The sequence below is a fragment of the Cygnus atratus genome, chromosome 2, assembly GCF_013377495.2.
Source record: "Cygnus atratus isolate AKBS03 ecotype Queensland, Australia chromosome 2, CAtr_DNAZoo_HiC_assembly, whole genome shotgun sequence".
In the NCBI taxonomy this organism is placed as follows: domain Eukaryota; kingdom Metazoa; phylum Chordata; class Aves; order Anseriformes; family Anatidae; genus Cygnus; species Cygnus atratus.
The window spans coordinates 149,199,191-149,487,548 of NC_066363.1; the positions used below are offsets into that span (position 1 = coordinate 149,199,191).

Consider the following 288,358-nt stretch of genomic DNA (forward strand, 5'->3'; position numbering starts at 1 on the left):
GCAGGGTAAAATAGAAGTAAACTTCTCAGACATTCATCTGACAGAGACTGCTACAAATACAGCCTTATCACCGCAGTACGATCCAGAAATTATCATTGTGGGTTCGGGTGTCCTTGGTTCTTCCTTGGCCACAGTGCTCTCAAGGGATGGAAGAAAAGTGACTGTAATTGAGAGAGATCTGAAAGAACCTGACAGGATAGTTGGAGAATTGTTGCAACCTGGAGGCTTTAATGCGCTTAGAGACTTGGGTCTTGAAGGTGAGTGCATTTCAAACCGTACCTTTATCTATTACACAACAGTTACTACACTCAATAAGGTTTTTAGAAAAAGCATGCCTACAGGGAAGATGAAGAAATAGCTTATCGGTGATGTATATCTGAATTAAAATTAATTGAATTAAAAGCATTTAAAAATATTCTTTCTTCAATGTTTATGTTTTGATTAAGAAAATCGGACTTTACGTAAATAAAAACTTTTAATACACTATTAAGCTTTTAAAAGGCTTTTTAAAACTCTTCTACTGGCTTTTATATTGCAGATACAGTAGAAGGTATTGATGCACAAACAGTAAATGGCTACATAATTCATGACATAGAGACCAAGTCGGAGGTTGAAATTCCTTATCCAACATCTGAAGATGGCCGTGTAGTGAGCGGAAGGTCTTTCCATCATGGCAAGTTCATCATGGGTCTCCGAAAGACAGCTATGGCAGAGCCCAAGTGAGTCTCATTGTGATAGTGAATGGCATAGGCTGGATCCTGAGATGCTGTAGCACTGTTCCCAGGGTCAGTGAGATTCCCTGACCATTTCATTCTGTCCCAACACAGAGGGCTCCAGTGGATGAGACGGAGACAAAGTGACAGTTGTAGTTACTCTTTCTGTTTTCTGTAGACCTATACATGAATGGAGTATACTTCATACATTCACCTTTGGGATAAGTTAATCCTTAAAATTATGGGAATATAGGCTTCAAATATGAGGCAAGATGGTGGCCTGTCCATGTGAGAGAACAGTCCAGGGCTAAAAGTTGATTCTCTTCTACCGATTCTTGGGTTTGATATTTTACCAGAAGCAGCGACCTCTTCTCAGGGAGTGATGCATACAAGGCCTTTGGTAAAGAAATGTATGATACACCTGGTATCATTTCTTCCAGAGGTGTTGTTTATGATTCAAGAAATCAAACTTATTTTACGTTTGCATGTTCTGCTTTTTCTGCTAACAAGAACTCCAGCAAAATAGCTAGAAAGGAGCACTAAATACCTGGAAAGAGCTACTGCCAGTAACTTCTGCATTTTAGAATCTTGAATATGCATCCTCTTCACAATGAAGTAAAAAGTAGTGTTTGGTATTTCCACTTTAACTGATCACTTCCTTGTATAAAAGAGATAGAAAGTAACTTTTCTTAAAACAGAATAGATTCTGGATGCTGTTTCTATTGGGTATTGTGTTTTGTTTTTTTCCATAAATACTGCTTACCAGAGAAATACACAAGGCATTATCTTCTTTTTACTTTACATGTCTTTATTCTGAACTGGAAAATTACTTTCTCTTATCATAGCTTTTATATGATATGAATTATTAACACTAAAATACAGCAACTCTGAAATACAGTTAAAAATCGATGAAAACTGCATTTACTAGTGATAAAAGCTAAAGCTTTCTTGTTAAGGCTTCAAGCTCATTGAAATTTGGACATCTGTTTGTTGAATTTGTGGGAAACTCCAGGAGCTGTACATAAGCTTTTATAAATTTCTGCTTAAAAGATTATGTTTGTCACAAATTCAATCTTTATCCCTTCTTCCACACTTTCTTTAATGTTCATTTTGTTCTTTAATGTTCATTTTGAATATGTTTGCTTTCCATTTTCATTATAGCACAGAAAACTGCATGTTAAATCAAGGCTCAGCGGAGATCAAATACTCTTAATAGTGCTATGACGCTTTGTTTTTCATCTTGTAACTTATGAAAATACAGGGAATAATGACTACTGATTAATATATATTTTTATATTTTTTTATAGTTGTTATTTACTTAAGTGCTTTCTTTTCTGATTCTAGCCCACTATAAAAATAATTCTATGATTCTATATCCTCTTTATCTGTATTAAGAAATATGAATTAATTTCACATGAGTAAAATTGATTCTACGGGGAAAATAGGTAAGGCATCATTAGTTAATTATTTTTTAGTGGATTAGAATCAGAAAAGGAAGTAAGCACTTCGATAAATGAAATAACTGCTATAGAAGAAAATAAAAGCTAGTAGGATCCACAGAACTGATTCACCTGCTGTTAACTAACGGGTTGCTGCATTCCCTTGCTGTTGAAGTTCCTGTTAGTGTATTTATGCATGACCATTTGTATTTTGATAAAGCCCACCTGTTTGTTGCCTTGAAAGGTTAGGTTGGTCACTTCCACATCTGACTTGTGAGATTTAACCTGATAGGTGATCTCTGGGAATGCCCAGGAACTTAAACTGCTTATGAAGCCCAAGTGTGGCTAAGAAATTTTGGCACAACTGGCATGTGGATTAGGGCATTCAGCTGGGATGTGGGAGATCTGCTCTGAAATTTCTGTGGTGGCCAGCTGTAGCAAAGACATTAATTCAATCACTCATGTTTCCTTTGAGAGCCTAAAATATCAAGTTGTCATATTCTCATATGGGTCTTCATCTCAGTTCTTGAAGTTGTGTTCCATATGGGTACGAAAATATTTGTGAAGTAGAGAGAGCGTCCATTTTGAGCTGGCCTGAACTGCTGGGATCAGGTCTAACAGCTCAGACCCAGCAAGGGATTTAAGTGGGCAGAAACCTAGTTTGTGAAACCCAAATAACCCTGGTTGGGAGGTATAATGCAAGGGATGCTCCGTTCAAACTCTGATCATAAGCATTATCAGATCTTTACATTTCTGTCCTAAACGGGTTAGGTAGTTTACAGAACTCACAAAGAATAGTCCCAAATAATCTAAATTTTAAGATTAGGTTCCTGTTAATTATTTCAGTGCTGCTTTGGCTCTTGCTCTTCTCTTCTACTTGGAGTTAGGTTGCACTTGGATTGTCAGCATTTCCCACTGTTCAGCAGAGATGACTCAGCTGGCTGATTTCTGACTGTTAGTAGGTGTCAGACTCCTCCCTGTGTCTCTCACATGGCCATGGAACACCTAAGGCAAAACTGGGGATTCTGCTAAGTGGTAGGGTGTTTACGTTGAGCATTGTGGTTTTAGAATATCCTCAAATGTCAAGCCAAATGGCCATGTTGAACTGAAATTAATGACAAGCACTTTTTGACACTTAGTATGGCTTTGGAATAGTGGTCAAGGACACATCTTCATAATATTTAAACAAAATGTGTTGGCAGAGACAAGATTAGTGAAAATCAGGTTTTTCTTCTGTGCCTAGTGCCTTGAAATGCATCCTTAATCCTCTTTCCTTCTGTTCTAACTCCTCTATTTTACTCCAGTGCAAAATTCATTGAAGGGACTGTGTTACAACTGCTTGAAGAAGATGACTGTGTTGTGGGTGTTCAGTACAAGGACAAAGAAACTGGAGATACTAAGGTGAGACAGTTTTCTGTTTTCAACTGCATTTAACTACTGTGGGAGTAGAATTATATGTATATAGCATTTTAGAAACGCTGCTATTTCAGATCAGTGGTGCAGAGAAACTGCAATTACCGAGGAGGTGAAACCTTTAATAAAGGGAGATTGCTTTCTAGTGGATGCAGTCCTGGCATATGGGAATTCTTTTTATAACTTCTTGTGCAGCTTCTGATATCAGTGTCTCCGGAGAATTCAGTTTGTTTTTTCTTCCATATTTGTATGTCTGGAGCTTAAAATCTTTTGAAAGTTACTAATGGAAAAAGCAATGTATTGAGATTCATGCTTTGTATTGAGATTCATGCTTTGTCTGTATACAGTGGTCTACATTTCCATGTATACCTCCGCCATTGACTGAGGTGTCTAAAAGTCAGAATATAGCTATATCCAGTCACTGAATCACAGAAAGAGAATTCTGGCCTATTTCAATTGCATGTGATTGTTCTTTGCCCCAACTAATGCTAAACTGTTGGCTAAATGCTATGAAACTGAGTGAAAATATAATAAAAAGTTTAGGAGAGACCAGTCTAGGTAGAGCATATGTTCTGAAGTTCTGGATATACTGCCTATTTTCTAGAAAAGCCAAATTTGAAAATTTCCCATTTGATGGCTTTAAAATTCCTTTGCTGCCTAAAGTTATGTACTAAGTGTCTTCAGATGTGCTCTGATGGGGGAGGCAGGAATCTCCTGTCTGTGTTCTGCTGCCCTGCGTACATGATTCAGAAAGCTTCTGAGTAGTTGGCAAATCCAGTTCTAAGCACTTCTAATGAAATCTCTCATCTTTAGATCATTTAGAAATGAAAATGGAAGTGGTGATATAAAACCATATGTAGAAGACCATTTTAAAATTACTTGTCCAAGAGGTGGGAGAGCAGATTTTGAGCCTACTTGGGGAAAAGGCGTTTCAGCCCACTGTATGGCAGAGTGCTCTAAGTATGAAGCTGTAAGACAGCTGAGGAGAAACACCGTCCTTGGTGAGGTAGCTGGAGGAAAGGGGAGTTCCAAGTCCCATTCCTTGGTCTGCCTGTCTTTAAGGTCCTGTGAAATGAATAATAGAACAGTAGCAAGTCCACCATGGTATAGTAAGCCATTGAATCACACATGCGTATTGGAAAGAGAGGGAGTTTGGAGGTGGGGAGGTTTTGCGTTTCTGTTTTTGTTTGGTTTTGTTTGTTTGTTTGTTTTTTCCACATCCAATTGGCTTAATCATCTAGAAATACAGAAGACTTTTTTTTGTCACGGGGAGAAATAGTGAATGTTTCGCTTGGAGATTTTTTAAGTTTTACATATTTATGGATTTTATTGTTGTAATTTTAAATATGACCTATTTGACCAGTGGTAGGGTGACCAGTGTTTTAGCTGATAATATTTCTGAGAGCATGGATGTTGTTCTTAAAGCCTTGAGTTTCCTGTCTGTACAATGGGGATAAGCAAATTCACATTTTGCTTTGAACGTTGATGTTCCATGGCTGGAAAGAGTTACATTATTTGCTGTCCTGTATAGCCTTTGATTATAGAAATGTAGGAAACACGGAAGAATTTTTTATCAGAAATTTCTTACACCATCTGTTAATTTTTGCAGCTGGGAAACTTCTTACAGGACAGGTGGGGGAGAGCTTGTTTCTGTTCCTTAGCCTGCTCTCATAAGGAAAGGAGGATAATGTATGTTGTATGTCTGTGCTATTCTATTCTCCACATCTCCAGTCTCCATCACGTTACCTTTGAGGTTTTTGTTCTGTTAAATGAGGTTTAATTTAGCCAGCATGATAAAAGTCAAGTTATAAAATTTATCAAAAAGAGGCAATTAAACAGAGGAAAGGTCTTAGTATGTTGACTGTGGAAAAACTGTAGTATGAGTATTCAGCTCATTAAACAACAGGGAATCCATATGGGCAGGAGACCTTGCTCTAATTGCAGGAATAATTAGAGCTTGCAATTATCCATAGGAAAGAGGTTACGTTAGCTCTGTCTCTTGGACTGTTTCTGAACTCACTTCTGTAAGCTCGAAGACTAGAAACGTATATTATTCAGGGATATAAATATATTTTAAAATATATATTATGTATATATTTACTCAGCTCTACTCTCCTCTCATTTTCTCCAAGTTCACACACAAAAAGATGTAAAGATCATGTCACACAAGTGACTGAGTCCCACTTCTGTGCAGGAGAGAACTGCTCATAGAGGAACTCAATCCATGTAGATGTAGAATTCACATGGTGCCTGCATGGGGCTTAAGTGGCAAGGGATTTGTTAGCAGGAGGCTGCAGGGGTGGCCTCTGTGAGAAGAATCCAGCAGCTGCCCCATGTTAGATAAGGGCAAGTTTCAGCCGGCTCCAAAGGGGCCCACTGCTACCCAGAACCAAGCCAATGAGCGATGTTGTTTGCACCTCTGTGAGAGCAGATTTAAGAAAGGGAAAGAAAAAACCTGCTGTACCATAGAAGCTGGGAGAGAGGGGTGAGAAAATGTGAGAAAAGCAGCCCTGCAGCCCCCAAGGTGAGTGCAGCAGGAGGGCAGGAGGTGCTCCAGGCACGCAGCAGCAGTTCCCCTGCGGCTTGTGGAGAGGCCCCTGGTGGAGCAGGCTGTCCCCCTGCAGCCCATGGGTCCCACACGGAGCAGATCTCCACGCTGCAGCCCGTGGAGGAGCCCCCGGTGGAGCAGGTGGATGTGGCCTGGAGGCGGCTGCGGCCCATGGAGAGCCCCTGCAGGAGCAGGCCCTGGGCCGGAGCTGCAGCCCGTGGAGAGGAGCCCACGCAGGAGCAGGGGGTCTGGGGGGAGCTGCCGCCCGTGGGGGACCCGTGCTGGAGCAGTTTGCTCCTGGGGGATGGACCCCGTGGGACGGAGCCGTGTGGGAGCAGTTGTTGAAGAGCTGCTGCCTGTGGGCAGCCCCTGCAGGCTCAGTTCGGGGAGGGACTGTGAAGGAGCAGCGGAGACGAAGCGTCAGGGACTGACCAAAACCCCCATTCCCCTGTGGTGCTCAGGGGGAGGAGGTGGAAGAGGGTGGATGGTGTTTTCAGTTGTTTTTAATTTCTCTCTGTTCTAGTCTGTTAGTGATAGGTAATAAATTTTATAATCTCTCTACTGTGAGTCTATTTGCCCATGATGATGACTGTTGTGTGATCTCCCTGTCCTTATCTCAACCCTTGAGCCCTTTCCTTTGTATTTTCTCCCCCTCCCCCTTTGAGGAGGGGGAGAAAGAGAGCGGTTGTGGTGGAGCTTGACTGCCCAACTGGGTAAAACCACCACAGTGCCTCACCAGACGCTTCTGTCCAATAGTAATAATGAAGCATGGCATGCTTTTTTTTTTTTTTTTTGCCTTGTAGCCTACAAGCTGGAAGCTTAAAAGGCAAATTATTTTTTCTTCTCATGCCAAGTGTGTGAAGAGAAAGGACTAATGCTCATTATAAATCTATATATTCAGTGATGTATATTCAGTGATTTAACTGCAAATGGCAATGAGAACGCTGTACATACAGGGAAGAAACATCTACCTGTAAAAGCTTTCCTGTTCTGGTGTTACAATGTTACCGTCACAATAAAATGCTTAAAAATATATTTTAATAATCAGAATAATTCGCTTATGTTAGGGAACAGTGTATATATTAAACATTAGGAATTTGCGCATGCGTTCAGGCAGAACCTAATCTGTTTACTCAGTTTTTATTTTGTATTTTCTCTATATACAGTATTTCTGTTTATAGTTCCTAAGTATACTAGGAACTGTTCAGAGTCCGCTGCTTGTTCTTTTAATGAAGACCTGGGCATGTTGTCTGTATTTGGGTTTATGACACTTTGGTTTGTTTTTGTTTAGTTGCATATGAGTGGTTCTTTCATTTTTTTTTTTCCCTGAAGAGCATTTTAGGCTGAACCAAGCAATTATTCTATTTTCTTGTCCATTTTATCGGAGTTCTGACACAATCCCCATAACTGTATTATGTGATTGCGTGTCTAAAAAAGCTGAAGAATATTGTTGGGCTACATTTCAGAATAAATAGTCTAATATCAAGATGAGGAAAGCAGAAGTATTTTAACAGACATTTTAGAAGTGTCGTCTGTGGACCTCTTACATGCTTATAGTTTTGAAGAACATCTAATGGGCAATTGATAAGGAGGGCTTGAGAGTTGTTTTCCATTGTTCTGAAACAAAATTGAAAATATCCTGTCTTTCTGTTATGCTGCAGGAACTTCATGCACCTCTTACTGTTGTAGCGGATGGACTTTTCTCCAAATTTAGAAAAAACTTGGTCTCCAACAACGTTACTGTTTCATCCCATTTTGTTGGTTGCATTTTGAAGGTAATTTTTGTGTATTTTACTGCATACAAGCCAGTATGCTACCTCTTCTTAGTGCGGGTCTGGATTTCACTGAATTATCTTTTATTAACTTTGTTGTGAACCAAGAAATGAGAAGAATCTCAGAGTCTTACAAAGGCCTTGCAGCATCCAGGCGTTCTTGGAAAGATCATTGCGAGGTGGTACCAAAAACCACCATTTAGTGTATGTGGTTTGGAAATTGATTTTACCCTAAAAGGGGGCCAAGCGTGTGTTTTGGGGGTACACAGGTCACAATAGGCATTTCTTGGAACACCTTTTATTCATTAATCTGTTGTTATCAACAGACTCAATCTGCAGTTATTAATGGCAGATAACTCTTCATGCACAGCACGTTGAGTTACTCACTCATGTACCTGGCTCTGATATTCAAAGTTGCTTGGCTGGGGCAGTGTTTAGGAGGCCAAACCTGGCTTTGTACTCAGGAGCAGAGGGTTGTAGTGATAATCCAGGAGCTTCTGAGTGGTGTTTGGAGAGTGCCCCGGGTGTACATATTCCTGCATGTATAATAATGTATTATTAGCTCCTCTGGATCAACAGGATTGCTGGTCTCCACCGGCTGTCTATTTGTCCTTGGGAAATGTTCACATGCTTTCTTTCCAATACCTCTTTGGCCTGTTTGTTGGGTGTTGTTTGTTTTGTTTTGTTGTTTGGTTGTTTTTTCCATCCAAATGTATAGGTACCTATAGAACCCATTAATATGAGCTCATACGGAAGGGGAGTTTATAGTAGAGCTTTGTAAAATGGAAGAGGTGTTCAGAAGTCTGTGAAAGGAGATTTATGCAAGAAATACTTTAATCAAATGTAATTGCAGAGTTACAGAAGTTTACGTAGGTAGAGAATATTTCTAGGAAAGACTTAAGCACTCTTTGTTAAAGCAACTATTGACACTTTGTTGTAAGGACTATCCTGAACTCTAATATTAAATGTTTTTCAACAGAATCAGTTAGAACAATGCTTTTAAATATTTCTTCAACTATTCTATCAGTTTCTGTGTCACGTTGAGAAGTGCTTGGAAATTTGCATCTCTGTTTTTTAACTCTTAAATTATTGATGTATACTCTGTCCCATCTCTAGGATAGCTGAACTTGCTGTGTCAGATTTAGCATATTTGGTACAAGTATAGGTCAGATTTTCAAAACATTTAAATAACTGTGAGTCATATTTTTTTTACATGAATATTGTGGTTAAAAGTTGGATTAACACCAAACTCTGCTCTTAAAGCCAGAAATCTAATCAGGTAATTTCTCTGTAGTTGAGCAAGAGAGGGTTAAACAACTGGATTAGGTTTCAACATAGCTACTTTACACTGGGCACTGGATCAGATTATGGAAAATACTGAAGGAAAAAAAGTGTTGCAGTATCTCACATAAGCCTTTGCTATGTGTGCACTGGCTCTAATCTGTGGATTAGAGGTAGGCACTGCTGGAACCTACTTTGTGAAGTTGTTACTCTGGATATGGGTGTTTTGACTAGTTTATGTTAAAATATCTATACTGAAGATAGTGATACACTCTCTTTTTCCGCGGTATTTTTATTGTTAAGACACTTGTTCAGGGAGCAAAGACCTTGAGTTTTAGATATCCTAGCAGCTGTGGGTCAAACCACCTGTGTTTTATATCCCAGAAAAATACCCAAACTGTGCTCCTGCCTAAAAATGGGGTACCTTGTAACCGGGTACATATAAACTTTCAGGATCTATAAATGTAAGTGGAAAAAGTGTGAATTCAGGTTGGTAGCTCAATGGTTGACTGTATTGCCCTCCAAGGCTGCTGTGTTAACCGTTGGATTAACAATAAAAAATAATCAAGGGAGAATGAACCAAAACTATAGAACTTCCACTGGACTCAGAAGTCTGAGTTGGAGGAGAAGCTTCAGCACTTTTGGGGTCCTTATCCCTATAATTATTGCTGCATAACTGCCTTCTCTTTCTCTACTTTTGGAAACTTGGTTAAGCACGAGGAGTGTAGTCGTCTACAGATTAGTGCATTTCTTTCCCTCCTGTGACTTTCTTCATAGAGGTAAAAATGATCTTATGAAAAGCTACTACACCGATTACATTACAGCTTTTCAACGGCATGTTTTAAATACTAGTGAGGTTTTCAAATGAAATGTATAACATGTATTTTAGTGAATATTAAAATGTGTTGCCAAAAGAATTGTAACTACACAGAAGTTCAGAACTTTCCCCTTAAGAACACTTTTATTGTTCATTTAAAGAAAAAAAAATATGAACTTAATATTGATAGAGGATTTTATTTTGAAGTATGTCAGAAAATGATTTTGTGTATCTCAAGTTTAGCATCCTTTCATTAATTGATTTCAATCCTTCTCTCCCTTTTTCTTTTTAAGGACGCATCACAGTTTAAAGCTAATTATGCTGAACTTGTTTTAGCTAAAACTAGTCCAGTATTAATCTATCAGATTTCTTCAACTGAGACTCGAGTCCTTGTTGATATTCGAGGGAAAATGCCAAAAAACTTAAAAGAATATATGATTGAGAACATTCATCCACAACTACCTGGTAAGTTTAGAAAGCTTTTATGAAATCCTTTCATGATTGTCCCAATTAGAGTCTGTCAAAAAGGCACGCTTCCTTCAGTCCATTGAACCGTGTATTTGTTTTTTTTTCCCACATGTACAGTTACTGTTTCAGTAACTGTTCACACTTAGATTTTACATCAAGTAGCAGTTTGTTCAGTTGACGTCCGTGAGTTTAGAAGTTTGGAAGGATTACATCTCTGATAAGAGGTTAAAATGAGTTGTGTGCAAATTATTTAAGATTCTACCTAAGTATTGTAACTGAAAAAAATGGTTATTGCAGATCACCTGAAGGAACCATTTCTAGCAGCAGTTCAGAATGATCGTTTAAGGACTATGCCAGCAAGCTTCTTGCCTCCTTCAGCTGTTAACAAAAAAGGTGTGTATTGTAAAACAAAGGGGGTGAGAGGGTGGCATTATAAACTTCTGGGACTTAAGGCCGTGTTTTCATAGATGTATGCTTGTTGCTCAGTACAACTATTTCATCCTTTTATGAAAAAAATAATGGTTTGCATTTGGCAAAATGTATGCATTTGGCAAAAATGTATGCGTTTGGCACAATTTAACTAGAATGTTTATTTATACACAAAACTTTAAATCAATGTCTGCTTCATTTTTTAACTTTAACTCAGTTGCTTATGCTTATATAAGTTTGGTCTTTTTAAGGAAAACTTGGTTTTAAAAAAACAAAGAAATTACATTGAACTCTATGTATGTATATATGTATGTGTATTCTTTGATATACACACATGCATACATATGGGGGAAAATATTTTGAACTTTAAGTTTTTAAATCTGTTAAAGTAAGGACATCTTTTTTCCCCTTTATATTTATTTTTTCTCAGTTCCTAGTTATTCATCTTATTTCCTGACGGGATTGAATTCTCAATAAGCTTGGTAACAGAGGGTTTGAGTTCTAAGATTATACAGTGATTGTGCAGTAGCCCATTAATCTTTTTCTTCTACTTAGGAGTTCTTCTTTTGGGAGATGCATATAATATAAGACACCCTCTGACTGGTGGAGGAATGAGTGTTGTTTTAAACGATGTCAAAATATGGAGAAGCTTGCTCCAGGATATTCCAGACCTTTATGAAGATTCTGATGTTCTTAAGGTGAAGCTTTCTTTTGGACTTAGTTTAGGCAACTTTTGTTCCACTTTAGGTGACACACTTTTAAGTTTTATGCATCAGAGGGACATGTAAGTTATCAGTGAGTCACAGCTCTTCATAATTCATACAAATCATGCGTTAGGCATGCATCAGTAACAGCTGTGATTACTGAGTGCTATGGCTGTGAGGCAGGTACAAGACAGAGCTTACCGATCAGTCTCGTTTTGCTTCAGGAGACTGTGCTGTGTCTAGTCATCATGCTTTGCTAGCGTAGTACCTGATGTTCCTGCATTGGTAGTGTTTTTCATAATGTAGAGTGAGCTCAAATGGGATGGGTTTGGACAGGTTTGCACCATTACCTTGCATGAGTGTACCTAGAGAATAATGAGCATGTACACCTAGTTTGTCAAAGGTGCCTTTTGATGCTCCACCAGCCTCTTGCCTGCCACATTAATCTCACAGTAGAGAGTTAGAAGACGTTCTTCTTGCCCAGAAATCAACACCATCACTAAGATTTAGACCCAAAAAATCTGATCAGTGGGTGATAAGATTTCCGATGTATTTGTTTACCACTTTTGATCAGGGCAGGCATATTGACTTGGCTAAATCACAGCCAGAATAATTATAGACTACAAATAAATTATTCAAAAAAGTTTTATGTTTTGTTTTGTTTGTTTGTTTTGAAGTGAGAAGCATTTAAAAGGAATGTCAGGACAATACAGAACTTACCTGACCAAATGCAAATACCCATATCTCAGCTGATCACCTCAGACTTTCAGTTATTTTCTATTTATTCTCAGTCAACAGGGAGAACTAAGCAAGTGTTATCCTTCCACTGTCTGAATTACTCCAGCCAACTACCATAGGATGAGATGAAGCATACCCTGAAACTGCCCTTTTTTTTTTTCTATATTCAGTGTCAGAGGAGCCACATAACTGGTTTAACAAATATCCAAAGTCCCTTAATGACCTAGCTCGGAACATACCTAGTGTATCTCTAAATCCACTCTGTTTTCACATGGGTATGACTCATATCACCTACTTAGAAATCACTTCAGTGCTGTTCTGTATTGCCTGATATAAATGTATTTTTTCCTTTTGCAGGCAAAAAAATCATTTTACTGGTCAAGAAAAAAGTCTCATTCTTTTGTAGTGAATGTTCTTGCCCAAGCACTTTATGAACTTTTTGCTGCCACAGATGGTAAATATATTTTAAAGATAACTTCTGATTAATTCAAATTTGGTAAATAAATATGTCTGGGGAGGGGATGTGTATGTATATCAGCATATGAGTATGTGTTTGTGTTTACATCGATAACAAAAGACAAAATATCTGAAATCACTTGTTCTTGTGTCAGTATTCAGGAACATGTAGATATTCCATAAGATTAACCTTTACTTAAATAAAACCATGTCCAAATCCAACTGAATTTAACAGAGCAACAGCTACCAAAGTGCCAAAGTCCTGGATTTTATATCCCTGTTGCATTTGCTGAAAAAGTTTTCAGTATCTGTCGACTGTATTTGTTGAGTCATTTTAATTCATTTTATAGATTCCTTACATCAGCTGAAGAAAGCCTGTTTCCATTACTTCAGACTTGGTGGAGAATGTGTCTCGGGACCTGTTGGATTGCTGTCTGTGTAAGTTCAGTGCACTGATAATAGTTAATGTCAGCCAGATCAAGCATTGTGAGCTTCTGTTAGAATTTGTTTTGCTCCCAATCAGTCAACTTTGCATGGGGGGAATGGTCAACGCGAGCCAATGTTTTCAGGGTTATACTAAAGTTTGGAGCTTTATTAGAAGCCACGTCTTCTCTGCCTTTTTTAGCTTTCTTAAAATTGCCTGTGAAAGCTAGAGAGAAGTTTATATAGGTGGCATGGAAGTTTGAGTGAGGAGCTGGTGGAGGTGTTTCACGCTTGACAAGTTGAGAGTAGTGACAGGTGAGGTCTCCCTCAGTGAGCAAAAGGAACAGAGAAGCAGGTAACTGTCAAGGTGTTTTTGAATGACCCCTCAAACTGGTGAATGTACAATAAATCGTTCTCCTTTGAACATGTGAAAATGTGTACATTTATATTTATCCCATTTTGGAATGAGAGCTAAAACTGGTAGAGCCTGTATAGCCTCCTGGGAGCTGCTAAAGACAGATACACCCTTGCTTTCTCTTCACGTCTGTGTATTGGCTAACCTCTGGAAGGGAATACAGGGGGTGTAGCAGCTCCAAGATGATCAGACTTACTTATTTACTTACTTTTAGTTGAGATCACATCAGGATCACAGCTGCCTACATCAGAAGGTTGTGTGTAATCTTAAGGAGACAGCTCAATTTGTAAATTGACAATTTCACAATGATTTTTTGTTCTGTTTATTTACATGTTGTATCTCTCTATTTTTATACAGGTTATCTCCTAAGCCAATGGTACTGATTGGCCACTTCTTTGCTGTGGCGCTATATGCTGTTTATTTCTGCTTTAAGTCAGAGTCCTGGATTACCACGCCTCGAGCATTTTTCAGTAGTGGAGCTGTACTTTACAGGAGTTGCGCTATAATATTTCCACTTATTTACTCTGAAATGAAATCCCTAATCTATTAAGGGGAAATGACTGGAAGAAGAAAACATGAAGATCACGATGCCTTTAAAATCTTTGGACATGTACTATTTAATATTATATTATGTTTTCTTCAAAATGCAATTTCCTTGATCAGGATTTGACTTAATTTTGGTTTTGTGGTTATATACATATATATTATATGTAAATATTCTTTCCTTTGCAATTAAAATTCAAAGAGGAGTTAGCTGTTTACAAGAACTATAATTAAGTGTTGACATATGATAGACAATTGCCAGTTTTGTCAGAATTTCACCCCTCGCTTTATCCATTGCAGACTGCACCACTAATATTAATAAACTGAAAAGTGAACACTGTAAACCATATGCTGCTATTATCCTTCATGCTTCTTTCTGTTCAATAGTTCCATAAAATATTTCTTCATTTCTGTGAAATACTGTAAGAAAATTCTTGATTTGGGTTATTTCATTAGGCTTTGCCTCTGTTCTTTTTCATTTGCAGCTAAGATACTAGTATGCTGACACTTAAAAGGACACTAAAGAATTTCAGCTTTTGAAATGTCACTGTATCTTTAATGTCAGTCACTGTTGCAAATGCCATATTGCTCTTCGGAAATCGTTCTTTACACCAGAATTACTTTAACCAAGTACTAATCAAACCACGGCCATGTTGGCTCCCGCATTGCACCCAGGTACTGAAAGCACATGTTTTTTGAATCTTTCTTCCCATCTCACTTCCTTTTAAAAACTTCAAGGTTTTGTTTTGTCTTGCTTGGTGTGTTTGCCACTAACTGAAGCACAGCAACAAACTGTGTCCACTGAAACTTCAGTCCAGGCTGTTTCCAGTAGACAGTAATCGTTAATATTACTTCTAAAAATTGTGAAGTACCATGAAAGTGTCCTTTTAATACTTGGAATATATTTTTTTCTTCCTGTAGAAATTGCTGCATGTTACTTGAGAGTCCGTGTATTCCACTGTTGGTCAATATTCCTCTCGATGTTATCTTAACCAGTATGCTTTCTTTTGCTCTTGCGTTCTTCCATTTTTTTCCTTACCTTTCTTACGATTGCTTTGTGTATCACCATGTGGCTTTCCTATTTTGGCTTGCCTAAACAATCATGCATCGGTGCAGCCAACAGTTTAGAGAGCAGCAACGTTATGTTTTTCTGTACTTAAAAAAAACTTTGGCTATATGTTTTGAAAATGACAGATTGCATAAGCTGTATATAAACCTACCTTTTATGTTGGATTGTGGAAAAAAATCTGTGGAGGGGATTTTTTAGTATTTTATTTGACGGTTACTTCAAACGACCAAGTTTTTTTCTAGAAGAGACAAAAATGTATATATTTTTCTAACCATTATCACTTTTGATACCCTCTTGAAATTAAATATAAACACATTCATGATGCATGTAAACTTTAGGGTAAGGTACTAATATTTTCAGATATCATTATTCATGGTAACTAAATGATGCCACTTTAAGGCTATACAAAGTTCACAGAATTTATACAAGTGTTTTCAAAATTTGTGACAATTTTTAAAAGATTGACTACTTTTTCTATTCTTTAATATTATTTGTAGTCACTCTTTTTAAATTCAAGGATAAACAATCCTGAGCCAAATACACACCCTCAGTTAATTTAAATAAAATCTTATATCTGTAGATTTTTCTTGTGTATCTCTGGATAATGAGCTTTAATTAGGTTCTGATTTATCAGGAAATACCAGTGTGCTTAGATTTACATATCTGTTTAAGCACTTTTTTTTTTTTTTTTTTAATTTTCCCTTGAACCCAGTGCGTGGTTAACTGTCTTTGTGATAGGGGTAAATACTGTTGTGGAGGAGAGAAAAATCATGGGTATACATCTAAGGAAGAGCGACCTGAAACTGAGACTCATTACTGACTACATACTTATATATAGTTATATAAGTTATATATAGTTACTTAAGCTATATATAGTTATATAAACTATATAGTAGTGAGGTCGTAGATTTAAAAATAAAAAAGGCAACCAAACGTTGGAGGAAATAGGAACCCAGTTGCCTTCTCTGCTCATAAGTGGCTTGGTTGTAGTGTGGGGAGCTGAGCGATGCATTAAAGTGTCACATTTCTTGGAGCTTGTTTGAGAAATTTGTGTTGCGTAGGTTAAGTGTTCTTGGTCTTCTGGGGATTGTTCTGTTTTGAACGTGTTCTTTACTGGAAAATACATGGGGCAATGAAACTTTCTAATGGCAGCTTTAAAAGAAAGTCGTTGGTGTGGGATTTCACGTGGGGAGTGATAACTTCTTGCTCTGTGCGAGTGTTTGGCGCCTCCTCTCGCTCCAGTGCAAGGAAGCATAAGGCAGAGTAGCGGTGGTTTTCCTTCCTTCATTCTCTTTAATCACCTGGAACACAGAAACTACCTGATTAGTCTTGGGTCAGCCGCTGGATTTGGTAATTTATAACTTGATCGTCCTGACAGCGGTAGTAAAATGTGATGTTAGGTATCTCCAGCATAATTGTAGTGCCTCTCTGGGGAATGGAATGATATGAGCAGAGGCTTAAATATTCTGCTCTGCAGCTGAAGCAAAGAGGGGCACATCGTTTCCTGTAGATGTAAACGCTTTGTAAATGTCTGAAGAGCACTCGAAGGCTGTACTCTTAGGACTATCCCGCTGATATCTGCAGTACATTCAGGTGGGCATAAAACAGTGACGAGAAACAGGGTACTGCCCAAGCTCTGTTCCTGTTGAACGGCGACTTGGTTTTGAATAGGCACGCTTGAGCTTGGTTATAATTGCTCCCTCCTGATAACGTCGATGTCTGTGTTGTCTTTCTCCTCCACACTCAGGTCATACGCCCCTGCTCCCCCATCCTGCTGCTCGTTTTTCTGTTTTCTGCTCCACACGGCAGCCAGAAGGATGCCGCACACTGCAGGAGAGGTAGGAGAGCTGTGCTGAGTTGTTGCCATACGGGTTTCCCATATGAATATGGGTTTCCTGTTACCTGGGCTACTTCAAAGGCTGCTCACATCTCCTAAAACCTACGTGTTGGTGTTTACTGTAATACCGTTGATGAACACAAATCGTTTTGTGTAAGTAAGGGTGTAATTTATGCCTGGCTCACTGCACTTCTCCATACTGCTGTCTGGAACCAGCTTTTGTGTTCAGGACAAAAGCAAAGTCCATTCAATCCTGAATAAATATGGGCAGTTGATAAATTATAGTTGATAAATTATGCATCCTGAAATTCGGGCTTGCTCAGCATGACATTACTACATGGAAAACAGCGTCAGCGGTTCCTAAATTGCTCCCTTTGGAGCGCCGCAGAGCTGTGCCAGCCCCCGTGTTGTGCACGGTGAGCAGCAGCACGGCAGAGTTTGCTGAGATTAAGTTATTCAAGGTACTGAAAATAAAAGCTGATGGGGTATTTTGAGGTCAATGTAAGGAAAGTAACATAGATCAGAAAAGGAGGCGTGATGCTGGAGTCCAGCTGTAAGTGCTGAGGAATGAGGTCCTGCAGTCACCGTGACTCATCTTCCCCAAGCTTCTGCTCAGTTTGCAGCAGCAGCCAGAAAGGTAAACAGGATGCTGGAAACTGTTAGTGGAGGACTAAAGGAAAAAAAAAAAAAAAAAAGCATGGGACACACAATTTGGCATGAAATGAACCTCTGCACCAAGTGGTATGCGTCATAGCAGGAGCTAATGATGCTTTGGGCAGAGTCAAGACAAGCTGGAGTGGAGCTTGGGCTTTGCTGGTAGCGTTTTCAGAGGGTAAAGAGATGGTGAAGAGCCACGGCTGAAGGAGCTTCTGCTATCACAGCCAGGTTTTAGAGCCAGTCTTTGAGCATGGGTTACCAGGCCGGCCAGGCAGAAACAACACAACTGGGAACCAAGTACTGAGCTGGAGCGCTTGTTAATGACACAGCGAGCAATTGTGGAGAAGCACCCACACAACTTAGTGGGGCGTGTTGCGTTCTCATACCTTGTTTAGAAATCGTTCCACCTATGCTATCACAGCGGGTAATTTGTTTTTCCACGGGAACTTTTAGGTTTTCTCCATCTCGATACCTTGTTTACTTGTGGGCCGCTCTAAGGCAACTATTGCTTTTTCAGGCTTTGAGGCACAGCTAGTTTCCTTCAGAAATATTATAATATATAATTCTGGATTAACAACAGGGGGTAGGGGTCTGTGGTCCCACCTGGGGCTTGTTGGCACGAAGATGAGATGTTGGCCTCATCTCCACTGGGAGGTGCACCAGGGCAATGGCTGTTTGTCCCCCTGCACTGGGAGCACCCTGTCCTTAATGGTCCTGGCACAGGGCGGCTTGCGCAGTACCAGGCATCTTCTGGGTGTGATTTGGAGGGGAAGGGAGTTGGCCTGGAGTAGGGATCGTTGCCAATGCTGGGTGGATCGGGCTGCCCTGTTTTGAGTGTGAGGGTTGTGAGGGATGACTAGCCACGCTGTGTCAGATCAGAGAATGGGTCCTGACATGTTTTATGAACTTTATAGGGTGAACACTGAGATCCTGGGCCCAAACGTCCACGTGGGGCTTGCCAGGCACAGCTCTGAGCCCAGGTGCCACTGGTTCACCTACACCCTTTGTGTGGGAAGTATGGCAAAAATGTTTCCCTCACCTATATTTCAGCATACATATAAACCTGTTATTATGTTTTATGTTATGAAGCCCTACTACCTTCGTTGTGACTGGAGATATTTGCTGCCTCTGTGTTTTCTGTGCTAGGAAATCATTTTACCGTGTGCTTTGTCCTACGATCTGCTGGAGGAAACTCTTGCAGAAGAGGATACAAATAGCAGGAAATCGGTTGCTGTTTTGAGAATGTGGTGGGCATTGCTTTGACCTTGAGCCATTTTTGCTTTGCTTTTTGAAATGTGTGGGAGGCAGTGTCATCATCGAGTGGTGGATTGAAATGCCATTCATTGACAATGATTGTGTTTCAATGCACATCCCTCTGCAGACACGAAAACCCCTCAGGCATTTGAGATGAGATGCTGTCACATGCAGGAAATCCATCTTGGCTCTGTGTGCGTGTCCTTGCCTCTGTCTTCCCTCGAGTCCCCATTACCATCTCTAGCGGGGGGAAGCGATTCCATTAACCTTGAGCCTAGGACGGCTGCTTCTGGACCAGTTTTCTCCTTCAGCTGAGAATCAACAGGAGGCAGGAGAAGCTTCTGCCACTGCCCCCCTCAGGATGTCTGGAGTCATTTGCGCTCCCTGTTGCCTTGCCACATGCCTGAAAGCTTCGCTGACCAACAATTGCCACCTATATTGCATTGTGCTCCAAAGCCTCCGTCTCCCTAGGAGCTCCTAGCATCGCCAGGCAGGAATCAGATTCACCACCGGTTTTCAACTCAAGTTTCCTTGTTTCTGTCAAAGGGTGAGCAGAAAGTCAGCCCAGCCTTGTGTTTGGCCACACAGGAATGCAGTGACTACAGGCAATCGTGCAGTGGTGGAAATTGGGTGCTGACTTACCCCGGTTCCCTCGGTATCACATTTGCTTGTGCACAACTCTGTCTCTCGGTAACGTATTTGGTGTCTGCACTTCTTCTTGCCTGGAGCTATCCTATCCCGCAAGCGGCATCTGAGAACAGTGCCTGTAGATGTTATTTGCAACCCCAACACGGGGTGTTTAAACCAAGGTCTCTTGGTTTTGTGTGTCTGATCACATCACCATCAGCCTGCATCATTCGGCTCCATCTAGTGCCTTCGCAGCAGCTCTCAGCTGCTGTGCCTGTCACACACCATCGTTATGATCAGATAAATTAAAGCCTGTCCCTGGAAGGCATTTCTGCTCTCAGACTTGCACATCACCAGTCTCTCAGCTGCCCCGTGCTACGAGGGTGGCTCTTCGGATGCCCTGGAGCTGCACTCTGCAGAGATAGCCATATAACCTGCTTGTAGGGACCAGCATACCTAGAAAAAGGATTGTCCTGATTTTAACCAGTTACATTCAAACAAGTAAATGAAGGTGGTTGTTTGCCAAATGCAAAATGGAGACAAGCATGGTATTCACAGTTTTAAAAGACACTAGCGAAAAGACGTGAGATTGTATCTGTATGAGCCTAGGGTATACCGTTAGCTTTAAGGGCGCAGTGTGTTTCCGCTAGTAAACAGACTGAAGTTTTAGCATCCTTCACGCTCGTGCAACCATTACATCTCTGGGGAGCATGGCCAGGAGGGAGCCCCGCACTGGGATGTGCTTTTTTAGTGCTAGTGAGTCTCTGTGGAGGCTCAAGTTAGGGTTTCCTGCTCTCCCTGGGAAGGCATTTCGAATGCCCTGTTAACTATGCAGGCATCCCTTGGGCTGATCGAGGTGCAAGTCTTGTGCTTGTCTCAAGCCAGCTAATGAGCTTTCCCAGGCCTGGTTAACCAAGTGAGAAATGGGTAATGGTGCTGGGAGAAATAACGAAAACAACAACGAAAAAGCTGTCTGCCATCATCGAACCAGCAGCCTCTGCACAGACCGCAGCACAGAATACCAGGGCTGGTCCTGATGGGGAGGTGGCTCCCGTCGGTTTTCTTGGAAGACAAGATTTTTCAGTTTTCCTTCATGCTCGGTACTTATTTTTTGCATTACAAAGATTTATAGATGGAGGATTTGAAGATGGAGGACGCTGTTTGTTGTTATTTCATTTGTATGTATCTGGATTTTCGTTAATATCTTATTTGTTGTTCCTTTCTAAAAAATACAAAATGTGAGAGCTGGAAGCCTTGTTTTCTGCAGATTTCTATTTATTTAGGTTGTAGAAGGATGAAAAACTATGGATAAAACCACTTGATGTCTCCTTGAATTATACATCTGATTATTTAAAGTATTCATCTTGCAGATTTTTGTTTAAAGAGCCACAAATGTTAAAAATAAGCATTAATAACAAAGACCCTGATAGCATAGTGTTTTCTCCATATGTTAGCTTATCTAAAACCAACTTTAGGAAACTACTTCTGTGGTGGGGACAGGATATTTTCTTTTGTTTGGGGAAAATTTAGGGTTTTCTAAAGGAACAGCTTAAAAATATAAATAGGGAAAATTTTTTTGATACCAGTTTGTTTCCTTCCTCTGTTGCTCTTGGCCTTTCTGCTTTCTAATAGAGGTCATGCCTCCTCTGACTCTTCCTCCATTTCACCATACGTCTTTTCTTTTTTTTTTTTCCTGCAATATTACTATCACGCTCTTTCTCTCACTGTGAACCTCCTTTTGGAAGTAGGCAAAACAGCATCTCCCTGCAGCACCGAACTCCAAAGGTTTGTGCTCTGTGCCTCAGCAGAGGAGGACTAGATTGGGGAATGTTTAACTGAGAAGGGTGTAGATGGATCCATAGGAGCTGGTGAGATGCACCCGTGGGTGCTGGGGGAGCCACCTGATGGCAGTGCAAGGCCACTCTCAAGTCTCTTTGAAAGATCTTGGGGTTTGGATGGCAGCAAACACTACTCCCGTCTTCAGTAACAGCATGAAGGATGATCTGGGAAGCTACAGGAGGGCCAGTCTCGCCTTGATACCTGGTGAGATGATGGAGCAAATCATCCCAGAAATCATTTCCAAACATGCGAAGGACAAGAAGGTGGCTGGGAGCAGTCAGCGTGGATTTATGAGGGGAAAACCTCACTTAACCAGCTGGCTGAACTGCCTGGCCCAGGGGGCAGGAGGTCAGCAGCACCAACTCCGTCAACCCCTGGGGTTGATGCTGGTGCCAATACTGTTTAACCTCTTCAGTAATGAGCAGGACAATGGGGCGGGCTGCACCCTCAGCAAGTTTGCAGGCGATACGAAGCTGGGAGAAGTGGTGGGTACACCTAGAAGGTTGTGCTACTATCCATAGGGACTGGGACAGGCTGGAGAAATGGGCCAACAGCCAGTTTACGGAGTTCAGCAAAGAGAAGTGTGAACACACTGGAGTAGCATGACTTCATGTCGGCGGTGTGTCTTCTAGTATGATGAGCACAGACACCAGTTCTGACCACTGCTGATCAGGTGCCAGTGCAGCGTTTCCCTCCAGTGGCATAAAGTCTTTTCTGCAAACAGATCATGCTCTGTAGTATGTTCAGGCACTCTCACAGCCCACGCTTGATTTGAAAAACAGTACAAAAATTACCAAAACTTCCTGATCTTTTTACTCCTCAGAAGTGCATTAGCGTTCATCTGTCTATGTCAGGATGGATTTTTCATGAACTAAGTTTACTCCTGCCCTGGTAACCAGGGGGGCCATAACCCGTTATTTATTACGCCAACTCCAATGCAGAACAAGTGGAAGGCGTGGGTGGCAGCTGACCTGGCCAGCCCCCTTCATATGCCTTTGTGGAGGGGGACGAGTCAGCCCCTGTTCTTGTTTCCAGGAAGAAAAGCCAGGGTATGTAGGAGCAGCTGCATAGGATGCAGCCTCACTGCAGACAGGGGGTGACGCAGATAGGACCTGGGGCTTTATCCCTTCTCCTCTGTGCTTGCTTTCTTACGTAAACTCCACAACTAGGGAGCTCATTTGCCATCCACCTGCTCCCTAGGCATTCCTGTCTGCGTTAGTGTCAGAAACATCCTTCTGCTCTTGCAGTTGAAGTGCTTCAGAAAGAAAAAAAGAAACTCAGGACTGAGCCTGATAATGACCAAGCTGTCCCCTGATAGAGTAACACCTCCCCTTGGCTTTCCCACAGCAGACCCTAGTGAGGAAGTTATGCAGGAAGTTATGCTGGGTGCAAAAGTTTCCACATCAGCACTGAAAGTTACATGAATACAGGCCTTGCCTCTACCCTTAGTCATGCTACAGTTGCATGGAAAGAAATTTTCTCCCCTTTAAATAGTATAGCACAAAACAGAAAATTATTTTTTGTAGCACAGAGGCAGACACCAAACATCTTTTCTCTTTTTCTCACTAACAGGCCTTTGAACACGTAAACTGACACTTTGGATTCAGGAGTCCTGGCAAAGAATCTGATACCTTTATTTCCAATTTCCTTGCTCGTTTGTGATACAAAAATCCAACTTCCACAAATAGTTATTCAGAACAAAAAACTAAATGATTTATACGTAAACAATTACATACAGCATTTATAATGTGCAGTACAAAATGTACACAGTTTGGATGAGATATGGTTTGCATTTCACGCCAAGATTTAAACAAGTGTTAATGATATAGACTTGTGCTGATGGTTATATTTCGTAGTGACAGTTGCAGGTATTGCCTCAAAGCACAGAAAAGATACAGTTCTGAAAAGCTTGGCCTATCCTCAGTTCCTTGTTTCAGGCTTGGGGAAGAGCCTTGGTCTTTCTCCATTTTCACAGCACAGTTCTGAACTCATCAAAAATGAAGCTAGGCACATGTGCTTCAACGACCTAGAGTAAAGAGGAAGTCAGTCATATTTTCTTCATTATTAATTTGTATGCTCTGTTAATATCTAATTATCAACCACGCATGCAATACTATCGACCTGAACAAGGCAGGAACATGGTGTCAGGCATGTGAAGCTAGCTCAGGGCCGTAAGAAGTTGTTGGGACCAGAGGTCCTGTGCAAGACTGGAAGAACACTGACACCCTCTCTGCTGTTTCTCCACATAGCACCAGGCTGAAGTGGAAGCTGGCACAAGCACCAGACACATCAGCTGAAAGACCAACGTGGGGACTTCCTGCTACGCTGTGCCGAGGGCTGGGAACAAGGGTGAAGCTGGAAAAATCCCTTAGGCCTAAGTATTATCTAGGAAATATAAAATGGCTTATTGATGAATCATCTTTTCTTAATGAGCTACAGACTATAGCAAATAGAATTATGACTTATTTTTAATACCATGTATAAATATTATCCTCAAAAGGAGTTAAGTCACATTTAATCCTAAAAGAAAGTCTCTCTACAAGCACAAATTTCCAGAACTTCCTTTGCATGTGAAGTACAGAAGCTGCCTAGGAAGCCCTGCTTCTTTGGAAAGAAGGGAAGGAAAGGAAATCGAGGACTGGAGATTTACACTTTCTAAATAGCATTTAGCCCTGGATTTAGAACACTGATAAGCTTGTTATTATTTAATTCTGCAACACCTCAGAACTTCTATTTTATCCCACCCACCCCTTCCCAAAAGGGCCCCAGCAACAGACACCAAGATTAAATGAAAACAGGCTACTCTTGAAGTCCATGCAAAATTGAAATCCTTCTTGTATTTTCTATTCTGTCTGTATTTTCTAGAAAAATATTTTTTCTAAAGACACTATGATTAATAAGAAAATAGTTACACAAAGTACACAAGTAACACGAGCTGTTAGTTGTACGGAGTAAAAGAATCTGTTTTGACCCTTTCATATCAGGTAACAGATTTTTCATCCACATTTCAGTTTGGTGATCTTTTACAGATCATCTGAAAAGGGTAAATACTGCTTTTTGGACATGCTTAGCAAGTCCATTATTCTGCTTTTTCATTTACAGATGATGCCATGTTCTTGAGTAGGCACGCGTGATCAAACTGCTGGTATGCAGCTGCAGCATAAACCAAGATTTAGCTCCTCTGAGCAGGACTCCAGACAGAAAAGGATGTATACAAGTCTCTCTCCAAACAGAAACAGCACTTATTATTCAGAAGACCTGATTACACTTCTTTGTTTTCTGCTTTTTTTTTGCATTTAAGAACATAACTGTAAGGAACAATGGGGAAAATAATTTACAGTGAGTAGCGGTTAAATAGTCTGAAAATAATCCCGACAGATTCAAGCTAGTATAGGAAAGTGTTGTATCACTGGCTTCCACAACAGTTAATGTCACATAAAGAAATGTCTCCTTATTTTAAATTCTCTTTCAGACACTGTCTTAAGATCTAGAGATATATTTAAGTCCAGAGGGGCCAGCACTCCCAGTGCTGTCTACAGAAGACATGGAATTCTCTCTTACCTTTCTTGGTAATTTTGTGTAGCGAATGTAGTCTTCCAGGAACATGAGGGCAGCCACCACATCAGCAGGCATTTCTGGTATCTTCTGGCTAATATTAAGCAATCATGAAGACCACAGTCTTACTAGCTGGTCAGTTATTTGCATAACATTACATGAAAATCCCAGTCTTCAAAAATGCTTATTCCACTACGCACCGTGCGGTTCAATTACAAGGAGAGAAACATTTTAATCTTACACTTAAGTCAAATAACATTATTATTATGTCGAATATACTTTACTAAAAGAACACACTGGAAAAGCAGTAGTAAAAATACTGAAACCCTCTGCAGGTGAGTAGAAAGTGACATGTGGATACCTTGTGCACTGCTCCATCGTTGAACGAATAAACTGACCGATGAGAGTCAGAAATTGTTCTGTGTATCTCGAGTGAAACTGTTTCAACAAGGTAAGGAGTCCCAGCACTAGAGGAAGCCAGTCAATTTGATCAGCCGGCCGTTTGCACACCACTCCTGCACAGGAAAAACAGAGAAAAAAAACAATGCATGTTTATAAAACAATGTATTTGTGGCAGGGACAAATATATATAATACATTTTCATGAGGTTTTCTGCTGTGCCTCCCGTTCTGCCTGCCCACAAGTAGAAAACAAAAAACAATGTAGCAGCTGTATTTCTTCCACAGCAAATGGCTTAATGATATTAACTATGGCATAGGATGGAATGAGAAAGGGAGAAGTTTGGATTCTGTTTCCCACCCCATTTTATTTTGCTTTAATATTAAAACAAACCTGTCTGGACATGGTGGACTAAAGTAAAAAAAAAAAACCTGAATGGCTTCTATGCAAATGATTTCACATAGATTTTCGTTAGATTTACACAAACAATAAGCAACTTATACAATACCTAAATTTTTGTTGTACTGAAGTTTTGGAAACTGTGAAATCAGGAATAGGAAGTTGACAGTGGGAAAATATGGCAGACGTTTTGTTGTGATGTAGATCTGAGGGGAGAAAAAAAAAGAGCACAGTTTTTCCACATCTGTGACAGAGAAAAAGCAACTATACTGCTTAAAAGCACTTAAATGTAAGCCTGACCTTATTTAAAGGATTGTGAATGCCAGCTGCTTCCAGATAAGCTGTGATTTCATACAGAAGAGTGTTGTCTTCTTTAGGGTAAGGCAGTGATGGATTCTGATAATGCGCTTCTATATCAGCCAGTATTGCTCTAAAAGGGAAATAAATTATTTGCATTAAATACTTACTTGAACTATCCACAAATAAACCTAATGCAATGCCATATACCATATTAATATAAAAGCTTCATGCACACAAAACCTGTTAATGGTTACTATCAAGAGCAAACAACATTTTTTGAGATGTCTTCTTACAAAGATCGTTTTTGTTTCAAAATCAGCACCACTTCCATTGTTCTTATTTCTCATCCAAATATGACCTCAAGTCTAGGTAAAAGTAAATATAATTAAAAACCCGTGCTGTCCACTAATACGTTCATCCAATTACTAGCTGAGTTATTTACACTAGCAGAGTTATTCCACTGGCTTTGTGGCGAGGTCGACATGCTGAAGGGACTAGATGCCATCCAGTCAATCCAGAAGGACCTTGACAGGCTCAAGAGGTGGACCCAAGTGAACCTTGTGAAGTTCAACAAGGCCAAGTGCAAGGTCCTGCATCTGGGTCGGGGCAATCCCAAGCCCAAATACAGACTGGGTGGGGAACAGATTGAGAGCAACCCTGAGGAGAAGGACTTGGGGGTGTTGGTGGATGAGAAATTCAATGTGAGCCAGCAATGTGCGCTTGCAGCCCAGAAAGCCAACCGTATCTCGGGCTGCTTCAAAAGAAGCATGGCCAGCAGGTTGAAGGAGGTGATTCGCCCCCCTCTAATCCGCTATCCTGAACTGGGTGATCTTTAAGGTCCTTTCCAGCCCAAGCCATTCTATGATGATTCTACAATTCTATTCTATTTCTAACCAGTTTTTGTTGGGTTCAAATCCAAATAACCATCAACAAGAACAAAAACCCAATCAGACTGCATATTTTGCCATAATACAGATTTTACAGATCGTTTATCTGACAGCAATCTGAATAACCACATCACAGTAACACATGCAGCTCTTTAGCACGTTTTACTTCTTACTTATTGAGATTTTCCAATGCAGCAGCCAAATGCTTGGAGTCAAACCTGCAGGAATAATTTAACTCATTGGTAATCTGCCGTCTTAAAATCTGCATCTGACCAACCTATTTGTGCAAACAAACAAACAAACAAAAAGTGGTGTTATGCAATGGGGAAAGAAGAAAGATAAATTAAGGAAAAACTTAGAGTAACAATAATTAATATTTAAATAGATTACCTGAAGTATTCATTACAACTAACAGCCTTTGTAGGGCTGCCCAAAGTAGGGACATACAAAGTGGTTGGAGCCACTCTCATTTCAGTAAGAGAGCACTAATTCAGACTGCCCAAAATCAGAACTGACAGACCCCAGCTGTGCAAAAGGGGAAGAACAGTCACAGCGCTCAAGATTTACATGCAGTTCATGACAGCAAATACAGGCAGTGTGAAGAGGGCACTGAAAAGGTACCAGAAACAAAAACCCAGCTACTTGCTTGTTTTTCACTGGGAAGTGAAGATGCTTTTCCCCACCTCTCCCTAGACCTTAGGGTCAGCAATGGCAGGGATTAAACAACAACAGGGGATCATGGAGAGGCTTATTGCTGTCAACTTTCTTCCCCTTCTTTGCCTGCCCTTTCCTCTTTTCAATAGCATCAGCAAACATTCACAGTGTCTTGTAAAATGGCTACAAAGCATCATTACAAATGCAAGGCAAACAGACGTGTTAATGGCACAGTTTGTTTAAATTTTTGGCATGTCAGACAGCCTTCTGTGTGAAGGAGGCAAGCTCAGGACATGCTACTGCTCAAAACTTTAGCCTTAGGTACACAAGTGTTCACACGGCACTGTGAGGAGTGTCAGAGCTCCTGATATTGAGCACTGCCTCAGCCTTCTCAGATCAGAACTCTAATGGTGTACTCAGTTTTAGTGAATTATTGGATTTTACATATGGATTCCAGTGCTAACCACCTTGCGGAGTTTAAGCTGAGCGTATAATTGAAGCTCAGGAGCTCTCACAAATGCAGTCCTGCTTCATTTGTAATGTTATAGCATTCCATGTCAACATTACACAACCCTGTAACGTAAGTAGACTAAAGTATGTAACTAAAGTGCTTAGAGCACATTCTGTATATAAATAATGTAAGCCTACCTTCATTATGGATTCCAAATATGGTGTCCAGATCTTCTGAGTTTTTGCAATTGCTGCAGAATAAACCTTGTTTGAGTTTGCTGAGAAAAGAAGAAGGGTGAGGCATAAATAAATGCAAATGTGCTAAGACAACAGCTTTCTTCCATCTTAACCAGAAAGCACTTACCTATAATTCCTTTGAGAGGACTGACAGCATTCATAAGTGCTTTTAAGGTATCCTGTACTGTCCTGTCTCGTAATATATTTTTCTGAAACATGCTGAGGAAATTCTAAATAAAAGAAAGAAAAGTAAAATCTTCACACGTGTATGCTATGCTTAATCTTGGTTGTACAACAGCCGCGTTTTCAACAGCAGTCTTTTGTTGCTAGAGGGGAAGCAAGGAAAGACTGTTTCCAGAGACAAATAGTTGAGAAATATGTAGTTAACCTTTTTGTTTTTCCGACTTACACTAATCAGTGCTAGGACAATTAGCAGATTCACCTCCTCGACACACATACCCACTGTAGCCAACAATATATTCAATTCGCAAGGAAAAACTGTCTTCATCAATATTTGATTTTCTTTAAAATCTTTAACCAGACCAGATTCTTCAAAGAAAAAAAAAAAAACAAAAAACAACTCGCTTGCACTCCTAGCTATCATAGAATGGAAAGGCATCATTGCATAAAATCACTACTTTATTCATATCATAGTAGACTCAAACAATCCAATTTTTCATTGATATCTAGACATAAAAAACAAAAGCTGACCTGAAATCGTACACCTCTGAGAGGCATCGTCTAGCACATAACCTACACTGCCTAGCTCAATTCACTGAAGAGCAACAAACCCAATGATTCTATCTGCAACTCAGATTTTACCTTTGGGTTTGAAAGCACATTTTTCAAATGCTTTTGATTTGAATTTGCCATTTCAAAAGTTAATTGGATTTTTATCTCACTACAAAAGTTAACAAGCAGTAAAAGCAATATGATCTTGAGAAATTGAAGTTCAAAAGTTACCTGCAGCTCCTTTACAATCATGAAACATAACAGCCTGTCTAAACCGTTGAGACCAAAGGTACCTAAAGTGTCTTGGATCTCTGAGAAGAGGCGACTATTGGTTACTTCCTGATGAGTTTTGATATCATACCAGGTGTTCATTTGGTCAATATAACACGTGATTCTAAGGAAAAATTAAACAAAGAAATAACATATTTCAGAATAAGCTGCAGACGGTTTTTGTGATAAGAGTAATGAGTCATCTTATTCTGGAAGACATTAGAAAGTCTCTCTGCAAGGGCTCATGCACAGTTTTGCTTTGTATACTAAAGCTGGAATTTTCTAAACTAACATTTAAAACATACAGGGCAGATTGGGTAAGTTTGGCTTTAGATGAAGATGACGATATGGCAGTCGAAGGAAAGCTATTATATATTTCATTTGCATATAGTGGTATTGGACCAATTCAATGCACGGAGCTAGTAATATGGCTTGTGATGTACAGTACTTACTTTGGGTCTGTGATCCTCAGGATTTCTCTACAAAGCCGACCAATAAAAGTTACAGATTCATCTACAGGTGTGAATTTTGGTATAGGAATATGAGTAGATTGGTACATGCTTTGCCAGTCTTGAATCTGAAAAATAAGTTTCAGTTTTTTGCAGTGTTAGCATTGCACATTCGAAATTTGCCCTACAAATTCTATTGATTTTGTTTAACTTAAAGGAGTAAAATGTAAAACAATATAGTACATTATACAACACAGAGTACTAAAAAAAAAAAAACCAAACGTAAAAAAGCAGAGAACAGGTCTTATGATAAAGGGCAAGCAAAACCTTAGCGTGGAGGTTGAGAGAACTACCCGCACTCCTGCTCAGAATTCCATCTGTTCCTTTCTGCAGGAAAACCGTCTACCATTTTGTTTCCCAAATGTAAATGTATTCCTTCAATCACTTGGGAAATATCACAAAAAGAGCTGGTAACTACTGCAGTCTTCCTAAACCTGCACACAGATAGCTAAAGATAGATACAGAGAAGACTACTGGGATTCATTAGTTATTTTCTGTTTTCTTTGAGAAAGAGAGGAAGGATATTGCTCACTGGCAAGAGATATTAAAATATTTTGGTAGGGGTTCTTTGCTCTTATGTACAACCAGTGCAGGGGGGGATGCTGAAATCATTCAGAAAAAGCTGGGGCCAGATGTTTTTTGTGGCAGATAACAGATTTAGTTGAAGACACAACTCTGGAGCGTGCATGATTCATTACATGTGTTCCATCACTCACAAGCTTGAACATCCCAATATAAAAGCATTTATCATCTTTTTTGTTCATTTTTGGTTTTGACCAGCACCTTTGTTCTTAAGAAGTTGTTGCACTCCTGTTCCACATTGTAGTTAATAATACGAGACACTTCCTCTTGCCAAATTTTTAAACCATATATGTTGACATAATCCTGGATATATTCAAACGATCGATGGAATCCATCCATTGTTGCTGCCATTTCTTTCAATTTGGGCATCAGTTCACTTGGCTACAGAGGGGAAAAAAGAAAAACAGAACTGTGAGCAGGCAGAATACAAAGCAAATGTATAGGCTTCTAAATGCCTTTTTACACAACAATCTCTCCAGTATTTCACTATATTCCATCCAGAACTAAAAAACACTGGGAGATGCATTACAGGTTGTTTGATATCTTAAGTGATTCTTCTTATAAAATATTTTTTTCTTCCTGTTTCTAATTTTTCTTCTAGGCTTCAATAATACTTTTGATTGATCTGGGAGAGAGGTTTAACAATCTGGACAGAAACAAAACAAGGAGTCATAATCCTTATTCTACTTTTTCTTTTTGTTTTTAACCTGGCTTGTATAGATGATATCACGTGTTGCCATGAATCATCTCAAAGACAACTGTAACTCAGTATTCATAGGACACTTGGAACAGAATATAAATAGGTTTTTGAATTCTGTGCACTCTTACCAGTTCATAAACTCATTGCAACATCAAATAAGACTGAGAATAGCCTTTAAGAAGTTCAAAATGTATTTTACACAAAGGAAACCTGTACAGAAAATTAAGTATTATTTTCTACAAAGTAGTACAATAAAAGAGGTGTCAGCAAAACTGAGATACATAAAAAATCAAATCAAATCAAGCTGTTACACACCTTGGCTCTAGGATTAAAGATGAGTCCCTTGTGAAGGGCTAGAGCTACCCGTTTTACTAGCTCCTTCCTTATTCCATCCTCTAGTAACTGTTTTGGGTCCACCTAAGTAGAAGAAACATTTTTTTCCTGAAAATTGGAAATGCATCAAAAATATGAAAAGATTTCAGGTTTACCAAGAAGTACGTTAAATACTTATTTTCTGATAGGAAAGCAGTGCTAACACATCCACTCTCCCACCAGTTGCTTGTCCAGAAGATAAATATTTACATGCTTGTACTAGATAATAAATCATTCCTTTAAGTTGAATGGCAAAGGTCTGTTCCCATATTCAAGCTTTGTTAATGATCTATTAAGAATGTTGTACAATTATAAAAAGCCGGAATTCATTAAGAATTATATGTTGCTTCAAGAATGCTTGCTTCTGAAGTCCTGAAATAGGAATCTTAATGTAGGTAGAGCAGCCTTTGCCAATGGAAGAAACAGCTCTTCAGAAACTCTTGCAGTCATTTTTCTAATAGAAAAAAGAAACGTGTTAATTAAGGTTGAGGAACCTATGCACAATGAGAACTGTGGGTACTTAATGACCTTAAATAACACAGTTCATACCTGGATGCCATATCAGGCATCCCTGCTTGAAAACTAGTATGCAAGCTCATTTTTTTCTTATCTTTTTGACTTCTAGGTCTTGCTTAATGTGCTGAAATATCTGTGCTAAAGCGCTAATTGCCAACAAAATGACTACTGAAATAATGGAACGTTACCTTGATGATACCAACTAAAGTAGTTTTCATCATGAGGATACCTTCAGTGAAAATTGAAATTGCGTGGGTTAGCTTGGCAACCTTTAATAGAAAAAGAGGATACAATTTATTCAAGTGATTCTACAGATTCAGACAATCAAGCTAGAAAGATAAACGTCTTCTCCAGTGGTAGCTTCCTGTTGCAGAATAATGCACTGATGCACTTTAAATTTTACATTTTGTTCTAAGCTTACTTATGTAGTACAATAACAATCTATCTTCTGATTAGATCGATATAGATATGCTACCAGCAGGAAAGAATAGTATTTCTCAGCAGTTTTACAAAGATGATGAGAGAAAAGACCTGGCTGGCTATCTCGCATGGCTACAAAACATCATGGACAAAACTGCACGTTAGTAGCTTTAAGCAGGCTAGGGGCACAGTTTGAAGTAGTTACTCTGCAACAAAGCCTGCTGCTAGCAATGAGACCACTTCACTATTTCCGCTGACAAAATACAGAAGCACATTCACTTAGTCTTAAACTATTAGGTAGGCATCCTTATGCTCAGAGTTCAGACAAGCCAGTCTTTTGCCTTTAAGACATTTACAATATAGAATAGAAACAACACAGTTCAGACTTACAGCTCCACAGAAATCACAAGTGAGAAGCTGCCCTTCTCCTTCCTCAAAATTAAAGGAATGTTACTAAATACTGCCTCCTCCTCTATCCTTGCCCTCCACTCACTCCCTAATAAGCTATCTTTACAAAGTTTAATGGGAAAGCCTAAGCCTAGTATTTAGGTCTGAATGTCGGCTTAATTAGAGATCACAATCTATTTGTTTAAAACTCTTCACACTTTGCCAAAAACTGGTGAAAAAAGATGGCATCCCTACTGGTATTTGGGGAACTAAAGTATATATTCTTTGAGGGAAAAATTACTGGTCTACTCATTTTTTGCTCCTCAATCTTCTATTAAATATAAAACCATTTTTTTTTAATGTTTTCTCACTCTTCCAGACTTATAACAACGCAGAAGACACCCCACAGACAGAAATTTCAACAAGCAATATCAGCTTTTTCTTCTGATCAAATCAGCATGCCCCCATCCTCTCTTGACATTTGAAGACAGCAAAAGGCTTAACCCTGCTGGTTTATTCAGTCTTTAACTTTCTCCTTCTCCTGGAACAAGCATTCCAAATATGTTGGCTTAATTTCAGACTTGCGGTTTGTTGTCACTCCCATCACCACCTAAATAAATCCACAATCTCTACACTCATTTACAAATATATTTAATTTTCCTCTCCTTTTCTGCAAGATCAGAAGTTGGACTTTTACAAACAGAAGAGAAGTTACTCATCTATCTTCAGGAAACCTAAGGGATTCTTGTTGTAACAGGAGTCAGTTTTAATTTTTACTCAGTCAACAAACCCAAATTCACTGTTAAAGTGTAACTCTGTGGAGCTGAACCTATTTAAACTTAGGATGAAGTTGGCTACCCTTACGACATGCTTTTTTAAGAATTCCCTATTTTAACTGCACCTCGTATCGTGGTCCAAGCTGAGCATAATCTCGTAGCTTATCCTTATCAAGGCGAGTGGGCACTTCAATAATATCATGAGTCTGAAGCTTTATAATTTTGAGAAGAGAAGTAAACATGCTTTCTGGAATTATCTGTAGAACCTTTGTAAAAGAGAGACGAGACAAACAAAGTCAGTACATTCTCCAAAAAAAAAAAAAAATCATCAATTGAGGAAAGGTAATTACAGAATAAGACAATTATGTCTCTTCAAATGCCTACCTTTCTTACATAGGAAACCAACTCGCCAGAATAATACTGTGATACACTGAGAAGATCAGGACTGTTGGCTTGATTGATGCGGAGAAGTGGCAAGTCAAGAGCAGAAGCAAGCTAGAAACAACGTTAACATTTTAACTTCACCTCTGCTTTCCTAATATAAATTTAACACCTACATTTTCTTCCTCAGGCTCTTAAACTATACCTTGAAGTAGTACATTCTTCCTAAACAGCAGCATTACAACATCAGATTTGCCAATAAAAAAGTAAAATATGTATATTTTTTGCTAAAATGTCAGAAAAGTTCAGCAGTCTATAATGCTACATTCCCTGCATTCATTTTCCCTAATCTTATCAGTTACGTGAGGTATTTTCCTTCTGTAATTTTACCCTTCCCTTCCCACGCTATTTCCCATTCATGTTTCTACAGAAAATATTTTCATCTGACGCCACATCTTCATCGTGGCAGAAAAAGGGCACAGCCAACCTATCTTTTTTAATTCCTTCAGTCTCCTCTGATACATATGTTGAGAATTCACTCTTTGGATGTGATGTCTCCAGCAAGTAACTGTAAAGAGTAGAGCCTGGATGACGAGACTAATTTGTCTAATGGTGGCAATGTTAACTGGTTGTACAGACAAACATACATAACTGGATTTTATTTTCTTTAAAACTAACCTTGAGTTAATGTAATAATTTAATTCTAAAAAAGCTGGATATAGAAAATGTTGGTAGAAGAAAGATTTGGATCACTTGTGACTTCACAGCCTTAAGGCCTATTTAACAAATGCTCTGGTAAACAAGTGTTAAAAAGTCCCTTCATTTTCTTTCATACTTACCTTTAGAAAAGTAGCTCTGAGTTTAGTTACCATAGATGGACTGACTCTTATGCTTTCCTGCATAATAGATGTAAAGCTGGGGTAGGAAAGAGAGAAAACAGATCAGCTCTTTCCCCTAAAACTTATTTTCAGCTCTTAATTCATAGGTCACTAGCATGGGAGATCTGTGAAACTTTACTGAAGGAGAATTTTGGTCTGAAGAGCTACTGACTAGGAAAAACTCTACGATAAAGGGGGAGATGGGGCAAAAGAAGAAGGCATCAGTAACAGCCAAACTAACGGAGTAGCAACTGAGCAAAATCACACCTTGGAAAAGAAGTTCTGTAACATTTTTGTCTGTTTTTGGTTGAAACAAGAACTCCAGTATCTTGGAGAACACTTAACTATACTAAAGGGTGGAGATAGAAACTTAAATTGTTTTAGTTGGAACAGGGTATAAACTAAAAAGGTATGGCATTACTTAGCCTGCAGCTAACAACATGCCAAGGATGGCTGTTAATTCTTATTCAAGTTGGTAAGAGCAAAATATACTCAACAACTCATAGAATACTTTCAGTTGGAAGAGACCTACAAAGGTTATCAAGTCCAACAGTGTTATAAAAAACATTTCCTCTTGTTATTTCCTAAAAGTTTCAGTAATGATGACTTAGAAGAAAAAACCTCGTGCTAGGATACCTGTCAATTAATTGCCAAGCATAAGAAAGATCACCAACTATCTGCATGGTGATCAAGACCTCTTCTTTAATGTTGATAGTTCGGATCATCTGATGAAGAAATCTGCGGGTGTCAGCCAGAAACTGGCAAACTTGCAGATTATTTTCCAGTTGGTGGAATTCTTGGACCTGTATTTAAAAACAAAAGCAAACAAAAAAATACCCTTTTTGTCTATTCATCTCTAAAGACAACAACATTAATAAAATCAGTAAACTGATCTCTCTCTTCCAGGCTATGATACAGTAAGACACTTAACAAATCCTGGCCTACAATTTTATTTTGCTTTCCAAATTATCCTCTCTATCTTCAAGTGAATTTATTTTCAGTATTTTTAATAAAATAGTAAGTAATGTTGACAGATAATGTTTAATATTGAATTAATTTCTCCAGAAAATCTTACTAATCAGCTGTAGGTGGTATGATTTTTCATGCAGTATTCCTTATTTTACAATTATTAGGTCTATAGGCAAGTCCTGACGACTGTATATGCAAGACTGCAAAGATCTATAGACTTAGCTTATTGTTAAAATGAAGATTTGTCTTGTAATTCACTTATCTCAAAATTTCTTTGCCATACCTCCTCCAGTGCCTGTATGAGCTGCACAGTTTTTCTGCCTGCTGCAGTGGAATCATCGTAGTTGAGAGACATGATTTGCTTGGAGATTTCTCTGAACCAAGCCTGAAGATTTTCTACGTAAGAACAAGCAAAATTTAATCAAATCTTTGCAAGGGCAGTAAACAATAAAGACACCAGGAATTTGCTAGACAATAAGAAGAACAAAAACATTCAAAACTATACATACAGGGCATTATTTACAATGTTTTCATTTTACTTCTACAATTCTAGCCTTTCCAGACACAGACTTTTAAAGGAGCAGATGCTTAGGTAAGTGTCACAGAGAACATTAAAAAACAATTATCAAAACAAATTGGCATAATAAAACCTATTCAAAGAAGATAAATCCCTTTAAATTATGAAATTGTGTTTTATAAATGGTTTTACAATGCCATTTATCTTGGCAGCTGCAATTTCTGTGTTTTAGCTAGAAGTTTGCTGACATCAAGATGATAGAGGGAAAGAATTCAGTAAGGTAAGTCTGCTTTTATATGGAAGAAAGTGATAAAATTGTCTTTATTCTAAATTTAGCTATTTTGGAACAATCACTAATACCGCCCTTACACTGACATTATGCAGTGTTTGATCAAATGAGACAGTGATCTAAAATTCTCATTCTTACATCAACTCAGGAAAAAAAAAAAAAGAAGAGGTTTCAAAAAACAGAGCAGGAAATTTGGAAATACAGATTCATGCTTTTAAGTCATTTCCTTGGAGAATGTCAAAGATTCAGTGCAGAAGAGAAGTAAAAGAAGCTTTAAAAAAAATGCTGATACAACAAATGCAGGACACGACTAGGAAAAGAATGAAAGAAATCTTAAAGCAACCCCATATTTAACAGATATGGTTTTCCCACTCCTTTGTGCATAGAACACAATAATGTCAACTCCGTTACACATGGGAAAGCGCAATGGCATTTTGTTACCTTACCTAACATCTCTACACAAAGCAATAAGAAAAAATATTTAAAAATATGTCCATCTAAATATTAGGTACGTAATCATGGCTTACATATGGAACATATGCAGTAAACCTAAGTTAGACAGCATGTAAGAGATGTCTGTGTCAGCTGAAGGATATGAATTTTTTCATTAATATCAGTATTAGCCTCGTGTATTTTCTTTCAGTATTTGTTTGGAAGTAAAAAAGAAAATTACTTTTTTTCCCCCCATCAGTTTAGTTTTTAGTAATTACCATTTTTCTCTACTCTTGTAAGAGGTTTAACTCCTGAGAAGACATCAGCAAGTTCAGTCATCCTTTCAGATCCCTCTTTTTTATAGTTCTCCCATTTTGTTTGTTTTTCTGACAGCATCTGTTTGAACATCTATTGAAAACAAAGCATTTGATAAATTAAACTGGCAAGAAGGCAAACTACAATAAATGAAATGAAATACTTATAACAGATGGAACTGACCTACAGGGAGTACTAAATAACTTCAAGACCTCACCAGAACATTAAATACAAAATTTAAAGCATTGAGAAATACAGCCAGTGAGATGTACATATGGTGATAGAAATTAACTGAATTAAAAATATATATATGACAGATATTGTTGGCTTTTAGTCAGTTATAGAATTATCCAGTAACTTTTTTAGCTTAGAGATGCTACAAGACCGATCTAATTTTGAGTTATACTTTGCATAGTTATCTCAATCTATACACAGAAACTCAATCCAAAGGAGCATGTAACTGAAGTTAAGCATGCTTGTATGTATTTTACCAGATTAGTACCACAGAATTAATGGAGAGTGTTTTTACAGATGGCATAAATTTATATAGAGATGTAAGAGTTTTCCTAGCAGCTTATCCTCAACAGACATGGGCTTTCTTCTTTGTTTTAAAGAAAGCCTGGAAAAGAGAAGTATGGGAGGATAAAAAGTTGTGCAGCATTCTCAACAGATTTGAGTGTGCTTATTATCGGGATATTCAGGCAAAATCAAGTCTTCAGCTCTGCTCTGTTGCTCAGGGGAGAACACTGAAGAAAGCAGCAGCACGTTACCTCTTTCAAAATGAATTCAAATTGAGCTGTATCCAGAAGAAGCTGGAAAAGGATCTTGGGATTGTACCTCGAGTCTGTTAGAATTTGATCCTTTATCTGACGGAGACGTTTATTATTTGGATCACAAGCTGAAAATGGAAGGACAACATTTCTCCACTGCTACAGAATTTGGCCAAGCATTTAAATCTTTGTAGGTGCAACAGAAGATCTCACGTACCAAGAAGTCCCAAAGACAGCACAGGCATTCAACCAAGAGTAGAGTATACCTAAGCAGGTAAGTTTACAGATCCAAACTCATGTCAGAGACATTATTCAACAGTTATCAGAATAAAACCTGTGTTTTCAAATAATTAATTACTAACATATTAAAAAGCTGGCTATTGCTTTCATTTTAGTGATACATACAATTCTCAGAATGATGCTTCATATGATAAGGCACAAGAAGATAACATTCCCAGACTTTTTCTGCAGAATATTATTCAACAGGATCATGACTTCTCAAAGGTTCTTTTTATACCTGTATGTAGTTTGCAAGATTTAAGGAAATGCACGTGTGTACTTTTCAGCCAAAGATTTTAGGAGACTGTTAACAAAAGAAGAGCTCAACAAACTACTGAAAACAGTAAATGAAATTCTGCTGACTTCAACAGTAGCACACAGTGAACTTCTCTCAGGACCTAAGATGAAGCACCAGTAGAGCAGGACTGACAACTCTGGAATAAAAGTCTGGCACGAGGTCTTACCTGTGTCTGCAGTGTGAAGCATCAACCAGCGGATTGCTACATTGCAGTCTCGTAGGCAATTCAGCAGCTTGGGAATATTGTCCAGCACCAGCTCCTCCCTTAGACAGCCCTCTTTGAGAAACTGCTGCACCTGAGTGTGCACGCGCTCAGTGACCGCAGCGTACCTGCTTGCCTTAGAATACACAATGCTTGTGTCAATATAATCCTTGCCTCAAAAGGGACGCGTCATGTAAAATGTGGCTGGGGCTTCCTAAAGCTTAAAGGGTATCAGATCAGAAAAGTAATATAAAAAACTCACTATCAGTTCTGGTAGGCAACATAATAAACTGCAGCTACATAACAACGAATGTAAAGTATATTTCAGGATCTTTGCTCTACACTTGCGAGCTTCATATATATTCACTTACATACTTGCTAGAAATCATTCCTAAAAATGGTGATAATAAGAAAGAACAAAACAAAATCTACTTGAGAACGGGATATACTTGTCATGAATTAAGTGCCAGTTCTACTTAGCAAACTCCTTCCCTGAAGACTAACAAGAAATGTCTGCTCACATTCCCTAAGTTTAGAAGACAACGTATAACATGGTTCTTCTAATCAGACACTTCTGTGTGGTGTTCTTTTCTGAGCACTTGGTTCAAACTCTAAGGAGGCATTTAAACAATCATCAGTCCAGCAAAATCCCCCAATTATTGCCTGGTTTTACAAACAGGCCAGTATTATTCACTGTTTTTTAGGCATAAAAAAATAATCTCACATAAAAAACCAACAACTACATTGCATTATACAACGTTAAGGTATCATTCTTTTAAAGCAGGTGGTTTTTTCCAGATTATTGTTTAGCTAATCTGGGAGGCACCATGTACAACTATTTGGCTGAGTACCACATTATCAAAATGAATGTATAACTTCTAAAACATTTACCTATGGAAGACCAAACACCATAGTCAGCTTAAGGTATGCCATACTGAACAAGATGGTGTTGAGCGCCAGCATCTATTTTGTCAAGTTGTGACCCAGGAACTTTTAGGGAAAAGGGAATCTTCTAGCCTCTTTTTCCACAAGAGGAAGTAAAATAAGCAATGATAGGCGTACAAGATTTTGAGACCTTGAAGTATTTTTAACTCAGTTTTTTTTTTACAAAAGTTACATACTCAAAGTATTGTACTTGAATACAATTCAAACAATTGTACACAAGAGGATAAAAATACAGATATTTGAGATAGCCACACAGCCTGAAATCTTGCTAAAAATGTTGAATGCTGTCTTACACACCTGCTCTTTGACATTTGCAATATCCAGCGTGTAGTTGAGGGCGGTTTTAGCAGCTTTGTAGGGCTCCCATGCTTCTGCCAGATTTACAGTGATTCCCATGTAAATACTAATAACCTAAGCAGCAAACAAGAAGCTGTGTTTACAATTTTATTACGAAGACACACTTTTCATTTAGCAACACGAGTAGAGAGTTATATGTTGTAGGTATCAATAGGAGATAACTAAACTTTTTTGATATCTGTATTCTTTGCTCCAGAGTAGGAAGAAATGAAATGAAATACAGTTAATTAGTTAATTGAAGCTTAGTTCTGAAAACAAGCTGACAGTTTTTTCAGTCACTGTGTCTGATCCTTGGTCTCTATTCCGCACTCCTGCCCATGAACTTATGACTTCCTTTTCATTTCCGAATTTCCATGTTCCTGTGCACAAGGCTGACAAAAGCAAGACTGACTGGGGAGCCGACTATGACAGAGAAAAAAAAACAACAAACATCTAAATGAATCCTCCTCTAAGAATGCCCAAAGTGCCAAACAGAAATGTAACGTGTCTTCCATCGCAAACACAAACAGAAGGAAGCTATGATTCCACACTCTGATTTTTAAGGAACAAAGAGAAACGGTTTTGAGACCCCAAGGTCAAGTTTAAATGTGATTAAAAATACTGAATTGTGGTTGTCTTGCAAGTGTTTGTAAGATACATGATTAAAAATGGAAGTCTTGGGTGACTGACAGACGAAGGATACACAGAGCTTTGGCATCATCAGCTTCGTCACACTATTGCTCCAATGTCTGTCCATCTTGGAGTGATCACATCTAGGGCAACACTGTCAACCACTGACCGTTTTGTAAAATGTCAAAAAAGAAGCCAGAAGAGGTAAATGGGACACTGGTCTGCTGATAAGAAGATCCTTCTAATACTGCTGAAATAAAGCTCGGTGTTTCCTGCTGTCAGTTCCTTAAAAGGCTACAGTTCCACTGCTCAGACTGATTTGAAACGCTTCTGTATGATGCGGCTAACTCGTCCATACCTGATCACTAGACAGGCGTTGTATCAAAGTAACCGTTTGTACAATGAAGTCAAGTGAATACAGATGCTGGCATACTCAAAAATTTGAGTTCTCATCCCAAATAAAAGCTTAAAGTTTTTCAGAAAAAAAAGGAGGAAAAAAACTGATGAGTTGTAATGAGCTTATATTAAAACAGCCAGCTACTGCAGTTTCTTCACTCCTTTCTTCACTGTTCCACTAATGGTAGAGAGGAATGCAATTTGAAACCAATGAAGATACATAAATGAATTTCTAGTTTCTTTGTGAAGTCTGATTCCCTTTGATATAGACTACCTGAGGACTCTCCTGTTACATGCCAGCCTACTTCAGTAGCATTTTTTGCAGACTAGGGCTTCTGGATGGAGGTCCTAAATCTTAGCACTGAGATGCACAGAAATGCCCTTTTGATCACTGCATCTTACCAGTCTATAGAATCGCACAGTGACAGGCTTTGCTTCTAAGTTATTTGGACAACGGCATGGAATGTATCCTCAAACAAGTTTTCAAACAACGTGTGTGTGGGGAATTTGTTGGAGAGCAAGCCTGCCATCCAGAGAGGCCTTGACAAGTCAGTCGAATTCACCAGCAGAAAACAGAGGAAGTTCAGTAACGTTAAACATAAAGTCCAGTAGCTGGAGACAGAAACAAACCCTTGCAACAGCACAGTCTGGGAACTGACTGCCTGCTTAAGAATTCTGCAGAAAAGGACCTGTGTGTCCTGGTGGACAAACTGAACAGGAATCAGACACACAGCCTTACGACAACGGAGACTCATCATACACTAGACTATGCCAGCCAGACTGTGGCCAGTAGATTGAAGGAAGCGAATAGTCCCTCCAGTCAGCATTCATAAGGTCCCATTTAGAGTAATTTGCCTATGTTTGGGCTCCTCAGCACAAGACAGACATGGACAAACTGGAGTGAATCAAATGGAAGGCTACTAGGATGGGACCCACAATGGAAGGGAGCTGAGGGAGCTGGCTTTGCTTATGCTAGAGAGAAGGCGGCAAAGGGATCTGATGGCAGTCCTCCACTATCTAAAGGGAAGTTAGAGATACGACAGAGCCAGACTCACCTCAGAGGAGCACACTGAAAAGTCGAGAGGCAATGGTCACGAGCTGAGGGAAATTCCAGTTGGACAGATGGAAGAAATTCCTCACCATGAGTGATTAAACCTCGCCACAGGAGCCCTGAGGCTGTAGAATCTTAATTTTTAGGGATGTTGAAAACTCTACTGGACAAGACCTGGAGCAACCTACTTTTACTCTGAAGCCAGCTCTGCTTTGAGAAGGTTGGACTAGAAGATGCCTATATGCACCTTCCAGCTGACATTTTTTTTGTGATTGACTTACCTTGGTGGTATCAGAATGTAGTTGAGGTAAGCATTTACAGTGAAAATTCATATTTTCAAAGGATAGCTTTCCGAGCTTACCCAGAAGGTTTGACTCAGATTGCTCCATTCTGAACAAAGTAAAACTTCACCAGAAAAGAATAAGAACAGATTCTTTTAGAACATTTTTTTTTCTGTAATTCATGCTGTAAAAACTACGTATATTATTTCTATAACAGTAAATCTAGAGAACAGCTTTAAAACAAAATTAATTTTTACCCAATTATCTGGAAAGTATTTGTCCACTATCTCTCTCATTTTTGCTTGCTGTGTGTGAAGAATAGAAGGGTCAAAGTACAGAATCACATAGAGCATAGCAGCCTGAGTAGCCAGGGCAGTGCTGCGGTGTTCTGGTAAAGGATAGGCAGAAACCTACGAAAAGGGAACAAAACAAAACAAGAATGTAATATACAGCCACATAAACCACTTGCAAATATCATGAGGCACATTAAAAAGTAATACATGCATATTATATAGTAACATATATATAACATATCCTAGAGGATATATGTTATGTATTCTATCCTGGATATTATATATAGGTTACTATGAGATAAAGAGCATATGCACGTAAGTGGGACATGTTTATACATGCAGTGTATTTACCAGATATATTTTACAGAATATAAAAGTTGACCGTGTAGATATCTTCTAATTTTAACAGGCTACCAGAAGATATTACTGTGCTGTACATGTGTCAAAGGAGGGATCAACAAAAGAGCTTAAGATGATTTGAAAGAAGCAGAGCTGGAAAAAAGTATTACGTAAGGACTGGGGATGCTGTAGTTCATCTCACATAGAAATAAGGATTAATTTAATAAAAGTAAGAGTAATTTAATAAAAGAGACAATTAGAATGAAGATAATTTAATTATTCACCCATTCCGTGTATCAGCGAGACCAAAAAGATTCAAATTATCAACTGAAATTTCATTTTAAAAGTACATAGGATAATATATTAAAAGACCTCCATACTAACACAAGAGTTGGCATTAAAATCATATTAAATAAGACACAACGATTTGTCCTTAGGAAAACTGTTCCCTGCTTTTATTTAGTAACATCCTACTTTTATTTAATTTTGTCTAGTTACTTTATAAGGTTAAGATTTTTGACTAGTAAGAAAAATCAGGAGACTTCTGCCTATTGCCACTGAAAATAGGCTGCAAGTATCAAAGGAGGTAACAACACAGACATAATGTACTTCACTAAAACAAGCTCCATTCACTTCGGGTTGAACTGAAGTTTTCTACCTGAATTTAACTTTTTGAACTACATTGGAAAAAGTGCATTAATCATAACCATGCTTTATAATGACTATATAATTATAATGCTTTGTATAGTAACATTACTGTTTTTCAGTAAACATTATTAACTGTACTATAGAAATAGAAATCACAAATGTTTACTGTCTTTGCAATAAGTCAATAATATTATATAAATAAGAGAGCAAGTAATTTTGATATAAAGTATCGTTTCTAAGTAAGGTTTCCAGATTAAGAAGTACTTCACAAAAGTACAATCTCACTAACACTTCCTGGTTTCTTACTAGAAACATGAATATATCATAAAATGGGCTTTCTTTGCAGCTTGCTAAATGCACTTATTTGTTTCATGAACTTTCCAACGTTTAAAAAAAATTCTGCAGTACAGTACCTGATGAGGCCTTTTTCCCCTTTGAATGTCAGTATGTCTGTCCACAGTCCGAAAGCACTTTCAGTGAGGTCCCTACTTTTATATTGCTACTCCTACCTACAGATTTAAGCCTTTGCTTGTTTCTTCTATCTTTCAATAGTCTTCAAACACAGTTTTTCTGGCATCTACGTACTGTTTCAGTCATCCAGGATTCACTAAATGTGTGCCAAAAATTACAGAAAAAAAGATTGTTCGCGCTACAGACCAAACTCTGCTCAAAAGCAAATGTTTTGTTAAAGCTCTCTCAAAGGAGTCATATTAGAGGAGACTGAGACATGGTTCATACTTTGCTTCTTTCGTTTTGTTTTTCCCTTTATTAATTCAATTATAGTAGTTAAGAACTGTGACATTAGGGTTTCTTTTTAATCAAGCTATCTACTAAGGGATGACAAATCTCTTTGCAGAAGCTAACTAAAATAACAGCAACCTCTGAGGGGATTAGTTATTAAGAGCGACCAATCATTTAAGATTTAAAGACATTAAAGAAAATGGGTGAGTTTTTTTGTTTGCTTGTTTTTTACTGTGAGGTTAGTCACACATTGGAATGGATTGCCCAGAGAGGTTCTGCATTCTCCACCCTCTGGAGGTATTCAAAGCCCAACTGGATGTTGTCCTGGGCAATCTGCTCAAGTTGACCCTGCTTAAGCCAGGAGCTCAGACTACATGACTGCAAAAAGTCTTTTCCAACCTCCACAATTTGGTGATTACATGCTTTATTTTCTTCTGTGCTTCATTGTTGAGTAGCTTACCTGAGAAATCATCTGCTAGTCTATTGTAGATGCCTCTTTTATTTCACAGTAACTTACTTGATTATAAATGTCGTCTGACCGCAGGCGGCCAATAACCATGCTGATGAATGTTTCGCTTATGGGTACCCTGCTGAAGTAGCTCTCAGGGTAGTTTGGAGGTCTTTTAGCTCCTGGTTGGCTCGAGTACCCAGTGCTTCGAAGCAATTTACAGATATCATCTAAATTGGAATCAGCAGAGGATCGGGCTGCACTGTTTTACAAAAGGAAGGAACAAAAATTGAGCTCTATGACCTAGTTATTTCCTCCTTTCCCTTCCCTTGTAACCATGACCGTCCTCCAAGAAAACAATCAGATATTAAGGTCTGGAAGATTTTTGGCTGTTTACGCCATGAATACAGTTTTCACCATTATAGGAGGACACTGATACACATCCATACTGAAATCCCAGATAAACATACAAAGCACAAACAGAAAAACGAACTTTATACAGTGACAGAAAAAACAGCTTTGTATTCAGAGGGATAGTTTTGTTCTGTTTCTTTGTTTCTTCCACCTGCCTTTTATGAATTCTGCTTGTTGCTCCATTTCTGCATTCAACAGTCAAAGCAACACAGGAACAGGATACCCCCTTTTAGTTAAATTATGTGTGAAAGGATTTGCACTTATACCCTTTGAGACCCTTCCTGTCATATAATGATGCTGTCAGTCTACCTACGAAATCCCATTACTGATTCCACTTACCCAGCACTGTAACAAGAAGCCTGACTTGCAACACATTTGCGATCTAGATACTCAGGACTTTTCACCAAGATTTGCTCACATACCTATGGTACCTTCACAGCTCACACTTGCAATGCTAAAGCTTTAGCTGAAAGCTTATATGTCAGTGGACTTCAACTCTCTGTTGTGATAGCATGAAAAAATCTGCTGCCGCAGTTTTACAGCCAGACCTGCAAAAACAGCTAATGCAAGGAGCTCTATTGATATTTATAGAGCTCTGCAAAATTATCAGTCTATCTATACAGTCAAACAGGTGCTGATATTTCCATTATCTTAATTCAATAACCCAGTGAATTGAGTATATCTTGTTACATTTTTTCAGCCTTGAGTGCTTCTGAATACCGATATACCTTACCTGTATCTGTAGTAGGAAACCAACATTCTTTCTCTGACTTCTCCTTCAATTTTTTGGTCAATGACCAGTAGCATGACTCCATATAGATAGAGTGCTTCACACTGTCGGGAAAGAGAAAGAACAAAGGGAAGAAATTGCATCAACACAATTTTGTAGTAATATTAAAAGACAAACAAGTGCTGATAAACTAACAGAATGGCAACTATGTAGTCAACACACTGTCAAAAATGGCAGGCTGAAGATTTTTGGTCTCTGTCTTCCTCAAAATAAGCCATAGCATTACTGTGTATTTGGTGAATTTTCATTTTTGTCTAGCGTGGCACAGAACTGCTTGGTACCCTGTTTTATATTACAGAATTATTGAATACTTACTAAAAGTTGTTTTCCATCTTCATTAAGGAGGACGGTTTCTAATGTTTGCTGAATGTAAATTCCTTCATTGAGGTCATCTAAATATCTAGGAATCACAACAAAGAGAGTTGGTCATCGACCGCTTTGCTCTCAAATTATGTTTCTTCAGAACTCAATTGACCAAAATCGTTTGAAAGTCCAGAGATGCGTCAGAACATCTTCCTAGTACACGCAGCATTAGGTTTTTCAGACAAAGAGGAACAGATGCTCTGGTTTGAAATGAGAGGCTGGAACTCCTAGCTAGAGCCAACCAGCTGGCAAAATCCTCCTTCCATTTCCAGGTGATGTGCATGAACTATGCTGGAGGATACTCTGTACCTTACATCTGACATCCTCTTAACGTTCAAATGGGTGAATAACAGCCTGAGAACAAAAGACTGAGAAAGAAAAGCTCCTCCCCCACTCCAAAACCTAGTAAAACTGTCACATTGTCAAGTTACCCCCCAAACATCTCCTGGAAATAGGTTAAATTTATCTCAAATGCAATATGGAAGGTGGAGCTAGGAACAGAGAACATTCTTGTGGATTAACAGAATTTCTTCTTATTTAAGGACTTCCCAGTAACACTACATATTACCCTACGATAAATCTTTTCAGATAAAACCAGCAACAAAAATAACTTATGCTTAAGATTCTCAGGAACTTTTTCACAAAAATTTAGTTTGACAACATGGAGTCTCCTTTTATTCAAAAATCTTCATGACAATATCGATGATAAAGGAGAAAAAATATCTCTAATTAACAGCTTAAAAGTTTTCAAGTCATGTATTAAGCTGGTAAGCAACAATAGGAATAAATTGGTGAGATCACACCTTGAATATTGTATTCAGTTTTGGGTCCTTCAAAAGGATACCGAGTTGCTCACGTGTGTGCAGAGAAGAGCAATGAAGGTACCAGAAAACAAGATTTATGAGGAGCAGCTGAGAAAATTGGAGTTGTTTAGTCTGGAGCAAAGGAGGCTGAGGGGAGACCTCATCAGTCTCTATAACTACCTGAAACGAGGTTGCAGCAAGGAGGGTGTCAGTCTTTCATCTAGTGACAAGTTATAGGATGCTAGGAAACAAATTCAAGTTGTGCCAGGGGAGGTTTAGATTAGATATGAGGGAGAATTTCTTCATGAAGAGGGTGGTCAAGCATTGGAACAGGCTGCCCAGGGAAAGTGGTGGCGTCCCCATCCCTAAGGTATTTAAGAAACATGTGGATGTGGCACTAGGGTATACGGCTTAGTGATGGGATGCAGTAGGTCATGCTGATGGTTCAACTTGTAGATCCTGAAGGTCTTTTCCAATCTAGATCATTCTATGATTTTAAACATTAGTGCTTACTCCAGTAATCCAGGTTCCCAAGAGCCAATGTATTCATGTATACATTTAAACAGCGAGCATACCGGCTCTCTGAAGAAAAAGCTTCTCATCATTAAGACTCAATAGTACCCTAGTCAGTAACTCTACATGTATTTAATATACTATACCTGTTCAAATCTACAATGTATTTATGTACACTCTGAAAAGCTAGATAAAATCTTGTCAAAATTTCAATGTTGTTTTCACGAAATTCTTCATCTAAGTCCAGTAACTCAGGTTTGGCTTCCAGTTTGCCTTCACATGCCTCAGGCCCCTAAGAAAAGACATTCACGTTTAGAGACAGCATTTGACTGTGTCCACAACGCTTTTCAGCAGATTACACAACACACAACCACCAGTGTGCATGTAACAACAAATCAACATTTCTCACTAAAACAAGAACCTGTAATTTTCCAAGCTACTTTATGATTGAACATCTACGAAGATTAACTTTATGCTTTCTTACACTTTGATTTTGAACATAATTTCTCCTTTGCAACCAATAGGAAAGAACAGCTAACACTTTGGATAAAACTTCGACGCATCCAAAGCTGCTGTATGCTTCACAATGGGCTTTCTGTAGTACTATCCATCTCCCTGCTGGAATTTCTTCCTTTACACCTTTGGTCTGATTGGTATCTCAGCTAGAATACATCAGATTGAGACCTCACAAACAGTTGTGAGCTTAGTACTTTCTCATGCATTTAAACTGCTTGAAAGCATGAGACTTATCTGAGAGTTTTTACAGACTCCGGATCTAGCTCAGTACCAGTACCCCAAATTAACGCAGAAACTATGTCACTAAGAACCGTGTGCAAAAAAGGGTAGGGATGACAAGCCTGGCTTTCTGAAAGCAAGGCTGCAACCTTTTCTTTCTAAGCATTTAGTATGGTAGATATTTCTTAAAACCTCTGTTTGATCTTATCACTAACATCTAATTGAAAATATCACTTATGCTTAATTGAAAATATTAATATTTAATTGAAAATGGTGTTGATATTTCACAGACCACTTACCATGGCATAAGACCATGACTTCAAAGGATTTAATAAACATGAACTCGATTTAAAAAAAAAACTTAAAATAGAGTTAAAATAAAATATCAAGCCTAATATCTGGTTGGTAATTGTTGTGTAGTTTTAAAAATGGTCTTGTGTTTCACTCTTTCAAATTGCCACATAAAACAAAGGATAAAAGTAGGTCCCAAAACGCCTACGGATTTTTTCAAAATTTCAAATCTTTTCTCATTAACTAATTTTAAGAATCATGTATACGGGAATGAAGTGTTAGCAGTGATATAACCTCTGTTTTGTAAGTATGTCTTTTATTGCTTTTGGTGCAATCACTCTGGAAAGTAGCAGCACTGCTTTGCTTCCTTAACGTTAAAATCCTTCCAGTTTCCAGGATAACTGTATTTCTCACCAATTACACCTATCCACTTCAAAATTTTCAAGTAATTTGCCTAAAAACAAAAACAAACAAACAACAAAAAAACGAGACTTCTAGAGAGACTTGAAACACTTATATCTAAAGGTATCTGGGAAATCACCTGTGCTTAGGGTTTTCAGTGCCTGAGGCTCCGAGCCAGTACTCAAAGCTGACAGCTCCTACCAATTCCTCTCCACCCCTGCCATATTGCTGTATTGTTAACTTTTCTTTTACTGTACAATCCAGGTAAAGCCAAATTCCCTACAGCTCCTTCTAAATCACGTTGGAGAATGATAGAGCGAAATATGTTCTATGAGAATCTTCAAGTTTGTAAGGGAAACAAGGGCTTTTCGTGCTCTCTTTGATTTATTTGTTGATCCAGTGCATGTGACGAGCCCAGTGAATGAACAATCATGGTACTGTCCAACAGGAAAGCATGAAGCAGTTTTCACGGCTGCAAAGAATAAGCTACAGATAACCAAAGGAAGATGGGCATACTGCCCACAGTAGTGCTCCAAAGAAAAACAATCCACTGCACAGGCTCAGAACTTGCTGGTTAAAGCAAAATTTAAAGTTCCTTCAAGAAATAATAACCGGGGACTTGAGTCTTATATGATCAACAACCATCAAAATTCGCAGGCCAGATGACTCATCATACATTCTGAAAGACTGCTCTTCTATGTATGCACTTAAAATTGCCACTCCTTCTTGCCCTAAAACTCAGCGCGGGTACTGGTTAAATGTATATTCTGCCTAGGGGCCTAAGCACAGAGCGCTCACCGGACTGTTTCTGCTCACTCAAATGAGTAAGATGAGGCTAAGTGTGACCAGAACTATACAAAATACAAGACAGTCCAGAAGTGGAATGTTAGCATGCGAGCATATCCCAATTACTATCTCAGTTTAGTAGATTTTTGGTAAGCACTAAGCAAACAGCAAGTCATTGCAGTCAATTCTGAAGCATGCTGGTAATAAACACAGCACACAGGAATGGCTATTTTGTAGCCCTTATGCTCTACCAGGACAGCAACACTTTAAGGTGAAGTTTAACAATAGAAGAAAAGAGTTTACCTTAAAATAACTGAAATCAAATATGATATCTCCATACTTCTGTTGATCAGCCTTGTCCTTCAGCCTGAAAACACCGGGAATAAATTCTGAGAGTCTTAAGAGTTCTGCAATGATGGCATTTCCACAGGAGACAATCCGAAGAATTGCCTGACCACAGAGATTATTTTCAGCAAGAAAATCAACCATTGCGGAGCTGGACGTGAACACGTAGCACAGGTCCTGTAGTCTGTTTCTGACCGTTAGATTTCAGGTTATTTGAAGAAGAATTTGAAGAAAACCAGCTGCTCCATTAACAGCACCTATAAAAACAAAACCACACACATTCAGAGTGCTTCATGTTTGTATTTTTGATAGCTTAATCCATGCAGATTTTTAAGCATACCCCTAAATCTTTCAGTTGAAAGATAAATGCTCTATTTAAAGCAGTTGGTGACGTGAAAAAAAAGTGCACTGAACTCAACTTTAGCATATACACCGTGTTTGATTCAGTCACCTGTGCAACCAGGCAAGACAAGCACAGTCTCTTGGACCAGAAAATTTGAAGAGAAATGTTAAAGAATGAAATGATGACAAATACTGAAGCAATTGAGGCCATGCAGGAGATGGTGGCAAGGAAAACAAAACAGGTTAGGTGCCTATAATAGGTTCAAACACAGCTGAAATAATTGTAATGGGCTTTAGCAAAACAAAGAAAACTTTTGCAGCCAAAGGGCTAACTTTTGTGCTGTAGCTATTTATTTACTGACGTTTTTTCCTTCAAGATACGCAGCACAGCACCACTAAAAATAAGCTTTTATATTTTAGGAGCCTTTGCGTGAAGCTTCGAACTGACTTTAGTTTTTTAACCAAGACCTTTCCAAGCCCCTTGGAACAAACTGAAGGCGGGGGCACCCCTTCAGCCCCCTGACCCGACCCAGGAGCCTGACCGTCCGGTCGTGTGGAGCCCAGCGGGGCGTAACAGGATGTAATCCCGATGGAACAGGACTGGGCTTTAAATTCCGTCTCCCCCACTCCTCCTCGGGCCGTGGGGTGCCTTTTTGGCCCGAATACCCCGTCCAAGATCGCAGGAGCCGTCCGAAACGCGCCCCCGGTGCAGCGCAGCCCTCTCAGCCCCGGGCGCCTCCCTGTCCTTTCGCCTCAGCTCCGGGCGCTTCCTCCGGCCGCCCCGCCAGGCCCTCCCTTGCCCCTCACCGCCTGGACGAGCCCTGGGGAGACCTCCTCGGAGCTAGCCCCATGCCTCAGGGCTGCCAACAGCGGGGCGAGCTCCGGCTTCTCCCCCAAAAACCTCTTCCCCGCCGCGGCGGTGGCAGCACGGCGGGAGGCGGTGGCGGCTGTGCCCAGCCCTCCCATCACATGATGGCGCCGTCATGTGGAGAGGCGCCGGCTGATGAGGCTGTTCCGCCGCCTTCCCGGCCCGCCTCGCCCGTTCGTAGCAGAGAGGGAAGGGTCGGTGGACCTCCGGGACTCCTCCGGCACCCCTCCGGGCTGCGGCGGCTGGCTCTAGGTGAGCAGCGGGCGCTGCTGAGGGAGTCCGCCTCGTCCGCCCCGTCCGCCCCATGCCCCCTGAGGAGATGGAGGGGGACCGCTGCCATCCGGGTGGGACTGGTGTAGGGCGGCCTCAGCGTGGGGTCGGGGGGTGAGATGAGGGTACGAGGGCACGGGGAACGGAGCTTGATGCTTGGGGGGCTCCTCTTCACACCGCTGTGGGAGGAGAGTAGCGGCCCTATGGGGCAGGCGGTCACCCAGATGCCCAGGAGGTGGGCGCCCAAGAGGTGGGCGCCTTTGGATCTCTGCCTCGTGGTTTGGGAGCGTGGGGAAGCTAGGTTGCTTGCTCAAATCTCAAAGGTATGTGGTAGAATATGCAGTATAATTTAAGATTTGTGCTCTGCAGCCCTGTTTGGACCGTTTGGTCACTTACTGTTGAAAGAAACTTGCCTCACTGCTTGCACTTGGTCACTTTTTCAACTCTCGGTTTTGCTTGGGTCTTCCTGAAGTGAGGTGTGTTGGGGTGGGAGTGGCAAATGGATGCACCTGCCTAAGACTTTTCTGGCAAGAAAGGCTCAAAAGCTGTACAGGCTTATAAAAACTGTACAGGTTTACAGCTGTAAAACCAATTCCAGTGAGGATGTGGCTGTTTCTCTGTTGGCAGCATGGACAGCTGCAAGCTGATGTTGAAGAGTTCACTTAGACAATTTGAGAGGGAAATCTTTGGGATCAAAAACAATTTCTAAGAAAAATAAGCTTATATATATATTATATCTATATATATGTATATATTTTGTCTGAGAGTACTTAAATTATCTTCCAAAGCACAAATTGAGATGAAACTACCAATACAGTGGTATGATCTAATATTGTAAACAATAACTTAAGTTTCAGTTTGGCTTGGTCAGTGCTTCCACAAATATTAAGAGAACGAAGAAGCCAGTTTAATTTTTCACTGTTGTTTTTTACAGAATCCTGTCTTTCAGTGTATATCTGTGAAATTCTCAAAAGAACAGCGGGCTTGCTTGATGAGTGAGATTTACCAAGTTCAAGAAGTCAGCTAGGTTCTTGCTGTTAACTTTGATGCTCTAAATAGGCCCAGAAAGATAAAGCTGATAACATGATTTTGTGTGACTATTTAACGGTGTATCAGATTTGGATCACAGAGGTTCTATACAAATAGTCTTGGTAAGATAGCAAACAGCTGCTTAAAAAAACAAAGTTAAAAATAATATAACAACTTAAAGCATTTGTTATTAAATATATCTTGAAGAGCATCTTTAATCTTTTATTTATTTTTTAAACTTTCAGAGAGTTCTGTAAGGAACTTTTTGCATGTCTTCTGCTGTCAGTCTGACAGCCTCTAAAGGTAACAATTGCTGTCTTTTGACAGGGAGAGCATGAGCTGAGCTAACCGGAGCAATTGTTGAAGACTGCTGCCTCTTCTCTGGCAAGATGCTCCTTTAGAAGGGAAAGAGAGGAAGTCAGTTAATAAGGAATTCAGAAATTCAAGTTGTGGCAAACACAAAAAATCACTATGTTGTTAAAAACTGTTGTAAACCCATGACCTGAAAGCAGCGTCATAAAAGGTGGTCTTGAGTAGCCAAGCACATTTTTGAAGCAGGAAAAAAAAGAAAAAGATATGAAAGAAAACATTAGGAGAGAAGAGACTGTGATGGCAGGTATTCAACTCTTACAATTTGCATGATGTTCATGAGGAACATGGCGATGTTATTCATGTTAGGATGAGCGTAAGATGTAGTTCTGGAATCCAAGGGTAAGTAGTAGAGGGAGAGAGGGAGATACAGCCTTAGATATGCAAACCTTGGGCAAAGCTTTATCCTTTAATATTTTGCATATTTCTGTTGGATTATGGCCTGTCAAAGGCTTTTGTTGGTATACCAACTCATCCCCTTGTAATTTTGAGTACTATTTAGATAAAATTTGTACTATAAATCAATTTTGGTTATGGATTCTGTTCTCTCCCTCCTTCCCAGTGTGATCTGAGTGTAGTCCTTGAAAATCTTAGTTACTGTTTACATGGACTGATACAGTATTTCTGTCTGTCCAAGACTTACTTTTATAAACAAGTGTGTTTTTAAAGCTGAGCGGAATTGTATAAACCTCTGCACACCGGATCCTTGTTTCTTACAATACCTACATGTTGTCCAAGCAAGTTATGGTAAAGCTTAAAAAAGGAAGGGCAGAAGCTGAAATTTTTGAGGGGAGATCACCAACTGATATGAACAGTGTGGATAGGGATAGCGAAAGCAAACTGACTTGAGGGTTATGTTAATGACAGAGGAGAAGCAGTTAATCCCAGGAAAGTTGTAGGTTGTGGGTCTGTATTGGGGAAGATGGTGGTAAAGAGGCAAACATTCTCGTGTGATGCTGTTGTGTGCCAGTGGAACATTGCTGCTAACAACACAGTTTGTGACAACTTTGGGGGAAACAGGCAGCATCTGTAAGGTGGGCTTTTATTTAAAAATGATGTTAGATGATTTACTGCTGAATATATGCTTAGAGTCCTGTATTTATTTATATTTTTCCCCACTGGGTAAGCTGTTGAAACAGGCTTGTAGATGGTGGGGCTGAATTTGATGTGAGAAGTTGTATTTCTTACTAGCCTGATTGCTAATGTGTCTAGAAAACACAGGGAAATCTTGGCGTGTGGGCTTTCTTCAGAGCTGAGATAGAGCAGTAATTTTCAAGCTAACATTATCACTGAGTTTAGATTTCATTGTGGTTTAGCAATAGAAATGAGCAGATGAAAAGGGCAAGTTGCTTTTTGGGGTGTAGTTTTGCTTAATATTTGCTTAATGTTGAATAGGAAGGGAATTGAAAACCTCTGGTGAATTGCAGTTCCACTGACACTTCATAGAATCCTAGAATGGCTTGGGTTGGAAGGGACCTTAAAGATCATCTGGTTCCAACCCCTGCCATGGGCAAGGATGCCACCCACTAGACCAGGTTGCCCAGGGCCTCATCTAACCTGATCTTGAACACCTCCAGGGATGGGGCATCCACAGCTTTTCTGGGCAGCCTGTTTCAGTGCTTCACTTGTGAGCTAAGATTTCCTCCCTGCTCTGTAGTGTTTCAGCGGTCCTGTGAACACTGCTATTTGCACTTTCGTTTTATCTCCCAAATTCTTTGGGTGTAAACTGCATTCAGAATGTTCTGTCTGTTATTTCTAGAGTAATGATTTCAAGATGCCAGGGGCTGCAAGAATTTTGTTCAACTCCGTGGATTCCTCTCTCTCATCTCTGAAAAACTGCCTATCTTACATAAATACTGGAATGGATATCACTACTCACGTTGCCCTTGACCTCGTGGAAAGTTTCAGTAAGTAATTCCTCTACGTATCTTCTATTGCATCCTGAATCTCACAGGTGAATCCTAGGCCTACATATTTTGACTTTGTTACAGTCAATATCTATCTTTGTTGTAGGAACTGTAGCTCTGCTGGCTATACAGGGTGTTTTCATCCCACTCACTTCATTCTCTTCAATGATAAATTCAATGAAAATGTAAATACCAAGCAAACATTGTCCCAGCTTTTGTAACAACCCAGACTAGTAGTGTTCCAGTGTTTATTATCCGATCGCTTTGTAAAAACTTCAGTATTGCTGAAGACGATGGAGAAGACCTTTTAAGGTGAATAAAATGACTTTTCTTTCTAATACTGCTTCTTTGTGTGTGTTTCATTTAATGTTTAGGGCAAGATATTTTAAATAATGCTAATGATTTTGAGTACAAAGCTTGAGACACCTGTTAGGGGATGCAATTTTCTAAAATGCTGTCTGTTTCTCTGCTGAAAAACAGACGCTTTAAGGGTGCTTCAGTTTGGACATGTACAAACTGGGATACCATAAATCTCTAATCATTTCTAACAGTCTTGTCATTGCTATTTCACAGTAACAGGTGCAGTGCAAAGCTACTTTTCAAAGACAAATACTATGCCTCCCATTTCTGTAACTCCTTAGATCTGTGATAATATTTTCACTAGGAACAAAAAATCACACCTTTAAAGCTTTAATTATGAGCAGAGAGTGAAAGTCCTCTAAAAGAAAAGATTTGTCATTCATTATAAATCTTGCGTTCAGCTAAGCCGAGGTTTATGTACAATCAAGATGAATGCTTCTCCGTTTGTCTAGTGTGATAGTTCTCTCTCCTCTGACCTTTTTATCCGTGTTGCTGTCAGAGACAATTGAGGTGCTGTTTCTGGATGGTAGGGGAAATGGAAAGCTTGTCTGAACAGTCAGCTGGGGATTCCCGTTGTGGTAAGACGGGTGTAGCCAGTTCTGCTTCCTCGCTGCCCTTGCAGCCACCATCCCTCCTACTTTTCCATAAGCGGAGACACACTGAATGTAGTGAATTCTTGTAATCCCAGAATGATCTGCAGAAGTTAGTTATTGGTGACAGAAGAAGTTTTGAGTAATATCACCTTTCAGTGGAAGCCAAATCAAGCCCCTGTTGCATTCGCGTTTGGAGGCATGATAGGCAACTTAAGCTTCACTGTGCAGGTTTGCAGCTGAGGGTTTGTGCATGATACTCTTAGGAAATTTCATGATCTTTCTCAGTCACCTACTTCTGGCATATTAGTCTTTAATTACAACCTTAAAGTTATTTGTCCACTTCATTCAGTAAGCAAAAGGACCTTATGTAATATATTGTCCAGAGAGGGGTTTACTCTCGATGAGCTTCTTATGGCCATTGTTACAATTAAGCTGTATCATGTGATTGGAAACAGCTCCCAGGCCATAAAATTCATTTTATTTTAGCAGGGGTAACATCCTGTAGAATTGTAATTCCAGGATTTTGAAGCATGACCTTTTACCATAGTCCGTCCCCTTGCGCTACAGAAAAGCTGTTACAGACTTACTTTTGTAGTTTAAAAATTATGTAGTTTAAATCCCTATGATCTATGTGCTATGGTGTTAACTCTTCACTTAGAGTAATTCTCTCCTTCACTCCTACTCTTTTCTTTGCTGATTTATGCACATGTGAAACAAGCAAATGAGTGAAGTTCCCTCACTTTTCTTTTACAAGGTTTGTTTTTCACTCCCTTAGCTGTGTATATAAAGGTCATTCATCTCTTGAACTTGAGCTTCAATTTCTTATGTTCCATATACAATGCCATCAGGAAGACACAAAGTTTCTGTGGTGTGACATACTTTTGGTAAATAACTGCTGTGGTTTTTTGTTTGTTTAGTGTTTTTGAGTTGGCATCATCTGGTCTGCAGTACTTGGCTGTTAAGCTCGTACAACCTACTGATATGTGACAAGTTGTGTTAGTATAAAATTGTCACCCACCTATTCTACTTAGCCTGCATGTTCTGAGGCAAAGTAGTCATTTAATTTTGAGACATCTTTAGGTAATGTGCTTCTGCATTCTTGTTGTTGTCCATTTGCAGTTTGTTTTAATTTCCTTTACAAAATCTAGATTCATCCAGCTTCTGACAGGTTTCATTGCTAGGCTTTGCAGTGGCAAAAGAATTCTATTGTGATTATGTGGTTAGTATTTTATTTTACAAGCCCTGTTGCTGTGAAGATGCTTGCATGTTACACAACTCTGCTTTTTGGGAATAGTACTGGGGTAAAATTCTCTTAGGAAGTACATGAGAGAGGTTGGATTTACATCTGAAGATAAATAACCGGAAAGGCATACAAAGTTAGTGCAGTAAGTGACGTCTGTTTCTTTTCTGAATTGTTACTCTCCAAGAGCCCAGTCTTGAAAACCTTTACTGGTAGGCATATTTATTAAATAATACACATTAGTGTTTGCTGGACTGGCTACTGTTAAATGCAGTATCATGGAGGGATCTCCCTTAAATGCACCTGATAGGAAGTTAGATTTATTTTTTTATTTTTTTAAAGATCTCACTGGATCACTTTTCCCTCTTTTTTTTTTCTTTAGATTATGATAGGGGCTTTGCTCATGTGTTATATTTGAGATGTTTTATAGGCAGCGAACGCTATGGTTTTGTTGTGTTTTTTTTTTTTTTTTTCTCCCTAAGATTTAAGGGTGATTCATGAAAGAACCTGTGTGTGATTTTTCTAACTTCAGTGCTGTAATATAGGAATAATATAAAGAAGAAATAGAAATTAACATGAATTTTCTTTGATATATTTAAAGTGCTTTTATGGTATTTCAATCTTGAGGGTGCTTCCCTGTTAAGTAGAAGCCTGCATACTAGGGCGAGAAAAGGCTCTTCGTTTTCTGACATACTTAGTGGAAAAGGATGTAGGGAACAGTTCTGAAGAACATAAAAAGAAAACAGTTTGGTGTCTCAGCACGTTTGTATGCATGTAAGTTGTAAAGCAGCCACGATTGTTCAGGTGGAGTGAAAACCAAAGCTCGCTAGGGGGCAGGAGAAGATAGGAAGTAAACAGTACTTCCCTTGAAGCTCCAAAAGTATTGAAAAGAAACTGGCTGCCTTACCTCTCTGCTGATCTGGCCGTGATCCATGAGCCGCCTAAAGCCCTCTCCAGTTAAACCGTCCAGAGAACAAAGAACTCTTCTTCCAGTGGTTATGGGAGCCATAAAAACCTCTCGGGATGACTGAATCTAAGCTCCTTAACAGGTGGTGGTAGTGTTACGTGGAATAAAGAGGGAGCAAGCCTGCTTTTTAGTTTGTGAAACCCTGAGGGCTGTTGATGGGGAGAGGTGCCACTTGTGTGCCACAGTTGGCTCAGGATATTCCCCACTTTATAGTAGCCTTGTAACCTTCCGTAACCTTTCTTTAGCAGATCTCAGCTGCTTTGCAAACACTGGCTAAGCCTCTCTGCTCTCTGGGAGGTAAATAATGGTTGCAGGGATTACTTCCTCCAGCAGGTTTGAAATGAAAATCTTCTGAGGGAATAAGGGCTGCAATATAGAAACGTTGTGACTCCATAATAATCTGAAAGAGAAGAATAAGTTTTCCTCCATCTGATTGAAACAGCAGAGAAAACTTAACTAGAGAAGATAGAAAGGGGTTTTTGAGTTGGATGTTGGGGACATCAGATTAAAATTGCTTACTCATGAATAAATATCACAGTAGATCTTTCACGGCTTTGTGTTGATGTGTGCTTTGAAAGTTTCAGAACAAAATCCAGCACTGGGTTTTAAGCAGTAATTTCCCATGTAGAATTCCTCCTACTGAAGTAAGACTTTCCTTTCTCTCAGCACCATATTTCCCTTTAGGAAGCTGCCGTCTACCCACTGACTCACTTCAATCCTGTTTAAAGGGATTTTGATCTGTTTCTGGGTGAAGGTGGCATGGCTGCAAGCTAGTACACATACCGATGCTACCATGTATTACTGTGCTGCTGTACTTCAAATTATTCAGTTTTAAAAGCTGTAATAAAGCTGCAATAAATATTAATCTGAGGAATGTAGAAAATTGAGGGAATCTGTTTCACTGTTTCAAAAGATTTTGAAGATTTAAAGATTTATAGCCTTTCATCAGATGCTACCCCACTTGGCAATGCAGGACAAAATGTAGCAGTTAATCTACTTCTTCACAACCTGGAATGGGTTCGTTTTACTACTTTCTGCAAAATAATAATACTAATAAAAATAATGCTTACCCATTTCACAGGAATATTGGAAAGATTTAATGTCCAATATTTCCAAGCAGGTTCACAGTTACCTCTACTTATGCATATAGTTGTCCTGACATCTGCTTACAGTCCACAATAGTAAGTTTAAAATGATTTCTGTCCATTTAATCCTTATTTAATGTTGTGAGGTGTTTTGGGAATCCTAGCGAGCGGTAACGAGCAAGTATGGATATTTTTACTATGGAATTGTCAATAGTAACAGACCTCACATGAAGTCAAAAGAAAAGTATTCTGCAGTAGAATTAAAGCAGTCTGAAATATCTCTGAGGCTTCTAATGATATAAAGACCCAGAATCTGTTCCCGGCTTTTTACTACCTCCTCTTTCTTTTGTGCCTCCTAGCATCTTGTTCGCTGTTGCTGTACTCTGGAGACAAACCTTCAGTGAGCTCCGACCACAGTGGTCCCCAAGTCTTTTTCCTCTGAGGATCCTACTATTCACCCTGTGCAGTAGGGATGAGAGAGTTGTACTGACGTAAGCTTTATTAGCAAAACTTCACTTATCCGAGTCTTAGTTTCACCAACGTTTCTGTTACATAGTCCCCTAGTGTATTTAGGTCCATTCTGTTCTAGTCCTCTATAGGCTTATGAAAAGAAAACGCTAGTATTAAATATTCAGGTCAGGCATTGCTCGTTTATGAACATACATATCTCTACCAAAGTAAGGCAATAGTGTTGTTCAGGATTTCTGTTAACCTCTGTTGATTCAGGTAAAGGATAACTTTAATGTATCTGAACCTGAAAACCTCTTGTTTCTCAAAAAACTTTGTTGATATCCATGAAGTTATATTGATGAATAAGACTTGCCTGTTCATAGAGAATTTGCAGACTTTTGACATTGAGCATCCTTGTGGCGCTGTGTTGTGAGCATGTGCTGGCAAATTGACAGAGCTGAAGTAGGATTTCTGAGGAACTGAGGATGTGAGCTGGAGATGAAAACTAGTTTCACCAAACTGAATGCGAAAGGGAAACAACTAATTTTAAAGTTTACTTTATTTAATGATTTTAAATGAAAGATTTATGTCCATCCCAGTCATTCCGCCAATTATCTTTAGGTACTGACATTGTCTAAAGGTCATACGTTTTTTTGTTTGTTTTTGTTTTCCGAAATAGCATTGTGGTACACAGACACTTTAAAATGTCACTATAGAAAAGGCCATGTAAGCAGCAAAATGGGGTGTGCAGAGTTGGTTTCAGTGTGTCCTCTCTGCACTCAAAATGCTCTTGGGCGTTCTGTGGCCCAGTCCAGTGAAACACTGAAGAAAAGGATAAATTTCAGTGCCTGAGTGATCACCAACTTTCAGAGTGATCTGTATATTGTAGAGGTTACGTGCATTCTCATATCCTTTGCTGGATTGGAGTCCTAATAGATACGGGAATTTGAAGGTGACACTGTTAGAAATGAGTTACAAGTGCAAGTAAAATCGTTGAGTTTTACTATAATTTCTGTCTTTCTAAATTCAGCTTCAGTCTGTTGTTTGAGCTTTAGCGGTGTGACTGAAGAAAGAATTCACTGTCAGTACTTGTTTGGCAATTTCTCTCAGCTGTGATGTTCCTAGTATTGATCTTTTTAAGTCCCCTGTTAACACCTCTGCACGCTGAGGAGCAGCTATTTGCACTGCTTACCTAACTCAGCATCTTCCTATAGAGTTAGAAGGCACTGCTGGATACCCACGTGAAATACTTGAAGTATTGATAGGTCTTTCTTTCTGTTTTTTTTTTTTTTTTTTTGCATTGCTATAACCTGCCATATGTATGGACTGATGTGCTGCTGATGTTATGGATATGCCGTAACAAAGACAGACATCGCTTCCCAGCTCTGCTTGGCAGAATGGGGTATGAATTCTGCCAGCTTGCTGAGGATGGCGGTTTTATCTGGCTCCTCGAAAGCAGAACTTTCTCAAGAATATGGGGCTGTGAAGGACACAGAGTTGTAGATATTGGAGGAAAGCAGGCTAATTCATGGCCATCTCCTGGCCTCCAGCCCAGCACTTTGCTCTTTAAAGGGGTAATTGCTGTTGTCTCTGGTCTGGAGCCAAAGCCACGTGGGACTGGGAAGAATGGCCAAAGCAAATTGGGAAATAATTGGAGGGACTGGAGAGCATGCTAGCTGTAGACAAGATGCTAAGAAATTCTTAAAAGAAACTGTCTAAAAAACATTATAAAGCATTAGCACATGGCGTTTTGCTTGATGATATGAACAGGTTTTCACGTAGACAAGGTGCTTCCCTGATGTCTGGGACTTTCTCCCAGCTGCATGTTACGTTCCCACTAAAATGCAGAGGCCCTGGAGTGCAGAAAAGGTGGGTGGGAAGCAGGCGGCCACCTGAGGTCTAATCTTACTTAGGGGAAAAAAAAATGAGTCTTTTTTTTTTCCTTCTCAAAAACTTGCCCTAAAATCTCACGGTCAGCTGCTACCTTTGGCTGCTCGCCGTCAGTATAACATAGCAGGAATCTTCCTGCTGCAGCTCACCCACGTGAGAGCTCCTCGCCCACACCCCGTCCGCTTTCTTTCTCCGCACTCTGAAGGATTGCTCTGCTCACCACTCCGGACAGGGCAGGCCCGTGGGTCTTCCGGAGCTTTAGTGATACAATTTTGTGGCATGTGCCCCAGATTAAGAGCCCTTTACGGCTCTGGCTCTTCCTGCTTGTCTGCTCTTGTTTCCTATTGCATAACCTGCTCCCTCTGCCAGAGCAGCTTCCCTCAGCACTGGCTGCTCATCCCACTTGTCTGGTTCCCCTTGCCCTAGAGCTGTCTCTACACTTTTGAGTGCTGCACTGCACCTCACACGAGTGACGTCCTCCCTTTACTAACTGCTTTCTATTCACCAAATTGCTTGGGATCCACTTGGGTCTTGATGCCTGTTGAATACTAGCCAAGAAGTAGTCGGTGGTGTTGGATCTTTGAAACGTGGGTTTAGCTCTGTGAGACTACCCGCAGCACTCGGGTTTCTCTCATTGCTGTCTGACGGTGGTGTTACACAGGAATCACTCTAAACATTGCTGACCCTTGTTGGCATAGGGAATATAGACGTGTAGGTCAGCCTGGTATTAAGAAATTACTGGCAGCCTTTTAATAGACAGTCGATTCACGAGGTTCTACGGAACATCTACTATTTTTACGTGCAGTGGCTTGCTGAAGACATAGTGGCAACCCGTAACAAACAAAAAGATTCGATAGAAATTCATTCATCATTGAGAGCAGGAATCCTTTCTGTGGAAGTTTCTCTGTCACTGACCTAAAGCTCTCCTGCTTGGAATGGTGCAAACACCAGTGTGAGGATGGAATCCATCCTCGTGTTTGACTACGTAATGGTTTGGTTCATTTGTTTCCATTGTCCTTTTTTTTTTTCTGGTTTATTTTTCATTGAAAATGCAAATGCAGGATTCCTTCAGTGCCATAACACGAATCTTAACATTGGAGAAGTTCTTGTGTGTGAAGTGACCGCGATGTCGTTGTTTTGGGATCCAGAAACGATCCTGCTGATACCTGTGCTCACAAAATTGTCATTCTCTGTTAGTTTCCATGATGTTAGAGATCACTGCACTTCATAAAAGTAATCAAAGCTTAAGGTACTTGTCCTGAGAACAGGCTACAGTCTATCAGCTAGAATGACACTTTGCAATCTGCGTGATAAAGAGGTAGGATGAAGATCTGCTGCATGAGGAAATGAGCAGGACTAAACTTTGACTTGTTATCCTTGCTGTCCTTGGCCAGGGAAGATAATCTGTGATAAGATTTTTTCTTCTACATCCTACCTTCCTCTGCATTTGAATTGTGGTTTTGTCAGGCTGCTGCCTACCTACAGGATTAGTGGCCTCGTAATGGACAAAACTGGGGGCTGTGCTGTAGGGACCGTGCATGAGGAACCAGATCTTGTTTTCCCCCCTATGTGCCCATAGATCTGCGAAGATGCTCCTGGGAAGGAAATAACAAACAATTTTACATACCGTGTAGGAATAGTATTAGAATTGAGCAATGCATTACTTCTTTATGGACACGAGGGAATAATTTTACCTGGATTTGAAATCCCCAGGAGTGTGCCTCAGTCTCTCAGAATTTACTTTTCTTTAAGTTGGAGTAAATTCCAAGGACGGGTTGTGGGATTATTTTTTTTCTTGGTGAAGAATGCAAGTGTAGACTGTCAAAGTCTGTCCTGGAGATTAATGGCTTTTCACGGACACTTGGTATATAAAAAAGTTTCCTAGCTATGAGAGAAGGTATGGTAGAAAATGAAACGAGACCAGCGATCCGTTAAGTTCGGTAACCCTTCACCATGAGTCTCCACCAGGTGCTTTGTTGGAAGCTGCAAGAATTCCCCCACTGTACAAAGCTGTTCACGGGGGAAGTTTCATTCCGATCCCAGGCATTTATCTTCCAGAAGCTGTTTGTTAACTGCTCTGCTTTGTTGCTGCACCGATGTCAGCGGTACTAATTGGTGCTAAGCACAAAATCGGTGTGGGCACCAGAATTACTTCTTTTCTCTTGGGAAGGCTCTTTTCCTGTTGTTTCAAGTAAACTTGTATTTCCAGAGTATTTGAGATAAAATGCTTCGGATTCTCTTTCTCAAGAATACAGCGTTGTTTTTCTTTCCTTCAAATCCTTCTCTGAAGCTTCATTCTTTTAGGAAAAATGTTCTTTTTTTATAGTAACTTATGCTTGTGTCCTGTATTACGTTCTGCTTCTTGGATTGTTTTTCGGATATATAACCTTTCAATTAACAGTAAGGAAGATATGTATGTTTTCTTAAAGTAGGTAGGCGAATGGTATCACCCATTAAAGCAATTCTTCAAGTAATTTCATTGTTTTGAAGCAGAAAGGATGCTTGGGTTTTTGTGAAATGCTATTCCAAAGACAAAAAATTCCATTTTGCACATTATACTCTTCAATCAGTACCAGAATTTTGAGAAGAGAGGGTTGGATTCTTTTTTTCTGACTGACACTTGTAATCGTTGAGGCACAGTGGAAGAATTTCTTACAGCATTTATAGCCAGCACTGGTGAGCCCATTGCTTGGAATACAGCTTGGTTTTGAAGGTTGTTCTTCAAAGAAGCTGTCTGAAAAATGCGAATTTGGAAATATGCCTTGTTTCAAAATCTGGAAACCGTGACTTGTAATGAAAGATTTGAGCTCCTTTGTATTTATCCAAAAACCAACCTGACCGTAGTCTGTAATCTTGCATAGTGGGAAGAAACAAATATACGGGCTTGTTACTATTTCCTAGCTGGAATTCTGACTGTAAAAAGAACACGGTGCGGTGAGGGGAAGGTAGCTATGTTAAGCAACATGCTTTTTGTCCTGTTGCCTCTTTTTTCATTTTGGATACTCAGCTGAATGCATCCAAGTGTTCTTTGTTCCTCAACTTTTGCAGTTCTTGAAGGAAAAGGAAACCCATTAGGTGGCAGCAAAGGCTTTCCTGCAGCTCGTGCAGTTTCTCATTCACCTGCTGTGGTCAGCTGCGGCACTGCAGTAACTCATTCCTGGAATGGATTTCGAGGTGTTGGTGCTATAGCATCGTACTCTTGTATTTAGTAACACGAAAATATAAATGGAGGGTTAAGGTTAACAGTGGGGAAAGAGAATTAGTATTATCAGATCATAGATTTTTAAAGCTGTTTGGGACCAACGTGATCTACCAGTTTGACTTCCTCTGTAATACAGATCATTGCATTTCATCCAATTATTCTTGCACGAAGCTGGTATGTTGTGGTTGAGCTAGAGAGCATCATTCAGAGTGAAATCCAATCTTGATTTAAAGCTAGCTTGCTGAGTAACTGTCCTCAGTGTGTTCTCATGGAACTGTATTGCACCTGAACGGGAGGTCATCCTCTGGACAGTCTCGGTTTTGTCAGAGCTCTTCTGAGCTCTGAGATGAAAACTGCACAATTTTTAGTGCTCAGGTTTCAGTAGGTAGTTTTTCAAGTACATGCATACATTCATATGTGCTTGAAATGTATGTATATTTATACTTTTTTATTCTTACGAATTTCCTAACAAAGTGGGTAATTGTATTCCCCAAAGGTCGTTAGGAGTTAGGAAGGCTTGCAGTCACCTGGTGGGTTACCTCATGTACCCGTCCATAGTCACTATAAATTTCTCTGTGTCCTAGACCTCATAAATTGGCAGCAGTTTGCAAAATAGATCATAAGTGGGAATTTAAATGCTGTATAGACCTTTTCGCAGACCCTCTGCACACCAGTGAAGTTAACCTTGAGAGAATGAGCACGCTTACAGCTGTAAGTTATAGGCTTGAAATTGCTGGGTGAGGTTCTTTGGCCTCTGCTATGCATGAGATCAGAATAGATGATCCGAATGGTCTGTTCCAGCTTCAAAATACTATGAACTACTGCAGAGGTCTTGTGTGGGCTCTTTAGCACAAAGATAAATCAACCTCTTTGAACAAAAGCCAGAGAGGAATATTTTATCTGAATAATTTACTGTATGAAAATATTCTCTGTAGTATATTAATCTGTCATTTTCTTATCGTCATATTTCTGCCACAGAAATATGGCAATAAGAAAATACAGCTAGCTCCTGTTTAAATGTAGAGGCTTACAGTATATATAGAAAATAGTGTGGGCTTTGAAGAACCCACTCTGAAGCTTTAATTTTTATCAAATTGAGTAGATCAGTGTTTGGCTTTCAGTGATCTAATTGTCTGCCTAAGTAACTGGGGAGGGAGGAGGAACCCACAAAAGTTTTCTTTAAAAAAAAAAAATAAAATCTGGGGTTGGCAGCATTTGTCAAGATTAAGAAAATAAAGCAATTGTATTTCTTTTCTTGATTCTTTCCATCAGGGAAAGATTTATCTAAGTTAAAAGTAAGCATTGTGCAGACGCGTTTGGTCAAAGCACTAAAGAAACAGTTCCATGGACATGATCGTTCTGAAACCTTCATCCTGATCCCCTCCCAAGAGGCAGTGGACACTCACCCTGTTTTTTCTTTTTTTTTTAACTTCGATTTTCCCTTCTTTTCCATCCTCATCTGTGCTCATCTCTTCAACAATTCAAGAACTTGTAGCTGTTTGTTTTTTTTTAACCTTGCTTTTTTTGTTGCTCACAAATACCTTTTCTATCAGTGCAGGTAGAATTAATTATGATCTTTTTAGTACTTTCAGATAAAAAATGGTTTGAAAAGGGAAACTTAAAAATGCACTCTGACTGAAATCCAGGTTTTAGGATGTATTTCTGTTTACACCAGTGTTATGTGGCATACTGACACTCTAGTGAAGAATGAAGGCTGTAATATGTACTGATTAAATTCCAAGAATTTAAATGGGAATGTTTGCTTCATCAGTCAGAGTCGCACAGAAGACTTGCATTTTTCTTATGATTGCTGAGAGTGAGACCTATGAAAAATTTCAGCCTTTGGAGGGCAGGCAGAAGTTGTTTGTTTGAGCTGTAGGTTTAGAATATTTTTCCTTATGAATTACAGAGATTTTTTTTGTTTCCCTTCTCCTCTTTCTCTTTCCCATTTTGTCTCAATAGGAGCAAGGAGGACGTAATAGCTTTATATGAAAGGTGCAAAACAACTGAGATGGTCCCAGTCCGATTTTGCGGAGGCCTTGGGGCAAGGAACAGCTGGGCTCTCAGGCTGAGGTTGTCGCTGTGTGGCCTTGGGCAAGTCATTCAAGCTCGCTAGGCATCAGTTTCCCTTCTTTAAAAAGAAATGTCAGGAGTGTTTTGAGAAGATGTATTAACATGTGAATATCACGTACCGCTGTGTCGATATTTGCTTCTGTTGTTGCTTGTGTCTTCTGTGCTTGTGGAAATAATCTTGTGAGAGTCTGGAAAGAATTTCAGCTCTCTGTAGTGGCAGTAGGTGGTTGGAAAAGGTAAGAAAGAGGTAGCCAGCAGAAATTATGTGTGCAGGGGAAAAACAGGCAATGGAAACCAATAGCCTAGTGAAGATGTCAACTTCTCCTTTTGTGCATTAACAAGACGTACCACAGCTCCAGTAAGTCATCTCCAATATTGCATCTCTGAAATATGCATAGCACACGAAGTGAAGATTTGCACTTAGATGAATTTTTTGAGTGGACCTTTTGGCTATGTCTGTAGGAGGATAGTTTGACATTTTAATAACGGGTCAATAAATAATACAGTGTGAAACTGCTGAAAACGGCTTATCAAAAGAAAATTTCCCAGTGAAACCCACGGTCCAGCAAAAAGTCAGCTGAAGTGAAAGACAATCCGCTTTATCTCTGAATACGTAGTTCAACTCTCATTGACAGAGAACCACGTATTTTCTTTCTTCATTAGCTTTGTTTCAGTTTTCAGCCGCTGGATTGTATGTTTTTCTCTGCTAATCACAGCCCAACACGTTGAGAAGTCTTCAGGATGGTGGTGGTAGGTCATGAGCAAGTCACCTTTAACATCTCTTGCTCAAACTAGCCAAGTTAAGCAGCTTTAGTAAGTCTTGATGTAAGACACGCTTTCCAGCCTTTGAGTAATTTGCGTTGCTCTTTCTTTGAAATACTGAAGGAGCTTACTGAAGAATGCAATTAGCAGGATTTAGTCTCATGCCTGTTGATTTAGAAGGAGCCTTTCCCCAAATTATACAATATGTGCCATATAAAGATAAGGACGTACCTGCAAAGTTGTCAGCATACAGTCAGCCCCCATTTTAGTTTAAAAAAAAAAAAAAAAACACACAAAAAAACCAATAAACAAACAAACAAAAAAACCCCACAACCCTCCTTTAGATATTGAACAAGGGTATTGCATTCATTGTGAGCATCATAAAGCACAAATTTCTGTGTAGGGCATTTGGGTAATCCGTCATTGCTCGTGCTGTTGTCCCAGCCACACTTTCAGGCATTGTTTGTATTTAGTTCCCAAACTGTGAACTACATAGCAGTTACTATTAATGAGTGAGCTTATGTCTTATTTTTGTTTTCAGGTTTCTGTGTGTGTGTTAATGTACTTTTATGCCAATAAAACCACTAAGAAAAGAGCCGTGAGCCGTTATATAGGAGGATGTGAGAAGGTAGGAGGTGACCCCAAGGACAGTGATCACCAAGAAGATATCACTTGCTAATAGAGAAAGAATCAAAAGCAGGCTAGTAAAAAAAACCAGCAGAGATGGGGGAACTGGTTGCAGAGGAAGAGAAGGGGAGAGGAGCAAGTGGTAAAGAAAAGTATAATGAAGGAGAAAAGAGGTAAGAAATAAGAAAGCCACAGCAAGAGGATTAACTAGGACAATACATTGATTGTGCTCTAGATGATGAAAGATACTTTAATGCTTTCCTAACGATGTTTTCCATGGAAGCAACTTCTGTAGTTTCTACAAAGCTGTTACACTTTCGCAAAATGGGAAGAGTAGTCTGGCATATAAGTTGAATGAGAACTGTTTCATATGGCTGCAATGAATCACCGATCACAGAATCGTTGGGGTTGGAAGGGACCTCTGTACCTCTTCTGGTCCAGCCCCTGCTTGAGCAGGGCCACCCTGACCAGGCGTGGCTTTTGAATGAGAGGGCATACGTGGTCTTTTGGATTAGTCTCACACTGGGCTTGTTCAGGATACATAAATGTGTGAACCTCCTTGCTTTTTTGACATTATCAGAAATGCTGTAGTGTTCTGAAATAGGCATATGCTGTAGCGCTCGATAGAAGGTGACAATCTCAAACTGCTCCATAAATTACATATAATGAACTTTCATATGAAGAAAGGCTTAACAAAAGGAGCCAGCTGGCTTAAGGAGAAGGTGGCAGATGAAAAGAACACAATTCAAAGAAGTGTTCACACATTAAGGAAGTATTTTAACAGGCTTTCCCCAGACTGTAAGTGGGAATGGAATTATACATTGCATGTAAATGTCAAGTGACAATAATATCTTGTGAGTTAAATCAACCTTGCAAACTCTTTCCTATTTTTCTTAAGCAGATGAATAAAGTTTAACTTGTGATTTCCTTACTAATCATCTTAGTAAGCAGTGGGTGAGTAGACTTTTTCTGTATGGGTAGATTAATGTGACATTTTCACAAGACTGTTTTTTTTTAAAGTTTATTACTTGTGGGTGTGGATCTAATTCACAGCTGCTTTTTGAGTGAATTAGGTATGCCATCACTTATTGAAATTCTGTATTTTTTCAGTATTTTTAGATTCATCTTTTATCCATTCTTAGTTGGAGGTGTGTAGTTTGTCCCGATGTCTCAAGGTAGTCTCTTAATTAAAAATGAAGACTTCTTTTCCACTGAAGATACCTACTTCAGTGCACAGATTTGGCTCAGTCACTTTTACAGAAAGCCAAGTTAAAATTAAACAAAATTAAAAAGTTTATCAATGTAGGGGGGGGGGGGGGGAGGAATTCTCTGAGCAAGTACATCTCAGCTACACAAATCTCAAGTACAGTGATACGGTTCTGGATTTAATTTATTTTATTAACACAGTGTTTCATAGCTATGTGATACTTTTCCAGTTCTGTTTAAGTACTGAACAGAGGGAGCTTTCCTGTATCTGATTACAGAACATTTCCACACCCGGTCTTAATTTATATTCTTTTTTTTTTTTTTCAAAACCACCCCCTTTAAATGACACAAGGCCCCACAAAGTTCTTTCTTTTCTCCCGTGGACAAAGATAACAGGGTTATCTAAAGAAATGCTGAGAGATCATCTTCTGTAGTGCACTTTAAGCTATCAAACAAATTCTTGTTTCCTCTCAAAATCATAAATATTTGCACACATGTGAGAGACCTGGGCAACATAGATTTGCATTGTTCTTTTTTTGCACAGAGATGTGCATTTTCCATATGATAACAAAACAGCAACTCCTCATAGGAGGAGAAATTCTTGTCTGAAGTTTATGGAAAATGAAATTCCAGCAATGGAAAGATTTAGCTTTGTCACTTACCAGTATGCAAGCAACAGGATGAATGCCACATACCAGCGATTCATGCCAAAAAGGGGAGATCTGCCAATTCACAGAAGAGGTTTTATGCGAAGGCAGCCTGCTAGAGGCAGGATGAATTGCTGGTTCTCATTACGCCTGGAGTTTGTGACCAGACTTTGCCTTTGCCTCGTCTGTGTAAGAGGATTAGGTTGTGGGTGTGTTTTTTGTTTTTTGTGTTTTTCTTTTCCAAGTCATATTGAGGAATTACGGGCTCTGAAAGTCCTGTCTTTGATACCGCTGCATGGTTAGCACTTCGAGAGCACCATATCAATCTGTGATTCATGCTGAATTAGATGTTTAGTGTGGGAGACATCACTTGACCTTCACTTACGTGAGACGCTGGTGTTCTGGGCTGCTATAGTCCAACCTTGTTTGCGTCCTGTTATCAACAGAAACTCGAAAATACCTAAGGCATGTAGAAGTTATCTGCATTTCTAACAAAGAATTAGCTTTGGAGAGGATACTCATTTCTCTTTTTACCAACTTTTGCAAGACAGAGACATTTCTGATATACTAACAGATCAACATTTATGATATTAAAAACAAACCTTTGTATTGTTAGCTATCCATTGCAAAACTAATTTCTCTCTAATTTATTGCAGTGTACATGTGGACCGGTGTCAGCTCTGCTGTAAGATCCATCACCGCTCTGTCCATAGTGGTACAGAACTTCAAGTTGCCTGCCAGCCAAATTTATGTAAAAATTTGAGCATAAAACTGGATAGTTGTTCTGCCCTGAGCTGCTTGCTGCTGCAGCTGGAGTACGTGTAGTCCCCTGGCTAGTTAGCTGAGGTCCAGTCCTGCTCTGTCTGGGACCACTGCTTCTCTTCTCTGGCTTCTGAAGTCAGCAGAGAAGGGTTGTCGAGGCAGAAATAGAAAAACTTAGAATGGGAGACTGTGTGGGTTCGGAGGAAAAAAAAAAAATTATGTTTGCAAAGTCTCTAATCAAAATATTTGACATTTAAAAGGCAGACTTATTTTGGCATTTTTCCTCCCCCAGCTGTTTCACTTTAGGTCAATAACGTTAAAATTTCAGTGCTGGAACAGCATTCATTGGTGTCTGCGTGATGCTGCTGCTGTTGGTTGGGGAAGACTAGCTTGGGTTCTGTGTTCCTTTTGTTTGGTAAAATAACTATGGCCATTAAACTGAGCTGAAATAAGTCAGTGCTGGATTGTCTTGAAGTGAAGGATTGCCTTGAAGTGAGGGCTTTTCTTTGTCTTACTTTCCCATTTGATATCTATTCAACTGCTTGAGCTTGTACCAGTGCAATCTGCTGATTGGCGCTTTGCTTGCACGAGAAGGAGCAGCTCTGAGCCTCAGTGGGACCAGTTTGTTGGGCGGCTCGTGTGGAGTCCTGGCACCAGTGAAGATATGGGAGGATGCAGTGGGGGACCGAGAGTGAGACTGCCTCCGTACTGAAACTGCGCTCGGTCTCTTTGAGCAGCGACTCTCCCGTGCTTCTCCTGCGTCACAGCCCCATTTGCTGGCCGGGCTGCATCTTGTGACTCCAGTTTCGTGTGGTGCCACATGGAGCATGTCTAGTCGGCACAATTAGATTTTGAAGCTGATATATCAGCAGCAGACTCGGATATTATTATAGCTGGAGCCCAGAACCAAGATAGTTGCATTTACTGAAACATTAGATCTGATTTAATGCGCTCTGATGAGGCCTTGTTGGCTTGGTCACAGAGCTAGGCTGCCTCCAGTTCTCTACAGAGACACGATGTGTCTGAGAATTTTGAAGGACTTGGGTGAAAAAGGTTAATTTTCCTATCTTTGCTGCTTGTCTTTTCCTCCTGTTTCCCCAAAAGTCAGTTTAAGATGGAGGAAATTCTAAGTAACTGCATTTCGTTTGGTGAGGATGCAGTTTGAATGTGCTTCTCTCAGATGAGAGTTAATAGGTTCATTAGTGGAAGCAAAGTTTATTTTGTAAAGATCCTAATGTTATTGTTTACTGTTAGATAATAAGAAATATGCCTTATGTTATGGGCAGACTTGCACTTCACCCTAAAGTATTTATTTTCCACGTGTTGATGAAATTTAAAGTAAGAGAAGAATCAGTTATTGACCACAGGAAGCGTTAACTCTGACTGGTAAAGAAAGAAGGAGGGGATTATCTCTGTGGGACTTGTGGTATGCAAGCAGAAATCTTGTATTAATACAGAAGAAATTGCGCTTCCTAAACAATAAAAATCCAGCCTGTTGGAAATGAACAATGTGATTTTGCTGGTATTCCTTTACAAGGGAGGTGATAGATCCAGCAGCTTATGAACCTTTTATGGGAATTGGAAACACCCACTAAAAGTCTTGAAATAAAAGAATTTTAAGTAGCACTTCTAGAAAGTGTTCTGAGGGATCAAAGAAAAACAATTACAACACCGTAAGGAGGATTTCCCTATTCCTTGTGAGGCAAGTATTTAATGCAGAGAAATTTTTGCCCCCAAAATTCTGATCTTGCCAATGTCAAATCTTCAGAGGAGAACGAGGGTAGGTCTTGCCAACCTTCCCATCTCCAGTTCTCAGGCAGGCTGGGTCAGCAGCAGCTCGAGGCTCTGAACCATGCTCTATTGTGTGGTGCAGACATGCCCACGCCTCCACAGGCAAGAAGCTTGTTAGTCATAGGAAAATCCTTTCCCATTAAAATTATTAGTGAATGTTGTTTTCAGCCTCAGTTTCAACCTATGTTGAAATCCACTGAGAAGAGAGGGGCGTATATATATAGCTAGGAAAATAGAGGGGTTTTAGAAATTATTGATTTCATGAGAGATTGAACTGAGATTTCGGTGTGGAGATAACGTATACATTGTGCTTGCTTGGAAAATACAGGCGTGGTGCTTTTACCTATTTCCTGGCAAACAATTTGGCTTTGGGTGTTATCCCCCCTGAAATTCCACCCGGCTACAGTTTGCCGCCCCCTCGAGTGGGCTGGTACAACTGGTTACATACCTGCACTTTAAATCCAGTTACAAGAACCATTGTTTGGGGGTTTCTTGTTGTTGTTTTTTGCTTTGGGGGGGGCAACGCTTGGATTGTTTCATCAGTCCCATTTGTAGCATGATGGGGTGAAAAGTCATATAGTCCCAGCAGAGGAGGAAGGTGGAGGAGCAGCAAGGATGGGCGCTGTGACCTGTGGAACTGCCTCTCTTGCCAAGGGAAAGGTACATGAACCTTGGTATTTAATTGCTACTGGTCTGTCAAAGTAACTTCTGTTTCTGTTCTTCTTGGGTCTGTGGTATAGGTTGGTTTGAGGAATGATGATTTACTCCTTACTTGAACAGAGCACAGTAGTCCTGGATAGACATCACCATAATACCAGAAAACTGATATAGGATTATGAAAGGGGAGAGCTTGACTTGCTTCTCCAAACTCTTGCATCTTGTAAACGCTTTATTCTCCTTTCAGCGCTCCTGCCTACTAGTTAGAGTTTGTTAACTTTAAATTGGTCTGTCTGCAGAACCAAATAAGGTGTTAGTTGGTAAAATAAAGATCAATTGCACCATGTCCTTGTAATTTACTAAGGAGAGAATCACTGAATGATAGAATATTCCCAGTTGGAAGGGACCCACAAGGATCATCGAGTCTGACTCCTGGCTCCACACCGGACCACCCAAAATTCAGACCATGTGTCTGAGAGCGTTGTTCAAACACATCCTGAACTCCAGCAGGCTCGGTGCTGTGACCACTGCCCTGGGGAGCCTGTCCCAGTGCCCGACCACCCTCTTGGTGAAGAAACTTCTTAACGCCCAGCCTGACCCTCCCCTGATGCAGCTTCATGCCAGTCCCTTGGGTCCTAAAGAGGTGCTGGTCAGAGAATTCTTTTTTCTTTTGTCTGAAGGGTTTGGCATAGCCTGGTAGTTGCATGGGTCTTAATATATAGTCAAGCAAGGATCCATTTTCATGTGGGTAGGTGTGCATGTACTAGCTGTTCCTTTTCGCAGGACTCTATGAGGGACACTCAATGCAGAGGTTACAGTAGGAGAAAATACGTAGATATGATATAAAGACTTCCTTCTATTTGCCTCCCATGGCAAATTGTATTTATCTGTATGAAAGGTTAGGTTGTCTTTTTGTTATTTGTGTGTCTCAGCCTAAGTTAAAGCATCTGTATTTGTGTGGAATAACATTTTATTTAGGATTTTATACAGCAAAACCTGTCGGCGCACGTCGGAGTGTTTGCTAAATGCAACTCTCTGTGAGAACCCTGTTTGTTTCACTAGGTATTACCCCAGTGTCAATAAGTGTTTGGAGATACTGCCCTTCCTTACCATGCAGTCTGTTTGGATACCGTGGCAGAAATATCTGGTAAGCTCTCAAGTCTGAACTGGGATCATTATGACTTTTAGCCTTCCCCTGATAGTCTTTAAGAAAAACAAGCATTGTAAGGAAGGATCTTTCAAAAGCGCTGCTGGCCTAGTTCTGCTGGCAGTAGACTTTAAGGGAGTTTCATGTTGAGCAAAAGTTTCATGATTACTTTGTTTTAGAATAATATAGTAAGTTGTTTTCAAAAGTGGTTAGTAATACTGGGTACCTCAGCTGCTCCGTGCCCACTCTGAGATGACTGTTGTTTTCAGAACGTGTGCGACACCCACTCTCTGAAAATGCTGTCCCCTTGAAATGGTTCAGACTGGGCATTCGGAAAGGAGGCACCCTGCGTCGTCCATTTCTGTTGAAGTTCGGACTCTGTCTACAATATAAAGCACTCGGGTTTCATTTCTATGGGATTGGCAAGAGCCTCCTGAGTCACTGAATCTTGTCTTCCCGTTTCAGACAGTCATAGCCTACAGGGAAATGGCTTGTAACACGAGATGAGTTTTCTTGTCAGGAGCAGTTTGTAATCTAACAGCCACTCTTGGCTCATCGTACTTTAAAAAAATAAAATGTAAGCATTGAGAACTGGATAATTGAAGAGTTTTTTGTTGTTTTTTTTTTTTCAGTTGCTGTATAAAATAAATGTTTCAATGCAGACTGCAAACCACTGCCCTTTCCGCTGCAAAATAAAACCTCAAAAGACCTGACTCAGGTGAAGCAAAATGTTTGACCTGAATCCAAGTATTGTAATGTGATTTGGATTTTTTTAAAAACAAAAGCCAAAGAGAAAATAAGCTGAAGTTTTAGGAACCATTCACAGGTGATAGTTCTGGTGGAACCGTGGGCACGGTCAGCTAACAGAGTTCTGCTGTGCTGGTTTGTCCCTGGCAGGTTCCAGTAGTCCTTTCTCCCACACTCATCTCTTTTCTTCCCCCTTTCTCTTTGGTAGAATATTGGAAACTCAGACTCAACTTCCTTCTTTGCTTGAGAGGTATCTGTAGATGTGAACTCGCTTTCATCCACCTTCCAGAGGGATGGTTTAGAGACAAGGTTGTTGGTTATTGAGGAGTATTGCAGAATGAATGAGGTCAGAAGGGACCTCTGGAGGTCGTCTTCTCCAAACCCGTGCTCAGGAAGGGCCACCTACATCTGGTTTCTCTTTCTATCACTGATGCCATTTCATTTTGTAAGACATACCTAATTTTCCCTAGAGTCCTGGTATCTAGGTGAAGGTGTAGGTCCGTAAAATCACTGTTGCACACTCAGCCTGTAACTCTGTCTGTACCAAAGCTTTCTGCGTGAGTGGAATGACTTCATTAGGAAACAGTGAAGGAAATCCAGCTCGAAACACACTGCAACCCTGTTAAGGCATTTCCTGAGAAGCTGGAGGCGTCTTTAGGACTGGCTTCAGCTGTAAGTAGCTTCTGATTGTTGTATGGAAGGAAGTTTTGCAATTACTGCCCCGAGTTCCCTTTACTCCACCAATTGTCATTCCTCATATGGTTGTTGGCACTCTGATCAGCAATAATTTTTCTTCTCATGCTAATTGCAGTGGTTAGTTCCGTGTCCAGAGGGCTTCACTGCCATTTTTGTGCATTCCAGTTTCAACCATTTCTCTGGCTTTCATGTGAAGACACCTGCATTCAGGAGATTCAGTTTCAGGACACAAAACAGCTTTTTGCCGTTCCTGTGCATTACTTCTAATTTCTTTCTGTTTACAACTTTCTGTACTAGGCTGCTCTTTTTGCAGCCTAATAAATAAATACGTTACAGATCAGGGAGATGAGGCTTAGAAAGAAATCTGCAGTGAGTTTTCTGAGGAGCTGTCCGGAGGAAACGTGGAGGATTATCCTGAGTGCTGGAGAAGCGATCAGCCTCCTGTTTAAGTTCCTGTTGGTCTGTATGGTCTGAGTACCGTGGCGGGGTGCAAGTACACCTAGAGAGAGGAGGGAACTAACGCTGTGGTCTCCTCCGTAGGTCTGTACCGTCTCCACTGAGCATCTAGACAGTAGGAGGACATCTTACTACTGTCTTCTCCAAATGTTTTGTGTGAATTTATTTATAAAGATTCATAAAGTGTAGGCTAGTTGTTACATTTTTTTTGTTTTTCCAGATGTGTTGTCCAATTTTAATTACAAACAGGTCTGAGTTGACTAGAATTGGGGCCAAGGAGATGGGGCAGGGGGAGTCTGCACTTCTTTTTTTAACATAATTGCTTAAAAAAAAAAAAAAAAGGCCAACAAAAATGCTTAGCTCTATCCCGAATTGAGTATGCACATTCTCCCGCAGAAGATGGAACTAAATCAAGGCGTCCTAGAGCCTGTATTCCCCTGCTGTCAGCAGTAACTTGAAACCTGCTGGCCAAGTGTGTGTTTTTTCATGCTGCTGGTGCATATGAAGACAGCTGCCTACTACTGCTATTGCTGTTGGCTCGAGTGACAGATGTTTGTGTTGCATGTGTTTTAAAAGTCTGAAATCCGCTGTCAAAATCTGTGGGCAATGGTTTCCCATTCCTCTTTTGCCTCGTACAATGGGAGAGCCTGATGGAAAAAACAGCGTGTAGCCTGGAAGTTAAGAGTAACCTAATATGTAGTGCAAGAGGTAGAACTCCCAACGTCCTGTTTTGCTTAAAATTGAAAGCTTGGTTTTCGTTAGCCAATAATACGAAGACGTCAATGTTAATATTTATGTTAATCCACGCTGTCTGTGCTTAACTGTTCATTTTATGTACTGTTTTACTTGGAGGCTTAGAGCCCGCCTGTAATTTCACGATACTCCAGACTACTTTGTGTTTCAGATAGTCTACTGTGGAAGTGAATGATTATTTTAATTGGTATGTGTTGGCTGGAGGTCAGCTCTTACACCATAAATAAGCAAATAATGATGTGGTTAGTAACTTCTGCACAGAGAAAGAGAAAAATCCTTTTTTTTTTGTGAAAAATCTTTAGAAATTCACTAACTTGTGGATGTATACTGGGACCTAAAGTAAACACTAAATATGAACTCAGATGTTAGAAGGAAAACCAGTTTGGGGTAAATGGGGGGTGTTTTAGACAAGTGCTAATATAGAAAGTGTTAAAACAGAACTGATTTGACTATCCTGTTACTGTAACTTCTGTTTTAGCGCTTTGGGGTTCATGATATGTAACCCTGCCATGATTGATTACAGTTTGAATCAGCAGTAAGGCACCTGAGTGTGATCAATTTGATCTCGTATTAGAAATGAGAAATTGAACTCTTGGTAGTCTCTTTATGTAGTTTTGTTACTCAATTTGTAGGGAGGCTTTTCGGAGTAATAACCCGATTGCTATTATAGAGAGAGTTCATGGAGTCACGTGAGCTTGAATTCATTCTTATGAAGAGTGGATATTCAGCCAGCTAATTTTAACATGATGCACATGAGCCTTTGAAAATGAAAATTATGGCCTTGAACTGGGCTTTCTCTGAGCAAAAGATGTAACATTGCAAAATGTATAATCTCTGGGTGGTGAGGGTAAAGGCTTGTGGAGAAATGCTTACTAAACTCAACATATTTAGCCTAGATAACAAGGAGACTTAACTACAGCATGCAACTTCAATGGTATTTTGTGGCAGTAGCTAAAAGCATATGCAGAGAGTTCGCAATGCATTCCTTAGATATGAATTAGAAACAAGATTAGGATAAATTTTGATTAGATAGCAGCGAGGCACCCATCCAGTACTCGCAGAGCGTTTGGTTTTGACGTTGAGTTGGGTTGTTGGCTTGCAGAGTGAAAGGTCTGAGTGCTTCGGAGAGTTAGCTGGAGCCTGGTCGGAGGGCACTCAGCGGATAACGCAGTCCCAGTCTGATGGGAGAGGGAGAGTGCCTCGAGTCTCTCTCTGCCATGAACCTCCACCGCCTTTCTCACAGCTGAAATAAAGGTGGCGGTGGGGTTTGCGGAGTGGGTAACACACAATGCCATTTGAATGTTTCAGAAGCCTGATATCAGAAATAAATTTTGATTCCTCTTGTGATTATAGCGCTATTAAACTAATGGGTTGGTGGAATTTGGGGGGGGGGGGGGGGGGTGAGTTGCAGGATGGTGATTAGAAAAGACAGCTAAGTCTTTCTTTCCTAATTTCTTCTTCCCCAGTAAGATGAGGTCAGCTGGGATGTTCTTATTAGTCTGTGGGGGTGTCTGTTGTACGGAAACATCGAAGCTTCTGGGATCCCTGCCTTGGTGAGCTGTAAAACTTCACATCCCGATACAGAAACCCACAGCTTCTCACCACGTGTACACAAGGTCTGCTCTGCTCCTTACCAGGGAGTGGCAGAAGTGATCTTAACTCACCAGGGGAAAGGAGAGTGGTGGGAGCGGAGGAGCCATGCACAGGAGCGTTATTGCAGTGTCTAACGTAGGGCTGTGATAGTTTTGTAAAGGCAAACGGAATACCCTGTAATGTACGTTTTCTTTTAGGTCTTCTGTAGGAGTTGGGAGATGAGTGGAACAACGTGGGAGACTTCATCTTAGCTCTCAGTACCTTGAACTGCAGGTAGAAAATGTGCTGCAGTATCTGTCAAAGGGCAGAAATAAGGGATGCCCATCCTTGACCTGTCTACAGTCCTTCAGACCCATCTGTATTTCCATCATGCCTTCAAGGGCATGCTCTGGTCGTGTGTTAGGGTCGGACACGTTCAGAGCTCTCACAGTACATACAACATAACGCACAGCCTCATGGGCATGGAAGACCAGGGAGACAGCAGTGACTATCGCCGAGACTTAAACCAGGCCGGTGGATGGGAGGAACGGTCAGGACGTGAGGAATGTAGGGCAGGATACAGTTAGAGATAATGTCCCTCTTCCCTGAGCTGTTCCAGCTCTTTGTGCTTTATTTTAGCGTGCTTCTCCAGTGCAGTAAGATCAGATGAAGCGTTATTATTCCTTATCTAAAACTTTTTTTGAACTTAGGACAGATGGCGTTCATACGGCTCTCTTGGTATTCAACAATGCGCTTCTCTTCCCCTAAAAAAATAGATTTAGGCCGCTGTAGTTTCTTTATGCTGTGGATATGATTCATTTTGGCCATGGGAGGAGAATGACAGTTACTTGCTACACAAACCTTTCCTGTGATTCACGGAGTGCCATTTGTGTCAGCCTTGAAGGAGGCACTTCATATGCTTCCTAGCAGGAAGGAAAGAGAGCACGATCACAGTTACCAGATAGGGTACGGAAACGGGGTGGGAGGGAAGGGAAAGGGGAGAGGGAAATGCTGATTATTCAGAAGAAAGTTGCGGGGATGCCAAAATTCTGTCTGCACTATCCATTCATCTACTTAATGAAAAATGGATACGTACCAAGCCTGGATAGAATTACGGGAAACATCATGACTGTAATTGCCGTGTTCACAAAATAGTATGGCTTATTACGTATCTTTTTTGGGTAAATGTATCTTAACACTTTTCCTTCTGTCTCCTGGATCCATCAATGTGGTGTGCAGCTCCGTCCTGCGTGATGCGTTTCAGCAACAACTTCAGGTTTTGCTCGTAAGCCGGGACAGCCACGCACAGGGCTTTCTGGTAGCTTTGTGCAGGGAGGGCTGTTTGTGCTCCAACGTACTCACACAGTTAGCAACTTAAGAAGTGTTCTGCCTTGCCAAATAGGAGAGCATTTGCCTTTATTCACAAAAAAAAAAAAAAAAGGATAAAAAAAGGAAAAAGAGCTATACAGTGATTTTAGTCCTAAAAATAACAGCACAGCTTAAGGGTACTTACACTGCTTGTAAAGGAGAACACTCCACTAAGTGACTGCCCCTAAACTAATGCTGCATGACAAACTTTGGGGCTCTTCCACACCTTCCAGCTGTTTTGTTTTTGTACCTGCAAACTGCAGAGTAGGAGTAAAAGGGAGCAGGAGAAGTAGCAACTTACGTTTCCTAATACCTTAATTTCCTGAATGGGTTCGGGGTTGTGGCTGGCTGTCCTCCCACAGGTGGCAGCATTTGGTGCGGTACATGCACCTGTGTCAGGAGTTACCTCAGCGCCTGCTCAGCCCTGCAGCACCCACGAAGAGTCCTTACCCAGCTGAGGAGATGCACGGCAGGTCAGAATGGGAAAGCAGAGGTGAAGTTAGAGATGAAAGGGGTGAAATTAGGAGCAGCGCGGCAGAGAGTGAAAGTGGATGTGAATTACTAAGCACGTGTCCTTTATTTATTGATTTTTCACTGGCAATTAAAGTTTTACTGTCTGATTCACCAATATTATTCAGTTTTCCATTGCTTCCTGGGTTATAAAATGCTAGCTCTGTTTTGATTTTGCACTAGCTATGTTTATTGGGGACAAAGGGGTCTAGTTATAGCCGTGGACTATACTGTACTGAAAGGGCATTTCAGTTTCTTCTGAGTAGTTCTGAGGCAATGTGATGAGTCATGAAATATAACTTTTGCAGAAAATATCCTGATTGCCTAATGACTAGGTGCTGGTAGATGAAATTACGCACACTCTCCCTTGTTCACATGAAACCAGGGAAGTGTCCTTCTGAGTAAGATGTTTGTTCAAGTTACCCAAGAAATGTCAAGGTTTACAGTTGCAAAATAGGAAGGAGGTTTGAGGAGCTTGAAAGCACCTGCTGTGCCTTACACATGTTGTAAGAAATTCACATTAATGCTTGTCTTCGTATCTGTAAAGAAGAAATGCTGCCTGAAACAAACACAGCTGATCATCCCTGTACGAAATATTTTGTTTTGCAGATGATGTGGAGGATGTTAACAGTATGGAGAAAGTCATGTTGGAATATGCTGCGATGGACAGAGAACTTAATCACTATATGAAAGCAATTGAAGAAACAGTAAATCAGGTAAACTGTCACCTTCTATTAGTTACAAAAACACGTCCTTATTTAAAGAGCATCTTTTAGTAGATACAAATGTTACGTTAAAAAAAAAAAAACAGAATTTGGGAAAAATAATCTTCTAACAGTATAAAATACTAAAGTTGCCAGGACAACAATTAATTTTTCTTCCTGCATGCAGCGTGATCCAGTTCCTAATTACACATTTGTGTGTTACTGCTTTCCACAAAACTCTTGCACCAGTCAGGGTACGGGACGAGCAGCGCTTTGGGAACACGTGAGGGCCGTGTAGTTAGGTCACCGGCGTCTTGGACGGTACCGGCTTCGCGCGGCGTGGAAGACGGGAGCTGCATAACGAGTGATTTCAGGAATAAACGCGTTGTGGTAGGAGAGGAACTAGTGGTGCCTGGTTTCCAGCGTCTTTCAGCCCACATGGATTTGCTGATCCTTAATAAAGGCCTCCCCATGCTGTGCCCATGCCCCCTGCCACCTGCCCAGCCCCAGGGGCTCTTCGTCCAGGCCACCAGGCCCCTGCTGCTGCTTCACCTCACCAACAGCTTGGGGCTGTGGCCTCCAGCCCTCACCAGCACTGCCCAGCCAGTGGCAAGCAGGGTGTCGAAAGTGCGGGTGCAATGGCAGATCCATGTGTTGAGAGAATCAACTTCAGTGCTGGCTGCTTGATTGCTTCATTTTCATCAGGAGAGGTTTCGATGGACGTCAGGAACGATGTTGTTACTGTGAAGGTGGTCCAGCACTGGAACAGGCTTCCTGGAGAGGTGGTTATGCCCCATACCTGCCAGTGGGCAAGAGGCATCGGGATAATGCCCTCATGAATACGCTTTGGCTTTTGGTTAGTGCTGAAGTGGTCAGGCAGTGCGACTAGGTGATCTCTGAAGGTCCCTTCCAATCGATTCCATTCCACGCCGTTCCATCCCATTCTGTCCCATCCCATCCCATCATACTCAAGAGAACTCAACTTTAAAAGTAACCTATTTTGGTATCTGCAAATAAACTTCCAGGCATCAATTTTGTAGGAATTTCTCTAGAGGAAGCAAATGCATGTCCCTGATTTCCCTTCAAGGTACAAAATCTGTGTTTCAAGGTACGAAGGCGTTAGAGCATTTCAGCTAATTTTTTTTTTTTGTTTTGCTATTTTTAAAACAAAGGAGAGGAAGCGATGCATTTTTGCACTAGCTCTATTCTGAGAGATTCTGGCAGGTTTTCTTTTAGTGAGTTTTTAAAATCATCCTGAGTCAGATGCTCAGCTGAAAAATCTTCATCCAAATAATTAAATATTGCATGTTTAAAAGGAGCTGGAAACTATGCCTGCATCAGCAAATGTTGGACAGCATACTCGATGTTCCCCATGCAGTATTTAAATACACATTCAATGAACATGTCACCATAATTGCAGAACTGCTAGTTTATATTTCTCAGAAATGGGACAGGTCAGAACTTTTTCATTTTCTTTGGAATATTCAGGATTTTTAAAGCTTTCCTAATAAAACATAAGGTAGTGCTCACGTCATTAGTGATTAATGGTGTATACCTGGACTTCAGTGACACATGGTAGGTTTATATTTTGATTGTAAGCTATTAACTAAATGATGTGTTATTATTGTAACAATATAATAGGAATTTCAAGTAATTTTCAACAACGTACCTTCTTTCATTATTCCTCTGTATCAGCAAAACACTTTCTTCATATTTTAGGAGTATAAAGAGGAAATCTGTGCCTTAGCTAGCAAAGTGCTCAAATCCTGTTTGCTTCAGACGCCTTTACTCATGACCTTTAAGTTAAGCACAGGCTTAACTGTTCGTTGAAGCAAAGGGAATTTCGTGGGCTTAGGTAGGGCAATGATACAGTCATGATTGTTGGACTGGCTTCAGCAGCATCTGTTGTGTGCACATCTATGCTTGTGTGTAAAGAAAGCAAGTACTGGAAGGTTGGTTTTTTTTTTGTTGTTGTTTTTTTTTTTTTTACCCCTCCCTAATTTAACTCGTTTAGATTGTCAGACTCCTCCTTGCTTTGCTGAAACAAGCTCCTTCCCTGTTCTTTCATTCCTAAGACTTTAAAAATGCAGCTCCAAGATGTTGAACACATTCAAGGGTCTGCGTAGATTATAAAGTCAGTAATGACTAATTTATTAGCCTCAAGCCATGCTTCTCCTATCTTTTTTCCCTACCTCACTCTAGGGAATTTTCTGTACTTTCCACTGCCTGCATTCTGAGCAAACCTTTCAGAATAAGAGAAGGAAATGCGTATAGGGTTCTGCAGTAGAACAAAGATGTGAACTGTTCCCTAAAAACTAACAGCTCGTGCTTTGTTTTGGAAGATAGCTTCACACCGTGCCTCCAGCACTGCACGGTGGATCTCCAGTTACCTGTCAGAGATCACCTTCAAATCTGCTTCTGGGAAACAAAGATACCATTGCTGAATTTAGGGCTGCACCTGGAGGTAGCTGTAGAAAGGCTTGGATTTAAAATAGCCTCAACTGGCTTGCTCCCTGGCTCCATCTGAATTCCTTGCCTGAGGGCTTTCCCTGGGAAGTTGCAGCAGGTCGTTCAATTTCACAAGCAGACTGGGTTTTGTGTAACTGCATTAACGGTGTTTATCTCAAGCTGGAAAACACATTTTATCCGATTATTTTGTGAGGTTTTCTGCTGTCATTTTTTCTGATCTGTTTTTTATTTTTTTTTTCAGACAGCAGCGAATCTGAAAGCAGGTAATATGCTGTGTTTCACCTCCTAATCACCTGCTTGTAGTCAATGTCCAGCTGGGAGTTAGCAAGATAAGGAGATGGCATCAGTTAAAATTCCTGATTTATGGTTTTATTATGTGTACATTTAAATGACTGGCAGGAAGATACTGTACAAAAGAAGTATGTATTGTAAATAACAAGTAACTAGTGCGAGATACAGTTACGTGTTCTTAAACGTGGAGTTTTTATTGGTTTGGGCTGCAGCGGACGGAATGCAGAAGGTGAAACTTATCAGCATCGCCTTCTGGTTGAATCAGCAGCCTGTTGAGTAAGAAGTGAGCAATTGAATCACAGTGTTTCCAACAATAGGCTGTGGGAAACCCTTTGACTGTGGAAACTCCCTGTGCCACTGGATTTTCTTGTAACTGGAATGACTGGACTCCTACTGCTGCTGCCTTCTTGATTTTTTAATGAGTATTTTCAAAAGAACTTAGCCAATATTTGGGCCCTTTCCATGCAATGTCAGGGCAACGCTCTTATTTTTAATGTAGCAACAGCAACAGAGGACTGAGGGAGCTGCAGTGTCTCTTGCTGACTTCACACACTGGAGTGGCCCAAGTGATGGGGACCCAGGCTGGCTTGGCCAGGTCAAGTGTCCCCCTATTCTGGGAGAGCTCTCAAGTGGCCAGACTGACAGCATATTGTGCCTGCTCTCTCTCCCACTCTGCTTTCTAGGTTAGAAGAGATGTTGCCTGGGGACTCCAATTGCTGTCTCTTCTTTTCAAGCATTTAGGTTATTGGAGGGCTGTAAGAGCTGGGGTAAATTTTCTGAAGTCCCCAGGCTTCTCTAAATAAAACAAATCACAAGATACTCTAGGTCTATCTAGAGAACAAGGAAGACATAACTAACTCTCCTAATGTTGCATTATTCCTGCCTCTCTTTTCTTCTCCTGCACCCCCATGTCTCATCTCTCCACTAAATTTGGCAGGGAAAGAGGATCTGGCCTTTTCTTTTTTCCCTGCATATTAGAGAAATGTTGAGTTTGGTAGTGGCACACTGGCAAAGGTGACTTAGTGCTTCCTGCTGTAAGTTACCGCTTTGCCAAGCAGAGATTTATCGTGCTAGCATCCTGTCTTTCTTTTCTAAGTCTGAGCATTGTGAGGAAGCATGAAATCCAAGCCTGGGTGATGTGGAAGAAGAACATAGGAGGTGTGTTTAAGAAGGGTTTTCAGCATCATACGAAAGAATGGCTGAGAGCTGGAAGAGGCAGACGGAAAGGTAAAGGGCTTAGGAAGTCAGGAATTCATATAGATACATGGAAAGGAGGCTGTTTGAAAGAATACTCTGAAAATGATGCTGTTAAGCTGGAAGAAATAGATGGGAGTATTAGAAGTTGTCTTGATGTTTGGGTTTTTGTCCCTGCCCCAGCTTTCCCATGCTGTTTCAGGCGAGTGATTTATACCAACGTGTCAGTGGCTGCTGATGTCTTCTGTGTTTCCTGATTGTCCTGCGTGGAAACCGATTCGAGCTCTTGAGTGCTTGAGCTCAGCTTGTAAATTAAATCAATGGGAATTATAGTTTGAACATGTGAAGTGAAATTAAACGTGTTCTTCGTTGCTTTTTGTCTATAAAAGTGCATACAATTGGTGTAGGTGTGCATCTTGCATGGGAGTTGAAGTCTGGTTCACTCAGCCCTGTGTGCTGTTACCTCCCGTCAAGTGTTGAGTCTTTCCTTGACAACGATGAGGGATGCTCCTGTGTTCCTTATTCAAGAGCAGTTTTGTCTCTACAAAATATACAGGAACTACTCTTATATTTATTTTGTATTTTTGGTAATAGTTACTTTTTATTTATAAAATAAATTAATATAAATTTTATTTATTTTTGGTGATAGTTCATTGCAGGGGCAGTAGGGGGATGTTTGTTCGCTCTGTCAGTAATGTAGAGCAGATTCCTCAGTACTGAGGTCTCTTATCTTCATGGCCAAGTGTATAGGTTTTAATCCTGCTGAGGAATAATTCCTTTCAGCGCAGTTTTTAACTGACCTAAGCAGCATTGCAGAAAAGGAAAGGATCCTATTTAAAACTCTACTGTACAGGAAAGTCCAGGGGCTATATTTGACTCACAAACGGTTTAGAAGAATTCCAGCTTCTTCACTTAGCGCACAATGCTCTCCTGACTTGGGCAATCCTCCTTGGCCTGAGAAAAACGAAAGGGACTTGCAGATAACGTCTTTGTTACTTAGGCTCTGCCAGCGTAGCCGTGCTGGCAGTGAATCCTACTGGAGAAGGCTCTGCCAGTATATCCAAGTCATGCCTTTTGACAAAGCAAACGAAGCCAGCAAAACACTCTGAGGAGCGGTAGCCGCACGTGCAGCGTGGGTTTTGAAGGAACAGCAAGGTCAACCAGGGGATGTGGTGCCACCTGGCCCCCGTGCTCCTTGGTGGCACAGCTGTGGCAGCAGAGCTAACGTGGTGACCATGTCCAGGCTGCGTGGCTGGCGCTGACAGTGTCATCAGTGACCCTGCTGCCTATTAAGAGACAGGGCTGGGCCTCAAAATCAGGTTGTCACTTGGTCTTCTGCACGGCTGAGTACCGGGAAGACCATGGATCCCTCGGGATTGTTGTTTTTCAGTTGGTTCAGGACTGTGCCAGCGCACAGTGATTGGCACTGGGACACCCACTAAGGTGCTGTCATTGAAACCATTTTTGACATGAAGCTTCCTAAGGCCTTACTGGGTTTGAGAGAGGCTCAAGAAACAGCCTGGTTTGGTGCAGATGCTTTCTTAATGAGCGCTTTGCTCTTCTTTTTATTCTTGCTACACTGTCATGACAACATTTTTTAGGGCAAAATCCACTGGCGATATCTGTATCTGTAACTGTGACCTTTACTGTTCCAGCTGACTTCAGAGCACTGGCTCTGTTAGATACGTGCAATGTATCGGTGTTTCTCGATCCTGAAACTTTGCATGCCAGTCATGACAATTCTGAGACCTTCATTTCCTCAAAAAAGCCCTCTGCTACACAGAAGCTGCTCAGGAATACATCTTTGAAGTCTGCTACCGTCAAAATGGCTTAAGTGGAATCGATAAATCTCTTCTTGGGCTGGTAGGAAAAGTAGAAAGAGCTCTTGTAGTCTTTCACTGCATTTATTAGGACTTTGTAATTGTAGAAGCCAGTGAATCTGTCTTGAAGTTCACATATAGTGTGCTGAAGTGCACCATCAGCAGTAACATTCAATCCCCTGGTGAAAGACACTGTATGGGTGCAGTGTTTTCTCTCCCAGCACATAGATTTCTGGAGAACTTGCTTCATCTTTTTACTTTTTGTTAACACTGGGTACCTCCATGGCCATTATTTTGGTACCATGGATGCTAGTTGAAATTGCTCTTTACTTCTTGGTTACGTGCTGTTTACCAATGAAGCCACTTCAGACCAATAATTCATCTTACAGAATAAGCGAAATACGGACATTGGGTCAAATCCTTACCATGACTGATGCAGGACAAGAGAGGAAAATAATATGACTGTAGTTGTGCCTCTGCATAAGTATAGTGCCATAGGACTTACTAAAACTTTTGCAGGCAGACTTTAATTCTTGCATTTTCTGGCTTTGGAGTTCTTTAACTTTTTAAAGTTTATTCTTTGCAATTCCTTTGACATAGTTTATTATAATAGTGTAATGCTTGCTTTGTCCTGCTGCAGTCTCCAAGCTGCAATACAAACAGTGCGGCTCTGTTGTAGTCATGTACTGCGTTCGCTGCAGAAACTGGGACAAGGATGCATTTCAACACATTTCTAACATTTACTTTCTAATATTTACTTTACCTTTTGTGTCTGTCTCTATGAGTTGGGCTAAGCATTTGATGAAAGCTGATTTTTTATTTTTATTTTTTTTTAATTTCCCCAGAATTAGTAATCCATGTGTATAGTTCACTACAATAATCACAGAATGGGTTGGTTTGGAAGGGACCTTAAAGATCACCCAGTTGCAAACCCCTGCCATGGGCAGGGACACCTCCCACTAGACCAGGTTGCCCAGGACCCCATCCAACATGACCTTGAACACCTCCAGAGAGTGTTAATACATTAGAGTCCGCATTTAATAACCTGCAGTAAAAAATACTTCTCTAGTAAGCGGTATATAAAGAAGTAGGAGTAGCGTTCTTTGATTTATGTGGGTTATATAGCACATCTTTAGTAGTGTCTCTGAGTGTCTCGCAGCAAGCATAAAAAAGTGTCCTACTTTTTGGCTACTAAACCCTGGAAACCCTTGCACACACACATAGGTTTGTTTGACTTTGCTGTGATTATTTGCATTTGTCAAGCTAAATGTTTTCCTAAATATTTGCAGTGTCAACTCTGTAGCTGCTGAAACGTCTCTCGGCTTGTGTGGGTAGAGGTGAGGCAGCAGGGGCCACAGCTGGTTAGCAGAGCGAGGATTTGAGGGAAAAGAAGTATTCTGGACTTAGGACCAGCAGATGGAAACGGGACCTCCGTAAGTGGGGTGGAAACAGGGAGAGTATTTACAACAAATCTGCAAAATAAATCCTCAGGACTCCGTCTTAATATGAAAGTTGCATTTGTTGTGCTGGGCAGCAGAGCTGTCCAATAGGTGGGAAACCAGCCTGGGATGAAGGAAGGACTGGGAACTGTTCTCGGGTCTGCTAAGAGCTTATGTGGTTGACCCTTACAAATTGTTTTGCCCTGAGCCGTGGGCTATGGTCCCGTGTTCCTCAACACCACTTTTGTGCTGTACCGAATCACCTGGTAGCACGTTCAGATAAGCCAGATCACACGACATCACGCTCCTGCTGGCTGCGTGCCACCTGCAGAAGGACAGACGCTACCTGCTGGAGCATCACCCGGTGCAAAATTAGAATTGGCAGAGTGGGTTGCACTTCATCAGTGCGTCATGCGGCTGTGGTGTTTTTGATCTTGTGCTAGACATACTGAAACTGAATTTACTATCTGGTTCAACCACGATCTCCGTTTCCACATCTGTGAAATGTGAACAGGATCCCATATCTGTCTGTAAAGAGACCTATTTTTTTTCTGTCGGAAGATTTCAAAGCAATTTGAATTCAGCTTCGTTATGATTTTACTTGAATGCTCGGGATGGTAATTGGCAGTCTGAACTGTTTCTGGAATTCCAGAAGGTCACAGCAGAGAGCAACCGAAAGGCGCTGTGGTTTGGATCCCTGCTTTTCTAGGCAATGGCTGCATTTCAGAGTCAACATGAGTTAATTCTGCCTGGCTTAGCTTAGCCTAGAGCAGAGAGATAAAAATATGAAATGTAGGTGTTGAGGTAGACAGCCAGTGCAAAGTAGAAGGCCATCTTCATCTCAGATCATGGATTTTTTTTTTTGTTGTTGTTGATGATGAAACTTATTACAGGAAACACTGGAGCTGGAGCTTCACTAGACCAGTCGTGAAAATAGCCTTTCCAATTAACCATCTCATCTAGAAAGCTCCTGCTGACAGTCCAAGGATTTAAATGCTGGGGCCAGGGTTGGGGGGAGTGCTAAAGGCTGAATGATTCTCAGCAGCGGGGGTTTTCACTTGAAATTAGTTTCTCCTGTTAATTGAACACACCCAGTTTGATCAGTGTCTTTGGGGAGATCATTCTGGAATGCCTTCCGTAAAATGTCTCTCTCCAAATGTTTGGCATTGTTTTAATTAGTGTAATTGTTTCCAGAGATTATATGTGTATGTTTGGTATTTTCATATTCCTCCCCTGAAAGTTTAAATGTTAGGCCACTCATTTAAACACATGTATTCTTTCTTCTAGCGTGTTTTTGCTGACCTTATCAATAAAAGCATTAAGCTCCCCAGATTTTCCCTCTGCATAATTCCTAGCAGCTTTATAATAAATCACAGATAAAACGTTGCTTACAGCATTAACTGGATCACACTTTTTTTTTTTTTTTGATTGTCTGGCTGCTAGTACTGAACGCGCTGCATTCTTGTGACTTCATGATATGCATTGATCTGAGTGTCTGTCTTTTATTGAATTACATGCCTAGGGCCTTTGCTAAAATGGGGAGAACTGAAGGTTTGTGGAGCATTTCTGTTTTATTTTTTAACGCTGGGAGTTAAAGAGCAGCTTTTTGATGTTTCTTGTATTTCACTAACTTAAATAATGGATCGCTTTGGATTTTCAGCACTTGCCCGCAACCTGTTCTGCAGATGTGGAATTGTCTTTCCTTCTCACCTTTCTCATTGCTCCTGTTGATGGGAGGTAGTGCTTTGATTTAAAAGAAAAAAAAAAGAAGAGTGCCTTCTTTGTGGTTGTGGTTTGCTGCAGTATGCAACTCTGCCTATTTTAATGCCTCTTAAAATTATAAATATATATATTTCTGCTTAAAAGCACATACACATTTAATTATCTTTCCAACTTGAGATAGAGGTTTCAAAAAAGACCTAAATCCTGCCAGAAATCAATACCAGCTGTCATGGTATCTCCCAAATGCAGTCCCGCTGTTGATAACCTGCTGTGAGTTACAAACACTGTGCTCGATAATAAAGGTTGGCAAACTGAACTAATTTCTGGGATCTCAGCTTATTTAGCCGAGCTAAGTGCGCGACCTGACTAAGCTGATTTAACCAGCTGAAGTATTTCATTTATCCCCAGACTTGTGTGTTAATATTGAAACATATTTTAAAAGACTTAAGTGTGTGTATCAATACACTCATATCTTCCTTGTAAAGTGTGTTGTTCACATTAACGGGCTCACACACATGCACCTGATAAATTCCACAAAAGCAGAGAAATTAAAAGCTCTGTGATGTTGCTACTTTTAACTCTGCCTTTTTTTTTTTTTTTTTTGGAGATGTTTGTGCCTTGCTGCATTGCCAGTGCTTCCGTATGAACATTCCTCGGCGTTTGTTCCACTAGATGCTCATCCTTTGTTCAAAGCTGTTACTGTGCTATTTTTTCCCCAGCAGTCTGTTGTGTTGGGAAAGGAGAGTAAAGTAAGGGATTGGATGCGAAGGCGAGTACACAAGGGTTTCTGGAAAGATGGCAGCTTCTGCAGGGCAGTCTCGCCGGGTGTGGTTTTGTGGTGTGTGGTAATTGCTGTAATGAAGTGTGGGCTGCGGATGAAATGTTTCTCCACAGATATTTTTATGCTTACTTGGAGGTGATCAAGGGATACAGGTAAAGGCTGGGCTGTGCCAGAGGCAGTACGGTCCAGTTCAGTAAAATCTTGGAGTGAAATGGGGTGTTTATGGATTTAGCTACGAAAATCCCCACCGTACCCCCTTAACATCAAACAACCCTGCCTTCCCCCACTCCAGGCTGCTAAACTCCACTAACTGCTGCAGTCACAGCCCTCTTCAGCACCTCTTTTCTCAGGAACCACGGAATCATCTAGGCTGTAAAAGACCTTCAAGATCATCAAGTCCAACCATCAACCTGACCTACCAAGTCCTGTCGCTAAACCACGTCCCTTAGTGCCACGTCCACACGTCTCTTAAATACCTCCAGGGACGGGGACTCCACCATGTCCCTGGGCAGCCCCTTTTAATGCTTAATCACCCTCTCCATGAAGAAATTCTTCCTGATACCTAATGTAAACCACCCCGGTGCAACTTGAGACCGTTTCCTCATATCCTATCATGTGTCACCTGAGAAAGGAGACCAACACCCTCCTGGCTACAGCCTCGTTTCAGGTGGAGCAAGGAGGTCTCCCCTCAGCCTCCTCTTCTCCAGATTAAACTACCCCCATTCCCTCAGCTGCTCCTTGTAAGTCTTACTTTCTGGTCCCTTCACCAGCTTTGTTACACTTCTCTGAACATGTTCCAGCAACTCAATATCCTTCTTGTAGCGAGGGGCCCAAAGCTGAACACAATATTCAAGCTGCAGCCTCAGCAATGCTGCATACAAGGGGACAATCCCTTCCCTGGTCCTGCTAGCCACACTACTTCTGATGCAGGTCAGGATGCCATTGGCCTTCTTGGCCACCTGGGCACACTGCTGGCTTATGTTCAACCAAGTGTTGGCCAGCACCCCCAGGTCCTTCTCTGCCAGGCAGCTTTCCAGCCACTCTTCCCCAAGCCTGTGCCGCTGCATGGGGTGGTTATGACCCAAGACTTACCCCTGTTGGATGTCCTGTGATTGGCACGTTGATTATTGTCAGTTTGCTGGGCAGCTGCACTTCTCTCTCCCTGCTTCCTCTCTTACAGCCCTAAGATTTAGAATCCCTTTCTCATGCTCTTTCGACCAAAAGCAGACGTGGCTGTTGTTAGTTTGATGGCATTCACTTGGAGAAGACTTACAGAAACATTGGCTTTTCCCCCATCCACACCAGTGCATGGTATCTCTGTCCTCAGGACAGCTAGTCGTTCTCCCTAATCTACCAGTTAAGTTTACATATACATATATATGGCCTTCTTCTTCGGTCAGGCTTAAAAATGTATATCCAGACAAATGCCATCAACCAGGTTTGTATGTACAACATAGAAAACTATAGTTGTAATGTCTTACAGCTCAAAATGACCCATTTCGGAATCCCCCAAACTCATTCCTCCTTAGATTAGTTCTTTTCATTGCTTATAAGTCTGTTAAATTGTTAATAGAAGAATGTTTGTGTTTTGTTTGTTTTTTTTTTTTTGTTTTATGGTAAGGAGAAAATCCAGCTAAAGCAAAAAGCACCTATAGAGGATCATAGGTGTGGCTTTACTTCTGTTCAAGGAGAAACTGTCAATTCATTCAGATAAGAGGTGACTAAAATAGCCGTAAGTACAGTCATGGATGGAACAGAAATGCTTATTCACAATGTGTCACATAAAACCAAAGAGACCTTTAGTGAAATTATCCGGCAGCAAATTTTAAGCCAGCAAAAGGAAGTAAGTTTTTATATAGTGAATGATTAAATTGTGGAATTAATTGCCACGGGATGTTATGGAGATCAAAAGCAATAATTGGTTCAAAAAACTCCTAGACAAATTCATGGAAGAAAAACTCCCTGATGACTATTGGACATAAAGATACAAACATAGTCACTCTCTTGGGAAATCCCTAAACTGCAGGCTGATAGAAGTACGGAAGGTATATGGTGGGGAACAGGGGAATATCTTTTTGTTTGGCACTCTTGTTATACTCCTACTCCAGAATTTTGCTTCTGCCACTGTCAAAGATGAAAATATGGTAGATTGATCCCTGGTCTGATGCAGTGCTTGCATCTTTATGCAACAGAAATAAAACTACACAGAAGATATAGACTCAGCAAGCACTACTGCATCCTGAAATCTATGTTGATTGCCTACTTAGCTTTAGAGGCATAACATTTGCACTCTGTTTCAAACCTATTTTGGAACATAGTCCTATCTAAAAACTACCTTTCACCTCCATAATTTTAATATGTGGAAAGTCTTCAAGGTATCTAGTAATTTATCTCTGTGTTCTTGCTCTTATACTTGATTTAAAAAAATCAGTAAATGAACATCTCCTGCTTTGGGCATTGTTACATAATTGAAAAATTCTTAATCTCAAAGCTCACTTCAAATCCGTATCATATAAAACCACACAAACCATTTAATAATTAGGTACCAGCAGATAAAATCCTCCTTGAAGTTAGCAGAGCTACACCCACTTGGACCAAAGAAGGGAGAAGTCTTCAGCTAGATCCTTGTCATGTAGCCAGTTTTCTCCCTTAATGCCCAAGAAAAACTTAATAACTTGTTCTAAATAACAAATCAAGCATGTAACATTGATGAGAGGAAGTGAGCTACAGCTCTGGGTGTCTAATGGGGCCCTTTCTTATAAATTTGATGAAATTCCAACTGAAGCACCTGATCTGATCTCAAGCACACCAAAGTTGATGAAGTGTTCTCCTGGACAGCTAAGGTCCCTGCAGTATAGGTTTTCTACTTATTTTAGTAGATGAGAATCTGAAAGTTTTAAGAACAGTTCTTGAGATTCTTGGATCAGTAAACATAAAAAATGCCTTTTATACCCCATCCAGCAGTGGTATAAACTAGAAAGGTCCAACTGGGGTTATATATATGACCAACAAAGTTCTGGTATGGGTTGCTTATTACAGGAGACAATAAATAAGAGACCATCAAGCATGTTCTCTTTTTTAAAAAAGAAAACACTAAGCTGGATAGCGCTGTCAGAAAAAAATGTAATTTTACACTTTTTTCATATGCGGAGGAAAGCTTGGGTCCGCCATTTTGTAACTCTTTTTCAAGTAATTTTTACCTCTTCCCAAACTCCAGTTTTGCCATGGCCCTCTTGAACCGAGGAGCTTGAAACTGGGTGCAATATTCCAGCTGCCTCCTAGTCCATGCTTTGCAGGGGGGGATAGTAACTTCCCTGCTCCTGCTGGCCATGCTGCTCCCAATACTGCTCCTCCTGTCCTATGGACAAGACTGCTGAGAGTGCATTGTTTCAGCAGCCAGGTTGTTCGTGAGGATATTGAACATTTTCAGCCCTCCTGTTCACCACTAAAGTATTCTGCTAGGTGCAGGCTACCAATTAGATGTCAAACTAATGTTTACCATCTGTGTTACCCTCGCAGCCCGGCTGTCACGGTAATTTTCAATCTACCGACCAGAGCATTTGATTACATCCACCGCCCTGCCCATGTCTGCACAGCAGGTCATTTCATCCCATAAGGCAATCGGGTTGATCAAGCGTGAGCTGCCCTTTGTATGTCCACCTTGGTTATTGCTGATTGCCTTTTTGTTCCCTGCACGTTTGGAAGCGAGTTCCAGCAGGATGTGGTACGTAATCTTTCCAGGGGCTGAGGTGAGGCCAACCTTATAGTTAGTTACCTGTGTCCTTTCTCGTGCCCTTTTTAAAGACAGGTGTAGCGCTGGCCTTTTGCCAGTTATCGTGGACCTGCTCTCTCGGTCATGCTTTTTTGTAGGTACAGGTGTCTTGGAGTCACGTCAGCCAGCTCTTCCAGCACTTTCAGGTAAATCTTGTCTGGCATCCTGGGTTTGAACACATCCAGCTACTTTTTAACTCGTTCCTAACTTGTCTTCTGTGACCTGTTCCTTGCCAAACAATCATGATACAGCTGGAAATCTAGGAGTAATCATTGCCCGTGAAGATTTAGGCAGAAATGTACTGAGTACTTCAGCCTTTTCCATCTCAACAGCCACTAGGCTGTCTCCCTTGTTCAATAACATCCCCACATTTCCTCTGAGCTTACAGAAATCCTTGCTGCTCTCGCTTGTGTTAACACTAAATGGGCTTTGGGTTTCCTGATTTTGTCCCTAAGTGTCAGAGCACTGCTTTTGTGTTCCTTTTTCGCTGCCTATTCTTGTTTCCTTTATGCTGTCCTTTCGCATTTCAGTTCATGAGGAGCTCCTTGCTTTTTCAAGTAATCCTTCTACTGAAATTTCTAGCTTTCTTGTACAACAGGATTATTTATTCCTGACCTATCAATAAATTTTCTGTAAAAAAAATCACCACCTATCATAGGCACCTTTTGTGTCAGTTTCCCACGAGTTTCTGCTGAAGAATTCCTTGAATAACCCAGGGTCCACTTGCATAAAATCCTGAATCCTAAATCTTCTGCTTACCTTCCTGGCCTTTTTCTGGATCCTGAATGCAGTCAGCTTGTGGTAACTGATCCCAAGCTGCTATCTGTGACCACAGTTGCCACTTGTTTGTGTGCAGAGGGCAAGTAGAGTATTACCCTTGCTTGGTCTCTCTAGTGTCTGCATTAAAAGGTTATCACCAATGCAGCCTAGAAACATACCGGATTGCTTGCACAGTGCCATGGGGCCCACATGGTTGAAATCCCCAGTGAGGACCAAGGCCGATAAGTGAGTTGTTTTGGGTTATCCACCTCTTCCCCTTGGTCAGATGGCCTGTAACAGGCCCCCAGTGCCACGAGACCAATATTGCATTTGCTTTGGACCAGAAGAGCCCTGGTGGATCAGTCTGTTTCACCCTGGAACTCTGCATGGACAGTGAAACACTTTGTAAGCAGGTGCAATTGCCCTTTTTCCTCACTGCTTGTTCTCCTGTGACACTTTTCCAGTCACGAATGGTATCCCATTAATCTTTGTGATCCTGATCACAGTTGTAACTCTCTGACTGCGAACAGACTTCCAGCTCTTGTTGGTTGCCCAAGCTCTGTGCATTGGTATCCAGACACTTGTGGTAATCCTCTGCATGCCCTCCTTTCCAAACAGAAATGTGTAACTTTCCCTTCTGGCATGGAGTTGGAAAGGCTGGCTGAGTGATGGCAGTCTGTCTGCACTGGCGGTGACCCAGGCCCTGGACACACATCAGACCTACCTGGATAACAGGGATAGATTCCTCTGTCTCACGTGGAGGAGCATCACCAGCCACTAACACGGGTATTTCCCTTAGTGCTGGTACTAATCCAAAGACTTGAGATACCCGCTTAGTATTTTCTCCCAAAACACCCACTACTTTTCCTGAAACAGGAGGAAAGAGAGCTTTATTCCTGTTACCTGAAGTCACAGGCTTCCAGCTTCCACCCTCTGCAAGTCCGTATCTTCTTCCTTCCCTCACGCCTTCCTTCTTGCCCTGCTGGGGCCTCGGAGAAACTTCTTCAAAGCTCCTGCAGGTCTCCAGAGGTCACCCCTGATGTGGCAGAGCCTGCCTGCCTCTCCTGGCACCTTCTCACCACGCACAGCAGTGACTCGATCAATCGGAGTACACCTCCCCGGCCCAGGCCATGGCTCCCTGCCCTAGGGAGGAGCACCGAGTGCCTGAGCAGGCCCCGGGTGGCACCGTGTCCCCTCAGCGCTTCCATGGAGGGACCTGAAGCACCAGAAGGGGCCACACTGCTGACTTGTGTTGTCTTTTCACCATTTGGGGAGACTTCTTTGTGCTCCCCGCAATCCAACAGCCTTATAAACCGCTCTGCTTCTGTCTTCGTGTCCTGATGGCCCGGCGACTTGCTGCTGGTGCTCCCTGGGGTGCTAGAGGAGGAGGAAGCTGATGCAGGTTAACTCTGCCCCTCCTGGGACCTGTACCTGGCAGCGAGCCTCGTATCCTGCCAGTTACTTCGTTCCCTGCCTTGTTTGCTTGCCGTGGGATCACCGGCACCGCCACGCGTCGCTTCCCCTTGCGCTGCTGTTCGGCACAAGGGTTGGAAACTGGAGCTGAGCTAGTTCTGCTGCTTTGCCAGTGGGACTAGCAGCCCTAGTTAGGGGTAGGCAAATTAAGGTGATTTACGCAGGATTTGTTTTTATGTGCTTTCCACAACAACCGTTCAATAAAGTAAATATATGTTGTTGTTTTCCTTCTGTAAAGTATTTTTAGTAAATCCTCGGTGCCGGTTTTATTGAATGACTAATGCATTTTGGTACATCTGAATTACATCTATACTGAGTCATTTTGTTTTGTAATGACATATTTAAATGTTTAAATCTCTACAGAAATTAAATATTGTAAAAGACTTTAACCTTTTGTTCTGGGGGTTGGTTTGTGCCTGCATTATGTCACCACAAGCCTCTGCCACGGCCAAGAACTCCTGTAAGCTGAAGACTTTTAGCATGCTGTATAGCAAAAACATTTCTGGAAACCATAAGTGAGCCAACGTGTTTTTGCCAGCCAAAATTCTGTTTTTTTTTTTGAATCAGATCTTCCCCTGCGTGCTGTGTAATGTTGTCACATGTAGCATTTCACAATACTCTTGTTGAACTCTGAAGTTTTCCTATGCCACTGTTCACCCAACACTTCTAAAATTTTCCCTTGTCTCTTCTCAGCCTGCACCCTAGTTAAACTGGGGCTTGTTCATGGGCAAGGTTTTGCCAGTGTCAGGAAAAAAAATATAGTTAAATCAGTGTTCCCTGCCTTCTTGCTCTGGGATGAGTGTTTTTTCTTTTCTTTCTTTTTCTTTTTAATTATTATTTGTTGTTTTTTTTGTTTTGTTTGGTGTGTTTTTTATTTTTTGTTTTTATTTTGTTGAACTCACATATAGGATATGTAAGCTGAAATAAAAGAAAAGGATCTGCAAGTTTTGTACTGGGATAACTGTTTGCATTTATTGCATGTAAATTCCTTCCTTGAATTACTTTGTCATGTGGACTGCTTCTTGAACTATTTCTTCTCTAGTCTGTTATCTTTCTTATATCAGCTCGTAATGCTCTTTTAGTCCTTGAACAAATGCCTGTTATACCAGGCTGACATTATTTTGAAATACCTTACAAGCTTTCACTTGTGCTTCATTATCCTGGATTTGTAACCTGTGTTTTTCCTGACGTGTGGTTTATATTGCATCTTTGCTTGTCTGCCAGATCCATCACTTACTTTGTGAGCTCTTCAGAGCGGAGATCTGTTCATCATATCATGTCCTCCTGAAATCCATACCATATTTTTAGAATCCAAAGAGTGATCATCAGTCGTTGTAGAAGACCAATAGGCCTTTATTCTGCTGTCTATGAATACTGCTGGAGGCTTCTTGTTGCCTTCTCCAAGGGAGAAATCAAAAACAAGAACCAAGGAAAACCAACCAAGGAAAAGTTGGTTTTGTACTTGCAAAAACGGATTACATTGTGACAAAATATTTGAAATAGCATCCCTCCCTCACAACTGACAACAACCAGACAAAAAGCACCTACCTTTTGCCATCAAGTGAGTGAGCTGGGACTGTATATGAGAAGAATTGGAGGTATTTGTAGTGGTAATTCTCATATGAATGTGACTGTGCCCTGTGAAGCTTTGTATGTAAAACACAGAGAAAAAGATTTTCAGAAGTGCCTACATGATTCAAGAACCTTTCAGAAACAAAATGAGGGAGTGAATCCTCCGCTAAATAGTTAGGCAATAACTTGGGATGTGGGAGAGTCAGGTTCAAGTACTTGCTCCAATTATCTTTTAATTAGTTATACAAAGTGGAACAACTTCAAACAGGAGAGATCGAGATGTCTTACCCCTGAATACCCAATAGCCTATGGGCTAGGACAACTCATACGGGATGAGCAGAGATTTGAGAACGGGTCACTCACCTTACTGATGACTGTTTCAACCACAGAGATATTAAATCTGATAGTGCGTGGGTCTTTCTCATCGTTGTTTGTTGGGAAGGATTTGGCTGGCTTAAGCATCTGACTCAAGGAAAGGGTTTGCGGTGGAGGCACCCATCCCCATTAGAGGAATAGGACTGCCTGTCCTATTGAGTCACTCGGACAACTTTTTGACTAGATAGATGGCTTTTGTGGTTCCTGCTTTTTGGCACTTGTCTTTCTTCATCCATTTTATAAAAAGTCTGACTGTCTGATTTAGGGGAGGGGATTGCATTGGTTATTGGGATGTCTAAAGCTGAAGTTCTACAATGTGCATCCTTGCTACAGCTTAGTCTTTTTGTGAATCTAGTTGTCTGCCACAAAGTAGGGGCTTATAAAGATGCTGGCAGACCAAACAGAAGGGCACAAAGGACTTTTACCAGGGCTGGTATATTAGACATAAAGGCTTTACACACCGTTCAAATGCATTTGCTGCTAAAGGAGGAAACCATGCTAATGTACTAATTACATCATCTTGAGAGACTCATAATTATCTCTACAGGATTTCATGAGTCTGCATCCATTTGATTTGTCCTAATTCAGAGCCTTGTCATCTCCATCTGCAATCTCATACCCAGATTGAGCATGGAAATCGACACAAGCGTTCCTAATATGCAAATAGAGATCTGCAGTTCCACTTCAAAGCAGTAGCTTCTGAAGTGGGAGTTTTAATTATTCCGTTTTGAGTTAGTGACTCTGCAAAAGCTGTTTTTTTTTTTTTTTTCTTCTTCCTCTGCTGGTGAGTTGGGTGTTCTTTTTCTTTTCAGCTGTGTTACTGACACCTTGCACACCTTGCAGTAGGCATGTCTCATTCTGTCTGTCAAGCGAACAGTGAAATGATTGACCAGTTAATGATCCATTTATTTACTGATTGTAATCCATAGCTTCCTCAGGGAGTTGTGTATCCTGTTCTTGGGTTCTTTTGCATGTAATATCTTATATAACAGGATGAGATTCCTCATTCCTCATCACAGGAGTCTGGCATGAACTTCAAGAACAACGGCAGATACCAACTGCGTATTTTGTAGAACTATGTCTGCTTCAAAACTAAGGTTCCTTGGACAACAGAATGTGCCAGTGAGGTTGGTGGAGAAGAGAAACTGATGAAACAAGTAATATTATCATGAGACTGTTTATTGCATGGCAGAAGACAGGAACAAAGGGGCACAATCATGATGCAGATTGGTAACAGTTTGAAACGTCAAGTTATTCTACAGGAACTACCCAAAATAGCTAGTGGTTTGCTAACTTGTGGCTGAAATCTTATCAGATTGTGAATATCTGTTTTCAAATCAAATTTTGAATGTTTTCAAATCCCTGTTGAAAAGTGAGATGCAATTATAAAGGTTAGTTACTTACAGTAAGTTATACTGCTTCACCTTGGATGGTGTATTTTCATTTTGTAGGGCTTAAGGAGGCCGCTGACTGCTGAGGGAAGCGTGCAACAGCGGCATGCTCAGGATGAAATACTCCTAGAAGCCAGCGCGTGCACTTGGGAGAGCACACGCTACGTGCGATATGCCCCAGGGTCAGCATAACCCGTCCGTGAGACTGGTGAGCCCTGCGTGGCGGGGAGGCACTCACTCACTCCGGCTGCTCCCCAGCTTCTTTGCCAGTGAGTCAGGAGCTGGTGTTTGATGAGAATGTAATATAAAAAGGGAAGAATGGAGGCATCCCATAATTAAGGCTCGTAATAAGAGAGGAATCAGTTCGGCATGTGATATACAGTGAATGAGTCAGAGAAACGAAGGAAAAGGGAGTTTGATAGATGTAAAAGGGAAAGTGCAGTACTGAGAAATTGTGATGAATTGTGATGAGATGTTCAGAAGGAGCACAGAAAAGGGAAAGCAAAGTAATAAGACAGGAAAGATAAGTTCAAAACCAGTATTAAATACAAGAGCTAGGACTGTAAATTCAGGGGAGAAGTTGGAATGACAGGAGAAGTGTGATCAGGAGAGCTGGCTGGCATAGGGTATATGCTAGCAGCCTGGGAGAGTTTGGGGAGACAAATTTGATAGCGTTGCAGAAGCTGAAACAAGAAAAGATATGTCTATTGAGTTTGAAAATAACAGAAAGGAAATACTTGCATGCATACAGTGATATATTTGGAAGAAAATGACTTCTTTTCATGCTTTTAAATCTTACGCTAAGTGAGAGAGCTTCTAGTCACGGGCAACATCAAATGTCTGGGATTGTCAGCCAGCATAATGGGAATGTTGTTGATGGTCAGGAAAGTACTCATTTTTTGCAGTATTATGGCTAAACTGATACCAGTTTGACGTCCTGAGTGAATAAATACTTATTGAGTCAGACGTGATTTCTACTGTGTAACCTTTTCTTGTCAGTCGAGGCAATGTAAAGAAAAGTGTATTTAAATTTGAGGCTAAGCTTTTTAATCTATTTTGTTTTTACAAAAAAAACCATTTCAGCAGTATATCTGAGGAGCACCTTCATTTAGGAATTATTCTGTCTCATACTTCTTTTTTTCCTATTGGCATGCAGACACAGGTAGAGCCATCTCTTCTTCAGCCTTGTAGCTGCAGTAGAGGGCTCTCATTTTTTTCCTGTTTCTTCTCACCAGGCTGTCACATTTTGCAGATGTACGTAAGTTAATACTGCTGTGACACACCTGTCTCATTCACTGAAATTGTTATTTTGACTATGAACTATTTAAAAACTGTTTTAAATGAAAGTTGGATTTTAATTACATCTAACAACGTGTAAAAATCAAGGGCTTATGTGCAATGGAGGAATCTATGCTGCTGTAGACTTGGTATATGATTTCATTTTTATTCATAGTTTTAAGCCTTGTTTGATAATTTACCTTTACATTAAAAAAAAAAAGGCATCGCCTATAAATTGCAGGAGAATTGCAAAAGAAATGTCTGTAAAATTTTAAAAACTCTTCTTACATGCTTTCTATTCTGCAGTCAGCTATCAGATTACATCTGCTGTCCACCTTACAGTTATTACTATCACTAGTACTTTGTTTAATTACAGCTTAATACAGTATTCACAAATTTTGAGGTTTGCTTTAATGCAGTATAAGTATATAAGCAAGCTGGTTTTGAGCTACGATGTGCAAGTCAATATAATGGCCTCTAATAAAATAGCTGTTCAGGCTTCATCACATTTCTGAGGCTGCAGTTTTGTGAGGTTCTGGATAAAAGGGGATGTTCCAGAAACAGGGAGTTGAGACCAAGCACACAGGACACATAGCTGTCGTTGCACAGCAGCAGGTGGAAAGTCGTGGAGGGGGTTGTGGGCGTCATAGTAAAGGAGGGTGTTTTTAAACAAAGATTTTGAAGAAGGATTTAAATATATATTCCCACATGTTTATGAGGAGCTTTCCCACAGCAGAAGAATCAGGAGAGAGAAAGTGCGAAGGCACTTCTTTGAAAATCGAAGAGGTGGAGTGCCAGCGACTGGCACCATCAGTTGGCAAGAAGCAGCCTCTTGGTACTCTGACAGATAACGGGAAAGGTGGGGATAGATTCCAAGGATTTGGGAAAATCCATAGAGGGATGTGTAGGGTGGTAGACGAGATTAATCCAGGCTGTTACACAGCACGTGTTGTCTTTGCGAAAGTTGGTGACTACAGAGGAACATATAAGCAGCTTAATTTAGCATACAAAGGCCCTTTAATCCTAATTTTCTGACGCAGTTCGGTTTCTGAGGCTTTGCTGAACTGTGTTAGCAACAGCGATGGGATTTGTAAGCAGAGAGGAGGAAAAGAACTGCAGCTGAAAATACAATTTTGTCGTATGATACGCTGCCTGCAGGGAACTTATAAAAACTGGGGACACCTGCATAGCAAAAAGGGTACATTAGCATTCCACAGTGTCCTATGCAACTTCACAGAAGAGGATCGCTTGTGCATGTACTAGGAAAGCCCACAGTGTTTGCTGAGACAGTATGAGAGATGCAAGCTGTCGGCCAGAACTGGTAAAACAAGAAGGATAAGAATGGAAGTAGGACCTGGGATTTAGTGGCTAATCATTATATTGAGGACTGTCCCAATAGGAAGCCAGATAGGAAAACATTATTAGTGATTGAAGAATGTGATATGTGGAAAGGCTCAAGGGAGAGATTTGTCGCTAAGGCAGTCACAGTAACCTGCAAAGTAAAAGGCAGTTTTGCTCTAGGGCACAGACTGGGGCTGCTATTTAGGTGGGGTGCACCCACTTTTGCACCCACTGCAGGCGTAAGTAAGTTAGGTGCTATCTACTCATAATGAAGTCTTGGGGCAGCTGCAGTTGCACTCAATGTTTTTTTTTTTTCTTTTTTTTTTTTCTTGTTAGTGCAGCTCTGCACCATCACTGAAATCAGTCATCTGTGCTAAAGGTGGAGCTGGCTCTGATGGATTGATTGCCATCTCGATCCGTGTATTAATATAGATATATTAATTCAGTGAGGCTAGGCTGCAAGCATTAGACAGGATATATGTTTTTCAACTAATGTCAATTCAAGTAAAGCATGAGTCTGTACTTAGAAATCTTATTGCTGTTTCCTACAAGTTTAAAGGTTACATTTAGTCTTAATAAAAGATGACAATATGACTCACATTGCTGTTTCAGAGTATGAAGAAGAAATGCTGTCAGTGCTAAAGAACTTTCGGGGGACAAGAATTTCATCAGATGAACAAAAGAGATTGAAAAAAAAAAGAGTAAAAATTGAAAATGTCTGCTTGACTTTCACTAAAGGTATACCTGAGGAATGTGGAAAACATCCCTCTGGAAAATCAGCTGATTTTAACAATACGTGATGTATGCAGTTCTCCAAAGAGAATAAGTCACACTTTGTATTTAAACAGGGCTCAGCTTCACAGCTGGTATAAATCAACAGGATTTTGGAGGAGTTGATGAAGATAATACTGAATTGTGCTTGTTTTAGGATTTAGTCCTTTCCACACTATGGAAAACATGGGTTTTAGTGATCTCAGTCAACCAGGCAGAACCATACAAGACTAAACAGGTTGTTAATCTGAAATTACCTTAGGGCCTTTTTCTTCTCCCACTGAAATCAATGTCTAAGTTCCCATCAGTTTGAGTGGGACATTAAACACACTCACACACATACACACAATACTAATATCCATGTTAATGTGTTTTCTAAATATATGAATTAATCAGCAACCTGGTAAACTGGTTCAACAGCCTGATGCATTTGCTGAATCAACCTTGCTAAAAGTGATGCACCATCTGCCTCCCACTTTCTAACATTCTGTGAAAACTAAGCAACATTTTGATGAAAGTAGTTATTTTTGCCATTAAAGGCCTTAATCTGTGCTCAGGCAAAATTGCTTAGGACAAGATGCGGTGTACCTCTCCTGGACCATGCGTGTAAACTATGTTTGTGGCAGAACTTTACATAGAGAAGAAAAGGTTAGTATCTACACTGTCTTGAACCATAATTCTTAGATGTTTCCATAAGTATTTCCTAAATACTGTGATTTGCGTTGTATGTTTGTACATTGTATATTGAAAAGCTAAAGAGAAAGAGATGAGGACAGACTTCTGTTTGGTTAAAATCGTTAAGGAAATTCAGTCCAACCCTTGAGGCAAACCACAGGCAGTTGAGCTTTTAGGAATGCTCAAGGGATTAAAGTGCTAAATATCCATTAACTTTCTTCACTTTGGTGTTTTGGGAAAACCTTACCTGTATTGATTGCGTTTATTGCTGTCTTTATGAGTTAGTTTTACACTATTGGTAGCAAGTAGTTTCAATACTGGTATTTAAATGTGATCCCCTTTCATTACTTTTTTTTACCCTTTTTTTTACCCTTACTTTGCAAAGTAAGGCTCAAGGGGTCTTGGAGAGAAACAGAAGTACGTTCACAATCTTGTCTACCATAGTGGGTAACAGGGGAAAATAGAGCATTTTTTTCTGTTAAAACACATGAGGAGTACCACATTGTACCTGAGGTGAAACTTGCAATGGCTGAGAACCCCAAGAAATCCTGATCGGGCTGTAAACTTCGCATTTGCGCCCTGGCAATTTTGTTTCTTCAGCTGGTGCTCACTTACATTAATCCCACTCTGTATATGTGGTTCCTTTCCAAACAGGAGAAAGAAAGCAAACAGAGGGGGCCGAAGTCCCTTCTTAGCCTTAGCAAGCCTTAGCAAGATGACTCCAACGTGCGGTGACTTGTGAGGAGTTCGCTTGGAAATATCCCAGTGAGCACGGGAGCAGCGTGCGCCCTCTGTGCCTGCTTTCTTTATAAAGGTTAAACATCTCCAGCTGTGTTTGTAGTAGGGAAAATAAACTGTGGATGGGCCTAACCATATCATTACGGGGGATATACCTCAGCTGCAGCCGCCATATTGACATGCTGCTCTCCAAGCTCAGCAACCCTACCTCACCTTCAGACTGTTAACTCTGGCAGACTTTTGGGATCTTCGAAACGTGCTGACAGTCATTTTCTGTTGTGCTGGCACGGTTTAATAGGCCCTATGTGTCATAAGTATGGGTCAGCCCTCATAAATATGCCTCTCTTGGCATTTCACAATTGTCTGCGAAGGTGTTGCTCAACCGGAGTCCCAGCCCTGCAGCCACGGTGCGTAGAGGTGTTGGATCTCCTGGATCAGATGTGGGCCCTGAGGCAACCCTGGCTGCAGCAGAGCCGTGTTCAAACTAGTGCCGACCCTGCTGCTGAATGATGATATCCTTTCTGACTGCCCTTCTTGCAGATGTTTCCAAGAGCTGTGTTTTATTTGCGCATCAACAAATGATCTGATACTTGCTAAGGGTTTGAATCCAGCCATTGAAGAATAATAAATGACTGTTTAGGTTAAGCTGAAATTTTGCAGCCTGATTCAGTTAAAGCGGTGACTCACTTAGAGTTGGTTCTCACATGATTCACAAAGAGTATGGGTGACTCAACCCACAAATTTACTTAGCTCCCATGTTATTTTCCCTCTCAGTGAAAAAAAAATAATGGTTGTAATAAATAATCACAGCAAACTTTGACTTACCCTGAGGTAAAATAAATGTGTGTGTTGAAAGGCTGCATATTCATAATAATAAATTATTTACTGAGGTAAGGATGAAATAATAGGACATAGGAATCATTAAACAAGAAAGATATGTGCCATACATTTTGGTTGATTCTGCTGCATAGCAGATCTAAATAAAGGAAGAAGAGTTATTTTTATCTGATGGAGGAGTTCAGCAAGGCTATTCTGACAATGTCCATATTTACTGCTACAGCTAGCCAGTTCTTGGCATTTGTTTTCTGAAATAAGTACGTTTAGGTACCTCTGTGTCTGGGTCAGACAAGCAATGCCAATTCAGAAAGCGTGAGATACCTGAGTTCTGAAAATTGGGTCTTTGTAGGGTGTCCTTGGCTGGTCATGCAAAGTCCTGAAGTGCCTAACGTTGCCTGAAAAAATGTTGACCGAGTTCCGATACAATATCAGATTCACAGAGGTAAGCCATTCTGTCCCAACAGGAGCCATGAGACACCAAGTTTTTCTTCAAAAGGCACAACTGCTATCAGTGTTGCATAAGCATATGCACAGACACATGGCTGTAGTGTAAATACAGTCTAAATTACTACGAGTTTTGAGCTTAGAGCTAGCCAGAGGCTGTCAGCATATCCTTTTTTGGATTGTCCCAAAAGGATATAAATATCTAGGTAGCTACATACCTCTGAGCTTCTTAGCACTGAGTGAGTAATCACTCTCCCTTTCATAAATGAAACAACAAAGAATCTGGAAAATGAAGAAATTATGCTGTGTCAGCTGACTTGGTCATTAAAAAGGTCATTAGCAACCAGGATTATTTCTTTGCCTCACAAATACCAAGTGTCAATAATATCCATAAATTAAACTTTACAAGTCCATATTTTTAAGGCATTAAATTATAGGGAACAAATAACGTGTGGCTTGAAAGATTAAGGAGATAATTCTGAATTCTTTGAAAAGAACAGTTCTTTTGCAGATTGTGTCACTGGACAGGAAATGTCAGCATGGTTCAGGTGTGGTAAGAAATTTCAGCAAAACAAAATGGATGACAATGGCAAATTCCTCGAAACCAAGGAACATAAGCAGTGACCCTGAGAGAGGGTACATAGGAACTGTGTCAGGATTTAAAACACGCAGCTAAAGGACTTCTGTGGTAGAGAGAGAAGAAGGAAAAAGCTAGAAATTAACTTTGGAGTGTCACATGCTGAACGAATGCAACACAAAGTCCAATGAAGCGTTTTTGTGGTACAAAGAATGCCGTCCTTTTATCACAAAGTTTTCCAAGCAGCCACAAGCTGTTTTAGGGTTCTTTGACAAGAGTGAACCAAATACACGTATTAATTGGACCTTTCCCTCAACTAAAGAAGGTAAAGGATGGGTTTGTGCTCAAAGTAGAGGACTGGGATTTATTTATTCTTGGTTTTGCCGCAGTCTCCTTGTGCAAGCTTAGGCCAAGCTATTCATCTCTTCATGCCACTGTCTCACTCTCTGAAAAATGCAGTTGATTGTACATATAGCACAATGGATGTTTGAGGCTAAATTATTTAATGTTTGCCAAGTGCTTTGAGTTGTAATACTGGGAAGGACAAATTACTAAACACTCTGCTGCATGCAAAGTTATGCTCAGTAGTGTCTTGTTAGACACTGATGCTTACTGTATATAGTTTAGTACTGCAAGCTGGTCCAACCTAACTGGTTCTGGGATTGATCTGGAACAGAATAGCTTATTTCTTTTTCATTATGCTAATCAATGAAATAAAAATTCCCCCGACTGGCATTTAGAATACCAGAGTTTGCAGGTTTCTTAGGCTTATGCGAGTTAGCTTTGCAAAAAGCTTAATTTTGGGGGGCACAGTCTGTTTATGCATGTACCATACACATCGTACCAGTGAAAGAACCTGCAAAAGCAAGGCTTGTTCTTATGGATATGTACTGATAGAAGTCAAAGACCTGACGTGAACTGGCTTACTTCATAAGCATTGCCCATCAAACACAGAAACCTCTTTCCATATATCAGCTGTGAGCATGCCATGAACAAATGTATCTTTTGATAGGTAAACCACAGCTACGTTTCTCTAAACATGACTTTTTGGTGTGTGTTTCTAAATTCGTTTTCCTATCAGCGCTGCTAGTAGATCACGTACGGTGTATCATTAATAATCATAACATATAACATGCCTGTTCTCCTTATTGCTGAGCTTCCATGTAAATACCCGTGTGGTTCTTTGCTGCTATGGGACTGTCACAGCAGATGCTTTTGCTTTTTCTATTGCTGTAAACAAGCTGTTGTGACTGATACTTCTTTTCACCATATGTCCCGAACACTCCCAGTTCATAGTTATATGTCATTTCCAGGATGCTTTGTAGGGTGTGTATGCCTCCGCCCCATTTCAAAATCAATGTTACTCTCAATGGATTGACTAATGACTGCAAGGTGTTGCTTAGCATGCTGGTTTTGGCTGACAGTGCTACTAAATGAACAGTCGTTTGCTTAACATGTCTTTCATGGTTCCCATGTGAAGTAATTTTTACTGACAAATTGAACATGCTGGTGGCTTCAGGTTTGGTGGTGAGCATTTATCTGACTGCCTCCTGAGATCAAAAAGAAGTATGACCCCAACTTGTTACCTTGAATATTGATAATTTTGCCCTGTCCCTTAGCTCTGTCCTATGTTTATATTGTCCTCCTTCATGTTGCATTGCTGATCTCATCACTACATCCATCATGAATTTGTAGAGTAGGAGTGGGTGGTGAGTACTAAAGAAAACTGTGATGTACCTGCAAGTGTGTTGTGCTGATGCAGTGTGTAAGATGTTGCAATGCTGTCCCACTGTGAGGAAATAGGACGGATGTCAAGTTTTCTTTCTTTTCTTGTCGTATGTGTTGTTGAGTTAGACCATTCTTAACCCTATTCAAGGAATAGGATGTGCAGCACCAAAGAGAAATTGCTTATGCACAGCAGATGTATTTACTTGTTATTATAGTGGGTGGACATGCCTTATTATTCACCTATGACATGTTGACCTTCCAGAAGGTCTACCTGGCATTTTAGTAATAGCATATGTGACAATACAGTATTGAGTGTGGTCAGGGATGGTGTCCCTGTTAATCATTTTAATGAAAGCAATCATCTGGAGGTGAACAGAAACTGAATTTAATCTTGTAAACACGTGAAATAAGTTAAACTACAGGAAGGAGCATTCTTTGACCATCTCTCTCATCTGACACTACAGATTTCTACATTAAGTGGTTGTCTGAGCCTGCGTCATGTATGCTACGTTGCTGGACTATCCTCACAGCTTCATGCATTACTGTTGGGAAAATAGCTGGTGTGAAATGCTTTTTTTTTTCCTTGATAACTGGTGGAATTGTTCATGTTGCCATTAGAAAATAATGTATAGCTTGTACTTTGTTAGGTATCTGGCAACAAGTGAGTGTAGGTAAAGAGCTAAGGGGGGCTCTTGAGGTTAGTGTGGATGTCTACACGCAGCTTCTCGTAGCTCCACGGTGGCTGGGCCAAAGCTTATTTGTATGGATATAATGCGGCTTCTCAAACATCTGTCCTTTTTCTAACATAACGGTGTAAGTTCTGCTTCCTGCTCTTGTTCTGCTCACGTGTAAAGTCGTTTAATTCTGGAAGTTGGAGCCGAGGGAGCGGTGTTTGAACTAACAGTGGCTGTGCCCTTCTCTGCACCTGCCACTCAGATGGGATTACTGGAGACACTAAATCGGTGAATTTCTGCATTCACATCTTTCGTGAGTCAAGAAATGGATAAAAAGAGCCTGATGTAACTATATCGATGTGTAACATTAGTCCCTGTGGAGAGGCAAAGATTATTGACATTATCTTTGTGGCAAACGGATGTCTGTAATGAATGTCCAAGTCATTTCTTTCACTCTTTGTGTGAATATCAGCAACTTGAAGCACTCGGGGTTTTTTTAGGATGCACAACTGGATCTTGGGTATGTTATCTGGCCGTAGTGCTCAGTCTTGATGAGGGCACGTCTTAGTGACTGGGTATTAGTTGGGCTGTGCTTGTGAGTGTGGTCCTGAGTTTAGACATAATGTTAAGGAGGGAATGTCTGTAAAAACAGCCAGACGGAGTTGTCCCAGAAAGGAGTACGTCTGCACTATGTATTGTCCAAATCAAATCATGATTTTATAATGTGTTGGATTTAAAATGTATTTTGGTGTAGTAACTACTTTCCTGTGCTTGCATACACAGCCAAATCTCTCCAGGTCAAATGGAGAGGCCAAATTTCTCCAAGTACAGAACAGATTTTCATTGTGGTGGGGTCTCTTTCACAGCAGTTTACGGCGATGCTGAGACAGATAAATCTTTTGAGTGCATATGATTGCTCCCACTGCCCCAGGCACAGGATGTCTTTTTTTCTTTGCTCCCTTTGCCAAATTCCCGAGGACGAGGACTGTAAGCGACTGCCTGGTGTTATGCAGCGGTCTGAGCATCCTGCTGTCGGTCTTTAGCAGAGCTTAGTGTGCTCCCCTGGTACAATGTCTGTCCCATTCACAGTTGGATGTTGTAGCAGGTGGTCTTTCATCTCCGGGTGCCTTTGAAAACTGCGTGCTATCACCTGGCTGTGCATGGTTTTTTTTCGTATTTTTCTTCTTGCCATAACTTGCACCTGCCTAAAGTAAATGTGCCAAACTGGCTTTGTTCTGGGAAGAAATGATAGTTCTATGGAACAGTTGTTATACGAACATTTACTAGTTCTGTGGCTTCTGAAATAAAATATATTCTGTAGGATTTCCAACTTCTCTTTGAATCCAAGAACCCATAATTGATTTACTGAAGTGGACCATTTTTTCCTCAGGAGGCTCTTTGCTGTCTGTCTGCTGGGGGGCAGAATTTAACGTGTGCAGCTGGGGAGGAGAAATGGTGCTTACCTCCTTCTCTCTTGTTTTGCCCTATGCCTGATGGGCTAGAGTAGAAATAATCTTTGTCTGGTTCAAAAAACATTTAGGATTAAGGATTTGACAGATGCTGCCTTCTGTCAGGGTTTGTACTGATGCAGGTCATCACTGCATGGCACCGTCCCTAGCCCACCGCTGGTAGCAGCTAGCTCTTAGGAAGTCCTGTCAAAGGCACAGTGCCCTAAAATTTAATGTTGGCTTGAGAAATGGAAGGGAACATTCTAATTATAGTTTTTTTGGGGGGGTTCCCAAAGTCCTTTTTGCATCCTTGGAATACCTTCGTATTGCCTGTGTGGTGACCTCCATATTATTTCCAGTCGTTTATTCTTCACATCATTCCAGAGGCAATACTGCAAGCAGGGGCTTTTAGGGAAATGGTGTTCTTGCCTGCCTGTGTGGCACAATGCTTGTTGTTTACACGACACAAATAAATTGAGGTGGTTTCCGTGTATGTTAGCTATCTGTACGGCGTATACTGGTGTTATTACACCAATCGCATATAGATTATAAGATTCTGAAAAGCTGATTGAAAAATGGTGAGGGGAGGTGGGTTTTTTTTGTTTTTTTTTTGTTTTTAACACACTTAAAAATGTTATTTCTATTTTTCAGTCATCTTTACTCTTTGGAACAGAGTCGTATTCTTTGGTTCCATTCACATTCAGTTATGATGGTTGTTGTTGACCTTTACCACTCAAGGAAGTAAATTTGACCACAGACATTCAGTTTTCCTTATTGTTAGCGTTAGATATAACATATATACAGCAATTACATGAGTTAAATGACAATGGAAGTTAATCTCTACATTTTATAGTTACTTCTCTTGGAATAAATAATTACCAGGAGTTTATGGTTTCAGAGAAGAACACCTAACTGGAGTCAAAAAAAAGTAGGATTATGCTCAAGAATTTTTGCTGGACATCTATTGCTTTGTATTGCAGTATGTTTCATAATGAATAACAGCATTCTCTTTTTTGTTCCTTACAGCTAAAACAAGAGAAACCAGAAAATATACCAGATTTAAAATACTTAGTAAAAGAAAAATTCACTGCACTGGAGAGCAAGAACAGTGACTCAGATTTGGAAAAGAATGAAAAATATATGTATTTTAAGGATCAACTTAAAGAGATGAGAAAACAATGTAAGTTTTTTTTTTTTATGAATCTTTGAACATTAAATGATAACGTGTACTAAATATTCTAAAATATGGAACTGCCAAACTCAGTTTGTACTCAAACTGCTCAGTTTATGGCTCAAACTGAGGTCTATTTCAAAACATATTTAAACTGATATTTGTGGAGCAAAAAGCCAGTGTAGTTACCTAGGTAGTTTTATTTAGACTCTCTCAGTTCCTGTCTTGCTTGGATACAAGTACCGTGGAAATCTTGCTTCACATCTCTTTTTGTAAGGTGGGCTTTTTCATCTGAAGACAGGGTTTTTTCCTTAATTGATAGGATCTTCTAAAAGGATTAGGTAAGCTGTTTTCATTTGTCACTTAAACAAATTGCTCCTGTTTCACAACTTCGGATGTGTTGCAACTCTAAGAAGACCTTTGCTTTAATCGTAGAACTATATTGTTGGAAAATGCTTACTCTGTGTGTTCTCAGGTTTACAGCTTCTATGCACGCACCATCTAATGCTGCAACATATTAAGATCTGTTTTTCTTGTTTTGTGTGGATTTATCAAGTGTTAAAATTTTAAGTTACTTGTGCCTGAATTGCAAGAAAAGTTGGAGAGTTAACAGCTTTAGTATTTATGCAACACAACAAAGTAGTATACTTTTATTGCCCTGCACAAATAGCAGCTATTAAAAATCACTCCGATTGCTGTTGCTGGGAAAGAAAGTTCATGGGCTCTAACACTATTTGTGCTGTTCTTCCCCAGTCACGATTATGTTTGAAATCGTATTATTCTGCTTGCTATCCCTTGACCCCTGTACCTATTCCCTCCTAGCCCACATTTTGATTTCAACATAAACTGGTATCTCAGGAACTTCAGGAGTCACAGATTAATGATTTATACCATTGGAAACTGGTATTCTGGATTCTCTCCTGTAGCTCTCCTGAGTTTTGTTTTTTTGGAGGCCAATCCAAAACCCGCTGAAACTAGCGGAAAGAATTTTCCTGCTGACTTCACTGGACTTTGGATTACTTCCCCATAGAGATTTATGAAGTGTGAGGACATGCCTGACAAGGTGAATTTTAGATCCAATATCTCAAGACTCACTAGGACTAGAGCTTGAGGGCTTAATACGTTTGTTTCCCATCTTTACGGTTTTTAACATTTTGGATTTGAGTATTAGCACTGATCTCTGAGTTTAATAGAGCTCCTGGCACCACTCTAAAAATGAACATAGCAAGTTGCAGACCACAAAAAAGTGTAATTTTCGCTCCCTACATAACCATAAAATTATTACTGCCCCACCATTATGTTGTAATTCCTAATTTCCAGGTGTTTGTAACTGAGAAGATAAAATCTTGATAACTGACTTTGGATTTACTTTCCACCCTGTAATTGCCTGAGGAGGGGGTGTATGCCCTAGTAATATATTTAGTTCAAGCTAAGTGACTGAGTTCTAACTGGCAGGCCTGTTGAAAAATCCCCAAATTAAATAATCCCCAAATTAAAAATCCCCCAAATAAATACGTATTCTTAAAAAAAAAAAAAAAAGATACAAGGAATACAAGGACATCATTATCTTACTACTGCCTGAAATCCAGATCTGTCTTAGTAGCAACTTGGACTTTTGTTTTGGTTGGGCACAGGAGTCAGACTGTGGCTGACAAGATAGAAGATGTTGGATGAACTGATGTGATCAGCATGCAGACTATTTATCAGCCGAGTCAGCTTGGGTTTAGTAGGATTCACAATGTTTTTGATAATGTAAATCCGTCATGTTTGTTCCTTTTTCAGCATTTAATGAAATTCTAAAGGTTGAATGGAAAATCGTTGGTTAACTTTCACAGACAGTCTCAGATGTGATATAATGTTCTTGTATGCAAAATAACGATCTTGTGTTCAAATAAGCAATCTCGTTCAGCATCCCCTTTTTTGAAATGGTAAGCTAAATACCACCTCAGGTCTGCAAATAGAAGTGAGATGAAAATTCAGAGGTAAATTTCTCAAAGTAAGAATTTTGCTGCCTTAGACTTGCATCAGTGTGGCCTGTTCTGCCTCAGTAATCTGTTGATCCACCCTAAAGTCACTTTGGTACTTCATTTTCCTCTCCAAAATGCTCTTTTACCAGGAAGGCTACCGGAAGTTCTTGAGTAATAATGTGTGACTGAAGATCAGTGAAGTCTGTTTATATTCACATACATAAATTTGCTTCCATGTGATGTAGTGACCTGGAACCAGTAAGGCTGCCCAATTTCTCTATTTTATGTAGTAATGTGATCTTCTTGCCATTACCCTCATCCTCTCTCCCTCCTTTTATGAGTTTTCCCTACTCATGTCTAGCCTTTAATTAGGCTGTAAACTCTGAACATGGAATTGAGCATTCACAAGCTTAAACATTACAGATACATTCTTGTAGGATCGGGACCTCTGATCTTAACATCTTTGTGAGAGGCTGAGCTGACTCGTGAACTCCAACTAGTACAAAAAACATTTTCTCATTGTTGGGCTCTACGTAATAAAGCGGTGTGTGGAGATGTGTAGTAGAGCACTGTCAGTATTATGTAAAATGCCACGTATACCAAGTAGAAGGCAGTGTTACTGTACATAAAGTGGGCTCAGAGTGTTGTATGTGTATTCTCTAGCTTCTCCTTTATGAGCTGTGCCTTCATAAGCATGGGTCCTTCAATACGTATTCATAATATAGTGTGTCTGCAAATTCTGGGACAGACTTTAAAACTGCTTTTGGGGGGTTATGTATATCAACAGCTTCATTAACAGCTACCCGTTTAATATCTTCTTTTCAACTATTAGTGTTGCCAGGTTTGGGCACAACTTTGTGCATAACCCCTGGCCTGTTTAAAGCAGTGCGGAGACATATACAGTGTCGTCCAATTTTTAGCTCTTTCCTGGGATTTGGTTTTATTGCCAACTCAGATGAAATTTCAGAACTGCAACCAAGTTTTCTCAGAGGAGCTTTCATGGTATTCTCCTTTGTCCCAGCCTTTTCCACCTCAAAGGGGCAGAAGGGGTAGATGCAAAAGTGATTTGCTTTCCATGATGAGTTACCATTAATCTTTCCATATCTTTTATGCAGGTTTAACATTTGTATTCTGGAATAGCCGAACAAGGACACGTTATGTACTCATGTTATCTTGTTACTTGGGAATCAACTAGGATTTGAAGGAGAAAAACATTCTCAACACAAGGATTTTAGGTACAGTGCAGAGCATGAAACAGTTAAATATAACCTTGCTTTAACAGAAAATGAAGAGAGCTAATATATTTTCCATCTTGTTCTTGAGATTCTTGATGTTTACTGCCACAGTAAATGCGAGGGAAAGGGAGCTGCATGGTTCTTACCTGCCACCTGAGAGGTGACATGCGCTGCGGTGGGCAGCTCTGATGCTCAGGGAGCTGAAAGACACCCTGTCACCTTCACGTTGTCCTCTTCTCCAGGCAGTTCTGCAGGGAGGAGACCTTCTTAGCTTTGAACTTTAAGCAGCAGCAGATGATACCATGCCTTAGAGCAGTTTCTGTTCTGCTCATCTTTCAGGCAGTTTGCAGGCATTTTCCCTCAATCTCTGAGCTACTTTAGCTGGAATTTGTGCAGAATGATGCAAAATCCCCACCTCTGATGGTGTATGTCAAAACACTGTCAGACAGGTTTTATGTGAACAGCAAGTGATTTTTGTGAAGTCTGTTTCCAGAACTGTCTTACATTCCTAAATGCCCACTTCTTATTTTTAATAGAAGATAGTTTCATTCTTCTACTTAAAGCCGATTAGATTGTAACCAACAAAATAGAAGTGTTGATTTATTTTATTTTTTTAACATTTCTTTTACCCTGGAATGACTACATTATCTTTTCCAAATAATTGAGCTCTTGCAGCATATTCAGTAAATTTGGTAGTACTAGAGAATTCAAAATGATTGTATGTGTGGTTTCTACGGAAATTTTTTTCTGACCTTAACCCTACATGACTGATGCTCTCCTTACACGTAAGGGTCCCAGATCTGCAAAGTGCTTAGTGATCTACTTTTGATTAAGTGAAAAGCTTAAGCAAATTGCTTAAACTAAATTGCATGAGTAGGTCCTTTGAAATGGGTGAAATTGCTGGCATGTTTCACTTCCTTGTTGGATTGTAACCACAGAACAGAACCTTGCAGGACTGAGCCCACAGGAGCTAAGTCATGATTACTGTAGGAACTGTAACTTTGCATTTTGTATCTACTGTAAATTTAAAATCCCCCCTTCTGTTTAGTGTTGTATTACCGAGTCTTTTTATTTCGTGCCAGTGTATATATATCAAAGGCATCTTCTGGCACAGAGTATGAGAATTTTGCCTTCACGAAATGAAAGTAAATGCAGTCTTTAATCTCTGTGTATCAGCTTAAGTTTCTGATACCCTGTGAAAAGAACTAATCAGAAGGTATAATCTGTACTCCTGTGACCCTAGCTACCACTGTTGTATTTGCTGAAGGTTATTCAGTTTCACATTCAGTGCACAAAGTGGGACAGGTTTCATAGCCCTTTTATAGCAGCTGATAACTTGCACTTTGGAATCCTTGATAACCACGTTCTGTGCGAATGCCCGACAGATGCACACTTAAGCAGTAGTCACTTTGTAGAAAGTGTTAAGATTTGAGTGAATGACAATATTGCTGGCTATGCCAAACGGTTTAAGGAGTGAATTTGGAAAATGTAAGAATGATTTTATTTATTTATTTTTTAATAGGGAACAAATCATTAATAGATGCAGTATTCATCTTGGCAACTATTTTGTCATAGAAAACCAGTCATTGTAATGTAGCCTGGAAGGTAGCAACAACGGGGTTGTAGTGCTCTTCTGTGCCCTCTCCACTGAAGAAACAAAATCTCAGAGATTTTGAAAGGAAAACGTATGCATCAGATTTAACATTTTGCTGGGACAGGCTGATAGTTGTTACCAATCAGCAAATATATTCAAAGGAGCAAACTATAATATTTAATGTTCAAGTAGACACCATTATGCACTGTTCATACATATATTTTAAAACCATGAATTGGCTGAAAGAAAGTGATGTAAGCAGTGTTACTTTAGATGCAGTTTGGGATAGAAGAAGACAATAGTGTGAAAGGAATTCTCTTTAAATTCCTAAAACAGTCTATCTAGAGATTTCAGGAAAGACTGAATTCTTTGATTTGCTTTTATTAGGATAGAAAAACAAGCTGCAACATGACACTGTATAGCATAATCCTTGACAATTTTAATCCAATTAATCCTCTCAACATTGTACTGAGGTAGACAAGTTAATTTTATTCCTCACCATGTAACTGACATGCAACTTGAGTAAATAGTTACCTGTGTAAATAAATAAGTAAATAGAAACTTGAGAAAAAGTTACTTGGGCAAAGTCACATCTTCATCTATGTGCTTAGCTTTTCATCTTTATACTTGCACGTGCTGGCAGAAGATCAGCTAAAAAATAAGGTTAATTTATTCTTCTTTGTATTGTAAATAAAAATACTCATTTAAGATCCCTTTACCAAGTAATTACGGTAACACAACAGCAGCACAAAAGTTGAAAATTCTAACTGAAAGTGGGATTGGTGTTATGACAGTTTGGTGGTGTGTGTGGGATATGTGCTTTCCATTTATGTAAAGTTCCTTATAGGCAGCCCTGTAACTAGAAAAGAAATGAAAGCTGATCTAAGACTTGGGAAGGTAGCTTGCAGTTTAGGATACTTCAGTTTAGTTCTTTGCTTTGTTACAGTCTTTTTGTATTAGCTCAGGTCATTCGGGTTCAGAGCAGCAAAGATTTCACTGGGAGTTAGGTCTAAAATCTCTGTGGGTCAGAACGTTATACCTGTGTCTGCAACTTGGCTAAGTATTTATTGTGTTTGTGGACAGTGCAGGACAGGGTAATGAGTGTGGACTGGCACGTATCCATGCTGCTCAGGGCTGCTGCCCTGCGGAGCAAAGTAGCCACGTCCACGCTGCGCTGCAAAGCATTCAATTGGCCTGCTTCTCATGTGGCTCTCCTGTGGCACTAAATCATCGTCATTATTTTTTCAGATTTTCAGTTCAAAGAGCTGGAAGCAATAACATAACTGTGCTTTAGCCTGCCAGAGTAATGTTTTCATGGCACGGTGCTGAGGAAGCAAATCGCAGACCCTGAAGAGTGACATGAAGATGTTTAGAGGCATTTGTGTGAATGAGACCTGACTTTGGGGTAGGGCTAGAGGGCTGCCCTGAGCAGAGAGAGAAAAACTTGGCATGGTTTTGTCCTTTTGGGACTGTCCTGTCTGGATCTTTTCTGGGAGGAACTAGTTGGCTTGTTCAGAAGTGAGATAGCACATTTGTAGTTGTGAAGGATTAGGAGATCAGGGCCTGGGAATGAAACGCAATGAGTTAGAGTGATGATAATTATGTCAGATATATAAGCCCTCTGGTTCACAGAGTTATTGGAAAGAGAAACAAGCTAAAGAAACAAGAAGCTCAAATGCTACAACAGTGGCAGTTACAGAGCACCTAAGATGAATATCCAAATTGCAAAATTACTATCAAAGCTAGTATCCTTGCCAGTTTGTATGGAAGGAGCAATTCTAGAGTAAATGATGCCGTCAGAGTTCCTCTCATGCAATCTGGGGCAATTTTTCCAGGTCAAAAATTAACACGTTGATAGGATAGCAGGCAGAAGCTTCCATTAGCAATAATTCTGAGTGGATTCATGGAGAACATCAGTTGCCAATGGATCTGGTGCAGGTTTCTTTGATGAAAAGATTGCTTTTGCAGTGTGATTTATCAAAGTACTTTCTGCAGACGTTTATTGCTTTGGCATTGACAGGTCTGAAGTGGAATTTGTAGTTAAAATGAAAGAGGAATCAACCTACCTCCTCAAACAGTCCTGCTCCGGAGCGTAGGAAACATGGGTTTTGGTCTCAGCAATTTAAAATCAGATCTGAACTGACTCTGGGTCTACTAGGTGATTGACTGGTAGGCTCTAGAATCAGATTCTCCCTTTCCGTGTTCAATGTGTATTTAACTATACATAGAAATGGAAACAACTGTAGAAGGAAATACAGTGTCAAGACATGGATCCTTTAGCCCTACGGTAAATGCACTCAGCTGAAAGGTATCTAAATCTGAAGGAGCATCAGATGAAGGTCTGTGTTGTTATAAATAGCTGCCCTCTCAATCAGTGAATATTTAAGGATGAACTCTTTTTATCTCTTTCTATGTCTCTCATCTGATCTATACACGTATTTTTTAAAGATCTACATTTCATTCCATTGCACAAGTCTTTGCAAGGTATAATTCTTGCTTTCCTACCAGCCCAGCTTTCAGGGCTTTCAAATCAGCACTGAGTATGTAAAGTCTAGGAAGCAAATGGAGTGTTGCATAGAAATATTTATTATTATTATTATACACTTAGGGATAATTCTTTGTTTGGGTAATTTACTGTTACTGTCATGGGATAATTCTCTTTTAAGCGAGCACATTGATGGCTACTAGTGTGGCATTTTTACTGTCATAGGTCAGAAAGGGAGTTTCTGGATGCTGATTCTGTTCCTTTGATGTTGCAGTCAATCACACCATCTAACAAAATGCCATACATTAACTTTTTCCCCTCTGCTTATATTGGAAAAGTGATGAAGAGCCTTAGAACCTTGTTCAGATGGTAAGAAATATTCAGGGAAAGTAAATATTTGGTGAAATTTGTGCTCATTTGTTCTTGAGCTAGCACTGCACCCTAGCTTATATAGATCTTCTCCCTCACTGGTGTGTAGTTTAATTCAGTCAGTTCCTGTATTTCTTGGCTGTATGGTAATCCTTTTGTTGCAACACTGAAACTTAAAACAGCTTATGTCTTGTGACCGTAAATGAAATAATCAGAAATGTTTTATACATTTCAGATGAGTAAGAAGCATAGAAATAGATGTCAAAGTTTGCCCACAGAATTCAGAAAACTTCAATAGATGCATTATACTCTATGGAAAATCTGTTTTCTGGTAATAAAACATGAGCAATTTCACTTCTTTCATGGTGTAGCAATACACCCTATTCTTCTTGTAAAAATCTGAGCAGTGAAAATGCAAGGATTGTGTCTGCCATCTTACTATAATTTTTCTTGCATTATGTTTTGTGTATGTCATTCAGACAAATTTCCAAGGTAGAGAACAGAGGAATTCCATTCTTGTGCCATGAGCTTACAGCTTAAACTTCAAGCGTGATTACAGCAAATAAAGCGAAGAACTGCCCAAGGAGAAGGAGGCAATGAAAGAAGACGGGGAGAGAGCATACTTGGTCTTACAATTTTTCAGCTGAGACGTTCTCTTTTGGAGGTTAGGATATTCAGGAAGAAGTAGAAAAATAAAGCTCAATAGAGATTTAAACTTAGGGAACTTTGTTTTATTTACTCATTTATTCTGCTTATTAAGTATTTGTCTTACTCCTGGAGAGATAGTAGTTTCTTTTACCCTTCCTATGTGTTCATTTTAGTAATTTACATGTGTGACTTTGTGCCACCAGTATGCACAGAGATCAAAAGAAATTCTAGTATAAGTAGAATTCACCCAAGTAAAACATTTGGATTGAGTGCCAGCACAAAAAGCATTTGACGAAGTACAGGGAAGTAGATCTGAGATAATGCTGACTAAATAATAATCCATCAGTGCATATCACACTGCATGGTAACTTCAGAGTACTCTAGTTCAGAGAAAGGAAAACATTTGGTGCTTTTATGGTTCCTGAAACTATTTGCCATGTATCTCTTTGGTGTGCCCTTCAGAAGAGCTGCAGGTTGAGCTAGATCTTTGTTTGCTAAGCATCAGTGCAGCTTCTGAAGTCAACGGAATTTCCCTGATTTATACCTGAAACATACAGTAACATGCAAAGTAATAATGTGCAGGAGGATGAATAAACATCCTCTACTTTTTTAATCAGTGGTTCATGTGTATTGGCTGCTTCCCATAGTTTTTGATAATCTTATTTCATTTCCCTCTTGAAAGCCTTAGGCACCAATAACCTTGCAGAAAAGCATAATTTCTTTCCATCTTAAATTTTACGCTGTGAAATTTACTGGAGATCTTCTTCACACTGCCCTGAGCTTGTTAAATAAATTGACCTGAAGAGAGCTAGAGAAATGCTGAAGGATTGCAAAACCCATCTTTAAGGTTTGTGGACCTCGGGCTGGATGCCAGAGCCCGGAGTTAAGTGCCTTGGCTCCCACAAGGAGGGTTAGGGTACGTCTACGTGAACAACTTTGTTCAGTGAGGGATCTATTCTGTCAGCAGAATGCGCTGTACATCTCTATGTCAATCACAGGATTGCATAAGATCGCTAAAAGCATGCCAAGTATAAAGTAACACAAAAGGAGAGAATTAAGAGCTTTAACTGTAAGACTGAGCACACGCTTTATGTAGGTGGAGGGGAAGCGGACCATAGCTCTAATCTGTGGTTTGGGGAATTGCAGGCGCTCAAACAATTACTGATGTCTGGGAGCTGAAGTGGTAATTGTGTATATGGTCTCGTAGGGGTAACCTGTGATACGCAGCCTTTTAGTCACCATTAGCATGAAGTTGAAGTCAAACATCTTTGGTAGCATTTACACTTACTCTAAAACGGGCTAGGAGCATTCAGACGTTGTCACAACAGAGGGAGGAGTGGTTTGAGCTGTCACCTTTCCACTGTTACCAGCTCTCATCTGAGACACACCGCCCGACTTGACAAGTGTGGATGGATTTATCACGTCTTAGCATCTCGAGTATGGATGCAGGTTTGTTGTGTTACCGGACCTGCCGTGAGTGATTGCGGGATTAAAGGCAAAGTTACTTAACAGGTGTGCCGGCAGCCACCAAAAATACCTCATGAGGGAGAGAAGTCACCCAACAACTGCAAGTGGAGCAATGGTGGGAGTGCTTGTTTGGTGGGAGAGCGTCGTGTCTGCAGCACGTGCCCAGCGATGCAAATAAATCCACACGTAAGAAAAGTCACTCATGGGGTGTTAAATGCGAAGATGGCACTTCTGGCTCCTCTGGAGCCTCCAAATGCCCCTTCCCAGATTACTGGTGGTGAGGCAAGGATACCAGGAAAACATCGCTGTAGGCTTCCCCGGCCTTGTGCCTTCTGTAGGGATTTGCTATTATTCATCACCAGACTACAATGGCTGGATGGGATGGGCCCTGAGTCTGACATCATGGATTTGCTCATATGCTTGTAAGCAACCCCTTGGCTTTAGGCTAGTCTGTAGAGGGCACTCTTCAGCCCTTTGGCTGAAGCAAGGTTTGCACAGTGTGCATCAGGAGTGTGAGGGGGCAGGTAAGACCACAAGCAAGAGGTGCGTGACTGTGCACTCCACAAAGAACAAGGAGGTGGGTTCTTTCTTCCATTGCCACCTTCTCTTTTGCCACTTGGATGGAGCTGCACCTCATTTCAAGAGCCAGAAAGGTCACAGGACAAAGCCCTGCTCCTCCTTACTCGGGCTGGGGCAGCTCTGGGCAAGGCAGAGTTTCAGATCCCCGGAGAACCTGGGAGGGACTTACCAGATTTAGATGCCTTCGGGGTTAGGAAGCCACTGAACAGGATTTTTCGTCATTTTGGACTTCATTGTCTGTAGTTTGCTTCAGTTCTTTGGATTTGGCCCAGACTTAAGTATTTTCTCTCACTCCCTGTCTGAAAGTTTATGGGTCAGTTCAAGACTTGATGAAATCAAAAGAAGCCTTTCCAGGAAGGCTTTCCAGGTTCATAAGGATCTATCTATAAACTTCCAGTATAAACTAAGTAGCTAGTTTACAATCAGATAGGAACACAGGAAAAATAAAACCCTGCGTATCGTAGCACGGAAGACTGTGCAGAAAAGCAGAAGAGAGAGTTCTTTGAGGGGAAAAATGTAAAAGCTGCCTGATTGCTTTATCAGCCTCTGCAGTAAAAATAGTAATTACTGCAATTTAAGACTAATGAATAAATCACTGTATTAAAATGTGAACAAAAAAGTTTAACAAGTAATCATATGTAATCATTTGGCAGCTCTGTTATTAGTGTGGGCAAAGAAAGGTATTCACCTAACCTTTGCTGTAGCATCCATTGTGTTTCCCCCCCCCCCACAAGAAGGATAAAATGTTCCACGTTCTCTGGCACAGTTTTCTTATGGCATGTCAGATGTCTACATGGTCTACATGTCTTCACCTAAGAAAACACCACTGTGCAGACAGCTCCACTGCAATTGTGTGGCTTTTGTCACATCTGTGACACAGCTATGTCACGGACAGATATTTTCCAGCTCCGTCGTGTGCTCTTTACCACTTCCCTCATTTTACCCAACTGCTCCCCAGCCTGAATCAGCATCCTTCCTGGTTTTTCTGCAGCTGCTTTCCCTTTTCGCATGACGCCACAAAGGCTCCCGACCTTCCTCCCTGCAGCGCTCCTCTTCACCTTGCCTCCCTGCCAGCTCCTCCTCGAAGTGTCACAGGACACGTTGCCCGTGATTGATGTGCTTAGTTTCACTGGTGAGGCCTTCATCAGTCTTGTTTTGTCCTGAAAAAAAAAATATCTGTGACGTAATTGCCTTGAAACTGCTTCATTTGCATTTGCTTTTGACTGCACAGCTGCTGATACGCCGGTGTGCTCCCAGGTCGGCTGTGTGCACAGCACAAGCAGTAATTTGGAGGAAAGTGGTGGTTATTGACCACTAACAGTACCGCTGGTGCTGTGCTAGCCATTGCTTTACATTTTTGTTCGAGTTGGAAAAACTAGTAGCCGAGTGAGTCATGAAACCCGCTGTAGCAAAATTCGGTTGTAAATGAAAGAGGAACATTTCCATATTCTTCATTTGGCTTAATTCCTGTGCCTAATGGCTGTGTATATACCATAAACATTGTGAAGGAGCAACCATGGAAACACTTGTTTTCTTGCATTGCTAAATTTACTCTGGGTTGAATATTAACACAGCGCCTGGCATTACTTTAAAAGCAAAAATAGCTAAAGCGTGACTCACTGTGAGTCATTTACTGCTAGTCCTGCTATACTGCCTAGAGCTTGACATTGAACAAGTTGGCAGCCTGCGTTGCTACATTTTTTTTCTAGGAACTTTGAACACATTTCATTCTTGTGAATTCTCTTGTGCAACAATATTAAACACAGCAGTGTGTTTATTTTGCTTCCAAAGTCGAATGAATCAGAAAATGGTGAAACAAAGACTATTTTTCTTGGAGATTCTGGAAGAGCTGGATTCTGAGAATTATTTTTTAGCTGCAATAACAAAGTGATTGCATGGATGTTAAAAGTTAATTACACTTTATCCAGATTATGTAACTTATATTTTAAACATTTTAACATTTTATTATTATTATTATTTACATTTTCAGCAGAGGCATGTGTGGAATCGGAGTACGGAGCCTGTAGTTGAGAACATTTTCTCTTTGGTTGGCAAAGGATTTTGGATGGCAAGTCAGTCAGCTCTAAGGGGCAGACAAAACGAGGCAACTGTGTTCCTATTGGCCTCGGTATTTAAAAGGCACACCCTAAATATGGTGCTTGGTATCTGACAGCGAGTAGCTTGCTGGCCGTCTGTGGGAATGCCTCTGAAAGATCACCTGATTTCGGTCAGATGGGAAAGGGTAATGAGAGAGGGCTGAAACCAAAAGCAGCGTGCTGAGGCAACCATGTGATGATAGCCTGAAATACACTGGCAGGGCCAAATATCACTCATCAGTATGCTAAAATTCGGTTTCCAACTAAATGTCATTTCTAACTAAAAGTCACTTCTGAGAACAAAAGATAACAAAACCTTAACGTGCTTTAATATTTTCCATACTCCTTTTTTACATTTTAAAATTATCACCATGGCTTGTGGAGAGCAAAAAATTCATTGAAGGGAAATCTTATGCTATCAGCATGCAACCATCTGCCTGTGTTTAAAGGATTTACCAGAAAACAAATTAAAATACCAATATAGTAAGTTCAAAACATCTGGGCACAGTTAAAATGTTTGTTATCTATCTCTTCCTTGAACTACAGATGATGAGAATAGAGACTGGATGGTGTGTTCATCTGTGTGTTTAATAATACATAGTGTTGCAGGATCTTTATAAGCTAAAGAGTTTTCTCTGTCTAATCTGTTAGAACACCAACTTCAAAAATTCGATTGCAGTGGTTCTCTATAAAAAGTCTCATTTTGATGACTGAAGAGAGAAGCAAGAATGATTTATTAGGCTTAAGAGTGGCATCCTGTGCATTGTCCTGATGTGCACTGTTCTATAGTATTTTAACACAGATTTATGAATAAAGGTACACGCATACTTGCACTGAAGAGAATTCTTCTCTTCAAGACTTGAAATTGTTCAGTAAATTTAACTAAAATAAGGCTAAAGTCATTTTTCTATAGGTTTTCCTAACAATCATACCAAAAAATGATACCGTGTAATTTTCCTAGATTAAAAAAAATGACTGTTATAGCAAACAGTGTAAAGTGGGACATGGTTCTGATGTTTTTCTGTGTTACCTCTTTGACAGTGACCCCCAAATCACTGTTATTAAAATAGTTTCAGTAGTTACTCATGATAGATGCTCTTTAGCAATCTCTTCAAAGCCACTGAATAGGCTGTACCTCAGCCACACCTCCAGACATGTTATGCAGAATATAGACATGAGAATTTATGTTAAGAGTAAGACTGCGCCTTTTAAAAGACAGCTCTGTGTAGGAGGTTTTTCTGCTCTGAGGATCATCAGAAAGATTGGAGCTGCCTAAGGCATGATATCTCTTGGGCATCTCCATACACGCCGTGTAAGTGATGTTTCTATTAAGCTGTAGCAAATTATTCCCCTCACCGTGCGTGTGCTTCTGTGTACACATTCACACTTATCAACACGGAGAGGGTGGGCAGGGCAGTGACGTGGAGTCTTTCTCTTTAGGACATACCAGAAGGTGATGCGCTGAGCTGGAGGTTAAGCTCGCAGGAGCAAGGTAGTCTACCGCTGAACGTGAACTTTATTACCAAGTGCGAACTGTTTTCCATAAATGCCTAAGAAGCACACTATTGAATTGAAACTGGCATCCTGTTACATCTATATCCTAAAACGACAGACGAAAACTCTCAGTTCTCAAATCACTTTCTGTTCCAGTTATGAATCCAAGCTGATTTTCTTTAATATTTTCAAGTGATAGAACAAGCAGAACACATTTTATAAAGCTGTAAATCATGTGCACAGTGCTGAAAGACTTCACATCCACTCAACCAGTACAGGCAGCAGGGATGTCCATCTTGTTGCATTCTTCTCTTGGGTGTTCCAAGCGTGTTTGAAGTATAATATAGGAACCAATATGACTGTAAGATGTCAATGGAAAAGTGACTAACAAAGCAGTAACAAATTGTATTCTATGGATATATTAAGTTTCAGCATTGCCTTCAGCTGCAGAATGAAGGCTTTTTTTCCCACCCTTCAGATTCATCTTATCAGGTACATCTAACCTGGAGAACTCTTACTCATATATAATGGGTAGGATGCTTAGGATAAAATTCCTTATTGCCCATAAGCTTTGAATAATATTCTTATTACTAAGCAAATTTGACATAAAATGTAGTGCTTGCATAGCATAAGCTACAGATGGCCAGAAAAAAAAATGTTCTTTGTCTTTTGCCCTGGTTTTTGTGACTGTGCCTTTGTAGAACCAACCTTACTGACTAAGGTTGTCCTTTGAGCCTTTAATCTAGAATGTAGTCCTTCGTACTGCAGTTTGTCAGAGGTTGATTCACAAGCATAGTCATACAAGATCCAGAAGCATCGTTGGACTGACTTAATCACTATCACCTTTTGAGAAAAAGAGGCTGTGTGTTAAATTGCGCATTTCTAAGCAGCTTCCAAATTCTTCACTTTTTCAAAAGCCATTAGTCTAGCAGATTTCACTGCCTCTTCTTTTTTTTTTTTTTTTTTTCCCCTCACTTCTTAAAACCTATGGCAAGACTTTTATACTAATAGTGGCAGGTATTAGTGGACAAATTTCCCTGAGATTAACTAGAGAATAGAGACAGTTCACAGATACTTGCAATTGAAAAGATCTTCCAGTCATGAAATTCCATACTCTTGGAAAAGTCAAGTCACCAAGGAAGATGGGAAAGAGAGCAGAGATGCTATTCTCTATGCAGGTTAGAGACTCCTACTTAAATGCATACCTAGCTTGTGTATTTCAGATCTAGCTAGCTAGCTGTGCCACTTGAGAAATTCAAGATCCTGAGAGTTAAGTTCTTGTATAGAGTGCACATTACAAAGTTCCTAAATCCCCATTTAGGAACCTATGGAACCATTTAGGATCCATGTTTTTGATTTCTGTATAAATTTGGAGTATCACTTCAGTTCCTTGGTTGAGAAGCTTGGTTAACGTTTTTATTATGTTGCCCTCTGTATATCAGGGAAAGCCTGCTGCTCAGGGTAAGCATCTCCAGACATGTGCAGACATATTGAGTTCCTCTGCCTGCGTTGTCTCTACATCTAGCCAGCTCAGTGCCATGCAAATGTGGCTGCACAAATTCTGAATCAGCAGCAATCTCCATCTGCTCACCCAGGGGAATGGGTGAAGGAGCTGTGTTTACACCTACAACCATATGAGGTACGTATGTCCTCAGATTCTTCAGAATTCCAGGGAACGAAGAGCATAATTAGAACAATGTGCTCATACTTCTGGGTATACAGATGTCTCTGCATGTGGGTTAATTTGCTTTTACTGCTTGTTCCTCCTGAGCAGAGGTCAAGCCCCTGCTTGAGACATCGGCATCATTAGTATGACACTGGATATCTAACACAGCATCATTCCTGTATTTTTTAAGCAGGTAGTAATATGTGGCAGGAACAGAGAAGCTTTTAAGAAGTTGTGAACCTACTGACATACCTTCTCTTTAAAGAGGAACTGAAGAAAAAAGAACATTCTGTATGTAGGATGTATGAAGATTGTACCAAGATTACTTGAGTTGTTTGAAGAAAAAGGTCAAGATGTTTGTAGTTCAGGTATTGTCTTAGACCTTAGTAAAATACTACAAAATGTGAATCAGTTGATGAATATCTGTGATAAGCAGGTAAACAAAAGATTTATTTCCCAATGGCTTTTTCATATGATGGTGACAAACTCCATTGCACAACAATGGTCACATTCCAAAGTTGCAACCAGGTTCTGGAGGGCTTAATTTCACAACTGCTTACTGTGTCCTATTGCATTACAGTGACCTTTTAATAAAGAAGGGAGATTGCTGTTTATTTTTTGCTTTTTAACTTAAAAAACGAATGAGGATATAGTGCACTACCCTACTTCTACATAGCAAATCTGGTCCTTGATATTTTAAACTATGTTCTCTAGTTCTGAAGGTTTTTGTGTTTTCTACCTTTTAATTAATCTTATGATGAGCAGATATACTTAAGGTTTGCATTTACACTGGCAATAAAGTCAACTGTAAACAAAAAAAAAAGTAATTTATGATATTGAGAGGCAGACCTTAAAAGTTTGTTTCTCTGCTATCAAATCTATAGCATCCTTCTGACGTCAATACAATGAAATAATATATTGTTTAGTGGGTTTTTGCTTTTGTTTTTCTATTTTTTCTAAGGTGAACTCACGAAGCTCTGATTCCTAAAGTCATTTGGTTGAAAAAACAACTCAAAAATTAAATCGTATTAATATGATATGAGAAGGAATATAAAAAGTAATCTAATTATTATTTAATTCTTGGCCTTTACAAATTATTTTGTGCTTGTAACATTCACTACACAGTGATTTATTTTGAGGGTTGAATTTTAATAGCATGAAGCACCCTGCTACAAGTACACTCGTACTTCATAATGTGAAACAGTTATGTAGTCATCAAAATGAGTGAAAAATCACTGGGAAGCTGATAAATGAAGATGGTATCCAACAACCAGAGAGAGCACGCTGGAAAGGCTAGGTCTGCAATGAAGAATATTTTACTATCGGTCCTAGTCAGGACAGTTAGAGGGAAGCCCGACAGACACTAGCCATAACGAAAAAAGACCAGCTAGATTGTTTCTTAAAACAGTTGGGTCTTAGATCATCTGTGGCTCAAAAGATGGTGAACATTATTACATTCAGATGTGAACAGGTATTGCAAATGGTGTATAGATTGTGAAGTTTTGAGTAAATTTGTTCAAGATAGCTGAATAGTAACCAGTGCATCCATTCTCAGCTGCAGACGTAGGTCTGGCTCTGGGAGATGCTCTCAGCGAAGGGAGCGTGAGGCTGCTAGCACTGACCCCGAGCTGTCAGTCGTGTGGGCTGATCTGATCGGGTGCAGGCAGATCTGAGCGCGTAACAACCGCAGCTCACCAGCAGATCCCATAACCTCTGCTGTGTGTAATCATAGTTTGGATGCTTTCAGCCTGAGCTGCAGCTGTGCTGGCAGCTGGCAGCCGTGACACCTGGACTGCTTTGCCTTCAAACCACTGGTGATCTTACAGCACAGGCATTTCGCCCCAAAATCAGTGAGAATTAAGCTGAATGTATAGCAGCAGCTTGGAAGCGGTCTGTATTGTCAGCATCAACAGAGGTCTTCAGCAGAGTCTGGAGCTCTAATGAAATTCCTAGCTGAGAGGAAAGGGCTCTTCCAGACAGAAAGTCTCCCCCATTTCCACCCAAGAAGGAAGCTTTCCGTGGTGCCAGCGAGTCTGAAGGCAGTGTGAGCAATTAGCAAGAAAGAGCTTGAAAATACCGAAGCAAGAAGCCGGGCTGCTCAGGAGTGGAGACGCTTGGGATTTTTCAGCCTGATTAGCTCTGCTGACAGAGAGATGATGTACGCTAATTACAGCTCCTTAACCTCCTTAGAAGCGGTTGCATAAAAGCACACAACATCTCCGCGTCGAAACGTAAGGCGCTGCAGCACTTCCCGTCTGCACTGGTATGCTCAGACCGTCCGTACAACCCGTGGACCGGGCTGGATGATGCACGGGAAGGTGTGTCCACGAGCCAGCCTGCCAGCGGTTGCGGGCAGGGAAACGGGAAAGTTTCTCATTAAGACGTGTGGCTGAGTAATATAAGCCCTGATAATATCTCTTTGGGTCAGTGAACCTCTGAGCACGGATCACCAACACTGCAGTGCACAGTCAGTGGTGTGTAGTGCAGGTCCCGTCCAGGTGTCGAGGGTAGAGAAGTGTTTTTCATGCAAAATACCATTTTCGTTTTACCGCATGATATTTTCCATTCTGATTTGTTTTATATGCTGTCTTCCTTGTAACGAGAAGAAATAATGACATTAGATTTATAATAGGCACCGTAATGAATTCCGATCGCTCAGCATTGTTTCGAGGGGGAAGGAGAGATCAACACGATATTTAAATTAACTCTTTTAAAATAAAAAAGTCTCGTCATAGATAATGGCTGTCACTTTTTTTTTTTCCAGGAATTATAATAATAGGATGTTTTCGAACTATTTCTCAACACGTTTTTTCAGGTGGCTCATGAAACAGATTGTTTAAGGCTTAAAATAGAAAGGCAGTCTTCAGGAGGAAAATTGTTATTCTCTATAAAATAAACAACTAAAGACTTGAAAAAAAGATCAAATAATGCATTCTGTTCTGCTTATTTTCTAGACAGTTCTCTTTAAACTGACGTTAACACCGTCACCGACTTGTACCATCAAAATGCATTTCCCTTATAGAAATTAATTCATAAACAATAATTAATGAGGGATGTTTCATATATGTAGCACAACAATTTAATCTGGAAAACCTTGCATACTGCTTGGACCTAGTTGTATGAGACATTACAGGAAAATGTGCCATAGCAAGCACTTCACACCATCATAAAGTATGCCTTGATTTTAGGCAGGTCATCAGTACTGCGGCAAATGCCATTCCTATTGTATATGAAACCTTTTCCAGAAGTTCCATACATGTTTGGTTTACTGTTTGGTTTCAACATTATTTATGTGAAAATGAATATTTAAGTGAAACCAGATGTGTGTAAACATGGCAAAGATATGTTAGTGCAGGGTTGTTTGTTTTTTTAATTGAGAAATTGCATCTTCTGATGGTTAGATGTTGGGTGAGGGGAGTTTCTTTTCCCCAGGTCCTGGTGTAACCATTGCCATTGAGTCTTTGGACTTCTCAGCTTCCCTTCAAGAGCTGAGCTGGAAGCTATGTGATTGCTCTCTCTCCAAAACCTAGCAAAAATACAGTTTTTTTTGGTGTAGGAGTAAGTATACAAATGTTTCCAGATGAGATATATGAATTTTTATGCTCAGAATTAAGTATGTGAAGCAAAGGAAGTAACAAAACATTTGGAGTGCTGTTAGAAATGCACGTATTACGTTTGAACATACTATCAACTAACTCAACATTTGTCTAGAAACATTTACGAATGCAAAATGTGTGGTCTAAGGCTCTACCCAGGGCCAGTGCTGGTCTTGAGCCAGCACCATTATTCTTAAAGCTTGTGCTTAAAAATACTCGTACTTAAACCTTGGATCATTTGTAGTTATCGGTGTGGTCAATTTAAGTAAGATTTTTTTCCTTTTACTAATGTCTTTAGGATACCCTGTATATGTTACCTGATAGGTATACATTTACCTGATGGGTACACACTCACTTCTGTAACTGCACACTACCTACCCCTGTCAAGTAGTGTTCCCACCATGGGATTTACTGGTTTGAGCCCTCCCTGCACTGCCTACAGCTCCCGTCTTTGCTTTACAACCCTGCAGTCTCTCCTTTTCTGGTCGGTGGCTGATGGATGGTGTTCTGCACTTTTGCTGTCGTGGTGGCCGTGCCATCTAACCAGACCCCGTGCTTGAGCAGATCTGCTAGAAGGTCCTTTGAGAAACAGCCTGGCACCAGAGCCCTCCCCAGACCTGCAATCTGGTTTGTCCTTACTGAGGGGCCAGATGCCCGCTGAGCCTGTGCTGTGATACCAGGCACATGGAGGCTCATGTGTGTGTGCTGAGTTACACTGAGCAGTAAGTAATGGCAAGTCCTACACACATCCTTGCTCTTCAACCTTGCCTGCTGTTGAAATAAAAACAACAGGAGGTGCGTTCTGGGTGATTTCTGCTAATTCAGCTGATATTCCAGAAAGTCTTTTTAACTCTTCTGTAGAAAGCCTAGAGCAAATGCTGTTTAATATGCTTGTGTAATAGTCAATAAATTAAACTGCTTTGGTAGTGTATTGTGACTGCATTGGTTTTGGAAATAACAGTGGATAAAGAAGACATGCTTGAAACATTAGGAGAATAAAACACACACACAAAAAAATCCCTTTTCTGCTATTTTTATTAAACTTGTGTTCTTGATTTACTTCTGTGAACTAATTTTCCTTGAAATAGATTTTGTGTTAAATCCTCCTGCTCACCACCAGTTGTTTGCTTTTTTTTTTTTTTTAAATTAATTTTGATTAAGCCATAGTCTGATCAGTAGTAGCTCTTCAGAGATTGTGTGATGAGGCTGCCCAGCATAAAGCCCATGTGCTAGCATAGTTCCTTTTATTTTTCAAGGCCTCAGATGGCCTTGCCAGGGCTTCTCTGTACCTAATTTGCCCCTTATTTTCATTTCCCCATTTCCATTTCGTTATTTTCAAGAGTATTCTTATTTTTCTACTTTTAGTTTTACTAGGTTATTTTTCATCCTTGATCAGTATTTTTGTTTTGTGATGCTGTAAGCACAGGCACACAGCTGTCTGTGGCAGCTGTGAATTTCCCCCAGATTTTGTCCTAAATACAGCAAATCTGCTGCTGTCTGTACCTATTCTGAAGCTGTGGTTATCTGTTGCTTGCTGCAGGGTAATGTTGAAGTCGTGCAGTGCAACCACTCAGGGTATCCACCCATAAAGTGTGCAAGTCCAGTGTGACTTTCTTTTAAAAAGCTGCCTTATCCTTACAGGATTTTGCAATACTGAGGCCTAAAGTTCAGCGAGCTGTTCTTCCTGCCCTAGCAGAAACTGAAAATGACTTACATTTCCAGAAAGGAGGGAGCGTGTAATCATGCAAAAGACTGTATTTACAGAAAATGTCATGATAGAATTTTACATCTCTTTATTCAGCAGATGCTTTGTAGTGCTTTAACTCTTTTTGCTAAACGTGAATTTTGTGACTGACTAATCTGTAGTACCTGCTCATGCAATAGAGTGACTTATCAGAATGAATTGAAAATGAAATTTCAAGTTTTTCATTTTAGAAATGAAGCGCACATCTAAATCCATTGAGTAAGTTCTGGATCTACAGATTTAGCTTGAAAGTGAATAATAAATGCCTGGCGTAGTTCAGCTGTTTAAAATAGCAGTCACCAGAGTAGGTGAAGCAGCAGTTTATGTATTCTGATTTCCTGTCCCGTGGCAGACAGACATACTGTTTTGGAAGAAAGGACAGAAACCCAAGCAAGGATCATTGTGCCTAAGGAAAAAAAGTCTTGACTTCCTCATTGAGAGGTTCACATATAACCCTGAAGAGATCCTTCTGGTTGCCTCACAGAGAATGTGGGTGGGATATTCACGTGCTTCAGTTGTGCATTTTCCGTTCTTCTTACATCACTCTCTTGATGTTCACACTTCCAATAAAGAAGTCTTCATTTCACTGCAAAAGATCTTGCTGCATTCTAAGAAGTACGAAGCAGCTGTGCCGTGCCAACGGGCTGAGGTTATACCCTGCCAGCTAAGATACTGTGAATGGAAATAGTAGTTCCCAGTCCATTGTGAATGAGAAAGAAAACCATCTAGCTGGTTTTAGAGTATACCTTGTTGATTATTTAGGCCTTTCTGTGTATGACATTATCTCATTACGTGCTTGACGGCTACCTTTGTTGCTGCTCTCAATCTTCCACTTAAGCATCTTCATCCATGCCCTCATGACACCTTGCTAAGCATAGGAGAAGCTGCAGGACAAAGTCGTGTCCTCTTCCTCCAAGTGTCTCTTCACAACTGCTCTGCCGCACTGCATGGAGACAACTCTAATCTAATTATGGGTGGGCAGATGGCATGTTGTGATTGCTCTTCCTCATCGGCTGCCAATCCTGTGCATCCTATTATTTGTTATCCCGTCTTTGCTACCACCCCCAGACCAACCCACTTGTTTGTCTCCTCCACCTGGTTTGTCTTGCCTTTTAGGTTGCTTGCTTTGGAGAAAAGATTGACGTTTTGCTTAGGATAATGCTGCTTGGACCAGGTTGGCATTCAGGTGCTACTGCACTGTACGTATTATATAATTGTAATACTTTTGCAGAGATGGAACAGGTTTATATAAAAAGAGCCCAATTATCTTCCAAGATGCACCACATGCAAACATTTTGTAGGCTTAACTATGAGCAGAAGCTTATATCACATACATCTAAATAGAGCTACTTTGGCAGACTCCCTGTGACAAGAGCCAGCATTCTATGAATGTAGTTTAATCAATGAACTGTATTTAAACCACTGAAATTTATTCAGTCTAAACAAATCCAGACTTTTTCATGACAAATGTTTAATACTTCAAGATTGCATAACTGGGGGATTTAGGGATTAGTTAGCTTTGAAAATAGGTCAGGGAAAACATCTACATTTGGTTAAAAGCTAATTAGCAAGGAAATAAGTAAAATAGTAGAAAAGATTTAGAAAAAGTCTTTTGCAGAATGAGTTTCATGTAACAGTACAAAGAATATTTTCTATTTATATAAGTGATGCAAATCCCTGTCCCCCACTTTGTTTACAGTGGTATGATTCAAGGGCAACCACTAAACCAATGGTGCAACTGGGAGCAGCATTTGGAGCTATGTATTTCAGTTCTCATGTGTCCAGCGCTTTGGAGTTACTGATGAACTTCATTTAATTTCATAAAAACTTTGAGATTAGTACTAAGATCTGTGATTCTCAAATATGGTCAATATCAAAATTTGCAGTGAAAATTTGGGTGTAATGCTAGAAGTGGGGTTATGGCAGGAAAAACTTAGGAATCACTGCACTAGGACCAGCCACAGAAGCCTGAATTCCCTCCCTCAACTACTATTCATTCAACTTTTCTTCCTCACTTCACCTCTTTTGACCTCTGAAACAGGCTCTCTGCTTTCCAGGGCCGCCTGGCATCTTGGAATGGCTTGTGTTGTCAGAGGTTATATAGTCTGGGCTTGTAAGGGTTTTATTCTGCCAGGTTATTGGAGAAGTAAGTTCCAAACCACCCTACAAACAGGTGCTCGAAGCTTCATCTTTGTGATGCACAGAGAAAGAGGTGCTGTCTCTGAGATGCACTGTGTAAGTAAGTCTTTGTAAATTTGTGCATTTGAGTGTTGCAAGAAGCAAAAAAACCTAAAATGTCTTCAGAACAGCAGCATGGGTGACAATGCAAAATGTGTTCCCATTAACAGGGATTGCACAGATATTTTTTTTTTCACGTCATGAAATTTCTGTGTAATGCACTCAATGCTTAGCAGTTTAACATCAGCAAAGCTAAAATCCATCACCGCGCTGGATCTGCACAGTTTTCTAGCCAAATGAGCAGCTGAAGAATATTCTAAAAACAAAACAAACAATAAAAACAAACAAACAAAAAACCCCACAACTTTTCATTGGCTACAGTGTCTCAATCTTCAACATATCCCACATTAAAAAAAAAGAACGTTCTCAACCTCTATATAGTTTGCTGTAAATTATCTGATATTGTAATTCATATGAATGCAATTCCTGCAACCTTGTCCTTTCTCTAACAAAACAGGCATTTGCCCTGAGTAAGGACTGTGGGGATTTAGGTTACTGACAGGGCATTTTATTGTTTATTTGTTTGAGGTTTTTAGCTTTCTAAAATTTTGTAGTTTCGAGGTGACATGGATGTAACTAACCAGTTTGTCTCTTCCCTGAAACAGTTATATCCTGGGAACACGTGCAGTCTTTTATTTTCTACCTGAAAAAGAGTTTCAGTAAGTGACAGCGTGTATTGCAGGCGTGTAATATCCAGATGGCAGCTTTGTTATAGAAACATTGAAAAGTGTGCTAGAGGTTGAGTTGAGCATTCAAATTAGGTAAACTAATAATGAAATTCATTACTGGACTGGGAAGATGAGAAAGGAGAAAAAATACTCAGCAACGTATGAGTCATTCACCTGTGATCCAAAATTCAGCATCACAGTCCCTTATAGTCCTATGAAAATCTTCCCTTCTTTGGTTCTGTAGAAATAATACCCCCTTTGTTCTTTGCTGTTTTCAAATCTCATTTTATAAGCTATTGTCTTCTACGCGGTGCTTCTCAGTTAGCTCATTCCCTGTTAGCCACCTGCTCAGATGGTTTTATATGCATCTATTTTATTGTCTTTCTCAACAGAATACATTAAATTCTGATCCATCTGAGAAGCACAACTGCCCGGCTGCCTCGGGGTTGCCTGGGGGCCATCTGAGCAGCAAAAACCAGCGGAATGCAAAGATGGCCCAGGCCACTTGTCTGCTCTGTGAGCCCTGCTGTCAACACAAGGGCTGGATGCATGTGCCTCAGAGAGAAACGGCATTGTTTGGAGCTCTAATGTCTGAGCCACAAAGTTTGGAAAACATTGTGGAGTCTGCACAGATCCATGCCTGATAGAAACCTGCGTAAATTCAGAGTTCATTTGAGAACTGGAATTTCTTGGGTCATAAGTGCCATCTCACTCCTTTTGTCCTTTTGCAAAAATAGCCCAGAGTAGGATTTTTGTTTGCTGAACAGATTAAAATAGAAAACTTCCTATCTATTGAAAATTGTGAAAATACTTGCTGAGAAAAAAATTGACAAGTTGTTACACTGAACTGATATCCAACAGTTGACTTGAACTGTGGTGTTCTTGTTTGTGTAACCTCTGCAAAGCTGGCAGGAATGGCACTTCCAGCTTCAGGAACGCTAAGTCTTCTCGAATGCATCTCCTTCTTCCAAAACCTACCTCCTGCTTCGTTGGCTTACCATGTTAGAAGTCTTGAACTTTGTCCCTTGTCGGGACAAACAGTCCCTTGTTGCGGCAGTCAGAGAAACTGTGATGGTGATGGAGCCTCTCCCTGACAACGTGCCTCTGAAATTTGGGACACCTATGTGTGATGAGAATATTTTGTGTTCACAAAAGTTCCTCTCCCCCTTCAGGAAATCAGAAACATGGTGGTGACGTGAAGAAAGATGCACAAATCTGGAACGTGTTCCCAGAACATACGAAATTGGGCAGTTTTACATTTTTCTCTGAAACTCTTACATTGCAGAATTTGTGGCTAGCTTTAATTGATAATCACTTTCTCATGAATTTAAGACAGCAGCAGATTCAGAGCCACATCTGTTTTGTGGGACTTTCTGCAGCATCCTGTGTCAGCTGGCAGGATTTGCAGGAAATTGCAGGATATTAGAGAAATAGGGAACTGACGTTTAATACAAAGGTCTAGACAGCATTTATATTCTGCTCTTGAGGATTTCATTTCAACATCTGCACTAAAATGTTGAATTTAGAAAGTTTCACTGAGAGACTCAGCCTGTTCTGTGGTATCCATCTTTGTCTGTAATTTTTGTAGTTCACCAGTCAAAAGCAGTGTTTGTTTTTTTTTCCCAAGACCGTTCCAATTTCAGTTAATTCCAAGCATTAAATGTAATCCTGAATCCCCTGGTAAAACTGTGTACATAAAAATGAAGATAACATAAAATACTTACTCACTCTGAACAATTTTCACAAAAGCCAACTGTCGAGTCTATGACATGGAGTGTACCAGCCTCCTTTACAGGGGCATTAAATCCGATCAGCAGGGTTCATTTTATTATGCAGTACTATGGGCTTTTGATGTTGACTTTCATATGCAGTTGTTGACGACCCAGATTTTGGTTTTAGCTTTGAGTTACTGCAGAGTTCACTGCATTGTCTAATGGGAACTAACATAAAAGAATAAATGTTATTCTAATGGGGGAAAATGGGACAACGGGATGACCTTTTTGATACTTCACAGTCTAAAGACAAACAAATCAACACGAATGTGTTTGATACACACACACACAAAAAAAAAGATTTGTGCTAAAATCAACAACCTGAATTACAGTCCCAAAGCCAAGCTGTGGCTATTGCTGTTTCAGTGTTAACTTGAGCACATACTTGTCCTTTATTGTCCTCTGAGAAATATGGGAACACAATCACAATGACAGGTCAGTCATAACTAAATGCTGTTTGAAACATAATAGTCATTTTACAGTCAACTTTTTATATTTGTTGCGTCACAAAGATTTATTGAAGAGATAAAAGTGGTTATGGAAAACACTGTCCAGTAACTATGGCAACAGTTATTTGATCTCACAATAATTAGCTTAGCATTTGGTTGCACAATACTTTCACAATACCTCCTTGGTTAGTTCATTAAACAAAATTAGCTTTTGTTTGAACTTTCATCATTTGTTGTTTTAAGATTAGTTTAAGTTCAAAAGAATTGAAAAATATATTTTCAAGCTGCTATTGTTCATGAGTAATTTATGCTATAAATGATTTTTTTTTAACTTCTTTGTGCAGTAACACTGAATGTAAAGTTCTAGAGGTATTTTATGAGTTTAGGGGAAAATTACTTAATATATGAGTATAGCTGTCTACACAATGTCAGTACAGAAGATTTGAGTGCCAGCATGAACATAGGTATGTACACACACATAATACGCAGTTAAGGGGATATCATAAATGCTGCAAAGGCAAGCTTGCACACTGAGAAGTGTCTGAATTAAAATGATTATTTTATCTCCCCTTCAGTCCCTACACCTGAGCAATCAGATATCCTTTAAGCTATATAGTTGTCGTTTGCTTGTACCTCTTAATTCTTATTCAGAATTTTGTATTCTTTACCTTGTTTTATATACAGTCAGTACCTTTTTTCTTACTGCTGCTATGGGTATTGCTTAGTTATTAAATATCAAGACTTCATTGTATTAAACTCAAGATACAAGCACACAGAACAAAAGGCTGGCTCGTTGTTTATTGCAGACCAATCAAACCTTGTTCTTAATATGGAGTTAGTACTTCTGTTGGGCTTTTTTTTTAATGACACTCATTAATTGCAGTATCTGTGAGCATTAATGAATTTGTTTTTACATTACCCATATGAGAGGATTATTATTATTACAACTTGACAGATGGAAAACTGAAATTTCAAAGAGATTAACATGGGTGCTTTTGGTACCTTATGAGAAGTCTAGGACTTGGTTTATCAGCATTGTTAAATGGCACACAGTTCCCACTGACTTCAGCATTTATGCTAGCAGGATGCAGTCTTACATCAGGTTTCATAGGTCATCTCAATTCTCTCCTTTTCTGAATTTGGAATAAGGAAACTCCCTTTCTAACTTCCCTCTTCCCTCTTCCTTCCCCTGCCAGTCTTCTGTTCATTCCACACCCCTCAGGCTGATCTTCCCAATCTTCCCCTTCCCTTTCTAAGGCTTTCTTCTTATCCCATTTGGATCAGAAAGCCTCTTCCTCCATGCAGTTTAGGCATTTTCATCCTTTCTTCTTTCTGGACTTGTACCCAGTCAAGATGAAATCTCAGTATCACTAAGGCCAGATTTTTTTTTGGTTTGAGAATGTGCAGACTTCGGGTTTTCAGAAAGTCATTGTGCCGTCAACGGACAGATTCTTATAGGAAAGCCAAAAATTATTACCAACATAGAGATGACTTGAGCTTAACTTCAGGTCCCTACTCAGCACAAAATGACCTTGGAGCTGTCCAAAGAACAAATTGTCAGAATTATGGAGGTAACACTGCGTGATTTTCTTGGTTTCTTGGGTTTGGTGAACTGGATATGCTTTTTTTTTTGACTGAAATTCAGTCAGTCCATCAGTTTTAGTTAAAGTGAATACCATTTAGCAAAATTTAGCCCAATATTACTATCTTACTAACACTGCCATTTCTAATAAAACAGCCACATCCAATGTTTGCAAATATATATATATTCTTGAGTATGAAATATACATATACAATATATATACAAACATACAATATACAATATATATAGAAATATACAATATACATGATATGCATATATATGAGATGAAATATATATATTTTTGAGTATGAAATATCATTAATTTACCTTACTTGATGCTATCTTTATAAGATACCTTTAAAATTTCATCTTGAGAGAAATGTATAGAATTCTTTTTCTTTAGTAATTAATCTTCTTTGATTGAAAATCTTCCTATATTATTACACTATATACGCAATAGTATTTATGATTGTTCTTCACAGATACAGCAGAAAAGTGGCAAAAAAAACTTGAGCGTGCATGGGAGGGGCAACATTTTGGGGCTGATACAGACTATGGTTATCTTCTATGGTGGCGTGTTCTTAGGTTCATTCTCTTTTAGCACTTACGAGAGTCTAGCAGCAAACTTTGGAAAAACTTTGGTCAGTGTATCCAAATTTTAGCAGTAAATATATTTGGTCCTGTCTCTGCAAATCTGTTCAGCTATGCAGCTGCTCTGCCCAGTTCTTAGCACAGACAGTATTGGCAGAATAGCAGAAAGATTGGAGAATTCTGCTTGATGGCCTTGTACCTCACCAGAATATATCCTAAGTGTCAGAACTGATGTACTGCATTGGCATCAGCTTTGGTCAGGCCAGATGCAGAAGCCAACTTTCATGTTTAACAAATGGTTTGTATATCTCCGAGTATTGTAAACAGAAATCTTACTAGGTAGCAATTCATAGCTTCTGGGTTTGTGGGCTGAATTGCTGTCATGGGTTTTGTTTCTGCTTGATGAGAAAGATGATGAAATTAACTAGGTTCAGTAGAAAAATGGTTTCTACTTTTCTAACTGAAGCCAAACTGCACATGTAGTTTTAAGGCGAGTTCAGAGTAGTGACTGATAGATTCAAGAACAGAGATCTTTTTCTGTTTTTGAAAGCAGAAAAGGAGGAGTTGGTGAAGTTTTGTGACGAGCAGAAGTCTCAGCCTGTCCCCAAGACAGCTTGATGAATTAGTAAATCCAATGGATAGCACGGACTAAACAATGAAGGGAGAATCCAGAGCACTTGGAACCCCATAAACAGCTTCCTGCTTGTCAGAGGCCTAGTCTGTGGGTCCCGGCCCCACTAATATCTGTGTGATTTCTCCAATGCTAACGCAGGAGTTACCGATTTTATTTGCAGACTTCACAGAGTGAAGGTGTAGGCCCTTCCGAAACAAACCTACATCTCACGAAGGTTAGTTTGCTTCTCTGAAAGCTTACAGTCTCACAGACCACAGACTGAAGACCATCGACTTAAGGCTTTTTAGTGAATGGGGCCTTATCTTGCAAATCCTTGAAGACAGAAATGGTAGTGTAAAAACATTTATGAATGGCATGGATGTACAGGGCACCAGAAAGATAAGTAGCATTTTAGCATTTCAGGAGTCTTATTATAAATTGTATTTAACTATAGAAGGAACTTTCAGAATTTTGAAAAATCACAGATGTTTTACACAACATAACCAGGTATATATATATAAAAAAAACAATATTACATTTAATTGTCCAAATTAGTACTTTGAGGTTTTTAAAGGAAGGTTGCATTCTCTGTTTGTTAATAGCCTAAGGCTTGACTGCCAACTTCCCAGGTGTGCAGACCCCTATTGTTCAAAATAGTTGCTTCTGAAATAGCTCTAGCTATAGCAAAATACACGCTCTTTCTTAAAAAATGCTTTCACTTATGATTGTAGTAGCCCCAAACCTTTCAGGTAAGGGATGTATATATACTCAGATGTTGAGAGTATTCATCTCCACTTTTTGAGTTTGATTTTTTATGTTTGAATCTCCACTGAAATCCTTCAATTCTGTCAGAAGAGATCTGAGTGCTGGAGTTGGTTGAGAAGGAATGAATTTGATGGTGCAAAGGGAGTGTGCTAATAGCTGCAGGAGTGAGAACCCTTTCTCTGCATAAATGAGAAGAGAGTCTCATTTCCTGCAACTACATCCATATGGAAACTCACATTTACGTGAGAGGTTGATTCCACAAGATAAGCAATCCTGGGTTTACCTGTACGTCAGAGAGCCTTGCAGTTGGTGCATGCTATTTTATCCTCTTAAGAGCCTCAAAAAGAACGTATCTGGACAAGGACACATTGTAATTTGATGATTTCAGTTGGGTTTTCTGCTCTGGATTTGGAAGTAACTCACATGGAAGTGCTTAACAACAGATTTTGATTCAAAAACTTACGTATGAGGTCATGTTTTCTGAAACGTGTGCCCAGTCTTGTTCCTCTTTTCTGATTTTAAATTGTAATTCAGAAATATTTTACTGTTGGATTGGCTCCTTCAGAGCTGCATATTGAAAGAGTCAGTGTGGTCAACAGTATGGGAGGAACAATAAGAGCATGAACGATTTTGTTCATGTTCCAATCACTTTTATTGTCTGTTCTCAAAAATCAGTTTTCAAGTTGGTTGTGAATCTGAGCATCTGGAAGATTTTAACTTCCTGTTCTTGAGTTTTAAGGAAGTTTGAATTTGTGTTTCTTTGTCTTTCTAAGAAAAAAAATAGCCCAAAGTTCACCAAATTGTGGACTTCCAGTAATTCTTTTTCTGTAGTCCCCTACCTAGTATATGATTCCACAAAATACTTTCGTCTGAGATGTTTTCAACCCTTCATGATTGTGAAGGTAAGATATGTAGCTTAGGATATGTCCTGAACGTGTGATTCTGAAAACTCTTCCAGGTATTGTGCAGGTTGTCTAGCTGGAGCAGACTGGAGGTTTTACCGTGTGAAACATCAAAACATGCTGTCCTACCATTTACATTAATAAAAATTACACATAAATCAAAAAAAGAAATTAAGATCAGAATCAAACCAAAGTCATTTGGGATTTAAAATGAGATTTTGCTTTCTATTTCTCAACCTCTGTTTCATAGGGGAACTGTAAACTGAAATATGCTCTTTGAAAAGAAGAAAAAATCTTAAATGTGGTAACTAAATGTACATAATTCTTATGGCCTAATTAACAGTGATGGGTCCCTGCTCCAAGCAGCTTACAGTACAAATACTTGATGGAATGTGATGTGCAAGAGAAAGTGCACATTGTTTGTTAATTCTGGAATATTCGCTTTGGTGCATTTATATAGGATTAGTTATAGATTCGGTATCCACACTGTAGTGTGCATTGTCAGTCTCTTCTTACAGCACTGAATAAGCCTCTTATTTGAAGGAAAAGTGCTTAATTGATTTTTCTATAAGCTGAATCTTTATTCTCTTGTGTTTCCTTTGATTGGGAACTCATCTGGGAGGTCATGAGCAAAAATTCCACAAGAAACACCTTGCACAGTTTGGGTGCTACTTGATTACAACCTGGAAAGTAACAAATAATAAAAAACTTGCTTATTCCCTTCAAACTTGCTTATTCCCTTTCAGCTACACAGACTGATCAGAAAATATTTCATCTCATAGAACATCCTTGTGAGAAATGCTACTTGCCTGCAGTCAAACTCAATCCGTAGTATAGACTGTGGTTGGCAAGATAATATAGTGCTCAACATCAAACGCTGTGCTCCACACTTCTGTGTGTTATCAAGTAAGAGGCTCACAAGACTCCAGAAATAGGAACATGAGCGTATTGCTGACACAAGCAGCAAAGCTGAATGTCTATCCGTTGCGTAATCAAGGAAATATTTTTATTGCCCTATAAAATGTGGAGTTTGATAGGTGAATCAAGGCACTAAACCTATATCCGTTGGTGTGCTACTCGCCTGTGCTGTTGATCCCTTACACAGTGTCCTGCCTCGATCCATTCAGTCTCCTTTTGTCTCTGTGCTTGGGGTCTCATAAAAGGAGTGCACACTGCTAGGGCTAAACAGCAGTGAGATGTGCACCGAGTTCTGGAAGGGGATGCTGAACATCAAAAAACGGTTAAATAATGCGTGCTGCTTACTCTTGATTTCATCATTGCTTTATCCTAAGCCTTTTTCTCTGGTAGAATTACATGTTTATTCAAGCTATTGCCAGCTGAAAATGGCTTCACATGTTGCCAAGTACATCTGTGAAACAACCTCTTGACAGCTGACTTGTCTGTTACTAGAATCATGTTTCTTAAGCAGAAAGTGGTAGAATACGCACTGAGATGATCCAAAGCAGCTTCTCACTTACTAACAGCTGCAGATGTGGAAAATGAAAACCTCGAACTGGAAAAAGGCCATCCCGTCAGGGAATTTCTTTTCTAAAAAACTAAAGGGGAAGTAGAAAGATTATAATTCCATTATTTAAAGTGTAGATAAATGCAGCAACATGGAAGTTTTTGCAATCTTTTTCTACCAAGAGGAAAATTAAACAGAGATGCTGGTATCCCGCTGCACTGCTGATGAATGTTTCAAGTATTACCCAAGAGACAAAATGCTTGAAAGCCTGACAGTTAATTTCCTGCAGATGAAGTGCAGGCGCTGTTAAATGAAGAGTTTTGCTTCTGACTTCAGTAAGACCAAGATTTCATCTGTTGTGTTGTTTTTTATTTAAGAGTAGAGAATGGTTTGGTTATTTTCCCCAAATTTGCCTGTTGGTGGCATTTGGAAAGGTTCCAGGCCAGGTTTGGCTTTCCTTTGTGTGTTGTACGAGGTGGGTTGCTTGTGCATTTAGCTCTTCACTCTTAGCTCTAGGTTGTCGAATCATCACGTTTATGCTGAGTGCCTAGAAGAACGTTTGATTGTGGTTTATTGCTTTGGTGAATGAGGGACATGGCAGATAAGTTGGAGGCTATTCTTCTTGCACTTCACCACGCTTCTGAGAAAGGGCTCAGCAGGTACTGGCAGATAATTGTGTGTCATCATCAACTGTTTTGAAACGTAGCAGCCCTTAAGGCCATATCATGCCTCCCAGGTAGTTTAATACGATGCCTTGCAGAGCCACCACTTCAGAATTTAGAAAAGAGACTCATCAGTATGCTGGTGAAATACAGACGTGTCTCTCTTTCCTCAGAAGAACCTGAAAGTTCAGCATCTCCCATGAAGTAATGCTTGGATGATACTGCCAGCTGGCTGTGTTAAAGCTACCTTATTTTCAACCCTGGGAAAACTCAAGTGCTACTGCTGAGTAAAGGTCATTGATATAAGGAGGTTTATTCTGCCTTTGTCTCCTTGTTTATCCAGGCATTGTGTTCACAAGTAACAAAGCCAAGCTAAAGATCTCAGAATCTCCTAGGACCATGCCCTTTTCACAGAAATCCCTAGGCTGGGTTGCTACGACGTATGTTTTCTCACTACCTAGTTTGTGCTGTCTATGGTTTATTTTGCTTGTAATTATGTCAGAATAGCAGCACTTTATGTATCAGTGCTCACAGATGGGCTTTTTTGCTGCCTTTAATTTGTTTTGATTCAACAACACAGCTGCTCACCAGTTTGCACACACCTTTAAATATATGACTCCTTTTTGGATTCCTTATGCTAGCTGTTACCAGAGTAACAGGTTAACCGTAGAGTTGCACAGTTTCTTCTTAAAAGCTTATGATGAAACTGATTCAGGCTGGGTATCTACTTCTTTTGAGCTCTTCAGGATGGTATCCATTACCCTCACATTAGTGTATCTAAATACACTAAACCTTCTTTAGCTCCATCTTTGGGGGCATACATACTCATGCTGCCTGCCACTTAGGCAGTCTTTTGTGATGTCTTCTTAAATCATCAGCTTGATCACAAGTTTAGTGCCTTGAGACAGTTAGCATGAAATGCATTCAGTTGACAATTCAATCATGAAATGAGAGGCCTAAAAAGCGCTAAAATAAAGGGCTTTGGCACCGCCGTAAGCATGCTGTATTAATGTGTTTCTTTGAAAATTTGATTGGTTTCTCTTTAATTTACAGTCTTGCAGCCTTAGAATTCCAACTGTTCTGCAGACTATTTGACCCCATACAGGGTAATTTCCATTGTATGTTACTGAACTTTTGCATAACACACACATTCTAATTTCTAGCAGGATGTGGAATTTCCAAACTCTCAGAACTCTGAAGGGTGGCTTTACTGTCATCAAACCTAGGACCCATTTTACAGGGTCTATTAGGAAAGATTGCTAATGAGTTGGGCATATGACAACTGCTCTCACCAATGTGAGAGTTCATATAAAGCTTTTCTCATACCTGATGAGATAACTGGATGCAGCAAAAAACCTCTTGGCTCCACATCTCTGCAACATGCTAGAAAGCAACTGCACTATAGATTCATAGTGAGGCAATATGAAATAGGTTCTAAAAATAACATAAATATGACTCCGTTCTGTCTTTAACCTCAGATCCTATACTGAAGTGTTGATCTAACTGAATTTGATCGGTATTTTGCAAATAATTGTCATGTGTAGGATTTTATTTTTCTCTTAAAGTATCTATCAGTAAATATTTACTATAAATAGCCACTACAAGCAAGCTGTTGGAACGCTTAATGTGATTTTGATTATGTGCCTGCTGGAAAGGAGAGTTTAAATATGAACAGCAGGAAGTGGTAATAAATCAAATGCATGAAACTTAATGACAAGAATATTTGGGCAGAAAACCTTTGGTTCTGTTTCAAATGTAGAAATGTTTCTCTTTTCTATTAAGCTTGGAAAGGAAGGGTAGATTGCTATACCCTTGCTGGTTATCTTTCTTTTTCCCATGCTTAGCAGTGCCACTCGGGGTTTTGCTGTACTGTAATCTTCCAACCACAGCAGAGTGGCAGAGAAACAGCGACACTCAGACGGCTGGGACACTGGGGCTGCTTATTTTAAAGACAAGTACAGTTTTGGCACTGAAATGTGTTTTTCTAGGTCTCCCTTTCTTCTGTTTGTATAATATCCCACACAGCCAATGCCTTCTTTAAATTCTTCTGTACTGTGGATGGTAACAGGGAATATATGAGCTGCCTCTGACGAAATGCTGTTTTGCAGTAATACCTATTGTGCAGATGGATAGCGGAGACCCAGAAAAACAAGATTTACTTTCACCAAAGTATTTTTGGGGACTCAACTCTCATGGGTTTCAGTGGAAGTTAGGCACATCATTATCTTTGTGGGTCTAGGTTTAAGTGATTTGTACAGGAACTTTCAGAAAGTGTGTCAGAACAGAGAAATAAATCCATTTCTCTCCTGTCACAGGTTAATACTTTTTTCTTCTGAACAGTTCTTTCTCAACAATGTCTTTTCCTATTTTCCTCGGTCAGTCTGTCTCTATACATACCTTACAGCAGAACATATGCCTAGAGGGTACTTGCTGCCGGGTATCTCTGGCTACAAGCACCCCCGGTGAAATGTCTGTTCACCAGAAGTAAAGCTGTGCAGATGAAACTTATCCCTCATGAGCAGGGACATAATTTTCAGAATTAGAGTGGCAGAACCCATAAAGCTTTCAGAAAGCCTTTAAAGTATTTCTGTTCAGGTGGTGAACAAGTTGACATTGTTGAATTTCCTAAGTATGAGAATAATTTCAATAGATGTACTATTGAACTACAGAATTAGTCTGGTCTCCTGACCCGTTGCAGAAAATCTGAAATTGTTGTGGATAATAAAGTCTTTATCAGATTTGGAAAAAATAAGTCCCTTTCAGTAGCATATGAGGAGCTTTTTATTTCAAAAAGCAAGTAAATATGGACAAGGAGAGGATAAAATAAAGAAGAGAAGTAACAAATTTCATCATAAAGGAAAGTCAGTTTAAGGTGACTTGGGAATCCACTCAGAAAAAAACAGGTGTAACATAATAACTTGTTTTACTAAGTAAATTAAAAATAAATAAATAAATAAATAAACTGGATGAGAATTGAAGAACTGTGTGAACTGTGATATGCATCACCTTAGATTAATTCAGGATAGCAGAGGTAAGTCTAGAGATAATGCCTGCAGAAAAGAGGACTTCAATATACGTAGGCATGCTTGGGCTCTGAGACTGGTGCCTGCAGACACGGGCAGCTGGGCACTGCCAGCCTGGATCCAGCCCATCACAGGCACCGGGAGTGAGCGGGGGGCTCCTGCTTGGCAACTGGCAGTCTCCAGTCCCCCAGGATTTGGTATCAAAAATCAAGGTGTTTCAGAAGGGTGAAATAAGTTATTTCTTGTAGGATATTTTTTCTTTGCTATACTTCGAGTGCTGTGTTCAGCTTTGGGCCCCTCAGTACCAGAAGGACATTGAGGCCCTGGAGCGTGCCCAGAGCAAGGCTACGAAGCTGGTGAAGGGCCTGGAGCACAAGTCCTGTGAGGGGTGGCTGAGGGAGCTGGGGGTGTTTGGTCTGGAGAAGAGGAGGCTCAGGGCAGACCTCACTGCACTCTACAACTACCTGAAGGGAGGTTGTGATGAGGAGGGGGTCGGCCTCTTCTCTCAGGTAACTAATGATACGACTCGAGGAGATGGCCTCAAGTTGTGCCAGGGGAGGTTCAGGTTGGAAATGAGGAGACATTTCTTCTCAGAAAGAGCAGTCAGGCATTGGGACGGGTTGCCCAGGGAGGTGGTGGAGTCACCGTCCCTGGGGATGTTCAAGGAAAGGTTGGACGTGGTGCTTAGGGACATGGTTTAGTGGGTGACATTGGTGGCAGGGGGATGGTTGGACCAGATGATCTTGAAGGTCATTTCCAACCTTAATGATTCTGTGATTCTATGACACATGTCAAAGTACATGTCAGAACAAGGACTCAGCTCATGAGGTCAAACAGGTGTTACAGCCAGAAGGCTTTGTCATCCCGCACTTGTATTCTGAGGAATAACTCCAGGGAGGAGAGTTCTGACCTTCCCAAGAAGGGATCCCGGCAGCAGACTAACTTCCTTATGGAAAGCCTTCTGAATCCCATGCTTTTCTTCCCACACTCTTCAGAAGCAGAATTTCAGCCTAACCCTCTCCAGGCAGATGTCGCCTTATTTTGTTACTGACAAACTGGGGGAGGAGGAAGGCCCAAAACAACGAGTGTTTTTTTTTCTGTGTCCGCAGATTCAGACCTCTGACAGTACAGCAAGAGGAAAAGGATCATATTAAAAATGAACAGAGAAACCTAACAGATAATATACAAATTATACATCCTCTCCATGAATGCTGTATTCATCTGCAGGGATCTTATCTTCAAAGGGAAACAGTTAAAGTAACATTCAGAGAGAGGCAGGAAAAATTATTAAAGACACAGAAAAACTTTCTTGTATGTAGAAATCTAGACTGGAAATGAAATGAAAGAAGGGAAGACCATAAGATAATGAATCATGCCAAGAAAACAAATTAGAGAGTACTATTTACTCTTACTCCTTATTTCAGATAGAGATGTACTCTGCAGCATTCAGGTAGGTTTTATTTAAACCTGCAGAGTGGAAAACTCTTCTTCATTTTAAATGCAGCAGCTTAAAGCAATTCAATATAAAAGAGGTGTTTTTGGAATACCCCCTCGAATAAAAGTAAAAGGTATTCTGAAAACCCAGAAGCAAAGCCTTTACCAAAAAATTCAAAGATTGAATAGGAGGAAATCTCATGAGAGGTTTTTAAAGGCAAGAAGACTTTAGACCTCAGTCTACCATGTTAAATAGACAAATATTCAGATTGAAAGTGTTCGTTACATATATGAGAAAAGGAGACATAAATAATTCCAAGAAATGCTCAAAAATTAACACATGAATGATTTGGGGGCACATTTGTAAAGGTATCCACATTATTAAAAGCAGATCTCATCCAAAAAGAGTTAGTGGAGAACAGTGCTGCAAGGAAATTATTCAAGACTCTTGTTAACATCGAAACTATTGAGAGAAAAAAATATTCTGCAGTGAATAGAGAAAAAGGTATATTCGTCAACAGTGATTACAGATGACAGAAATAGTTCTGGCTCAGTTAGCAAGGTGTGTGTACGTGCAGTCATAAATGCAGGGGTGAATTTAGTAACAGGGTAATGATCACCTCCAATTCAGTGATGGCTACTACACTGCTGACAAGCGTGCAGCTGGAGCGTGATTACAAAAGTGTTCGATGTCCTTTCAGTCCACAGAGCAGCAGGTTCAGGTGACATGCTGAGTCACAAGTTTTACAGGAAATCAGTGAGGAAACAAATGAACCTTTAACTGACATTATAGATGTTCGCTGGGTTAAGAAAACTATTGGAGGGTTAAAAAGAGGAAAACAACATCGTATTTCTTAAAACTAGGATCCACCTTATAAATCAAAGACAAGGGAAAATAATTCAATATCATGATTTCTCCTATGAAACCTGCAAATACCACAAACATTTGTGCTGTAGAAGTTCTGTGAGCAGTGTCAATAGCACTGTTTACTGAAGTGTTCATGTTCATATTTGTATTTCACTTTGTAGAAACTCAGCCCACCTACCTGTATTTTGCAGTCTGCTAACTTACTAAGCACATTTCTAGTATTGTTTGGAGGGTTTTCTTGAGTGATTGCTTTGTTGTTCCTATTGTGTTTATTTTCAAGTTCCTCCCCACCCACCAATCTGTTTCCATAGCTATACTATTCATATTTATGTATGTATTTATGATTTTTATAGGCGAATGGGTTCTGTTCATCTCACTTAAGATTGGTATACCATTAGAGTGGGTACCGCATATACACATCGTAAGAAGTAGCACCTGCTCAGAACAGATTATAGTCTAGGTGCAGAAATTCAGCACTATTCCTAATTGCTCCTAATTTTTATAAAGCAAAATCCCCCAAACTGTGGTAATGGCCAGATCTCCTGAGTCCCAAACTATTGCTTTACCACAAGATTGATGTGAGCCTTGGGGTGCTCTTTGGGAGAAATATTGATGGCCCCTACTCATGTTTTGTTGTTGTTGTTGTTTTTTAATTATTATTTTTACTGTGTGATGGTTGGAGAACAGTGATGAAAAAAGTTCGTTTGGTTTTGTAAGTAAAAATACTGTTAAAACAAGATGGAAGATGATGAATGGAAGACCCAAATCTCAATTAACCAAGCAAAACCACCCTGTCAGGAGCTGTAGGACAGAACTGAGAGTAACATAAATTATTTTCTATTAAAGTTAACTCATTAGATTGAAGAGGTTTTATTAAAATAGAGAAGCAAAATGTGATCATGTGCTATTTACTCATTTTTAGCAGAAGTTTCATTAAGCATACTTTATTTCATAAGTACTTGGAAGTGAGGTTTCACATCCTTTCTGAGTCTTTTGAAATATGGGCTCTTTTTGACATGGTAAATATCCAGCAGTCCCTTTGTCTAGCAGCACTTTTACAATTTTACTGTACAGAAACTATTAGAACTAGGGATTTTATTTTGAAGCAGAAAGATCATCTTCTGTAGGAGTGTAATGGAGGGCATCTGTAAAGTCTTCCCTGGGTTGCAGCAGAGTTTCTGCTCTTCTAGTCTCTCTTGAACCTTCATCCATCACTATTCTCACTGTGAGATTCCATGCTTGGATGGGGTTTTTAGGATGACAACCAGCTCATTACTTGGTTATTTTCTTTCACTGCCACTGTTTATGTTTTTTTTCTTCTGACTACATACAACTCCATTAAATATTTTGAGTATATTTTGGAGTTCCCTTTAAAATTGTGAAACTGGAAAAAAAAAAAAAGGTAAAATTAGTTCCTCCTCAGCAGATTCATTCAGAACATATAGCACATGATGAATGGTCTTGACGATGTCTACTGATTTTAGTATCCATCTTTGTTTGAAGTTGAATTTCATTGCTTTAATCTAGTATTTCTCAGCATTGATACAGGAAATAGCTTCTTTGATATTCATGTACCGAAAATAACAATAGTCATTATCATGGGTACCATTGTGTCAGGACTGATGGGTGGCTGATGACTTTACAAGCCTCCGCAACATAAACATGTGATAACTGCCTTTTACTTGATTATTACTGTAGATATATATATATTGTTTTTAATCAATATATCTTGAAGTGTGTTACCAACAAAGTCACCTCAGATGAGAAAATTCAGACTCTGAAAGAGAAAGTGATTTGTTGAAGGTCACCCCAGCAGTTGGTTCAGCCTCAGGAATACAGCTAAATGTCTTGGAAAAACCTATGAGGAAGTGGATCTTTCTTTAATTCTGGTTTTGATGGCTCTAGTGAATGAGACGTTGAACCACGCTCTGAGTCATAATGACAGAATGATAAAGAGTGATCTGTTCATTGGTCTCCAACAATCTTGTGCTATCAGCAGCACAGACATCCCATGGGGATTTTTGTTTGTTTGTTTTTCTAAAGTATGAAAATATGTATTTGAAAGACCGTTTTGTTATGCACACCAGAGCTTAGCTTCAGGAAGGAGTGATGCTTTTCAAATATGTAAGAAAAGTAGAGTTGTTACTCCCGATATGCTCCACTGTGATCTTCCAGAAGACAGAAGTAATACATTTCAAAATTTATAAAGCAAAACCAAAAAATTATTTTTGTTTCAAGTTCAAAGGTCAAGTGCATTTGATTTTTAAGAGGAGAAACTTAAAATATTTGTAGTAGACATTCTTCAGCTTTCTCTCTTTTCATAACTTCATGGCAAATTGGTGGACAAGTTATTGACTTAATAAAAACATATAAGCTTACACAGAGGCTTTTAATATGAAAAAAAAAAACAAAAAAAAAAACACAGCCAAACCCTGAGAAGGTAGTTACGAAATAACTTATGATGAATTTATGTCTAAGGTATTTAGAAGAGCGAAACTATTAAACAGATCTTAAGCTATCTTCTTAAGAGATGATAGCCTTGTCCAAGTTCGATAGCTCTTCACATTCATCTGTTCAAAATGATTGTGAAATACTTGGATGGTAACGGGAACAGAGGACTGGCAGACTCTCCTGTCGTGAATGCAGTGCAACAACTATTAAGATTTATTTGATGTTTTACATCACTGAGTTTTAGATGAGTAGTCATTAAATTCACAGGAAGAAGAACTTAATTGACTTTGTAGTTCTCTTTGCAGCAGCAGAACAGATTTCTCTTGGTGCCTTAGAGTTTTATGATGCGTAGAAACAAAGAAATGAAATACCTTGGGTAGTTATCCTGTTAATGAATATTCTTGATATAATACGCTATTTCCTACCCGCTTCTTTGGATTCCAACACTTAGGAAAATGTAATATGAAATATAAGATAGGCAGTAAAACAAATCATAGTTTGGGAAGAAACATGTATAGAAGGAACTTTATGTTGGCTACTTGGGGTGGATGTCTTTCTAAGTAAGTATACAGGATCACTTAAAACTGTTTGGAAGAAGATTTGTACGAATGCTTTTTTAATTGCATGTTTTTAAAATAAAGGACAAGGCACAAGTGGTGTCAAGGAGTATTTTAGCAAGATGTTACAGAATAGTATTGCACAATTCCAGCCCTTCAAGGTGGAAGTATTTAATCACACTTGCTGTTATGAAATATTTTGTTATTCAAGTCAAAACTATGGATATGAATTAATATGAATGGAATTATATTTGGTTGTGGCTAATAAACTTAAAGGATTTTTAGTTTGATAATATCTTGAATAAAGATGCTTATTTGCTTAAACATGAGGTCAAAAGGGTAAATTCTAAATGCATAGAGAAACCACAAATATATTTATGAAGCTCAACATTTTTAATTTCTTTGCTGTTTGATTTTGCTTTCAGTAAAATTCTCAGTGATATATGTTGAAAATGTTGAATATTACAAAATGTTATTTTGTAATAATATTTTACATTAATGAGTAAGCAACTAATCAAACTAGGTCACAGTTTTCATCAGAGTAAATCTATTTTCTGTTTTTCTGATGAGAAAGAAAGTGACTTACTCTGTAATGCTATGCCTGGTGCTTTGTGTTTTATATTTGCAAGTGTTGTGTTTTACAGTACCCATTTCTTCTCACATCAATGCTAAAAATGTCAGTCCATATAAGGTGGCTGTAGTGTGTTTACTGCCTCCTGACACCAGTTACATGTGCAGAGTGCAACCTTTTGAAGTCTTGTCTTTGCGGTTAATATGGTCATCAGAAACCAAAATAAAAACATATCCTTGTGTCATAACGTTATACCTTGTAATTGGCATATCTTGTGCAATTCCTGCAGAGGGGATTTCCCTTTCTTTCCTGTAAACTGAAATCTTTCATGTAAGCACTGTTTAGACATACTCTTTTGTAAAACTGATCTTATCAGAATTATTCAGAGCTTCCCAATTTTCTACAGGCGTTAAGCAGTACTTACCACACTGGTATTTTAACTGGAAAATTGAGATACTTTGAAAAAGAGGTTTGTTTGCTTGTTTTTTATGCCTTATATTTAATTTTTTGTAATGGAACAAAAGCTATTGTATTTCTGTGAAGACAGTATACCGAGTAGCATATGTGGAGTTAGACAACTCCCTCCTAGGGATGTAAGGAACCCCTTGTTAGTTTATTATCCATTATTGCAACAGCTTATAAACAGGCTGTAAGTATTTTGTAAGTTTTATTGATGCTGGAAAATGATTCATTGAAATGTCACAGAAATAGCTTTATAAAACTTCAGAAATATGTCTCATTGTTATGCCTTACTCCTCCCTTCTTTTCCACCTACCAACCTTCTGCCAGCCCACTACCCCACTTCGTATGTATTGTCATGTCAGAGGGCAACAGAAGTCTCACAAGACTTGTAAGATGTTAGCTCTTAAAGTTAGGAAATGCTAGTACTGCCATCATTTTTGTCATTTTTTTTGGTCTTTGTTTTTTGTATTGTTTTTGATCTCATATCAGATATAGTAAGTTTAGAATTCATTGAACAAAAAATTCCAGTATTTTTAAAAACTTTTTACTCTGGCTGACAATGAAAACTGACAAATCTCATTATTATTTTTTTTTATTATTATTATTTTTTTCCTCTGTGGAGGGGTGGTGGTGAAAGAAATTCCAGAAATGTTTGAACAATTTTTATTCCATTATAAACAGTAAAGCACAATGAAACGGCTGGTTTGTCCTCACCTTTTGAGAAGACACCTCCAAACCTGCTGTGGGGAATATCAAGAAATGTCAAAGGAATTACCTGTCAGTGTGCTATTACACACAGTTTAATATATGTGGAACCATACAGAAAAGGTTGAAAGTCTAAAATTGTATTGGGCCTGTATGGTTGTCAGCTACTTTGGATCATTTGGGTTTGTGTCGTCCCCTGCACTGAAGGGGGAAGAAATACCAGCAGAAGCAACAGTTCACAGTTCTCTTTTTGACTAGCCACTACTGAGAGATTTTTCCAGTGCTGAGCTTCTGGAATTTCAAGTTTAATTTCAGACACACGGAAGAAATGAATTAGTAGAAACTCTGCTGTTGCAGCTCTGGGTATTTCTCCTCGTTTCCCTTTCCAGACTTTCCTGTCATTCTTCATCCCAGCCTCTGCCTGTCACTCCCACCTTTCCTCCTTCTACCCAACTGCTGCTATATTTTTCATCTTACCATCCTAATTCTTGCCCAACTAATCCGCCTTGTGCATTCCTACCACTTATCTGATTTCTTACCTGAATCTGCCTCCCTTCTCCTTCCATCTCCTGTTCCTAGTTTCCCGTTTCCATTCACTCATGTTCTCTTCAGACTCAGAACCTAAGCTACGGAAGAGATTCAGCCTTTTAGTCCTTCCATGTAAGGCAGTTTGTCCCTCTTCCTGATCATTTTACTTGCCCGTTGCTAACTCCACTTTGCCCTTGAGATGCAAAAAAACAGAACTGCATACAATATCCTAAACGTGGGTGCACTGGTGCTTTATGTAGAGGCAGGAAGGCACCCAGCATCCTGTTCTTTGTGCCAATCCTGATGGTGCCCAGCAGCCTGTTGACCTCTTTCACTGGTGCTGCTCCAGGACTGGTTGTGACAGCTCCAAGATCTCTTTCCTTATTTTCAGCTGCAAGTACTAAGTTCAGTACTGTGCAGCTGTGGTTTAGTTTATTTTCCCTAGATTAATCGCCTTACGCTTATCTGCACTGAAGCTCTTCTGTCAACATTTTGACCACTTCTGTAAAGTCTTAATGTAGTTCCTCATCATCAGGGCAGCGCTTGACCATTTGAAAGAGTTTAGCAGCATCCTCACGCTTGGAAATTTCACCACAGTCTCACTTCTCTGGGTCACCGGTGAAAATGTTGAAGAAAATTGGTTCCAGCAGTGATCCCTAGGAGAGATCCTGATCCTGCAGCAGACTCTTCTCCATCTTCAGTGCATAAAAGGATCTTTGCTCAGTCCTGCAGAAACATATTTTCTTTAATAATCTTTGGCGAGGATACCTCAACTCCTGCTTATGAGAAAACCTTTTATAAATTTTAGTTTCCAAAGTACTAATAATCTAGTAAAATATATGCAAAATTATTTTTTCCTAAGCTTTTAAGATGCCCAGTTCTGTCTGGGGATGTCAAGTGCCAAATCCATGGCACGATGATGTCCTTTGTATTACCAAATATCTGATACTGGAGGTTGTTGAGTTCATCAGCTGCAACAGTTTTACTGATCTTTGAAATTCTAACTATGTCTTGGCCTAATTTCATCTCACAACAGACTTGTACCACATTTGCTGGATTTACTATTAAAATCAACAAAGCCAAAGGTTCAGGAAATTTCTGTTAGAACCCCTAAAGCCCCTAACAGCAGGATATCAGCTGAAGGTTACAATCGTTCTGCCTAGAATTTCTGTTGGTAGGCTCATGCTGTGGGAGAGCCTGCCTTCTGCTGGGAAGCAACGCAAATGTGAAAGGTGTGAAATTTTGAAAACGTTATTTGGGAACAAAGATAGCTAATTAACAGAGATAGTGTGAGATTTAGTTAATTTAGATGAAGCATCATTCTCAAAACTAGTTCTGGTCTAAGGGAAGTCCAGAAATACTTGCAAAGCCATCTGTTACTTGAAGAAGGAGTTTTAGAGGGGCAGACCCTTTTGTCTTTGTGTTTGAATTGCAGAGAAGTGACCCTCCACAGTCTCATCAAAACAAATTAATTCACTTTTAGTCCTGCACTTAAAACTCGTCTTCACATATCTACAAGGTAAAATGCACAGTGAACCCTCCCCCTCCAGTTCCCCCACTTTGCCCACCTCAGTACGCAATTGATGTAATTTATGGCAGTGTCGAGCCAAAGGAGCTAATCAGGGAGCTGCGTGGAGACTGAGACTTGCTTAAATCAAGTCTTACCTCCTGTTTGGCCTCTGCTGGCAGGCCCCCACAAATGGCAGAGGAAGATCTCTCTGTGGCCTTGCTAAGCTTGGCCAGAAGCAGTTGGCGGGATGCAGAGAGCAGATCCTCCGAGAGACAGTCATTAAGAGCAAACAATGCTAATTTGTGTTGCGACCCGAATTATTTGAAAACTAGGAAGAAATTCAGATGTTTTTAACTGTGCTTTTGGAAATATGGCAAGAATACTTGACTTCTGATGATGATGATCTCCAGAGGTCCCTTCCAACCTCAAGCAGTCTGTGATCCCGTGATTGTGCAAACTTCTTTGCAGTGTTCCCTTGAACTTTAGGAATGGTCAGTGCTTTCTGTTAATCCTCTCATGCACTGCAAAAATACTTCGGAAACTGTAACTGTTTACTTTCAAGATGCTGTTTTATTGTCAGTAACAGTAAAATTTTTAACTTATTAAAGAAACAGATGTGGTTGTTAGGAACTGCTCTATACCTCTCCCTGTAACTGAGGACAGCTTGCCATTCTGCTTTTGATCCAAACACTTAGCAGTCATGCCCAAACTTTTCTCCAGAGGGAGAAATGCTACCATGAGGTTGGAAATTTTTATGATCCCTGTTTTATTTAGGGGAAATAATGTCTTAGAGAGACTGATTATGTATTGGATAAGAAAAAAGCATTCTGCAGTAGGATTAGGAGCGGAAACCCAAATTCTCCGAGTCTTAAAGTCCACTATTCAACCAAAAGCTCTTCTTGAAAACATGAAGTGTGTTTACAGTGATTTGGTGGAATCAGAATGCTGTAATAGCTGTGTGCATTGTGTGAATGTGATTTCACACATTTCCACTAGCTTTAGAGCTATGACATTTTATCTTTTTTTCCCTGTTCGTTTTGAAAATTGAACCGTGGAAGTTAATCTAGTTTGTTTTTCTTTTTTATTCACCCAGTTGTTGCAGTCAGATTCTTAAGGTCAAGACGAATTGGGGTGATTGTGAGGGGTAAAATGTGTGATACAGTTCAGTATATCTAGTCCAGAAATATTAAAAAGCCACATTTATTAGGTCAGCAGCGCCAGACTTCTGAGACAAAAATGGATAAACATTGAGGTAAGGTGCTTTAAAGTGTGCTTTAAAAAAAACTGAAAGAAAAAAAACTGAAAGAAAAAAAACTGAAAGAAAACTGAAGATTGCTATTGGAAAAACCCAAAAGCAAGATGGGAGGGGGCTACTTAATTCTATCCAGCTACTTTACTGAAAAGGTGAAAAATATCTTGATGTCAAAGACTAGATACATATGCTTAATTTGAAATTTGTAATTATATGCAGAATTTGAAGGTCAAATCTACATTTCTCCGAGGAGATAAAGTCATATAATCAGTAGAAGAGCAGAGCTGACTGTGTTAACCTTGAATGTATTTGCCTTAGAGGATTTTGAGCAGATTGACTAAACTTTAATGACATGTATGACTTCATTATGTCTTCAGAGAATACTGCTATTTTATAGCCTTTGTGTTTATTTCTTGCCCCAAAAATAAGCACAGAGGGATTTGTTTTGAACGTGAGAAAATGTGGACTTCAGGAAAAGTAAAGAAGGTATTTTGGTAGCAGACATCGTGTTCCTTCTGTGTAAATAATTGCATTTGTTTGTGGATAAAGAGTCGGTTCTGTTAGAAAGTTTTGTCTGAATACAGGAAAATAATGTACGGAGAGATACTTCTGAGCGTGTAGATAACTGATGTTCTAATCTGATGGCCAGTTTTAACATACGGTTTCATTCAATGCATGAGGTAACTAGCAATACCGTTTCTTGGAAGAGATGCTGGTTCACTCTTGGCATTTACTGGCATAAACTGAGCCAGTGTGTTTAGATATGTGAGTAGGTGTCCTGATTTCCTAGAAACAGTGAGGCCCAAGTAAAACGAATTATGCCTAATGACCACCTTGAGAATTAGGATGTATGTTTGCACAATAAATGTTAGTCACATTTCAAGGTGTTGGTCTTTGTTCTGTAGGTTTTCTATCCATACACTTTTCTTTATCTTCTGACTCCGATGAGTTTATCTTCCATATTTGCTTGTTGAACGGTATTTCTGATCCTTATTTCCCTTTCCCCATTAGTTGTGTCCCCGTTTGAGAGAAAAAGTTGAAAGAGGCAGACACTGGCTTTGCCCAAGTGGGTATGTCTATGCTGTGATCACAAGAGGGGCAGCAGTAGTTTGCGTTAAACTGGGCAGCTCAAGTACTGATAACAGAGTTTTTAGCCCAGCCCTGGCTAACGTGCCCATGGAAAAATAGAATATCAAAGGCAACAGTGATGTACACCTGACTGGAGGCAGGTCGTGGACAAGTGTAGGGGTTCAAGAGGAAAAGAAAGGGATGCTGTCTCTCCAGTGGTATAAAACCATTACCAACTCATTAGATTCCCAGTTCTAAGGAGCATAACAGCTACTTCTGCAGTTTGCTGAGAGGTGAAGGGCCGCCACTGAACAGGCATCCCTGTGTTCTTGTTATCCCCAGGCTCCAGAATGGCCTCCTGGTATCACTGTCGGCTCTCTTCAAGATCAGACAGACAATGTAGCTTCTCTAATTCGTGTTTGGTGTTGGGCTCTAGAGAACTTGAATATTTTTCACTTTCTTATTCCTTGCTTTATAGATGATTGTGCAAGTTGAACAGTAGATGCTCGACTAAGAACTGTATTTCAGCCTTTTCTATGTTTATCCTCGTGTTGAAATGTGAAATGAGCTGGGAGAGAGATGGGTTGAGATACAGGAGCAAATGAAAAGAGAGAGGTCAGAAGTGGAAAGACATGTAGGATCTGCAGATAGTAGTCAAAGCCATGTGAGTGGCTGAGGTCACTCATTGAAAAACGTGTAGTGACAAAATATAAAGAAAGGAATTGTCTCTATGACACAGAAATGTTATATTAGCAGAGCTTTTTTAAATATAGTACATGAAAGTGTTTTTTTTTTTATGCCAACTCTAAAGGATCTATCATTGTATGCATACAAATGAAGCAGCCTAAAATGAGACGGTGATTACAGCTTTACATTAAACGGCTTATATATACACACAGAAAAAGGAAAATGATTTTTTTTAATAACTATTTTCCAATATTTGTATCTACAGTAAGAAAAAAGATGTAATTGAATGAATTGGTCAACACAGTAAAAATGTTTACTACAGCTCAGCTACTTGGTGTTTTCCACAATGAGTTTCTAAGCAAGTGTAGTTTAAGATTATAAGTTTTTTTTGTTATTATTTTCTCTTAGTTTTTTATTTTTAATTGCAATGAGCACACAAAATCTGCACTTCTATGAGTTTGCTATAGAATACACAAACCTATGCTAAAAGAGAGATGTGCCATAGACTCCATGAAGCCCACTAAGGATTTAGGTCCTGAGAGGGTTGGACTAAAACCAACAAGAGGTTGGGGAGACATTTGTAGGTTTAGAGATACATTCCTTAGTAACACCAAAAGACCAGGTCACATTGCAAAATGCCTAATGCTGAGTCGGTGCCTACCCATTCTGTACAATGAATGGAAACAGCTCTTTAATGATAGGATTTACAGCACGTAGCAGGCTTGAGCAGCAGAGTGCTTAGAACACCTGCGTGACCTGGACCACTAAATGGAGATGAAGCAGTGGAGGTACCTTGATCAGAGTTACTATGTGCCGTTAGTACGTTGTACCTGGGAGGGATACTTACATGTCTCTAGTGAGCAATCCAAAAGCCTGAGATGAGAAACTTCATTTGTTTATTTGGGTATAAATCCATGCCTTCCTCTGCTCTTTAAAACAGAACAGGGGTGACAAGAGAAGACCAAGCAAAAGGGAATATTTTTGCTTTTTGCTGTTTGGGGCATGCAGCTGGGTGTTGGCACTGGTGCTGCTCTCAAGATACGGAGGGCTGCATTTTACATGAGCCAGCCTGTGAATGCACACTAGAGAAAACCCAGGGGACTATGAGAGAAGCTCAAAACTTCCTCCCTCCCTCCCAGTTGAATGCCCTGCTCTGGGAGTTGCAAAATAGTGCTCTGGATTTTTGGCTCTCGTTTTCAGCTCATTACTCCAGCTGCACAGTGACCCAACTTCAGTAGAAGATGTCAGAGTGTCTACATTTTCCTTAGTAGGGTTGCAAGCTACCCAAGCTTAATTACCTTGTTTTTCTATCTGAGTTATTGAAAGAAAGGGAACAGTGGCACTATTGCCTTCTCTTACTGACATATTTTGAAAGGAACAATATTGTCTCCTACTGTTTTGAAAGAAAGGACTTTGAACTCCAGAGGAGCCTCAAAAGTCTAAGTCTTTGGTGGTAGGAGGCTTTTTCAGAATTAGACACCAAACTCCCAAAAATAAGGGATCTGAAATGCGGTCATCAGCGTTTGCTGTGTGCTTACTTGAGCAGGTTTGAGGTTGGTGGCAGTCGTAGATTGCTTTGCTAGGTAGCTGACTTTCCCAAAGTACTGTAAGAAGCTGCAGCATACAACTCATCTCACTCTCTCCTGACACAGTGGCTGGGCACCTGAATCTGTGGATGGAATCAGCTCTAAAAATTGCTCAGCTTTACATATCTGGTACCCAAGCAAGGCAGTAATGGAAAGTTATATAAAACATACTCTGGGCTGGTTGGTGTGCCCTTTTAGTAACAACTTCTCAGGCAGAGCTAACTTTGGCCAAGGGAACCAGATAGTTATCTCAGTCTATGCTGATGATTACTACACATCTTCAATTAGGTATTTGGACAATTATAACAAAGAACCTCCGTGACCATCCTGTATTAAAAGTTCATTATCAGCTCTCCCGGCCCACAGGTACATGCTGGGGTAGGGACCCACACTGCAATTGGTGTCCCCAAAAGAGACTCTCACCCTCAGTAATTTAGCAAAGCCTTGTAAATTGTACTGCATGGCAAGCTGGTGTGCCATACATCTGATTGCAACAAATAGTAATTATAGGCATGCTTGAAGCAAGACTTTCATAAAACTGAATGAAAAGTATGATTCATCTCACAGAAGACCCACCCACCCATTCAGCCATTGACATGTCTGTTGTCTTCTTTGGCTTCTTCTTTTTTTTTTTTTAAGTTTCAAAGGGAAATAAGATGTCTGAAATACAAGACCTGCCTGAACATATTCCTCTTCAGTATTTAAATCAATTTGTAAAATAATATTTTGATTATAAGGTTTCCTAATTTCTAAAATGTTAATAACTCTGTGCATTTCCACCCATCTATTTGTGTAATAATCACAAGTATTGCTCAACGGATTAAATCTGATAAGGAAGTTTTCATCATTTCAAGTCATATTTGAATATAAGTTGCTAGTATTTGTTAAGTGCTCTATCTCAAACAGCTTTACATACAGCATTAGAGCTGTACGTTATCTCCAGTTAGTTAATTTCCTTTTGGAAGGAATGTGCGATGTTGTACTGCTAACTAAGATTTCAGTTAGAAACTCATTTTTACATTATAATACTCAACCCGCTTTAAATGTTCAAGTATCCAATAACTAAATCTTTGTGATGTTGCATGTTAGACAATATGCCTGTGGCTACCTATGCTAGACAAGTCTGCAGGATTAAAGCGGGAGTGCAGCGGGGTGGTGCTAACGCTACTGGTTTATACCAGTTTTAGTGTGTTAGCCCTGCCTGATTTCTGTTCCTTTTTCAGGGTTTTAGATCAGTGTGAGCATGCTTACCTGAAGGATTCTAATTACGTTCTCCAAATAAAATTCCCCTGCATCTTCAAAAGCATTTTGCATTATTTAATATTTGTATTATTTGATTTTTCATGTGTAGATTTGCTTTGTATAAGTGTTACTTAAATTCTAAATTTTGCGCGATCAACAGACTAGATAAAATTCTTCTCAGGACATAAGCCATGACAGCAGCACATGCAAACAGGGATGTCCATCCTTCAGTGAACTTTGGGACAACAAGATCTCTGTTGAACACAGTCAACAAGACTGCCCTTGTGGACCTTATTTCATGATCAGGATCATAATATACAGTAAAATTTCCTTTAGTGAAAACAAACTAACACTCCTTTTGTGATTTCATTGAGAGAGGAGAAAATATTTCGTAAGGTCCTTAAAAATTCAGACTTGTCAAAAATTAAAAGAGGTATGGTAAAATAATGTACATCATAGGATCAATTGCCATGTCAGTGTGCAGATAGCACAATCTATATGGCAGCATGTGATACTGTATATGATCAATACAGATATCCCAAATGCAGCCTGAGTTTACCAAATCCAGGTGATCAAAACACCCAGTTAGTCAAAGATGTTTTCTTGTCTCCAGAATGAACTCAGCTGTTGTGGAGGGCTGATTAGTGTGCTTCGGAGACCTGTAATGAGGAAAAACTTAATTATTCAGATTCATCGGCTTGCAAAAGTGTTGGATGATGCCACATAAGTCTGCTCAATCAGCATTCCAGACCATGTGCAACCCGAGTGTTTAATAGTGGTCATGGTTTGTTTTAGGCATATACTTGAAGGTTAACCCAAGATTTTCAGTAATGTTTTCCATTTACTGAAGGAATCCCCTCTTCTAGACAAGTGGTTGTTAATGCTTATCTGAGAAGCTTCACTTTACATACTGAACAAATTGTTATTAATTATGTAGTGTCATAAAAGTCACTGGCTCTTTGCTATATAAAGATGTGTTCTCTGCCCCAAAATGCTTGCAATCCAAGATAAGTGAGACGAGACAATGAGAAAGCTGTTAAAGAAAAGGAGGGTGTGGAGTGAGACAAGAGGCAGATAAGATGTAAAAGAAGAACTTGCCAGATAGGACTCCTGCAGGAGTAGGCTGCGAGCATGCACTACCCTTGAGGACCTTCAGAGAGCTGCCACACCTGCCGATGCACTGTGTGATTTACGGATAAAAATCACCCACTTCCCTTCTGCTTGGGCAGTGCTGGCTGCCTTGATTGTCATCTTTGCTTGGTTCCCACTAAGTGTCCCTTTACTTTGTGTGTGTGTGTGCCCCATCCCTTACATGACAAACGCTCTCCAGAAGGAAGGGAGCCCCGTGGCTTTCCCTCAGTGCCCCCAGTAATGACTTCCGTTGTCGAAACAGCAGTAATCCCTGAACTAGTCCTAAACTAAAGCTAATAATATATCTTTACTGATTGAAAGGAACTCTTAAAATGCTCTGCAAGTACAAACTGTGCGCACAGCTAATCTGTAGAAACAAGCATGCTGCTTGGACACCGTCTCTATCGCTCCACCATCTGTTAGCTTCACACACCTATTATGTTTTGTCTTCAGTGAAGTGTTTCTTGGCTTTTCTAGACAAAGCTGTTTTTAAACTTAAACAGCTTGGCAGCTGGACACATTTTGCGGCAGTAAAAATCAAGGAGAAAAGTGGGAGGTGCATTTGACAGAGAAGGAAGAGAGCGTTCTGAGCCCAAAAGAAACGTACCCCGAAGTAGGCAGCAGGTTTGAAAATAGCACTAAAGAGGTACAAGAAGACTGAAAGTTGGAAGGAAGAAAGCAAGCCCTTTTTTCCTCCTTTTGACAGAAATCTGGGGAATAATGAACCCAGCAGCTCCTCTTTTATGAAAACTCTAGCCATCAGCACAAGCCAGAATTTCCATTTCTGGCCATCGTGTAGCTTTCTGTCTGAGGAACACCGGGTAAAATTCTCATTGCATCTTATCAGTGAGGTACCCAGAGTACCACAAAGTGAAATGAGAAGTCTTCGCTGATCATAGACAGCATAGCAGGGTCAGAGAGCTGAGGAAATGACTTTTTGAAGAGCTCTTCCGACATGTCAACCTGTGTAGTCTTTTACAGGAAAGTAGGCTAAAGTCTGTGAGCGTAAGAAATACGAACAGAAATGCTAACCTATTATTCTGTCTTTGAAAAAATAATGCCATATCTAGGTTTCAGCAAAGTGTGTTAGTCTAAAAGAAGTTGCTACAGACACCTACTCCAGCTTTCATTTGTTTTCCTTGATTATTAAAATTGTCTATATTTTGCCGATCTTGAGATGGCTGCAGTAGCTCTCTGACAGAAGACTTATCAGGGAAGATGCTTAGGGAGTCTGCAGGCCTATGGATGCTGCCAGAGCCAGGGAAAATGTTGGGAATTTGGATGTTCCAGCAGGAACTTGTGAACTGCTGAAAACAGTGCATCTTAGGTGTTCCACAGGACCAGCAAGAGAGGTACTGAAGCAACCACATCTACATGCAAAGTAAATAGTTTGCTCTGCCACTGCATTAGCAAGGAAACCACTTCAAACAACTCTCTCTACCTAGGGAAAAATGTAGTAATAATAAGCAATAGCATAAGTCTCCACTCCTTGCCCCAGAGGTTGTCTACTAATCCTTAGGAGCCTTTGCACTCTGCAGGCTTCCTTTTTCTATCCTCATCACTGCAAAAGCATTTGTATGGGTCAGAGGCATAGTACATGTAGAAGGAAAATATTATTATAGAAAAAAATGAACAGTTCTCCAATGAATCCCTTTATCTGTGAGAAGTAAACAACAAAAAGTTTATCTTCCTGAAGGGAAACAGAAACCTGTTAAAAGAAGTTTGAAATCCCTACTGCTTGCGTGTTGCTGGAAGTCCATTGGGCTGCTACTTCTGGGAGGAAACTGACTGCACTTGTGAGGGTTTTCTTTCCTTTCATTTTAAAAGCCTTCTCTGGTTTGAGATCTCCCCGTAGCTAATTAAAACAGAAGGCAGAGCGACATTAGTTATGCACCAGAGTGGGAGTCAGAAGATGTAAGCTCAGTTCCCAGCCCTGCTACCGACTTCCTGGGTGACCTTGGGTAAGCCTCTTGATGTAGATTTTCAAAAGACCTTTGGGCCAAATTTTCATATTGAAGTTTGATTTTCAAAGGAGCTCAATATCTAGTGATTTCCATGCTGTTGATTACGGACAGAATTTCAAGCGAGCTCAGCAGCAAATGTGCTGAGCTCATGTGAAAATCCAGCCCTTAATCTTTTTCTGCCTCAGTTTCCCATCTCTGACAGTGCTGGTAAGATATTTTCCTTGTCTGTCCTGATTATTTGGACTGTAGCTCCACAATGCAAGAAATTGTCTTTTCATGAACGTGCATATTGTCTTGTACAGTCTTGTTTGATCTCTATTATGGTTTTTAGGCATTGCTACACCAGCGATACGTTTTAGAAGAAAAGAACCTGTAATCAGAAGAAAGCTTAATTATTCTGTTAGTTTTGGATCTGGGTGAAGAGAGATACTAATTCCTTTAGTTTGCTTGGGAGAACGTCATCTGGAGAACATCAGAAGCTGTATTTAAAATGAGAATATGTATGTTAGCTGATTTCTCTTGTCCACCGAGGACAGTTAATCTATCAGAGAGGCAGGTTAGATGAGTTTGGCATGATTTGATCTGGAAAGAAATGTATTGACTGCCTCTTACTACCTTGTTATTCTTTTGCTGCTTATAATTGAGTTGTTTAGTAATTTGCTGAAGCATATTTTCAGGTGCTGACTGGTGTGGAACTCCTTATGCCTTCCTGCCCCCCTTGCTAAATAATGTCATCACCCCTGTAGTTCCTACTGCACCGACTCTGTTTGCACTTTTCCCACACTGCGTGCATGCTCTTGCGACATCTCTGAGCAATATAACATTCTCTGTTGGCAAAGGTATAGAGTGCTTCTTCACTTCATAAATGCTGTTTGCTTCCCCGGACCCACTACAACCCATTCCTGAAATTCCAGATCAGCGCTGTCAGTGATAATCGAGCTCCTCGTTTCAAGCCCTGTGCTGTACAAGCCAGAGGCCAAATGTAGTAACCCAGGAATGCATGATTGCAAAGACTGTCACTTCCCAGGGAGCAATGCTGACTGCTAAATGACTGCCCTGTCCACATACCTGTGGGTGTCACTAACACAGTGACTCTTCCCTGCCACGTTTGTCATCCATGGGTGGACAGCACCTCAAGCAGCTGAAAGTTCGGGAGTGATCATTTCCTATGGTGACAGAATGGGCACGCGACTCACTGCTGTTTTCTGGATTGCCCTCTACCCTCCTGCTGGAGTTATTTGTTGTTCCAAGTATGAGCCCTCTGGATTGCCCTTCTGAGACTTTATATGTTCTCCTTTCTACAAAACGGGATGCTGAATCATGATCAGGTTTGCAGTGAGAAAACTGGCAGGCCACTTCTAGGAAGTCCATGGTTGTGGCAGTTTTTTGTTAAGGCTGAGTGTGTTTCGTCATGGAGGAGCCCAGCTGTGTCTTTTGCCTGTGACTAGTGTTTTCTGTTGCATTTTTTAAAGGATATCATCCCACTATGGTCTGTACTAAAAGGCTATTTCAGCTTCTTAATCTAATGAAAGATTTCCTAAATTGTGTTACATGTTCTACTGTTAGCATGCAAGCCATACCAAGGCAGGATTTGGTCCTGAAAAATGGCTGTCAGTGCTGGTATCTGCAAATAAAAGCCTAGAATAAGGGAAATATTGAATCTGTCCTTAAAAGTTTTCTACTCCTCCCAGTCGCTGAACCCAGTTCCCACACATGTGTACTAGCTATAGCTAAACTTGTAGAAAAGGAGGAATTTGACCTGCCTCTATGAACTGGAGAGTCTCGGTAACTCTGACCTAAACTTAACTCTGGCTTGCAGGGCTGTGCTTAATTTCTGATGTAAAAGGAGCACTGACCATGCCTTATCTTCAGAGTTTTGAAACAGTGATTCCTTAGGGTAGCTCTGTTGTATTCTTGTTTTGTTTTCTTTCCTTAAGCAGCGCATTTATTTCGAGAGACCAAATCCTGATCTTAGCATACACAAAGGGATTGAGTGTGTTCCTGCTAGAGCTGATGTGCCAGCCAAAAAGCTGCAAGGGAAGCTAATAGTTCATTAAGAGGACAACAGTGATGTTACTCCATCCTGGTAATAAATAAAACATTGAAAAGGTGAGCTTTGTTAGAAAGATGAGAACTGCCATGTGATTTAGCTGTGTGCTCATGTTGCTGTTACTATGAAGTGCAAGTGACACTGCCACTGCTGTCCCATCAATTCAACAGTAGCTGTGTCTTCCCTTGCCGTGTCTGTCGTGCTTAGCTGTTCATGTTGCTGCTGCTGTGTGTTTATGCTGAGGGTATTTAAGTCCTTTCTCTGTCCCATTTCACTGCCTTGATCAGGAGAGGAAAATGCTGACATGGAGGAACCTTGAAGGCTTAAAAGACCTCATGCTTGACCTTAGTTAAGCCCATCACAGTCTGCACACTCGCCATAAAGCACAGCCATTTCCACATTATCTGTTTTTTGCACCATGCAAAAATGTCAAGGTGAAGTCTGAAGCGCGTGTGTTGCCGTATAAATGACACCTATACAGTGGTAGTGCTTTTCGGATGCACGTAGCATTAATGATGATGTGCTCTTCCAGCTACACTCCTGGCAAATAAGAATCTGCAGAAAGAGATTTTAAATAAATATTGATCAGTTTTTAAAGCTAACTACTAATTACCATCAGAAGCTACCAGGTTGCTGCAGTTATAATCCATAAATATTTATAGCTCTGGTCTTTAGCAGTAGATTGTTTCTACTGACTGCCGTTCAAGAGGCCTAATCTTAAATCACAGGTTGAGAAAAGTAACTGTTCAGCTGTTCCTAACTGATGATAGTGTTATGTTTAGCTGCACAAGCCCCCATGACAGTGTTTTGAAGGATGCTATATAAATTGGGATTGGCAACATTTTTAAATTTCTTTTAGGGAACCGTTTACTGAGGATTATTATAGTGAAGATCTGTTCAGTGTGCACAGCATGGTTTATGCAGAATGTCTTTGTACACACACATGCAATATGTCTCTGCCTTAACCTAAATGAAAACCTTGCAGTTTTATGATTGAGCAATGGCAGATCTGTAAGTTCCTCTTAAAAAGAAAAAACAACATAACTGTGAGCTTTGTTTCTTAGCTTGTTTCGATATGAAGTGTTGTGTGGTGTTACTTTTTTTTCATTTTCCCATGTATTTTAGCAAAGGAGCACGATTATATGAATATGACTTACCAGAAATTGAGCACGTTCTTTGGTGCAAGTGATAATTTTCTCAAAGTAAACAACCAGATATTGTGCAATTACTAGAAGATACTGGTTTCTGTATCATATTTTGTGCTTTTAGCATGGAGCTGAGACATTTGCTAAGAATGCATTTGGAAACTACTCATAGCCATAGTGACCTGGGGGAAGGCAGTGTGGTCTACGAGCAAGGCAGCGGTGGCTCTGGACATATTCCTGCCCTGTGCTTTGGTTTTCCACTGGCACAACAGTGATGGTGGTGGAACTCACCCTTTTTGCTGTGCTTTGTGATCAAGAGAAGGAACCGGGTGCTATTACTTCCACAAATGATGAGTTGCCTTAGGAGAACTCTGAGGAGGAGGAGGGTGTTGAGGTTGTGGGCTGAGGACCAAGGGCAGGAGCAGAGCTGGAGGCACAGCCCCGAGCGGGTCCTGGTGAGCGGCAGCGGGTACGAGGCCTAGGGCGGCACTGGAGTACTGGCCACGATATGTGGGCAGCTGAACCTCCTGGCCCATCCCAGGGGCATTTCAGCAGAGGTGGTTCAGGCAGTGCAAACTGAGTTCTCATGGTGATATGTAAAATACAGCGGAAATTCATTTCTATAGAAAAAGCTCGGGACGTCAGCACAGCTTCTTTCTCTATACGTCTTAATCGTGTAACGCCAGTAAGTTGTGTGGAAATAAATGGTGCTTCAACTGTAATCACTTGGCGTTATATATTTCTAACTGAAATAATTTCATTTCTGAAGTGGTTAAGAGTTCTAGAAAGCACTCTGAAGGACTGAGATGTATTACTAATAACAGAATTGCAAATGTTGCTCTAACCATTCATTAATATTCATTCTGAAACGAAATATCTCACCTAACAGTTTCTTTTAAATGTCTTGACATTGGGCTTTGGGGGATAGGAAAAAGAGTCTTTTGTCCCCGGCACTTCTTCAGTTTCACTTTTCCTTTCTTGTGAGCTCATGTCTGTATTCACGAGCAATACCGTGCGCTTGTCTGTTCCCATCAAAGATGGCTGGCACCATCACAAAATCACCACAGTTGTGTTTAGGGGTTATAGCTTGGTGCCTTCTCGCCCTGTACCTCATAAATATTCTTACTAATGCCCCAACACACAAACTATGTGCACTGCTCTCCTGACACTGGGTCCGGTGGCATTATTTTGGTAACTTTTTGAAGATGTTTTTCAGCAGAGCTAGTCAGGGAAGAACCACAGTGAAGTCTTTGGCAACAGGTCTTGTGAGGAGGACTTGAAGAGACAGACTGAACTGATAATCAGAATGCTAATCTTATAGGGGTGCTCCTGTTAATCGTTTGGGCTGGCTGGGGGCTTTTCTGCTCGTTGGCTCCATAGCAGCCCCTTGGACAGGCTGCAAGGAACCTGCTCGCAGCTCTCTTTGCTTTCTGCCCTTCAGGTACCATGGAGCATTTCTGTCACAGAAATGTCTTCTAGCAGAAGCGTGTTCCATGTCAAAGTCTGTCACCAGCTTTTCAGAAGTGAATGACTACAGGAATGCACAAATGATGTCCTAAAAGGCTCACAGTCACCTCCGATCATATCGGTTACAAGATATATGACATTACTTGTTGGTCAGAGACATCGTAGGTATGGTGTCTGCTCATGGGCTAATACGTAGATAATTTGGCATGGATTGTCTGGGGAGCATGTGAATTACATTTTCAGAACAGACCATCCAAGGCCTGCTAGGGAGTCATGTATAAATGAATGTGGCTCCAAGGTGCTGTTAATACCCGACAGCTGTCCTCTCAGCACTCCTGCCCAGCATCAACAGCGCCTTTCTCAAGTCCACTGTGGAAGTGGATTAGGCTAAACAGCCAAAAGGTGCTCCTAGTGCAGAGCGAGAGCGTCCACACAGCGAGTTAATGCCAAGTAGCTAATGCATTCTAAATTCACACCCTCGCTTATTTTGCAACAGCTTCCCTGTGTAGGCAAGCCCTACATGTTCATGTCATTTGATGGTTAGCATTGCATCAGTGACATTCCAGATTCTGACCACAATGTTAGTAATGGAAAGTGGTTCATCTTCTAATGAAATGGTAGGTCTTTTTTTTTTTTTTCTTTCTGGTTGTAGCTTTTGCAACTTTTTGTTTCATGTGTGTGGGGTGAATTTCTTCTTCATTTTTCAGATGTGTGTTACTCTCCCTCTAATCTCTGATATATCAAATGATGCTCTTGAAGTATGGAAATTGCCTGTATACTGTATGAAGCAGTGATTGTTAAGCCTTTTCTATTCCAAAGAGTAGAAGACCCAAGTAATCTGTATGTTCTTTTCACATACTTGTAATTTAGTAGCTTTTGTCTGTGTATTTTTTTTCCTCTAAGATATTCCAGTTTTTGTCTTGCTTTGCTCTTATTGTGGCATCCCTAATACTTTTGCTTAGTAGTCATATGCCTGGCACCCTTTCATGTAGACCTAGAGTTTCCTGGTTGTTTAAGTAATCTGTTTATCGGTTGGGTTTATTTTCAGCAAGCCTTTGGTGTTTAACTTGCTTATTAAGTTTGCACGTCACTGTGGGTGATGATAGTTAAGATGGAAGAATATGGCCTTCTTAGATTTTCCAGAAATAGTGACTCCTCTGAGCTTACTGATGAGCCTCCATGACATCTTTTTAGGTAAGCTTCATCTCCCCCAGGAGCTTCTTTAGATCTAGTCCAGACTGTAGGGATGAGGAAACTGCTGTTTGAAATGTCATCCACGGACTTTGAAGTGTGGATTTCTCATGTTTGTATGCAATAACAAAGTAAGCAAGAAAGCTTCCTCTCTCTGTTTTCCGACCAAACTGTTCCAGTTGCGTGGTTTACAATCAAAGGTACACTTTCTGTTCACATTTCTAGGGACACAGCTCCCACTGCATGCGAGCCAAATTTCCCAAAATCTAAAGGCAAAGACAATGTCTTGCTTCTCACTCCGAATAGTGCATGAGTTGAAGGTTTCACGGGACAATTCTCTGGGGGTTTTTTTGTCTTTTTTTTTTTCCTAGGTGAGTTTCGTAGTCACATTTTATTCATTAATGGATTAGACAGTAATTTTTCTCTAACTTCAAGTGTTGTTATGTCTCCTTCACTCCCAGTTCTGTAACTGAGTGTCCCAAAACACATCCACCAAATCATAGTCTGTCTTCATTATAAGGTCATTCTGGAAAACTGACATCAGCCGGCTCTACCCTGTAGTGAAAGGATCAAATGGGAACAGTATTTCCATTAGGAAAAGTGTATTTTGAAAGACCTATAGCTTAGTGGGACAAAATAAAGTAAAATACATGTGCTGTGAATTTGATGGCATTAAAAAGAAGTTTATAGAGGATAGTTGCTTTGTGTAGGATACTGTCCTTTCCTTCTCCACTCTTATTATGTAAAGAAGCTAACGATTTGCTAATTTGTTCATCTAATTTACTTTTCATACTCCAGGAAAATCGGAATGGCTTATAATCACAGGACTGTCATTTTATTTTGGATTGACCAAGTCCACGTCTGTATACTCCTTACAGAATTACGTGTAAAACAGGGCATATGTGAAGGACTTGTCAGTAGATTAACAGCAAATTGCTTGGCCTGGACAAGAGCAAGTAAATTTGCTATTGCAAGCTGGAGCAACATGTTAGAGGCCACCTTCCTTAGATCAACTTGTGTATTGCAACACCAGCAAGTAATCAAATTGTAATGTACTTTAATGCAAAGCCTAGTTTGGCTTGGTTGGCAAATTAAACTATCGTTCGCCTCTAGCAAAAGCAGAAAGCCTTTGAACTTTTTGACTGCAGCTGTAGCTTGCACACCTTATTTTCCCTTTTAAAAATCAAATTAAACTGTAACCTGCAGCCTCTGCGGTAAGTTTCAAGGAAAATTAAACTGTTGCTAACCTTTCTAGCAAAGATAACTGTCTCTAATCAAGCTGAAAAGTCCAGTCCTAAATTCCCCTTTCCAAGTTTAGAGAAATTCATTGCAGGAAAACTCCAGGGGCTATTAAGTACAAAGCTATTACCTCTGACTCAGGAAGTCCTTGGGCATGAATAGCTAGAGACTGGGAAAGTTTATCGGGAATTTATTACTCTGTGCTTCCCCTTCTCTTTATTCCTCTTGCAGAGTTTGCTGCAGATCTTTCTGGGAGGCAGGACACCAGACAGCTGCTCTGCTCTGGTTCTCAGGCCTGAAAGCTAATCCAAATTCAGGGCAACAAGATCCCTTGCTCTTCAGCTTTGCCCCGATGGTCTCAGCAGCATGTTTTGTGGAAAACAGCAATGGGGCTCATTCCCTCCTTTTGACTTGTCCTTGGCCCTTTCTCACCTTGTGCTAGAAGTGGCCCAGGCCCAGTCACTGCCCCTTTTCACTCATGTATCTAACTCTTGGATGTGATGCCCTTCAGCTCCCCCCGTCTCCTTATTTTCTTTGTCCTGCTGGCAGGAACACTTGGCATTTGACTTGCCCTCACAACATTCCTGTTTTGCTTGGAGCTCTCAGAGATAGGATTTTTCCCAGCCTGGATGAGTTGCTGTTACTTCTATAGAGTCAGCAGTACAATAGACCCTCTTGGGAGCCAAGACCATGTCTGTCTGCTGGCTCAGTCTTACAAAGCCTCAGTCCTGCATGCTTAACGTTACGCTTTGATTTCCGGGATTAGCGTCAGACTGATGGCAGGTGAGAAGGCAGAGTGGTGCAGCACAAAAGGAAAGAAATCAATTAAGTTCACATTGCAACATGTACTTACTCGTGGCCAGGTTATAGCAAACTTCTCCGCCTTAGAGAAACAGGAATCGGGTAGAAGACGTTGTTAGCCCTGGAAGCAGCGAGCAGACAGCAGTCTGTCTGTCATAAAAGTGGAAATGACAACAAAGAGGAGCTTTCCTCTATTATTATTTTTTAATATGTATACTATTCACGCTTAATATAATCCACAACATGGCAGTTAATATCTCTGCAGTATGGTTTTCTCCTTTTTTTAAAAGTTGGCTTAAAAGTTCGCAGTCTCTCAGCAGACTTGGTAAAAACTGAGCTAAGGCACATTAGTCACTTTTTTATCAAGAGATGAAAGTGATTGAGATATAAAGTACAACCCGCTTTTAATTAAAATTGAATAAGTCAAAAACAGTTGGCAGTTGCAAAATTCATTATGATGCGTTACCAAAAATAGATACCTTTATGAGAATGCAGTTTTATTACAACAGTGGGCACTGATTACCTGTAAACATTATTGCTGAGATAGCCAGATAGAAAATGTGTTAACACGCTTGTAATAGATTTCAGTTGGCTGGGATAGAAAACTAGAAAGTCCCAAGTCTCTTAAAATGTCATACGTTAGAGTACCAAAATAGACGTATGTACTTCTGTTGCTTAAGGCAACATTTGAATTTCAGGAACAATAACTTAGTGTATTCTGCATCTGGTTTTAATTTGCAAGAAAAAGCCAGTTTTAGAAAAATGTAACCTGACTTAGCTGAAATATGCATGATTTGGTGTTCCTATTTCTTCTTTCTATAGAGAAGTCATACTTAGAAACTTTTCTACATTTCATGTGGTAAAATTCCCTTAAAAAAAAACATCTTCCAATATGAGTTTACAGGCGTAGATCTACGGTTTAGAACATCGTACTGACCAGTTTGGGATGTATGTATGTCTGTTCTTGTGTGTCATCTCTGAAAATTTTACTGTAATTTCAAAATACAAAATTTTGTAAATTTCCTCTCTCCTTCTGTAATCTAGAACATCAAGCAATAACAACAAATCTGTGGGTGTTTTATCTGATTTATGCTAATTTGCTATTGACAGGTTTGCGGTATCACTTGCATCATCCCAGACTTACGTATTTATTATTAAAAATATTAGCTGCTTATGAAAAGGAAATATTTTAAATAATTATTCATTTGTGCCGTGACAAAAAGAGGGCCCACTTGAAACCAGGGCCCTGCTCTGGTAGACTGCTTACAGTGTCACTGCAAATGAAGTCCCAACGTGAAGTGCTTAAGATGAGCTTGCAGCAAGAGGAGAGTTTGAATCCATGAAGATTAATATATCCCACCTACCACGAACGGGTCTCAACTTATTTCAGCCACTAAATGTGAGGCATCTAAATCACCTCCAAAGCCAGTAAGACAGAGAAGTAAACCTAGACTATGACTTATCCCACATAATTTCGAGACCTGAGATGTTCAAGGGAAAGTCAAGCACTGGCACCTGAGCTTGAGCTAACATTTTCAGACTTGCATGCTTCAACACCGTCTCCTAAATTCCTGTGTCAGTACCTAAATAAACGCATGCAGAAGTGATGAGTGGAGGGGTAACTCCTCAGCAAAGTCAAAAGGTGCTGCACGAGGTGAACACTTCCAGAAGAGGCGACTTACGTGTCTGACTTGGAATGCTTAGATTAAAAGTAAATCCACAAGCCGCACATTTTAAAACTTTACCCAGCTTCTTTGGCATCTAAATATTATTGATTAAAAAATAAAAAATAAAAATCATCCTGTGTAATCAAGCACCCGTGCTCGATCTTGCTAGCACCGCTGCATTCTAACTTCATGGGCTGACACAATGTGTGGGTACACTGAGGGTATGTGCCAAGTTCATGAGGTGAAACAAAGTACAGCACACTTAAATGTGTGCTTCCAGATGTTCTCAGCAGGAAAGGCTGGAGCTGCAGTATGTCAAAATTTGCAGATACATGAATTTAAGGAAATTCTGAATCTCATGTTCTTTGCTGGCATTACTCATAGGAAGAAAATCAGTATGGTATTTACATAAACCAGCCCATGCAGAAACTTGCTCCTACCAGTGTTTGGAATATTCTTCAGCCTTACTGTCTAAATGGGATTTCACCCATTGCTTCGTATTTCAAAAGCTTCCTTTAAAAAAAAAAAAAAAGAAAAACTTTTTAGAAAAAAAGTTGTATTTTCTTCAAAATACTAAGTGAATAACCTGTATATATGAGCAATCTAAAAGGAATAGAAAACTGGTAACTGATGCAAGTCTTTTTCTGCTGTCTATACTATTGCAGTTTCAGTATTTGTAGGTAACTTTTGCCCACTTTTTCCTTCTGATTTGCAAATATTTACTTCTGTTAGGGGGTCAGTATCAGATAAAGGCACGTTAATATTCTTGGAGATGAAAGCCATGCAATTATTATTCACATCTGATACTTGAGCCCCTCTTCCCCCTGCATCTGTACCCTGCTGATTGAGTGAGGCCTTGCTAACAGAAAGAGGAATACCCTTGATGCTTGCCTGCATAAGTATTTGCAGGAGCATCTGGGTCAGAAACTTTCCTGAGTGCTTGAAAAACTCTTGGTATGGGATGGACAGAAGGGCAAGCTCTCCTAAGGAAGAAGAAAAACACACAAGGGAAGAAAGCTGGCATAGCGAGAGGTGCTGTGGTGGAGTGATGGCTGCAACCCCCATGCCAAGAGTCCCTCAACCAGAGACGTGCTTGCTCTGTCTAGACTAGGTGTGAGAGACTCTGATTGCTCCAAGGGTGATGTCTTCTGTTATCATCCGGAAGGTGATGGCATTGTACAGGCATGCAGGACTGACCGTAAGTTAGGAAACACTGGTCCTTAACAGATGTGGAGGACTGAATACCAGGGATGCAGAGATGGGCTGATAGCGTGTGATAGCATCTGCAGCAAAGGGAACCAAGGCTGAGACTTTGTAGAAGGCAAAATCCTAAAATAACTCTAAACCCTCGGTGTTTGCTTGTGTTTCTCACTGCCTCGTAGGAAGGCAAAGCCAAGGCAGGCCACTGAACGATTTCATCCTCTCTGAACCCTGTGTTCTTGCCTTGCAAACTGGCTTGTGTAGCTAGAGAAAAAAAAATGTCCCGTTCAGCTTGGGACACCTTGAGAAATACGGCCCGGGGCACTGCTGCAAAAACTCTGCAGAGTTCCCCCAAAGGAACGGAAACGTAGGGCAGGTGTTAACTTTGTATTCCCAGATGACATTTCAAGATAAACAAATGCACTCAACTGAAAGCCTAGATTCACAATAACAGGACGAAGTTAGGAAAAGATAAAACAGCGTGTAGGCATTTATTAAGGTTACACTTGGCAACACGGAACTCTCCTTAGCTCTTCCGGTGTCTCAGTTTTGACTCCGACTAATTAGTTTCTGCATGAAACCCCAGGCTGGCATGCCTGTGGGTGCGCAGAGTTACACCTTGCCTTCTTGTTCTGGCAAAGGTAGGGACCTGCAGCATCTCTGGCTCAAGGTGGATTTCCTCCTGCCTGTCTGCCCTTCGTTCCCTGGCCCCAAGCCATCAGGTGTACTCTGGGAGACTACGGTATTTCATTTTGGTAACCTCTTTAAGGTTACTCCAATAGCGTTTCTGTTGTCTATCTCAAATAACACATTCCTAGCTTTTGTTTTTCACTAATTATAGTCTTGTTAAAATACAGTGGCATCACTTTACAAATGATGTATTATGATAAACAGTACAAATTCCTTTTAGAGCATATACTGTGTATCCAGGCTGTATAGCAAACCCATTTATGACATTCAAACACAACTGATCTTGAGGGCAGGACTGCCAAATCTGCAAAAGCTTCACCTCATCTTTTATTAGATTTTGGATACTCATCTGCAGGCTACAGGTTTTTGGTGAACTTGAAAAGGGAAAACCAAAGACTTTACATGTATGTTTAGGCCAGCTTGCTTTCCTTTCCAGCTCTCCTTACTAACATTGTTTATAAATAGCAACCAAAAGCCAAAAACAAAAACAAAAATCTGTCTGCAATTAAAAAATCTACATTTTGTACCAGAGATTGTAGCACGATATTTTTTGCAGTATAGGGAGTGGATACAGAAATATGTTGTGGCATATTAGATACCGCTGTGAGATAATGCTTGACATATGCTGGACTTTATTTGCTTATTCTAAGTATTGGTTATCTATATTAAATATTAAATGAAAATTGTCTTGTTTCCTATTATAGTTCGCCTTCAATCAGATAATAATGATAATGATGCCATTGAACAAATCGATGAAGATATAGCTGTGACTCAGAGTCAGGTGAACTTCATTTGTCCCATTACACAGGTATGCTATCACTGCTACTATAACAGATTGTGAAATAGCTATTTCGTGTTCTTCCTTGGATTGTTTATTACAAATCTGTAACACTTGTGAAAAATCAGGCAGTAAAAATTACAAGCATTATCAGAAAGGAGCAACACTGCTTGGAAAAAAACACCTCATAAGTAGCAATGCAGTTTACCATGTGGGACCTGACCCCGTAATCTCAGTGTAATGCAATGTATGAGTGGTAAAGACTTCCTGCTGTTTTGCATACATTTCATAAGAAGCACTTTCATGGGCATTATCAGTTCCTCTAAATAAAACCTTATTGATTACAGGTGGAAATGAAGAAGCCGGTTCGAAACAAAGTCTGTGGGCATTCCTATGAACAAGATGCCATTCTAAAAATTATCCAGACTCGAAAGCAGCAAAAGAAAAACGTCCGGTAAGCTAACAAGAATGTGTGGAAAAGCTATTTGCTTTGCTGTGTAAGTGGAATTTTACTCCACTTGTTCTAGGAAATGTATTCGGATTGGCAAGGCTGCAGGAAGTAATACTTCAGTGTCTGCCCAAGTCACAGTCTCCTCATTAGTACTATACGCATGAAGGATCTTTTTTTTTTAATGAAAACAATGTGCAAGGAAATATTCAGGAAGTGTGTGGGGAAGTTACAGCTACTCACGGTACCTGCACAACAGAATAAAAGAGATTTTATATAGCTGTGAACAACAAAGAGAAGCTTCATAAAATTCAGTTGCTCATTTTATTTCCACTGCTTATTTAGCAAGCCTTAGGGTTAATGAAAAAATAAACCTCTCCGCTGTGCACTCTCTTTTGCAGTTATATTCCAATACGATTAGAAATAAGAAATATTAAAAGTCAAGCTCCTAGGTAGTATAGAGTTTAAGAATGATCAGATGGGATTGTGTACTTCTTACTGCAGTGCAATGAGATAATTCTGACTTTATAGCACCAAAGCAGCGTGCACTTGCATTTGCCATGCGGGACATATTTCGTTGAATGCAAACACGTAAAAGTTGAATTATTAAACCTGAAATTCTCCCTGGTAAGTTTCAAATTTAGAATTATTTTGAATTTCCAAAACTAACCCCCAACACCTAAATCTAAAAGAGAGGAAAAGGGACTCAAACACTTTTTAGAGCAAGTGTAGTGGACATACTATGTCATCATGAGCTGTCGTTATTAATTTCACATTTGGTTTTGCACCAAAAATGCTAGAGCTTGATGCTTGGGGGTTGATGACCTCATGGAAACTTACAAGTTGTGAACTTTTTAATAAATATGCAGTTTGCTCAGGAAAGACTGTAGAGACTGATTTTAGAGACTGATTTTTAGACCTGATTTCTCCAAAGATAATGCTACAGTCAGCTTACTTTCTCCATCGGTAGCTCTGGCATTTCTGTTACTCTACACACTTCGCCACATGGGTACAAAGGTGGAGCAGGACTTCTTATTCCATGTGTCTTCCTGGCTACAGGAAAGCGCTACTACTAAATCAGGCACCCATGGGGATGGCTCTCTGAAGAAGGGGAGCTGGGAAATAGCTCCCAAGGTGGAGGGGACAAAGTGAGAGTTCTGGAGGATGGGGTCAGGCTAGGAAGCAGGTGCTCAACAGCCCTACTACACAAAATACCTTCTGGAATATGGAACTGAATTTAGGATGTCCATATCTAGACATTTCTCCATGTTGTTAAATCCATCAGGAAAAGGTCTACTCTTTACTACCATGAAAATATAGAGTAAAAACCATCAAAGCTGTAAAATGCCCAGCTTTAAAGTTACCTTATACCCAAACTGAAGTGATTTGTGAAATCTGAATCCTGGCAGTTCTTAATCTTGGGTTCTGAGCTTGCAACCTTCACTTTGTTACAGTAGTTACTCCAGCATGCTAGAAAAGCCAGAGCCCAGCAATAACCAAGCTTCACTGTAACTAAATTAAGAAAGATTGCCTGCTTTTCCCTGCCCAATCTCACTGACCTGCTGTAATTTTAACGTTTCTTGAGAAAATGCAGTCAGTCTTTACAAAACCATAGCCTGCTGTGGTGGGAAGCCAGGCTAGTGCATGCAATGAGTTCCTCATTCGAGCACACCACTCTGGTCGTGTTGCTGCTTTTTGGTGTGTTTGGCAGTCCCCTGGCTGAGCGGCAGCTCTCCAGCTGGCACAGGCACAGCCACCAGCTTTTGTGCTGGCAGACGTGCCATATTCTTCAGGCAGTTCTGATGGATCTGGTTTGCTCACAATTTTCCACTGCGTGGAAGGACACACTAACACTTGGTGTTTACAGAAAACCTTGGAAGCTTTTCTTAGGACTTGTTACTCATTAATCTGTGAAGTTATTGCTCTAATAAGGTGATAAATGGGAAAACTGAGGCACAGAGCAATTAAGTGACTTACTCATGACAAACATAGTAAGCTGTGGGCACGTCTGGAATAAAAGCTGTGAGTACTGAATGTAAATAAGTTCAGCACCCGAGATAAAGATTATTCCTAATAGGGGAAAAAAGTCAGAAAAAGTATGATTTCTGACCACTGGAACCATCTGTGAATGTTTGGGCCACTGCCAAAGGAAAATGACCTCTGGTCCCTGAATATTTTTCAACAGTAGTATCTTTCTCTGACTGTCTCAAGTAGTTGTAAGCCATTTTGTATTTGATCTTCATTTAGAGGCTGTTAATTTGACCCCATCTCTCCTTTCTGTGCTTTCTCAGTTCATAAAAAGACTGGCAAATTTTCACACCGACTAGATGTTTCACTGGTTCATCAGTCAGCCCCTGCAAGTCTCCTTCTCTTTTATCTATTTCCCTAGAAATTAATTTCCCTATTTATCTATCAGAGAAGATTATACTACTCCACTGCAGGTTAACAGGGTAAGAGGTGGTTACCTGCAGCTTAGAGAGGACTTCAAAGAGAAAAAGGAGCATAGCAAGATTTCTGTGCAATGTTAGTATCGTTACTCATGCAGGCAGCTTGTCTACAGGGAGCAAGAGAGCGATCCACAGGTGAGAGGCTCCACCTCTCCCCATGTTCCTTCCTTCAGCTGTTGATTCCCACCGATTTAGATAAACGGATTTATTTTTCCTGACAGAGAACTGGTGAAGCGGAAAAGAGGTAACGAGTTGCTGATAGAGAGAGTGAATCCCAGATAAATACAATAAAACAGCAGATGTTGTTTAAAAGCCTATATCTGACTAATACAATTCTTCTCATTTACCGGAGTCTCTCTTTTCTTTTTAACAGCTGCCCTAAAATTGGCTGTAGCCATGATGATGTAAAAGAGTCAGATCTAGTGCCAGATGAAGCACTTAAAAGAGCGATTGACAGTCAGAATAAACAAAGCTGGTCAACGCTGTAGAAGTCAGCTGGATATGTTGCTGCCACAAAGAAAATTTGTTATTAGAGATCTTGTGAGATAAGCTGCTGATTGTAAGCAGGTTGTGTAACTGATTGTTATTTAAAGGGTTTCATTTATAGGCAAAGTTGAAGGTCTCAGCTGTAGCTGGAAGTGCTTTTTTAAACTGCCAAATATGAGGGATTCCAATGTAGCTTGTTTTTTTCTCCCCTTCCTGAAATTCAGAAATCTTATATTTGATAAATAAAATGTGTTTTTCGTCATTTAACCTTCCTTGTCAGCGTGTTAATTTTTTTTTTTTTTTTGTGTATTAGAGATGCAAATTCTGCCAGCATTTAATAGTGATTGCTTTGCTCAATGTTTCAAATAGTTCTGTTACTGTCTGTAAATGCTGGGGATACTCAGAGTTGGGCACTCTGACCACAGTTTACCCAAGATACATACCCTGCTTGGGAGTGCTTCCCTGTTTTGATACAAACCTCAAGAAACTTTAGAAGAGCTTAATTTGCAGGAAGTGCTACACGTCTGTACCTTGCGTATGGACACACAAATTTACCACTCACCTTTGGGGATCTTGGCCTCATTCTTATAATTATTGAACACTCTGCACTAACTTATCATTTTCTTTTGAGATGCAGAAGCTTTTATTTCAGATTTTTTGTGTGTGGAATTCCCAGGGAGCTTTGCTGTAATACTGTATGTTAGGAGACTACAATTATTTACAGATGTGTTCCAGTAACTAATTTGTAGACAATACAAATATATTGTAACCATATGACTTGAATTTAAAAGCAGATAATCAAATATTATATCCATGCATTTAGGTACAAATTCAGGAGAAGATTTAAGCTTTGTGACACTCAGTATTTACTACCTAAATTGATCTGCAGACTAGCAGATGAGGCACTAGGTATATGCATCAGAAATAGCCATAGGTAAAAAGAGCTGCCTTGGTTGGTGGTCAGGTGGCACTTACAGAATCACGGAGTGGTTTGGGTTGGAAGGGACCTTAAAGCCCGTCTGGTTCCAACCCCCCTGCCATGGGCAGGGACACCTCCCACCAGACCAGGCTGCCCAAAGCCCCATCCAGCCTGGCCTTGAACACCTCCGGGGATGGGGCATCCACAGCTTCTCTGGGCAACCTGTGCCAGTGCCTCACCACCCTCTGAGTAAAGAATTTCTTCCTTATATCTAATCTAAACCTACCCTCTTTTAGTTTAAAGCCATTCCCCCTTGTCCAATTACAATATCTTGGCATATGTGAAACTGAAAATACAGGGTTCTTTGAGCTTTGGGTTCCTTGGTGGGTTAGATGTTGTTTTCCTAGGTGATTTTTCTGAACTTACAGCCTGACATTTAACATAAAATGTAACCACGTTACCAAAATGCTCAGCTTTTCATTCTGGGTTGCTGTTTGCTAACAGCTTTCCTTTATTAGACCGTTATTAACCCCAATTGCACTTCGAGTGCAAACCACTTCAAGATGAAATTATTATTTTGTAATTGAAGAATATTAATCTGCAAGCTGATTTCATAGCTAAAAAAGGGAACTGGGCCATTGTTATTTGCACTGAGCTTTTGTGTTCAAAACACTTCATGGGAATTAGCTGGATAATTTTCATAACGTGGTTTAACCCCAAAGGTCTATCTTTTCAAAACTCAGTAGCGATCAGGAGTACTTTTGTCTGGAAGCCCAGCTGAAATATTTGAAAGAGGCTTGGTGGGGCTGAGCAGTGTGTACTTTTTTGTCTGCTTATGTCTGAAAGTCAGGTCCCTTTTAAGACATCCCGGGTCTCAGACTAATAGCTTTTCAGAAGGTGGGTTGCTGATTTTCAGGAAAGTGATACAATTAAATACCACAAGGGAGGATGTTAACTACAGTATTAGAATAAAAAAAAGTAAAAAAACAAAACAAAACAAAAGTGGTGGTTGTGGTGGTGGTGGTGGTGGTGGAGGGATGTCCTAAGCTGTTGGTAGCTTTTTCTCAGAAACAGAAACCTGTGTGAAACCTACAGTGGTTCGACAGTTTGCAGTTTCTGATAGAGGTGCATTAATGTTGTCCTCATGGATCTAATTCAATCCTTACTGGTATTCAGGCTCCTAAGTTTTCAGATGCAAAGATGTGTCTACAATTTCCATGGCCGCAGTATCGCACCTCAAATTTAGTTCGTGTAGGTGTTGGGATGCTTGAATATGCCTTCAAATAATACATAACATTATAAATGCTTAATTATACCCAGATTAATTTGTACCTACAAGCTGGTGGCATGGTGATGGCAAAATACGTGACCTTCCTTCCTTTCCTCCTTTGCTAGCCTGAGCTGGGCAGCATTAGTGAATCAGAGAGCCTATAAATTCTGAAATTCTTCCCAGTCTTCAGCTGGGAGGAATGGACTGATTTTTGGGAGCGCTTCTCTGCTTAGCTTTAATAACAGTGACATATGAGGTTGTGAGGTGTATGTAATTAAATAGAGGGAGGTTTCTTTAATCATCGTATACTTCTTTTTCAAGTATGGCCACATCCATGTTATTCAGAAAAAGACAAATATTTGATGCACTTATGCCAGGATTGCTGACTGGAGTACTTAAAAGGGTCCCATCAAAATCAGTGATGTACAGCATAGATTCAACTGCTAGAGAAAACTTGTTGTATTTACTGCAATGAGTGAAGCCCTGGTCCCCAAAATATTTGTCCTTTCTGAATTTAAACTGTGTCCAAGGAATCCTAGTACAATGAAAGAATGTATTTTTCTCTGAACCCAGAATTTGAGCCATCCTGTTGCTTTTTCATGGCTGATTCTCTCTTACCGTTGATATTTGCAAGTAATTTTCCTTCTGGAATTGAAGTGATCCAGGCTTGGTCATCACCGTGAGTTGCAGCTGGTATTTACTAGGCAGAAGGACAGAATTGCCTTGGCAAATAAAGAAGGCTTCTGTGCCTATCAACTGACCTGGTGGAAGCTGTAAAACACTACTGCTTCATCGGGGTGGCTGGAGTCAGTGGCAGCTCTGTGCTCTTTCATTTGCGAAGTCTGGGCTTCATTACACAGCAGTGACCTCTCTGTTCCCACGTGTCCCATGCCCCACATAGACTCTGCTCTGGGTGGAAGTAGCTTGCAAGAGTTAAAGAATAAAAATAAGTTTCTGGGATGAATAAGCTGATCTGTATGATTCACAGAAGTGGAAACAACAGCAGTTAAAGCTTCAAATCTTAATCTGTTTTGGCTGTAAGATATCATATGTAAACAGGCATATGTTAACAGTTCACAGGGTAATTTGTGTCTCATTGTTTGACGTCAGGAATTTTGCAACAATATTTAAGGAAAGAAACTCAGAGGTGAGGCTTTTTTTTTTTTCCTGTTGCATAAGGGGTCCTTTACAAATACAGCAAACCTAGATATAGTCGGGGTCCTGATGTTAGATGTAGTAAGGGTCTGTCACTGACCTTCTCTGTCAGCCGGAGAAGTTCCATATAGCATTTCGGCTGATTAAAGAAATGCCTAATCAAACATTAAAACAACTAAAAGGCATGGGAGATCTATATGTGAAAGCTTTCAGTGGTACCCTGGGGCACGAGCCATTAGCACAGCTCTCTCCCTGGAACAGATTCTCCATTTTAAAACCAGAGACTCCCTCTGAAGCCTTCAAATCAGTGGAGCCATGACATGTGAAGAGAAGAACTAATCAGGCAGGCATCTCATGGAAGATTTAGCACACTTGTGCTAAAAGGAGCACACATTCCTCTGAATCAAGGATATATTCATCATTGCTGCTCCTGAGCTGTGATCTTATTCATTCTAGAAGAATCAAAAAGACTAAGGCTAAGTCAGTGCTCCCTTGAGAAATACCCGGAGAAAGAGCAGGGGCTGGAGGAAGTGATACCGATGACTCAACAGCCAAGGCCAACACACTGCCTTATTTTAGACAATGTCCTCTTGGATATACTCATGTTTCCTCATGAGTGGCTGATGACAAAGGTCTTACCTACCTGTGGTCACAAGTACCTCATGACATTTTTTCTCAAGAATAGCTCGAATGCTGTGGCCAAAGCGAGTGTAGGATTCACTGTGGGACTCGATTAACTTCCACTGCAGTTTCAAGTGAATGTTAAACTTCGCCTGCCCTAAAAATCCCCCTGTGTGGACCCTGAGGTACTGTGTGGTCTGTCAGCCGAGCATTTCACTGAGGGGTGGTGATCTGTTATGCAGTGGGTAAGATGCTCCTAGAAAACATGCTTCCTGGAGTGGAAGCTGTTAGAATATCCTAAGGAAAGTTCCTCTGCTCTCGTGCTGGTGCCAAAGCTTTAAAGCGATGGCTTCTTACTCCAAGTGCAGAGTCTTCTGCGAAGCCATCAGTCAGCAAAGATTTTTTCATTTTTAACATATAGGGTTCTGACTGCAAACAGGGATTCCAAATCTTCCATAAATAATGATTTTATTTTCTGGTCCTAAAGCACTTCCAGTGAATGCACATTATTTCAGACACATGGCACGGTCACAGCAGTGCCCAGAGGAGGATCCTGTGTCTAGGTGCCAGCAGATACTAGGCTGCAAGCCAGTAACTGTAAGAGGGAGGAATATCACATTGATTGTTACGCAGGTAAAATCCTGGGATGCGTGTAAATCACGCGATGGGTACCCATGGATGTGCTTAGCCTTCTGCATGAGTAATCATCTCTTAACAGACCGGCGTCAACGTACCTAAAACCTGTGTGATTTATTGTTTCAAAGTGCTGCCTAAAAACAGCAGCAGGGCTGGGGAGAGACTGTGCCTCACGCGGTTATTCGGATGTTAGTCCCGACCCGCAGACAGAGCTTGAAAGCACGCACATGAATTGAATTGCATGGGAAGCTTACCAAAGGAAGTGTTTGCTTGTAAACTCAGTATGAATAGGATCTTCTCTGACCGCAAGGGAAATGGAGAGACGCTCATTCACTGTCCACTTGTGCAATCAACTTCTGAAGTAAAAACAGGATTTGGTTTAAAACCTGAGCCTTCACACATCTCACAAGCAACAGAAGAAGCCTTCATGCTCCTCGGTCCACACAGGAACAAAGTCAGGAGGTGCTGCTCATGAGACTCCCTGGATTTGATAACAACAGGGTTATCAAAAGGGAATTATTCGGCTTTCCTAGCAACAGCAGCCCTCAGAAGAGTTTCTGGGAGGGCTCGAGGGGAGACATCTGAACGCCATTACATTTCAGTTCTTTTGATGTCACTACATGCCTGTCATGTGTTTTATATCTTAGCATTGAATCTGCCACTGAATTTCACAATGTGTAAGGCTGGTTGTAGGGTTACCACAGATGTGATTCCTGCTATAAAGCGGGGCTTTTAAGTTCTTTATCACCTGGCCACACGACTTCTCTTCGAGCCTTTTCTGCACGGGATGAGTCTGTACAGCGACTCCGTAGCAGATCACGGGCTCTCTGCTGGTTTTACATTACTGGCTTAAAGGCTAGCAGTAGTTTAAATATCATTACATGGCTTGAGGTGACTTGTAAAATAAGGATAGTTATTTTACATCGTTTGCCTGATAGTTTAATATTCACTGAGACATTTGTGTGTCATGCGTCCGTCATCCGATAACTAAAATAATGACTTTTTAATTTCTTCCCATAGCAAGCGCCCAGTTTATTTATAAGTGGCCTAATCTAATAGAGATTTACGCTGTGTATCCCAGGAGACACATTATCAAAGTAACCAGACCTGTCCCAAGCACTTGGGAAGTGGGGAGATGGTTACACAATTCTCATTGCCGCCGGCTGCTCCAGTTACAAAGATAAAGGGTCAGAGAAGTGGAGCAGTGGAGATAACTCTGCGAGCATCTCAGGAGAAGCAGCTGAGCAGGTGAGCGTAGGCACGGGCTGAGGGTGAGACAGGTAGATGCTTGAACACCACAGAAGAAAAATTTCCTTAAAATAATATGCAAGGAGAAGGGATGCCCGAGGTTCTCATTGACTGGGAACTCCTTAGACTTCCTTGGGACTTGGGAAGTGCCTGTTGCGCATTGTCCTTTGCCAAGGACAGGGACTACTGACCTGTGTTCCCAAAGGCCACCCCTGCCCCACCTTACTGCTCTTGGAGCATCCAAGGCCGGGTGTTTGGTTCCTTGTATTTGCTGGGTGGAGCTGAATTTCTCTCTTTGTGTATGCTAAGCAGGTAGCTCAAGGAAAATCCTTTTTTTTTGGGGGGGTGGGAGGAGGAGATGAGATGTTGAAAGTTTGAGTAGGGAGAAGGCAGACCCCAATGGCTTGTGATTTCAGGACACTAATGTGGGTGATACACCTGGATGCCCAAAAACCCGTGAAGTGACCTACAGTGTGTCTGAACACGAGTCTGCTATGGCAAGTGCAGTAGCCCACGTTGTGCAAAAACCTTCTAATGATGAAATGCTGCAGCAGATCTGCTCTCCACAAAACTCTCCCTTGAATTCCTGCTTCTTTCTGCACTGGTCTGTAAAAAAACAGGCTCGCATGCAAGCAGTGGCAGAGATGGCTGAGGAGGACAAGTTTCGGCCCTCTGAGAAGCACCAGTGCTGTGCAGCCAGCCACCCTTGGCATCTCTTTTTTTGTTGGTGGTTTGGTTTGGTTTTATTTTCGGATATGTATATATTTTTTATTTTGTGGATCAGCCAAAATTAGAAAAGACAGAAACCCCAAACCTGGAATCACTTCTGTTTCCGCTCAGCGGCATGTTGGAAAGAACTTGGGGAGGGTAAGGAGGAGGATGGATGCGGACCTTTCCCTATGATCCATACCCAAACCTGACTGAGAATAAGGTACGGAGCACTCTTAATTTGGTTAATTGTTAACTCTGCATCGCTACTATACGTTCATTCACGATATTAATGGTATGGGCACCCAACAGCATGTCAGTTTTAAAGAAGCAGTGAAGGTTTCCTGCTGGGAAGAGCTGCCCCCATCATGCAGAGACCTTCTGCTGGCCAGATTTAACCTGGGTTCACCTCAGCCACGTTTCAGCGTCAGAGCCAAAACTTTTCTGTCTGTGTAGCAGCGGGGGGGCACCGACCAGATGCTGCTGCACACTGACAGCACCCATGAGTACCTTTCTGTAGGCCTGTCGCTATTTTGGCCAAGCGCCTACACCATGCCCCTGTCCCCAAAATCCCTGACACGCTCTCCTCACCACACCTCACGCTCTCTCGGACGTAGCAAGCGGTGCATTAACGCAGAAGCCGCCGACCCAGTTCAGCCAGCAGCGCTATCCCCGTCATCAGCCTTCCAGGAGGGGAAACGTAAACCAAAAAAAGTCCGACGGGCCTGCGTGCGTGCTTCACCTATAAGAGGAACGAAATAAAGCAGCACGTTCTGCGTTGTGGTGAATCGCTCCAAAACAATCTGCAAACATTCGCCGAATTGTCTTTCTGTTACAAAAAAAAAAAAAAAAAAAAAAAAGGAAAATGCAGCCCCTGGGATATCCCTTTATGGCATATGCATTTTATGTTTAAATGCATTAATGGGACTGCTATGCTGTGAGTCATCCAGCACCAGAGTTTCATGTGTTTCTTAAAATACACTACAAGTAGCTGAGGGCAGGCGGGGCTCTGCCGTGCAGTTATCCGCCAGGAATCCCAGCGGGTACCTGCGCTCGTGGCATCACCGCCACAGTGGCGGGGACCCCATCCTGCTCCCTGCCTGCAGCTAAAGCAGGGGGACCAGAGCCGGATGGGTGCTGGGCCTGCAGGAACAAAACCAGGGCTCCCTCAGTTATTAGGGAGCCTCAGCACCGGATTGCAGAACATTTGCATATATGTAAACAGCAAAGCTGGGAGAGTTTCCTTCTGGAGCACTCTTGTCAAAACTACAGCTGTCTGTGCTTTTTTTTTTTCCGGGGATGATTTGTTGTCTTTCTTTTTTTTTTTTTTTTTTTTTTTGCTTCCATTTCCTGGCAGTCCCAGCTGAACACCTCTTGTACATGGCTTTAAACCCACGCTTCTGAGCCGGCCGCTGGCTGTTGGGGTTGATCCTGCTCCTCACCGGCCGCTTCAGCTGCTCGTGGGGATGCTGTGCCTTTTGGGGATGCTGTGCTTTCTGGAGATGCTGTTCCTTTGGGGGATGCTGTGCCTTTTGGGGATGGCACATGGCTTCGAAACGGGGGGTAAAGTATTTCTGGTGGTGAAGCCCACGCTCCCGAAGGAATGATGGTGAGCCCACACCAGCGCTGTGGGGCACGCTTTGGGATGAGCAAAGGTTAAAGAGCGGCTGGTGAGGCAACCGCGGGGCTGAGGTTGTGGTGAACGCACACAGGAGGGGCTCGTGGCGATGGAGCTGGGCTCGCTTTCTCTCCACAGTCAGCCTGGCTTTGGTTTTTTTGGTTTCACCCCTCACAGAAAGCCTCGGCGATGCTGCCTCGAAGCCCCACGGAGCCCCCCGAGCTTTCTGACACCGCATCCCAGCAGCACCCCTCGGGTCGCCGACCCAAACCATCGCTGCCACTTCCAGGGGGGGCTTCGCGGAGGCTCCCCTCTCCCTCGGCTGCCCCTTCCCTCGTCTCCAGCGCCTCGGGCTCTCGGGGAAAGGGTTTCGGGGACCCCCCGGCAGCCCCGTGCCCACCCCGGCGGGGCGCTGCGGGCCGCGGGGCGGAGCGGGGCGCGGCGAGGCGGGGCCGAGCCTTCCTCCCCTCCCACTTCCCCGTGCGTCAGGGCCGGGGTAGGAGGGGGGAAAAGCGATTTTTTTTTTTTTTAAACCCTCCAACTACTTTAACGCCGACTCGGCGGCAGATGGTGGACACGGCGCGGGGCTGCGGCGGGGACAGCAGGGGGATGCGCCAGCCGCGCTGCTTCCTCCACCTCCTCCTCCTCCTCCTTCTCCTCCTTTAGCCCCGCAGCCACCCCGAAACCCCCCGGCACCTCTCCCCTCCCGGCTCCCCTCCTCGGCTCCCCCCATGAGCCGCCCGGCTCCTCCGCCGCCTCGCCGGGCCGCCGCGCTCCTCCTGCCGGCCGCCCGCTGCCGCAGCGCCCCGGCCAAGCGCCTGCCGCCGCTCCCCGACGGCCCCGCCGAGGAGGCTCCGGCCTCCAAGTGGCCTCGCCTGGCCGAGTGCCCCGCAGGCCCCCCGGATTGCCTCAGCGCCCCTTCTTCGCCCTGCGCCCCGTCCTCGCCCGCCGGAGGGGCGGCGGGGCCCAGCCTCATCGCCTCCTACCTGCTGCTGCCGCTGGCCGAGCGGGAGCAGGTGTCGAGGGCGCTGAGCGTCAGCTCCGGCAGGGAGCTTCGCTGTAAGGTGAGTTGGGGGGGCTATAGGGGGGCGAGGAGTCGGGGTGTCCCTTCCCTGGGGGCTTCTTTTGGGGTAAAAGTCAGGGGAACCTCGCCACGGAGCCGCCCGGCGAGGAACGCCGTTCACAGGGGCTCGCTGAGGCGGTGGGGTGAGACGAGGGGTTGGGGTACCCCGGGGGGGTGGTCATCGTGAGGTGTTAGGGGGTTTAGGTTTAGGTTTAGGTTTGGCATTTGTGGGTTGCTTTTTTCGCTTTCCCCTCGCCGATGCGAATAAAGGGGCTCGGAGCCCGCTGCGAGCGGCGCTCCCGCGGAGCCCTGGCTGTCCTCCAGCTCCCTCGTCATTGTTTGGGAAGAGTTGCTATGAGCGAGGCCGCTTCCAACGCCCTTGAAAACGAACTTTCTTTTTAATTTCCTCTTCACAGGTGTTCCCTCTCAAACACTACCAGGACAAGATCCGGCCTTACATCCAGCTGCCGTCGCACCGGAACATCACCGGGGTGGTGGAAGTGATCCTCGGGGACACCAAGGCCTATGTCTTCTTCGAAAAGGACTTTGGGGACATGCACTCCTATGTGAGGAGCTGCAAGAGGCTGAGGGAAGAGGAGGCTGCCCGGCTCTTCAAGCAGATCGTCTCGGCTGTAGCTCACTGCCACCAGTCGGCCATCGTCCTCGGTGACCTCAAGCTCAGGAAATTTGTCTTCTCCAATGAAGAAAGGTAAGCGGTTGTCGGCGGCCAGCCTCTGGGTGAGTGGGCAGGGAGGAAAGCCTCGTGTGGAAAGGCAAAAAGCATCCCAGGGAGCGTGAATGGTGGTGTAAGCCGGGCATCACCTGCGTGATGCGGGCTGCGTCACGTGCGTGGAGCAGGTCCCGGATCCAACTGGTGCGTGCCTGCTTGTAGTTGGGTCTCGACTGACGAAATGGAGGAAACTCGCCGTGAGGCTCCTCTCATTCAGCACAAGTTCGGTGACACCCGCTGGGGGACAAAGGGGCGATAGTCAGGGCACTCAGTGCCAGATGTCGTGTGTGCGACTCTGCCGGGGTCGAATGAATCAAGGGCTGGGGCAGAGAGAGGAAGGAGGGGATGGGGAAAGCCCCGATGCGGAGCAGGAGAGGGGTCTCCTCTCCAAAATCTCTGCTGGTCAGGTGATCTGCTGCCTCTTCCGAGGCTGTTGTGCTCCCTCCACGACCGGTGGTGGTGGTGCTTTCCCCACACCGTGGGTGCAGGCATGCACAGGAGGGAGGGCGGGACACAGTTAAATATCCTGCGAGGAAGAAAAACGCTTTGGTAAAACTTAGCCTAAAGCCTCGGTTTATAGCGAGGAGGTTCCAATTTCCCCCCTTCCACAGGCATGCTTTTGGAATTAGTTTCTAAATTTAGGTCAGGGAAGATCATTCAGCATTTTCCCTGGGGTGTTTGCTGCTCTTGTAGTCCATCACTGCACATGGCAGAGCCAGAAATACTGTGTTAATCAGCAAAACTGACTCTGACCAGCTGCTTGTCCCGTGGAAAGCTTAAAAAATAGGTAGAAGCTGTCATGGAGTTGTGCTTAATCTGATGAAACTGGAGATGATTTATTGAAACAGAAGAAAATGTGTTTTTTCTGTGTTTTTTTTTTTTTTTTTAACTCTGCTAACGCTTCTTCAGGATATCGGTTATGAATGTGATAAGAAAACTAACCAGAACTGCCCCCCTTAAAACACAGCCAACCATATGTTGACATGCAAAGAAAGTAATTCCTTTGAAGGAAACTATTGCAGCTTTTCCCGCCCATAATAAGATGAAACATTTGTTGAAATGTTACATTGCACACAGCCTTGCTCATTTGGAAATACGCGTTGCACAGGCCGGTGTCATGTGCATCACATTTGGCAAGAAGAGGGTTAAGCAATGGCAAGGCAGGCTCTCGGGCTCACCAGCACAGGTGCAGTTTCAGTGCTCCCGCGGCCAATCCCGGGCCCACGGTTCGCATTGAGTCATATTTTCCGTTTACAGAACCGATGGGTATTTTGCATTGCAGCAGGAGGTCACGCTGAGGACAGGCTGCAGTTAGCACATCCACGCAGCGGCGCGGCCGGCGGAGCCCTGCCGCAGCACGTGAACGGAGGCGCTGCTGATGAAAAGCTCCCAGTTAACCCAGACGGGGGGGCGAGGTGGATATGGTACCACCTGGAAAGGAAAAAAAAAAATAAATAAATACAAATGAAAAAATCAGGCGAGCTGGTGAGCACTGTGAGTGCGGGAGAGCTGGATTTTGCGTTTTAAAACTCCAGCAGATGTGCTGGTTCTGGTTCGTCCCATGCGAGGAGTCTTGCTGGTGTCCCTCGAGAGCCTGTCACCTCGCTAAAATCCCCAGTCGCTAAGCAGGCATCGCCGAGCACATACCTGCTGCATGTCTCTGCGCTCGGATCTGGGATAAACAACTTCTCCGCAGCAAATTAGAAAGTTGTTTCCACTCCTTTCCTCTGAGCTAATGTGTGAAAGGGAGCGGTGGCTGCCGTGGTGGAGGGCTTTGCTGCCTTCAGCTCTGCCTGTGTTTCGCTACCCGAAATCTCTAACCCGTGGCTCCCTTCCCTCCCCCCCGCAGGACTCAGCTGAGGCTGGAGAGCCTGGAGGACACGCACATCATCAAAGGCGAAGACGACGCGCTCTCAGATAAACACGGCTGTCCCGCCTACGTCAGCCCCGAGATCCTCAACACGACGGGGACTTACTCGGGGAAGTCGGCCGACGTGTGGAGTTTGGGAGTGATGCTCTACACCCTGCTCGTGGGACGCTATCCCTTCCATGACTCGGACCCTAGTACTCTGTTTTCCAAAATCCGCCGTGGACAGTTCTGTATTCCTGACCACGTCTCCCCCAAAGCCCGATGCCTCATCCGCAGCCTCCTGAGGCGGGAGCCCTCCGAAAGACTCACAGCTCCGGAGATCTTGCTTCATCCTTGGTTCGAGGCGGTCGTGGAGCCTGGATATACAGACCAGGAGACGGGAACTTCTGATCAAATTGTTCCAGAATACCATGGAGACAATGACGATATTAGTTCCTTCTTCTGCTAATCGGAAATCTCAAGAACCTCGCTGTTCTCACCTCTGGCATCTCCGTAGGGTTTCGTTATTTTATTTTTTTTCCACGTTACAAACTCACAGCATCTTAAAGTGCCAGTATGATCAGAAAAGTGACCTTGTTTAAAATAAACGTCGGCCCGTCGATCTCTGCTCCCTGAGTGTGTGCTCAGAGGCTCGCCCGCCCGCTCGCTCTGCCGGTGGGCTCGTCCCGCTGGCCCTGGAGGACCCGTGCAGCTTCACGAGAGCCTCCTGGCTCTTCTCCTGCCTCCCGTGCCCTCCACCGCTGTCACCGGCTGCGTTTTGGTTGCAGAGTCTTATTTCTGGCGATGTGAGAGACTCGAAGCCAGCCCTTGGCTTTCCCCTCCTGCTGCAGTGGCTCGGGGATGTGGACAGTGATGTGCAGGGGATGGGGGGGCACAGGACATGTCTCTAACTGAGCAAATCTGACAAAAATTGTTTCTGTTGGGGAGGAAAAAAAAAAAAAAAGGTGGAGGGGGGATTGACTTGGCATCTTGCAAAGTAGTTTTCTGACTGTAAGTGCACTTTAGTGAGGGAAGGTCTCCACCGGCCACGTCCAGCTACCTGCTTGTTGCCCCAGCTGGTTGTTTTTCCGTCGGGACGAAGCTGTTAGTTCCTCCTGTCAGGCTGTGATCAAATCACTGCTGCGATCACTACTGTGACCCTTTCTGACGCAGAACATAGCCGATCTCCCAGCTGGATCCCCTCTGATGCCATTTGCTGAACACAAAATCATTTTAAATAGCCTTCAGCCTCAAGTTACCGTGGCGTGTCCTGTACGACTTCGTGCCCTCAGCGAGCTGGTCAAGTAGCAGGTCTCGTTAGCTCCCAGTGCCAAAAGGTATCCGTTTACCAAAACGTAACACTATCGGGTGGGGCACCTTCCCTTGGACAGCGATAAGGGGTATCTTGTACAGTATATGTAAACACGTTCGTGTCTTCCTACGGGCTCGATTCTTAGGAACAGCACATCCCCTCTCCTTCCCCCCTTGCCCCCAGAAAGTTAGTCTTAAGAATAAAATCTCCGTACACGCTTAAGTTGATTATTCAGGTATGTTGGTGGCCTCTGGCTACGTATTCCCCCCCCCCCGCCCCTTAAATTTTTTGTTTTGTTTTGCATGATTATTCATAGTCTTTCCAATGTGCGTGGATAACGAATAGACCTAAATCATTAGCTTCCTGGGTTTGGGGGTAAGTAAAGCTTAGTCCCGCGTAAAACTTCTGCCATGTTTCCCATCTTGTGCCCGGCGGCTTAGACGAAGAGATGGCCGTCTGCAGTAGGCGAGAAGGAGGCGTCTGTGGTGGCCCTGAGGTGGGTGACGGACCCCACGGACGCGGCACAGAGCGTGGATTTGTCCCGGGGGTGACCGGCGGCCAGCCGCCGTCCCACCGCGCGCTGCGAGAATACCATGTATACCTCATGGACTGTGTACTTTGTACATACCTTACTGTGTGGGGTTTTGTGTTTTTGTTTTTTTTTTTTTAATTGTACCGTGTTTGTCCTAATAAGAGGTGTCAAAGAGCAATTTAATGTGAATTATTGTTGGCAATACTAACTTGACAGAATCATGAGCATTAAGAGCAGGGCGCTACAGCTCTCCGTTGCACTAAACTTCTCATGATTGCTTGACTTTTGTATCTGTGATACAGTTTAACCCTTCTATGGAAAAGAACAGTACATTTGTATATATTGGTAGAAAAAATCTGCCAGAAAAGCTAAAAAACACTATGTCCAACTTGTAAATATGTGTATATATATGTGGAAACCTGGATGACAAAGTCTGACTTGTAGAAAGTTTTAATAAACTTGGTTTCATAACGCTTGCTCCCATTCCTCGTGGTGTCTTGGGGTGAGTTCAGGGTGTCTCGGGGCTTCAGTGTTTGAGGTGTTTTGGCTGCAGGCTCGCTGTTGCCTGCACGTGCTCCATCACCCCTGAGCTCCCCGGTTGAATCCCCATGAAGGTGAGAGGGGGCAGGGAACTCTGTCCCCAGACTCTGGGGCTGGGGGGAGTGGAAAGAGCTACGTGCGACAGTGTGTCCCATTTACCTGAAAAACACAGGGCAGAAGAAGTGGCTCTGCTTTGGAAAAGTCGGTCCAGTTTGGCTGTCAAGTTTCAGCCGCGGAACTTGAGGCACCCTATTGCCTTCCAGCCTGCATATTCATTTATAACTGAGCACAGACGGCGGCGAAAGGTTGTCATCCTGCACCTGCGTGCACGGCTGGGGGATGTTCAAGCCAGTGGAAAATCGGGTCTCAGGTGTCTCCGAGGGAGAGGCTCCCAGAGCATCGCCTGTGCCGCGGGTGGGCTGGTGCTGGTGCTGGTGCCGCTGCCGGCGGAAGCGCAGAAGCCGCCCCGTGCTCCCGTTAAAAATGAGCTGAAAGATGACAGAGCTGCTGCGCTTTGTGGCTGGGAGTGAGGCGTATAAATAGCAGCAGTATCAAGGTTAGAGAATGTGCTTTCCTGAAAGAGCTCGAGCCACCCTTGTAATCCACCCCGAGCGGTGAGATCATCGCTTGCAAGTACAGAGGAGGAGGAAGAGAGGCTTGGTTTTTATTTATACTTTGCCTCATGTTTAACTTTGTCCTTTTGCTTGAAGTCTGCTCACCAGAGCAACTGCTTCCAGGCAGGTCTTGGAGCCAGAGCGACTTGAAAAAGGCTCTGCTCTTAGAAAGTGAGCTGGGAGCGCAGAGAGGGGACAGGACCTGGTCAGCACTGAAGAAAAGAGCCCTGGCTGTCATTACGGAGCCAAGGTGCCTTGCCTCCCACTCTGACAAACCAGCAATCTGTGCAGTAAGCATATTTTCTTAGCGCTCGCTGAGTGAATGTCAGACACCAAAATATCTCAAGTTACTTTACTGATGTTATTCTTGCAAGAGTTGTAAAAAGACATGCGCCGCATCGCATGGCTGATTGAATTACCCCTGCCCTGCCGTGCTTTCAGCCTTGGACAGGAGCCCTGATGCATCCGTTTAAAACGGCTGCAGGAGGTTCATGTTTTGGTGAAACCTTGAAAATGTTCAAAACATTTCTTTCTTTCATTCTTTTTTTTTTTTTTTTTTTCTGCCTGCAGTGAAGTCACCCTTAGTAGGTGAATGTGTAGGTCATCCCACGATTTTATTTCACATGAGCTACACTGTAGAGCAATTAAAATAAATGCCAAATTGTAGTAACATCTGCAAACAGCCTCTGTGTTGCTTTAGGGATTATAATGCAACATCCGTTTCTACAGCAGAATAAATTGCTATTGCTTCGTAACCCCGTCGTTTGTATTATTGTATACAAAGTTTCAGAGCATGTTGAAAGACCAGCATATTAAGTGATTAAACTTTGATGGTGGGTGTGAGAACTTTGATTTATGCAATGCATACATTTCTTTTTGAGTCATAATTTGTCTATTTTTAAACGTCCCTTTTGGATGAGGGCTGTAGGAATCTCTTATTTATTTCTCAGAGCTGGTCACCGTTCTTATCCTGAATCTGGAAGATGTTGTCAGCCTCTCTGGAAGGTGCTGGAAACCTTTGCTTCTTATCTGTTTGCTGCTGAAAACAAAAATAAAGCTGATTTTTTTTTTCCACTACACTGTGGGCTCTATCCTCAGCCAGTGCCCAACTGCTTCCCCATCAGGATAGACCTTATCTCCTGAATACATATTTTTATCAACACCAAATTGATATTCAGCTACATTTCAGCCCTCAGTTCAATAATTTTTAAAGCAGTGGAGCAGAGTGTATAAAACAGCTTCCTTGTGGGGCGCCAGGTAAAGCAGCCAGCTCAGCACGCTCGGATTGAAGGTCAACATCTCCTTGCCAAGCAGGTGACACTGTCGGGCTCATGTGCTGTTAATTAAGACGTTTTGGGAGAGTTTCAGTTCCACACACACTAAAAAGAGCCCTGATTGTAGGACAACACCTTAACAAAATCAGTTTAAGACACTTTTGCATCAGTTATTTATGAAGAAAAGGGAAAAAAACGACACTTTTATAAAGATGCACAAGAGACATTCATTGCGCTTGGCTGCATCACAAAGCCTGTGCAGGGCTCCTCTCGAGCTCTGCGTTAAAGGATTGAGGGCAGGCCCGAGAGAGAGCTTTAAACACACAAATTATTCAATCAGTGCTGAGTGCACTCTGTCAAGCAAATCTCTTCAGATTCTCTCTTTATACAAAAGCAGATTTTTTTTTCATTTTTTTTTTTTCATGCCATTGCATTCTGTCAGGAAGAAAAAAAAAGCATTTAGCATTACAGCACTGCACGGATTTAGCAGCACCAAGAAATATCCTATGCAAATGTCTCTTACAAATACAATGTTTCCCTGCAGAGCACGGAGAAGAATAGCCTGCCATACAACCATGTTCTGAATTAATCCCTTGCAAAAATGTCTTTGTTAAATGCAACATCTCTCAGAACTATTGTTGGTAAAAGTACCGTGAAATTTGCAACAGTTCTTATGCCGATTCCTCCGTAACTTGCAAAATCCTGCTCTCCAAGTGAAATCCAGGGTTCGTATTGCAGCCAGGATCAATCTTTGTTACGGCAAAACTACAAATCCTTCAGGATATGAGTTCACAGATGGACCTTTTTTTTTTTTTTTTCCTTTTATGAACCCAGCTATTTAGAAAATGCCTTAAAGAAAACTCATTAGTTTTCATTGCACTGTATGTATTTATTTACAGTATTTAACCAGCTAAACAAGCTAATGTGCAGCACTTCATTTCCTAATTTGGCTTTGAAGCCGTCGCAGCAGAAGTATCAATTACATTCTGTCAAATGCAAACATTAACATAACTGTATGAAGCAATCATGTTTCTAACAACAGCAAGCGCTGCCCAGAGGACCAAAATAAATAAAATTCATAGAGCAAGAGGTAACGCTTTTCTTTACGGCAGGATTAGGGCTGGCGAGTGCCAGTTTGTTTTCCTCTCCGGGGAGATTTTCCGAGGGAATGGTGCCTTGCACGGCTGCCGGGGTGAAGCTGGCACCGAGGCACGGCCGATGAGCAGGGCCCTTGCTCGGCGAGGGCACAGCCTTGTCACAGTGGGTGTGGATTTCTGCACGCAACTCCCGCTGTTATTAATGCTTAATTAACGTGCAATTTGCAGAAAGAGATGAAACTCGGACCTCGGCGGTGCGCTGTGAGCACACACGCAGGCTTATCATTCGAAGAAATATCAGGGTGACACGGAGGGTGGATGACAGAAAATAAGTGCAGCGTGAATCAGCTGCCCCGTGTTTATCACACAGCGCTGCGGTGGGAAAACATTCACCTCCAGCGACTGCCGCCTCCTGCCAGCAACAAAAGTGGAGTTTGATAAATTATTAGTGGAGATGTTCTCAGTGGCTTCGCTTAGATTTTACTCCTCTTGCGCAAATTGCAGATTAGGAAAGGATTAAGTAACAACAGTGTGGCTAAAGTATTACACATCTCCCTGGCTATTAGCCAGAGAATGTAGCATGCAAAAGCTGACATTGCCTAAGAAATCAAATATAGCTCTGGTCACCACAGAAAATGACTCTTCCCCACCGCCGAAGGTAGTCGTTCAGTTTCTACTGTGTCACCCAGTGTCTTGCAGCAGAAAATTGTTCACTACGGCACTTTCTTTTCCTTTTTTCTCTCTTTTCTTAACTTCCAGGTAGTGACAAAGCCATAAACGTTTAGATGAATCACAGAAACCATAAATGTAATTGAGTGTAAAGCCATTGTTGGGCCTTGTGATAATATCCCCATCCAGTCTTGACTTGTCAGAGTCTCTCTGAGGTTTAAATACTGTGAGTTCTCTTTGCTGTGCTGTCAACTGGGGGCAAAGTACTGAATAATTTGGGGCAGAAGCCTGCTCAGGGCTCTCATGCCAGATGACAATGACCTTGCAGATGGTGGCAGGAGGCCTGGTGTGAGTAAGAGTTTCCCCTGGTGAGTAAAGGCCGCAGAGTAAGGCTCACAAAGTTCACCCCTCAGCCTTAGTGACCAAGCAGGGGGACAACACCACCCAAGGCCTAGGTGGAAGGGTGAAACCCACCTTGGCCTGGTGTGAAGTTGTTGCCTGACCTGCACGGTGGTGAATCCCCTCCTCCCCATGCTGATAGCTGTGCTCAAACTACCTGGGTCTGTCAGGCCAACAGGTCCACCTGCCCCCAGGAGAAGTACCAGCAGATGCCTGCAGAGGTGCATGGGAGCAGGGCAGGTGCCTGCTGAGCTCCTCCTGCGCTGTCCCGCTTGTTGTACAGGGTCACAGTGGCCCACCAACATCCACCTTGGTATTTAACCATCCTCCAAGAACTTTCTTTCAACCTCCTTTGACCCTCTGTGTACTTTCAAGTCTCAAAATCCTGCAGCAGCAAGCACCAGAGCTGAACTCGGTGCTTTTTCTTGGAAAAAGGATATTCTCTAAAACACAAGAAGATGACGGGAACCGCTGTGGAGGACCAACTGGCCCTGTTTCTGCAGGATGTTGTCCTGCCCTCGCTCCCTGCGGGGGCCGGAGGTGAAGTGGGGCAGCTGCTGTGGGAGATGGCTGCAGAGCCTGCGGCGGTGGGGACTCGAGTCTGGCAGAAAGGCTTAATCAGCGAACTCATGGGATTTTGCATCATGGGTCTTGTGATCCTTAATATGTAAGAGCCCTGTCTGCTGAAGTTAATGATCTCCAGGAGATTTCCAGTTCTCATGGGAGGAAGAAAGAGCAAGTGCCCGGTCCTTGCTGCTGCAAAGAGGGATTTGAAAGGATGTGTCCTGTGAACCCTTTGGACTGTTCCCTGCTCATCGCTGGTGTCCTGGCCAGATGCTCCGCACTGTAAAGGCATGCTTGAACGGCTGCCTCATTACAGCAGGCAGAGCTTTGTCCTTTTATCTGAGCAGCTGGCAAAACAATAAATTAAAAAATAAGGCCGAGTCAGCAAATAGCTTTCTTTCCACATACACGAGGTTAGAGGAACTGCTCCCCCTCCTCCAGAATTATTTCCTGACTTAGTAACATTTTTCTCAATCTATCTCCTCTTCTTCTTTTTCTCCCGACACATGGGGAATAGCGGGATGAGTGGTTCAGCTGGACGGGGAGCACCTCGACGTGCCACGCTGCAGCCCAGGCGGCTCGTGTCCACATGCCAACCACAGCCAAGGCCCTGGGAAGCCTTTCTCCAGCATGAAGCAAGGGCTGTGCCAGTGTTTCATGGGGAGAGAGCTCTCAGCACGTCAGGATGGGACCCTGGCCTTGAGAGAAACCTTCTACCAGCTCCCCGTGTGATCGTAGAGGATGTGCTTGCAGGAGGCAGCACCACCTGGGGCAGGAGATGGTCCATACTTGGACCATCCTGGAGCCAGGATTTCTGTGCTAGAGGGGAAAGGCTGGAGTTACACCTCACTTCAGTCCAGCTCTGGGTATGGCTTGGAGTCCTCCAGCCGCTGGACATGGGCAGGGCTGTCCCCATGGGGCTCCGCGGGCGAGCCAGGGCCCAGGGCCGGCCTGTGATGCACATCCTGCTCATGCATGTGGGCATGAGTCAGAGCCCGGGAGGAAGAGGCCTCACCCAGTGCAGGCAGAGCGCTGCAGGGCACTGGGGTTAGGTGCTGACAGAGGTGACAGCTCCTCACTGCTGGTGGCCCCTGCACCTGCGGCGTGGAGAAAGGGGTTTGGAGATAACCGTGTGCCCCACTACCTTGTCAGGGTTTCAATGCAAATGCTACAGGATGGAGTTTTAGAGACGTTTTAAAGCCTCCTTTTGGCATCTGCATGCCTTGGAGCCAGAGGAGCTGCTCAGGGCTCCCATAAACCTTCCAGAGCTCCTCCTGCAGCAAGGGCTGTGTGTGCTGATCCACATCCATGATGGGCAGAGACCCCTGGAAAAGCCATGCAATCTTCACCCCTCTTCTTCCCATCAGCTTGGCCTCAGTCTTGCTATCTTCAGCAGCCGTCAGCTGTTTTTTACCCAGGTGCTAATCTTGCTCGGGCCCTGGGACAGCTGAGATGGTCCAGACAGCCACCCCGCCGCCTTCTCAGGAAACAGGTGTCCAGAACTTTTGACTCCTGCAAATAATTGTGTTTGATTATTTCTGGAAATTTACCACCGCGGCCTTATGTGTGATTCCTCCAGAAATGAGATTCATCTTTGCTAGGAATCTGTCGCATGTCTCAAGCAAAGGTCACACTGAATCCTTTTGGAAAGCACTACAGCCGCAAGGGGCTCCAGGACCACGTGAGTGGAAGCGTGTCCATGGTTTGGCACTTAAACACAAAGCCCTGAACGTCCACAGCGCTTCTCAGAGTCAATGGGATGACTTGCAGGGAGTAACAAACGCTGGGTATGACTGCAGCCAGTGGTAGATGGATCATGGTCTGGCAGCTGTGGCTTTAAAAGGGCTATTGATTCATTTGGAAACAACTAGCACGAGTGACTTTGTAACAGGCAGGATTATTTCATCTCAGCACATGCCAAAGTACAGTACGGCCCTGAGATTTTTCCAGCGGCCATCACATCAGACACCCAGCAGGACACGGCAGCAATGCACCTTCCTTGGGTATGTCTGCAGCCCTCAAAAGCCAAGGGAGAAATTCTTCAGTTACAGACCAAACAGGGAGGAAGGGGTTAAGTTGGGAAGCAATCAAACAAAACAAAAAAAGTAAGCAGCTAATGATCCAGCCATGATCCAGGCTGCTGCAGCAGTTCAAAGTAAGGATAAATAAATATGACTCTCTGTGTGTAGGTATAGAAAATACATGCTCTAAAAATACACAAGAGAAGCTTCTCATTTCTTATCTGGTGTCTGTGCTGGGCAGCCTAAGGGAGCTGGAGTTTCCCTTCATGGGCCAACTGAGGATTCTCCTTGTGACCAGACCATGCAGCACGATACCTCTGGAGCCATCCCATATCCCAGTTGCCCCTCCTTTTCCAGCAAAGTGTCAAAAAATGCCCTTGTGGGTCCTACCCCACTGGTGCAAGTTAGAAAGGCTTCACTCAAACCAGATGCTGCTGAGAAGCAGGGAGCTGCGATGAAACCCTGGCAGCCCAGCCGTGTCTTCTGCAGACGAAGAGCCAGGCCCCATGCATGGGGCATCTGGTCCCACAGATCCCATGTGCAGAACATCCCCAGCCAGAACTTTGGGGTACGTGCCGAAAGTTTGCTCTGACATGATCTGTAATTCAACCACACTCAGGGATACATTCAGGGTTTTTTGCTCTGGCATAAATTGTAATCCGACCCCTGTCACCTGGAGCAAAATCAGCCTCCCCCTGCCCAGCAGCACGCTGCATTGCCATCCTGCTTGCTGCCTGCTGGGTGAAACCTAGAGATCCTAACTCAGTTTTCTCTCTGCAGAGACTGAGCAGCAACCCGGGGACAAATTCTCCAGTGCATGCAACATTCCTGTGTAAATCAATGGGAACTGTAGAGTCTGGCCTGAAGTCAGGATTTCAGGATTTGACCCAATTTAACCTTGGCATAAATAGTTGCCCAACTCCTTTTTTTTTTTTTTTTTTTTTGTGAGGCTCAACAATTAACTTTCAAAACAGCTTTAAAAAAAAAAATCAGCTCGGGTTCAGAAGTGCTGTGCTAGCCAGCAATGTTTTGTTAAAGTTACTTCCACTATTATGGTATTTGTTGGCGTCAGCACTCTGTGCAAAGTAAAGTGCCGCTCTGGGCTCTCCATGCAGGGAAGAGTTGTATGAGCCCAGGGCAGAAGTCTGACTCTTCTCATATTTAGCACAGAAGCACAGTAGTTCCTTTCACCAGATTCAACCATCAGGTTTCTTTTTTTCTTTTTTCTTTTTTTTACTAATCATGCAATGAAATTCAGCCACATGCAAAATGCAAGGGTTGCTCGTTGCTCAGATCAGATGGGTCCTGGTGGTGAAGCTGTAGTGGTGAGGCTTCAGGGAGGAACTGGGAGATGAGAAGAAGCAGGAGGTGTTTACAACATTGCGGAGGGCTAAGCTTGACCTCAGGGACTTACACCCTCTCTGCCCCTTTTTGTTTCTGTGCAGTGAGAGGGTACTGCTTCTCAAGCCACTTCCAGGAGTCTCCTTCACAGGGCTGCTGCAGATGCAAAGCTGTTTTTCCCCTCGCCTTCCACCCACAAAAAAAGGCATCATTTCAACCTTAAAGATTTTATTGCTTTAATTACTCTGCTCTATTTTGGAGTTTACTATGCCATTACTTGTTAATACACTTAATAGAGCACAGGGAATGCCAACACCATCGAAGCCTGCCGACATTTCATTTCACCTCCGATGCTCACTTTAACCCTGCACCGGGCAGCCCAGCATCAGAAGCCACTACCAACTCTGCTGTGCCCACGAGGCAAATCCAAGTGTATTTCCAGGGAAGGGGAAAACTGGTTTTATTTCCCCTGGGGCAAATATGTACATTGTTTTGGGTTTAGAATAAAATCGGTAGAACGGCCACTTTGCGGGGTGTTAACCAGGCGTGGGTTTTAATATACATTGAAAAGTGCTTTTGCTTAGTTCTGATTCAAAATTTGTTTCCTTCAGAGCAAACGAATCTGAGTAGGTCTTTAATGTTTCAAAGCAGTATTTGAGTTTTAGACTTAGAGTCTGAGCTTCTGCCCTCCACCAGAAAACGTCCTCAAAATTTGGCTGCAGATTTTCAGCACTTCCAGCTTTGAGACACCCTTCCAGATTCTCCAGCCATGCTTTCCCTAGCGAAAATGAGGGGAAACTGTGATTTCAGAAGCAAAGCCAGTCCACGGCGGTTTAAGAGGCACAGGACGTGTTGCCTCAGCACTGTGCCACGTTTTTGGTGCTGGAAGCACTGGTGGTGGTGGTGTGTGCCTTGGGACCTGCCAGTGCTTTGAGTCATCATTTGTGCTTCCAAGCCTTTGTCTCCTTTGTTCCCACTGCCCCTTGCCTTGAGGAGCACTTGCAGCTCTGCTTCCAGACCTGCTGAGCTCGGGGACAGCAGCAAAGGGGCTGGTGCTGCTGGCATTGGGGTCGCCTCGCCAAGCCAAACAGCGCCTTTTGACTCACTCACTGGGCTTGCAACTGTGAGCGGAGAACAAGAGGGTTTCAGTAATAGTGAAAATCTCAGATTCACGTTGGAAACCTTTTACTTTTAGCCTTTTACTTCCCCCCCTCCCACCCCTTCTGTGACTCAACACCATCTCCGCGCAGCAGCGTAACTCCAGGCGCACCGTCATTCTCCAAATATTACAACTGTCAGGCAAACAGATTGCTCACTGCTCCCCATGCTCGGCTGAAAGGATTACAATATAGATTAGGATCAGGATTGCCTTCCTAAATGTTCTCAGCCTCAAAACAGGTGTAAGGGGAAAACACGTGAGGGAAATTATTTGCCACTGGAGAATCTCTCCAGGAGGAATTGTTGGATAAATACTAGCTGGAGATTGGGATCAGCAGCTGCCGAGCTGGGCTTTTCCCATCGGAGGTAGCCTGGGAGCAGCATTACGGGCTGCAGGCCCGTGCAAAGCAAAAATGCCACCGCATGCATTACGGTAATTGCCTGTGCACTCACACGCTGCGTCCTGAGAGAAATGGCAAGTAACCAAGTCATGGAAAAGGAGCAATGGGAAAGCATGGTGCGAAAAGTGGGCAACATAAGACACCCGCTACTCGAGGCTGGGTTAGAGAGCGGAGGGAAAAGCAGCGTGATATCCCAAGGATTCACGCGTCTTTGCAACCTTTTGTTGAGATAATCCTGCCTGTGTTGAGATTGTTTGAGAACTGCGAATGCAAGGAAGGAGCCACAGGTCCAAAGTCAATAGGCACTACTGAGAGCCTGGCGTCTTTGCTGCGGAGCATTAACCCTAGCCCAAACGTGCGGTAGGTCAGTTTAGGTTCTTTCCTGTAAACACATCCGTGCTGGAAAGCTCAGGTTGGATTCAGCACGTCTTTCTTGCCTGCTTTTTTCAGCTGGAGAGGCTTAAGCAAAGTGGGATCATGTGATTTGCCAAAACCACCCAGTGAGTCACTGGCTCAGCCCAGATTAGATCTCAGGAGCTTTCTAGCTTTGATCTAGCCACAAGACCACATGGCCTCTTTCTATAGTCTTTGATGAAAGGCTACATAAACACACATAAGGGAGTTTACTACATTTTTTGGAGGTTCTGAAAAAAAGTTTTGCCCCTAAGGCAGGCAAAATTGGAACGGGCTATAAACGGGTGCCTTGTGCATTTCTGCTGGGGTAAAGAAAGTACCAGGGAGAAGAGTACACGAGTACACGTCCGAAGAGCCACCAGGAAAGCCCTGCACAGAGGACAACAGGATACTTTGGATCATTGTGCTGCTAGTGCCTTACCTGCCATCTGGGTCTTTCCACAAGAGCTGGTTACCTTGTACAGAGACGTGGTTGCGTCATCCTGCAGAAAGTATAAACACATTAAGCAATGTTATTCTCTAAAACATCAACACATGAGCTACTTACAATGGACTAAAAAGTCATTGTTGCTTTGAGGATATATTTGTCCCAAGTGATTCATAACAATCTGTGGCACTGAGGCTATGAAGACTTCTAAAGGATGCCTCTACTTCCAGGCAAGTATCCACGGAAACAAGCCCACAAGTTTGCTTTGTTTGCCTCCTTTTACCTAGGATAACCTTTTGAGCTACTTTGTATGCAGCCAGGCTCCCCGGCTGAAGCCGACGTTTGCCCCCTGCGAGCGCTGGGTTTCTCTTTCCATACCTGCTGCCTGCCGCCCACCCCATCCCCTCATGGCGAAGGGCAGTGTGCCCGTTCATGGAGCCAGACGAAGGCGAGGACACCTTGCTGGCAGTCTCTCCTGCAGCACAGGGTTGATGTGGTGCCAGGAGCCGCTTGCCTGGGCCTGCCTGCACCAGGACTGACAAAACCGAAGATAGTGGAGCGCAGGGGCTGTGCCACCACAACCTGGGGCTTGGAGCAGGACTGGGAGCAGTGGGACACCCTCATGTTCACAGGATGGGCACCTTAGTTGTGCCAAGTCCATCCTTTGGCATGGACAATCTCACGATCACTGATGCCACCTTGTTTAGACCTGTAAATCACCTTTTTTTTTTTTTTTTTTTTCCTTTTATTTCTTTTCCTGCTCAGTCCCCAGTGTCCCTCCAAAACTGTCTCTGACACGCAGGCAGCCATCCTGTAATGTTCTGGATCCCGTGAAACCCCCATGGCCGCTTGGAAGGGAGCTCTCAGCTCTCGGAGAGAGCCACGTCATGCGGGTGAAGCAGCATGTGTGTGTCTGTGTCAACACATAACAAAACACATTGTGCGCACCCTGAGCTCAGGAACTAATACGTGCTCTGGCAGGAAGACAGCTGTACCAGCAAGAGCACAGGGTCAAAAGCAAAGGCAATATTATCTCCTGGGGGACTAATAAAGACAAAAGACAAAGCAACTGTTTACAGTACCATTGAGCAGGCTGTTTGGGACACTGTACTGGGGAACACAGCAGCTACTGTCACACAGATGTTAGGCACAGGTAAATGTTCAACCCAAAAAGCACACAGAAACTCACCCCTGACTGCACCTAGCTGCCCTGGGCAATGAGACGAGAGCATAACCTGCACATCAGAGGAGACTGTCTGCTGTCCTCTCCTACTGATATAACTCATCCTGCCTTCTTGATTTGAACAAATCTGACAGAATACACACCAGCTCGTGCTTTCTGATAAGGTGGGTTGTAGAGATCCTGGAGCGAGCCCCTGGAAAACCTGGGATCTCCGTGCTTCTGCACCAGGATTGTAGTGCTGCCAAGCCCTGAAAGCCTGCACAGCATTAGTGCCCAGTACCAGCAGGAAATGTCTTCCTTCTGGTGCTGCAAGTAATGAGATGTGATTTATGGAGTGAAGTTCTACTTAATAAAACTGGAAATGAGATACTGATGGGCGGCTGTGAAAAGACCACCTAGCTGCACAAGCGAACAGGGCATTCAGTCCTCTAGTCACCTCTTCATAGCTCAGAGGGGGAAACCCCACCAGGATTTTAATTCAGCGCACTGAATTCAAATCATTTGGTCACTTTGTCTAGCCAACTGCAGCTCCCTGGAGTTAAAAAAAACACAAACGGTCTTATTTCTTAAGCTTCACACAGCCCTGGGTAACTCTTAAAGAGAGCCTTCTTCTGACAGAAATGGAAGGACTAATCACTCTGTCTGAAAAGTAGAAGTAGCTTTTGTACCGCAGATCATAATCAAATTAGATTTATCTCGTGCAAGTAGATTAGAGCACTAATTATCAGCCTATGCATGTAGTGCACGCACATATATCTGTGATCATAAACACTTATACATCTCTGCATCCAGAAACGCACATAAGGTCGAAGCTAAAACCCATGTGAGGAAGGTTATTGGTGCCCTTTGTGGGGAGGAGGATCTCCTTCTCTGTGGTGCTGGACAATCTAGCGCTTCATCAATGGCTTTGGCTGCTTCAGCCACCTGGGCTTGTCCAGGAAGATGGTATCTTGGAGGTGGAGGATTGGGCAAAGCTTGTGGTGGTGGTGGAACAGCTAAGCCATAGACAAATGTATGGCCTGGTAGGAGAGGAAGAGATTGCACTGGAGATTGGGTCTCTGCCAGTGTAACTTTAGTAGCCAGGAGGCAAGCTAAGCCCTTGTGACCTTGTGGTCAAATTTCTCGCTGTAGCTTCTGCAGGAGAGAATCCAAGTGATGCTGGTGCCCTTGCTGAAGTCAGCAGACCTGCAGAACATGTATCATTGTCAGAAGCCCGAGCACACGCTGACAAACTTCGTCACTTCTTGGAGACACAGGCTGGTACATCACATTACTTCACTGTGACTGATGGAACCGAGACCTCTGCGGAGCAGCAGAGAGCACCATCCTGGAGGCAAAGATCACCGACTTTTTTTAGTAATGACATGACTGAAGGCCTGCTCACCATACAGAGGGTGGGCTAAATGCACTCTCTCGCTTCAGGGTCAACGCATTGCCAATTCTGTTCTTTGGTGTTCCCACTTCATACAAATTACTGCTAACACGACCATTATTTTTTTTTTTTGTGGTCCCCTTGTGTCTGGGTTTTCAAGGTTGCACTGTGTTTATGTGTGTGTGTGCCTGCACGCACATATTTAAAGCAGTTGCTGGCATAGTTGACTGGAAACATAAATGTAAAATGAGAAGTGTTAATGAAAACTGGAAATTATCCAAGAATATTCTGCTGGATGTTCAAAAATCCATGATCTCATGGAGACGGAAAATAGCTCTGTTGGGTAAGAAACAGCCCATTTAAAAAGAGATGTAGAAAGAGCAATATAACATGAAGAAATGATGTATAAAGAAGGAAAAAAAATAGGAAATAGAATGGCAATGATTATAAATTACAAGCTAAAACAATGTAAGGGATTGATAAAAGGAAACCAAAGGATTAATAAACTCTCAGCAGCCAGCGGAGCTAAAGAAATGCAGAAAACATTCCAAAAATCCTGTTAGGAACAATGCTGCATCCTCTCCCAAACCATCCCCATGGCAGTATAGACCAATTGCTGAATGCAGATGGTAAAATCATAAACAGTGGTGCAAAAAAAGGCAGAAAAGTTTAATAGCTATTTCTGCTCTGCCTTTGGAAAGGAGCGAGATATTCATCCCATATGATGTTGCGGATGGAGCAGAGCATTTACCATCTGGAACAAAGGAGGATGTGAGGCAGCATCTGCTAAAATTAAACATTTTTCACATCATCTGGCCCGGCTATCTCTGCGTCTTAAAGGAGCCAGCTAAAATGCTTGGTGAAGTTTTATATTTACAAAGCTGGGGAAATTCCAAAGGCATGGGAGACTGCCAGGGCAGCTCTGGGACATCACAAGCGTCAAAGGGACACTCTGGGGAGCAATAGGCTGGTTAGTGGGACAGCATCCCTCGACAGACTCACCAAAAGTTACTTCAGGCCTCCGACAACAAGGAAATAGAGGCTAAAAATAAAACCAGTGCGAATCAGCAGTGTTTCGTGGAAGGTAAGTCTTGTCAAAGAAACCTGTTGTCTTTTTTTTTTTTTTTTTTTTTTTTTCCAGACAAGATTAGAGATCGGGTTGACACAGTGCTCTTGGCTTTCTCCACCACATGACAGCTTGATTAATGAGCTCACATTGTACAGGATGAATAGGGCACACACCACCTGGATTAAAAGTTGGCTGAGTGACAGACATGAAAATGTAGTTACTGACGGGGAAATAGAGATGTTGGACGGGATAAAGGGAGCCACATGGAGCTCAGCGTTTCTGTAGCTGCAGTCTGAGCAGCTCACACATCTCCTTCCCACACTGAAGGGTTCGAGAGCCCAGTGTTGCACATGTGCCTTGGCAAGGTCTGTCTGGTCTGTTTGCATAGCGCTGGGATGCATCTGCACAATTACCTCCATTAAGCAGGTGGAAAAGCAGGGAGGTAACAGAGATGGGCTGACATTTCAGGAAGCTGTGAGAAATAATGGACAATGAGAAATCAGCTGCTGTCTTACGGGGCAGGCTGCACACGCAGCACTGTATTTCTGGCCTGACGAACCCACCAAGGCCATCAAGCAAATCAGTAGCGGAGCTGGGAAGAGAGCTCAGCAGTCGCTGGCTCGGGGCCTGACCCAGGCTGACTCACTTATCTTACACATGTTGCATCTTTTCCATGCAGGGAGCAGCCATTGACATCAGCAGAGCCCAGAACTCCTCCCGCTGGCCGGCACTGGCTCTTTCCTCCCTTCCCAGCAGAAGCATCAGCTTCCACCATCACGTAACTGGAGCGGCACCTCATAAAACAAACAAAGAAAGAAAGAAACTAAAACCATTACCGAACAGCACTCCACTTTGATAGAAGACTGAAGAAGCATGCTCCTGTATGCTCACCCAGTGTTTCCTTGTAGTTTACAATTTCATTTTGCCTTGTCTCCTGACAACTTCACTATTCGCTATTCAGGGTACCTTAGAGTTGAACACAGATGTAGGAATGAGCCAAGTAAGGAAACCTTTATAATGTGCATTCATATTTGCTTCCAGAGCTGGCACAGCCAAAACCTGGTGTCTTGGAGTTGCCAGGACCCCTTCAGCAGCAGCTGGGGCTGCTGGTAGAGCCTTACCCTGAAGGTGAGGGCAAAACGGTCTTTATACGAAAAGGAAGAGTGAAATGAGGTAAAGCAACTAGTTTGCAAATATTTTATTACCTTTTGGAAACTGGTAAGATTAATTTCATTTCCTCTGCAGTGCTTCTGCTTGACGCGGGACAGCTGCCAGCTATGACATCTCCCCTATGATCAACAGCACAGAGACCAGGAATAACCGACAGCTGGACCCATTCTGGCCTTCCTTTCATGAAAAAAAAATAGAATTCTGTGATTAATTAACAAAACAGGGCAAAAAGCGAGGCACTGGGGATGCTCCAGGAAGGGCTGGCCTCCGTGGCCATTTCCCACCCCTACAAGAGGCAGGTCCCTCGAGGCTGGGACGGTCACCCCACCGCTGTGACCTCCTGGGGACAGTGGCAGGAGCAGCAGCAGGGTGTGGATGGACAGAAGTTCCCTCTTGGAGCAGGGGTCCCTAGGGACAGGGAGCTGAAGCTTGGCACCCACCGTGGCATGGAGTCGGCAACACAGCCGGGAAGCCCTGCATGGCTGCAGCGCTGTAACCATGTGTTCTGGAGCTTGTTTTTGGTAGGAACAACCCTCTCTGGGCTGTAATTACACAAACTCGGGAACATCTGCAGAAAGTCTAAGCCCTCCAGCTGTGTGACTGCAATACATACAGGTACGCAGCTGGCTCATCCCACTGCTACCTCCTGCCATCCCAGCACATCTCACCTCCTCAACAGGATTGAATCCCCAACCATCTTGTGATAACTGGCTCTTTTTTGGAGACCTCAGCATGCACCCACCTAAGTCCCATCATCGAATGCCAGGAGCACAGGCAGGGTAACAACCAAAGACGTGGCCAGGCTGGGAGATCCTCCTGGAGACCCTCAGGGGCTGGGTGTAGCTGCAGCATCGTGATGCAGGGTGAGACTTCCCCTGGTCAGCAGAGACGCCTCCGTGGAGACACCCAGGTGGGGTGGGCAGGGCAAGAAGGCCTTGCCAGTCCCATGCCAAGGAGCAGGGCACTTGCCAAGGTGTCCCAATACCCCGTTTGTTCATTCACCACACCCGTGGGTGAGGAAAGCCATATTGTTCCTGGTTATCTCAAAATCACCCACAGTGCCAGCCAGCCTGCAGACAAAAGCACTGATGCACGATGGAAAAAAATAGCCACGACTTGTTTCTTCAGGACAGGGTTAGAGACCCCCCTCCTTTACCTGCTTGTGCTGGGATGAAGCTGCAGATGCCACCTTGATGCCACCACCGTGTGCTCCCTTTCCTGACGCGGAGGTGCTGGGGCTGCCACCACTCTTACACCCCTGGGACATCCAAGAAACCCCATCTGCCTTCCTGGTGGATCTGGGTAGTTTCAGAGCCCACCTGCCTCTGGACGTCCTCTAAGAGGGCCAGGCAGAAGTTACCCATTCTCCCAGAAACTACATAATTTCTTCCTATGCAGGGGATGGGCTCGCAGTTCTTGGTTGAGATAAGCAAGGCTTCACCTCACTGCTGGCTCCGTGGTGCTGCTGTTGGATGCATGCTCATGAGCTACACTTCACAGAAAGATGGCAAGTCCTCCTCCCTACGCTCAAGTACAAATTTCAGGGGGAATCACCCCTTCCTGGAAGCATCACACCACAGCCATCAGCACCGCACTATACCTGAAACTAGAATTTCAATGGGATCAAAGCATGTCTCTTGATGTTGGCTCCTGAAGGAGATTGTTCCCTGTGAGAGCACGCAGGGGGTCCTGACTACCGTTTATTTCCTCTAGCAGAAGCTAAACCAAAGTTTCAAGAGCACTGGAGTGCCAGGGGAGTTCTGGAACAGTGGCTTTTCTGTTTCCACCTGGTACACAGACACCCCACCTGGTAGGACACTTCCCTATTTCCAAATAACCCTAATTACTCTGAGTGACTTTGGCAGCACTGGAATTAGAAGGAGTAATGAGCAAACTCAAAATCCGTCCTTCTCAGATACTGTAACCCTGGGTTCACCAGCTGATGTTACCAAGCACACGATGCTCATCATCAGCAGAAGCCTTGGAGATGACAGTGCAGCTGTGCCAAGGGGGCAGAGCTGGCAGTCCTCATCTGGGTTCAGACCTCCCGAAAAACACCTTGGCAGTAGAGGAGGACATCAAGAGGCTCAGTGCTGAGCTCAGGAGAGATGAAACATCTTTTCCTTGTGAAAAAGCAGTGGGATGCAGAGACTCGAGGGGAGACTGGGGGACAAACTGCCTCAGAGGTGACAGTCACAGCACCACAGGACACAGGAGGGGGCTTAGGTGGATGTGGGCTCCACAGCTGAGATCAGAAGTTTTGCAGGAGCAGAACCTATGAATAAATGCAGGGGATGTAACAAGCACCTTGTGAGACCACGAATAGATGAGCACTGGCTATGGCTGCGGTGTTGAGTGGTGAGCATGCTGGAGCAGGAGGCTCTGTTTTTGCTACGACCATGCTGTGTAATTTTTCCAGATTGCTTGGTGCTGCTTTTTCTCATCACTGAGAAAAATTTCAATAATTTTCAAAGGGCATGATAAAGGGCAAAGACTCTCTCTTATTTTTTGTATGAAATATGTTTTGCAATATAAAAATAATTCTGATGCCTATGGCAAAATATCATGCTGATTCACTTGTGGATCAAGGACAACTCAATCTGGTTGATGCCAACAGCTTCAAGATTAATTAAGTTTGTGCTGCTGAATGCTCTTCACTCACTGATTCAGCCAGCATTAACCAAGGGCTCTCCCAGACACACATCTTCATGTGGTGGTCAGACCCACAAGGCTTCCAATGGCACAGAAATAGCTGGGGGAGCTCCACGGGTGAGTTGTGCAGCCTGGGTTGAGCTCTGGCAAACTCCGAAACAGATACCTGTGCCGCTCCAACGTGGACATGTCCCAGCCATGCTGGCTGGGGGCAGCATGCTCAGAGGACACCGGCATGGAGCGAAGGGCACATCCATGGTGTGGAACGAGGTGCAGCAAAGATCTGGCTAGCTCCAGGTTGGAGAAGTCAGGCTGTATTTACATGATGTTGTCCACGAGCTCCCAAGCCCCAGCTCTTGGCAGCTACGGCCTGATTTGTCTAGACTGTATCTGGACTCGACCTGGCTCCCCGCCAGCCTGAATGAATCTCTCAACACCACGCTTCCCACACGTCCAATCCTGGGATTAGCATGGGCAGAGAGAGCTCCCATCTATCTGCAGCAGCCAAAGCAGTCAGTCCTGTAGATGTTGATGCTGGAGTTGCTAGAACGCTTATCTCCCAAACCCTTTGAAGCAGACACATCTTGTTTTACATTTGCAAGGGATGCCTGTCCTTGACTGGCATGCCTTGGCGATACTGCAATGTAAATACTAACAACATGCCTATAAATACATATTTTCTAGCAGCTGAGCCAAAAGTGAATGAGGTCCATAGAGAGGCATAGAGACCTTTCACTGGTTTTACAGTGAGACATTTATTTTTGTTCTGAATAATAAAAAAAAATACAATCTAACAGAAAGATTTCAGGTCATAATTGACTCTCAGACTATGTCCATATTAGTATATTAAGCAGCATGCATTCCTGGGCCCTATACACAATCATCCATGCTATTTAGTACTTAAAATGTTCCATTGTGCAGTTCTGGCCAGTGTTAACTAGTAGGCTCCCAAACAATTCCCAGGCATGGTTGTTTGGGAGTCAACACAGGTTGTTCAGCTTACAGTGGGCAGGTTGGATATGGCTACCTTGTTTTGATGGATAAGGGAATTTAACTGTACGGACATGGTGCTCCATGCCAGCTGGCCTCAGGGCCAGAAATGGTCCCAAGCACATTTATTTTACTGTATAGGCATAGCCTTTGGTTGGACCACTTAGTTAAGTGTGTATAAGCAGGTAATTAGGATTGCACAATTGTTGCTTGGATTAATTTTGAAAGCCAGATCTTTAAAAGAGGGTGGGTGCTCAGCACCCAATACGCACCCTCTTTTAAAACAGAAGCAGTAATTGAGTGTAATAAGCACTTGAAAACCTAGCCCCAGGGGTCTATGTAAGGCTGGTAGAATTCAATAGGAGCAGTTGACTTGGCTATTTCCATGGTGGTTTGGGTTGGGTTTTTTTGTTTGTTTGTTTTATCTTTATGGCAGTTTTTGAAATTTGTGGCTTATTGTGGCTGGCCAAATGGATGTGAAAGTAAAGAAAACAGGCTCAACATTTTTCTTCAGAGAAAACTGCCAAGCTAGAAAGTGGAATCGTTGAGAGTCCAGAAGGAAAAAACACAAATGGTCAAAAATGAAGGCCTGCAGCTATTGGAGCATCATCAGTTCTGGCTGCTGGAGGCCTGGTCCACAGCACTATGATCATGGAAGCAGGTGATTTAAAGTGATAATTTAGATAGCGTTAATTAGCTCTCTTAAAACAAAACACAACAAAACAAAGCAAAGCAAAAAAACCCACCTTATATTTTTCATTAAGAATCATAATAGGATTTCTTTCTCTAAGCAAAATACTTTTTTTCAGATTTCTTCAGCTTATTAAATTACCTAATGTTCTTTAACCTACATTAGGTTAATAGCAAGGGAGATTTTAAATGGAACTGGATGTGATTTAGCATGTTTTCCCTTCATCAGTCTGATTACTTGGAGACCACATTCCTCAAACTCTTTCCTGCCGTGTTGGTCATTCAGCATAGCCCCAGGACTGGGTTAAATCCTGGATTACAGTAAGTTTCTGTCAGACTCATGACCCTGCATGTAGCTGCAGACACTCTAGTTGGGCTTTTGACCCCTTTTATTGGGAACCGTGGTGTTAGTGTCAAATTCTTGAAAGTGTTCTGCAGTTGCAGTTGGCTCTATCTTAAGTGGGCAGACAAGGTTGAGGGTTTTCTGATTCAGTTTATCTGTTTGCAAAATGAATATAATGCTGATTTATCATGGACAAAATCTTATTCTGTATATAGAGCCTTTCCTCCCTCCTTGTAGGATCTCAAAACCTCTTGAAAATGTCACAAATAGTTCCCAGAGGTCACTTTATCTCCTGCTGAAGTACAGCCAGCTTTGGAGTGATCTGAGGCAAATATTTAACATTCCAGAGCAACAATTTAGGCTAGGAAGTGGAAAGGAAAGCCTCGTTCAATTGAAACTAGAGAGAGATTTCAGATAGGCGGGATGTAAATACCTAAATTGTGCTTTGATTAATTACAGCTACCTCCCTGAGGTAGTCATAAGCTCGGTCACCTTTTATAAACAGTCATAAGAGGAAAGGAACTATAGAAAGGGAATTCCAGAATCATCCTTCGCAAACATGAATGAGTTAAACACTATCTGATAAGAAGGCAGTGTTTTGGGTTTTATTTTCAAAACATCCCATGTGTAAATGAGTAATGCAACGTTCAACCTCTTGAGCAAGTGGCCATGTACATAACAAGCTGTTTACTCAAGATACTTCCATCAAACACTATCAGGTTGCCTAACTAAGTTTGCAAGCAAATGTTACAAGACCCCCATTGCAACAGGTACTGACTGCAAAGGCCTCACACAAAAGTCTAAGAAAGGATTAAAGCTAAATGTGACACAGCTAGATAGTGGGCATTGACGTACAGAAATGTTATCTCTGGGAAAACAGGGGCCGGTGACAGTCAGGCTGCTGGAAAATAAAGCCTGTCAGGGAGCCAGCAAGTGTAATAGTGGAGGGAAAACCTGCCAGTCAGGGGAAAGGTGAGAGAGGGGAAAGGTTTAGTGGGAGATTTTGCCCTTTTCTGGGACTGATTATATCCTTCACAGCACATAGCCTGGAGCGATTTGATTTGATTTGACTGCTCAAGGCAGTCTGGCCTGGAAGTACATGTACTCTGCAAGAGCATGCACGATTTGCTTTTAAAATTACATCTGATAAATGAGACCCATGATAAAATGTACCAGTTTATCTCAAAAAAAAAAAAAAAAGCAAAAGCAGAGCGGTAATCAGGAGAAAGTTCATAACAAAATGCCAGGATATAGATATATTATTCTGAAGCCAATTACTCTCCAGTACTGGAAATCTAAGATACCTGCATATTAAATTATCAGTTTTTCCATGTTTTGGCACAGGAGCCATCAATTTCTGCTAGTCAGACATTATTCCCCAAGTGCTGACATTTAGAGGTAGGCATTTTGAAGGTGTTATTCAAATTTACCCATACATTAGTAGGTCAATGCCCTCTGTCCTAATCAAAACAGGAAGGGATAACTCATGCGTCAGACACTTGGAGCTGGGACAAGAGTCTCAGAAACCTGGTCAGTACTGAGGTTCCGATCTGAAGCTTTGATCCATCTGCATCTTTGACACATCTTTTTTCTCTCTAGTCTCTCCCATGAAGTAGCCATCCTTTTGGCAACATTAAAATCAGATAAATGTTTAAAATGAGGATTATAGGTGTGGAGAGGGAAGAGATGGAACCATGACCACTTTCCAAATCCTGGAAAAACTCTGGAACAAATATCAAACAAACCACCTGCGAGCACAAGAGATGGGCAGCAGTCAACATGGAGTTGTTAAAAGCAACTCACGTAAAATCGATCTTTCCTTTTATAGTAGGGTAAAAGGTTTAGGGAATAGGGAGAGTTTCCATCTCAACTTTTGTCTTGACATAGTCCCATATGACAAGCAAATATGCTCTAGAATAAATTACTGATGTTGTAGATAGCTTGTTTCCTAGCTTGTCCTCAGAAAATATTCTATTAGTTTAACCATGAATTAATCACTATCAATATGAAAAACTGTAGCCAGTGGAGTTCTGAAAGGGTCTGCCCTGGGTCATACTCTTCTATAATGATTTGGGTAATGACAAAGCTGCACATATTCAGGAGGCCATGGTCAGAATTCAAAATGTTTGGGACAAATTGCAGAAATGAGATGAAAAAGGAAGAGTTTAGTGGTGCAGGTGCAAAATGCTACATGTGAGCAGAAATAGAGTGACAAGACCAATTTTGGACGTGGAACAATTTTTTAACCTTCAGTTCTCTTTTGAGAAGACTGTAGGGTTATAGTAGATCACATGCTGAACATGAATCAGCTGTGTCATTGGATTGCAAAAGAAGCAAACACTGTATTGGGTTCTGGTAAAAGGAATGTAGCTTGCAAGATGGATGAAGTCATCCTTCTGCTCCACTTATCATTAGTGAGGCATTGGCTGTGGTATTATATTGAGTCTGGGGCACCTTCAGTAAAGATATGGGCCAACTGGGGAGAGCCCAGAAGGGGGAAATAGGAAAGATCAGCCATCTGAAAAGAATTACTTTGTCATGCTGAGACTGAAGAAATTGCAGTCAGCTTAGAGAGAAGACTGACAGGGAACACAACAGCATTCTGCAAACACAGAAAGACTATTTAGTCTTTTGGAAATGTAGGATGCACTATGGAAAACAAAAACAGTGGCTTAAATTTCATCAGGAAAGATTCAGATTAGTCACTGGGAAAAAAAAAATCTAATGATGAAAGACAATGAAACACTAGAATCAATTGTTACGGTAGAGCTTGCAGGACAAGATGCACATATGCATCAGGAATTACACAGGTACAGCTTATTCTTTTAAAAGAAGGCTATTGTTTTGAAACAAGAAGGATCATCTTTAGAGATCCTACCAGTTTTCCTGGGGTGTGGGACAGCATGCTTTAGGCAACCCTGAATCACAGTATCACATGGCTGAGGTTGGAAGGGACTTCTTGCGATGGCCCAGCCCAACCGGCTGCTCAAAGTGGAAGCACCTAGATAAGGTTGCTTAGGGCCCATCCAGTCAAGTTTTGAATATCCCCAGGGATGGAGACTGTACAAGCTCTCTGGGAAATCTCTTCCAGGATTTGACAAACCATGATTTACAAAGTTTTTGTTTGTTTGTTTGTTTGTTTTTACGTTTAAATAAAATTTCCTGTATTTCATTTCTTTTCTCCTTCACATCTTGTCCTGTCCCTGTGTGCCACTGAGAAGAGACTGGCTCCATCTTCTTAAAGCCCCCCATCAGGTATTTATTAACAGGGATAAGATGTCCCTGAGCCTTCTCTTCTCCAGGCTGAACAGTTGCAGTTCTCTCAGTCTTTTCTTATAAGACAAGTGGTCCAGTCCCTCAATCATCTTTGTGGCCTTTCAATAGATTCATTCCGGTACGGCAAATGCACCCAGCACTGGACACAGCACTCCAGATGTGCTTCACCAGGGCTGAACAGATGGGAAGGACCAACTTGCAATGACGTTTTCCGTCATCTGGGTCATCAATGAAAATCTTAGAGTATTGGCCCCAGTGTCAACCGCTGAAGTGCACCACTAGTGACTGCCCTCCAGCTGGGTTTGTGCTACTGATCACAAACCTTTAAGCCTGACAATGTAGTCAGTTTTCAGTTCACCTCACTATCCAGTTATCTGCTCTGTACTTCATCAGTTTGTCTATGAGGATGTTGTGGGAGACAATGCTGAAAGCCTTGCTAAAGTCAAGATAAACAACATCCACTGCTCTCCCTTCATCCACAAAGCCAGTCATCTTATTGTAGAAGGCTGTTTTGTTGGTTAATACAATTTTCCCTTCATAAATCCATGCTGTCTACTCCCAGTTACCTTCTTGCCATTCAGATATTTGGAAATGGTTTCTGGGACCGTTTGCTCCATCAGTTTACCAGGGACTGAGGTGAATCTCAGTAGTCTGTCATTTCCCAGTTCCTCCTTCTTGCCCTTCCTGAAGATAGTATCAACACTTACTATCTTGCAGTCCTCAGGAACCTCTACAATTGCCACAACCTTTCAGATGTAATCTAGAGTGAGATGACACTGACATTGGCCAGCTCCCTCAGCACACAAGGGTGCATCCCATCAGGCCCATAAACTTGCATATGTTCACTTTGTTTAAATTCCCTAACCTGGACCTCACCAATCAACAGTAAACCTGTGCTCCAGACTTCCCCTCCAGTCTCAGAGCTGTGGGATTCTTGATTGCAGGTCTTACCAATAAAGACTGAGGTAAAGAAGACATCAAGTACCTTGGCCTTTCCATATCCTTTTCACCAGGTCCCCTAACCCATTGAGCTTTGGGTACATATTTTCCTTAGTCTTCCTTCCAATATTGATGTACCCTGAAGTCCAGGTTGTGATCCCACTTTTTGCTCTGCTCCTACGTTTCAGGATCCTGCACTCCACCATCTCATGGTCAAGAAAGCCAAGATTTCTCCTGACCTTCACATCCCGGACCAGTCCTTCCTTGTTGGTGACCATGAGGTCTATCGCTATATAAAAGTGTGTCACTGTGTGGGGAAGTGGAAATTGACATGTGGGATCTTCAGGGGATTTGTTTCCTGACTGTGGTCTGAAAAATTAGAGGATTAAAGTATGGATCTCCTTATTTTCATCCCATCTGCCTGCACCACCTCTGCTACTGCATCAAGACAAGAGCTACCTCTGGATTTGTTTTGCTGTCTGTCAGGAGATCAGGCAGGATTGGGCAGGTGTCTGTATTAAATGAGACTAGTTCACTACAGTCCATCTGGCTCACCTTTCCCAAGTCCTCTTGCTGGACTAGGTAAAGAGAATTATCAGAAACACCTTCTGGGGCTGTAAGAGATGGTAAAATGACTGTGAAAATGGTGAGGATGGGGATTAGAGAAGGGATGAGTAACTGAGAAAAGGCAAAAAGAAGAAGGAAAAAAAAGCAAGACAAGAAAATCTTTGTGTGTAGAACATTACCATGGCTGCCAGAAGGCTGATTCAAGTCATACCTCCACTACTGATCTGGAATATATCTTTAGATATATCTTTAGGTAAGCCCTACCACTTCTTTAGGTTGTTTTTCCCCCTTTCTCCAGCTGTAGATGTGCTGAAGGCAGGATAGGGAAGAGGAAGGGCTTGACCAAGGAAGATCTAGCCATACTTCCATGCTGCTAAGCCTGCACACAGTAGGCACGTGCCTTCTGTCACGTGAGGTTAGCAGTTACGTGGCTGTGTAGCTCTCTTCCCTGTGTGCCTCAAACAGATACATAAGCTTCTCTGCTGCAGGAGCTTTTCCTCATTCTTGTAATAAGGTTGTGACCTCAGGCCCCACTGATCTTCTGTTTGAGAAGTGGATTTTCACTGCAGAGGGACAGATTTGGTCCATCTTCCCCATGCTTGGCAACGGCCTGAGTTCAATGCTGTGGTGTCACTTATTCTTTCCCTAGCTTCTTTTCCCGGGAGCATGTTTGGGAGGCTGGACATAAATGGGGTGCTTTGGAGGATATGGAGGTAACTTTGTTAGGGAAATAGAACAGATTGGTTTATTTTTCTTTTTTCCAGGGAAATATTTTCTTGTCTCCTAGGGTAGATAGCAGTTACTCCTCTGCATAGATAGGTGCACTTTACATGAGCTTGTCCAGTGTTTGTCAGGTTACTCTGAGATACAATCACAGGAATAAATAAATAAATAAGTAATAGAATGAGAGAACTCCCTTGTTCTGCAAATAGAACATGCAAAATAAAACCTAAATGAGATGTAAGGGAGAGGAGGATGGACAGAATTATCACCGGCTGTAGTCAAATGGCACAGCCCCAAGAAGGGATATGGCTTACACGTACGCAAATAGGCATTACCTATTGCCCTTGCTAGACGTGACTCAGCCACAAATATCACCTGCAATTGATTGTTACCCCAGAAAAACAAATGATTCAAACTTTGTAGAGGGGCATGTGCAAGGCACTGTAGACCAGCCACAGGACAAGAGAAAGCAACAATCTGCTTGCAAAAGGAGTCTTTCTAAAGACCACAACAGCCTCTTAAGCACACTTTAAGGTACAGAGTAGCACTGCAAGCAGGCAAATAAAACCTGTCTCTCCCTGAAGTTAATGAAAATATTTTCACTGGCCAGTTTCCTGGGGAACAGGCTGGGAACTGTACAGCAGCCTGTAAACCAGGATTATATACACTGCAGCAGTACTTACTGGCCTTGGCATATGAATAAACAGCAGGAATAAGTTTCTATGCAATGAGCAATGGAGAAATATTTACCTCCCTGAAAAGTCAATATTTTAGCACAAACAGAATTGGGAGAGTTTATGAAGGTATTTTGTTTGTAAGCAAACTTCAAAGCTTTTTATGAGTTAGTTTTTTAGCTACTATTATTTACATTTTTAATGGCAAAACAGTTCTCAGAAGACTGAATGGGATGAGTTCATGGCTCCAGCGAACAGAGGGAGTGACACACAGCACTTCAGCACCGGCTGTGCAGTGGGAACTGAGCGTGCTAGAATGCTGGGCCAAGCCTTTTCTCAAGGAGACGCTCAAAGTGATGTCCTCAGCCTGGGTTTCTGGCTCCTTCCAAGTGACATGGTGTGCAAATAGCCTGCAGATTAAAGAGATCTTTCCGGTGCTCCCCACTTCTGAAAACTGTGCACATTGACTCAAAGTTTGCTGGCTGGTTTTTAAAATCATTGCCAAATCAATCCTTCATTGTATTCCTCTAAGGGAATGCTTTTTGATATCATAAGAGTTATTTTAAGGTTCCCAATCCTGTCAAACAAATGGAGGGATTAGAAAGGGGTGACCTTAGACATAGAGGGAACGAGGCCAGGCACCCACCTTTAGCTGTCAGGTGTTCCTACAGGCCATGTTGCCCTGTTTTTTATAGACCCCGAATTTAGGCAGTAATTCAGAGTTATTACCTCTTTTTATTGACAGTGCAGGGAGCTGAGGTAACCGTTTTCCCAGTTTAGCAAAGTACTGAAAGCTGAGTGATGAGGTGGCTAATCTGATGCTACTGGGCGAGGCAAAGGCTGGAGTCTTCTCCCCGGGTCTCCTTCATGCCTTGCTGGGCAGGCTCCCTGCTTAGCTCTGTAAAACTGCTTAGAGTCAAGCTCCACTCCCTCTAGCTTCCTTAACAAAACCTCACACTTTAATCTTGAAATACTGTAAGAAAAGGGATCCGGGCACGTGCTTCATACCCAGCCCTGTGTCTCTAAATAGATAGTTTAAATAAAAGATGAGGTGTAAAACCAAAAGGTCATGGAGAGATCATTAACCACTCGGAACTGTAGAGTCTACAGTGATTTCTTCTATTCCACAGATTGTTTGTTTCCTGCTTTGATGACTTTAAATGTAAATGTGATATTTGTGTGGACTTCCTGGTCACCTTTCTCCCATAGATTCCTGAGAAAAATATATGCCATGACTTGCATTACTCTGCTGCCTTTGCAAAGAGAGATTTCTCACACGTAGTGCTTCAGCACTGCCCCACTTAAAATTGTCCTGATAACTCTGTCTAAGCAAATCCCAGCTGTATAGCTATTGCTGCTGCCGCTGCTATACCCTGCCCTGTAGATGTCTAATAGGACAAAGACACCAGGGTTTCCTGGAGTATCTCAGTGGTTAGGATGCTGGCAGATGACTCAGGCACAGAGGGGTTTAATTTTACTTCTATTCAGTGACCTTGCATAAATCATTTCCCACCCTCTGAAAGTGCTTTGAAAACGATGGCTGACAAGTGGTATATAAGAGCTTGGTGTTTTAGCAGGGCCTGGTAGTCATTTCAACACAGCCATTTTGTAATCAGAGAGACAATGGTTTATACTGGTGCCAATGTATTTCATTAGGGCCCTCCAGTACTATGTGATTCCCAGTGGTACGGCTCACTGCTGCGCCATGAACACCTCATCTCTCTTTGCCATTATCCCAAGCTCCCCAAGCCCGTATTACTTGGTGAGAACGATGATTCCAGCTTTAAGGGAAAGCTAACATGGTAGGTGGGCACACACAGCTTTAGGTCCCCCTCGTCCAAAGGAAGTGTGCAGCACAGGAGGACAGCAGGCAGTTAGGGAAAAGGAATGTGAGGATGGATTTCAGGAGAAAGCTTTCTGACAATGAGTTTTGAAGCAAGAAGCTCATGCAACAAGGACTCAAACCAGACAGAAATTCCTGGCTTATTTCTGAGTGCCGAATTAGTGGGAACTCTTGGGAATAGAGTGAAAAGGAAGCACTTGGCACTGCATCCAGGGCTATAGATGCCTCAGGGAATTCATGCTTCTTACCTAAGCTTCTCTGCTTTTAGAGAAAACCCAGTGTTTTACACTACAGACACTCCAGGTTTTGATTTCTTCTAGATCCTTCTGGTCTTTTTTAATGCCATAAACTAAGTGTCTATGGTTGTACTCTGCAAAAGAGAGAGCTCGGCCAGGCTGTTATGTTGGGAAGCAAGTGGGGCACAAGCAAGGTTTATACTTTCCTTTCTCACTTTGTCTCATATGTGGCAGCATTTTCACATTAAACTGCTTGGTTGTTTCTTAATCTTAGTCTGTATCCCTCCCTGTCATCTTTCCTGTTCTTCTTCATCTTCTCTTTTTTCTTCTGCAATCCCGAGTCTTTTTTTTTTTTTTTTTTTTTTTTTTTTTTAAGAATTAATCAGACTGGGCAGCTTGCTTGTAGAATTCCAGCTGGAATTTGGACAGAAAAAACATGACCTCTGAATGGTTGTACCTGTATGGCTCCATTGCATTGAGTGCTGGCTGGCTACAGAAAACATGGATCTTTAATAACCTTCTGAAGACTGCTCTTTGCTCCAGTGGAAAGCTGTCTATATGCAAATCACCACCTCTGTTGGCTTAGAGATCGGACTGAATGGGTATAAGGGACATCTCTCTGAAGAACATCTCTTTTTTTCAGTATCAGGAGACACAGACTGTGAAGAGCGTTGACCTGCTACAACTCCTTTCTATGTTCTGCAGAGAACAAGCAAATATGAGTTTTGGAGCTAGATTACACCAGTCCATTCTATCACATTGCTAGAAAGGTCACAGAACACTAGAAAAGAGCCTTTTTCCATGACCTGCCTACCTCTTTCACACTTGAATTCTCTCTGCTCTTGCTCACTGCTTCAGACAGGTTCCTGAGATCCATAGGCTATTCTTTTTACACCGCCTGATCACACACTCTGGGAGACTGTCATCTAATTTTGTACATTGTTTTGAAACACTGCTTATGTAAAAGTTGCCCAAGACGATGAGATGGCCCTGTGTCTCTTTATATGTATTCCAATTCCATGCTCTGCCCTGACTGCAGCTGTCTGAGTGCTCTTTTTCATAACACCTGGAGGCCTAACAAGTATCTCAAGGTTATGGGTGAAGAGCTTCCAGAGTGCTGAGGAAACATGCCTGGTTGTTATGATCTTTGTATTCTACAAAGTCTATGTGTCTCTTTGCATCCTGTACCATGTAGCCCTGAAGAGACTAACTGTTGGCCCAGTGAGCTACAAGTTTTGTTTAACCAAGTAGGAAGCCAACATTGCTTCTGTTTGTGTTAAGCACCTTGAAATTTGAAATCGCATTTCCATGCCAGGATGGTAGATTAGGAAGAATCCCAGAGTAAGAAAGCAAAGAAATGATTTGTAGCCTCAGCAGGAGTGCAGTGAGATGCAAGCAGATGTTAGATCATTGTCACCTGTGGAGGTGTACTATGGAGGGACCCAAATTCAGCTTATGTACCACATACTATTGTACAAGTCACCCCAGCTACTTCCAGTTGTTTTTCAATCCCATTTTGCATACCTGCTTTGCTGTGAATACCAAGTTGAGCAGTTTTCCTTCAGGCCTGATTTCTATGAAGCTTTTTTTTTATTTTTATTTTTTTTTTTTGGTTATACATGACAAACTTTATGGTAAGAACTTTCTGAAGGCCTTTGTCTGGTGCTCCAGCACGTGTAATTGTTGATATTCTCCTCCTTTCCAAGGGAAGGAGCACTTTGAGAGAATGCAGTCCAAAAGCCTTGTTTCATAGTGTGCCAATTGCACAGAGCTCTGCTAATTTCATCTGAATTTCAGATGACTTGAAACCAGTTACAAATCTGATCCCACCTGGAGTGCTGAGACTCCCGTGTAACTCCATGGATGTGTAACAGCACAGGTTGAAGGTAACGCAGGAGTGAAGAGGAACCCACGCAGTTCCTGTGACAATGCTGCCCCTATTCTATGGCCCAGGGACAGCCTGTGGATTACCCCATGTCTTCATTACATTAGGGAGCAGCCTGGACCAAACAACTCCTATGGGTTCAACAGGTCTGGAAGCAGTGGTAGCTTCTTTGCCAGCACAGAAAAGGAGCTCATCATTTGACCCTACAGATTCTACCTGAAAGTTCTTTTAAGGGTAGCTGTGAACACTGAAAGATGTCCTAGTCCCTATCCAGACCCACAGGTCTCTTCACTGCATTTGGGCTTGTGTGGTGGAGGTGTAGGGCCTGGGCCAGGAAATCTCCCTAGGTGTGGGGGAAATGAGTCCTATATACGAACCACAGTTCTGGGAGGCTGTTTAGGTGTAGAAGGGCTAAACCCCATGTGCTTATGTGTGCTCTGAGCCATCCCTCAGATGGTCCTCAGCGGGGTGCTGCAGAGCTGACACATACTAGGCTGCAGGTACAGTAAATACTGTAGAGCTGGGCCCAGATGGAAATGGAGAAAGAATAGGACACTGGTATAAAAAGGGTGGAAAACCATTCCTACCCTCCAGCCATGTCTTAGCTGCCCAGTTTAAAAGTAAAGAAAAACAGCTCGGCAAAATACAAAAGAAAAAAAAAAACGGCCCTTACAGATTTGTCTCCATTTTTTCGTTGAGTTTGCACATTTCACTTCTACAGAGGGAATAACAGCTGCAATCTTTCCTCATCACAATTGCAAAGAAATGATCATCCCCTTTCGCTGCATTTCCTAACTCCCCCAGTTCCTCTTTCAGGTTTATGCCTTTTCTGTATGAAGTTCTCTCGGTGGCATGGAAATTAATCGAAATGAGTGTGACTAAGAGGGGAAGACCCAATAATGTCAGGATTTCAATAGTAGCTCCTGAATTGCGTAAGTACTATTTTTACAGAGATTGCAGACAATCTCATGAATCATTGCAAATGTACACAGCTAAACACAAGCTGTTTCTTCCCAAAGGCTGAGCCTGAGTGGTTAAAGCTTGTACGTCCACAGTGCATGGGTGCTAATAATAACCACTACATTTAGACAGTGCCGTGAGCTGGTGTCACTCAGAAACATGATGGGGCCTGATCTATAGAGGTGTAGTGAAACCACAGCGCTCATAGAAACAAATCTCCGGCAAGCAATTACTTGGACTTCCTGCAAAATACCTTACCCCCACAGACCATTAAGAATGTCCCTGCCAGAAGTCTAGAGGCAAAAACACATCCAAATCCTCACCTGTGGTATTAGTCCTTTCCTTCCTTTGTCAGTACATTATTTGTCTTCCATTTGCCTTGAAGGCCAGCTATAACCCTTAGAGGCCCCGATTTGAGGCAACTGCTGTAGTTCATATACTCTTTGTCCAATTTTCCTGCAGAGGTATTTGAACTTTCTTCCATCTGCTGCCATCTGTACTGGGAACTTATTCCTGAATTGAGATCAGCTCATTGTTCACTGCCCTTCTGCAGAATTATGCTATTCTTCAGAAGGAATTATAACAGGAAAAGTGAGAGAAAAAGCTATCCTCTTTACTACATCATGACAGGCAGTAATCCTTATTAAGATCCTCTGTAATCTCTACTGCTATTACCACTTGCTTTCCTCTGCTCTGCATTCCTTTTTTCCTTCTTTCAGTCTGAACAAGCTGAGAGTTTTACTCTGGTGTGGCTTTTCATTCACACTGACCTTGAGATGGCATATTTCATTTTGGGAGAGGCAGTATTAATCAGTGTGGCTGCATGAGTATCTCTAATGCCTCATGGAGAAGGCTTCCTGTGCTTCCAGTCTCAGCTCCTCTCAGGCCTCTTGGCCCTGTGGCCACATTACATTACCCTTACTTACCACACCATAGTCTCCATGCTGTCTACACTACCAGGATGCATCATGGCAATTTGATGACTGCAGTACATTACCGAGACGCACTCCAGCCAGGGAGTCTAGCACATGCAGCAGGAAGCAGGCAGGGAGCTAGCGAATGATGGGGACTGGAAGCAGAAATGACATCGGCTGGGACACAGAGGTGTGGGGACAGATGGGAGACTCACTTTCATGCAAAGACTCTGCTTGGTCTTGCCCATGCTACTCTAAGGGTTGTGCAGGTATTAATGGGGTCAGAACCCATAAAATATAGGGTCAGAAAGACAGTGTGTGTCCATTCCCCAGCCAAAAGGTGGGAATCAGTGACTCAGTGGTGAGGGACAGAGGAATGTCATTCTTGCACCACTTATACAGCTGCCAGACTGCAGCTCAGAAGATGAGATTGCTTGGAGTCAGTTTTACAATGTCGCTGTCCTCCTCCAGGCATTTGTGAAGCATAAGGGTGTATGCTAAGAACATTGCAGATGGAGAACGTGTTTCCATCGAGATGCATACTTACAGTTTGCTGTTGCTCTTAAACCGGATTGGTTTCCTGTTTTTCATCTGGCAGCTCTGACTCTGGATGGCCAAGTGTGCTGCTCCTCTTTTGCTGCCTGTTTGCTTTTCTACTGGAGAGCAGCAGAAGGAGACTCTGAAAATCCTTAAATCTGAAGGCTAAACTAGGCTGCACATTGCTTTTCCCAACCCTATTATTAGGATTAACAGAGAGAGAGTTACCCATAAATCATGACTTTTTTTTTTTTCTACAGAAGATGGATATCTGTGTTTATAGCTTTTAAGAGGCTGTACAGACACTGCAAGCATGCTTCCCCAGCCAGAAGCAAAAGATGCTTGAATATAAATTGGAGTAGGACATTTTATTACTAATGTACATCTATTTGCAAAAATACTGTACAACAACGATGTAAAATATTCTGCTTTTAAGAAATACCTACATAGCCACAGAGGACACAAAGTATTTTATATCTATGTATGAAGTAGACATAAGATAACAATGTAATATAGATGTACATGTATATTTACTGTAATATGTAACTGTACTAGTCTCAAACCATTGGACTCAGAGTGAATAAAACATTAGCTTTTGTGCTAGGGAGCTAGGGCTCTGGGACTATCTGTGCATTGATATGTATTGATACAGTGTCTGATATGATATGTACATGCAATAAAATTTCTCCAGCCATGAAGCTTCTGTTTCTCTCTGACCATCTGTATATTTGCTTGAAACATTTTCATTTCTGCAATTTTGAAGGGACATCAGGATTTTAAATTTCATTCAAAGCGAGGTTGCAAATCTCTTCAAGTCTTTCCTCTGTGGATTGCTGACTCTGAAAGCTGGATAAGATGTCACACAAAGGCTGCTGAGGAATAGAATGGAACAGCACAAGTGTTGTTTTAGTGCTTTTAGAAATGAGTGTCTCAAACGCCCAGTGATGCATTGCTACAGCAGGGAGCTTGATGACGATACAGCTTGATGAAGTCCCTATGTGGGACTTAAGTTTGGTTCCTTCCCTGGCCGCTACAAGTTTCTTGACATTGTTTTGCTAATGAATCCCCCAAATATTAATGACAGTGAAGATATGAGGAACAATAGACCATAAGTGCAACATGCATCAACATTCAGGGTGTATTCCTTCTTGGATCCCTGATAAATTATCTAGTTTGCTACTCCTTATCTTAATCTTATCCAATACTAATTACAGCAGCCTCATCTCTGTTGGGACTGGGGATTTTTGCAGTAGGAAATACTCAAGGACAAACCAGTGGAAACTGAAGACTTAGCAGTACAATTAAATGCAATCTGCTCCTGTTCTTCCTCCAAAGTGGTCTTTCAAAGGTGCAAGCTGGGGAATTGGCCACTGAGCTGAGTCAGCCGGGAGGGATTCACGCAGGAGCTCAGATTAAAACCTGAGCTCTTAAAAATGGTGTCAGGGGGTCACTGGGGAGCGGAGGCTGCTGGCGCCCATGCCCGGGAGAGCGGGGTGCTGCTGGGGAGCGTCTGGCAGCACCGGTGAATCACCCGTGCTCGCCCTTTGTTGTCCTGCCCAGCAGCCGGCCGAGGCACTCAGCCATTTTCTCTGAGGTGATCTGACAAGATCACAGCACGAGGAGGGCAGGCCGCCTGCCAGGAGCCAGCAATTTCGTTCTTTGCAGATACTGATCCCAGGCCTGCTCCTGAGGGCAGGTGGCCGCTCGGCCCCGGCGGCTGCGTCACCGTCCCATGCCTGCTGCCAGCTCAGGGGCTGGTCAGGTCTTGTGGGCCAAGCGCCATCGGCCCTCATGGCCCTTGCCTCATGCCTTTGGCCCACAGAGGCTGGTGTGTTGGCTGCAATGGCAGCAATATCCCACAGGGCAGTTCTGGCCAGCCACCATCTCAGTCCTGAAGCTGAGGAAGGTGCCGGTGTGGAGTCCCACTGCCTTCATCTGGCCTTTGTCCCCCAAACGCCACCTGTCACACTCCACCTCAGCCTTGGCCCGCAGCTCGCCTCTCCTCCATTGCCTGCCACATGGCTGCAGTGCCCTGGCATCTCAATGGGCTGTGGCCATGTCTGTCTGTCCCTGAAAACAATTACCACTGTCCTTTCTCCTGCAAATACAGGCCTGGTAACCTGTGCAACAATCCAGTCTGCTTCCCTCATCAAGACAGTTGCACATCCCAACTCTCATTAATCATACCGCCTGCAGCCATTCACTGTGGTGGCTGCTGTGTACACAGCGAGTAAACGGCTCTCCTCCCCATACCACTCACACTGATGTCACGCTGGGCTGCTCCCTCACACCGTGAAATGCCTCCCTTGGTGCTCTGATGGGCTCTCACTTCCTGACAAAAGCACCCGGGGATCTGCTGGCTTTGTGTGGCTCCCCTCGTGCTGCTTGAGGCAGAGACCCAGGGAGGCTGCAAATGGCTCTGTTGTGGTCATGCTGGAGGGTTTGCTGAGGAAATTCAGCCAGAAAGCAGGGTGCAAGAGCAGAAAGACTGAAGGACACATGCAACCTTGGAACGTGAAGCCCAGTCATTGCGATGCAAGCTGGGTGGGGGGAATTTGGCCTGTACCTTGTATCTCATTCTGCCTATCCACCATGAAGCCTCTGGTAGGACAGGTGAGCACCAAGGGGGACTGTACATTACATTGCACAGAAGGACATTTTCTCCCTAATTCTTCTTGCTGACAAAAACCCCTGCTTTTGGAGATGTTGAGAAGAGAAGTATCTTGCCTCTTTGCCTGCAAAACTCATAGTTCAATCCTGTTTGCTGGAGAAGCAAAATTCTCTTGCTGGATGAAATCCACCTCTAAATCAAGGTGCAAAGGAGCATCTCACCATTTTGCTGAGCTAGTACCCAGGGGTGAGTGATCTGCTTGGTCAGTATAAAAAAAGGCTTTCTAAAATGCTGCTTATTGAGCTGCATGAAAGAATTCATTTCTCTGAATTTAAGGAGAGTCTGTGGTACTGAACATATCAAGGAAAATTATACAAGCGTAGAAGTTCACAAAGTCAGAAAGTGTGAAAGACCTTCATTTAGTTTAACGTGTTTAATTTGTGGTATGACATTGTATTTCATTATCCACAGACATAGTCCACATAGGTTAGAAATCCCCTGGGGACAAGATAAATCAGGAGAGTGCTTGGTTAAATGTTATCTGCGGGGACTCCCACAGATTGATGCAACTGGTAATTCCTGGGGAATGTAGCAAAGAGAAAAGTATGAAGTTCTCAAATTCTGAGTAGTTCTTTGGTATCACTTCCAGATATCATGATATCACCACCATCAAAATGACAAGGCATGAAGAGGGTTAGAAGAGCAAACTTAAGTGGAAGACAAACTGAAATGCCTTGGGCCAGCATTGGAAAGTTCATTTGTCCTCACTGATGTATGCTACCAGGTCTCTTCTGTGGTGTGCTCTATCATACACCTCCTACTTGAATGTGAAATAGTAGGTTTCAACAGTCAGACTCTTTCTTCATGGGACGTTACTCCATTTCAGTGGCTTTATATCACTATGTACTCTGGAATTTCTGAAATGTTCTTGGGAACAAGTGACGACTGCCTGGAGCTGAATATAGGTGGGCAGAAAGAGAGCAGATCTTTATGTTCAGCTTTGCTTCTGATACACTTCTGGGTGTGGGGAAGTAGCAGGATTGCCTTTTTACTGAAGCACCCTTACAAGCATCAAGCAGCAGGTTGCCTTCCCATGACACATACGAAGGCAGGTTACAACAGGGTTTGTCGGTTATGTCACACAGTGTGATGTGGTGTGGTAATACAGTGTGACAGCAAGACAAAATGCAAGACCCTGTGTCAGAGGTCTGCTTTCAAAACATAGCCTGCTCCTTACCATCCCACGGTGCAAGAAGCTTTTCACCCAGATGTCACATGTTCTGTTAGGGTTGTATCTCTGGAACTTATATCCCATGGCTGAACAGCAGCTTAAGAGAGGTCAAAAAGACATAAAGCAAAGACTTTGTATTCTTGCTATTTCCTCCCTCTGCTCTGACATCTACATCATTTTAACAAGAACAGAAGCACATTAACAGCTTTGAACGTTTTCTTGGGTATTTCTGAAAGCGCTGCTCGTTCCAGTGTTGTGGTGCCAAATTCACAAGATTTTGACAGGAAGCACAAGCCAACGTCTAATGCTTAGGAAAAAAAATGCCCTCCAGTACCCCAGGGAGTATAACACTAGTTATGCTTTCCATGCTGCTTTGGTGATGGCCCTCATCTCTGTCCTGGAGGTATTTACCTGTGTGGGCAAGACTGTGGTGTTAATTACAATGCACCAGGAAATAAGCAATTGTGTAATATGTTAAGGAATAGTACCCCTCAACCCAATAACCACTTTCTATTTCATCTTGTTACCTTTTCCAGGCTGTATCCAGCACTTAAGTTTGTGTCTGAGGTAGAGAATATAATGATGCCTTGAACCTAATTGTCCTGCCTGACTACTTGCATTTATATCCATGTATTTAACGGATGGAATAGTTTATTTACCTTTTTCTAATGACCTCATTTGTACTCAGCTCCATTGCTTGCAAGGGTGATGTATGGAGACAGCAATATCAATATTGCTTCTACTATGCAAACACTGGTAGTGCAGGAAGATGTTGACCTGCTGTAAGCAGAAGTTCACCTAAGGCCCACATGATCTAGAAGGATGGAGATATGCTTGAAAGAAGGATTTAAGCACCTAACTGCCAACTTAGACTCTCAAAACCTCTCTCATTTTTTGTTTGTCAGCATTGGCATTTCTGCCAAGAATGTCTCCATTGCTCCATTACTTCTACACGTGCTTCTCTGGACACTTCTCTGGAGAAAACTGGCTCTGATTTCTTTCTTTGGTAATGAGATTCACAAGGTAGGTGTACTAACTGTGAAGGTCTAATTTTACTCTGAAAACAGAAGCCCTGACCAGATTCCCTCTTGTCTGGAGAGGATGAGAGTGTTGGGGAGCACTTACGTGTGTAGGAGGCAAATCTGCTCTTTGCTGGTGGTAGAGCACTAGAGTTTACATACAGCTTTATGACAGTCAGGTCTTTATGAATCATTACGAGTCCCTCTGGATGACAGGTTTCTGTTTTACATTAAAAATGTTATTTGGAGCAGGGATTGAAACGTGAGTCTCCCAGATGTTGTTGTTGATTCCTAGTACACTAGCCATTTAGTTATAGTCACACTGAATTCACAGAAAGACTTCAGCATTGAAGTCTTATCCTCAGAGAAGAGTAAACTCAGACATTAAAGTAACTCACTCACTCATTTCCGACAAATTAGGAGGTACTTAAAGCTAGTAGGCATCAGGTTTTACCAAGAAAGTTCTGTCAGTCTCTAACATTTCTGCTTCTAGGCATGTCTGTTTCATGTCTGCTTATGCTTTGCATTGGGTTGAGGAGTGCCTACAGCCCTACATGATCCACAGTCCCTCCTACCCATTTTTGTCACCTAGGGCCTGAACCAAAAGGCATCCCAGAGCACACATATGAAAAGAGAACTTCCCTTAAAAGTTGCATCCAGATATTCCTGTGGATATATCTGGACACATCCCATGTTCCATCACTCAGACGGAACATGGGATGTGTGCGTGCCATCAATTTGTCTACCAGAGAAGGTCTGAACCTGCTTCTCTCATGTGCTATTTCCAATCAACAGGCTACAGAGTGTCTCAGGGTGGGACATTCTCCATCCTGCTTCTGCGTGTGGTCCCTGCAGCATGGGGTAGGTGTCCATAGGGCCAGGGAGCCAGCCCCGTTCTGCAGGCGGAGGTCAGGGCATTGCCTGGAAGGATGCTGAGGTTCCAGCCCTGCTGTACTGCCCGAAACCATCTGTTTGAGAGCTGATGGGGACAAGTTGCCCGAGTTGGGCGAGTGCAGAGCAGGGCCTGACACATGGTGGCAGTGTGGAGCTGGCTCCACCGCGGTGGGCTCTGGGCAGAGCTGGTCCTCTGCAGAGGACCTCGGAGCGCTGCTCTGAGGGCTGGAGGTCAGCTGGGAAGGGTCACTGCCACCTGGACCCTCAGGGAAGCAAAAGGAAAAGTTCAAGTGCCTTGGCAACGGCTCAAGCCAACCCTTTAATAAGATGGACTGGAATAAGAGGGTGGACTGAATTCCTGATGCACAGATTAGACTTGTTTATTTTCATCTCCATAAGCATACAGAGGGCTATCAGATGTCTTGCTATTGTTCTCCCATTAAACATAAAGGTACTTGTGACTCCACATGCCTAACTGCCGCCTGAGCTGTGTATGCGTGTATCAGGGATGATGGAGGTGACCAGGGGATTTAATTTTACTTTCCTAGAGCCACTTTTGGGTGGGAGCTTATGCTGTAGTCTTACTTAATTAGCCACAAGGACCTCCAGGCTGACTGAGCAAAGGCATCAGAAGTGCTAAAGAGAGAGTTTCTCTGGCAAATGCTCTGTGAAAGCATTTCTGTGATGTGGGCAATAAATAACCCTTTTGAGAGCAAGTGACATTGGGCTTTCTGTTATGGAGTTTGGCCTTTTCATGCTAAGGAGACTTGGGAGCCGCAGTTGCCAGAGGGAAGCTGGGGCATTTTGTTGCTGCTAGACTTTCTGGGAAGACACAGGGCACCTTTTTTTTGTTTTTTTTTTCCCCCTAAGGAAAGAGTTAAGCAAGAACATTTTGCTGAAGCAGCAGCTTTGGAATGACTTGATATAAAGTCAGGTAGAGTGTAAGTTGGTCCAATTCTTGGGTCAGATATTGGTTGGGGATATTAGGAGGTAGCCATTTACATGAATAGAGGAAGGCTGATTTGGGAGCAGCTTATCCATTGTGGGATGGAAGAACAGGAACTATTCTTTTCTTCCTTCCTTCCTTCCTCCCTTCCTTCCTTCCTTCCTTCCTTCCTTCCTTCCTTCCTTTCTTTTTTCAGTAAACAGGGCTGAAAATATTAAAAATTAAGTATATCTAAAACCTTCTTTTTTACTAATTGATTGGAAAGAGCTCATACCTCAGTATAACCACCAGGTTCTTTAATCACCAGGAAATCTGAGAAAATAACCAACTAGCAGAATAACAAAAGGTGGGATGCTTTTTTTTTTTTTTTTTTTTTTTTTTAAATGAGCTAAGTTTATGCCTGTTGTGCAGAAAAATTTCAGATGGATGTAGTTTAGTGAAAGCTTTTTTGCCAGTGTGCCTGAGATGGGATATCATGGTATCAGTTCTGTAAGATGTGGAAATATGAAGAGAAATACAATTTTAAACCAGAATACCTTAATCTCAATGATGTCTATGGTGGAGAATCTGTCATACTCTGACCCTTTCAAATCCTGCAGTGTGAGACAATGTTCTAGCATGAAACTTCCCCAAAATGCTCCAGTCCTCCAAATTGCCTAATATGCTCTATTTTACATTCTGAAAAGGAGAAAAAGAAATTTATGAAAACAACAACAACAACAAAAATCAACAGTATATTTTAAACACCTTGGCAGGGTTTCCTACTAGTCTTAGCACTACCTGATTATAAGTTTTACAGTGGCTTGAGTTTGACCTCCGTGCAGAGAATTAGCATCAGGCAGGCACCACTTGAATCCTTCCACCCAGGGCTGAATTTCAGCCTGTATAATTTTATTATTCCTTTGACTATCGCAATCAGGGACATTTGCATAGAGGGCACACTTTGAAGAGGTTATTACTGAGCACTCATCATTCACTTAAATCCTCAGATCTTTTTCATGTAGCTATAGAGAGAACACTTTCATGAGCTTGACGACTTTTTCTTCTAGCTGTTTTTCATTTCCAAGGAAACAAATAAGAATGACTTTGAAGAGCTGATTAGCCTATGAGCTAATTTATGGATTTTTCATAGTCTAGTAATTTTGAGCCTCTTGCATGGGACTGATTTTTGTTTGGAGTAAGACTGTAGATTGTAGTCAATAGAGACAGGGTTTATAAAGTAGCTTAACACTGGCTGCAGCATTCCCCTCAAGTTTAATGGGACTTTTGCTGCTAATTTTAATGAAAATAACAGTGAGGGCTCTTGAAAATCCAATTTTTCCTGCTTGCTGAGCCCTATGTGTTCACATAGATTTACTGAAAGCTCTTTTTTTATGAAAGACAGACCATGTTCCATCACCGGTAAGTTGGCATTAAGATATTTGATGGCAAAATGTAGGCCAGCATACTCATGGAAAAAGCTTTCTACTGAGCTGGAGAAGAGTGAAGTACGGTGGATGGGGAAAAGTCTCAATTCCTCATTATCTTTTTTCAGGTGAAAGTAGGCAAAATTGCTCAAAAGCTGATATATGGGATGTGGCACAGCCTGTGCTTGCAGTGGCAGTCAACAGGATTCTCATATTTGGGTATGTTTGACTACACAGCTGGATTCAAGGACATACTTGGAAGACAACTTAGACCAGGCCTCCTATAAAATACATTTGGAGAAAGCTTGTTAGTGTTGTCTGGAAGGTGACCAGTGAATATTGCACACCCACTGGTGAGGCATTACTCTGGTACATGGGAGATTTGAAGGCCACCCCATTTCTTTTCAATCAGAAATCTGAATCCAAGAACCATAACTGCTAGATAGGTTGGTCCTTTTCCCTTCCCTTCCCTTCCCTTCCCTTCCCTTCCCTTCCCTTCCCTTCCCTTCCCTTCCCTTCCCTTCCCTTCCCTTCCCTTCCCTTCCCTTCCCTTCCCTTCCCTTCCCTTCCCTTCCCTTCCCTTCCCTTCCCTTCCCTTCCCTTCCCTTCCCTTCCCTTCCCTTCCCTTCCCTTCCCTTCCCTTCCCTTCCCTTCCCTTCCCTTCCCTTCCCTTCCCTTCCCTTCCCTTCCTTTTTTTTTCTTTTTTTCTTTTTTTCTTTTTCTTTTCTACTTTTTATTAAGATAAGGCTTGCTTGGGAGCTTCACTCCAGGAACAAATCCTGACTGACAGTCCTGGGAGTGCATAGGTGTGTCCTTCTGACATGGAATCAGACTGAAACATCTCATTTAAAACATCTCATATTCAATTAATTTCTGCTGACCGTACAGCCTCACCCAACAAAACCTCACCTGGGTCCCTGGCAGGCCTTTTGTTAGAGAACTTACTGCCTCCACATTCAGTGAGTGAACATGGGGGTGTGCACCCAAATTTTTGCCCACCCAAATAGTTACAAGGATCTGAGCCTTAGAGGGCATTTTAGACTGCCCCTTCCCCCATTATTTTGCCCTCTTGCTTTCTGATGGATACTAGCAAAGGAGGCAATCAGGGACCCATTAGAGCAGACAATGTGTGTTGTTCTTTGTTGATGTCTTGAGCCTTATCATTTATTTTGAATGCTGTGGGCAGAATACAATACTCTAGAAAACTATGCACATTGCTCAGTGGTTGTGAGAAAAGCAGCCTTGGTCCTACTGCCGCCCCAGTGGTTGTCCTGAAATAATTTAGTCCTTACTTTCTCATCTGCGAAATAAGGAAGCTAACTTGGGAGTCTGATGCAAGATGACCCTCTCCAGTGTGCTCTATTCAGATAAAACACTGTGGTCTCACCAGCAGCTTGCCGTCTCCATGCAGACCTGGGGTACTTTTTCCCCCTTTATCTCTTCTTGCACATGGACAGCTCTTGGTGGCTCTGACACAGCAGCAGCTGCTGCCTCTGGTTCTGGTGGCAGCACTTTGCCCTGCTGGCAATGTTATTACCTTTTTCCTTTGCTTTGTCATGGGGGGAATTTGTATTTGTTTGCCAGGCTAAAGGCAGTGCAATAGATGAAGTCTGTAAATGCTGAGGACCTCAAAAAATAAGAGAAAAGGGGACAATAAGATGCATGATTTTTAAGATGAATGACAAGTGGTGCAAGGGAAACATCCTTCATGGTTTTTGGTTTCCTTAAGTATCCTGGTACATTGGAACCACAAACTATAACACGGAGAGTGAAGCAAAGTCAGCCAAACAGCTAAATTGGTGCTTTGAATCCAGGGCAGGATATGTCTGATTACCCTTTGCAACTTAACTGATAGGGTTTGCTCTATTTATGGCTGAGAAGTTCTGTGATCTTGCAGGAAATTGCTTCCTGTACACGCCATTCTTAATAGATTTTTAAATTCATGGCTGCTCTAGGAAAGTGGATTGTAATGCAAGAGATTATGCATTTTTCCCCAGCTTTTAAGGAGCAGCCTTAATGATGGTTATTGTTGATGAGGGCATTACAGAGTATTCGTGTAGCAACCACCTTGAATAGCTTAGTGTTGAGAGCTTTAATTTTCCATTTAATAATAGTGAAACTAGTTAATACTAATTTTATACAATCACTTCCTAAGCTTCTTAGAAAGCATGCAGTCATGGATTTAGTCTGTGCCATGGGGGAATGCCATACATCATGAGGCTCAAAAAAAACCCCAGAGCTATTAGAGCTATGTGTAATATTTTACATCCCGCCTAGGATCCACTTTGTAAGGCCTCTGATTCACAGGCGAGAATGGCTTACCCGGAGATGGCTGCAGCAATTCCTGCTGCCGACTGTCTGCCCCACCTCTCTCTCGGAAGTTTTCATCCGTGCTGCGAAGGTGGCTCAGCTGTTTTGGAGGCAGCTGTTGAACCAGCACAGTTTGCAGAGCAGTAATATTAATAGAAAAACTGGCACCAGCTTTGGCTGCCTTTAATACACCCAGCTGTAATTTGCAGTGGTTCAATTCCTGCCGCACAAGCAGCTGAGGTGTCCTGAAGCAGGGGCAGGGCTTGGAGGCGAAGATGGGAACCCCTACAGCCATCCCCGGCCATCCCTATTCATCAGCCAGATACCCAGAGCTGGGCTGGGGTTTGCAAACTCACGCAGTGCTGCCTGCCTCCATTCAGCTGTCTCCTTTCTCAGACTGACTTCCCATTGTGTCCTGTGAGGACTCATGGGGGTCTGTGGTCTCTCTGCATCCCACTGGGATTTTGGGGAAAGGGAGCATTTCCCCCCAAAATAGCATTTCTACTTTTGGGGACACAAGGGCCCCATGGAGTGCCAGGGCCATGGGAGGCACGATATGCGCTTCTTCACACAGGACCTTGCTGGGCCTTAGCCCTATGTGTTTATCGTTGAAACCTGCTTTTGAGGTTTCTGTGGTAACTTCTTCAAAAGCAAATGTCAGATGGTAATACTGGGTTGGGGATTTCGCAATTCACTCTTACCTAAGATGCCCAGTCAAGGGGCAGCGTCAATGCTGTGTTATTTAACCAGCTTATGTGGGACACACCAGCCTCTTGCTGGTTCACGGGAAAGCCTCTCCTCCCGTGGCCGTCTCGCTGAGGTTGCCAATAACCAACACCCAAGACTGCCTCGCTGCTGAAAATCACTTGCATTTTTTCCCCACAAGTCACTCACAGGCTGATGATTTTTGTTGTGAACAGCTTGTGCTTTCTGCCTGCATTTGGCCTCAGCAGCAGGATGGAGCATCGTGTTTGCCATCCCGTCAGACGGTATCTCATGACTACTTTTAGAAAAGGGAGGCAAAAAAATAAAAAAGGAAAGGGGAGGGGAACAAAACCCAGTTTTGAGGACTTCAACAGCTCTTGTTTTTCATCAGGCATGTCTTCTCCATCTCTTTTCAGGTGTCACTGAGGGTGATTTTTTAAGAAGTGTGGCCGATGTCCTAATTGCGCCTTTCAAAGCAAGAACCGAAACTTTTTTATGTGGGAAGAGCAGGCCAGGATTGTGCTCGGTTATGGCAACCAGCCCTGCCAGCCACAGCTACTGCCCTCCCTGGGGCACGTCTATGGACGTGCAGCTTCTCCGAGCCCTCCAGCCTCTATGAGAGGGGGCCAGAGATCAGAGGAGGGAGGAGAGGGAGAATTCAGGACTGGGGTACCTGAACCGTTAGGATGATTTAAGAGGGGACGTGGAATTAGAGAGGAGTGTCTGGCAGAAGAAGAGACAGGGACTTTCCTGGGGTTTGTTGCTGAGGGTGGTGGGGGATGCTGTGGTTTAGAGGCTGGGGGCAAGGGGATGTGGGGATGGGGAGAAAGGGGCCAAATCCTGAGGACTGTGAGGTGAAAACCAGGATACTGCAGCAGTACAAGCAGGGCACTCAGAGAGTAAGGCACCCTCCTCTGCTCCTTCCCACAGCCCTGGATCTTCTTGGCTTGGAAGCTTGACACACACAAAAGCCTACCAGAAGCTCTCTTCCTTTTTATTTTTTTTTCTGTCGCTGCAGGAAGCAAAGCAGTCCTAGTTGCATATTCAGTAGTAATTTACATGGTTTTGGTTAGTTACACAAGATATGTGCAGTTTCTCTTCCCCTAACTTGAATGTCTTGCATAACTAGTCAGCATAGTGTGAATTGTCAGTGTGAATTGTCAGCCCTACAATCAGGACTACCAACTGCAGTTTGCCTTGACAAAGGAGACAGCAGAAGCACAGGGGGGTTGAGAACAGGCAACAAAAATAATTAAGCACGGACAGACTTCCCTCAGGAAGAAACTGAAAAGAATAGGACTACTTTGTTAGAGAGCAGATGACTAAGAGCTATACAAATTAATGAATGGGATAGGGAAAGTCAGGGGGGTGTTCCTGTTTACCCTCTTGAGCTATAAAAGAACAAGGCAACGCTCAATTAAAGGGGAAGCAAAAAGTATCAGGTGACAAAACCCACTTTGCTTAGGATGGGATTGAGTTGCATTTGAGGAGTCTGTCTCACCACCCAGCGTGGAGGGAGCCTCAAGGACTGCACTGCGGAGGGTGCAGCTTGTAGGCACTTACTTATGTGGATGAATCCCACAGTGTTGTTTTTTTAAGGCAATACTTGTTTACATGGAAAAAATAAGGGATGGGACATGTTTGAAAGTGTTAAGATTTCTTTTTCCAACTGCTGGTTTCATGAATGCAGGGTAAAAATTTCCTTTGTGCGCTAATTTATAATTTTTAAACATCTTTCTCTATGGCAGCGGAATGCTTTTTATTGGTTCCAGCAGCCCTCCTCTACCACTATATGACAGTTATATAGTTATTTAAAATGACATTTTCCTTTGTGTTAATTTCCTGTCATTAGCCTCCTAGTATGGGATGTCTGATTATTGGCTCCCTCACTCACAGCAGGTATAAGCATTTCCATTACAGGGACTGGGAAGCCGTAGTTTCCGAACAGAGGTTGTATGAACACGATGAAAGGCTGATGAACAATGAACAGAAAGACTTTCTCTTCTTCAAAGAGCTAGTAAACGTAACACAAGAGACAAAGGATGAAAAGAAATGGAAAAGCACCTAACATCTTAGTTAATACTACGATCATGCGTAGAGTCATAGATTGAAACTGGAACTCTACTAGGTACTTCAGATTCTGTACCAGTGATCTAAAATGGTATTGAAAACTCATCTGAAATGCTGGGGAGCATTTCGGGGTTGCAGCAACCAATTCATCTTAGATACAGCAGATGATATCAAGGCTCTCTGCTACCTGAATTAACTAGAACTTGAATTATTTGAAATGTTTTACGGCATCTTGCACAAACATGATCTGATGCCTAAAGGCTCCAATTAGGAAAGGGAATACAAAATGAGCTGCTCACCTTATTGAGATGGTGCTCAGCTACCAGCGTAAATATGGGTGAGGTAGAAACGAACTGATTACTAACTACATGGGAAGATAAAGGACTTGGCAGCACTGGACTAGTGCCCAAGCCAGCCTCCATAATGAGAGAGGGGAGGTTTTCCTTCTGTGTGTAGTGGTCACACACTGACATATAATCACAACAGAAACTCTCCGTGTGCTTGCAGGGCTCTAGGACAGTTCTTCTTGGCCTAGAGGTCATGCCCCAAGAGGGTTACAAGTGGCGTCCTGACTCAACAGATACTAAACTGTTTGGTTTAATATTTAGAGTCATGAGAATGTCAGAAACTATGTTTTAACAGGGAAGTGCTTGAGAACTGCTGTGTGAAGAGCTTTGTCCTGTAAGATGTTGCATACCCAGCATACCTGTCCTAGCAAAGTCAATGAAGACATACCTGTGTGCTGAGTCGAGCATGTGTTTAAGCACCTTGCAGGATCACTGCCAGCACTTACAGCCCTGAGCCAAATCCTAGGCAGTTTCTGGTGCTTCCTCCCCCAACCCCTAAGTTTAAAAATATATGGATCTAAAAGTATTAAGTGAAGGAAAACACTATTCACAAAGTTCTAAATGAAAATATGTCTTCTAATGAATGCAAATAACTAATACTGAGCTTCGCAGTGATCTTCAAGTTTCAGACAGTTACAAAATTATAAAGAAGGAAGTCATGCTATAGCCTGAAAAATCCTGACATTAGTAGAGGGGTGAAGAGACAGTTGGGGATGCCAGGGATATATTATCTCTCTACTTTTTCAATAGGGTTATAGTAAAACTGATGTTTGGCCTAAAGACGACAAAGACTGTATTTTAGGTGTTGTTGCCTAAATTTTGAAATGTGACAAGTGGCTTGACTTTCAGAGATGCTGATCCTAATGGTAGAATCTGGAAGCTAGAGCATGTTTTTTGTAATTTTTAGGGTCAGATGGGTCAGGCAGATGATCTCATCCAGCTTCTTGAAACAGGCCATACCATTTAACTTAGTAATTCTTTCTGCTGAAGGAATTCTTCTCCTTTATGTAAGCAAACACGGCAGAGCTCGACAATACATGACAATTTTTCAGTTCCTTAATACGTAGGGTAAACAGGACTGATAGTAAGAGGAAAAATATGGAGGTTGTTCTTGCCTGGTGTTTCTTTCCCCAGTAAATATGGGCAGTGTTTATCTTTAGCAGGTTTTCTCCTATCAACAAGATATTTTTACAGTTTCCGAGCTATGTCCTTTGTATAAAATTTTCCTACATTTCTTTACTTCCTGTGGCCTCCCTGCCCAGCTCTCTGTGCCCTTTTCCTACTGTAAAGCCCACAAAAAAGCAAATTTCATGCAACAGACTTGTTATCTTTGAACTTTGCCTTAACTGAAACGAGAAGAAAGTTTACTTGGAAATGGTTGTAATAAACAGGTGAAATTGGACTGGAAAGTTCAGTTGTAGTAGAAGACCACAAGGAAGGTTTCTTCAGTATGTACCTAGATTTAGATGCCAGCCCGAATTTTGTCAGCACAAACAGTGCTTACAAGCAGATGTATATCCCCCAGAATGTTGGGGTATATTTTTAAAATTTTTTTTCACAGCACGTTCCCAATCTTTTGCTCTGTGCTTAAAAATTGGGACTTGCCAGTAAAAGAAGGTGATATTTTGCTAGCAATCTATGTTGCAGCAGACAGGTCTTATAATAGAGACCTCCATCAGTGTTGAAAAACATGTTAATTGCGGAATCTTTAGATTCACAAAGAGGTTTTCTGCCTTATCATTGCCCTGCTCCCTGCTTATTGGTCACAGAATTATAGGTTCTGCCTAAAATTTGATATTTTTTTTCTTCAGTTGTGCATATCACATTGCAGTATAGCTACACCACAAGCAGACAAATGAAGGGAACTATGTATTTTGTATGTGTGTGTGGACACTTTAGGACTATTGTATCTTTTAAAAATTTTGTCCATTAGTAATCTGAATCTCCCGTTAGAGCTTAGTTCTTGCCAGCATCAGCCACTTTGTGTATGAAGGCAGGCACCTCAGTGTATTCAGATTGATGACCCTGGGTGAAAGCACTTGAGTTAAGCAGTATAAGCACAAGCACCAGAATGGGAAAAGACTCTTGATGGCCTTGATTCCAGCTTCAGGGTTCAGTCTTATGGATCTGTGATTAAGCCACCATTGGCTGTGTGATGGAGGGTACATGAATGTGTGACACAGGGTAGACACCCAAGTCTGACCTAATCAACAGTGAATCTTTTGTATTAAGTCTATGGGAAGAAGGCATTGGGGTGAAAAATTGTTTCTAACTCCCCATACATTGAGCCTTAAGTAATTAGGGAAGACCTTGGTGCTTAACTTCTGGGTGGTGAAGTGGAAGTGAAGGAAACTTAACATAGTTGTAGCAAGGTGGTCAGCACTGCCACAGATGCCGAAAGCAAAGATGCTGTAATGAATTCTGAGGATTTTGCTTATCTGGAATGTTTCTCAGGGCTGTAGTAACGTATTGCAGCCCGCAGTAACAAACTGCTCTTTTCTGAGGAAATCTGACCTTGTGCAATTCAATTCTAACAGAAAGTGTATTCAAGGTTGAGACAGTGCAGACTTCCCATGCACCCAGGAAGCCTTTCTTGCAGTCCAGTGAGTGTTAAAAGATTCTAATTAACTTCTTTTCTTAGCATCTCATGTAAATGGAATGATGAGGACTTCACAAAATCATTTGCCTTGGCAGTATACAGGCCTCCTTGAAATCCAGCTACTGCCGGCTGCACTCACACCAGCACTGAAGAATCAAGACATACAAACAAAATGAGAGGAATGATTTCCAGTCTCCAAAGCTAAAAGAAGTTTCAGCCTGAGGATCATGTTTTAGTCTATCATTAATAGCTGGCTATTTTAAATTCCCCTAGGTGGACGGTTGTGTCATTTAAGCTTTAAAACTCTCCAGTTTGTATCAGTCTTCTTCTGTACTAAGCAAAAGAGTTTATGATAATAAGAAGCAGCCTTTCTCTTGAAGAATTCAGTTCAAAAAGAGCAAGATATGACAGATCTGGGGGTGGGAAATGGAGTTCTGTGGAGACAAAGGTCATGCAGTAAATCAGTGTCGGAGCCAGGACCAGAAACAAATTCGTGGTGTACTGGACCAGGCCACTCTCAACTTCTTCTATCAGCTGGTAGGCTGCAAAGAGTAGTGTGGAACAGTCTGTCAAATAAGGAAAAGAACACTTGTCCGTTTCACTAACCCTGTTGATAGCAGTTCTTGTGAGAGAATTTTCTCTAATGAGCCATGTACATTCTTTAATGGTAGGGGATGAGGGAAAAATAAAGCATTTATGAAATGTTCAGCCTAGTGTTGAGAATGTTGCAGTTTCAAGGCACGTGTCAGTCAGTAGAAAGCACAAGATGCCAATGCTTGTATTCACCAGCAATTTGCTCTGAAAATCAGCTGACTTTGCAGTTTCTGATGGCAAGTGTTGCAACGGTCAGAGGCTCTGTTTCATTTCGCTGTGAAATACCTCTGAGGCCCTTTGGGCTAACTCCTTATGTCATCATGGACACTGTATTGCCTAACTTTCAGGCATCCTGCTGGCTAGGTGGCATCCCTAGCCCTGTGTTAGGCACTCAGACTTCCTTCCCTTGCAAAGCCTGGATATTTAAAGACATTGAAGACATTAAAACTCTAGGACAGGATTTATAGGATTTATTGCCTGGTAGGGAAACCCAATAGCTAGACCCCTTAAATGGGGTGTCTTTCTCCAGGACAGTCCCGATGTAAACCGTAAGTGATGATGATCTCTTATGTTGCTAAGACATGCCAGCACTTTCTGACTGTGTAGAGGGACATCTTCTCACTGCTACCCTGATATTCAGAGCTAGGCCTGTCATTTGGGAGTCAAGGCAGCTATCTTCTGATTCTTCCACCTCTTGAGTTTCTGGAAAAATGAATGATTTTCCCCATTTTAGGGGAATCACCTTGGTAAAACTTAAATTGGGATGAGGATAATCATAAAACAGCCTTCTCACCAGTGGTCTTCTGTGATGCCTGGCCATGAAGCCACATACAGCTGAGCAAGTACAGAGTATACCCAGAATATACCTGTTGGTTTGGGACCATGGAGACAAGTGGGAGAATATCTAGGTTCACTCCTGCCCAGACAGGATTTTGGCATTAGCTAAGATGCTATCAAATGGTTTGATAGTGTCAGAAGCAAGAGGTTGCTGCTGGCATGAACTTGGTTGCCTGCAGCTCTAGATGTCAGCTTAGCAGGGTTTTTGAAGATCCTAGTGATAGTAAGATGCTTAAGCTCTACTGAAAGTAGGCCTTTTCGAGTCACACCCTCCTTGTCCAGTCTTGCCACTGTTTTAGTTCACTTTGCAAATAATAAATACAGGTTTCATTTGGTACTAGCAAACTCTGAGGGACAAAATGTTAATGTCATAATTTGAACATAAATAATTCCCCTCACTGAAGTTTAAAAAGTTGTAGTTTCTTTCTTTCTTTCTTTCTTTCTTTCTTTCTTTCTTTCTTTCTTTCTTTTTCTTTCTTTTTCTTTCTTTCTTTCTTTCTTTCTTTCTTTCTTTCTTTCTTTCTTTCTACATTAGCTAAAAGCTGAAAATGTATTTCAAAGCCTGGCTGGCTAATTATAACACAATGCTCTTTTAATGGAAAAAAAGTAGCTCTGCACATGGCAGGGCAACTGTCTCCTCTGTATTGAGATCTATTTCTTTTCACAGAACTGAAATATGCTGGGCTGGATAAATGAGACGTTCTCTGAACTTTTTGTTTACTTCAGAAGTGTAATATATGTTTATGGGCAAAAACTTCTGACTGCAGAGATATTGAGGGATCAGGAAAATGTATGAGCACTGCTTTCTTCCATTTAGGGCAAGAAAGCTGACTTGTGTGTATAGAAATGTACTGCATGCAGTTGTCCTTCAGGGGCACAGGCAGACAACTGTCTTTCCATTGCCCCCCCCCCCCCTTTTTTTTTTTTTTGTACAATCCTTTACAGTAGTGCAGAAAGCATAGACCATTATTCGCATGTGACAGCACAATATCCTACCTCTGCAGCACTCAGCTGTCCTGGTCCAGGACAATGGCAAGTTGGACAGTCCACGTGGGGTGAAATGGAGCTGAAGAAGTGATTATACTCCATAAGGAGTTATTAATAAAATGTAGGGTGTAATAGGAACGGAGCTGGTAGAGGAATGCAGTCTTTGAAGAGGTTAATGACCAACCTACCCTACAGGTGAACAGTTCTGAAAAGTGGAGAGATGTTCTAGCCAAGGTGTTGCCTCACATCCCTGCTATTGTAGAATAACATCAGTTTATGGTTCTATGTGAATTCAAGAGCTTAGAAAACAGACGAATGCTGAGATACGAGATATTCAAACGTCAAACTGCTGAGATACACTAGAGGCTGGCAAATACAGTGCAAGTGGTCCCTTTGGGGTGAAGCCCATGTCCCAGTAGGTGCAATGTTAGTCAAAATAGAGTAGGGAAAGCACAACCTCTACAACAAAACATACAGGAACACCTCTGATCTAGGTATCATTTAGGACTTTTCACCGATTAAGATTTACAGCACCCAGTAATGGTACTCCTGAGAGACAACCTGGTGATGTGTGCTCTAACCTGCCTCATTGACGCTGGGGTCATGGAGAAGCTGGAAGCATTTGTCAGCTGAAAGACTAAGACCTATCAAGCTTGTGTTTAATTACCCAAGCCTTTCTGCTGATGGAAGCACTAGGATATTCTAAGCATATTGCTGATCATCATTTAATGTCCAAGTAATATACCTCTTCTGTAACCACACAAAGAAAACTACACCTGTGGGAATAAATATGCAAACACAAACTGTCCACAAGAAAGCTTTCATTTTGTTCCCCCCCTCCTTTTTTTTTTTTTTTTTTTTTTTTCCAGAAAAAAGAGAGCCAGAAACTTTCTGCTACTTGCAATCCTAACTCTATAGGATTCAGCTGATTTGATGCAGTTACTCCTGATTTACATCTATATGAATGAGTAAAGATTCAGGCCCTGGTTGAGAAATACATATTTCCACAGCACCACATTACAAGACTCCTTAATTCCCTGATCCTAACCGTGGAATGCAAAGAAGACTCGAAGTTTGGCAAAGGTTGTAGCCAGATGCAGTGTGCTTCTGTGTTCACACCCTCCCTAATTATTACTCTTTAAAAAATAATAATAAAATGCAAATAACTTACACCTGGTAAAGCTGGAAAGGCAAAGAAAAGCAGTGAGGAACCCGGAGGTTGTGGGAGTGTTATTATTATTATTTTTAATCAGACGAATACACACCTGTCTAAAAGTTCCTCAAACATTGTCTGCTATTGCTTTGGTATCCACTATTAATACATTGAGGTAATGTCCTTTGGTTGCATTACTTAATTGAACAGATGACGGGGGGTGGAGGAAGCTATGCAGGGAAACATGCTAGAGATAGAAGAGAAGAATTCCCACCCACGCAGAAGGCATGTACTGTAATAATGGAATAATTATGTGCAGTTTGTTTATAGCTGTCTTCCCCTAGCATCGATGCCTTGGGCTAGAAGTGAAGCAGGACGGGTCCTGCAATCAGTTTTCACAATCATGTTTTCGCTGCGATTTGTATTTTATTCCCCATTAGAAAGCAAAGCACATCTAGAGCAAATGCTGTGCCTTCAATTCTTCGGGATACTGCAGATTTGCCTGAATTTGGGTGGGCTTTTCTTGGGTGACTGGTTTGGATTAGTCCCAGGTCCTGTGGACCCCCAAATCTGTAATGATGGTTCTCACTCCACACTCCCAATCTGTCCAGAGTTGCTTGGAGCTGGATCTGTCTTGGCCAGAGACATTTGCCAGCCTTTCAAATAATGAGCGCTGGCCTGTGGATAAAAACCAAAGCCAGATGGCTTTGTGTGGTGGAGATAGCTAAGTAACTGTTACTGCAATGGGCTGTGTGGCAGGGATCCGCTCTTCTGGTCTTTGAAGCAGGTTAGGAATTGTTCTTGTGGATTCCTCCTGCCACTTGTTAATAAAATTAATCAAGTCCTGGTTTCCACGTTTCAGCATGCACTCTCAAGCTGATGGTGGTAAAATGCCGATGATTTTCCTTCTGCTGCCCCTCCAAATTTATTAAAGGCTGTTTTAGGCTTCATGCAGCTGCCATTTTGTGTTCAATTCAGCTGCAGTCTGCCACGGATGTAGACATAGCATTTCATTTCCACTGGCATTTGAGGAAATATTTCCAGACAAGTGGAGTGTCAGCATGATGAACATTATCTTTCCCTTGCAGAAGACTGCATACCATGCCCGTGCAGTCAAGAAGAGAAATGGGAAGTATTTGCAGATTAACTGCAGGGAGGTCAATAAACAGACATTTGAACGGGAAACAACTGGAGAACTCCCAAGATAGTTCTTGACACGACAGCCACACCTGCTGCATCAGATCTGTCGTGCAGGTTGTGAACTTTGGCAGCAAATGTTTTATTACACATGCATCTGTGCAGCACGTGACACAGTGAAGGTCTTGACTCGAGGTTTAGTGAATATAGCTTGGAGACTCAGAGCAAACTTCAGGTACAAACTAATGAAATCCCCCCATCCTATTTATATGCAGAGCAGACAAGAATGTGTACACCATGTGCTGGCTTTGAAAAAGCCTTGGAAATTCAATAGAGCTGTTATTTAAGCAGCCAGAGAAGTAGTAACCATGAGCTGACAATGAACAATATACCAGGCAGCTGTTAACACGTTACATGTAAGGCAGACAAGCCCCTTTCCTGAGGATGTTACAAGCTGAAATGATATTTTAATAGCTAAAACTGTTGCAGTGATAGTAGCAAAACATAAATTTGTTATCAAAACCCTTACCAAGCTGGAAAGAAAAATCAGCATTGCTACATAAAAAAGTCATAGATCTCATTTAAAAAACAATTTCGGAGTAGATGATTTTTAATTTTTTAAACAATTCTGGTGCTGATGGCTTGGCTTCAGTGAGAGGTTGCTTGAAAGAAGGGGCAACGGAAATCCTTCAGGATCGCAGGTGGATGGCAGCCTCCGCCATGGGCATGCCTGTTTCCTGGAGTGTTGCTCAAGTTGACTAGCAGGAATGAAGCAAGCAAAGGGCATGCCAGCTGCCTTGAGTACCACTGGGGATTTTGTTGGAATGAACACACCTTTGTGCAATACTGATCTCAATCAGCCCTTTCTGATGGGCAACCTTTCTGCTAAAATGCAGTTGCTATGTCTCACAGTTCTCTACCTTGGATCACATCATGGGTAAGTCCATGTGATCATTAACAGTGGTCTTCTTCTCTTCTTATTTCCACTGCACATGTAAGAAACTACCTAAGGGTGAATGGGTGAATGAAGAACAAATAGCAAGGTGTGGTGGGCTAGCAGACATTTGGGAACTAGCAATTCTCTGTTTGACTTGCTATCAATGATTTACCATGGGGCTCTGGGTAAGTCACTTCATATTTCTATGACTCAGTTTCTGTCTCTGAAACAACTGTCTGCTGATCTCACTGGGGTAGTTTTAAAGCTTAATTTACTTATATTTTATAGCACTTTGAAGATGTGAACTACAACATATTATGGGAAACATTGGGAGTCATAAAAGAAAGAGTCGGTGTTGCAAGAGGAGGTATGATAATGAAGCCTAAAGTCAGAGACTTAATGCCTCAGTTCTTTGCTGAATCAAAGCCTAAGACTGCGAGTTCTTTGAAACAGACTCTCCTCAATTAGAGGCCTGCTCAGTGCTGAACATAATAGCACTACGACATAGCTGGGGCCTCTGAGCCCTTCTGTAATAAATGATTAGGAACTAAAGCTTGAAGATGGCACCAGCTGCAGGACTGCAACAGATCCCTGTAGGGTCTATCTCTTTCTCTCACGGCTCTTAGGTTTTTTATTATCTTTAAATCTCTGTACCTTACTGCTTGTTCCATTCACCAGGTCATTAAAGCATTGTTCTTGTTATAAATAAAGAAGATGAAATTACAGGGTACTTATATGCACACTAGCGAGGAAGCTGAATGGGCATGAAAGGGCTTCCTGGTTTCCTTCCAATTCAAAATGTTATTGAGTTACTATGTAATCAGATAAATGAGTTGTTAATCAAAGTGATGTCAGCTTGGGACATACTATAGAAAAATGATTCCGTTGTAATCAGAACTGTATAATTAAGCAATGAGGCATGACACGGCTTGAATTATAGTGCGATAATTTTCACCTCAGTGCTACTGATGAGGGCTGTGGCTGTCTGCCATCCAAGTACCCGAGTGTGTCTTGCTGTACAACAACCCCAACGCTGAAACATCTGAGGCAAACTGGAGCAAAAATCCTTCTTTCATCTTCCCCCTGCTCCAGGGTGAAGCATTTCTGTGATCAGCTGGGTCAGGCTGAGCCTAGTGCATCTGGGAGCGAGTTTGTCTACGTGTCTGCCTGCTGTTAGAATATTTATGGCACAAATGCATTTTGCTTAACACGAGTTTAATATGATAGTGGGGAATGGGATCCTTCGCAGGGACAATGATTTGAGCTGTAGCTACTATTAGTTGAACGTTAGCAAAATGTTTAATGTTAAAGAAGAGGCCCTTCTTAAAATGGTCCCTACCTATTAGTGCTTAGAGTACCCAAGACTTAAGCCCCCTTTCTCACTCTGAGAAATTTAAATGAGGATTAAAATTAAACATTCAGAATTCTCTCTTTATTTCCCTACTACCCTTGGGATAGAGAGAAAATAAGACTTAAAAGAAAAGCTTTGAGGAAACATCAGAATAACTTGGGCTTTTGGCAACCTCTTCCACGAACAGGGGAGAAGTCAGCCTGTGAGTGAAAACTACTTTTCCAAATCCCCACTTCATGTGTAGCAGTGACCAAATCCTGCAGTCATAGCTTGGGCAGAAGTCCCACTGAAAGCACTGGGTGTTTGTCTGAGTCAGCAGCTCAAAGTTTGTTCCACAGGCTCAGTTTAGAGGTGAAAATGCCAGAGCTGCGAAGTTCCCCTTTCTAACGGAGGGAAAAAACGTCACGTAAGAAAAATAAAACCATGCCACCTCATTTTTCCCCATTGAGTGCTGGCTGTGCTGACGGGGGTGGGGAATATTATGCAATGCACCCTTTCCCTCAAAGAACTCTCTCCTATCACGTCACCGCCAGGCCTTGCTCCACATGAGCTCCGTGTGCTCACGCTGCTGCCTTAGGAGTGGGATTTGCTGGGGAGCACTTCCACGTGGGACTCCGTGTGGTTTGGGGTCCCTGGGGCTGTGGAAAAAATTGTCATACCCAAATAAAGCACTTTTACACCTTCCCTGAGGTCCATTTGAAAGTGTCCCCCGTGATGGCAGTGCATGGAGCCTCAGAGGTGGTATGGGGCTGCTCTGCCCTGGAGGAGGGCATGTCACACCTGCACTGGACACTTCGGCTTGGATCTCTGCTTGATGGCTGCAAATGTGTTTATGAACCCCAATCAAGACCACTGAAGCACATCATTCTCCCACCATTACCTCTGTTGCAAAAATGATGTGCTCTTGGCAATACTTTCAGGAAACTCTGTTCCCTAGGCTAGGTGCATGTAAAGCAAAGCTTTCCTTCTGACACACAAAATAAAAATATCCTGATCTTGTCTGCAATAGCAAAAAATGCTCCTGGCCTAGTAAAATTATGTCATTGAAAGAAGTGTCTCTGTGTCTGCTGGTGTACCTGTAAATCAGTTCAAGTGAATGGTCCTTTGAAACTCATTTCATCTGATATATATGCTCTTGAGGATGAATGAACTTTTGAGCTGCTAGTGCTGCCATCCCTCATAAGTCAAATCTCTTCTCCAGATACTTGAATCCCACGATGGTAGTAAAAACTGGGAGTTTACTAGATACATAAGCATCAATTTTTTGAGAGCTTTCACCTTGGAAGGCAAGCAGCGTCCTTGGGTTGAGTGCCTGTCAAATGAGTGCAGCTGCGATAAAGGATGAGAGGGAATTTTTTTGCTCTCTCCCTTCAGTGCTGGCAGGAGGAGCTTGCTTGAGACGTCCTCCATTAATTAAAGAAGAGGTAAAAAGCAGGTAGTCATGATACAAGCTTCTCTCTGGCTTATACCTGGATTATATCCACGTTGCTTTGAATCTGGCCACCAGAGAAGCTTTAATTACAGCATGCTCAGAGTCCTGCCTGCTTTCCCTTCCCACAGTAAGGAAAGCAGCAAATCTGGGAGGGAAACCTGAAGCCCCTCTGGACTGAGAGCCTGGCCAGAAACAGTATTTTCTGTGTATGATGTTCCAAAAGCTTGTGTGTCCCTGCTAGTTATTGTTCCTGATATCTGATGACAAAAGGAACCGGTGAAACCGAGGGTGACAGATCCATATTTGGTGCAAGAGGAGGATGTTTTTGTAACAGCGTCTGACACATGGGACTTCCTGCCACATGGTGCTCTTGAAACAGAGTTTTTCAGGTCTCAAAAAGCTTGTGAATCTGCTATTGCAACAGTAGTGTATTAACCTTCACAAGACAGGTTACGTGTCAGATATAAGGTAGATGGGGTCAGCAGGAAAACCATCATATGCTGCTGCGATTTTTATACATGCTTGGATTTGCATGGGAGAGTGCCAGCCCATGGCTAAGCAGCCCACTGACACCTTGGGTTTGGCTCTGACAGCTTGGTTTTGAGGGGAGCTTCTTGCACCCGCGTTAAAACCTGCAATGTAGATGTGCTGTTGTGTGGGTCTGGAGATGGATGCCCAGGGCTGATATGGGTTGAGCATCCCCCTGAGTCCCCAGGGAATCCTTCCTTTGCCCTCCAGATGTTCATTTTCATCAGCTGCCTCTCTGGTTTTCCTATCCACAGCTGCCTCTCCTGGTTTGCTGCAAATAACAGGATGTATCAGTAGGTCTGGGAAAGGACAAATGGCTCTTCTGCCACAAGAGGTGCACCTTGGGTCCTGTGGCAATCTCACAGCAATGTCTGCAAGGCACTGAAATTGCTAGCAGAAGCCAACTGTAGGCAGCGTGGCTATCTAACATGGGCCGGGAGCTGAGAGCATGTGTTTTATACCGGGATAAGAAATGGCTCTGACACATCCGCGTATCACTGTGTAACCGAGACAGCAGCGATATCCTACAATTGTGATCCTGAGAGGAAATCAGAGCCAGAGTTCTCTGTCTGGACTGAACTCCTAGCAGGAAAGCATTCAGTTAATGACATGAATAGAAGCCATGACCTTACATTTCTTTTTCCCCTAGACTTTCACTGACTGCAGGATCAGGCATGCACTCCTTTGTGTCTGTGCGAAGCACGCTGCTGTGACAGGGAAGTGGCTTGCATGGTTTAGCTTTTCCATTCAGATAAGATTACTAAATAACCGAGAACTTCAGCCAGAGTTCACAAAATCCACTTTTGTTAAAAAATTTAGCACTGCCACCTACAGGAAAGTGGCAGGAAGCTCCGCCACTGTCCTGTGTACCTGCAGGACGGCCTGTCCTGCTGCCCCTGCGCTCTGCTGTCAGTGCGGTGCTCCCCTGGAAAGCAGCAGCTTTCTCAGCGACATCTAAGGGAGATCGGCACGCACTGATAATGCAGAATACCTGAGAGCAGAGCTTTGTATTTGATAACCATAGCTATTGCCTTTTGATTTCAAGAAACCCCCCCCCCCTTTTTTTTTTTTCCCCAAACACTATGTGTTGCACCTAAGCTCTGGTCCAACTCCCTCCTGTGGAAGGGAGAAATGATGGCAGCTTTCCACCGAGTAGGATCCAGTCCTTAACGCCTTTCATGTGTGCCAGTGAAAACTCTTTACCTTGCACACTAGCACTCTTTAAAGGCTCTCGAGTAGATAGACAGATTAGATTATTTAGCACCACACAATACTGCAGAAGTGGTGCTGGTGAGTCACTAAATGGCATTCTTCCTTCTGACTCAGTGCAGAGTCAATGCCCGAGCATGTTGCTATGGGGCTCTGTGTTGTTGGAGGTGCTCCTTTTTGGAGAAGCAAAAACCAAGGTCCTGACCCACTATTCTTGCAACAGAGTCCATTTGCCTGTGAGCCACTTGGTTGAACTTTATAGAAATTTTTGCCTTAGAACAAGTTATCCTTCGCTTCCATGAGAAAACTATTGTTCTCATTGCCAGGAGGGACCAGGGTTTTGAGCTATCTGGAACAAAATGTTTTTAAAACAAGAATGGGTTATTGCAAATACACTGTGGGGTTTAAATCCTTAATATTGAAGGAAAACCTACATGGGCACTTACTGCACATTAATATTTAGCGTTCTGGTTTTGTTTACCACTTCAATGGCTGTTTTCAATTACTGTTGCCTGCATGAAACCACTTTACTCAAGCCTGCTGCATATGCAGGAGAATTGACTTAGAAGACAACTATTCTGTTTTGCAGTAATTTTCAAGGTTTCAGACTTCTTTTTTTTTTTTTTTTTTGTTCCCTATCTTTAAGGCACTGGGTGCCTGGAGTGTGAGAGACTTGTTCAAGCCCCAGCTGTCTTCCTGGCCAAAAGATTTCATTGCAGCTCTTTCTCAATTGTGCAGGGAGAGGAGTTTCACCTGGCTTTTTCATCTCCTGGCCACTGTCCTAACCACAAGGATGTAAATTACATGACTCTCTTGCAAGAAAACTTTCTCAAAACCTGATGTCTTGACAAGAACATTTCAGTTTTGAAATCTCACTTTGTGGAAAATGTCCTGACCAGCTCCGGTATGCAGCCAAGTTTGCTTAACAAATTACAGCAGCAGCCCTGAGATGTCCATACAGCTCCTTCCAAGGAGAAGAACCACTCCAGCAAAATTTCTGTGTGCCTTGGGGCAGCTCTATCCTTTTGGTAATGCCCCAAATTCCCTTCTCAAGGAGATAAGTGGTTCCCTACATCTCTTCTCACAAATAAATCCACTTTTTTTTTTTTTTTTTTTTTTGTAAGTGAGGAAGCAGCCTAATTTCAGAGGGTAGCAGATGAACCTTAGATATGATGCCATCCGCTCCCCTGCATCCTTTTTGTAGGCTTGCTTCCAGCCTTGGAGAGAGTATTTTAAATCTCTCAATGGAGATCACAAGGAGTTATTTTAGGTTTGGGATGTTGTGAGTGAGATGATTCATTCCTCTTCAGTAAGAGCTACTGAGATGGAGCGGGCTCCGTAGAGGCACATCAGCACAGGTGAGATGAAGACCAGGGATTGAGGATGGATGGAGGCCAGGGCGGAGCAGTGGCAGCAGGTCTTTAGTTGAACTGAATTGTTTCACAGTATAGCATGTCTGGCTACCCCGGCGTCTGCCTTTGTCCCTTGTAACATTTCTACAAACCCAGTATGACAAAACACCTGAATTAGTTTATTCTATCTGTATTCAGTTCTTAAGTGATTCCAAAGGAAAACAGATTAAAAAAAAACACACCAAAAAACACAAAACAACACCAGTATTAAAATAATGCTCCATCTGGGAAAGGCATCTTAATCATCTGCCTGCATTTTTATTATTGTCTGTAACTCTGTTGTCAGTTAGTATCCATTAAAGATTAGCTATGAAATTCAGAGTATTCATAAACTCAGATTTTTTATTAAGAATCATCTAATCAAAACAGATAAATGATATAATGGCAAAATGCTAGATCCTGAAGCTTAACTTGAAGAAGCTAACTTTGAGGGAAAGCTGTATTTGGGATTGTGCTCTCCCCTAGTTTTACGTGAAATCTGCAGCAGTTGGAGGAGAAATTTCCTCATTGCTTTAGACTTTCAGCTCAGCTGTGTAGATGCTTTCTCAGAACCTAATTGTTCTCATATGAACTTGAAGGGGGACAGAGCTATTGAAATTATTTTGATTGCCTGAGGAAGTATTCAGAAGTTCCAAAGGAAAATTTTACTGCTAGGTCACAGAGCAAAAAATACCTCCTGAAAGTCTTCTTGCTTAAGCACCCTTTAGTGCAGGCCACTTAATACCGATCAAAAGAAGGAGACTGGCATTTTTAATGCCACAGTTATGCCAAGCAAAAATTGACTTAGATGAACTGTATAAAGGCACACGTAACAGCACATTTTTCAACCTAGTGAGAGATTTTTTTAAACACCTATTAGGGGGCTGTCCCTGCAACGAAGCATTGATAAATGAGAGAAGTTGGGAGGAAAGCAATAACTTGTTTCCAAAAGGCAGAACTGATTTGGGATCAAGGGAATTAGCGAAGAGAGTCTGTGCCTGAGCCAGAAGCCTGATGCAGTTGTCCAGCCTCAAGGTTACCTGCAGCGCCATTCATTGTCCTGAGAGCCTTTAGAGCTTGGTGACATTTGTGCTGCTAAGTGACTGCTAAATGACAAATGCAGCTGGACAAAAGTCGCCCCGGAAAGACATGGGTGTACTGAGATGAATTCCACTGGATTTATACCACATTAAATGAGAAAAGTGTGGCTTTGAATTTTGTGGTTTATGTGATATAAGGCACATACCACAAGCAATAACAAAAAATACTCCAGTGCCTTCATCTGAGTTACTTCTGATTTACACCAAAGGACTCAAAACTTTCTCAATATTTATATCTTGGTAAAAGAAGACACTCTGGGGTATGAGATCAGGAAATGAAGTCCACCAGTTCTGCAAGATCAGACCTAAAATTGCTCCTGCCCAGTATTTTGATGTAAATTTTCTCCCCCTCTGTGTTGACTGCAAATTATTCAGGGAAGAAGACATAAAGATGGTGCAGAAGAGATATGTGGTTACTAGACTGAAGTTTGTTCACTCTTTACAAGGAGAGGAAAGTGAGTGAGTGTGAGATGACTCATGTACATATCTCCAACAGATCAGGCTTAACTGCTCTGAAAAGCAAACTGCAAATGATCCTTCCCTACGTGCAAATTCTACCCTCTGTCTGCAAACACCTGCTGGTGACTTCAGTGGGAGCTGCATATTGGGAGGCAGGATTTACATCTCCAGACTTTATCACAAGAAGAGGTGGTTGCAGGAGCAGAAAAAAAGGTCTGCCTCCTGTGTGAGGGCCCACGCATCAATTCCTGTAATATCTCGGCTTCTTTTTGGCTCAGAGGTTTTAATTTGGACTCTCCCAGATAGATGCAGACACTAGTGAGGGACAAGAATACAGCGAGATGAATGACACAGGCGTTGTTAATCTAGGAAAAAGGAAAGTACAGGAGGGAAAGCACATGTAGGAAGAACAGCATCTGTTGATCCATGGCTGGGAGAGAGGAGGTCACAAGCACGTGTGAGAGCATGTCCTGAGAACATGCTGGTGGCCGCAACATTGCCGTTGTATCACTTTTCCCTTCCTCATGCCCTTTCCTTAGGGGATATTTGTAAGAGCAGTGCCATCAAAGCCCATGGTGGCAGCTTGGGTCTTTCCTCTGGAGCTGAAGAGCCTTTCTGTCAAACTATAGCTGCTGCAGGCTTGTCTCCGTGCACCAGGAATGCATGTCCAAACCAGGTGTGCCGTGCAGTTTGTTGCTGAATTAGGGAGCCAGAGACTATCTGCTCGCCAGTCACTCGGGCTACATCTCAGCACTAGTATTAGAAAAAAGGTGTAAATCTGGGAACACAGCCTAACTGTCCCGGGAAGAGGACGAAAGGGTTTTACATGAATGCAAGTCTGTTGCTTTGTAAAAGAGACAATTACACTGCCCAAACAGAAAGGAGAAAGAGTTCTCACAGTTTTTTTCCACAATTGGTATGAGTAATGTTTCCAGTTGCTTGGTTTGTGTTGTGCATAATGAAATATAAATACTGCATGGAATGCTTTGTCATAGAAAAATATTTATTAATAGCAGATTTGCAATCATCATCTTGTCTTTGATTTGAGCAGGTTTTTTCTTCTCATAACGTTCTTTTGGGCTGCCGAGCAGTGACAGATGTGTGCTTATTTCAGTTGAGTCATCAGTATCATTAATATTATCTTATTTACCAATGTTTGTCATTTTATAGCGTTTAACTGGTAGGGTGACTCACCTAGGAGAGAAATGAGAACATGAATATAACAGGCTTTTTTCCTTCTTCCCCTTTGGCTTAGGCTAGGAACCGAGAATGACCTTTGAGGTGCAGCCTGACTCACGCAGTTATCATATTTACCTCTGCTGTTGTGAGATTAATAATTACAAACATCCCTACGCATAAGGGAAAAGGCTCAGGCTTTTGTCCGCAACTTTTGCTTGCCTTTCACCACCTCATGACGCAGAGGACCTTTTCGGTGGGTCGGGGGGAAAGGCGGGTGTTGGGTGACTCCCTGCCCTGCAACAGAGCAAAAGGAGCAGCGAGGCAGGGCTGGGAGGGAGCGGAGGAGGAAGGCTCCCGCCGGCAGCCGTCCTGCTGGCCCTGCGTGAACTCCGTGAAATTCGCTCAGGGCAACTCTGAAACATTTGCATTTGCTTTTTCAGTTCGAGTGTGGGAACGGCCTTAGCAGAACCTCAGCCAAACCTGCTTCTTCACCACTAGAAGGGACCTTTTTCTCTTCGTATCTGCGTGCTGTTAATGACTGCAGCGTGCCGCTCGTGTCACACTGACCGCGGACTCCCAGGCGAAACATGGGTCCTCCTGTAGCAGGCACTGCAGAAGCAGCCTGGGAGTACCTTGTGTGAGAGGGACACCACTTATGAGAAGGGCATTGAAAGCAAAGACCCAGCAAAGGACACCTAAAAGTCAGGTGACGAGGGAGACGAGCAAAATCCAGCATCCTTGCTGCCTCGAGTATGAGAAAGATTGTAAAAACGGGCTTACTAATGGACCCCACAGCATCTCCTTCCTGGAGACACTTCCCTTTTATACAACCTGCTCGCAGCTGTGCTGCCCATCTAGATGAGGGCTGATGGCAAAGAAAAGCTGATGGCCCCAGAAAGCTGGTGCATTAAGCAGGGAATTGCCCAGAGTCAACGCATTTGGCATGCACCTGCCTACAGCTCATTAGTCAGCGTGGCTGAGAACAGGGGTGGGTGGTAAATCCCAGCCCCAGAAGCCTTAATTCAAACACCTCCCTCTAGTCCTGTGCCTACTGGGAAACCCTTGTCCTGAAATGAGGGAGGTGAGTGGTAGAGACAGGAAAAAGGCTGGGAAATATACGTCCTTTCTAGTTTTTGAGTGGGATTCTCATTTTTCTGTTCAGCAAAGGGCCTTAGGAGGTAACACCAACCGCCTGGTGACAGTACAGCAGCTATGGAGAAGCTGTTCCCCCCTTAGCCGCAGGTCTTTCAAATCTGCAAATCATACTTCCTTGAAAAATGCTCTAAATCTCACAGTGCAGGCTGTTACATGGGCACGGCACCCTTCTTTTCTCTTACAGCCTTGCCACTGTGCAGAAAAGAAAGCAACACTTGCTGGATCAGAAAAGGCATCAAACAGCAATGGTTTTATGCAAAACTGACACGGATTGAAACCCAGCCTGGCAAACTATTGGGCTACAACTGCATTTATGCCTCTGTTTAAAAACACGTGTTTGAATGGGTAACCTTCTGGGGGAGAATCAGGTCTTTTCATTTCTGCCAGCAGAAGAAATAATTCGGCTTTCAGCCTCCCACTTATCGGCCGAGGGTGTTAATGATTAGACTGTTGCTTTGGGAGAACAGAATCAGGTGCTGCAGCTTCCCTGAGGGGCTGATCCTGCCCATGAATGAGCTGGGACTGAACACCTGGATTCTGGCTCCAGGCTTTAATGAAGCCTGAAATTGCTCAGCCTCTCCAAAACCCAGCACTTTGTCAGAAGGTTGTTGGGTCATGACCTGAGATGCCCATGTGGCAGCTGAGCAGGGGTGTTCATGTTCACAACTTTGAACTGAGCTCACAAGTATTTCTAATGTGGCTGCTGGACCCAGAATAAACATAGGAGTTGATGATGTGCCCAAAATCATGCCGGGAGGCTATGGCAAAGCAAGAGGTAGAACAGACAGCAGCTTTCCTGTGCCTTAGCTGAGCACTGTGAACCCAGCAACCTTCACTTCAGAGCCCTTTTCTACAAGTAGGCTGTTGCAGTTTATTTCATTGCAAACCTTTGTCCTGCAGATTACTTGCAACATGTAAGTTAAGTGATAGGATCCTGAGTTCCTCTTATCAAGCGGCTGCACCCTGCCTCTCTGCTCTGCAGAGGAAGCTGTTGGATAAGGGGTTCTTTACATCACTGCTACCTGCTTCCTAACACATCTGTGTATTTATAGGGCTGACATCTTAAAGGAGTTTCTTTCTGATGTGCTTGTCAAGGGACTGATAACTGGGCAGAGATAAGTAATCGTGGTCCTGCTGTTGCCAAATGTAACTGTTTTAATCTTGGAACAAAACTGCCTTTTTGTCCAAGCAGACAGAGCTTTAATTTCTCCCCTTTTTAGGTTTGCCATCCAGGCTCGCCCAAGGGTTTGTTGAGCCCAAGCTTTGGTGCACCATAATCATGCTGAAATAATACTAACTTTTATGGTCTTCTGCAAATTTTCTACTGACTTGGGAATATATAAGAAAAAAGGAGGGAAGAAAGTCTTTGGTTTTATCCACTTTGGGCACTTTTCAAGATGTGGCTGTCTGCTGAAAGCTCCCCCTATTACTCAGTGTTGCCTCACACAGGTACAGTCATTTTCTTTGAAGGTTTTATCAAAATTCACTTAAAGCTATGCGATAAACTGACTCATTCACAACTGCTTGAAGAACATTTATTTTCACCTGGTCCAAATCTGGATCTATTGCAGAACTGGATTAGGTTATTAAAGCCTTTGCTATGCTGATGTGATGAGCGTTGCTACCCTTTTATTATCATGTGGGAACCAAAACCTCACGCCTAGATTCAGAGGGCATGACTCACCGCTCGCCTCTGCGTGCAACGTGCCGGCCCTGCACTGGGCTGGTTGCCTCAAGACCTCCTGGCTGTGTGGCTGCAAGCGCTGGGCCACAAGGGCAGGTGTTTCTGGCTGACTCAAAGCCTGGCTGCAAGCTCTCAAGGCAGGGAAAGCTGAGGAGGGCCTGGGTTTTTCCTCCTTCCTGCCCTACCGGTGCAGCAGGGCGCAGAGTGCTGCTGTCACTGCTCCCCACTGCCCACCCTCGCAGCAAGGGGGAAAGAAAAATGTCAGTGCCGAAATTCCAGCAGCCCATGTCTTGGATACTTAAACCTTGGGCTCTTCCTTTTCATCCAGACAAGGATACATCTATGCTGGAGGCTTTTTACCACAAATTGACTGAGTTTAACTCAAAACTAATGCTCACCAAAGCTAATCTAGGTGTCTGCTTCCCTAACCTTGTTGTTCCTCTCCAACTGCCCACTCTTCCCTTCTTTACCTTTCACCCGGTGTATTGCACAACAGCCCCAGTAATCAATCACAGGCCCTAATTATCCTAATCTGCCTCCTTTTCTGACTTATTAAAGCCTAATTAGTTTATAACAACATAGAGGCTGGAAGTAATTTTGAAACTCACAGGAAAAAAAAAAGCCAGTAACAATTGAACTGCAATAATGAGGCTTCAGGAGATCCCAAGTCCACAGCTGTGTTTATGCTGCTAGTTTTTAGGAAACCTAGATGCAACTGCCCGCAGGGTGTGAGGAAAGGGTAGTGGTGGTGCTCTGGGGCAGGTTGGACAACTCGGTGTTAAAGGATGCTACAGGCTCTCCCTGGTGCTTCCGTGTGCTGTCAATGCTCTGTGCGGTGCAGCTGTGTTTTTGGTATGGTAAGGTGTGCGATAAGGGTGCAATGTGGCCAGGGTGCTTGAGGTCTTGGGTAAGAACTGCTAGTGCGTCCTGAGGCCAGTGGGTAGAGAAAATGGTGAAAGGAGGCTACTGGTTAGGAGCTGAGCTGTGGTGAGAGAGAACTGCTGGGTGCTGCTTGTCACCATGCTAGTGCAGGGAACAGGGATGGAAAGATGTTATTTGGCTCTTTGCCTAATGGTAAACCCAAAGGATTCTGGTCTCTGTGAGTGCAGTGCTACTGCTAAAGTGATTTGAGAAATGCTTACTGAAGCTGGAGAGACCTATAGTAGTGGTATTATAAGGAGGGAATGAGTGCCCAGTGAGGGAATCACTTCCCACCAGGGGCCTGCCTCCTGAGCAATGGTGGGGTAAAGTATCAGGAATAGTGCGGCTAGCAGGGCCAGGGAGGTGATTGTTCCCCTGTACTCAGCTCTGGTGAGGCCACACCTCGAGTACTGTGTTCAGCTTTGGGGCCCTCAGTACAAGAAGGACATCGAGGCCCTGGAGCGTGCCCAGAGCAGGGCTACGAAGCTGGTGAAGGGCCTGGAGCACAAGTCCTGTGAGGAGCGGCTGAGGGAGCTGGGGGTGTTTGGTCTGGAGAAGAGGAGGCTCAGGGGAGACCTCATTGCTCTCTGCAACTGCCTGAAAAGAAGGTGTGGGGAGCTGGGGGTCAGCTTCTTCTCACAGGTAACTAGCGATAGGACTAGAGGGAATGGCCTCAAGTTGCGCCAGGGGACGTTCAGGTTGGAAATGAGGAGACATTTCTTCTCAGAAAGAGCAGTCAGGCATTGGGACAGGTTGCCCAGGGGGGTGGTGGAGTCACCGTCCCTGGGGGTGTTCAAGGAAAGGTTGGACGTGGGGCTTAGGGACATGGTTCAGTGGGTGACATTGGTGGTAGGGGGATGGTTGGACCAGATGATCTTGGAGGGCTTTTCCAACCTTAATGATTCTATGAAAGAAATGCTCCTCAGAAACCTCTCCTGCAGAGGCAGGTTTCCAGTATCAGTGTGACTACTGGCCATCAGTGACATCAGTACAGTCTTGTTAAATATGGCTCTTGAGTGATGCAGCTGGCATTTAGCTTTTCACTGTTAGTAGGGTGTTCCACACGACACACTTCACATATTTGAGTACTAAAACAGAAGTGGAAATGTTTGCATCTCAAAACTATTTACATTTCTGATGGCGCACATACCAGTTGAATGAAGATCCCTGATTCCTTAGACACAAATATCTAACCAACCTTGCAGTAGTGCCCATGAGTACTCAATTGCAGCTGGTTTGGGCTCTTGCAAGCTCATTTAAATATAGGGAATGCAGAATAGAGATCAGATGCACAGAGAGTTTTGCTAAACCCTGCACTCAGCAGGGCAATGACCTTGTTTTTGTAACAGCTCACAGTTTTTGCAACCCTGATGCTGTAAAACAAATACAAATGAATAATGGAGAGACTCAAAGGGGTATGGGAAACATAAACAATGCAAGCAGTAGCAATGTGTGTCTGACTCATTCCCTCTGTTATCATCCAGATGCTGTTACAGATTTCAGTTTCTCTTGCAGAATATCTCTGTTCCAGTAGACAAAGTTGAAGAGTTAGAGTTTTTTTCCCCCCCTCAGTGTCACCAACTTCACTTTTCTTCAGAAACTGGTGCTGATATTCCAGGAATGCAGTGGCCATGGTAGGTGGGGTGAGATCTCACGAACACCAGTGACGCCAGGCTCTTGCTTTGGCAGTCCTCTTCGATATGGATGTCCATATTCACTGCCTATACTTGGAAGCTGCGGAATTCTTCCAAAGAAAATGAATGCTGCACAGCCTTTCTGTGCATACCACAAAGATGTATCTAATCTACAAAAACTTTCTAGGAATGACAAGACTTTTCCAAGATGCCTGTGCTGGTTTAAGCACTTTCTGTATCCAGATTGCAGCGGGCTTTACACAGGTTGGCTTCTGATTGCTGCTTTTTCAAATATAACCGAAATGTAGACAAAATTCAACTGAATCCCCCTCAAAAGGGTCATGTATCACTGTGCTGTGACAGAAGAACAACCTGACATGCAGGAGACTTCTCTAAATATGTATTTTTCTTGCAGATCGAAAGCAAGTGTTGAATCCCACATTGTAACCTGTTTCTCATTTTATATTCCCACCCAAATCCTCTGATTGTTAAAGTAGCTTGAAAACAAGCCAGGCACAGCCTGCCCTTTCACATGTCTTAGGCAAAACCACAAACAACAACTGCACTAAAACTTGCCTGGAACAAGTTCATTAACACAGCCCAACGAGACCTGACATACAACCAGAAAAACAGGAAAATATTTTAGCATTTGGGAGTCATTATTAGAACTTTTTTTTTTCTTTTTTTTTTTTTTTTCCTTTCTTTCTCCTCCCCTTGGGGTTAACATCTGTAAAAGGCATTATTTTTCAAAAGCACCCGGTGAGGTGGGAAGATGAAGGCCTAGTGCTGAAGGTACTGGGGTGTCCCAGCTGGCTCAGCATCTGCCCTCCCTGTCTGGGCTGCATGAGGGGCTCTTCCAGAGGCTGATTCAGAGCATCTAATTTAGCCTCTTCTGGAGAGCATTCAGAGGTGTCTGCCTCTTTGATGAGTGAAGTAAAAGACTGAGGGCAATGACTGGTTAATCTAGGGGAATTCATACCACACACAGAGGTGCCAGAGGCGTTTTAATAATGGGACTTGAAACCCTTGGCTCCTGATAACCGGACTCAGTTTGTTTCTGCCAAGGTGAGCATCCAACATTAAGGCACTCCAAATCATTAATATCCCTAGCGTAAACCTGCGCCTGGCTGGCTCAGAACTCTTCTGAGGGGGGGCACCAGGCTTTCTTTCCAGAAGCCCTGCTTGGAATATTTGCACTCCATAAAGCATATCTTTCTGTGTACAAACTCATGTTTGCACGAAGGACATAGTGATTTCAGCATCACAGAGCCAGTCAGCTCCAGCCTCAGCTCTGGTCCTTGGAGAGAAGCTGGGAACATTGCCTACTATAAAAGGGCTGGATCCACATCTGGCTTCAGACTGGAGTGTGGTTTAAGGTCAACACCTTCTTGGGCTTGCATAAATGTTCTCCTCTTCTGACTCAGACAGTAAATATCTGTGTTCATCCAGCTATCTTCCCTCTTTCTGAACATAATAGTTTCCATATTTAAAGGTGGGACTGCAAGAACAGGCTTTGGTTGAAATCTAACTACTTATTTCTTTGCCTGAGCCAAAGAGCGAGTAGCGGGATCCCCAGGGCCTGCCCTTGACCGGCGAAACTTGTATTAACGATTCTTTTTTTTTTTTTTTTCCAAACAGCAGGGGGAGCTCAAATTCTGCCTGAATCCCAAAAAGCAGAGAAAGTACAATCTGACATTCCTTCTATTTTAACCAGAGGGGAAAAAAATACTTGTGGGGTTTTTCTTACAAAATTGCATTTTTTTTCCCCCCAGTATGCCACAGGGAGACAATTAGAACATGTAAAACAGATAATACAGTAATTAACATGAACAGTTGTGTAACAGAAGCATTGCCTGCATGGGCCTTGGTAGCTGTTTAATGTGTGTATTTAATCTTTCTATCTTCATGGAAAAAGGTCCAGAGCAGTTTTAACACCCATCTCCTTGAATCAGTACCCAGCAAGTTCAGAACCTGGGAAGAGCTGAAATCAGTGCTGCTTGGGTGAAAAACAATACTTGGAAATGATGGAGCAAATCCATTCCTGAACTCAGCTGGCCAGAGGTGACTTTGGCCTGGAGGTATTTAGCCATACAAGGCTTCTGTGTTCTCAGAGTGCCACGTAAGCACTATTTAAGCCACACCACATCCCCACACTTCTGTAGGTGGATGAGCACCACCAGACGCTGTTTGGTACAGGAAAAACCTTCACATATGGATGGCAATGACTTGTGCAAGATCATGCTGTCAGGACAGGACCGAGAGATTATGATCTTGCTTCTCGGTGTTTCCCTCAGAAAGGCTGGTGCAGTTGTTGTCAAGCTCTTTCATCCAGGATCCAAAATCCATTCATAATTGCTTCCCCATAATCCCCTGAGATCCCACAGCCTTCAGATCTCTGCGCAGGCAGGTGGGGAAGCTCGGTGGGGGCTGGCAGAGGATGACAGGGGGAATGAATGGGTTTTGGATGGGTGCAGTTTCAGGGAAGATAGGAAGCATGTTAATTTTCCTCCCTGGTTCTGCTCCAGTGGGGAACTCTGTGGGAATGTGGTGGTTTTGCTCTCCCTAATGCCACTGGATGCAACACAGAATATTCTTCCATATCCATAGTATGTGTCCTCTGACTTGGAAATTTTTATGTGAACTGAACAATCTCCCGTTATGTAGGATTATGGCTGTTCAGGGCTCTGTGAGCAAGCTGAGTCTGCTGCCATTTAAGTAGCAGGGAAACAAGAGGGAAGACAGAAAGAGGGAAGAAACAAGAGCAGGGAAACGCCACAGAGCCAAGAAAAGACAGAGTAGCCCCCAGTGTCAAGTCACAGTCTTCTCTTTCATTTATTTGTGATATTTCTTTACCTACTATATCCTTATGAATGGTTTTGATGGATAGACCGAGCGGGCTAACTACCGTATCCAGTGCAAACAATGCTGATGCAGTCTCCAAGGGGATAAATTACACTGGCTAATCAGGAAACGCAATGATAAAGCTGAAACCTTTGCTTTCAGGGTTTCCGTTAATTGTCTCCTCAACCAATATGCTATCATCAATTAGTAGGAACTGGGATCTCTTAGACAATCTAAATCTAGGTGCATTTCTTTGGCTAGAGCTGGCCCAGCTCGGCGTTTCATGGAGTCTTACCTGTGTTACAGAATTTGTAACAAACCTACAGGTGAGCAGAGGAATAGTAGTGGGAGCAGGGAAAAGGTATGGGATATTGACGATGAATCCAGTATTCCTAGTAAAAATCAGAGAGATTTTGGATAGAGAAAATGTGGCTAGAGCAAGGATTTCAGCCTTTCAGTTGGATAGGAGTTGGGAGCCAGGAGGAGCAAACATTTACTCTAAGAGGTTGAACAGAGAAAGCCACGGCTGGATGACCATCCCCATGCCCATGCAATGAACTTCCAGCCAACAAGGTGCCCCAGAAAGAAGAAAGGCCCAAGAGGGAAGAACCCCACGCTCCCAGAGCAGGGTCAGCAACGTGTGAAGAGTGCCTGGCGTGGCCTGCGAGCGTGGCGTACGCCCTCCCTGCTCTCAGCAGGAACTGTGTCCTTACATGCATTGCCGCACACAGCCTCCCTATCACACGTAATGAATGCCAGACTGCTGTCTGTGAATGGGTAATGGTACTTCCCCACCACTTCAAAGTCTATGTGTTTCACTATTTTTTTTTTTCGACCGTGATGTTGAAAGAGATGATTTTTCTCCTCTAAAAACCGCAGCTGCTGAGAAGTTAATGAAGGGCGCTGTTTTTGAAACTCCCAGGGGGCTGATGCTGCCTCTTCCAGCTTTGCTGTGACTTTTGCTTGGGAACCAAGCACTGGGCTGGATCCTTACTGCTGATTAACACTCGTAACCGCAAGCACAAGTGGCTGAGAAAGTGCGATGGTGTAGTCAGCACCTAACGTTGAATTGGCACAAGAAGACACCAGCCTCACTGTAGGTTTGTGTGCTTAGCTGCTTGGTGGTGGAGGGCACCAGAGTTACTGGTACTTCATCCCATGGACGAGATCTTTGTACATTTGTCTGTATACCCGTTTTGTTACCTAAAGATTTTTTAAAAAGATAGGTGAAGATGGGAGACATGGAAAAGCCGTCATTGGGTTGCATCTTTGTCATTTGTGTGATGCTGCTGGCAAATATCTGGGACCTTTCTGTGTCAAGGCAGTGTGACAGCAGTCCTGTCTTGGAGGGGTCATGAAGGGGAATGGGAACCAGCTGAGATAAGTGCCATGGCTGGCTGGCTTTTTGTTCTTCATGTAATGGTGAGGGAGCTTTACGTCTGCTGAGTCCTGTAATAAGTAAATTAAATACGAGAAACTGAATAAAAGAATGAGAAAAGGAGGAGTGGTCATTGATGAGGGGCAGAAAAGAAGCCCGGGGGGTTGAGTTGAAGAAATGCATCTTGTGCATGGTGGGAAAGGACTGTGGAGGAGCAGAAGCAAAGGGCTGTGGTCCCAGGGAGGCGTCATCCCCCCAGTGCTGCAGACAGCAGCCCAGTGCTGTCACCCGTGCCTAACTCCTCCAAAAGTGGAGCTTGCTGCCACCTCCTGCACCCCAGGCTGGTTTCCCCAGGTGCCAGCTGCCAAGCTGGTGATGCTGGAAGGAGTGGGAGCCCCGGAGCCACAGGGAACATGGTACCTCCCTTCTGTGTGTGTGGTCTCCCCTACATAAGCCTGGCCCCTGAGGCGTTTGTGGAAAAGGGCAGTCCCTGCTAGGACATGTTGCTGCTTCTTTATCAGTTGCTGCGGCTGTTGCTGGTTGCTTTATTGTGAGCAGATGCCGTTTGCTCAGCTTATTGACTGGAGATTACATACAGCTGTGCTGTAGAAAAGGGAGCCTGAATTATCTTACCTGCAAAGGCTATTTAAATGGAAAGCTTCAAACTCCCCTTCATCCTCCCATAACCATATTTTATTTATAATTGAGACCTAGATGCAGAAAGCTTTTGAAATGTGCTTATAGGCAGTGGTGAATTGAGATTTGGGCAAAACTGATCCTCCCTTAGCATTGCTTTGCTGTTACATGCCTCACATGCATCAGACGATATGGGATTACAGAGCACCTGATGCTACTGAGCCTCCTGCTGCAAAAAGAAGTAACGTACTCCTTTTTGATTAACTTCTTCAAACGCATCAGGTCTATTAACTACCCCCCTCAAGACATATCACTATCATTGAAAGAGCACTTTGAAAGCATGTGACTACAGAGAATGGCTCCCCATTAATTTAAGGGAAAGCATATAGCTAAAGTCAGAGTGTGAACCTGACTCACCGCTTTTTTAATAAAGCTCACTATTTGGGGGATGAAGTATTCAAGCAGAGGAGAGTTTAACTTTTCCAGAAGAGAATTTATGATGATGTGTTGGAAGACCTGGTTTATTGTTTGCTTAAGTTAAAGATTTTAATGAGAAAAGTTAATTCAGACTGCAGATACCACATCAGAGCTACAACTACATCTGCATTCTTTGTTCTTTTTCAAATAAAGAAATGATTTTGGGGAGGCAAGTGAGGAGATACTGCCTAGCTATCCACATCTGATTCAAGGGTCCCTAGGACAGGAGCCTACACAGTCAACAACCTCCTCCAGGATGTAGTTTGTGGAATCTGAGTTAGGTCTCTTCTCTGGAAGGACTAAGGTTTATCCACAGGATGTGGCAAAACAGAGATCTGAAATCAGTCTGAAAATCCTGTTTGCCTTTTCTGTGAATAGGCTTAAAAAAATAAAAATTTGAATGTGCACCTTTACATCCGTATTTTTTTTCTTGTAAACATACAATCTTTATAAAAAATAAACTAATACACTAGCAGTCTTCTGTTTTAATGGGTCTGTTTAGTGAGGTTGGTACAGTTCAGCTCAGTGTGAGAAGTCCTTCCACTGTGTTCTGCTTAGCAGAAGCAACAGTTACCTTAAGGCCAGCTATTAGAAGCCATTACAGGACTTCTGCTGGACATTGTTGCAATCATTTCTATAAGGTGATGTTCACACTGAAGTACTCTTCTCATTCAGAGATGTGCAGTGATGCCAATTCTGCCTGTCCAGTGGAAAAGCTGGAAACAGAAATGTTGAGCCATTTCTCCAAGCAAATTTTAATCTACTCTGTTGCGAAAGCAGTTCTCGACTCACATTTATATTCCAGACAACAGGTTAATGCATCACTGAAATGTCAAAGGACACAATATTTCTGGTACTTATAAGAAGAATTACCAACATTACTGGTAAATGGGAAACCTTTGTGTTTAAGCTGTGATGTGCTTAGTAGTGTGCAAGATGTATATAGAAACTGCCTCAGGGGACCTGACAAATAAAAAATAGCAAGAGGAGGTTAACACAAAGGCTTATGCAAAAGATAAGCAAGGAAAGAATTAACTTTTCCTTTTGCCTAGAGTAGAACCAGGCATTTCAATGGAATTCGTACCTGTAGTTGGTAAACAGATAAATTCTTCTTGTCCTATCGCTCGTGAGAGAGCAAAGAAGGCTTGTTGGAGTAGCCTGACAAAATTACAAGGACTCATCTTTTTGGCCAGTGCCCCCTGTGGGACTACAATTCTCCCTTCTGTATGCATCAGACTGGTGCACTGCACACACAGAGAAAAAGCTCTGCTCTGAATAGCTCATGAAAAGTATTAGGATGGTTCATTAGGGAATTTTTCACTAACGTGCCTATGCAGAATAGTAAGAAAATATATTTAGTACATTAATCTATTTCCTTAGAAATTGATGTTGCTGTATGGGATGTGCCAGAGTGAGGCCTACTGCAAGCATTTCTAAGACTAGCACAGACCTTGACAAACTAGGCATAATTACGGCATATGTGGAGTTCTTGGTTTTCAAATGCCATGCATTTGGAAATACGTCTATTTCAATAGACCAGCATGGAGGAGAGGATTTGCAAAAGGTCACAGTATGAAGCTACAGGAGTTTTCTAGGATGAAGAAAACTCTGCCTTTAAATACACCACTATGACTTCATGAGCATCCCCCACAGTTTTGTGGCTACAGAAGTACAAACAACAACAACAACAAACAAACAAAACAACAAAACAAAACAAAACAAAAAACCCCCACCAACCTTGAATAACTCCATGGGAAGGCTGCAATGAAGAGAAAAACACGGCTTAGTTGTGATAAATGTCTTTTCAATCTAACTATGCAGTACGTGCAAGGGGAATAGTCATGATATTTAGAACTTGTTATCCAGTGGGCAATGAGATACAGTGTCATGAAACTAGAGAAATTCAAACTTTAGAGAGGAAAAAGGAAATCATCCCTAAATGGTCCAGAAGTCCAGCAGAAAAAAAGACTACTGGGCTTCCTTTGGGGAATTCAACTGCTCTGATTCCTCAGGTAGATGTGAGGGTGGGGTTTCTGATGTGAGAGTGGAAACCATAAAACACCGATCTTGGGGAAGAGGTAATGCCTCTTGAAAGTTTTTCTGGTCTGGCGATCTAGAAAAAGTAATGTCCCGTTATCCCGTTATAGCACCACATCCCATATGGCTCCTGCTGTTTGCTCCCTCCCCCAGCTCCACCCAGGTCTGCACTGGACCAAGAGAGAAGCTGTGAAGCCAGAGCTGCTATGGACTGCATTTTTTTTTTTGTAGAAATGGAAGAGGGTGTTGGACATTTTGGCTATGGTCTGTTATGAATCTTGGGACTCTGAAGATGGAGGTTTATCTCAGTGGTGCTTTATAGGACCAAGATGAACATCTGCTTCATTCTTTGCTCTCTTGTTAATTGGGATAAGTATTTTGAACACAGCCTCTGCAGTTTGCCATGTGTGCTATCACACACTGAAATACTAGTCATTGAGAAAGGTACTATGGAAACATTTGCAGCTCATTTCAGCCAGAAAGAAGAGTAGAAATTACTGAGAATATTTCTAAGATACCTGAGACCACTAAATTTCCAGCTGGCTTTCTCTTCGAGTACAATCCTCCCTTCCATTACAAGGGGAGGCCAGAGCAGGATGAAGCATCACCTGGAGAATTCTGGTTTGACTGGGCTGTGGGAGATAATTTTGTGTGTCTTCTCCCACAGCATCCTGGCTAAAAGCTGCTGGGTCCTTGAGACATGTATGAACTGTGCACCAAAGAACTAGCCCTCTCCCCAAGTGGAAGATGCATCATTCAAAGAGCAAAATTAGTGGGGGAGTCCCTCATTTCTCCAGGCCATAACAGATATTCTCACGTCTCTGGACCAGATGAGCCACGATGCTTGAGGTCAAAGGTTTCCAGCAGTAAATAAAGATCTCTCCCCAAAACCATGTGCCCTTGAGAATGTTATCCCACTTCCAGTGTGAAAGGCTGAAACACCCTAGAAAAAAAAAAAAAAGGACAATTACAATAAATTTTGTATTTTTTAAACAACCACCAAGCCCTTATAAAAATTTTAGGGAACAAGTGTAACGAAAGGCTCAATAACAGTAACATTCAAGAAATGAAGAACAGATAGACTGCATTTTAACTTCAGCAAAAGAAATCCAGCTCTAAGTGGCATAGCAATACATAGCAGCTCAACATCAGTAGCATATCACACATTGTATGATTAATGGTGGATTTTTCACATATTCTGCACCTTGAGAGTAGAAGGTAAGGCAGAAGTATGTGTTTGCCTTTCAGCTTTCTGATCAGTATTTTCATCTTCCCAAAGCCACTGATCAGCTCAAGCCCTTGTGTTTTTGTCTTCTTCTGATGTGCTGATTGAAATCATTGCATTGCATCTCATGTGAAATCCCTCATCTTTGGATTTTTATTTTTAGACTGACTGCCTGAAGACATGATCATTCTCTGAGATGGTTTCCACATAAGGAACTTAACTGCAGCCAGCCAAGGAATCGATGGGTGTTATAGGAAGATTACATGGCAGATGGAGGAAAACATGCATCTCTATTTCGATGCATTGGTAGATACAAGGAATGGATCTCTAAAGCAGCTCACTTCAGCATAGGATTGGAGCACAGCAAATAGGCAGAACTGACCCCTGGATCTTCAACCATCAAGAGAGGGGTGGCATCACTTGGGCAGGAGGGTGTTGAGGGGCTAGTTGGGTGATCTGTTCTCTCATTGAGTGAGAGGAAGGCACAACAAAGCTCGGTATTACGTATACACACATATATACTCTCCCGACAGAGAGCACAACCACCCAGCAACAGGAGCAGAACAGAGCATCTGCTCTTCTTTCCATGCAAGACCCAGGTAGTATGCAGTTATCTACAGATTTTCTCTTCCAGCTTTCCCGTCTGTGCTGCAAAAAGTCCTTCCCCATGCCAAGAGACACAGGCTTGAACCACTTTAGGGTTTCTGCCGGCAGTGGCAGCAGTCTGCCGCTATCGGCACTGGCCAGGGAGATGGCGAGAGGCCAGGGCTGTGGCACTCTGAGCTCTGCTCCTGTTTGCAATGTCTTGAGTGAATTCAAAATTGCGGCAAAATTCCTTCATATCTGTGAACACGAGCTTTTCACTTTATTTTTTAATTAATTAATTAATTAATTTTTCTACAGCCAATATGTGTTTCTATACAAAGATACTGCAGAGTCTGGTGTTAACAGTCCTATCTGTTGCTATAATAAATTACTGATGTTGCACAAAAACCCAGGTGAACTTCTAAGGAACCACTCCAAGCCCTAGCCCAGTCCATGATGAACACTTCTGTAGGATGTGCTAACGGGGGAGCAGAAGACAGCATCAGTATGGAGAGCAGTATGTTATCAAAAGCCAAATGCTGACTCCTTGAATGGGCCCCTCTTTTGTTCCCACTCATACCACCAAAGCTGGAGAACCTCAGCATCTATAAGGACCTGTCCCATACTAGACTACAATTGTCAGTATGAAATACTTTTATATTTCTCAGTAAGGATGATCCTATTTCTTGGATCTGATCTTGTGAAGCACAGGAAGACATGAAGCTGTCAGGCAAATCACCTAATCCCCATTCAGACATTAGCAGAGGCAGTGTAGTTAGGGAAATTAAATGCTAAATGTCCCTTCTGCAAGATCTTTGTCTAAAACACCAAATGATCTTCCTTCCGGTACACTGAAAACCTACCAGAATGACCTTGTAGTCCCATCTGACCAAGGTTTATCACTATTCTTACATCATCTAAAAGGCGTTTAGCTTTGCAGCAGCTATAAAATAAGTCCCAGAATTTCACAAACTGAGGTTTGTGGGAAGCCCCTAGAATAATGTCTATATAATATAACATTACTGCATGTTGCAGAACTGTGAATTTCCACAAATTCTGCTTCCCTACCTTACATAGGAGCAGTATCAGACCTCAAAGCCTGTTGTTTAAGTATGTTACATTGTTTAGAAAGATAACTTTACAGACAACATTGTGACAAGAGGAAATTCCTTACTCTCTCTGACAAAATACTCCCAGCGTTTTCCCATTGATTTTTCTAACTGGGTTAATGTTTTGAACCTTTTCTTTTGCTCCATCACAGTTAAAAATCCATCTATTCCTGTTCAATAATGCATTTTCCTATTTTTTTTAGCACTATTTTTGAAAGAAGCTGTTAGGTTTTTGCTTTGTTTTTACATGGTTGCATATAAACTTAGAAACAGATTTAAAATAAACTGAAAACATCAAAATAACTGAGTAAGAATTTGAGATCTTTTAAAATCTATTGACTGAGGAACCATTTTGAACTAGAAGTTTTCCCAGCACTTGAATTTTTTCTTCCAAGGTTCTTAACTTCTTAAATGAAGAATGATAACACCAAGATTTGCTTTTATATTGATGTGTAGTCAAATTTTTCCTTAACGTAAATCTCAGAATAAATTAATTCTGTGCTATGCTTTCATTCAATGACTCTGTTATCTGGACAGTATGATAGTGATCTACAGGCTGTAAAATAGTATGGAAAATAGCTCTCAGAAGAGCTCTGCTTAGACTCTGATATACACTGATTTTTCTTGGCTTTATTTCTTCAGCTGATTTCTTCCTCCTTATATTTTTAATTGGTTGCTCCAGTGGCTTTTTTTAAATGCTGAATTAAATTTGTGAAGCTGCTGAGCATGGTGCAGATGGAGACCTCATGCTGAACTCCAGCAAATAAGGCAGATGCCAGGAACACGGGACTGCCACAGATGGTGAAATCTGAATCCGGCACTACCTGAGGAACCAAAACTGTTTGCTTCGTGCTTGATTCCCACAGATGTCCAGAGGATGGTGCTACTTGTCTTGTTAAGAATTTCTTGTCTGAGTAAGAACTAATGAGAACCTCTCTCCAGTATGGTATTGTACCCTTGGCACTCTGTTTGTCAAAAGCATCCAGAACCCTCTTTCCCAGAAACAAAAAGTAATGATGGGATCATCACAAATATTGACATGGCTGCTTTAATCAGTTTAATATGAATTATAGGGGTTTTGGTGGGAAATTTGCTTTTGGAATAAAATTCACAGGGGGAAATGCCATTGTAGCAGATGTTTTAATTCAATGTAACTCTCTCTTTCTGTCCTGTGGGCCAGGATCCTTATGAGAATGTGTTTTCTAAAACATATTGCAGCCCTTCGGGTAGCAAGGGACAGAACTATGCTGTGAATGCCTGGTTCAGATACATCTTGTCTTGACCACAATATGGTCTTTAGAGATCTCCTTATAGCATAGGATGGGAGATGTAAAACTAACTAATAAAGCATATGGGAGTTTTTAGAGATTTTTTTTTCCCCCAGTGGAAAGCAGTCTCTTTCATATAAAAAAAAAAAAGCAAAAACAAAAACAAACAACAACAACAAACAAACAAACAAACAAACTTAATTTTGGTAACAAAAAATGTGACAGCTTTGACAGCTTGTTTAGATTCACCTTCATGTTGAACTCAACGTATGGAGCAAGGAAAAGAGCAAGCCAGCTTTGTGATTCCCCTGGAATCCTCTGACAAATGATGTCAAGAATAAAACTGCAAAATACACATTTTCTACCTCTCCTTGAACTTGGGACATCATCTGTTGCTAAACTCCTTGTACTGCTGCACATCTGTCACGTTTTTCTCAGGGTAAGTTGGTCCCATAGAAAGAGAGAGCAAGTGTTGCTGCTGACTTGTTATTTCCATCCCTCCCAAAGTCTGTTTCTCACAGAAGTGTGAGGTTGTCAGATCTGAAAACTGCTCTTGTCTCTGGCACCTCCTGTTCTCTCTCCAGCCAGAACTTGTGAGACAGCCCAAAGACACCCTCACAGCTCCCTCTCGCTGTCTTGCATTTCTTGGGTGAGGGAAGGGGTATGTCCAGCAGTGCTTTTGTCTGAGACAGACATGAAGTAAAATCCATGACTAAAAACATTTCATTCGTGCTTCTGGGTGGGAGGCAAGGCTGTCCCTGGGTCAATGGAGCTGTGGTGGGGAGCTGGAGCATGGGATGCCAGTGGCTTCCCCATCCCTGCCTGCCCGACCTGAAAGCTTTGTGCTTCAGCAGAGCAATTTCAGACTTTGTAGCAGATGTTCAGCTCATTCTGCATTAACCACTCAGAGCTGTAAACGTGACAACTGCCTTTTGGATTCCTTTCTTTTGCCCCCCTATCTTTTTCTTGGAAATCAGTAGGAGCCACCAAGCTCCCGTTCAGCTGCCATAGGATCAAAAGTGAACTCAGTCATTGCGTCCCTGCTTGTTCCCTGCATACAGTTTTCTTTTTTCCTCTGATTTCAGGAACACATGTAAATAATTAACTTAGAAATTATACAAGCTTATCACACTACATCCCAACAGATGGAGAAACACCATTAAGTTGATTTGCTCAGGCAGCCACATGCTAGACGCAGACCCAGAAAAAACAAGGAAATGAGAAGTTACCACTTCTAACGGCATGTAACTGATCTCACGGCTGCTATTGCTGCGTGCGATGTTACAGCCTGCTTGCTGTAATCTTAACTCTGACCCACCCACCCTTTTTACTGTACTCTTTTTCATATCAAATAGCCCTGTGCAACAGAGAGATTTACTTGCAGCATGCATCCAAACCGTGCGTAACCTAGCTGATGCACATCACTCCAACAATATCCCAGAGATGTGGGCATCAGTCCAGTCTTGCTGTTTTAGTACTTCTTCCAGCACGGCAAGTGATCATGGCTAAACTGCTTGACATCTTGACCTGGTGAACTTGTATACCAGCCTTGTCCCCTAATTGTAGTGGTAGCCATGAGACAAAGGTGCATTAATGCTGGGAAATGCTCTAGCACTGTAGGGCGCAGAAGAAGGGCTACATAAAATGTGGATGTCACTTGGGTGGGGAAGAACTGCCAACTAGAATAGAAAAAATAGTTTAATTTTGTTTCAAACTGACTTGCAAAGAGTAGCTCTTGCCAGAGTGTCAGAGACATATTGAAGCTGGGACGTTAATGAAAGCAAACCCTTTTGCTGTTACAAGTGATACAGGCAGTGGTTGGATAAGTAGTGTATGTTGTACTGGGCACAGTTCTTATGGTGCATTAACATTTCTCTTCCTTTCATTTGCCAAGGGAAATAAATGCATCACTCAGGTAATCTAGTCAGTCACATGTAAATTTGATACCTGTGTTTTGCTTGACAGTGAATAGAAGAATAAAGCAACACTTGGCAACTTGAAATTCTTGCTTTTTTAGGGAAGGGACAATATGTTGCTGGATATCCACTGTTTTTCTTTGGAAATTGTGCCAGGACATCACAGAAACATCATGCAGAGATGCTAAATGGCTTTTCACTTGCTGGCTCCATTATCAGCAGCAAACTAGCCACAGCAGAGCACAGCTCAGGTGAACTTGCTGTGCCTCTTAGGGTGGGCTGCAGAAGCTACTTTGACATTGTTACTGCAGCTGAACTGCTCCAAACTGTTCTTGGGGACCCAGCACAGAGTCAGGGATGAAGTGAGTGCCAAGGGAATCTATGCCCTTTGCCTTCATGGTGGCCTTTGAGCCAGACCTACAGGATCTTCCTATAACTGATCACAGCTGCAGCTCTGAGATTGCATTGAGTGCTGAGATGGTTATTCTGTATAACTGGCTTTGTTCTGGGTACAGAGCTGAATTTGTGAAAATTTGTCTTACAAGGGAAATTTATGCATCTACATGGATGAAATTTCCTCTTTCCTTCTTTCTTTCTCTCTTTCTTTCTTTCTCTCTTTCTTTCTCTCTTTCTTTCTTTCTTTCTTTCTTTCTTTCTTTTCTTTCTTTTCCTTCCTTCCTTCCTTCCTTCCCTCCTTCCTTCCCTCCCTCCTTCTCTCCTTCCCTCCCTCCCTCCTTCCTTCCCTCCCTCCTTCCCTCCTTCCCTCCCTCCCTCCTTCCCTCCCTCCTTCCTTCCCTCCTTCCTTCCCACCTTCCCTCCTTCTCTCCTTCCCTCCTTCCTTCCTTTTTCTTCCATTCTCCCTTTCTCTCTTTCTCCCCTCCCTCCTTCCCTCCTTCCTTCCCTCCTTCCTTCCCTCCTTCCCTCCTTCCCTCCTTCCTTCCTTCCTTTTTCTTCCATTCTCTTTCTCTCTTTCTCTCTTTTTTTTTTTTTTGAATGTTTATTACAAGGACCAGCTTTTCTTCTCTTTGCTACCTGCTGGAGCACTCCATGTAGGCACACTCTCTCCAGAAGGCAGTGGTGCCCTGGCAGGAGAGGTGATGGGTCTCTGAAAGTGTTTTCTATGTGCCTATGTGGGCACTGTAAAAAAGTCTGTGGCTGTTTCCTGACATGGGAAAGATTCTTGCTGAAGTTTGCTTGGCTCTATGCTACTGCTGCTAACTGAAAGTCAAGTCAGAGAGGGGGTTTCACTGCTTTGGAGATAGCTTAAGTATGCATAAACAGTCTTTGGTTGGGATTTTGAAGTTCTTCACAGTTCTAGCCTCTGGGCTACTCTCTTTTGGTCTCTCCAAGGCTTTTCCTAAGGGTTTTCACCCTGCCCACCTGTAAGAAATGCATGTGCACTATTTACTTCTTTCCTTTCTCACCTCACTATATATAAATCTTACACAGATATGGTTGGATTCCTAACTGATACTCCAAGCCTAATTCACCCAATGACTTTCTGTTTCCAGTGCTGGTACTTGCTTCTTTCCTTGCTCATACTTCCCTAATTCCACGACTTTTGTACTCACTTGGCATAGATTTGCTTGTCTCTCCTCCAAACATCTTTTCTGATGGCAAAGCTACAGTAGTTTCTGTTCCCCTGCTGAATCCTGGACTTGTAGAATACCCCAAGCTGGAAAGACCAGTGAGTCCAACTCCTGGCTCCACACCAGACCACCCAAAAATCAGACCATGTGTCTGAGAGCGTTGTTCAAACACTTCTTCAACTCCAGCAGGCTCAGTGCCATGACCACTGCCCTGGGGAGCCTGTCCCAGTGCCTGACCACCTCTGGGTGCAGAACCTTTCCCTAACACCCAGCCTGACCCTCCCCTGTCCCAGCTCCATGCCGTTCCCTCGGTTCCTGTCGCTGTCCCCAGAGAGCAGAGCTCAGCGCCTGCCCCTCCGCTCCCCTCGTGAGGGAGCTGCAGGCCCCCATGAGGCCTCCCCTCGGCCTGCTCTGCTCTGGGCTGAACAAACCGAGGGACCTCAGCCACTCCTCATACATCTTGCCCTCTAGGCCTTTCACCATCTTTGTTGTCCTCCTTTGGACACCCTCTAATAGTTTTATGTCTTTCTTATGTTGTGGTGCCCCAAATGACACACAGTAGCCTGTATGAAACTCTGACACTTGAGGGACATTTGGTGGGATGCAGCACTGGTCTCTGGCCCATCCTCTGCTGCTGCCATCTCTCAGCTCTTCTGTTTTCACACCTCCCACCCAGTGGGGAAGCAAACAGGCAGCACTGCAAGCACATCCCTCAGACCTTGCAAAACCCCTTTCCCCTCAGACTTGGGAAAGGAAAGCCTGTTTTTTTTCTGGTTTATCATTTCTCTGAGTCCTGTGTAGCAGCACAAATGGGAGGCAGCAGAGCTGAGCACGGCCAGGAGGTCGTACAGCCCAGCACCGCAGCCTTGCTGTGTCCCACACTGCAGTGTTGGGAGTGCTGCCCGTGCCTCGGTACATGTTTTATGCCAAATTGAGTGAACAGTTGGGCTTGGCCTATTTGGAGTGCAATAGCCTCAATTTAGTTTTACAATGGAGGGCTGTGTTATTTGCCGGTAATTAGTATGCTAAGTGCTGTGCTGAAATGCCACTAAAATACCAGTTGTTGCTGGGGATCTATGCTTGGCTTTTGTCTGTCGGGATGGTAATGAGGTGATTCAAACACCATGACATCCTGTGCTGGACCCTGCTTTGCCTACCTGCTCGTTAACACCTACCTTAGTGGCTCACTTGTGCAATGCCTGTTTTTTTTTTTTTTTTTCTGTTACTATTTGAGTTACTCTGCCATTACTCTGTGCAACTGAGAGAGTGACTTTATTGAGATGTATTCCAGGCAATATTTTCAATATAAATATTTATGGATAGAATGTTCAAGTATTATCTAGGAGCACAAATCCTGCTGAATGTCAGTGTGATTTATATTCCTACAAGAACATTGGGAAATGCAGCTCTACACATTAATAATGACGACAACAACAACAAAAAAAAATTAAAAATGGCTGTTGCTCTGGTCCGAGTAGATGGCAGGCTAATATGAGCTCCCTGTAAAAACACCTGTAGCCCCAACCTGGACTCTATGGCATTTAGCTGAGAATGAAGTAGATTCTGAATTCTAAATTCTGACGTTGCAATGTAGCATTTAGAAATGAAAAGAAAAAAAAAGCACATTATTATTCCTAGTTTTTATTCAGTAAAAAGCCCTGCTGCTTCTGAGACTTTTCTAAGGCTTTCTTTTTAGTGCAGATGCTACTACTTTTTTAAGCCTTTAAGCTTTCTTTTCAAACGGTCTTATGATTCCCGTTCTAAGTAGGAAGAGAAGTGTTTGCAAATCAAAAAAAGGTACGCGTGATAGTTGCTCACAGCATCTGCATCCACAGAGGAAGGTTGGAAAAGGAGGGCAAAGAAAGAAAAGATAAAGTGTTTTTCCTGACTCACTGTTTGAATAATAAAATGTCCATTAATAGGATCATATTATAGAATTATAATTCTAACCTTTTCAAAGGGTTTCCATCATTGCAGATCTTGCAGCTGGTGCAATTACAGTATGGCATAAACATTTTGCTGGCGAGTTTGATTTAATTACACAAAGACTTTTTGTAAGGTCAGTGCTGTGGTACAGAACGTATGTTCTTCAGGCAGTTGCTCTAATTATAGTGTTGTTTTTGATGCTGGGCCTGACTGATCTTACGTGAAGTCATTTCTATGCTGTATCAGTGTTAGAGGCAACATTTACTGCTAAGAGATAAATTTAGTGTCCAGTTTTATCTCTGGGAGACCTTGCTTGCTTGCATTTTCCCTCCATGTTCTGTTCCCCCAGTGGGTAAAACCTCATGTGTCTGGTCATGCAGTAGGGATGTTGGGTTGTATCATGTAGTACAGGTGCCACACATGCAGTAAGACCCAAACAGATGTCATATCCCACGTACTGCCTCCCTCCTGCACTGTGACCCCATGTGCAGTTGCTTGGTGGATCTGGGTCAGCAGCTGATTTTCATGTGAAGGGGCTGTGAAGCTGAAGAGAAGCCATAGCTCTGTCCCATTTATGTGTGAGGTATGGGCCAAGCACCTGGTAGGAGTGAGCTCTCTGAATCTTGATGCCTGGGTGGTCAGATTTGGCAGATCTCTGCTGGCCTACAGGCATGATTATGTGCTTCGAGTCTTCCTCTCTGTCCCATAACTCCTTTGCAACACTGCCCACCCCCTGCTATCACTGTTTTTGGTAGAGGACTGACAAATATCTAGATCCTAAGGAAGCCATTATGTCAGACTGACTTCACAACAGTACCTGAAAGTTTTTACCCCTTTTCAGTTATCTTTCTCTTTGTAGATGCTGCTCAGTAGTCGTGACAAAACTTAATGTTTGGTCCAGTTCAGAATTGTTCTTTCCAGAAAGATTTTGAAGTGAACTGAAAATGCAGGAAGCAGAATGGATTTGTGAGGAGCAAGTTGTACTAGAGAAGTTGATTTTCCTTTTTTTTCTTTTTTTCCCTATATAATTGCAAAATTTGATGTCATTGGGAGTAGTACAAGCGGGTTTGTTGATGTTTCAGTATAGTCTATGTGTTCTAGAGACAACCTGAGGAAGAGCTGGGGAGGGCATAAAAACAGATGCAGAGGGTGTGTGTTGGGACATACTGTGCTGCATCTGCTTCACATCATGTCTCCTCGACGACTAATGGAGGGAGGCAAACACCTCCCTTAACATCCCTTTCTCATCTGTTTTCCTGTCCCCAGCAGAAAATCCCTGTAAAAGCCATCTAGTAGCCCCTTCATCGAGTGTTATATATCTATTATATCTGCTATAGTTATTTCTTTACAGTTAAGGACTGTTCTCTACAGTGTATTTCATATATGTTCCTCCACAACATGACATCTTGTTTTAAAAGTTTCAATCAATTGGACTTCTGACACTTCCCTCAGGAGTCTATTCCAATCTTGTTCTAAAGAAAGCAGTATTAGAATTTTTCTCCAATAGTCAGCAAAAATTTTTCCTTCTTTAAGCCAGGAAACAGTGCTATAGGAGAGGGACTGTAATGATGGGGGAAGAAAGGGTGAACTGAGGGGGAAAAAGTAAAGAAATGAGAAAGAAAAAGAGCATGAGGGAAGAGATACTGAAAATTGTCTGGACATCTGAGACGCTGGTGAAATTAAGCACTTCATCTTTGTTTTCTGCATCCTCTACTTTTCATAGCAGCAGGAAGGAAGATGTTCTCCCATTAAAAAAAAAAAAAAGAAAAAAAAAAGGAAATTAAAACTCTACTGAAGTTCTTTTCTGGTGTTTAAGAATTCTGAAGTGTGAGCATAGAAAAAGGAAATGGGTTAATCACCAGGGCTGGCATTTCTGAAGGTACCTAAAAAACTTCAGTGCTGAGGTCTCCCTAAAGACCTGGCAGACCAGAGTGGCAAGCTACATAAGCTCTTTTTGAAAATCCTCTTCTTAAAGAATGTATTAAAGCAGAGGTGGAAAGCAGAAGGCAGACGCAGTGGTACAGATATCTATGTAGTGATTAGTCCTGTGGTTGGCTGAAGTAATAATTGATTGTTTGTCCTGCATCTTTTTCTCTGAGCTGCATGTTTGTGCCAGGGCCCCACTGGGCAAACACACGGGGAAGAGAAAGTCCCAAGGAGCTTGCTGAAATATTTTATTCATTGCATTAATTTTTTCTTGAAGATTTTTTTTCCCTTGGGGATGGAAGACTTAAGACATGGCTCTAAGTGGTGTGTGGGGCTGAGCCAAGAAGCTGTCCCTAAAATTTACAGCAGAGTTGAACTAAACCCGTTGTGGCATTTGGAAGACTGCCACTGCCACTCAGATAGGTTTGCCCCATGGTAAAAACCTTTTACTTCCTAGTGACTGAATTGTCCTTTTGGGTTTACCCTAAAGGGTAAACATACCCCACAGTGCTATTCAGTACTGCAAGTGTATGGCAGGTGGCAGATAGAACCAAGTGACTTCGAGACACATGAATTACTGTGGCCTTTTGCATAGCATGAAGCTATGAGCAGTGTTAGGCTCATGGAAGCTGGCCCTGGCCTTCACGTTTAGACACATCAATGCAAGGGCTTAGATTTCAGAGCAGTGCTGGCAATTGAGCTCAGGACTGGGAGCTGCAGCTGTTTCTGTTCAGGGAAAGTAGAAATCTTCAGAAATGCTTAAAAGATCAACCAGGAGAATGGCTGTTTCAAAACAATATCAGGTGGATTGAAAGTCCAGATAATGCTGTTGCTTCCCTCTGCTTTTACTGTCATCCCCAGAACAGCTGTGCTTGATAGCTCCCCACAGGCAGGACAGCTTTGGAACCCAAGCAGTGTGGGTTTGTAGTGTCAGCCTTCCTGGTGTGTCTTGAGGACGTGGCTGCTTCAGCTGGGATTGTGGGGACCACGAGAGCTTGACAGGCTGCTGGGGAACTCTGGCAATAGACAGGAGATGTGGGTGTGGGAGTGCTCTTGACCATACCTGCCAGCTTTTGTAGCACTGCTTTGGTGGATGTTTCACATCTTGAAGCATAGCTCCACTGTAGTTTGGGTGAAGGAGCAAGAGCAAGACTGCAGCTAGGCCCTACAATACTTGAGAGACATTGTCTGTGCTGGGAGGGGGAACAAACTTGCAGGATGCTGTGAGTTTAACATGTTAATAGGTATTTCATGTATGACCTAGTGAGGCTCCTGGCCAGGTCCTGTGGCTCTTCTGCAGAGAGGGCTGCTGACTCCTTTCCAGCTCCTGAAGAATGCCTGCCTGCGTAGTCCAAAATCTTGCTCTGAAATTTCACAGGACCAGCACAGGGAAAATTCTCCCATGTTGAAAACACTTAAGCAAGGAGGTCCTGAGATACAGCCCTCTTCTCCCCATCCTCAGACTTTCTTTGTCCATATCCTTGTTCCCTGCCCCACAAGACAAATGAATGGAACCAGCTCCACTTCTCTGATCCTTTTCTCTTGGTGTGTTGAGAACCAGATCTTTGTCCAAGGGAAGTCCAAAAAGGCTGCAGGATGTCTTCAAATTGAAAAGAAGATGGGCTAAGGACTTTTGGCAGAGGAATGATGAAAAATGTGGATGGAGTAAGGGAACAGGACAGGGGAGATAGTTACAGTGAAGGGGCTCTGGTTAGTCCTTCAGGCTCCTTTTTTTTTTTTTTTCTTTTTTTTTTTCAGTTTTAAGCTAGATCTAATGGGTGCAGATGGGAAGAGGAGTAAGTGTGAGGCCACTGGATGTTCTTTCCCTTTCTATTGCTAGACCCATGCTCTGTACCTCTCTCCTTTTAAACTGCTGCAGATGCTGGGATCACTTAGAAGCTACCTCACTGTACACGGAGATTAGACAAAAGGACATAATCAACTCAGATCTTTTTGTCTCTGACAACCTGGACCATGCTGATGTGTTGCTGGAGCAGGAAGGCTTGTGGACCAAATCCATGAACAATTCTTGAGTCATGGGACTAATCTTACCATTTCCTATGCTGCCAGCATTTTCCTTTTTGCTTATCTCATTTGTGCCCTAATTCCTGATGATTGCACCCTTCACAATGGTAGGTGAGAACATCCATTGTGCGTTATTGGTGGAAGCCTTTTCTAATCTATTATGTTTCCCGTGGTATCCTGGTGAGTCAGACTTCCTCCAGAATAGGGCTGTGCTTGGAAAACTTCAAACATTGCTCTGTGCAGGGGGACACACCTTCCCTCTGGATATAATGCTCCAGAGTTTTGCCTTGGTGTGCCAGTCTGCAGTGAACACATGTGGGCTGAGTTGCACTATTGACAGTGTCAGAGTTTGTTTTTGATCAGGCAGACCAAGTGCCACCTTCAGAACCAACCCACTGTCAAAGAAGGCAAAGCGTAGGGCTGAGTGTTTATTTTTTTTAGCCATTAGCTCCATCCTCTTTATATTCCAGACAAACAGCATCCCCACTGTTTTCTGACTCAAAGCAATATATCCCCTTAGCACGTGTTGCACCAACATTAACCCCTGGGCAACAAAGCAACAGGACACAAAGGGTTGTTTGTTAAACAAAAATGTATTTATTCAGGATCAGACATCCAGACATGACAAAATAAGTTCCTGTGTTTATCAGTGATTGTGTAATCCTACTTTGAAGCTACCATAATGAACCTATAAAAATGAATGCATTTTTGGGTTAAAAGAAGACCTGTCTTGGAAACAGACGATTTTGCAATCAGGACAGAAGGTAGAAACAGAGCCAGATGTTCAGCAGATGAAAGCCAGCCTAATTCTCTTCAAAAGTTTTGGTTATGGCCACACCCACTGAGAATCCAGCCCAGAGTATTTCAAACTATAAAGACTGTCCAAATTTGAAGAAAATGACTCTTTAAGGCCAAGTTTGACTTTTTTTGATTTTGTTAGAAGATTCCCTGTGTTGGAAGTAGCAAGGTGAGCTTTGTTATGTTTAGGTATTGCCTCCAACTTATATGGACTCAAGCTGCAAGCTGAAGGGAGGTTGTTTTCATGGTTTTCCCTTTTTAAAATGCTGGCAGAGCATCAGTGAGCAGTAGGGCGAGCAGAATCAGTCCTCTCTGCCTTTGTTGTTGCCTCAAGCTGAAAAGTCCTGTTGTGTTACATTTTATACGCTGCTCAGTAAGACCTTGAAGTGCAGTTGCTGAACAGACTGTTCAGAAAGTTTCTCTCTCCTCTTGTTTTTTATTTTCCTGTGCCTTGTTCTGCCTCATGAGGTCTGCTTTTTTAAATGTGACTGCCTTTCTGGCTTGAAGGAATTCCCATTTTTTTTCTGGGAACAAATCCGTCTTTCTGAATCCCTCTGTTGGCAGGTAATGTCTCCTTCCCGCTGCATTAGTGTAGGTGTCCTCTGAGTGTTCATAGAGCTTCTTGAGGATTACATGGACACAATCATAAATATGAAGAGGAGAAATCCTGTCTTGGAAAAGAAATAGCAAATTGCATGTTGTTGTTTTGTGCTGGAAAATGGAAGGAGAAGGATGGCTTGCATATATGTTACCTTGCCATGGTGGACTAAGTGGCCTCTTAAAGTCCTTTTTATCTCTGTTTTCCCTTAGCCTGATGAACAACTGTTGTGACACATGAGAAGACCTGTGCATTGTGTGTATATTTTGTCTGTGTCCTCCTGCATGGCCTTTCCTTTAAGGTCTCCCTCTTCCCTTCCTTCTTAGTCTTGAGCATATACTCTCTGCGAGGAAAAAAAGGGGGAGGAAATCTTTTTCAAGTCTGTCCTGCATGTCAGTACTGTCCCCTCTCCTCTCTCACTAATTGAACTTGAAATGGCTGGAGAGGAGAGGCGAAAGGCATTAGATTAGGGTGTCTCACACTTCAGTGAGCTGCCTTGATCTGAAAGGGAGTGCAGAGGCAGAGGGGTTCGTGCTCAGAGTCTGTGGACCTGATATGGAAGTATTGTTTTGGTGTTTTGCAGATCATGCCACAGAAAAGTCTAAAAAGTGAGTTGATCAAATGGATGAGCTTTCTTCACAGTGAAGGAGCCTCTAAGCAAGGGTTTTTGAGAGGTGTGTTGAGGGTCCCAGGGAAGAGCTCAGTAAGTTAAATATTGACAGGCCTATTCACTGCTTAACACTTACACTTTGCAGTGCTTACTGATGTGGAAAGGTGGAACCTGTTGTGCTTGGTGCTGTACAGAGCAAGGAAAATTGAAAATTGCCTTTGCAAAGACCTTGAAGTTGTAATGAATAAGGAGTATGCAAATGTGCCTGTAGCTTCTGGAGCAAGGAGCTTCACTGTGAAGGAATGAAGGTAAACAAGAACAGCTTTAATTTGTTACAATGAACTGATGAGATACGCTGGTGGGGTGAACGGTGAGAGTTCATTTCAAAAGACAGAAGGTGTGGTGGTGCAGAGCTTTTGACTGTTGTATAAACTGATCAGGATGTAGGCTCTACTGCTAATCTGACATTGCAGCAAGCAGTTTTTGGTTCCAGAAGTTAAGCAACTTCTCCTGTGGGGATTATTTAGGAGGTGGAGACCAGAGGGAGATGTGCAGATAACACTGCATATAATGGCATATCTCACATTTTTGTGTTCTTCATGTTGGAGTAAGCAGTCATTCAGTGGTGTTTGGTAAGATTTTCATCTCTCGGGGTTGCTGCTGAGCTTAAAGCAGCTTGAGAAAGATAATTGCACAGTGTGAAGGGAAGGAAAAAGTTCTGAGCAGGCAGCAAGACGAAAGTACATGTCTCCTGCACAATGGGGAGGGGGAAGATATTTCACCAGGAAAAGAAGGGTGATGTGTGAGAAATCTTTGTAGTTAGCTTGTGAGAACTGGAATAAGAAGAAGCTATGTGACCAGGGCAAGAAAACAGTCTGTGATAAGTCCTCTGAATGTGTGATAGCAAGAAAAGGCTATAAAGATGAAAAGACAAGAGTAACCAACAAAATTAGAGGGACCAGGGTACTGGAAACTCACAGCACAGGTATCTTTACAAATGTTTCCACCTGAAGATGAGCAATAGGAGTCTTTGGAAGATAACAGGCTGACATCTTGTTGGAAGACAGAAGTTGCTATATGTAGTCTCTGGATGTGGAGGAACAATTGCTCAGGCAGATGTGACCTGGTAAGTGCAGATAATTTGAATTGCATAGCTGGTGGTACTGCCTCCATGGTCTGAGTCTCCACAGATCTTGAAACACAGGGTATAGTCTTTGGCATGAGTGAATTACAAAAATGGCACATCTGAGGTAGTTACCAATACTGACACATGGCCTCATGGTCTTCTTATTGTGACTAAGGAGAGGCTAATGAGCTCATGTGTCTCTGTGACAGGTTGCTCTTGTTTCTTCCAGTGTAAATCATCGTGGTCTTTTATTACCTCCATTGTTGGTTTTGCCCAGTCACTTAGATTTGTTTTGTTCCCCTAGGCT

General features: G+C 42.0%; 5 protein-coding genes and 2 long non-coding RNA genes across 8 annotated transcripts in view; 5 read left to right on the plus strand and 2 right to left on the minus strand.

The window, feature by feature from the left end:
• SQLE (squalene epoxidase) overlaps positions 1–14,508 on the plus strand; it is a 17,761-nt gene extending 3,253 nt beyond the window's left edge. Inside the window, exons 2-11 of the mRNA XM_035556181.2 lie at positions 5–257; positions 539–719; positions 3,457–3,553; positions 7,775–7,888; positions 10,277–10,448; positions 10,749–10,844; positions 11,436–11,578; positions 12,680–12,776; positions 13,129–13,216; positions 13,974–14,508. Coding sequence (XP_035412074.1) covers positions 5–257; positions 539–719; positions 3,457–3,553; positions 7,775–7,888; positions 10,277–10,448; positions 10,749–10,844; positions 11,436–11,578; positions 12,680–12,776; positions 13,129–13,216; positions 13,974–14,166 — 1,434 coding nt within the window. The 3' untranslated portion in view covers positions 14,167–14,508. The remainder of the gene's footprint in view (positions 1–4; positions 258–538; positions 720–3,456; positions 3,554–7,774; positions 7,889–10,276; positions 10,449–10,748; positions 10,845–11,435; positions 11,579–12,679; positions 12,777–13,128; positions 13,217–13,973) is intronic.
• Positions 14,509–23,052: 8,544 nt separating this feature from the next.
• Positions 23,053–51,789, minus strand: WASHC5 (WASH complex subunit 5). 2 transcript variants are annotated; one of them, XM_035556178.1, is made up of 29 exons: positions 51,339–51,789; positions 50,426–50,724; positions 48,055–48,200; positions 46,545–46,629; positions 46,173–46,273; positions 45,095–45,287; positions 42,814–42,966; positions 40,160–40,273; positions 38,882–39,053; positions 38,139–38,266; positions 37,332–37,461; positions 36,099–36,211; positions 35,483–35,649; positions 34,808–34,883; positions 33,972–34,082; positions 33,713–33,853; positions 32,193–32,273; positions 31,432–31,533; positions 30,618–30,797; positions 29,778–29,902; positions 29,287–29,449; positions 28,451–28,553; positions 28,285–28,364; positions 27,156–27,259; positions 26,096–26,225; positions 25,905–26,001; positions 25,359–25,512; positions 25,004–25,091; positions 23,053–23,468 (listed from the first exon to the last, which is right to left on the minus strand). In XM_035556178.1, exons 2-29 carry the CDS (start codon positions 50,609–50,611, stop codon positions 23,412–23,414), a joined length of 3,480 nt encoding a protein of 1,159 aa, XP_035412071.1. In that variant the 5' UTR covers positions 50,612–50,724; positions 51,339–51,789; the 3' UTR covers positions 23,053–23,411. The 2 variants fall into 2 exon arrangements, with proteins under 2 accessions (XP_035412071.1, XP_035412069.1); XM_035556176.2 differs by having other exon boundaries at positions 51,617–51,786.
• Position 51,790: 1 nt separating this feature from the next.
• On the plus strand, positions 51,791–181,819 carry NSMCE2 (NSE2 (MMS21) homolog, SMC5-SMC6 complex SUMO ligase). The gene is made up of 7 exons (XM_035556179.2): positions 51,791–51,929; positions 55,105–55,252; positions 81,423–81,529; positions 112,113–112,266; positions 178,098–178,201; positions 178,519–178,625; positions 181,440–181,819. The coding sequence occupies exons 2-7, from the start codon at positions 55,120–55,122 to the stop codon at positions 181,552–181,554; spliced, it is 720 nt and encodes a 239-aa protein (XP_035412072.1). The 5' UTR covers positions 51,791–51,929; positions 55,105–55,119; the 3' UTR covers positions 181,555–181,819.
• Positions 94,770–97,606, plus strand: LOC118252667 (uncharacterized). The gene is made up of 3 exons (XR_004780205.2): positions 94,770–94,957; positions 95,104–95,151; positions 96,383–97,606. It is a non-coding gene; the product is annotated as an uncharacterized LOC118252667 (long non-coding RNA).
• Positions 167,023–170,849, plus strand: LOC126913212 (uncharacterized). The gene is made up of 3 exons (XR_007707917.1): positions 167,023–167,271; positions 167,884–168,052; positions 170,580–170,849. It is a non-coding gene; the product is annotated as an uncharacterized LOC126913212 (long non-coding RNA).
• Positions 181,820–190,244: 8,425 nt separating the features above from the next.
• Positions 190,245–195,695, plus strand: TRIB1 (tribbles pseudokinase 1). The gene is made up of 3 exons (XM_035556175.2): positions 190,245–190,791; positions 191,207–191,499; positions 193,370–195,695. The coding sequence occupies exons 1-3, from the start codon at positions 190,459–190,461 to the stop codon at positions 193,836–193,838; spliced, it is 1,095 nt and encodes a 364-aa protein (XP_035412068.1). The 5' UTR covers positions 190,245–190,458; the 3' UTR covers positions 193,839–195,695.
• An 8,763-nt stretch (positions 195,696–204,458) lies between these two features.
• LOC118252693 (uncharacterized) lies at positions 204,459–227,273 on the minus strand. Its single transcript, XM_050708787.1, has 5 exons — positions 227,028–227,273; positions 210,962–211,103; positions 210,412–210,550; positions 206,127–206,187; positions 204,459–204,853 (listed from the first exon to the last, which is right to left on the minus strand). The coding sequence occupies exons 2-5, from the start codon at positions 210,988–210,990 to the stop codon at positions 204,459–204,461; spliced, it is 624 nt and encodes a 207-aa protein (XP_050564744.1). The 5' UTR covers positions 210,991–211,103; positions 227,028–227,273.
• Between the last annotated feature and the right edge of the window lie 61,085 nt (positions 227,274–288,358).

Excerpts from the sequence above, each read along its gene's own strand:
- WASHC5 (XM_035556178.1), bottom strand. The coding sequence starts at position 50,611 with ATGGTTGATTTTCTTGCTGAAAATAATCTCTGTGGTCAGGCAATTCTT. Across the intron at positions 38,267-38,881 it reads GCTTCACACTGCAGACACAG|CTTGTGATCCAAATAATAAA; the intron begins GTAAGACCTCGT and ends TTCCATTTTCAG. Across the intron at positions 32,274-33,712 it reads AGCTTGGACCACGATACGAG|GTTGCCAAGCTAACCCACGC; the intron begins GTGCAGTTAAAA and ends TTTCTATTAAAG.
- NSMCE2 (XM_035556179.2), top strand. The coding sequence starts at position 55,120 with ATGCCAGGGGCTGCAAGAATTTTGTTCAACTCCGTGGATTCCTCTCTC. Across the intron at positions 81,530-112,112 it reads TTGAAGAAACAGTAAATCAG|CTAAAACAAGAGAAACCAGA; the intron begins GTAAACTGTCAC and ends TGTTCCTTACAG. Across the intron at positions 178,626-181,439 it reads CAGCAAAAGAAAAACGTCCG|CTGCCCTAAAATTGGCTGTA; the intron begins GTAAGCTAACAA and ends TCTTTTTAACAG.
- TRIB1 (XM_035556175.2), top strand. The coding sequence starts at position 190,459 with ATGAGCCGCCCGGCTCCTCCGCCGCCTCGCCGGGCCGCCGCGCTCCTC. Across the intron at positions 190,792-191,206 it reads GCAGGGAGCTTCGCTGTAAG|GTGTTCCCTCTCAAACACTA; the intron begins GTGAGTTGGGGG and ends TCCTCTTCACAG. Across the intron at positions 191,500-193,369 it reads GTCTTCTCCAATGAAGAAAG|GACTCAGCTGAGGCTGGAGA; the intron begins GTAAGCGGTTGT and ends TCCCCCCCGCAG.
- LOC118252693 (XM_050708787.1), bottom strand. The coding sequence starts at position 210,990 with ATGAAATTAATCTTACCAGTTTCCAAAAG. Across the intron at positions 210,551-210,961 it reads ATCTTACCAGTTTCCAAAAG|GTGCCGCTCCAGTTACGTGA; the intron begins GTAATAAAATAT and ends TTGTTTTATGAG. Across the intron at positions 204,854-206,126 it reads TGGAAAGACCCAGATGGCAG|TTGCAAGCCCAGTGAGTGAG; the intron begins GTAAGGCACTAG and ends CTCCGCTCACAG.